Consider the following 282,926-nt stretch of genomic DNA (forward strand, 5'->3'; position numbering starts at 1 on the left):
CAACATAGGAGTACCTCAGTACATAAGGCAAATACTAACAGCCATAAAAGGGGAAATCGACAGTAACATATTCATAGTAGGGGACTTTAACACCCCACTGTCACCAATGGACAGATCATCCAAAATGAAAATAAATAAAGAAACACAAGCTTTAAAAGATACATTAAACAAGATGGACTTAATTGATATTTATAGGACATTCCATCCAAAAACAACAGAATACACATTTTTCTCAAGTGCTCATGGAACATTCTCCAGGATAGATCATATCTTGGGTCACAAGTCAAGCCTTGGTAAATTTAAGAAAATTGAAATCATATCAAGTATCTTTTCCGACAACAAGTCTATGAGACTAGATATCAATTACAGAAAAGATCTGTAAAAAATACAATCACATGGAGGCTAAACAATACACTACTTAATAACGAAGTAATCACTGAAGAATTCAAAGAGGAAATCAAAAAATACCTGGAAACAAATGACAATGGAGACATGACGACCCAAAATCTATGGGATGCAGCAAAAGCAGTTCTAAGAGGGAAGTTTACAGCAATACAATCCTACCTTAAGAGACAGGAAACATCTCGAATAAACAACCTAACCTTGCATCTAAAGCAATTAGAGAAAGAAGAACAAAAATCCCCAAAGTTAGCAGAAGGAAAGAAATCATAAAAATCAGATCAGAAATAAATGAAAAAGAAATGAAGGAAACGATAGCAAAGATCAATAAAACTAAAAGCTGGTTCTTTGAGAAGATAAACAAAATTGATAAACCATTAGCCAGACTCGTTAGGAATAAAAGGGAGAAGATTCAAATCAATAGAATTAGAAATGAAAAAGGAGAAGTAACAACTGACACTGCAGAAGGATCATGAGAGATTACTACAAGCAACTCTATGCCAATAAAATGGACAACCTGGAAGAAATGGACAAATTCTTAGAAATGCACAACCTGCCAAGACTGAATCAGGAGGAAATAGAAAATATGAACAGACCAATCACAAGCACTGAAATTGAAACTGTGATTAAAAATCTTCCAACACTCAAAAGCCCAGGACCAGATGGCTTCACAGGCGAATTCTATCAAACATTTAGGGAAGAGCTAATGCCTACCCTTCTCAAACTATTCCAAAATATAGGAGAGGGAGGAACACTCCCAAACTCATTCTACGAGGCCACCATCACCTTGATACCAAAACCAGACAAGGATGTCACAAAGAAAGAAAACTACAGGCCAATATCACTGATGAACATAGATGCAAAATTCCTCAACAAAATACCAGCAAACATTATCCAACAGCACATTAAAAGGATCATACACCATGACGAAGTGGGGTTTATTCCAGGAATGCAAGGATTCTTCAATATACGCAAAACAATCAAAGTGATAAACCATATTAACAAATTGAAGGAGAAAAACCATATGATCATCTCAATAGATGCAGAGAAAGCTTTCGACAAAATTTAACACCCATTTATGATCAAAACCCTGCAGAAAGTAGGCATTGAGGGAACTTTCCTCAACAAAATAAAGGCCATATATGACAAACCCACAGCCAACATCATCCTCAATGGTGAAAAACTGAAAGCATTTCCACTAAGATCAGGAACAAGACAAGGTTACCCACTCTCACCACTCTTATTCAACATAGTTTTGGAAGTTTTAGCCACAGCAATCAGAGAAGAAAAGGAAATAAAATGAATCCAAATCGGAAAAGAAGAAGTAAAGCTGTCACTGTTTGCAGATGACATGTTACTATGCATAGAGAATCCTAAAGATGCTACCAGAAAATTACTAGAGCTCATCAATGAATTTGGTAAAGTAGCAGGATACAAAATTAATGCACAGAAATCTCTGGCATTCCTATACACTAATGATGAAAAATCTGAAAGTGAAATCAAGAAAACACTCCCATTTACCATTGCAACAAAAAGAATAAAATATCTAGGAATAAACCTACCTAAGGAGAAAAAAGACCTGTATGCAGAAAATTATAAGACACTGATGAAAGAAATTAAAGATGATACAAATAGATGGAGAGATATACCATGTTCCTGGATTGGAAGAATCAACATTGTGAAAATGACTCTACTACCCAAAGCAATCTACAGATTCAATGCAATCCCTATCAAACTACCACTGGCATTTTTCACAGAACTAGAATAAAAAATTTCACAATTTGTATGGAAACACAAAAGACCCCAAATAGCCAAAGCAATCTTGAGAACGAAAAATGGAGCTGGAGGAATCAGGCTCCCTGACTTCAGACTATACTACAAAGCTACAGTAATCGAGACAGTATGGAACTGGCACAAAAACAGAAAGATAGATCAATGGAACAGGATAGAAAGCCCAGAGATAAACCCACGCACATATGGTCACCTTATCTTTGATAAAGGAGGCAGGAATGTACAGTGGAGAAAGGATAGCCTCTTCAATAAGTGGTGCTGGGAAAACAGGACAGGTACATGTAAAAGTATGAGATTAGATTACTCCCTAGCACCATACACAAAAATAAGCTCAAAATGAATTAAAGACCTAAATGTAAGGCCAGAAACTATCAAACCCTTAGAGGAAAACATAGGCAGAACACTCTATGACATAAATCACAGCAAGATCCTTTCTGACCCACCTCCCAGAGAGATGGAAATAAAAACAAAAATAAACAAATGGGACCTAATGAAACTTCAAAGCTTTTGCACAGCAAAGGAGACCATAAACAAGGCCAAAAGACAACCCTCAGAATGGGAGAAAATATTTGCAATGAAGCAACTGACAAAGGATTAATCTCCAAAATTTATAAGCAGCTCATGCAGCTCAATAACAAAAAAACAAACAACCCAATCCAAAAATGGGCAGAAGACCTAAATAGACATTTCTCCAAAGAAGATATACAGACTGCCAACAAACACATGAAAAAATGCTCAACTTCATTAATCATTAGAGAAATGCAAATCAAAACTACAATGAGATATCACCTCACACCAGTCAGAATGGCCATCATCAAAAAATCTAGAAACAATAAATGCTGGAGAGGGTGTGGAGAAAAGGGAATCCTCTTGCACCTTTGGTGGGAATGTAAATTGAGACAATCACTGTGGAGAACAGTATGGAGGTTCCTTAAAAAACTACAAATAGAACTACCATATGACCCAGCAATCCCACTACTGGGCATATACCCTGAGAAAATCATAATTCAAAAAGAGTCATGTACCAAAACGTTCATTGCAGCTCTATTTGCAATAGCCTGGAAATGGAAACAGCCTAAGTGTCCATCAACAGATGAATGGATAAAGAAGATGTGGCACATATATACAATGGAATATTACTCAGCCATAAAAAGAAACGAAATTGAGCTGTTTGCAACGAGGTGGATAGACCTAGAGTCTGTCATACAGAGTGAAGTAAGTCAGAAAGAGAAAGACAAATACTGTCTGCTAATACATATATATGGAATTTAAGAAAAGAAAATGTCATGAAGAACCTAGGGGTAAGACAGGAATAAAGACACAGACCTACTAGAGAATGGACTTGAGGATATGGAGAGGGGGAAGGGTAAGCTGTGACAAAGTGAGAGAGAGGCATGGACATATATACACTACCAAACGTAAGGTGGATAGCTAGTGGGAAGCAGCTGCATAGCACAGGGAGATCAGCTCGGTGCTTTGTGACCGCCTGGAGGGGTGGGATAGGGAGGGTGGGAGGGAGGGAGATGCAAGAGGGAAGAGATATGGGAACATATGTATATGTATAACTGATTCACTTTGTTATAAAGCAGAAACTAACACACCATTGTAAAGCAATTATACTCCAATAAAGATGTTAAAAAAAAAAAACTCTCTGAATCCGGTCTCACTACCACTTTTTTTGCTTTATGTACGTATGAATTGCAGACAGGTAAATATGAAACAATTCTTACCCCACAGACCACACAAAAAGAGGTCATGGGCCAGATTTGACCCATGGACCATAAATTGTTGACCCGTTACTTAAAAGTAGAAAAAGAAAGAAAACCAGGGAGCAAATTTTCCATAGCAACGATTAAGTTGCGTGTGCTGATACACAAGTACTAGTTTTGCATCGTCGTCCAAAGAGAAAGGAAAGAATAACAGTTGTGATTTGCAGTTTATCTGAGAAGAAATGGTTGATAGGAACGTCATGTTCTGAGGCCAACTGTGAAGGTCAGAGGTTGCAGAAGGAAAACAAGACAAGGTAGATAAATAGGGTAATGATTGTCAGGACTTTTTAGGTTTGATTGTCAGGACTTTTTAATACCTCTATCACAACTAGGCTCATTTCTCTTTTTAGCTTGACTGAAGAATGGCTACCATCAGGGTAACTATCACAGGAAAGTCACCACTGAAAATGATTTGGTTTAAAATTCTTTCTCCTTCTCTGACATGACAATACATCAGAAAGTATTGTTATGAATTGAGTCTTTCAGTATGAAAATGTGCATATCTCTGAAGAACATGCTATTATTGCTCTTTTTATTTTTCTTTTGGTTTTAGGCAATGTATTGGCTTCCTGATACGATAATATCAGTCTCCTGATATTAGTCTCCTCCTCTCTTCCCCTTCCCCCATCAACACGTGCACATCCTCCATCCTCATGTCCTCTTGCTCAACATGTTACATAAATGCTTCTAAAATTATGAATCTATATGCTATTTATGAATAAGACATGTGGCAAACTGTAACATGTTGTCTTTTTTTTTATTTTCTGAAACCCACCTGCTTTTTCCTGGAGGTAATTATTATCTTCCTTCCACCCCTTAGTTTCTGTGTTCTTATCTATAATTCAACTTCCCAATTATTTCCTAAGGCCATCTCTTTCTTGTAACAAGTTGCCAAATGAATCCCAGAATGGCCAACATACATCGACACTAATTCTTTGTAACCAGTTCTCCTTGGGCTGCTGGCTCCCACATCTCATAGTTTAAGTTTCTGTTACATCAGCACCCACTTTCTCTGAGTGTGAGAAAGCAACACTAGTTGCTACAATAGAAAAAACCCCAATCTCAATGGTTCAACGTAATATTTTTTCTCACTCATGTCACAGTCCAGGGCAGATCAGGTGGCTCTCCATCTCATAGAAAGCCATCTGGAACTCAAGGCCTCAAAGTGACCATGGAAAGGAAGGAGACCAGAAGATCATTCTGGATATTTTTATATCCAGACCTGATAGAGGAGTTACATCACTTCTTCCCACATTCCGTTGTTCAGGATTCGTTCACATGGCTTCAATATAACTGCAAGGGATCCTGGGATATGTGGTCTTCCTGTGTGCTGGGAAGAAGAAATGGTCTGGGGAATACAGAGCACTGACTGACACACCATGTCTTCTGATTACTTGGTACTTTTTTTTTTTTTTAAATGGAGCACATCCTCCAGTAACTTCCTGAGAAGCATTACAGAGAGGTAAAATTTTGGGCACTTCCCATGTCTGAAAATTTCTTTATTCTAGCCACACGTGCATTAATACCATGTTTGGGTATAAAATTCTTGATTGGAAATTTTGGTTTCCTCCAGAATTTTGTAGCCATTGCTCTAGTATCTTCCAGCTTCCTATGTTTGTGTGTCTTTGAGAATCTGATGTCACTGAATCCCTCCTCTTCATTGACAGAAAACAAATGACACTATAACTGGACTATTTAAGGCATGGTTATGTTTGTGTGCTTTCTGCCAAAAGAGTGGTTAATTGTACTGACCGGTTGTTTCAGAATTGTGTAAGCCAGTCTCAAAAGTACATAACCAAAAGAGCTGAAACTCTGCCTCTGCACAGACTTCTTATGATTCCTGGTGGTAAGGACCATCGGATAGAAAAATTTCTGAGCTCTCAAAAATTACTGATCACAAAATATTTCCATCTGGACATGTCCCTTATGTATCACTACTCTGATGGAAGCGACATTGAGGCATACTGTATACTTCAACCATGGGTCAGTGAGGGCAGAGAAGAAGCCATCACTGTGAGAATGGGAGGAACTGGTTTCATCAAGAGGCCCCTAACAAGAGAAGAGAAGCCACAGCCAGCAGCCAAGACACAACCCCTAGAGGGACATGATGAATCCAGCAGATTTCAACCAGCATTAAATACTGAAAGCTGTCAGACATGTTGGGAAGAAGTTCCCAGAGAGCATGACAATTGAAATTCAGAAAGCCAGCAGAGCAGTGAATCTAGGTAGTCTATTGTTTGAAGTAGACTACTCCAGTGAGCATTTGAGGGTAAACCAATCAGGGTCTATCCTTCTGGAAGAGTAAAAATATCTAATAAATTTGTCATCTGGCCAAGCAACTATGGGGTCGGGGCAAGATTCTGACCCCAGCAAGGAGCTCATCTTGAATCCAGGTCGACGTCAGTCTTCAATGACCTTTGCCCTGGTTTCTTGGCCATTTGAGAATCTCTGTTCAAAAGACCACATCAAAGCCATGCGTTTTGACTTCCCCCTCATTGTCAGTTGCTTAAAACAAAAATAACAGTCCAGACTCCCTGCCTTTAAAAGTAAAGGAGGAACTGCCCTGGTGGTGCAGTGGTTAAGAATCCGCCTGCTGATGCACGGGACACGGGCTCGAGCCCTGGTCCAGAAAGATCCCACATGCCGCGGAGCAACTAAGACCCTGTGCCACAACTGCTTAGCCTGCGCTCTAGGGCCCGCGTGCCGCAACTACTGAGCTCGCGTGCCTAGAGCTCGTGCTCCACAACAAGAGAAGCCACCGCAGTGAGAAGTGCACGCACCACAATGAAGAATAGCCCCACTATTCCTTCTCTACCGCAACTAGAGAAAGCCTGCGCGCAGCAGCGAAGACCCATCCCAGCCATAAATAAATAAATAAATAAAATTGTTATTAAAAAAAGTAAAGGAGATTTATTAATTTGGGACAAACGGGAGACAATTGCTATAGAAATTTTTGGTAACAACTGAAGTCAAAACTAGGTATAAGCTGGCCAACCTAGCCTCTTAGAACCGTGTCTGAGTTGTCTCCAGGATGAGAGAAAAGCAGAACTGAATCCTCAGTAAGAAATTCAAGCTACAAAAAATAAAAAGATTTTACAATTTTTATCCTATAGTTCCTACAAAACCAGGGACTTCCATCCAAGACACCCACTGAGCCTCATCCACTGTCTTTACTGGGTACACATTGCTGTGGTTCCTCCAACTGCTAACTTTTTCTACTCTTGGGAGCCTGGAGCACGTCTCCCATGCTTTTCTCATACCATCAGGAAAAAAGTTCAATTCAGTCTAAAAGCAATTTAAAATATTGTGTTCGTAATGAGAAATCTGTCTAGCTCCAGAGAAAAAAAATAAAACGAACGAAAGCCAGATTTTAGTGGTTGAGCTTGAAATTAAGGAAAAGACCTTAGGAACTAGAATTTGGGTGTTAGGACCTGTCTTCTCCCAAAACAAAAGGCAACATGAACATAGCTTCCAGAAAGGCTCTAATACCCTCTGTGTAACAGCTCCCTCTGGCTTTAAAAATTGCTTAACAGTATATTTGACTTTGAGCCTCAGGTTTTGTTGGAAGTCCATGGCAGCGTTGGAAAGAGAACCCAGCATCCCTCACTTCTGAAACTGTACTCATCTGTTTCTCCTGCCTCTGCCTCTGCCTCTGCAAAGAGGAAGTATGACTCAGACAATGCTTTGGCATCAACGGAAGAAAGGACTATAGAAGAACAGCTCCAATCAGTCCTTGAGGACCTTAGGAATGCCTTACTATTCTTCGGAAAGTATCCTCTTGAGCCTTTAACATGGTGCTGCCAGCACACAGCAAAGAAAATGGTCTTCAGGTTGAGATATGGTCAAGGAGAGCAATATATGGAAAAGAAAGCGACCCAGCCAGGACCATTAGCATAAATGATTATTAATCTGCCATTCACAAAGGAAGCTTCCGTATTGTTGAGCCTTCCGTATTTCTTGTTTGTGTGTGCTTAATTGTGAGGCTCCTAAAGTGAGCTCTGAGAAGAAAGAAAATGCCCTTGGAGAAGGTGAGACAACACCTTGCCTGCTTTTGATTCTTAGTATGAATATAGATAATAAAAGAGAGTTTCTGGATTCTTCTTGGGGGTTTTCAGTGGAAGGTGTCAGAAAAGTTCCCAAAGGCATCACTGGCATTTGGCTGTCCACAGGAGCTCAATTTGATCCTTTTGACCCTTCAAAGTGAGTCCTTCCTATGGAGAAAACAGCTTCGGCAAACATTGGACTTTTCATCCTAATTGGGGCAGGGGGAAGCCATGTGAGTCCACGGAGAAGGGCTGAAAACTACCTTGGAAAAAATCCAGGCAGAGCCCAAAGAGTCTTCTCCTGGCTCTAGAGAGGATAGGATGGTCTGGGGTGGGTCTTCCCTGTTACACTCTTGCCTTGGAAAGCACTGTGCTCTGTTCCTCTTGGGCGAAATCTTGCCAGCCCTTAAATACCCAGAGTGGAGATATACATTTTGTGCCTGAAACTACCACTATCTTGGTAGGTGTATGAAATAAAGCCAGTGTAGCTAACAGCAAGCTAATGTAGCAAGCTGCATTAGTACACCTGGAATGCAGATTATTTATCAGGTTTATATAGGGTTTAACTGGGTATGATATAAGTGGGAGATTCTTTTTTCTCCCGCCAATGCCTGGGTCAGATTCCATCACTTTCAAGTCAATTTCAGCTGTTAAAAAACAGCCTCATATTCAGGAATTCAAAGATCCAGTCCAGAATCAAAAGTTTCTGAATCAAAACTGTAAACTTGTGTTCAATTAAAGCTTCTTTCTCCACCCAGCTCAGGCTCGATCTCACGTTCTGGGAGTGAGCATCTTTGCAGGGGTCGTTGGCCTTCTCTCTCAGCAATACCTCCTACCCCAGCTCAATCTACCCAGTGTCTGCTGTTTGGTTCTCCAGGTACCAAAGGGATAAGAAGGAAGAGATCAAAGGAATTTTTACTTAATTGGTGCTGTTTCAGTGCCTGATGTGCCTCTGTCATATAAGTACTGGCTTTATTTTGTGGGCAGCAGTTAAGGGTGTGTTGAAGACCATTTAGGGCTCCTCCTTGTGGCAAGCAATTCTTCCCCTGGCTGAGCCTCTATGACCCCAGCTCCATCAGTTCCTGCCCTGGCAGCGTATCTCTGGGGTCTGCTTACTCGAGAAAACAGGCTTCTTAGACAGGATCTTTTCAAGACAACTTGTGCCCAGATCTGTTTACGTATCTGCCTGATGCCTTGGGGATACATTCTTGCCCCTCAAAGCAGTGAAGTGCAGCTTGCTTAGCCACTGAACTTGCTCCTGTGAGCTGCCCCAGCCAACCTCCCACCTTTAGACTTCTCCAGGGGACACCTGTCAATCTTTCGAGAGAACTCTGTGCTCAAACAGGCAAGCTAATGAGTTTCTGAACCCCAACTGGTATTCAGCCAGGGAATGTGACATGGTCACCCCTTCTAACAGAAAACACCAAAGTCTGAGAAGTTCTGGTGATTTTGTTAGGTCTTCTTCATTTGGCTAATAAATGAGAGCAAAAAGTAGCAACACCCTCTCCTCTCCTCTTTTCCTTTCCCTGAGGAGAAGACCCATAGCTGGCTTTACTCCTCCAAATACCCTTCAAAATAATTCACCAAATAAATGGCAATCCTCCAATAAGATGGACCTGGTTGTTGGGTGCAGGTGTTCAAAGAACAACTCTGGTTCCTCTTTGGTAAATTCTGAATGAATGTGGAGCTATTTATTTATTTAGCCCATTGCCCTCAACGTTAAGGCTTTAGCTGAGACTCCAGTGCAGAGAGAAAAGTCTCTTTTCATAGGCCATTTCATGGATTCTGCCTCTTTGTGAATGAGGTCTACCTCTACCAGGATAAAAAAAAAATCACAAGATGAGGTGACACAGTGAGGTGTCCACTTCAAACAGTCATCTCCCCATCTCTACTGGGCTTCTCTTTGGCTATGCCAAGGAGTCCTCAGCACTGACCCTCCACTCAAAGTCACAGGTCTAGCCCCAATACTATGAACTTTGATCCCTGTTCAGGAGGTTAGTTATCCTTCTCCGAAAGGCACACTAACCAATTTTCAAGGGGGCTTCGGACACCTGGGTGTGTCTTCAGCCTTTACTTCCATAAGGCACTGAAGCATCGTATTGTGAAACCTGGCTACTTACACGTGAAAAATTGAAATCATTTAACCAGCAGCATATGTTGGCTCACTGAACACAAAGTGTTTCTTCTAACCCCAAAGGACATCATCAGAAGTAGTCAACCTAAGTCACACCCAAGGATAAGTGATAATGTGGAACTTTATGACTAGTATCCACTTTCAGTTGCCCCTTTTTTGATTTATTGAGAGGAAAACGTTCATCTTATCGAGGCTCAGTTTATGCCTGGCTCATCTACCACTTGTGTTACTATGACATCGCAGAATAAAATCTAACTTAATATCCCTCCCCAAAAGACAAGTAGACAGTTAATTTTGCTCAGGGAAAAAGCGATATAGTACATCCTAAAGTCAAATGCAAATTGTTTCCAGAACTTCTGTTAACATTAAACTGCCTGCAAGTAACATAGTGAACTGAAAGGAAAAACCAAAGCGTGCACAGGTTTGAATCTTTTTACACATCAAAGCTGTGGAAAGTTAGAGTGACAGGGATATACCATGACCACAGTATAAGGCAGGTTCCGCCTTTCCTCCTTCAGAGTTCCCAGCACTGAGAAAACAAGTGCACGAATGAATTGCCAACTGGGGTCCACTCTGAACACTCAGAAGAGTAATGGGGGCCATGAAAGGATGTGCTGAGCAGGAGGGAAGGGGCTGGGCCTCAGCCAGGGCACACCCCTAGGACATGTTCCATCCAATCTGGGCCAGCTCCCCAGTATTGGTGCTAGAAAGGAGGGGGGGAGAGCAGCTGAGAGGGCTGGGCACTCAGGCTATGTCTGCCCTCACCCAGTGCCTCAGGGGCAGCCAGCTTCACCGGCCATCAGACTAGGGACAAATAGAGGCAAGCCATTCACAGGCCAGTTCTGTCCCTCGTGCTCTCTCGGGTACCCTCCTGGCCTCACCTCTCTTTCCAGCCCACTCCTGTTCCCTGGGTTTCACAGGTAAATGTTGTCTTCCACCCTTGGACTTTTTAAGAAAGGCTTTGAAAGGCTCAGATTTACCGATGCCTGCTTTGGGTGGTCCAGTCAATTCCCCCCTCACCATCCTATCCTCCCCCCAGTGACTGCTGTCACAACTAGGACTATTCCCATCTGAGAGTGTCACCTCTGACCCATTCACATCCTTTAAACTGTGATTCCCTTCCCAGCTCCATTCTAAGCTAGGTGGACCTGATGTTCAAAATATTTAACAACCGGTATATGGTACAGGCACCAACAAATCAGAGCGGATTCCGACAGTAAACAATCAGCACAGAAGGGCTGGTAGGCACCTCCTGAATAAGGATCCCAAAGTGAGGATGAAGAAACTTAGGCCTGTGTTTAAGGCCCATGGCTTTTCTTCCATTGTTAGCCTTTGTGTTCTTCAAGAACCTCAAGACTGTCTACAATTAGAGCTAGCTTGACTGATTGCATCATTCACAGAGGGGAAAGCCTGGCTATGAGGGAACAAAAGGTGTCATGCCTATACTGGGAGGTTTTTTGGAGGGCTTGGGGGGTCGTTGAGGTTTTTACTTAGGTAATATCCCCCTATAAATAAACATCTCACATGGAAATTTCAACAAGTGTATTTTTCTGAAATAACTTCCCTTCCAAAGGACAAGCACTTTCCCTGTTGTCATCAAACACTGAACTACAAGGAAATTCCCAGGAAACCCGTCACTCTGAAGTAGGGCTTCTTCTACCTTCAGGGGACAGGAAGAAATAAAACTAGCTCTCACAAACTCTCCTCCGTTACTGCCCCAACGAGATTGCGCCAGCTGTCTTTTTCCTCTCCAAATAAAGTAGACTGATTGGCATCTGAGGGAGAAACACATCACATAAAGATGCGCAAATGTACATTCTATTTTAGTAGGCAAAGTAAGAATTCATGATTAAGACACCAGCCATTTCCTGGAAATAAAAGCGCACCCAGAGGCGTTTGGGAGCCTAAAGTATCATGAACACCAGCTAGCAATTCATTGCCAGGGAACGCTCTTCTTCTACTCAGTCTCTACAGTGTCTCTGTTACTGGCTAAATATACCCCAAATATAATTTAAATATAGATGTGCTATCTATTTCTCACATTCCCTGGGGCTGCCAGTGAAAGACAAGGATCATCCCAACAGCCTTTGGCATCACAAGGTATTCACTGAGGAGAAGCCCCGGCTATATTAGCTCATCAGCATCCCACAGCTGCTGAACTCGTCTGGATTTACCATAGTTAAAAATCACTAATTTCTCCTCCCTCCAAAAAAAAAAAAATTCATGAATTTCTTGAATTATTTTTTACCATTGAATTGGTATAGCAAAATGCATTTAAATCAGGACATTGAAATTAGTTGCAAAACTGCAGTTAGAAACCTCTGTTTTGGACTGAAATATATATGTATATGTATATATATATATATATATATATATATTTATATTTAGTCAAAGTAGTCAAATAACCCAAAATGCCAATGACTGCCAAAGGAGAGAAATTTGTTACTAGGGCTATATATCAGAGACTGAGGGCCTTTCTCATTTAATTTAGCATTTTGTGGACTTCTCTGGGGTATAAGAAGAGGAAAGCTGTTGCATCAAAGAATAAGTGAATGAACAATCACATGACAAGAGTATTGGGCACAGTTTCAAATTTTTTTAGAAAACACCTAAGTACATAAGCTGAGGTTAGCAGGGAAATGGCCACTCAGGGCAATAAACAAGAAATAAGCCAACTGCCGCTGGAGTCTCAGAATATGAAGAGAAATGCCAATTCATACTAGTTTTCTTTGACCCAATAATGGGCCAAATTTTATGCAGATTTCAAGAACCTGATACAGCTCTTAACTAGCTGTCTGTGCTTCTACACATAGGAAACATATCCACGGTTTTGTGAGAAAATGCTCTGGCCCTAAGTTTTAAATCTCACCCAAAAGGCAGTTACTGCTCTTAAAGCTTTCTGTTACTCCTAAGTTAGTCATGTAGGCCAGGTACACAGGACTGTGCTCTGAACATTCACATGTTCCTCTGGCAGAGATTTAACTTTGGCTTTGAAATATGCCATTGATGAAGCTATAACCAAGAGCACAATTTGGATCAGAGACAGATTTGACCAAGCTGGGGTCCAGGACCAAGTGCCTGTAGGGGCAGGAATATACAGGTGGATCAAAGAGCAGTCAGGATCAAAAACTAGGATTCAAAGGCTTGGTCCTCTTAAGTCAAGACTCCAGATGAGGTCCCAGGCCAGATTGCAAGATGCACAAGGTACAGGTAGAAATGTATTCCCTGAATGGGGTGGGCTGGAGGGAATCAAGATAGAGGGGCAGAGAGTTGTGGATCCAAAGACAGCCTATTAGCTTCCATAACCTCCTAGGAGGTTGAAATTAGCATAAATACCCTTGCTAGGAGGCGTCCTGCACAGAGGCGTGCAATGAGGGTCAGGGACATCCTGGTGTCAGAAGGACCGAGGGTTTGCCACTGGTCCAAGTTTGATTGGCCAACCCCTGACAAGTCAACTCTGTCATCTATCTCCACAACAGTAAGCATCCATTTGCATGTGACAGTTTTCATGCAACCCAGCTCTCAGCCAGGAAGCCGCCCAGCTCTGCAGAGCATTAGTGTACCGAATCTCTCAGCGCATCCACATCGCTACCCCCAGCTCTCCATTTCCCCGCCACAGCCAGGCCTATCCAAGGCTGGCACCTCACCCCAGTCTAGACTCAAACCAATCCAGGCACAAGGAAGGAAATGGTGGAGTCGCTTCAGTTCTCCCCACCACCCCCCGGCCCTTCCCTTCCTACCCCACTGCCCATCTGGCAGGGCTCAGCTTTAGGTCTCCTGCCTATAGACTGAGAGGGGAGTGGTGCCCACCCATGAGGGCTGGGTAGCTAGGTTACAGCTCTGTGCCTGGACCCTTCCTGGCTCTCATTCTGACCTCTGAGCCCTAGGACTGATGCCCGAGCTTGCATACATCCCTGAGAGCAGTTCACTATCTCCATTCTGGTCGTAGGGCAATCAGGGCTCCTGCATCCTGGTGTTCCCAAACCCAGATAATCTCCATGTGCCCAAGGTCAGAGGACTGGGTTTCTGCCTTGTACCCCGTGTTCCAAGTCCTGTTCTTGATTCTCCAACGTGGTGCTCGAGGTCTGCTGTTCTGATTTTCCAATTCCCCAACAGATTAAAGCCCCAGCCCTATTCACAACCAAGTCAGGACTCTCTACCCAGCCCTATTCACAACCAAGTCAGGACTCTCTACCCAGCCTCCACTCCATTCTCCAGCCCTCCTTGGGCAGGATCCAGATCTAGAGCAGAAACCCCCTTCTTTGGATGCCTTTCCTGACTCCCCCCAGCAAGGTGAAGGGCCTGAACCTTAGGTTTCAGAGCGCCCCTGTAGCTTATCTCTAGCATAGTGCTTTTGCATTCCGTTGTAATTCAACTTGACTGCCTTGTCTGGTAGCTGTAACCTTGAAGGCAGAGATGAAGTTTTGACCATTTCTATATAACCTTAGGGCAAATACGGTGCCTAGCACAGAGAAAAAACAAACTACATGCCGACTGGAAGAATTTTGGATGGATGAATGAGAAAATGAGCTTTCTTATCAGTAATAGCCAGCCCACCTGGACTTCTCTGCATCCCCCGCATTTTCATGACCTGGTCCAGCTTCGTGATGAGAGCTCGCTGGACCTGCCAGAAAGCTGAGCAGCTCTGCCCACCTAGCTGAACCTCAACGGTGGGGATCTGTTGCTGGGCTCAGTGGCCCAGAGTCTACCCCAACCTATGGTGATGTCGGTAGTAGGGTGTCTAGAGCCACCCAGCCCTCCTGACCACTCCTTACTTTGACCAGATCTCACAGAAAGCCAGCTGTCTGGCCACACTAAAATTCTGTTCTGCAACTCACCACGCTTTTAAGTGATGGTTTAAACTGTTACCATTTTTACAATGGCATTGACACCTGTCTCCTTTAATATTCCAACAACAACTGACTCGTTTCAGAGACCACAAAGTTCACAGCCTATGGAAGAAGAGAGGAAGAGCAAGGAGAGGCATTTTATAATTTATCCAAATAACAGGTGCCAAAACCTTTCAAAATTCACTGAACATCAACACATAGAGAACCTGCATTTAACCATGACAGTGGGCAGGCTTTGGAGTCTCGTGTGTAGTTTACCCCAGCACCTCATGAGTGTAAACAGATAAATAATCAGGGGACTTAGCTCAGGAGAGCCCATTCCATTGGGGGGAGATTTGGAAGGGCACCAGGACCAGGGTTTGGAACACACACATACACACCATTCTGGGCTTTTCAGAACAGTCCTGATTTCAAATATTCAGTCCAGTTGAACAAACAATATTTCAACACTTCCTCATCCAAACTGCATGTCCTGGATACTAAGTGTGTAGCCCTTTCACTAGATAGATCAGAAAGGAGCTTCTCAAGCTTTTCTGAGACTCCTCAGAGCATCTGTAGACAACACCCACACTCTGGCAGGAGTGGGGAGGGTATGAAAGCAGAAGATTCTAGAAAGCACCCACACCTGCAGAAGGCAGGCAGAGGGTTATATCATGGGACAAGTCTTATCCAATGAGGCAGGAAACTGGGGGAGACTCTGGGTGTTGAAAACCTGTAGTCATGGACAACTCCTATGGGGCTTGGGGCTGCCTTCTAGAGGCACTAAGAGCCTCGTTTTGATCAGTTGGGATCAAGTCATTGCAAGTGTGACATACTAGACTCTCCAATAGAATGTATCCACAGAGTTTCCGAACTGGGTCCCCCGGGCACCCCAGGAGTCTAAGAGCACTTTAGAAGGGTGAGACTCCCTTGGCTCTTCCTTTATGGAGTGCTTATCAAAGTCCTTGATCTTGGCATTAACTGTGTTATCACAGTCCATCTTTCTTAGTTATGAATTTGATACTTTTATCATCTGAGTGCAACCCTTTATTTTTGGAGGTGCTCCAGTCAGCTTTGCCATCTTCCTTAATTTGTGCAGCTGCTCGGGGGTAAGTAAGAGGTGATCCACCTTCTGTCCATTTTGTCAGGGGCTCACCCTGCTGGTAAGTTTGCACCTAGAAATTCTCCAATCTGCATTCACCACACAGCTTGCACATCTCCAACCCTAACATCCAATAGGTATCAGTTTCTGAGTAGCTATTAAAGGCATCTATCCATCACTATCCATGCATTGTCTTCCAGCTACAGCACAGTGGACAGATGGACATATTCTGGGGAAAAAATAGAATCTTGCTACGTGTCCTACAGACAAAAAATGCAGTCTTCCCATGAATGGGAAGATCACACAGCTCACTGCATTCCTCCACCCAGAACATCTCTTTTGACGTAAGCTCAGTCACATCCCAATAATCCCATCTTCACTTTGGCGCCTGGCCAATACCTTACAGGATTCCTATACACCCTCTGGTGTGCAAAAAGGAAAATAGACAAAGGCAGTGGCTTTCAAATCAGGATCTGGAGGGCTGTCGTCAAGGGATCCATAAACACACTGAAATGGTGTGTAATGTTTTTCTTTTTTCCTTCTGCAAATATGACTTTCATCAACTCTCACAGGAATCCATGACCCAAGTGATGTTAAACTCCATTGCTGTAAGGTATATTCCAGTCAAGTAGGAGTCACCCTCTGGTTCAAAATGGAAAATATGCCATTTTCCTGTGCCAAGACTGGAAAACCACCGGCAAGAGCCTTTTGAGATAACCAAAGCCATAATCCCATAGCCTTCCAGTTCTGTCAACCTCTTTCCCCAGGCATGTACCCCATCTCTCCCTGGATACGGCCATGCCTGACTCACCTAGTCCCCATTCACTGCCCACAGGTTGTGGTGACCCAGCTTGAGGTCCCAGAGTTCATCACTGGGGAAGCATCTGTCTTCATGGACATCATGGCCAACTTTGGAACCTACTTCCACCAGGAAGAGCACAGATCAGAAGAGAAGTTTCTGGGTGTCTTCCTTCCCCGTCTCCAGCACACCTTTCCATCAGGGGATCCAGGAACTGTCTGTCATGATCTACCAGTAGAAGGGCAGCCAAAGGTTTCATATGGGGGTTCTGCCTTGTCCCTGAACATTTAAATGCAACTAAGCACACATACGCATCCCTCTGTAGACTCTGTAGAGTCAAGTAGAAGGTCATTTCAAGCCAGAGTACCCCACTAGTGGTTCTCCCAGGACGTTTCTCCTGCTTCGTCCTGTCAGGAACTACCCAACTACATATTTCCCACTGCTTCCTGTGGCTCCTGATTTCAGCAGGGACCCAGTTCAATCACCTTCTTTGGCTCAACAACTTATTCGGTTCTTGCCTTACATGTTGCGTCCGTTCTGGCCCTTGCTGAGAAAGAATATGCTAGCCCTTTGGCCATACGGAGCTTCCCCTTTACAGTCCGGCTACGCTCCCTCACTTCCCACTTTTCACCTCCTCAGATCTGCCTATGAAGGTTCCTGGAAGAGTTCTCATATTTATTAGTTTTTCAGATGTTTGTAGGAAAGAAGGGCATTTCAACCATGGCTCCAGGCAGTAAATGTGCCCACATTTTGTTATTTGAAATTTCTAAAAGCAAAGAAACTGAGTACTGTGTTGAAGCATTATTTTTTCCTCTTCCCTGATAGAAGGTGGAGCCCTGGCCCTCAGGGGCAGATGTTCAGATGCTTCCTTGCCATCTCGAGTGAAGCCATAATGAGAGAAGGCCTTCCTCCTCCTTGCATTCTCCAGACTGCCCAGCCGGCCGGACCTCATCCGAAAAGTTACTTCTTTCCCAGATGGCCTTGGTGGCTCAGGATGGCTGGAAGGATGCTTACTGTGAGATCTTTTCTGGCCCTGCAGCTTTACCCCATGGGACTTCTGGAGAACAAGGAGGATGCTGCAGCCCCCGGGGCACTGTCCCTGGTCCTGAACTGCATATTCCCTGGAGGCACCTCACAGTCTTCCTTTCCTTCTTGGGAACCATTCAAAACCAGACCCATCTGGATGTGAGTTCCCCGCTAAACTAGAGAATATTGTTGGCATTTGGACAGAAAAGTGATCTTTTTGGCTGGGTGCCCTTTGGCCCTCTGTTGTAGGGTCCACACCCCATGGAGTGATGAGTTTGGGCCCCAGTTGCCCCGTTTCCCCAGGGAGGCAGATATCTGAGAAGAGGAGGGCAGCATGGTCTCGGGAGGTTCCTTCCAGCACCTCGAGCTCTGCTTCTCTCTGGACAGCACCCTGCCACTTTCCTCCCCGCTCCCCTTCAGTCAAAATCCAAGGGCAGCGACAGATAAGTTTGGGAAGGAAAAGGGAGATATGCTGGGTAACGAGGGGAGAGAATAGGAACATACACATCCTGACTCTTTACTCCACCGCAGTAAACACTGGCACACTGGGGGTTTATAGAAGGAAGGTGGCAAAGATCTATGTAAATAGAGCCTGCAGAGCTGATTATGTCTTGGCCTGTAGACCATGAGGCTGACATTGCTCACCTTTCACTCAGCAGCAGAGTCGTACACAATCCCCTCTGTCGTTCTGTCAGGAAGGCAGAAAGGGAGCGAGGGGCAAGCATCTAGAATCCCAGGACATGAGGCTGGGATCTGGCTGTGCGAATCCGAGTCACTGAACCTCAGCGGCTCAGTTTCAACTTGTGCAAAATGAGGACAGCCACAACCCCAGCAGCCTCTGGACCTTTCACAGCCCCAGTGGGCACCCAAGTGTGTTGAAGCATGAATCCTGAAAACTTCATCTGAATCCCAAATTAGACACTTGAACCAATGCCTTAGTGTTCCAGCATTTTATGGGTGGGAAATCTGGGGCACCAAAAAACCAAGAGCCCTCTCAAAGATGACAGAGCCCTTCTTCACCCAGAGACCATTAGAAATCCCAGCAGCCTTTTGCCAGTCCCTGATATGCGATGATTTCCTTTACTCTTTCTAAACCTGAATATCTGTGTTTGTCCCCGTAAAAATCAGCAAACAACTACTAAACTCCTCCTGAGTAAGAACGTTGTGGGACAGTGTGTGCGGTGTGAATGAAATAGGGGTTCTGATAGGAATTGGAGGTTTTGAAAGGGTCCGAGAAGAATAAAGAGGCGGTATGCTGATACCCTTAAAACAAACAGTCTAATCTGTGAGGAGTCAGCAACTCAATTCGTGCATTTGTTTCTCAGGAAAGGAAAATGTATAGAGTTCAATGAACTGATATTAAACAAATAGCGTGCGTGATATTTGCTGAAAGAGTGGAGGGAAATCTCTAACTTAGCCCTAGATTTTATTTTTTTATCCATTTGTACTGCAGATGGAATTGGGTCAACCAAAATTCTGTCCCCTCTCAGAGGCTCTGTTAATTACGCATCATGAAAGGACAATCATGGCCACTCTTGATTTGGGCCCTTCCTGGTCATTTCCAGCAGTGGTTATCATTGGCTCTACGAACTGGACATCTTAGTAAACTGAACTCTGTTTGGGTGGCGGGTTAAGCAGCCTGTTCTCCCAGGGAGGGTGGACAGGAGTGGAGAACCTGGCTTTGAGTCATGAATAGTGAAAAAAACAAGGCTATTCCAGAGGGAGGCCAGCCAGAGATACAGAGGCGGACAAGGCCACAAAGAAGCAAAGCAAATCCAAAACTCAGAAGCAGCCCCTCATTCTTTCCTTTATTCTCTTAAGAGGAGATTGTCACTGAGGCCCTGTCCGCACAGGGCACACACTCTATGTGAGAAGACATTTGGGCCCCAAATGACGCCGTACAACGAGTGACAGAGGAAGCAGAGAGGCAGCAGGGTCAGGGTTGTGCAGGCCAAGAACGAGGGGAGCCTCCTGTAAACAGAGTAGTAATTATGAAGGGGAGGCCGCTGTGTTTCCAAGTCCCTTTTCCTATTTGTCAAGGACTTGCCCAAGGTCATGTTGGACTGAAGTCCTGAATCACCACTTCCACAAAGTTACCCAAGTTTTCCCTGCAATAAGTAGCACACCACCACCAAGTCACTTGGCTCTCCCAGGACACAGGTAGGAAGCAAATCCAGTAGAAAACCCAACATAAGCAACTCACAGGCTCCTCCCTTATTGGCAGAGCTGGGAGCAGACTGCGCTCACTCCTCCAGCCCCCATGTCCTTTGAGTCTGTCACAACCACTCTCAACATTGGAGGAAGGAAAAGATTTCTATTTAAAACAATCAGGGGTTGCAACTCCTGCCTTCTAAGGAAGTGGCATGATCCACCTCCTCGTAGATAGTTTTTCTGTTGAGCTGTCAGGTTGATGGGCCTCTTGGGATATGAGGAGTGAGGCCACTGAGCTAGTCTACATGTGCAGAGTAAGCCAAGGAGAGCTAAATCGCTTTGCTTAATAAAGCAACCAGAGCTATGGAGCCAACTGCAGACGCCACCAGGGAGGGGGCTGGGATCTGGGGAGAAAAGGGGCCTGCGGAAAAGCCCCCAAAGCCTGGGATACCTAGTGAATTTTGTTTCCTATTCTAGGCAGTGCTAAAATCTCTTCCACTAACCTCAAACCTTCGGATGTACAAAGAGAAGTAGCTATATTTCATTCATCCTATATTTCATTCATCCATTCATTTTTGCCCTACAAGGGCAAAAGAAAAGTTATAAGAGGCCAGGCAGAGTGAAAGAGGGAATTCAGTAGGATCAGGAAAATGGAGACAGGAAAGAACCAAAGAAATCCAAGGCTCATGGAAAATCCTTGGATGTATTTGGGAGAACACTAGATCTCTCAGAGTCTCTCAGGACTCCACCCTGGCAATTTGGTTACTAAAGGAGAGAGCCCTATTCTGGGGAGACAGGAAGACAGGGGGCCCGCATTGCAGACGGAGGGGAGTTGACTCATAGCTTTCTCGCTGCCCGTCTTACCCCAGATCTTCTCAGCCATCCTCCTGTGCCCTCGTCGGCCTCACTGGAGTCAGTTACCCTCAAGCTCCGTCAGAAGCCTGCTCTATTTATTCCATTTTTCTAACTCAGGTGGTCTCTCTCACCATCACTAGCACTTGCCCTTGTATCTTATTTTGTCCAGACATTCTTACTTCTATGGAGCACCCACATCAAGATTCTGTGCTTGACTCTCGGGTTCATGTGGGGAATATTCCCTCTTCTTCCCTTCCTTCCCTCGTTCCACTCTCCTAATAACTCATCAGAACCAGAGCAGAGAAACAGCCCCCCCTCCTCATGCCCTTCTACAGCTGTCCTGTTCAATGCGATTCAGTTATAAAGACTTTCATCGTCACGGACATCTTATCTTCCCCCAGATTTATCAAGTGGTGAAAACACAGAAGATCAGTCACAAAATGTCTAATGCTGACTTTCTTTTAGAGTTTGTGAGGGGGCGTTCCCAAAACAGTCATCCATCTCTGTCATTCTAAAGCTCTGTCCCCTGAATATTGGACAGTCGGGCTGCCAATGGCTGCAGACTGGCGGATGTCAAGAGTCACCAATTCAAGGCAACTTTTATTACTTTGTAGCGGCAAGTATATACTACTTTTATTTCCAAAGTCTTGTTACATATTTTTTTACCAGCCTACCACAGCTATGTCCGGAATTAGTTCCCTAAGGCTGTCATTTCTAAATATTCTGATCCATCTAGGCAGGACAGACCCCACAGGAGTAGGGCAGAAAACATGACAACAAATGTCAGGAAAAACTGGAAAGCCCCATAAATCTCTACCGAAAATCTGGTTCTGCAAAATGCCCTTTCGTTTCCCTCAGCCCCACAACCTGGCATGCTATTTTTACCTCCTAGTCAGGACACAGAAGCCACATAAGAGTGTGCAAAACTACCCCTCCTTTCTGGTTCCAGCTAGACTGGGACTCTGCCACTCAGTAGCCGTGTTTACCTCAGGCAAGTCCGTCTATTATCTCAGAGGGTCAGTTTCTGCATCTGTAAAATGGAAATAGTTATTCTACCTGGCAAAGTTCTTAGAAGAATTACATTATATCATGTATGTCAAGTACCGAGCTAAGTGTCAAGCAAAGAGTGGATCCTTAGTGAAGGTGACTGTCCTTCCCTCCACCTCCCTCCCTCTTCTCAGCTGTCCAGGCTGCACCCACCCCTTTCTCCTTTGACATAAGGATCATTTCCTAATCTGGAGGAGACAGTGGTTGGGAATCAGCTTTGCCTTCTTCTCTTCCATCTCCAAAATGTCATATTCAACTCCGTCCATGGATATGAAGGTAAGGAGATGTCCTTAAACCTTCAAATGCCTGACAGTGGACAAATGAGCTTATCTTCAAATAAGACAGAAGCTTATCTTCTACTAGCCACACTTTCTGGAGTGCCTGGGTTTCCAGTGAGCTTCTAATGTCATCAGGGCTCCTGTGCTTCAAGCCACCATGATGCTTTGTCCATGTCAGCTGAGCTGGATCGTTACCTCCTCCTGGAAGGAGACCAGGTTAACCAAAACAAGTCCTTTCTTTAATTCTTTGACAGCATACCTTCAGGTTGGCAGAGTACAACAAGTCTAGACCTCTGTGAAGCCCTTGAGAAGTCATTAAGATTGGGAGAGTGAAGTTGTTCATGGAATCAAACAATCACATAATGAGGAATCCTGGACTAGGTTTTTCTTAGGCAAACATGTCACAAGTTAACATCAACCCAGCTGAAAGGAAATGCTCCATGCAGGGAACTTATATGGGTCAATTCGAAAAGTGTTTATTGAGCACCTCTTTTTCCTGGATCCTGGTGAGGAGAGGAGGGACATAAACATGAATCAAACAAGATCCCTATCCTCATGGAGTTCCTAGGCTCTTCGGGGAAACAAACACATAAGCAAATAATGATAGCAACAGAACTGAATATATCAAGTAGCAGAAAACAAAGTTCAGAAAGGTTTCCCAGAAGAAGAAACGTCCACCCATAAAAAAGGAAAGGAGTTTTCTAGTGGACAGAAACTTGGGCAGGTCATTTTAGGCAAAAGGAAAGCAAGTGCAAGTTCCCAGCAGGTGAAAGAGCAGGACCCATTTGAAAAATGGAAGGACACTGGTGGAGCTGAAGCCTGGGAGCTTCAAGAGAAGCAGCAGGAGCACAGGGGTCTGGGGCCACTGGGCAGGACCAGAGACTTGCTCCCGTAAGTGGCTGGAAACCGAAAACGAAAGAAGGGGTTAGCACCACTGCTTACCGCTTTAGCAGCAGTGTGAGAAGGGAGCTGAGGGACAACTGAGTACCACTGTCCCATCTGTAAGGTTCACACTTCAGAAAAGGAAAGCTGGTGAACAAATAAATGCCCAGAGATTCTCTGCTCTGTGACACGGATACTGTGATCTTCAGAAAGCACGGGTGGGGGCGGGGGAGGGGTCTATTTTGGTGACCATTCTTAACCTGGAAGACTTGCTAGAGAGGATGGGAGGGTGGGTGTATGATATACCCTCCGTCTAAAGCTTTGACTGGAGAGTGTTCCAAATAACGTGGTGAAACTAACATCTGAATAATTCAGGTGATGCCCGTACTGTCAAGGTAACATGTTACCCATCTACCTGTACTTCGGTTCAGTATGAGTCCAAAGAAATCCACTGAGAAGACTCTTGACTCAGCGTGTGCAGGCAGTGGGCAGAGAGGCCTGACCTGGCCTCTGGCGTGTGTGACCCCAAGGAGTCACTGAACATAGCTAAGATCAGGAAAGTGGACCAGAGAAATAGGAAGCTCTCTTTTATTTCCAAAGTCTATTATCTATCTGCATTTGTGTGGGGAAAAGTGGAGCTAGAGAGTGATTACAAATTCACAGAAATAGTTCTTATTGGAAAGTGCTTTCTGCTAAGAAATGGCATTGCCGGGGGATGCTAGAAAGAGAGAGAAATCCAAGTCTTCTGCTGGAGGGGCAGGCTGCCTGGGGGGCCTGGGTATAGGAGGTAGGAAGCACCCCAAATGCAGATGTCAATCTCTTTGCCCCCCCCCCCGAGTTCACTTAAAAGTGGAATATTGATGCAGACAAGAGGCGGAGGATGTGAGGTTGTTAACACCTGGAAGACAGGAAAGAATTTCCCTCTCCCTAAACCAAAAGGGTCCCTGGGTTTCTAGGATGGGCCTCTGGTTTCTCTCTTCCTCTACTATCTATAGTGAATTTTCTGTCCTCTCACCATTAATTCCTCCCCACCCCCTTTTCAGAATTAAGGAGGCCCTAGCAATCCATCCACATTTGACTCATCCATCCATCTTGTCAGGGCTATTCCCCCACCCCACTACAGCCAGCACTACCCCAAGACTCAGCTCAGCAAGGTTGCCAAGGGGGCTTGGCCCTATGTTCCTGCTGCTATAATGGAGCCTTTGCTGGCAAGGGTCTCCCACTGAGTTTCTCCTATGCCCACCTTCCCCAAAGAAGGCAGAAACTCCTTATGGAAATGTGTGATCTTATGTAATTTTGTGTCTGGCAGGACTTATAGGTATATCTATACCACTGGCAGTGTACTGGAAACAGAGACCCTCATATCCTATTGTTCTAGATGCTTCAGTCCATGGCATTGGGCAGCTTCTATGCACAAGGACTTAGCCCCAGGTGCTATCAGGGACAACAGGAAATAAACATCAGGGCCCTCTTTATTAGGGTCTCACAGTTTAGCTCTACAGATGTTCCCCAGGTTATGAGATACTCATGGGCAAATTTCCCCTTACACAAATGGTTCCTAAAGGCACTGGCTACCATCTAAGAGATGGTAAAATTATGCCTTTCTCAAGTAGACACAAAGTAGTCTTGAGCACAGATGCAAACCAAGGAGCTAGCGGAAGGAGGGAGGCGTGGGAAAGGGGGGACTTTTGCTTTCAGCCCCATATTTCTGAATCGTCTGGACTCTTCCTTCATCAGCTCACATTACGTCTAGCTTTGGCAAATAATTCACTTTCTGTCAACCTAACATGCATCCTGTTATTGCATCATCATTGTTATTGGAGATTATAGTTCAGGGGAAGGTAAAAGTCATTTTGAGGACATAGCAAAGAAAACACAGAGATCCTAATTCATTCTGTGGCTAGTCATGGCTGATTCAAAAGGTTGAAAACCTATTCCCATCTTGATGACGTCAAAGTGATTTGTGGGACATTAGGGTGGCTTCTATGAAATGAAGGCAAAAGAAATATATCTTCTTTGTCAACTTATGGGAAACCTGACTTGTACATGGAAAAGGGTTATTGCTTTAAGCAGGGATGTGTCCGTACACACTGGCATATAACCAAGTATGTGCACATAAACACATAATCAGGTGACTAAAGTATATGAGAAATCCCAACTGAGAGACGCCCATCTGTGTCAGAAAGCGCCAGGAGCTAGGAAGTCTGGCGGACTGCAAGGCCGAATGGAGGAACTGAGTAAGAGTGGGTGGGATTTACAAGGGAAGGAAAAAACCAGGAGGCTGCTGTCGGAGGAGGAAGCCTGCTAAGCATTTCTGCAGAGCCAGAGGAGCTAGTCTCTGGATGTGAATGGACCCATTTGCATGCAAGATTAATGTAGGCAAGCACCATGAAATACGCACCATGGAATAAAAGTAGACAGGTTAGGGTGGGGACACGACGTGCAGGGCCAAGGACTTTGAAGTTTCTCCAATGAGAAGCTAGCAGTCACTCATCGGGGGCAGATTCATGAGAGCAACTGTGTTCCTGGAAGGTTCTCTGCCATATCCTAACATTCATACAGTCCCAAACTTTCAGCATCACCTGTAGACCCTTTTCCAAACTGAATGCAGAGGGAGGGAGACACAAGAGGGAAGAGATATGGGGTTATATATATATGTATAGCTGATTCATTTTGCTTTAAAGCAGAAACACTCCATTGTAAAGCAATTATTATATATATAATATATACGTTATTATACTCCAGTAAAGATGTTAAAAACCCAAACAAACAAAGTGAGTGCAGACAACAAGAGAGGGCTGCTCATTTTTACAAACTGAGAGAAGGAAGAACTCATTTTTTCTCCTTGGCTAGGTTCTCTCGCTACTCCATAGTAACTTACATATTTAGGCTTTGTGTATATGCATTCATCAGGTACTTCTAGGGGCAGATGGAGAGCCGGGGGTTGAGACATCTCAGAATCTTGTAACAAGAAAACATCCGGAGCCTCAAATCATTTTCAAAACTGAGAGACTGAGTCAAGTGTGTGCAGTCATAACAAGACACAAAAACAAGAAACCAAATTGCCGTTCAGTCATATAATTTCCCACTGGAAATGGAATTTATTTAGTGAACTTCAATGCTCCTGGAACTAAGGGGTTTTTTTGTTCTTGTTCCCTATTTCATTAGACCCATAACTCTAGTTATGCCTATTTCTTAGAGGAGCTTAACTACATAGGGTGCAGCCATTAAAAAATCATATAGAATAGAGTATTAATGTGAGAAAATGTAATGCATTGCTAAATGTAAAAGGACAGTGTGATAACACTTTTGTAAAAGCAATATAAATATTGTATGCATTTATATATATTTATATATAAATCTAAGAGGGAGAAAAACTAAACCAAAATATTAAGTTATGTTTCCATGGAGGTGACTTGCAGATGATTTTTATTGCTTTTCTTCCCTCTGGTATCACTCAAGTTTTATATTTCACATGTATTTTTAAACTAGGAAGGAACTGTGTTATTTTTTTTAATTACATAGGAATTTGGGATGAGATGAGACCCAAGGATTATAGTTTTGATTAGAGGAGACTCCTGAGTCCTTTGCCTTTCTCTTTCTAAGCAATTTGACGACAGGAAGGGTCAAAAGAAGTCTGCGGTTGATTTAAATCTGTTACCATTCCTCCACTACTTGCCAATGTAGGCATTTTTTAGGGTGTCTCTCTGAGAGAGAAAGAATCCAGGCATTTTCACAAGTGATTAAACTCATCTGGCTAGAGTGGGAGGGGGAATGACAGATACCCATGTAAAAAGACAAATGATAAATACTTCAAAGCATTTAATCCAGAGTTTTTGTGTGTCCACACAGGCCCCCAAACACTTAGTCTCCTACAAGGACCATCTGAGTTTATGGCTGCCAACGTGATGCACATTTCATCTAGATGACGAATCACCTGTTTCCTCACCTTCCAAATCATGAACAGTTGCACTTAATGCATCTCACCACACTGTTCTGCAATGCAGAAGAGAACGGCTTCTTCGTGAAAGGCAGCTCTATTTCCATGCTAGACATCACTTACGCAAGCACTCAACAGGAGACCACAGACAATGTCCTGCCTGCAGCCCAAATGCCACAAAACACACTAATATTATTTCTCTTAAGGGTTTCCTTACACTATTGTCCAAAACGAATCTGCTACTATGTAACAGGATTTATCAAAACAGGTTTCTGCTTCTTCCTTACTACTCATCCTGAAAACCTATTGGTAATTACCATCGCTGGGCTTCATTTTGCCTCTTAAGTCTTAGAACGGAAACTAGAGCTATCATACGTGTTCTCTATCTACAGTGTGGTTTTGTTTTCTTGGAATGCAGTGCCGTCTAAGCTCACAAGAGATTGGCAGCAGCATGACAGACTGGGAGGCCAAACAGAGGGGACAAATTTCCATAATGGCAAGTACGTTCAATATCCCAGACTCCTAATGGTCTCCATTTCTCTCCCTCTCTGAATTAAAAAAACGAAAACAAAAGCAAAAACCAAGCAGCCTCTGAGATAGCCTAACCCTCAATCAGATAAGGTAAAGGTTAAAACAGTATTTGAGCCAATTGGCTTCTCTCTTTTTTTTTTTTGCCTTGCACGGGCCTCTCACTGTTGGGGCCTCTCCCGTTGCGGAGCACAGGCTTCGGACGCGCAGGCCCAGAGGCCATGGCTCACGGGCCCAGCTGCTCTGCGGCATGTGGGATCTTCCCGGACCAGGGTACGAACCCGTGTCCTCTGCATCGGCAGGCGGACTCTCAACCACTGCGCCACCAAAGAAGCCCCAACTGGCTTCTCTTAATATGCCATCTCAACCAGTGCTTTTCAAACTTTAATGTGTGTATGAAATCACCTGGAGATCTTGGTAAAATGCAGATCCTTAGGTCTGGGTTGGGGCCTAGGATCTGGGATTTCTAACAAGCTCTCAGATGATGCTCATGATATGACTAGTCCACAATCCATACTTTGGGCAGCAAGGACCTTGACCTTTCCAACCTTGGCACTTCTGGATCCCTTTGGTTGAGATAACTCATTAAAATCAACTTTGCGTGACAGTGACCCAATATAATCAAAATTTAATCTGGAGTAAAGGGCTCACCCCTGACCAGGGAATATTATGAAGGAAGTCTAGTATCTTTGTGCCCTGAACATTTGGCAAAATGCGGGAGGAAAAGGGAGGATGGCGTGAGAGAGACAGGAAGTGACATAGAGTGGAGGACATATCCATGGTGCCTCCAGAAGCTAAAAGGGTTTTAAAAAGTGGCACAGTACATTCTTTATCAGACCAAAAAAAAAAAGGCACCAAACCAACTCCAGAAACAGAAACAGAACCAGAACATATCTGGTTCTGCTGATTTTCTTAACTATTTCCTCTTGGAATCCAAAATGGAAGGATTTTCAGGAAGAGAAGAAAAGGGGATCACATTGCCTATGCCTCTGTCGGTGACTTATGCCTGCTGAAGGCATTAGGAAACCAATAATGAGGCTCTTTCTGCATTCAACACTAGAAATGCAACTGGACAACCAAATGAACTACAGGGCAGATTAACTGAATCGGTTATGGTAATGAGACTCCTTCATTCCTAATTTCCAATATTTTGTGACTTATGGGATGTACATGGATTAAGTATGCCTGGGAAGGATACATTTACTTCCTTCCTAGTGAAGCATTTGCACCTGATTTTTCTCTGAGTCTATCAAAGTTGCCCATTCTGCAGTGATTTCCATTTACATAAAATGGATAAGAGTGTACAGGTGTGCTCAGATACCCCCCCATACCATAGTGCATCAAAGGTAGAAGGGATTGTATACCCTGACTCTCAGATTCACAGACATTTCTGAGGCCCACAATGACTTGTCCAAGTCCAACTTCCAGTTGAAGGAATATTCTACCAGATCAGGAAAGGGGAGTCATTTATGAAAGAATCACAGAAGCCCCATACAGTCTGGATGTATGGATCCCACATGGCCCAAATTCAGAGCTCATAATTCCTTTGCATTTCCAACTCACAAGCTCTATGAAAAGAGCAAAAGGCCAAAGAGGGAAATTTTCACAAAAATATATACTGCCCCTCCTGTGACTGCTTATAGAAAATAGTAGATTCCTGAAAGAGGTGCAGAAACAGAATCCAGCTCTGAGTCACAGTCCTGGGGACCAGTTGGGAGACCAAAGCCAGGACCGAACAACAGGTCCCCATGGCAGGTAAGGGGTGGACCCCTGGCCCCTGCGTGAAAGACTGCGCTTCCACTTGAAGGAAATTATTTTCCTTGTCCCAGATTACCATCACCAAAAACAAAAACTTGGACTTGACAAGCTGGGCAAGAAGCTAAGATTTAAGGTAGAGGGGTGTATTGTCAGATATGTAAGGTCTATAACTGCCTGTAATTGTCAGGGTGACCTTTTTAAAAAGCTACTCAATGTCATAAAAGGAAGAGAAGAAAGACAAAGGGGCTCATACTCAGAATCCCTAAACGCTAGGGAAAGAAAAAGTGGTTGAGATACCCTTACCTCCACCATCAAAAGGTTTCTTGGGGAAGTGGCCTGATATCAGCTCTTCAGCCTCATTGATCCTGTGCTCCCCTCCTTCCCCCCCAGCCAATCCCCCCTTCATGGCTTCTCTTCCTGTTCTGGGAGAACTCACAGTGAGACTCATAGTGAATCCTTTCCCGACCCCTTCGGACATCCTCAATGTCCTAGCCCCTTCTCTTCCAGCCCCATCTGCCCTATTGCCAGCCTTGGATCGGTCCAAACATTCTCCCCCGACTGTGCTTCTACCTCTGTGCTGCTGAGCACTGCTTGACAAAGTCACTTCACAGGGTCTGCAGCCACTCCTGGGATCTCAGTGTCTCATAACAACCCTCTCCCATATCCCACCACAGCTATTCCAAAGCTTCACCACTCTTAGCAAGTCCCCATTGCATCCCCAACTTACTGCCCTCAGCAGATCCGCTTGCCTCCTACTTCCCGGAGGAAAATAAACCCTCAAAAGAGTCAGGCAAGCTCCTTTCTGCCTATGAATGTATCCAAATCTGCATCCATCCCTCCTCACTCCATCGCCTTCAGAGAACATTATCTATTCTTATGTCCAAGGCAGTTCCACCACCAATGCCCTGCATGCATCCCCTCTCTCCCCTCTTCCTGGCCCAAGGCCCTCCCTGGTGCTTCCCCAATCCCCCTTGTATTCTCAACCTCTGTCATCAGGTTCCTTATGTACAGCTTTAAAGGTGCCCCGGTGCATGCCATACTTGTGGAAGAAGCAAAGGTCTCCACTGATCTTTCCTCTTCTCTTGCAACTGTTCTATCTTCCTTGTCAAGCTCGTCAAATAAATCTGCTATGCTGGCCCCCTTCACTACCTCCTTTAGCTCACTGCAACTGCGCTTCCCACCGCTGCACCATTGAAAATGTTCTGGCAAAACTTGCAGGCACCTCCTAAATAACAAAACGAGGCTCGGTGGACTCCTTACAGACCTTATCGTATGTGAACGCCCTACTACACCTTTCTCCCTTGCCCCGCCCTAGCCCAGGCTCTGGCTCCCTGGGATCCTCCTTTTCTGTTTCTCTCCCCCCACTCCTGCTTTACTAACTTCTGTTGGTTTCGCTTCTACCTTTGGCATGTGCCATCATTCTAGGCTTTTCCCTCCACATGCTTAGTAGAGGGCTCTTCCCCACTCTCATGGCCTTGTCTCCTGGATGGACGAGTGGACCCAGAATAAACAAGTCCTTTTCTAACCATCTCCTGGTCTGAGTTTTCTAAAGAACCCACAGGTACCTCATTTCCTGACTGATTCTTCCTTTCCCACAATTTCCAAGTACAAAGAGAGACCCACTAAATCCGGGTGCCTTCATAGAGGAAAGGGTCTCACAAAGCGAGAAAGGTTAGAGATGCAAGAGAGAGGAGGAAGGTCTCCACAAAATCAGGAAAGAAGGGGATTATTGAGGGCACAAGTAGAGGGCTTAGCTTTGGAAATAACAGTTGTTCCTCTGAGGAAGAGAACTTAGTATTTATTGAGTGCCAACCATAGATGCCAGCAAGGACTAAGCATTTGGCTCCGTTTCCTACTCATAATAACCTTATGAGATAGGGAATATCATTCGTGTTTTATAGAAGAGGAAATACATGCCAAACGAGGTTTATTAATTTGCCCAAGGTCACAGAGCTAGTTAAGTGCCAAAGTTAAGACTCAAACTGAAACCAGGTCTCTGTAAAGTCATTGTTCCTAAGGCATGAGAGAGATAAAACAAGGATCTGGTAGAGAAAGAAACATGAGAAGTCTGACAACCTTCTGAATATGAATAGAAATAGAAAGAAAAAAAGGATGTCACAAAATTGAATAAACTCAAAAGCCTGGGAGAATACTTCCCTATGTCTTCCCATTGCCCAACCTCCTTTTCTCCAAAAAGTCCAATAGTCATCAAGCTCAATAGTATTTCCCTTCCAACTGATGTTTTTTTTAAATGTGTTAAATCTCATTTGTGGTCTTTTCTTCTTATATTGAATTTTGAGTGGAAAAGAGAGGGAACAGAGATGCTTTGTGGCTTCATCTGCTGACTTTTTTAAAAAATTTATTATTATTATTTTAACATCTTTATTGGAGTATAATTGCTTTACAATGGTGTGTTAGTTTCTGCTTTATAACAAAGTGAATCAGTTATACATATACATATGTCCCCATATCCCCTCCCTCTTGCATCTCCCTCCCTACCACCCTCCCTATACCACCCCTCTAGGTGGTCACAAAGCACCAAGGTGATCTCCCTGTGCTATGCGGCTGCTTCCCACTAGCTATCTATTTTACGTTTGGTAGTGTATATATGTCCATGCCACTCTCTCACTTTGTCCCAGCTTACCCTTCCCTCTCCCTGTATCCTCAAGTCCATTCTTTAGTAGGTCTGCATCTTTATTCCCGTCTTGCCCCTAGGTTCTTCTGACCATTTCTTTTTTCATTTTTTTAAAGATTCCATATATATGTGTTAGCATACGGTATTTGTTTTCCTCTTTCTGACTTACTTCACTCTGTATGACAGACTCTAGGTCCATGCACCTCACTACAAATAACTCAGTTTTGTTTCTTTTTATGGCTGAGTGATATTCCATTGTATATATGTGTCACATCTGCCTTATCCATTCATCTGTCGATGGACACTTAGGTTGCTTCCATGTCCTGGCTATTGTGAATAGTGCCGCAGTGAACATTGTGGTACGTGACTCTTTTTGAATTATGGTTTTCTCAGGGTATATGCCCAGTAGTGGGATTGCTGGGTCACATGGTAGTTCTATGTTTAGCTTTTTAAAGAACCTCCATACTGTTCTCCATAGTGGCTGTATCAATTTACATTCCCACCAACAGTGCAAGAGGGTTCCCTTTTCTCCACACCCTCTCCAGCATTTATTGTGTGTCGATTTTGTGATGATGGCCGTTCTGACCGGGGTGAGGTGACACCTCATTGTAGTTTTGATTTGCATTTCTCTAATGATTAGTGACGTGAGTAACCTTTCAGGTGTCTGTTGACAATCTGTATATGTTCTTTGGAGAAATGTCTATTTAGGTCCTCTGCCCATTTCTGGATTGGGCTGTTTGCTTTTTTTTTATATTGAGCTGTGTGAGTTTATCTGCTGACTTTTGCCTTTCCTCCTCCATCACCTACGGGGATGAAGAAATTTTGTACACTCCAATTTGCTTTAGGTCTTGGCACCCTGGGCATTCAACATTCACAATAGATAACTCCCGGGAGCCCAAATATATTTTCCTGAGGCTTAATCTTTGTCACAGCCTTTCACCCTCATCACTGACTTTTTTAAAATAGAAAATTTTAACCATTTGTATAATTTGATTGGGCTCTTGTGGGAGGGTGGAAGGGGAAGATGGAGTAAGAAATCTGCATTATTTCCTTGGCTTTTTCTCTAAACTTACTACGATTTCCTATCAGCCAAGAGAGTGATCCCTCCCTCTTTTGCTTAGCTTTGGAAATATCGTGAAGATCAGCAAGAACTACGTTGGATGGTTGGTGGGTGTATGTGATGTGCATGTGAGCACATTTATGTATTGAGGGTGGGCTGAGGGCATTGCCTCTGAGGTCATGACTATTGAAAACCACTTCTCTTGCAAGGTTACCTACCCACCACCCCCGGGGAGTTAAAAACCAAGAAGTCAGGCACTCTCTCTAAAGATTAGAGTGAGAAAGGGAAAATGATCTTGACCAATGGTATCAAAATCCCAACATTAGTCCAACTATTTGAGTTTGACTTCTAAATTTAGCTTCAGTTAGGTGTTCGATAAACACCTTTGCAGTGCAAGAGTCATCCAAAAATTATTTAACGAAAGGACACTATGTTGATGTCCAAATGTTTTTCTGTTTGTCTAATGAATGCATCCAATTAGACTCAAAACTTTGGTGATATACAGTGCAAGAACAATGGTCCTTGTACCCCTCCAGGCTTTGTTCAGCCACAAGTTGCCTAGAAAAATCCATCCACATTTGTGCCAACTCCTCAGAGGAGCTTTCCCCTTGAGCTTGTATTAGAGAGAAGTCTACCTGTTCTCGTGGAAAATTTTTGGCCGCAAGTCATCATGAAAATCATACTGAAGAATGGACCAAACCCCATAAAAACCACATGTAGAAGGAGAAAAAATGATGAGAGTTGAATAAATTGGATCTTAACCCTGAGATTCAAGGTGTTGTCAGACACACACAGAGAGAAGACTGTGCTGTGTCTCTGAAGGGCTGCAAGTGTGGAGAGGAGCAGACCACAGGGCAGTTTAACTGAACGGAACCTTGGCGAAGGCCAGATGCCACAGCAACCCTCCAGTATTGGGGGGGAGGGCCTTTGGTGGGATGGGGGTTGGGGGAGGTGGGAGGAGCTTCAGACTTTGACTGCTCTCATATTCCAAGTGAACATGTGACTCTTCTTCCATAGTCACTATTCATTTTCTTGTTCCTCTCCCACTTGATTATAAGCCACTTAACTTATCTCAGAGCCCCAGCCCAAGCCTGGCACATAGTAGGAAGCCAATGAATATGGAAGAATGGAAGGAAGGGAGGAAGGGGGGAGGAAGGAGAGAAGGCAAGACAACTGGAAAGCCTACCTACAGACACAAGTGAGACAAGAACTTAAAATAAGACCAGTCTCAGGTAGACAGCTGAAAGACCCAGACAATCCTCTGGAATTTCTGAAAACTTCAGCAGGCTCAGCTCAATGGAGAAGAGGTCCAAATTTTCTCTAGTGGCCAAGACAAGAAAGCCTGAGGATGGGGACAGAGACAGTGTCCCCTATTCTTTGTTCCCCTGAGGGCCAGGGCCAGAAGTGACCACAGAGCCTGGCAAACAGGCAGACAGGTGTTCCTAAAAACCATGTTGAATGATCGTGAAGCTCAGTTCTAAAGCCCTTTCCGGCTCTGACATTGTGGGACTCTGCCTTTCAGGATCTCTTATTTCAGGCAAATCCCTCTGACACACCTGGCAAAACAGAGAAGGGTGAAACTGCATTTTGAAGGATAGAAAGAGGTAGAAGCAAAAGCTTGACCTTGGGAAGTCATCTCCCTGTTCCAGCCTGGGGGACTCCCTGGATTGCTGACCAAACTAATGTTTTCTCCAAGAAAGACCATTCTGCCCATTGATGGCAGCAGATACTGTGCTGGGAGAAGAGCCACAGTCCAGAAACCGTGGTCCTGATGACCCATTTGATTGATGGGTGCACTGCAGAACTCCGTTCCACATTTTCCCCACACTGGAGCCCTCCATATCCTAAGAGGAGAGGTAGCTCCTGACTTCAGGCAAATTCCCACTCTTCATTCCATTCCCTTCTGTTCTTACTAATGAAGGAGCTTAGCCTGGTTGGCCTTTCCTAAGGATGAATGATTTAGGGAAACTGCTCTGCGCCTTAACACACAGGCCACGGTGGGAAGAATTACTAATGTGAGTTTTGGCCTGCACTTATGAATGGCAGTCAATCCGTATAGAAGGAAAGAAGGAAGGAGGGGTTGGAGAGAGAGAGCAAGGGAGAAAGGAGGGAGGAAAGATGGGAAGAATGAAGGGAGGGAGGGAGGGAGGGAGGAAGGAAGGAAGGAGGGAAGGAAGGAAGGGCAAAATACAGATACAGATGAAACAAACACTGAAATTTAGAGCAGCCCCCGTCTCAAGTCCAGAGCTAAAAAACCGAGAACTTTTCGTTGAATTCATTTCTGAGAATGAAGACACTGCATCAAATTTCTCAATAACTAGTTTCAGGTCTCAGTGCTGTCATTTTCTAGCTGGGTGAAGAAGTCCCTTTAACCAGATTGTCTGATGTGTGAACTCTTGCTTTTCCTAACCTCAAAGGACCGGAAGTCCTTTATAAATCCTCAGTACCGTTCGCTCATGTGGTTCTGGGTTTGTGTTCCTAGACGTTTTAACTGGACCGTTTTCTTAGGCTGGGCTCTTCCTCACAAACCTTCAATGCTCCCCCCACACCCCCATTTGGTCCTTCCATTCTAACAGCACTCATCCATCCTTGAACCCGCCCTGACCTGCCCATTTCTGTGCTTTTGCTCATGGCTCTGCTCTGCCTGGAACACTCACCTACCCCCACCCCCAGGCCAACCACCACTCACTCAGGCCTCTTCCTGGAACCTGCCACGACCCCGCTGCCAGGTGTCAGGTGGGACCCCTTCTTCTGGGAGTGACTCTTTCACCGCAGTGGCCACATTCTGTGACATTTATCGGCTTTGTGGGTTTCACCCGCACTAGACAGTGAGGTCCTTTGGGCAGAAACACCATCTCACTTCTATCACTGGATCTCTGCCTTAGAGCCCCAGGCCCAGCACACAGTAGGCATTTGATCAACGTTTGTTGGGTGAAGGGATGAATGAATGAACGATCGTCTTCTCCCTGCGCTTGAAACCCAGATGTCCTCGAGAAGGCCGAAAAGTAAGTTTGAAACCAGTCTATTTGTCACTCCCTCCCTCCGTCTTCTCAGTAGGTGCACATTTTGTGCCTTTTTCTCCTCGTACCCTCTCTCATTTCTTCCTTATTCCCCTTTGTCACTTTAATGGCATGCCAGCTCCCAGATGCCAAGCAGTTTACAAGGCTGGAAGTCTGGCAGTAGTGACACAAGCAGAAAGCATCAATTCCCAGCGATGGCCTGGGTCAGCTGGGGGCATCAGGAGACAGAGACCTTCCTGAAATCTATTCCTAGGGACTCAAAGCGTGTGCTGGAAGACAGTGTTTTCTCTTTTGAGTGAACCAAGGAAAGCCTTGGCATGTTAAGTATGGGCGCCACATCAGGAATGCTGTATTCCAGTCTGGACCCCTCCCCACTCATGCTGGAAGTGGGCAAATAGCCGCTGGGGGGGGGGGGTCCTCTGTCAGGATTACTACAGAGGGGACACGGGCTCTGCGGGACAGTTGGAATACGTGAACTCAACATTCCCTGTATTGGCAGGTGTCAATATCTGAGGGCAGTTTGGGGAGACTACAGTGCGTTTTTGACTGGGGCTGTGATTCCGACCTACTGTCCCATCCCCCTTCCCCTTCCTACTCCAGGAGGGAGACTGCAGGGTGGGGAGGGGAGGGCTCCTTGGCCTGACCCCATCGGAGGGAAGGCGGGGTCTTCTCCTCCCCTGGGTTCTTTCAAGGTCCAGCCTATGAAAAGGAAAGTGAATATTAGGGTTACAGAGAAAGGCAGTTACCAAAATGCCACAGTAACTGCTCCCTGCTTACTCGGGACAGTGCCGGCAGCAGCAGGCTCGATGGCGACAACAGCGACGCTTTCGGCGCCTTTGGCACAAGTGCCCCGGGGCCTTCACGTGATGTACGAGCTTAAGTGTCAGCCCCAGGACCTTCTGCCGTCTTCCACAGCTTACCTGCCAGTTTGAATATTGGCACAAGCCCAGATCCCTAGGCCAAAGAGGAAAAGGATGAGTACTGCGTGAGAGAGTCACTCTCAGGGACTCTGGGGATGATTTAAGAGACACTTGAGGGGCTGGAGCCCCACAGGGCAGCTGTGGGGGAAGGAGGGGGCCCGAGGAATGCTGCTGTGTGGCTGTTCCTGCTAGTCTAGCCCCCAGCGAAATGGGTGGTTTCCCAGAGTTTGGTTGCATTTGGAACCACTGGACTGAGATGACTCCTGGGGGCAAGTTTGGGAGTAAAGAGAAGTGATGACTCCGACTCCAGACCCAGGAAGGCACCCTGGATGGTGGCGTGGAGCAGAAGCCTGCCTGGGGGACCGGGAGAGTGGAGGGGAACCTGCTGCCTGACAGCAGTGAAGGGAGGGAGGACGACCACGGGGGCAAGAGAAGGCAAAACCTCCTTTTCTTGTAACTATCCAGTGACCGGCAGGGAAGCTTTTGCTGGCCCACGTGGGCCCAGAATACGGCACTCCTGAGTACTCTGCCAGGCCTGGGGGGTCCCAGGGGGTGGGAGGCAGGCTGTGTGCAAGCTGGGGCAATGGGATGCAACGCCGCTGCGTGTTACAGCCCTGCCTAAACAGGGCACGGGCCCTGCTGGAGCCGCATCCCACATGGCGCCCATTTCTGCACTAGCGCCACCACCCACCCTCCCAGACTAACCCCGCTCACGGGACGGACCTTTTCATAAAAAACAACACAAAACTGGAACCGTCCGCAGAGTGGAGACTGAACTCCAAAGCACGCAAACACGATGAACACCCCCAGCTACCTAACCTTCCCCACACCAGCTTTCCTGGCCTCCGAAGGCCAAAGGGAAGAGGGCTTTTCCACTGTGAAATGACCTCTAAATGCCAGGAGGTATTTTTGAATAGGATCATCTAGGACTTGAAATCCGAATCCAGAGGAAACGGAGGAAGTGGATAGATAGATACAACGGTATCGACCACAGCCAAACCCTCCCGAACTGCAAGAGGAACTTCTTGCTGAAGCTAGCCAGCCGGCTGGAGACTAATCACACAGCGCCAGCAGAACACCCAAGGGAGGAGAACCAGGCAGGAGGGGGCGGGGGAGGGGCAGCTGCTCACTTGCATTTTCTCTCTCTAGAGCCAATCGTCCAGGATGGGAGGGTAGCTGTGGCCTTTGGGTGATGTCCCAAATGTCCCTGTGATGATTTACCCACCAGATGGAACTGCGCTCAGCGGCTTCTGAAAGGATGGAACAAGAGACGGAGACAGAAAAAGAGGAAGGTGAAGACACTACCTGGTGTCTTCCATTCTGTACTTGTACCTCTGCTGGATGGCCTAACACGTTTTCTGACAAGTAGGGAATTTTCTGACTTTCCCTGGTGGTGTCACAGCCAGCCCCCCACCTGAGTTCTCACTCTTCTCCCTCCCCAGAGATGGAGGGGGCCGGAAGGGGCGGGGAGGGCACTTTCGTGTATCACTCTTGGAGCCTTACTAATTCAGTGCTTTAGCTGAAACACAGGGAAATGGTGGGGGCGGGGTCTGAGGAGGAGGTCTCAGCAGCAGATGGCGCCCCTGTGATTTGCTGCTCATCTTCCAGACCAGGGGGAGGACCGGTCCCCTAACTCCCAGGGTTTGGTAGCGTCACCTTAGGAAACTCATCCAAGTGACCATGGGAAGAGATGAGGTGCCCTGGCCCATCCGGTGCCTTTGATGACAAAGAGGTAGCATCTCCCGGGGGCGGTTGCCTCTACTAGGCTGTGGCTTTCAAGTTTGGATTAGAAGCTTCCCTGCAGGGAGGAGCCCAGGAGAAAGTGGGACCTGGAGCTACGCACATCTTGACTTTACATCCCCGGCCTGTCACCCACCAGTGTGGCTGTGACATTGGGCAAGTCCCCCCGCTGCGGCAAACAGGAGCTACGTTTCTGTTATTATAGACAAGGGAGACTGTCAAGCTTGAACTTCTCGAAGGGTCTGACAAGCCAGCAACTATTGAAAGGCTCTTCAGTTTCTCTTAGAGCTAAAACATAAAGAAAAAGGAAAAGAGAAGTTGAAAAGGGGAAACACACTCCAGAAGAAAAAGACTCGCCAAGACCCAAACACTGGGTCGGATATTTTTTCCACGGAATCAGTTCTATTCTGGATACAGTAGCCCTGGGGTATTCTAACCCAGAAAATTCTAATATCTTGATTTTTTTTTTCTTTTAATCTTTTGTAAGAGGCCACCTCGTGCTTTGTTTTAATCGCCTTTGGGACATCTTCTGGGTCTCTTGTCCGAAAAGGCCCGGAAGCCTGGGCTTAAAGACACAGAAATGGGGGCGATCCCCACGGCCATGAGCACAGAAAACTGCTTTCATTTAATGAGGACTTACATTGTACACTTCCCTGCTCCGTCTGTCTGCGAGTTCTCTACACTAAACCAGCCCACAGGGAGATAAAAGGGCACGAGACCTGCTTAGTAAAGTCCCCTGATGCTTCCATACGTGTGTTTACATATACTGTAGCCATCAACAAAATCATTTGCCTCCCTTCAACAGATGGAGTTGTTTGTATAAAGGCACAAACCCGGACACACTGCTTGGGCTTGGTGTACAAGTCAGTGCCGAAAGACCCCTGAGGACTCATGCTGTCCTGAGATGCAACCAAGCACTCTCGGTGTCTGGCCTCCAATCTCCAAAGATCCCCTGGTCGCAGTCAAGTGCGCTTGGCACGTGTTTTCAGACACGGGTGTATGAGTTGTTCTGTCTTGAGCACATGGTTGAGGGCCCTCGGAGCAGCCAGTCCCATAAAATCTCTTCCCCTGTCCTGGAGCACAGCACAGGGGCAGGTGCGGAAATCCTGGGAGAAAACCATCTCCCAGGGCCCAGCCCTCCGCCCACCCCATCTGAAAGGGCCCTCCCTCGTCCCTTCAGTTTGCTACCCTTTGGGTCCTTTTTATGGCCTCGGGCCACCTCTTCTTCCTCTAGACCTTTTCTGAGATCATTTTTCCAAAACGTCTCACCGGCTCAGTGTCTGGCCCCCCTCCAGCCTGAGGCTACCTTCAGATCCTCGAACTGCCTCTGTACCTCGGACAGGGTGGGGAACCCCTCTCCCCCAGGAAGGTTGGTTCTCACCCCTCACCCTGTACCTAGACACCCTGGAATGTCTCCCTTTGTCCCACCCCGTGCAGAACCCACACCCCCGCTGGGAAGCAGAGCTCTGGTCCCACAGCCCAGGTACACTTTGCAAGCACCCCCCTCCAGGTCTTGCCACTCTCCTTTTTCCTTTTTTCACTCTTCTCTCCCCAGGCCGCAGGAGTGTTTTTTCCAGAATGAAAAAAATTATTTTGTCTCTTTGCTTCTGGGACACATTTTTGCCTGGGTCTCCATACCTTTCCCTCTTTACCAGTTTTCATTATTCTGTTAGTTATCCCCTAAGGATTCAGACTTGTGAGAAAATAGAAAAGGCAGAGAAATGCTAGGCTCTTTCTGCTTTCCATCCAGTCACATCCTTCTCTTGCCTGAATTGGGGCAGGAGGTGCAGGGGGTGGCGTATGCAGAGGGCAGACCGAAGAAAGGAAAGAGGAAAATTTAAGGAGAGAGAAAAATGTTTATACGCCAGAATAATCATCCAGCCTCATTCATAACCTGCAATCAACTTTGGGGGATAAAGTTCTTCCCTCTAGGAGCTCCTTAAGGCCTGGGAAGGAGAGGGGGAGAGGGGAGGGGGAGGTGGCGAAGGTCCCACTCCTCCCCTCGACACACACACATGCCTATTTTCTGGAATAAGTCCTCCCTCAAGTTAGCTGGAAATTGGTCCTGGGTCCCAGATCCCACCGTGCTGAGCTGGTAAAGAGAGACAGCCCAGGGGCGGGTATAGAATATGCTGGGTGGATGGGTAGAATACGTGCACCTGAGTATGTCTGGAGTTCAGTTCTGTGACCTGGTTTGGCCATAGGGTTGTCTGGATCCCTCTCTCCCCACAGGGGACCCCCATTTCGGTCCCCGTCGCCCCTCCTTTTTCCCTGAGGGGGGAGACAAACTCTGCTCAGCACCACCCTCCTAGCCACCAAGGCCGGAAGGGGACAGAAAACAGGAGCTCAGCTGAGGGTGTTCTTTGCCTCTAGTTACAGGAAACAGCCTTCCCCATCCTATTCTCAAAAAAGGGATTATCCAGTCTGAGGCACTGCCCAGATACAAAGTGTTTCTAGCATCGGAATCTTCCACAACTCTTCCGTTCCTGCCTTAGAAACGAGATGATACAGGTTCAAAACAAGAAGATTCATTTAGGACAGGAAAAAATGTTTAGGTGTGCAAGAAATAGTGAAGCCCTTTATTTTCTGTAAATCGTTATCATTTCAATTTCAAGATCCATCCTACCAGGCATATAGGAAATTTCTACTTGGGTTGATGGTTTGGGCTGGGATCCTGGGACCCTGCACCTGCCCAGAGCGCCCCCGGCCCTTCCCGCAGTGCTGCCCCCCGGGTCTCCTCTGCTGAAGCCCATCGTGCCATGTCCCATGCCCTCTGTGTGGGACCCCAGACTTCTCTCTGCTCTGTCCCCATCGTAAGGAAATGTCTTCCGACGTGGGGAAGCCTCTTTCCCAGCCCTGCGTTCCCAGTCACTGTGCTTCCTGTTAAATGAAATCCTGCTCTGTGCCCGGCTTTTGAAACAAAGAAGCAAGGAATCCTGTTGCCATTGTATTCCTCCCTTGAGGAAATGAAGCCAGAACCTGGGAGCTGCTTGATGTGAGACAAGAGGGAGGGAGAGGAGAGAGAGAAGCTGCTATACTGTGTCTTCCTCAGTCACACTTGCTTTCAGAAGGAGTTACAATTCCCGTTGCGATCAGTGAAGGGTAGAGCTTATCTTCTGTTCATCTTTTAAGTTTGGTTTAGAGTTTGTGATTTATTTCAGAAAATGTCTTACAGCCAAGTAATCCCAAGTGAAGATTCATTTGTGATATCCTCAGGACAAATGGATCAATCTCAAATATTATTATGCAGAATTCTGATTGGGAGTCATTCACATTCCCCTGTTCCCTAACCAGTCCTACTATGTATGCCTTCTTTAAGATGCCACCTCTTACAGGAAGCCTGCTTTGATTGTCACGGTGCATACCAATGCTCACGCTCTCTGAATTCCTAGCACTCTTGTGATAATTTCTTGTATTTTTGAACAGAATCACATACAGTCCTATTACGGTTCTTCCTCCAACCAGATTGCAGGATTTTACCGCTCCAGTGCACATTGCACAGCACTACCTAACTACAACATGAGATCCTTGAGGGCAGGGATCAAGGCTTTGCCATGCCCTGTCACTCTCCCAGGCCCTCACACAGAGTGGGGCTCCATAAGTATTTGTTAAATGAATGGATGAATGGATGGATGGACTGGATGGATTGGATGGATGAATGGATGGCTTGTACAGTCTTAACCAATTACCATCACCATTAGCTATTTCTTCTTTTTTTTTCCCCTCTCAGCAATAATTCAGTGGAGAAATTGTTTCAAATTCACATTCACTCATGGAAAGAAAGGAATGTCCCGTTACATTTCTTCTTTCTATGGAGTCAGACACCTACAGAATGTTGTTTAAGGCACAGATTACTGTTCTACATAAAAAGTTGAAACTTAGAACCATAGATGATGCCAGCATTATGTGTATTTCTATTTCATACATTTGCAGCTTATGCCGTTGATTCCAGAATGTTGGAGTTCTCCAAGGTTCTTCATTTCAAAACAAATTTCTGTCTTACTGAGGCCTTGCACTTGTTCTTTGCCTCAGGTGTCTGTAAATGATTCAATTTTGGGTCATTCATATAGGCAGTCTGTAGATAACAGATACTGGAAAACATTTTAAAGTTATCATATTCCAAGTGAGGAAAAAAAAATCTGTATTTATCCTGAATGATTCCAAGTGATGAATCCTTAAATGACGTTTAAAATTCATTTACTAAACGTTAACTCTTTCAAATGGGTTATGCAAGACATTTCAAAAAATTTTTTTTTAGTTTTAGATTCTTGTAATGTATTTTTAAATGTATTTCCTAGAACAAGTCATACATACAGGCAATACATAAAGGCAAATGGGTGCTGGCTTGTGTGCCATCTCAAATTCACACAGCCGTGTATGCACTGCCATTTTAAGACTGAATAGTTTTGTGTTCAGGGTGTGTGCGCACCACTCGTATTCCTGAGGTTGATGTAAATTCATAGAAGTGACGAGGTAATAGTGCCATTGGGGGTCAGTATTCTGTCTCTAGATGTCTTCCCAGATACTTTCCATTTACCTGGACCACTACCCTCTGACCTGGGCTCCCCTCACACACTGCATCCTCCCAACCTCCCCTCCAGCTCACCCCAGATTTGGGCTCCGCTCCTCTGCTCCTATCCTGCTCAGAGGCCCTTACGCAACACCATGGTTTTGGATTTGCTGTTTATCCAACAAATATCTTTTGATCTCCTACCGCGTTCCTGGCACTGGGACGGGCCCGTGAAAACAAAGAGGGAGAGAGGTCTCCCTCTAGGAGCCCTCGGTGTGGGGAAGATAGACAATGACACAAATGGGGTGACGGTTGATACCAGGGGATCACTGGAAGGCCATGTAGTCCAGTCCTGGAGGCGCAAGGAGTTTTCCAGAAAACTGATCCCCACAGCACAGTGGCCAAGAAATAGAGCAACCATGAGACCTCTCTGGGATTCTCAGGGCTAACTGCAGAGGAATTTGAGGGGCTGGAGCCCCACCAGGCAGCAGGGCAGGGCCAGAGGAATACCGTTTTATGGCTATTGCTATGATCCATTCCTATGAGGCCAAGCAGGAAGCCCTTTCCAATAAAAATATCATATCTAGGTACTTTGGGGTTCTCTAAGAAATGCAAGTCCATTTACTATCATTTTGGAAAATTCTTAATCTTCAGCAAAGGTATCTAGTTATCCTGCCCCTGTTCTCAGAGTGACTAATGCTACTCAATTCTAAATGCTGTACCCTCATGAGACAGTGTGGGTGAATGATGCCTTAGTATTATTCTGAAAATAGTTCTGGCCTCACAGATACCATGAGAGAATCTCAGGGATGTAAGAAGGTCACTGGACAATACTTTGAGAACTGCTAACCTTGAGTAAGGTCTTAAAATGGATTCTGAGAATGCACGTGGATTAACAGGGAAGGTATTCTACAACTGATGAAAATACCTGCCTTGGGCATAGGTGTAGGGAGTGGTGGCACATTTGTCATATATTTGACATCCCCACAAAACATAATTTCATATTTCCTAAGGTATAGACATTCAAACTGTATCTCTAGTAATAAGATTGGTTTTTAAATAAATATTCCATCATCTGTACATCTATATGAGAGCTATCCATCAAAGCAGTCACCTTTAGAGTCTAGTTATTTTAATATCACTGTGATTAAAATTTTGGAGTTCTTTGTAGACTCCAAATACAAATCAAATTCATTACTTTGTAGGCAAACTTGATTTGTTGTTGTTGTTGTTGTTGTTGTTTGTTTTGTTTTGGGGTTTTTTTTTGCGGTACGCGGGCCTCTCACTGTCATGGCCTCTCCCGTTGCGGAGCACAGGCTCCGGACGCGCAGGCTCAGCGGCCATGGCTCACAGGCCCAGCCGCTCCGCGGCACGCGGTATCCTCCCAGACCGGGGCACGAACCCGTGTCCCCTGCATCGGCAGGCGGACTCTCAACCACTGCGCCACCAGGGGAGCCCGGCAAACTTGATTTTGACGAAGATGATACTCAAGAATTGGATAAATCACTTATTCCACCAGTCTTGGCTCCCAATGATTTCCAATTCACGAAAAAATTAAATCTGCCTTGAAGGATGCAAATGCGCTATCATGAAGGGTACTAAAATTATTCCACCAATAATTCGAGTGTCTATATCGTATCAGGTAGTGCTCAGTGCTGGGAATGAAAATGAGAGGCTGAGTTCCTGTCCTGAGGAGCTTATCATCTGCACCAGACAGACAAGGAAACCAGCTGTTAAATCCAGTATAGCAGATGCTCGAGTTGAGGGGAGCCCACTGTGTTGAAGGCAGCTAACTCACTCTGAGGGGAAGGGGACGAGTGAGGGAAGATTCCCCACAGGTACCGCTTCAGCTCAGTACTGAAAGACTTGAAGAAGTCAGGTGGTGGTGGGACGGGGAAGGTGGCACATAAATGAGGAGGACTTCCAAAAGGGACAGCATGTGCGAAGACCTGGCAACAGAAGAAGAAAGCACGGACCGTTGGGGAGCCTGCAAGTAATCCAAAATTGTGGTGGCAGAGACTGGTGTGCAAAGAGGCAGAAATACGCACAGGGCCTGGGATAGACCAGAGCTTTGGGGTTTTATCCTGAGGGCCAAGGAGAGCCACAGACCAATTTGTATTTTGGAAAGATCATTTTGAATTCCTACTACGCACCATGCACCAGGCCCCAGGCCCATGAAAATGAAGCCCATGAAAACAATAAAAATGTGAAACAGATCCGTCCCCGCCCACCCACGACCAGTTGTCGCACTGGGTTAGCCTGGGTGCAGTTCTTGGCTTTGGCTACTGTGGCAGCCACTTGGCCTTGCTTAGTCCTGCAGCTGGGAACTCACCTTTGACCTCGTGGCACGCCTCTCTCACAAACAGGATGAGAGACATTGCAGACAAGTCAGAAAGAGCCACATCACCTTTACTGGAAAAGTGCTCAAAGCATATGTCCCTCACAGCTGCGTGATCTGGTGAAAGAAACTCAGGTTTGGAGCTGACTCATTTGGGTTCGAAGTGTCTTATTCTCTCTGAGCCTCAAAGTCTGCATCTACAAAATGAAGAAACCCAACTTGTTTCGTTTGGAAGACCCAATGGCATGTTTGTAAACTGCCTAGCAGAGTACCTGGTAGGTAATAGGTGCTCAGAAATGGTGGGCATTTTATCTCTACCCATCATGAGAAGCCCATGCTTGGTGGACACATAGCAAGGGCAAAATCAGATACAGCTTGAAGTGCTGGCACCCAAGGAGTTGTCCATTTTATACTGGCAGACTTGTCACAATGTCCAAATTCAGTGTTTCACCTAGAAAATGTGACATGCTGTCCGACCCCCAGCAATATGCAATCAGGACCAGATAAAAAGAGGGAGGTGAAAGTAAATGCACAGTAACCATACTGGGTTAAGATTCCTCTTCTTGGGTTGCTGTGGGCTCCCCTGCCCGCAAGACAGCGAGTTTCCATCAGCTCTGCACCGATGAATGCCAGCCAGGCATGCCCCAGACGACCTGCGGTCCTGAGTATAGCTCCCAACCCAGCCACTCTGAACCACGTTTGGCCCACAAAAGAAAGGAAAACAGGAGAGACATCGGATTGGATCTTCCAGAAGGTCTTTGTTGCAGTTTTCTCCATCAATGAAAAAAAAATTACATCATCAAATAAAGACAATAGCAGCACAGCTTACTGAAATGTTACAAGCAAAGTTGCTTTTGTACTTTTCCTAAGAACATTACGAAATTCCCTCCTCCCCCCACCCTGCATTATTTTCTGTAAAATGCCTTTTTTTTTTTTTTTTTAAAGCACCATGAAATCCTACAGAGAGAAAATTAGGTAAAACACCTCCACACGTGGGTTCATCGTTGTCACGGGGTCCCCTGCCTATGACTCTGGGATGGGTAAGAGACCAGAGGCTGGCATGTGGGTGTGTTTGCATATCGCTTCTACGCACCCCTGCACGTTCTCACCTCAAGCCCTGATGGCAGAGTGGAGGCTTCCCGGTTGTCCTGGACAGCGCGAGACCGCTGTAGAGATGGAGTGGGAATGCTGTCAAGGAGTTATTTGGTTTTTTCGTAATGCACAGGGAACTATTTGAGATTTTTCACTTAAGAACTGAGAACAGAAAGATTCCAGATCTCTTAGGCACCTGTGAAAACGATCACGTTCGGTAAAATCAGAGACACCTCTTATCTCTCCTCATTGCCACTGCACCGATGTCACATGACTTGAGGACCGCCCTGGGAGGACTGAGGTTTCCATGGCCTGTGGGTGGGGTGGTGAAGTAAGTACAAAGCAGCTGGTTCCTCATGCAAGGACAGAGGCTGGGACTTTATTTACAGCCCTGGAATCAGCATGCTATCCCAGTGTTTCCATACGCAGAATTCACAGCACCCACAAAGCCAAATTAAAGTCACCTGTGTTTCACAGAGTTGCCATCTGTATCTTCCAAGGCCATTACTAGCTCTTATACTCTACCACCAAGAGTTCCCTCTGCTCACGCGGCCACTGTCTGCACACAGTTGCATCATAACTGTGAGAAAGTATATCACCCTCCCCCCTTAAGACATCAGCGGGATGCAGGAAGCAGAGACATGAAATGCAGTACTGGCTTTTCTTATCTTTTTTTTTTTTAGAGAGCCTCTGCATGTTCGTTTGTTTTCCTATGCCTTTCCTATGGTTCAGAAACCACAGTACACATTGGAATGGTCGACATTCTTACCCAATACAGTGAGTGAAAATCTGCCCTACCCAAATTCTGGTCATATTCTCACTAACCCCCAAACTAAGCATACAAATATATGAGCAGCATCGACAATCGCCTCAGCCAAGAAGCATCATCTCAGAGGGAGGCAAGGGTGGTTTGCTAACATCTAGTACAACTAGGACTTTCAACATGGAACAGTCCTCACAGAACGCAAAGCAGCAATTTCCTTGTGTGTGTGTGTGTGTGTGTGTGTGTGTGTGTGTGTGTGTAGGCGTCTGAGTAAGAAATGTCTGTCTATAGTATATGAATTCATAAAGTAATCAAAGGTAAACTTTACTACAATTGACTGCAAATAAAAACAGCTTAAAATTCTTCAGTCTTAACACCATGCAAAAAATGCCCACATGGCATGAGTCCCCTAGGTGACAGTGTGCTTAGGTGACAGAGTGAGTCTACACAGGGCACGGACCTAATGTGGATACCAGGCTCCCAAATACATCTGGTCTCCATCAATCACCAAGAAAACAAATCCCAGAGGGCAAGAGACTAAGCTCTCATCTTCGCCTAAAATGAGTGGGGCCCGTTAGTCAGTGTTTACAAACCCAGGTAGTAATGTTCTTAATAAATGTAATTAACTCATGGACCAGGGAGTGTTTGGTCAGAGAACTGCAGAACTAAAAGGGACCTTAACGCTTAGCTGTGTTCCACTCCCTTGATGTGCTGACGAGGTAACAGAGATATAGGCAAGGGGCCTGAGGGGCCCAAGATCACAGTCTGGGACTGGGGAGCACAGACAAACAGTCCCAGTCACCTTAGCTGTAGGTCGGGGACACCCGTACCTACACACACGTAAGGCCCTTCCCCAAAAGTGATAAAGTCCTAGAGTCACTATTGGATTAGGACTGAGTGTTGAGCTGAAGTCTCTCCAAATTGTCCCTTGGTTCTCACCACATCCATGTGGAGGAGAAATTCAATACCCAATTACCAGGAGAAACAACGGACACTGCGCACTGAAGTTACTGCCCCTGTTCTCTATCCACGTGCAAAATCAAAACGTCTTCTCCAGGTTGACGGTGGGGTGGGGAATGCAGGTTGGAAGGACGGGGCTGTGCCGACGCGTATGTAGAATTTGTAGCAGCTTTGCCTTATCCACGCAAATTCTACGTGTTACTTGGTCCTATCTTAAAAAGGTAACTGTCAAGCAACTCCAAAACAACTGGCCTCCCCCCAAATCTTAGCTTGTACACATGAAGTGAAGTCTCAGATTCTCCTCTGGAGAGTACGTTATAGCTTGTCAAACACTGTCCACAGAGCTAATGGGTCAATCTCCACAAAGGGTGGGCTCTTCTTCGACTTTATTCAGCAGGGCCTCGGCCCCATCTGTACTTGCGGAACTCCCAGGCAAGGGCTATTTTCGATCCCTCCATATTACTGTGATCTGACTCATCTGGGCGAGCATTCACACACACCAACGCCTGTTCTGTTTGGTGAAGTGTGCCGCTTAGAGCCTTGAATTGTTTTGTTCCAGCTGTAGGCCGAGTTCCTGCAGGATAAGCAAGTAAAGTGCAAAAGCGTGCTTTCAAAGGGCATTTTTAACAATACAGAAAGGATGCCACCTAGAGCATTCCCAAAGCTAAAAGCAAAATAATGTCCAATCAGCGTCTGCAAGGGCAACTCGTTAGGCCATGTTTACACAAAGACCTCATACCGTCTTGGCAGTAAAGATCTTCTCCCCACCTCTGTATGCTGTGTCCTTGAAACTAGAAAGACACACATTCACACACACACACACACACACACAAACACACTCACACTCACAAGGGTGCATGACACAGACGCTGTAGCAAAGTCAAAAGCAGACTTTGGTCAGATAGACTTTGAATACCAGCTCCACCACCTTCTTGCTGTGTGATCTTAAGTAAGTTACTCACTTAGCTTCCCTGAGCCTCTGTGTCTTCAACTGTGTAATGGGTTTCCAAACACTTCCCGGAGAGTATTGCTGGGAGGTTTCAGTGAGCCCACGCCCATAAAGTACCTCATCTAGAGCCTGGCCCACGGAAGCCACTGGATACAAGACAGGGAAGCCGCTTGGCCAGATCTGCCTATAGAGTCTAGAATTTTAACCCACTATTATAAAGAAGGTACCAAGTAACAGAGGGTGGAAACCCAAATGAATGAGATCCTTGGACAGTTTAATCAGGAAGCTTTTAACTTGACAGAATAAGAAAAGCCCCAGTTATCTACCAATTTCTTAAAACACATTTTATGTCAGGCTGGAATGATTCCCATAAGAACCAACACCCACACCCGCATATACATTGTTTTCCAAGTGTCTATTTATTACTATGTGGACACAGGATGTCACCAATGAGCCACAGCCCCGTGGAGGCATTAACCGAAACCGACCTCGGACAGGAGGGGTCTCATCAAACTTGATTCTTAGTTGGCTCCTTTCCAAAAGCAATGCCAAAACTTTAAGTAGAGCCTAAAATTGGGGGGTGGGGGGCGGGGGCCAGAGGGCTACATGTGCTCTAGACATGGGAGAGCTGTGTATTTGGGGGAAATGGGCAGGAAGAGGTCTGCCATGGTTCCAGTAGTCAAGGATGTGGTGGGTATAATTTTCCCTGAAAGCCCAGAAAGCATTAGATGGTTTCTGGAAGTCTCTGCTAGTCCTGTGATCTTGTGATAAATCTCTCTGTATTAGTTATGTGACATCTGCAAACAGTGGCACCGAGCCTGGGAGGTCCATAACCAGCAACTTCCCAGTGTTGCCAGGTCCAAATGCTTAAGTGTGTGGCACAAATAACTAAGTTTGAACCCGCGTAACGGCCAGCCAACTCTGAAAAAGGCTGAGGCGCACACAGGATGGTTGGCCTAGTACGTGTTTTTCCCTTTCTGATAAAAATTCACTTAGAATCTTCCTCTCCAAACCTATGACTAGCCACTCCCCTCTTTCCTTCACTGGATGTTCTAACCTCATGGAACAATCATAATTATCACCACTTGCTGGTTACTCTTTGCCTAGAAACAATCAATCCCAGTGGTGCTCCAATTTTAGTGACTAGCAGGTGTGAGGAGAGAAAGGAGCAAAGGAAAATAAGTGATGCTTTCGGAATAAAGGAACACCCACACAGGAAAGTGAAATCTTTCAAATACTTCTTTTAAGTATTATTTTTTCAAAATGGCAATAATGGCACTTAAGCTGCAAGCAATGAAAACAATTCAATCTCCTTGTACAAGGGTTGGTTGAGGGATTAATTTTCCTTTTGTTTGCAGATAGCAAGATTGGGCCTCGGGTCACTATGTCTACCCTAAGACACCCAAAGGGACAAGAAGCCCTGAGATGGAATGATGCCATGGTCCTCCTTGGTGTGTCTCAGACATGCAGGATGTCTATAAAAATTTAGGATCAGCTAGACAGAACAGCAAGCCACCGGCATCGTGCAAGGCAATAGTTTTGGTATTTTTCCCCCTCTTATCAAAACAAATTGTAACAGAAGCTCCACTGGAAAAGTGAACATGAACATTTCAAAAGCCAGTTTATTTTCACCGTTGCACCCACTGAGGAAAATGCATGATTTTTGCCTGTAACCATGCAGCGGCTGAGGCTGAGTTTTCACCAACGCTTGCAAGTTCTTTGGGACTACCTGCCCCTGTGAGAAAGACAAAATTCAGTGGGCTTCTGCCATTGGTTAAGGTAATATCCACAGTGTGATATGTTTGTGATTTTTTTTTCTTTTGTAATGAGGAAAGCAATTGCACCTTTTAATATGTGCGCTCTGATCTGCTTCCAACAAATTCCAGGTGCTCTCGGGTCCCAAGGACATTCATTTGGAGCTTAGAAAGGCTAGGTATGCACTGAACCGTTTGTATCAAAACTGGAGCTCAGAGCAACATTCTAAAATGTCCACTCTAACCCAAGTTACAAGTACCACTTCACACCCCAATCCAGTCCCCTTCTGTGTGCGCACATATCGCTAACGGTAGGTTCAGGAAATGACTCCATTTAAAAGACACACCTGTTCCTTTCAGACGGCTGGTCTAAGGAATAGCTGCCCTTTTCTACCCGCCAGCGCGGGGTGGCGCTTCACTGGGGCACAGCATCGCCTGGACGTGCCCTTGACCTCTGCGGCCGTGACCTCCTATGCCTGCGAAGGCTCCCTGGGTGTCCTGCGGTCGAGATGGAAAGTGAAGTCCTTGTTCTTTGATTCCTTTGGGCAGAGCAAGCTTTCTCAGTCGTTTATGGCACAGTGAAATATATTCTTCGATGCTATGTAATTTCGGACTAACGAGAAGTCTTGTTTAAGGCACGTGTCTCAGGGTGAATTAAAAAACAAACAAACAAACAAAACCCACAACGCTGGGTCAAGTCCAATGTCCTTACCGTTTAGTTTCTGCCTTCAAGTAACGCGTTGTTCTCGCGCTCCTGGTCTTTGGTGTCCGTGGGGGCCACGCCATTCTCCATCTCGGCCTGCGGCTGGATGCAGTCAGTCAACACGGCCGTGCTCGAGTGGTCCGGGTTACACACCTTTTCTGCCTCCTCCTCTCTCTTCTCCTCATCCAGGGAGTAATTCCGGAAGGTCCTGTAGATCTTCTGAACATCCTCGGGTAAGGTCTTTCTGATGTCCTTGTTCTTCCTCTTGGTGAGCCTGGAGGCGGACCCGAACTTGTTGATTATGTTGTCCTCAGAGGCTCCCTGCCCGTGTTTGTTGAGCTGCTCGGACCCCTGCAGGCGCAGGTTGTTGGGCCGGTTGTTGATGCTGTCCTGGGACGAGGCCTTGAAGCGGCCCGCGTCCAGGGCGGCGAAGACGGAGCGCTTCTCCGGGGAGAGCATGTCGAGCGAGTGTGCCCTCTGGTCCAGGCCCAGGCGCCGGCGCTCCATGCTGCGGAGGGTGGCCGCCCGCTGCAGCTTGTCGTGGATCTCCACGCTCAGCCGCCGCCGCGTCTCCCGGAACTCCGCCGTCACGTTGGCCTTCCACTCGGCCGCGTGCGCCTTGATTTCACCCACCTGGCGGAGAGACGGGAAAACAGCCACGCGCTGAGGCATCCTCCTCCGCCTCGGCGTTCAGACCCAGGCGCGCAGCCCTCGGGTGTCCCCGCGGGAAGGAGGCCGCGGCGGGCCCCCCCCCACCCCGCATCGCCCAGCGGGAGGGCCGGGATGCTACCTCTGCCCTCGCCCTTCCTGCCGCCTAGACACCCACCTCTGAATGGCTCGGGTCTAACGTGGCTCGGGAAGGCACACCTGCTGGGGAACCCGATGGAAGCTTGAGATCTGGAGACCGTGACTGAAGGAGGAGAGGCGTTTGGCATTCTGGGGCAGAGATCAATGTTTGGAGTCGGACAGGCCCGAGTTCCCGTTGTTTCCGCCCCCTTTTTAATCGTCTGGCCTCGTTCCTCCAGCATAACTCCGGGGCGGTCGTGCCTAGCTCACGGGGTTTTTCCTGTTACGTGAGGCAGGCATGCATCTAGCACGTTCAGCAGACACAAAGCAGGTGTTCAGCAGGTCCTTTGCCCTTCCCTGTCCCTCCAAGATCCATCTCTATCTGGGAAAGGTGACCCACCTGTCCCAGTTAGCCTGGGAATGTCGCGCTTTTAAAAGGGAAAGTCCTCAGTCCTGGGCACGCTGGTCAAGGTGATCACCCTATATCTGGGCCGTGCTATGGCCTTGTGCTGACCCTGGTTTAAGAAGACCCTCCAGGGCACATGGTAACCAAACTTCCAGGGTCAAGGTGCAGGAAGGGGGCGTGTTCTGCCAAAGCCCACAGAACACACTTCCTTACAGTGAAGTTTTGCATGAGGATCAATCCCAAATCTCTGGGCTCCTTTTCAGCAGGGCTATTAGTTAAAGTCTCATGCTTTCCTGTACAGATGAGTAACTTGGACTTTTGGATTGAGGAACGTCAGTATTTATGTTGTGGCTTTCTCTTTCGTTATAGCTGATTTTCAGCAGGCCAGTTAGCTATCTGGGGAATCGGACCGGAGAGTGCATTGACATGGCTTATGCAAGCCAGGAAAATTAAAGCATTGCCCCCAGGAGTGATCTGGGAGACGTCTCCATTCAACAACGCTCTCCTGGGGCCTTCCACATCAAATGACCACATTCTGGGAAGGGAACAGTCACCCTTAAAGAGGCTGCCCCTCTTTGTGTTTCTTTGGGTTTTATCTCCTTTCCTTTCTTTAGCACATTCCTTCTCTATACTTTGCCCTCCCTCTCTTATTTCTTTTCCTCTCTTTCCAGATGAACTACGTGGACATTTTTTAAAAAAAAACAAAATCTACCTTTCCTCCTTATGCCTTCCTTTTCTTGCCTCTGTGTAGGTTTCCATGCACATTTATTTGAGGAAGGAAAGACTGTGTGCCCCTGGCTACAGAGATATACTTGTTTCTACAGATCTGATAACCAAGAGGGGGCATAAGTGAAAGGGACCCCTTGAGTTCACTTCCCCACGGCCAGCCACAGTTCAGTAACTTCAGTCTCATATGGAATTGAGAAAAATTCACATATTTGCTGATTGGGGACAACTGCACACCTCCCTCAAATGTAATCTACCTCTGCTATGTTTGTTTGTTTTTCTTTTCATTTCTTTTTTTAAAAATAAGTTGTTGTTTACTAGTCTTTCCAGGAGCTGTGGGCTGGTGGGTCATCAGATTTTCGCACCTGCCAAAAAAGGATCCAGAAATAACTGCTATTCCATTTAGCCTGGCGTTTAAAACAATTCAAGGATTCAAAACGAGGAAGCCTAGAAGCCCTCCATTTAGTAGGACACAGTCTAGCCCACAGAATAGAGATAGGTAATTCTTAACATGAGCCTATCTGATCTCAGGAACATTCATAGAATCTGGAAAGGGGTCCTACCTCTTCTTTTGTCTTTTTGGACAGAACCCGTAGCCAATCTCCGATCATACTGAGGACAGCTGCAAAGTAGGCAAGGCCAACAAGGATCCAAAACCACACTAGGGGCTTATACCACTCCCGGTAATGGATGCCAGCATTTCCCCCTGAAAACAACCAAATGTTACTTTAACCAGGATCTAGTATATAGTCTTCGCAGAGCAAACATATCCCAGTCTGTGTAGCAGAAATGTCGTCCATCACCATCTAACAGCTACTAGGCTTGCTGTAATACACAATGTGACATCGGTGGGATGGCAAGGAAAAGACGTGTCTCTTCCCTAAAGTAGCCTGACCTGCGGCTTAACTTCCTCTGAATCTTGACCACTAACCATAATACCCATAACAAAAAATATTCAGCGGCCAACTTGATCCACCTAGTCTAAACCTGAGCTTGACGATGAGTCACTTGAATTAGAGGACAACAGAGCGGGCCCGGTTGTCAAGTTTTTCTTAAATTGCCTTAAATTTAATAAAAATAAAATATCATTAAATAATCCCAAATGGTTGGGAACTCTTGGAGCCACGTCCTTCTTAAGCACACATGCATGAACCAAGAGATGAGTAGATGTATGGAAGTAATATTAGACTGAACGGTATTCCTGAGACTCGGACCCAAGCAATAGTGCTAACCAAGGGATGGTGTTCACGTAATGCTAATCCGTAGGGTCAGTTAGACTGAGCAATTAGAATCACCGTGCTAGAACGAAAAGGGACCTTCAAGGCCAGCTAGTTCAATCCCTTTACAAATAGGGATTACAGTAAAAATCCATCAGACCAAATTGACTAGTTGCCTGACTGCATTGACTGCTGTCCCATTGAAAGGAGCAGTCATTATTCCAAGTAATTAGCCTATTTATTCTAGGCCTCCTACAGGCACTGCCTAAGGTAGCCATGCAAAAGAGATTCCAAGCCCAGCAACCTCTCCTAAAGAAGTAAGGAAGCTCCATGAAATAACTAACAGCCTTGCTCTCACTCCGTGAGATGTCGTTGCCCACTGAAGCAGGCAGGTGGCCATTTCTAAGACAACCAACTTGAACCATGGATTGGTAATTATGGTACCACATGGTGAGTGATCACTGGACTTTCCCACTGGGGCATGTTTGTAACCTCATCTAGCATCCTTGAATCCATACTGAGCTCTTATGGTATCAAGAATACCTCCCAAAGGCAGCTGGGCAGGCACTGTGGCTTGTGGCTCTTTTCGGGGTGACCAAACCCACTTTGCAACGCCGCCCGCGAGGTTTCCATAGCTACAGCCACTTCTTAAAATTAGAATTCCAAATTTTGCTAAAGGGCTCTGTGGTTAAACCCCCCTCGGTTTGGTGTAGCTGCCTTGTTTTGCCCTTTCAGGCAACTCTCCCCACTCAGCTTTCTCTAGGATACAGTTGGAGTTTCTGCAACATTAAGTGGGTTTCGAGGTTCATTTCATCTCTGCGCTAGGCTAGAGAACTCTGCAGCTTTCTCCTTGGAGCTATCTAAAAATAAATATTTACCTTCACAAGTCACCATCACCCAAAAAAGACTGTCACTAGGGTGCGCTAGCGAACAAGGCTGCCTGTTCCTTTATCAGCTGCTAGCCTGGAATGCAGAACTCAGTATGTGCTCCCAGTCAGGGTCCAAAATGCTTGTACTGTTGTTAGACTGTCCTAAAGTGAGTCAGCTACAAAATAAACCAGCACTTGATCCTGCATGGTGACTGATGTTCTGACCGGTATTTCTGAATTGATGCCCTGTCAAATCACAGCAACCATCAACTCTTGTTAATGTATCTTTTAAAATGACGGGCATCCTTCCCTTTTGCTCTTAAAAGTATTGCCAAAAGGCTGTGACATACTTCCAGTGTTCTAAGGCATGCATTCTTCAGATTGGTCTATGTTAGCCCTGGAAACTGCAGTTTAGAAGGGCCTGGTCCAATTGCAGTCAGCACCGTGAATTATAGAAGACCCAAGTCTGCGGAGACTTCAGGACAAAGGAAATATGGCTCTGTAATCTGCGGTGAGTAAGGGAGTTAAAACAGTGCTATACAGGGGACCCTGCTCAATATTCTGTAATAACCTAAGTGGGAAAAGAATTTGAAAAAGAATAGATACATGTATACGTATAACTGAATCACTTTGCTGTACACCTGAAACTAACACAACATTGTTAATCAACTCTGCTCCAATATAAAATAAAAAGTAAAAGAAAAAAAAAAGAAAGGTACTCTGTGGGACACATATTTACATGTACAACCACCATTATCAAAAACCCATGGGGAAAACGTATCCATTTTCTCTCACTCAGTTACAACAAAAACAGACTTTAAAACATTCTAACAATTCTATGTGTTTTTCTGTAGATTTGCCCATTTGCTCCATTAAAGTCTTCCATTGTTAAAGATCACTAAAAAAAAAAACAAAAAAAAAAAACAGTGCTAGTGGCAGTCACAACCTTACCAGGTAAGTAAACATCAGCTCAAGTGCTGGTGTGTGCTACTGTAGTCACAGCCCATGGTGGCTCATAAGGATAAATAATAAATGTAAATCACAAGTAATTTTTTAAATCTCATACTCCCAAGGCTGTGCTATTTGTGCCCCAGATTAACAGGTTGACAGATGGAACTGCGCGCTTGGTTAGAAAGCAGGGTTTACCATAAGTGCCCTCCAGAAGATGGTCCTCCAGACAGGCCAGTGTTAGCACAGGGGGCTCTGCAGCACAACAGAGTGCAAATGATGCTGGTGAAGGGCTTCCCTGGTGGCGCAGTGCTTGGGAGTCCGCCTGCCGATGCAGGGGACGCGGGTTCGTGCCCCGGTCCGGGAGGATCCCACATGTCGCGGAGCGGCTGGGCCCGTGAGCCATGGCCGCCGAGCCTGCGCATCCGGAGCCTGTGCTCCGCAACGGGAGAGGCCACAACAGTGAGAGGCCCGCGTACCGCAAAAAAAAAAAAAAAGATGCTGGTGAAATAGCTCTAAGCTGCAGCTGCCGTTACATGTGTTCACCTGGGACTGGAACCTCAGCTGAGTTTTCCCACAGTGCAGCTATGGGTGATGCTAAGGAATTAACCAGACAGCTGTTCCTCTTACTTTCCTCATTTCTCTGTGTGGTGTCTTTCCAGAGCTTCAGGCCTCTCATCAAATGGCATCAAGTGACCTCTTGCCCGAGCTGAGGATCTGCACAATGGTTGAGCACTGTGCAGAAGGAAAGATTGGTGGGGTCCCAGGCCTCGGGCTCTTTGTAAACAATTTTTAATCCCTTTGACTTTGCAGTTCTTAGTCCTTAGCCAATAAAAAGGGAGAAAAAACTAAAACTGCTATTTCTACAAAGTGGACTGCAGTCTTCCTCTTCCCAGTTGGAATAGCTACAAAATCACTCCAGAATTAACCTGGAGACACCCATGCACCTGCTGACCAGCCTTCACAGCCTCTCCAGAATTTTCTGTTTTCCCGATTCCGGGAGAGGAGATTCCTGTCCTCTATAAATGTATAACTTATGATAGAGTTGCTTGGTCAGAGTGTTCACTTCTTGAAGTAGAAAATGACCGACTCTCTGACCACCTAGAACTATTCCATTAGGAAAGAGAAGGATGGCCTCCTTCTATTCCTGCCTTCCTACCACGCTCGGAAAGCGGTCCACGTAAGATGTCAGATCTCATCTCAATTTTCAAGCTCCCAGTCCCTAGATGCATTTGATGGTGGTTTTCTTTTGCTTCCTTAAGCACAGTTCATAGGCATTTATTTTTACAATGAAGGCTATTTCTCCTATATACATTCATGCAGAAGCCATTATAATATTATATTCCCTCGGGGCAGTTTTCAGCTCCTGGTAGGTCACCGGAGTCTTAAGTCTTGCATCCGGACATGCCCAGGACAACTTCTGCAGGGACAGCGGCTCTCACCTCAGCATCAAACAGCTTAATCTGCAGATCACTGCAGACTATACTCTACGCTAATTTCTCCAGAGTTTCATATTTGCCACTTGCTAATATAGCCTTTATCAATTGATTCAAGCAGCCTTAATACAATTCAGAAGTCCAAAATCCAATGAGAAATTCATTTCATTCATAATTCATATGGTGATAAGGACACTCTGCAACCTGGGGAGGGAGAGGCTGGCTTCCTTTCAAGGCAGCAGCCCGCTGCTGTTTACATCGCATAGGACCACGGGCTTGAAACAAGCCTGTGCACATCAGCAGTGATGCTGAGCCTTTTGCATTTTCTTCTCCCACATCTTTTCTCATGGTTTGGAAAAGCACTGCCGGCAGAATATTTTCCCCACCAGGGCCCTGGTAACTGGGATGCCCAGGGTGCTTACCTGCCACAAAATCACCAAAGCCAACCGTGGTGAGAGTGACCACCACAAAGTAAATGGACTCCAGGGCCGTCCACCCCTCAATGTATTTGAAAATGACAGCGGGGATTGTCACAAACACAACACAGCCGGCCAAGATGAACAGGATGGTCGAGATGACCCGGATCTTGGTCTGACTCACTTGCTTTTTCTAAAGAACAGCAAAAGAGAAAGGAGAGGCAAGTCAGCTCCATCACCCTGGATTCGGAAGACAGAGGTAGAGAAAAAAACATCAGTGGCTTTGAACCTCTCTTTGGTCATGGGCAGCTTTGTGAGAATATGATGAAAGCTGTGGACCCTCTCCTAGAGAAATGCACATTCAGAAGTTTTCAGGGGGTCTAGGGGTCCTTGGGCAAGAAATCCCACTTAGCTTGGGGTTTAGCCAAAGAATCATGCCCATGGAGTCCAGAGATAGACAGGAGGCACACTGGTGTTCCACTGAATGGCACTCAAGACAACACTGGCATGGCAACTAAACTAAATAATTTACAGACTGTCATCAGGGGACCCTAGCACCATTACTCAACCAGAGTGCCTGGACCTTTGTACATTGCTTAGATTGAGTTTCTGCAAAAGTACACATTTACGTCATGGAAATCCTCACCATGTGATCTATTTTCTAGTTATTGCCTTCCGGTAACTTAGCAGAGAACCTCCAGAGTACAGAGAGAACTTTGCATTCATACACCTCATTTTACAGATGCAAAAAGAAGCCAACAAGGGTAAGGAACTTGCATAAAATGTTGCTAATTAGGGGCAGAGCCAAGATGCGAATTCTGGCATGATCTCAGTCCGGTGCGCAGCGATGGAAACCGACTTTCAAGTTACTCAAGGATTCACCAGTTCAAAGTTGCCAGAGTGCTCCTCCAAGGACAGAAACCAGACTAACCTCCGTGAAGAATAGGCCTTCCTGTTTCCCCTCTCGGAAGGAAGACTGAGAATAAAAACTTGTCACTGGGGCTTCCCTGGTGGCGCAGTGGTTGAGAGTCCGCCTGCCGATGCAGGGGACACGGGTTCGTGCCCCGGTCTGGGAGGATCCCACATGCCGCGGAGCGGCTGGGCCCGTGAGCCATGGCCGCTGAGCCTGCGCGTCCGGAGCCTGTCCTCCGCAACGGGAGAGGCCACAACAGTGAGAGGCCCGCGTAACGCAAAAAAAAAAAAAAAAAAAAAAAAAAAACTTGTCACTGAGGGCTTCCCTGGTGGCGCAGTGGTTGAGAGTCCGCCTGCCGATGCAGGGGACACGGGTTCATGCCCCGTTCCGGGAAGATCCCACATGCCGCGGAGTGGCTGGGCCCGTGAGCCATGGCCACTGAGCCTGTGCGTCTGGAGCCTGGGCTCCGCAACGGGAGAGGCCACGACAGTGAGAGGCCCGCGTACCGCAAAAAAAAAAAAAAAAAAAAAAAAAAAAAAAAACTTGTCACTGAGCGACCTTGTCAGTGTCCAGGAATTCCTAAACTTTCATCACAGCAGGGTCACGTCAGCCAGGTTTCCCAGGACAGAAATGGTCAAGAGAGATTCTTCTACGATCAACCACTCAGCTTGACCAGGAAACGCTAGCCAAGGCAATGACTAGGTCTCCAAGATAGGAAGGTTGATGATGATTCTGTTTCCCTTCCTCTCATTCGCCTCTTCCTCCTTGACTTACGGAGACAAACATCAGTACCACCTCTTCCCTGGAAAACGCCAAGGGACAAAAGAGCTGGAAAAGGAGTGGAGAGGCTGCTCTTCTCTGTAATCATGCCTCAAAACTATCTGTCCCACCTGCCTGGGGTCCTGAGTCCCAGGTATGTTCAATACGGCAGAATGGAATGGGCAGGTAAATGATAGGAAGAGTGGAGAATATTTATTTGCACAAATCTCAATCAGCATTATTTACACTCCAGTTCCTGGATCAGTATATTCCCCTAAATATTCGTAGGAAAAGCTAAAGACATACAATCCTTTATAAAAAGGAGTCAAGTTCTCTAACTCCTAAAAGAGTACTCAGTATATAAAGTGGGAACAGGAAAAAATAAATTGATCCAAGCTTTTATATAGTTCCCTCCCCATCTCCTCAGAAAAGCCATCAGAAAAAAAAAAGATAATTTATTGATATTTTTGAAACTGCATATGAAAATACCATTTTTCCACAAATGAAAGTACTGTGACAAGATAAATTACCTGAGAACCACAAGGAATGTTTTACCCATTTCATGAATTTCCAAATAGGATATTATAGAACTTTGAGGGGGCAGTTAAGGCCCCTCTGAGAATCCAGAAAATTAGTTATTATTAGCCTAGTTTTGTTTGTAAACATGTACAAAACTCCAAAGCCCAAAAGGAGATTTTTACCACAGATCATTCAGCTAACCTAATTGCCGGCAATGGGAACATCATTTTCCCCCTCGGTAAATCGTCTCCTCAAATGCATAATGAAATTCAAGTGAATTAAATGTTTGTGAGACACTAGTTAAGTCAGAAATTAGGATGTGAATGCAACTGCAATCCAAATGAGGTTGAGATTGGCAAAAGAGAGCAGCACGTACGGAGGAAGCTGGAGACATTCCCAGGCTCCAGGAGGTGAGCAGAAGGGAAGATGGCACCGGACAGCATTTGTCTTGTAGAGGAGAGGAAGGTGTGTAACAAAGGCTAGATGGTGGAGTCTTAATTGCATTATCTGTTGGAGAGTTTACCTGCAACGTAAACATTTCACCACTGCTCACTGCCCAAGCCAACCAACATGTCCCTGGGCTGCTTCCTCCAGACATCCTAGGGTGATGCTCAGAGAATCCTTGGAGAACTTAGTCATCGGAGTATTTTAGGGACTTACGAAATCAAGTGTCTTGCATGCACGTGTGTGTGTAGGTGTATGAAATTGCGTATACCCATACTTCACTATATAAGGAAGAGATACGGGTGTAAGATTTTGGCAATATCTGTTATTCTGAATACTCATGTTTTTGCTGCCCTCTAGACAAGTTAAAAAAAAGAACAGTTGCCTTAATTGAACATTTTAAACTGTAGCTTTCAAGCTGGAACCACAAACACGTCATCCAGTGATCTCTGGGCTTCTTATCCTCATTAGCTCTGCACCCATTCACTACTACGGTAAAATGGTGTTTAAGAACTTGGCGTCTAGGGGCAGCCTGCTTGAGACACATCCCATCCCCACTGCTAAATGACTGAGTGACCTTGGGCAAGTTTCTCCATTTTTCTGGCATCAGTTTCTTCCTCTAAAAATGGAGGTAAGAAAATCCACCTCATAGGATTGTCTGGAACATTAAATGAGTGTGTAAAAGCTCAGCACAGCGCCTGCTAAATGCTTGGTGATTGTCAGCAATCATTTTTGATGTAAAAGTTCAAGGCTTTCCTTAAATGTGGACATTCCCAGATTTAATGTTGCCCTTTGCTGTTGAGGAAATGTTCCCTCACATCTGGCTTAAGATAATCTTTGTTTAACTTCAGGTGGTCACTGCTGGTTTTCCCTTCCTGGATACATTATCTCCTATAATTACCTCCTTTTCAATAAGAAAAAAGTCCTCATTCTCCCTTGGTTCTTTTGTGCTGACTCTGGACTGAGCTCTCAGACAGTCTCAGCTCACAATCTTGGAAGCTTTTTTATTTGCCTTTTAATTAATTTCCCCCAAGATTTTCATCATCCTTCTGAAACTGACAAGGATTGCTGTTAATGGTTGCCGGTGTCAGGAACCAGCTGCAGAGGGTCCCTGAAAGGCACAGCCTTTGGGCTCCTTGAACTGCCCCCCTAACTCCCCCACCACTTAGGGAGTCAAGCTGTGTTTCCCTGGTGGGGTTGCTAGGCAAAATCCCATTGCTTATTTACCAGTAGGCAGAGCAGCTAGCAAAAAGCTTTGTGAGAGCCCAGATCTCACTGAGCTAATGTGTTTTTAGGCTAACAAAATTGTTATCTGGGAAGAGATGGTTTGATACAATATTTGGGCAGAAGTGATAGAATAGTTGTATATATCTGTCCAAATCTTGTTTTCACACTTTTTGGATTAGAATAGATGATGTGGGTTTTCCTTCTCCTTATGCAGATGGTATCATGCAATACTATTTCCCACGTCCGACTGGCACTAACTGTAGGAATTTTTGAGGAACTCAAACCACACCTCCTGTACAGTTCTTTTAGTTGTCAAAATTATTTAGTTGTCAAAATTTCCAAAGAGCAAAATACATTTCATAAATAGGAGGCAGGGGAGCCGGCTCTAAGAGCTCTCCTTTGAGAGAGGATGCATGTGCTGACAATTCGGGTAGTGTTTACTTGTTTCAGACCTCAGAGGGCTAAGCCACACATCCAATTCTCATCAAGGATAGTGGTCTTCCCCTGTTTGTTTACTTCCACAATCTTATTTTAGAGAACAAGTATATTTCTATTCATTTGTGGGCTATTTCTTTTTTGATTTTTTACCCCTCTCTAATATCTATTCTTCTTTTCACTTTTATGAGATTTCTTAGAATTCTGAGGTTAGCAATCCAGATTGTTGTGTATGGCTGAGAAACTTTTTATTTGCTGTGATTTTTAGCCAGGACATTGGGGATTTTATTCAATAATAAAGACACCGTCATAAAAACCCTAGGACAGGAGCTAGGCATGCAGAGCTCTAGTTTATGGTTCAGTTTTGTTTTGTTGAAATGCAAACACATCACCATGGTAATACAATTGAACTGAGAATGATTTCTCAAAATGGAAAGATAATAGGAGCTGCCTCACAAAAGAGTTGACTTTATTTTCTGATACTATTATGTTTTTCACAAAGATTTCTTTTTTAAAAGTCCAATTCTAACGAGTGGTTTCAACATCACAACGAATAGCCATGTAGTACCAGCAATTCTATGAACTGTGAGGAGAGCCGTTAAACACCATTTGCCTATAATCTCCACGGCAGAGAAACTATAAACACACATTAGTAAGAATCGTGCAGTAAAATCTCCGTGGGGCCTACTGAAAATGTCCCACTCAAAAGCAGGATAGTATCTATACCAAAAAAAAAAAAGATACAAATTACACGAAAGGTTAGTATCTATACAAAAAAAAAAAAAAAAAAGAAAGAAAAATTATATCTAACATCTGACTCTGAGCCACGTTTCAGCATCCAACAGATTTTTGGCGAGTTCAGTGCTTTGCTGGCATGGCCATGCAAAGTTTCTGAAAAAGCCTTTGGTGTATACAATTAAGTTGTTTTTATCACTGATATGCCAACATAGGTGCATCTGGGATGAAGAAAAATTAAAATCCAGAAATAATCATAATTCTCAGCTGTTCCACTCCGGGAACAGTTTAATTAAAATCTTTGAAAGTTTTCTGTTCAAAAATTCTGTGGCTTTTAACATTTGAAGATAATTCTCTATTGGAACACAAGATTTTTTTGCACTTAAAATTCAACCAGGTAATTCATTCAGCACATAATTATTAAGAACCTTTTACATGTCAGGGGTTGTTCTAGTTGCAAGGGACACAGGAGTTAAAAAGAGAGAGAGAAAGTTCCTTCCTCATGCACACAAAGTCTAGTTGGCTGGGGCGGGGTGGGAACATCTGAGTCTTTGGCCAAAAAACAGTCTTTGTGGCGCTGTCCATGGTGCCCAGCCCTGGTCTAACCATTGAAGGCAGTTATTACCTAATGACATCCCAGTGATCAAAAATATCACCTGGTAGAGAAGAAAGGAATATTCTTGTAGCTATTGTAAGTGGAATACAAAAGTGTGCCACCTGTAACAGAAGATGTTTGGATCTTTGTTAGCTAAGCACTCAGAAACTATGTCCCAGAAATCAGAACAACACATAAGTGATCACACCAATGGAGGAAACACCCAGCTGTAACCATGACTGAGGAATGATCCTTCTCTTTAATTGAGGTATGAAAGGCAGGCCCGTGGTAAGGAGAGGAGGCTGGGGACACCTCCTGATGAGCCACATCAACAGAATAACTCCTGGCAATCCTGACAGATGCCACACCCAGCTGCTCACCTATCCAAATTCTAAATGTATTTTACCCAGATTTCAGCAGCAACATGAACAATGTTCCCACCGAAAAATGCCCTCTCCACCACCATACACACAAGCATATAATGATAATACTACAGTAACTAGGCTACAGACAGCTGAAAGGTAGACTCACTCTTCTCCCTCCCTTTGCTAACGAGGGTTCAAGGTCATAGTTCATTGGCCAAACAGTCCACAGTAGTCAAGACACAAGAGCCCCCGAATAGAAAAAGTGTTCCTTCCCATCCCTGCTGCTTTTTCCCTTGTTCATGGGGCTCCACACGCTGTAACACACAGGCCTCTCTCCAGCCTCTGACTCTGATGCAAGAACTGTGAACTCAGCCTCTTCCTCTCTTCTTCCTTTTGGGAACAAGCTGCCCTCAAGAAGTACCCCCGAATGTGAATTGGTTCAGCCACTGTGGAGAACAGTATGGAGGTTCCTTAAAAAACTACAAATAGAATTACCATATGACCCAGCAATCCCACTACTTGGAATATACCCTGAGAAAACCAAAATTCAAAGAGAGTCATGTACCAAAATGTTCATTGCAGCTCTATTTACAACAGCCAGGACATGGAAACAACCTAAGCGCCCATCATCGGATGAATGGATAAAGAAGATGTGGCACATATACACAATGGAATATTACTCAGCCTTAAAAAGAAATGAAATTGAGCTATTTGTAATGAGATGGATAGACCTAGAATCTGTCATACAGAGTGAAGTAAGTCAGAAAGAAAAAGACAAATACCGTATGCTAACACATATATATGGAATTTAAGGGAAAAAAATGTCATGAAGAACCTAGGGGTAAGATAGGAATAAAGACGCAGACCTACTGGAGAACGGACTTAAGGATATGGGGAGGGGGAAGGGTGAGTTTTGACAGGGCGAGAGAGAGTCATGGACATATACACACTAACAAACGTAGTAAGGTAGATAGCTGGGGGGAAGCAGCCGCAAGGCACAGGGATATTAGCTCGGTGCTTTGTGACAGCCTGGAAGGGTGGGATGGGGAGAGTGGGAGGGAGGGAGACGCAAGAGTGAAGACATATGGGAACATATGTATATGTATAGCTGATTCACTTTGTTGTAAAGCAGAAACTAACACACCATTGTAAAGCAATTATACCCCAATAAAGATGTTTAAAAAAAAAAAAAAAAAAGAAGTACCCCCTTGTGATCTCCTGTCTAATTCTCAGGTTGTACTAGGAAACCCGTTTTTCCACAAATATAAGCCAAATTCTCCAGTGTTGAGGGGACATAGTAACATTAGGTTGGGATCTGTCATCTCCTTTGTCTTATTTCTCAATTGGTACATACCTTGGGTGGGAAAGAGGGGATGCTGTTTATTTGGTTCTTTCAAAGACCCCAATCATCTCAACTCTGTTACCATGTTTGTTTTAAAAATTTTGGCGATAGCTCAGTAATTACTCCACTATGAAGGGGGGAAGGAAGTCAGACCACATACTGTGGTGTAAGTTCTTTTCAAAGGCAGGTAAATTCTCTTCTTTAGATTGTGGCCCCTCACCAGGAAGGAACACATATAACAAAAGGGGCAAAGAAAGAGTGAGATTACAGTGGGCCTCCTGATAAGAAGATAAGGAATTGGGAAAGACAAGTCCTGGCTGAGCTGTCTAGGAGAGACAAGAACCTTGCCCAGGGTCTGGCGGCGGGGGGCTTTGGTGGGGGCGGAGTTGGGGAGCAATGATCATAATGCATCCGCCTAACACACGAGGTAAGTAAAATGCTCACTTGCCCCACTGTGGCTTAACAAGGAGCTCTTCACTCTTTCTCGTCCTTCCTGGCATCTCTTAGCCATGTCACTGTTGACTGGAACCAGCATCTAAGAGCACCCGGGAAGTATGGGAGAGAAGAAAGCCTTCAAATGCCCTCACCTTGGGTATGAGTAGCCCAGAGAGAAGGCATCTGTGAGCTTCTGGTGGGCTTCCTGGAATGACTGTCTACATGTCCAAGAATCAAGATAAGTGACAAACAAGCATGTATTTTCTGTGGTCTTATTTATCTTTCCTGTTGGAAGATTTGAAGAAAGCCCCCAAGATCAGCCAGATTTAGGTCAGCAGCTAAAAAAGCACCTGGATATTATTGAGTCAATCTCTGTAAAAATTCCTGAGTTTTATTGGGGAAGTGGAGAGCAAACCCTTTCCCAATGGTTACACCCTTTCTTTCCTTCTTTCTTTCTTTTTAGACAGATATTTTTAATGAAAGCCCATAGGGATGCTCATCCACATAAAACTATAAAGAATAATGAAATAAGCATTAAGAACTCATATAGGGAAAAGATGTGTGAACTACAAGAGAAAAAAAGGCAATGAGAAGCAAGAAAAATTAAGAAAGCCTTTGAGGGGCTTCCCTGGTGGCGCAGTGGTTAAGACTCCACCTGCCAATGCAGGGGACACGGGTTCAAGCCCTGGTCCGGGAAGATCCCACATGCCGCGGAGCAACTAAGCCCATGCACCATAACTACTGAGCCTGTGCTCTAGAGCCCGCATGCCAAAACTACTGAAGCCCGCGCGCCTAGAGCCTGTGCTCCACAACAAGAGAAGCCACTGCAATGAGATGCCCGCGCACCACTACAAAGAGTAGCCCCCCCCACACCCGATCACCGCAACTAGGGAAAGCCCGCGCACCGCAATGAAGACCCAACACAGCCAAAAATAAATAAATTTATTTAAAAAAAACTTTTTTGGAGGTATTAGAAGGCTTTCAGCTGGGCTTGCACCTCTCTGTTTGAGAAACAAAGAAAACAGAAGAGAAAGAGATATGCTTGAACTTTTGAGTTAGACTGGAAACAGAGAAGTTTAAATAAGAATGGAACACAGCTTCACAGAAAGTCACCCATGGTAGTAAAGGGGGTTACTGCAAATGATTCAAGGCAAGAGACTGGTGCTGGAGAGAAACAACCCTGCAAGGAGGCCAAGGAGGTGAAGGAACTCAGACTTAATGTACTTTTCTGGTTGGTTCCTGCTCCTGGCAGAATTTTCATTGATAGCCTCATGGCAGAGTCGTCCAAAGTGGGTATCTCAACATCCTGATAGACTTGTCCTCTTTGTATCTTACTCAAGTTTTATACAAATCCCTCAAGGACATTCCAAGTTCCAAGTGTGTATGCATTGTGAGCAAATAAATCCATAATTCATCTATGTTTATTCATCTATCATCCTTCCACGATTATTAAAGAGAAGCATTGTTCTTTAATTTGATTAGAATGGATTTCATTAGAATGTGGATTTGATTAGACATGACCAGACAGAAGCCTATTGGTATTACTAAATGAACACACACAATAAATGTCCCAGTTGTTAGTTAATTGGCATATTTTTTTTCCTTTTAAGAGAATTAAGTTATATACAAACCCTTTAATGGAGCTTAATGTAATGACTAAAGTATACCTTCATCTTTCATGAAATGACTGGGCTGTTTAGCTATGCAAATGATAGCAGGCGTGGACATCACATGCCCTATAAGATAAAATAGTAAACAGTGGTCCACTCTTAGGTAGGAGTTGAGTCTCTGCAGGTAATAATTTCTTTAGAAAAGTATTCTCTTTAAACTAGAAGTATTCTCATCTAGTTTTAGATGACTTCAATCCTGCAAAGTGTTTAGCAGAGATGCATGCTTTATTTGAACAGTTCTCCACAGAAGACCAAAAGCGGAGACCCCAAAGACAATTTTGTAAAAAGACATCCAGGCTTCCTGAGGTTCTCCTCATGTTGAAAAAAGACTAGAAAATGGACTTGCACCCACCCTGGTAACACACAGCCTGCAGTGTGCTGTTCACGACCTGTTGAAGGCCAACTAACCACCCTATTATCATGTTGTGATAGAATTAGATCACAGGTCATGACCGCTTTAGAGGACACCAGTCATTCCTTTTTGTCCACCCATCATCTGAACCCCCTTCTTTTGTTTGGTGAAAGACAGAGACCTCCTCCCAGCACAGAAGCTGAAGAATGCCAGCTACTCACTTTCCCAGCCTCCCTACTACAAGGACACAAGCACGCAACCCAGGCTCCCCCCAACCAGAGAGACGTAAGTCAGACTTTGAACAAGGCACTACTGGGCAGATGTGGCAGAGTGGATCATGAAGTGTTCGTCTGAAGGTTTTCTGTGTTTTCCTCTCTCTCTTTTCTCTCTCTGGCATCCCAAAGGCCATTCCTAAATGAGGGGTGATGATTCTCAGAGGCGTCTTACAGAACCACTTCTTCATCTCCCAGAGACTAGATAAGACTTGGCTAGGAATGGAGACAGAGAGGGGGCAGAATGGCCACTCAGCCTGGAAAGGGAGGAGGGAGGAAGGGACTGAGTCTTCCTAGGGTCTTCCAAGCACAACCCCCAGTGCGCAGGACCAGAGGCAGAGAGGAAGGGATTCGTTGTAGAGCTCTCTCCTAGGGTGGGTGCCCCCAGCTTCACCACCTGTGCACAGCCCACCTCTCGTGAGTCCTGGATCCTCCTAAGTCTCTTCAACAAAGACTGAGGGACTTGGACACTAAGTGGGGTAGAGATGCGGAGGGGAGAAACTTGCCCCTGATCAAGGTGGAATTGAGTAGGACCAGACGGGGGCTTCCAAGGTGCTGGGGGGGGGAGTGGGAGGGGGCAGGCAGCAGTGAGCACACCAGTGGGGTTGCAGAAAGAAGCATGGACCATGCGGACTCCGTTCCGGGACTGGTAGCCCCAATGGTGGTCAGTAGCAGCATCCAGGGCCCAGAATCAGTGGGGTCAGCAGGGCTGGCTGCTGTCTGTGCCAGGCAGACATAGCAGTGACTTCTTTCAGGTCTAGCTCTATGGGTCGTTGTTCTTGGCTGGGTACCTTCCAAGTATAGGTCTCCAGCCACCTCAGGGATGTGATAGTTATACAACAGCATTTAAATTTTTTTTCTTTTTTGCTTAACTTAGCCATAGTTGGTTTCTCTTGATTCAGCTAAACTGCCACTCCTGGAGGTGAGGGTAGAACTGGCTTCAGCCACTTGGAGGTGGGTCAGGGACATAGCCCCACAGAGTCCCCTGCCACCGCCAGACATCTGGACTCCAAGATAACCAGATGTGATTTAACTGCTTTGGGTAATATCTCTCTGACATCCCTAAATCTTCAGAAAAGTCTTCTTAAAAATTGCAGCTAGTTTCGGCTGTGGTATAGAAGAGGCTATATCCATTCCTGGGATGAAGGGTTATAGGGAGAGTGGTGCCAGCCTCCTTCCAGGCCAGCAGGGCAGGAGCAAGTATCAACCAAGGCAGAGGGGTCTGCCATCTGCAGGAGGGGGCCAGGAGCATTGCCAAGACGGGTCCGTGGTTAGAGGCAAGATTGGTAATCTGGAGGAGTTGATGGGGGAGGACACAGGCTGTGGTCAGGACAGATGTGGGCACACATGAGTGATACCCCCCGCAAGTACTAGAAGAAAAGACAGCTGGGAGGGGCCTGCTGGAGTGCCAGTGGAGTAAGGCATTAAGGCTACATATAGATACAAGAGAAAAGACTCAGAAGTACAATTATCAGCGTCTTAACGGTGGATCTCTTTGGGCAACGGATTTTCATGTGATTTTTTTTCTCCTTTGTACCCTTCTGTGTTTCCAAAGTCTCTACAACGACCATCTAGTCCTTTTGTAACCTTTACAGTGAAAGAAAAGGAGGAGAGGTAGAGAGAACGAGAGGAGGAGAAAAGGGAAAGACAGAAAGTGTCGACTGTGCTCACCAATACTGCAGTATTTCCCCAGAGAAATAACACGAAGTCCTGGAAAACTGTGCAGTTTGTCTTTCTTTCTTTTGGGAAGGGGCTGACAACCATGCCTTTGAGGGAAAACTAGAGAGAGAAGGAAAAGTAGCTACTCCCTGTGGTAAAGTAAGAGAGATGGGCCTTGTCTGAGGCTTCAGAATCCCAGGGACGGTTGCCAGAGGTGACAGTGGAAGCTGTGAGGACGTGGCCTTGTTCCAATTCAGTAATTGCATCCTGCCTGCTGCCCACGCCACCTCCCCTCCCTCCAGAATGCGGCAACCCCCTTCCTGAGCAAAGCTGTGGAGGAGTCCCACTGTTAGCAAGCATGTGCCATCCCATCTCATCTATAACTCCAGTTATTTTTGCAGCTTACTCTCTAAAGGGACTGGATCCTTTACTGGTGCCCAAACACTGCACCAATCCATGCTTCTCTGTCTTTTTCAAGGTGGTTCCATCTGCTAGGATGTTCTTCCCATTTTTACGCTTGGAAAACTCCTGTTCATTCCTCAAAACACAATTCCGACATTACCTCCTGCAGGAAGCCTCTGCCTTGTCAGTTACCGTGTCCTCTTCCCTGCCGTCTTTATTCCTTGCAATTCACCCCGAACTGCCGTCTTCCTGCATGTGTGTCTCCCTACCTTTGCATCCCAGGTGCCCTGCACCGTGTGTTTTTCTACACTTGCTCCCTCTTTCTTGGCACCTGGGGAAAATATGAGAGCAACTGTTTAAAGTAAACTGTTCTATGAAGGAACTAAAACTATTCATCCAGCAAGAGATAAAGTGTCAGGAGTTCCTAATGTAAGTTGCTCATAAGAGTATATATGATAGGCACAGGCAATGGACATACACAGGCATGCACACAGGATGTTTCTGTTGAATTGAATTGAATATTGACAGCACAGGAACTGCCTCAAGGCGAGAGTCTTGACATTTGAACATGGCCATTTACACAGAGAATAGAAATTATACAGGTATAGTCCTGAAAGTTACACAGGAGCTTCCTGGAAGTTTTTTTTATAACCCCGTTTGGTTTATAACACCTGAGGAGGTGACTGGTAAATCTGTGACGGTGTTTGTGCTCTCCTGGCACACAGTAGGTGAGGACAAGAATGTTTAGACATCCTATAATACAAGAGTTAGTGTCACAAAGCAGAGGATTAGCCCAAATTTACTGTGAGTTTTGAACAACCCACTGAGACAAATTTATGTGTATGTATAATTACCTGAGCTGAGAATGTGACTCCCTTTTAGGTACACACACACACACACACACACACACACACACACACACACAATTTTTTGCACAGTTTCAATATAGGCTGAATTTTATAAGACTGTGACTCCAACATAAATTGCAAGAAGGCTGAATTTTGACGAGTTGGAACCTTGCCAAGAGCTGTTCTCCATCTTGGAAACCCCCATCACTGGCAGGAAAGTCCCTTGTGGCAGCTTAGTCATTGACACAACACACCTGGACCAGCCTCTGCATCCTACATGTAGATGCGAGGGTCTCACTACTTCAGTACTTCTCCTGGGGATTCATGACCAAGCACCTATTACAAAAACATGATTATTTTATTATAAGTTACCTTCCTTTTATTCCTCCTTCATCTTGTAGCTAGAAAATGGTGTGTAGGTAAGTTGTACTACGTATGAAATTCGTTTCCATGTAGTAAAGGGGCAGTAATAGTCGCTCTAAAAGGGGCTGTTGGGTATTACAGGGATGAGAACCACTGAGAAAGTTAACAGTACATTGTATCTGAGGTTGATTTGAGAAGTCTGTAAGATCACACTTACAGGTGTCTCTCGATGAGATAAAAGTCCATGTGCAAAAAGCATTATCAGGGGACAGCTCCCCTACTGGACTGCCCTTTCATCAAAATAATTGCATCTCAAAGGTTAAAGCCATTTGGTTTTTTTTCCATTGACGTTTATTTGCATGAGATACTACTTTTGATTTCAAGGGCATTTTCTATATCAAAATGTATGATTGTAGTCATGCTCACTCACTCCTTCCCCGGGTGTGGGTGCTGGGCCCTGTGCTGGAAACTGTGCTGAACGGGCAGACAAACCTGTCCTCATAGGGCTGATGGGGGTGACAAGAATCAAACATGAAACTCAGATTCAAGGAGATGAACATTACCTAGGCATGTGAGGTGCTATGGGAGTGCAAGGTGCTGACCTTATTTAGGACTCAGAAAACCCTCCCTGAAGAGCTGACGCTTATGCTGAGAGCAAGAGGAAGATGGGACAGTGTTTGAAGCACCATAAATATCACATGCAAAAATCTGGAGATGAAAGAGGGTGGCACTTCGGTGCAAACACACAGACCCTTGGAATTTCCCCTGTGAAAGCAGAGACTTCTCCCCAAACACGATCATCAAGGATCTTACTCTAAGAAAGAATGTTAACTGTGAAAAGCTTTAAAATATTTTTTTAATAATTTTGTTGAAGCATAGTTGACCTACAACACATATCAGTTTCAGGTGCACAGCATAGAGATCCGATATTTCTATATGTTACGAAATGATCACCACAGTAAGTCTAGTTACCACCTGTCACCGTACAAAGTTATTCCAATATTATTGACTCTGTTCCCCATGCCGTACACTTCATCTCCATGACTCATTTATTTTGTAACCAAAATTTTGTACCTCTGAATCTCCCACACCTATTTCACTCATTTTTTAAAAATTCGACCAATATGAATTTTTCACAAAGTCTGGTTGGTGAATTCATTTTGTTGTTGTTGTTGTAGTTTCCCTAATAATGGGAGAGAATCTGAACTCAAGACATTTCTAAAAATATTATTAAAAGTAAAGGCATGTGATCATTTTTTTAAAAAACTAGAAAAGAGACAGAAAGCAACATGCCCATTTTTCAGGCAGGAAGGAGTCTCATCCACCCTCCAACTACCCCAGTAGAGGCTCCCGAAAGCAGATGTCACATGTTTATCCGGCCATCTGGGCAGGTCTTCTTCCCCCTCTTCCCTGGAGAAAAGGTTGACAAGCCTCCAAAGGGGAGGTAGAAGAGAAAGACACCTACCAGAAATACAGAATCAAAGGGCTAAGGACAACTGAGACTTTTTTCAAGAGCAGCAGAGACAAGCAAACGGCGACGTCAGGAAAAGGATGAAAGCCAAAAAGAAAGTGGTAATAACACTGCCAGAGCACCATATGGTTCTTAGATGGTACGCATTTCATTTGAAATGTTGATATTTGCTTTCTTGTTAGTTTTGGTGCCAACTCTGTTACTGTCCTTGATAAAATTCATTTTGAAAAAAATCACACGGAAGCTTCTGTGTCCTATCCTCAAAATCATACATAAATTCCTTTGCTTTTTTTTTTTTTTAACTGCATGCTCTAGAACCCTGTTTCTAAGTGTTCAAACTAAAGTGCAAAGCATTGATCAGATCAGAAGGGAATGTCCTGGTGACTGATGCGAGATGCCCATCACATTCATTTGTGCCTATTCAGCAGTGAGACGGAAGCTGGGGGAGAGGGGGAGTGTGGATGGGGAGACAGCCAAATATTAATAATAATAATCTGACATGAGCCCTTCAACCATTCCCCAGGCTCAGGGAGAAATATTGTTGATGTTTTCTACAGTAAAATTCATTTCTGCCAAGGAATGGAAAAAAACTAACCCAAGGGACATTGTTCAGTCTAAGTGGAGCCATGGTGGCAAGAACGCAGTATCTAAACACCAGCATGGCAAAACCCGTCTTCCAGGTGGGGGGCTCCCTCGTTGATATTTCAGGAGCCATTTATCTTTGGGGAAGAAAGCCTTGGAAGTCTTTGATGCTTTATGAAAAATATGCACAGGTCTGTGTGTTTAAGACCTAGCAAGAGCACATGCAAGCTGAGAGGCAAGCAGCATGTAGCGAAAGTAAATTCTTTTTCGTTCTTCGATTTTCCTTTCACCAGCATCTACCTATGTGGTGGAATATCACGGACATGTCTGCATAAGCAGTTGCAGTCAGTGAAATGCAGTCAAGGATGAAATGCACAACCTCCCCGCTTGCTCAGATGGAACAGCAGAGCTTCTGCATTCTTCCTTTGCTGAATCATGGTCAGTGCATCTTTTCCTCCCAAGGCAATGACTGACGATTGGAGCTCTAGCCCAGGCCCACGCCCTCCTGCCCATTGGATTCCCTCTGTCTGTTACTGCCCTTTTGCCTCCATTTCTCCAGCCCCACCCACCTCCACATCCATTCCAGCAAGGGTAGTACTGAAACCTGCATCAGTAAGCATCTCTTCTTCAGTCGGGTTTGTTGGAGGGGGATGCATAGCCTACACTCCCCGGGTGTGTGAAAAGGAATCTGGTTCATTTCTCTTTCCTCTCCAACAAATTCATCATCAATACTTATTTACTGAATGCCTCTACAGCACTTAGCACTGAGCAGGTACCAGAGGGGTACAGAAAAAGAAAGGCAGAGTATCCCTTAGCTTCAGAGCCCTTATGTGTTACTTAAAGAGAACAATCCATTAGCTACACAAAACAGGTCCATCATTGAAAAAGCGTGTGACAGTCAAATACACAAGCTAGAATTCACAAGGCCCTCCCCTGGGCTCCCTAAGCTAACAATGTGCTTATCATAACAATGAATAACATTTATTGAGTGCTAACTGGATGCCAGGCATTGCTCTCATGCATCAACTAAGTGCCCAAAGAGGTAGCTACTATTTTTATCCCCATTTTTCTAGTAAGGAAACTGAGGCACAGCCCGGGGTCACGTGGCTGGTGATCAGGGCTTACGCACCGAGGCCATGTGACTTCTGAGGCCGCCTGCCCCAGCCCTGGTCTCACTATGGACACTGGTCTTCATACATGTCTGTTTTCTCCTTGAAAGAAGGGACTGTCTTTGTTTATGGCCACGCCCCCACCCTGTTGAGAACACAAAAGGCGTTATTTGATAACTACTCATGAAGTCAACCTGGGGAGAGGTATAAAGGAGCAACCCGAATGGGGAGCTGGGGAGTGAATCATTATGAGGTGAAGAAAGGATTTCAGAGCAGCAGCAAGGCCAGGTGGAAACCAGGCATCAACGGCATGTGAGGCCCAGGTTGGCCTGGTGGTGAGCCACCCTCCCTCCTAGCAGCACTGGTGCATGGCCAGAGCTAAGGAAGCAGAGTAGGAATAAGCACAGGGACAGAGCTGGAGGTGAGAGCGGAGGAGGGGAGAGGGCTTAAGAGGGAGGCAGGGCCCAAAGCACAGCCTCTCTACTTTGCCCCCCATGGAACAGAATGACAGCCTTGGAGCAGCCCAGATTTCAGAGGACAATCAGGTAGCAGGTTACCAAATGTTGTCTTTGTGGCCTATAAAAGTTGAAGAAAAAAAAGAAAAGAAAAGAACAAGTGCCGGTGAAGATGTGGAGAAATTGGAACCCTTGGGCATTGCTGGTGGGAATGTAAAATAGTGCAGTTTCTCAAAAAATAAAACACAGAATTCCCATATGATCCAGCAATCCCATTTCTGGGTATATACCCAAAGGAATTAATGCAGGGACTTGAACAGATACTTGTACTTCCACGTTCATGCAGCATTATGCACAATTGCCAAAAGGTGAAGCAACCCAAGTGTCCATCGAGAGACAGAGGAATAGATAAACAAAATGTGGTCTATATATATACGGTGGAACACATCAGCCTTGAAAAGGAAGGAGACGCTGACACACGCCACAACATGCATGAATCCTTAAAGCCATTACGTTAAGTGAAAGAGACCACTCAGGAAAGAAGTACTGCATGAGTCCATTTATATGAGCATATTGAGCAGCCGAATTCATAGGGACAGAAAGTAGGATAGAGGTTGCCATGGGCTGGGAGGTTGGAGGGAATGAGGGGTTACTGTTTAATGGGCAGAGGGCTTCGGTTCGGGGAGGTGAAAAAGGTCTGGAGGTGGATGGTGGTGATGGCGGTACAGCAGCGTGAACGTGCTTAATGCCACTGAGCTGCGCGCTTAAACATGGTTAACGTGGTAAATGTTATGTTGTGTGTATCAAACCACAATAGAACAAAATAGACCTAAAGAAAAAGCTGAAGCAGGCTCTAAAGTATCCAGCAAATTCCAGGGGACACCTTAAATGAAGAGACCCTCACTGAAACAGTGAGTATGGCCAGGACCAAAATGTTCATTCCCTGGAAACAGGGCTGATTTGAAAAGCCAGGGTTGCTCTGTACTTTTGTACTCAACTTTTCTGAGTATGGGAATCCCTTTTGAACGTTAGAAAAAATCCTCAATCCCCACACAATAATAGGACGTTTGGTACCCATTGATTGTGCAAACCCATAAAGAAAAAATAAGCTACTATGAATCCAGGAATCATATTATTAAATGAACTTAAGTGAATTATTGATGACTACCCCTCTACATACATTTGGGAAAAGGTAGTAAGTATATAAAGGAGACGTTATTTATTCTATCTACCAGTAATGCTTGATGCACAAAATGATGCTCTAATCCTTTAAAATCGCAGCTCAGGTCCCTGGGGACCCACCACCCACAGGGTGAGAACCACAGCTCTATCCTAACAAGAGACTGAAACTCAGCAGTGAACTTCCAAGATACAGTGCAAAACCATTAAGTCAAAAATGCTATGAGGCACTAATGCAGCTCTCCTCAAAAAATAAAAAACAAAGCATTTTCGCTCCCAAAATACAAAGTGTAATTCCTCTAACAGGAATGCACATTTCCTAGGCTCGATCAGTTTGGGCAGCCCTTCCTTACTCAAAGCCATCGGTCTGCAGTGTGACCATACCATGCCTACCATGCTGTCACCCCCAAGGGAGCGGCCTCTTTGGGGTGAGAGTTCAGAACACCAGCACACCTCTCAGTAATGATGTATTCTAAACACTTCCCCTTTCCTGAAACAAAAAGTTCTAAAGCAACTTGGAATTTATCAATGACCACTGACATACCAGTCATACACCACATACCCTGCTCCAGGATGGGCAGACTCAACGGTTCAACAATGGCATCTCTCAATTTTTAGGAACCTAATTTGTCGGAAGATACACTAGAGTGTTTTTTACTCGCTCGGCTCACAGAAGTAGCAGGAGGCTAAGTGTAAAAGAAAAAAAGTTTTTTTAATATTGATAAATGTAATATAAAAAAGGTAGAGAGTTCTGTAAAAGGGTAAAGGATTATTATTCTACTGGATGAGTGTCCTCCAAAGGACCCAAACTATCCTGTAAAAACTGGTGATGAAAGGTGAACATGGGAAATCATCCACCTATTAAGCTGGTTTTATGATACTAATAAAAATGTGAGTACTAATAAAATCCTTGGATTAAATTCATAACTCAGAAGTACCTGGAAGTTTTAGAAACAGCTTACCATACATACTAAGGCGTCACTGGACTTTCAGTAGTTCCAAAAGGCAAAGATATAAAATGTTTTCATCAAAAAATCCCCTGGGATTCTAGGAAGTGACCAATTCTTCCATGGGCAAGACCTGGCAGGTAAGGAATACCCATATAAACGTTCCAGAGACCTTCCTCGTTTGGACGGTAGTTTAGGAAGAGCTTCTTCCACCACTTTTCCTGAGGTTAGGACTGAGTGAAATCCCCAGTGGGAATTAAAATCTTGATGTTGATGCACTCAAACTCCAGGTTCTCAAAACTGTTGAGGCAATCTGATGAATGCAGAAAAAGAAGAATGCTTTTGGAAGACAAGACCAGCCGCCTCGGCTCACCAAGAAGCTTGGCTTAGAGCTGTGTGTTCCTCTTACTGTCAACACCGAGTGGGCTGTACACAGTGGAGAAATGAACAGAAGAGTGGAGAACACAGTCTTCCTGGCAACCCGCCTCGCAGAGGTGGGCCCAAACCAGTCAGCCATCGAGACAGTACAAGCCCACTTTCACATTATAAGCCCACCCTCACGTTAATCACACAGCAGACACGAGCAAGCGGGCATTTATTGAAGTCCTAGGTTAATCTCCAGGAGAAGAGAACACCAAGAAAAGATGTTTGCCAATGAGGAGCCTGATGAAGGAGCTACAGCAGGTGCAGAGAGAAGAATCCGAGGCAATGGTCCAATTCAAAGTATCCATAGATGAGATAAAGCTGGAAAACTAAAACGCTTCGAGAGCAGATAAAGACAGGGCCAATATTAGCTTTTTTCTCAACTGGCCATCTTTGTCTGTCCGCAGGTCTTACTAAACCTTTCATGAAAGACTCTACTGAACCATCAGATGCTATCCCTACCTTACAAGAGAAAGAAGGAAGGAAGGAGAGTGGAAAAACTAAGTCTGTGCGTGCACATTGGGATGGGCAATCTCGTTTGGAATCTCTGCTGTCACTTATGGGCTGGGTGACCTTGGATATTTCACAGAACCAGTCCAAGCTTTCCAATCTCATAAAACTAAGAAGGCAAGAATGGTCCTTAGAGAGGGTTATCGTACAGCTCACTCTAGGGAAGGCCCACAACCCAGTGTCTGGCATATAGTAAATCCTCAAACAGATGAGCAACTTATCTCCAGACTTCCATACTGAGTCCCAGAATACTCAGTCTGCCTCAACCAAATCCCACTAGACAAATCCAAGTCTCCCTACAAAGATCCCTATATACAGAAGTTTATAAGTGAATGCCATCCTAAAGTAACAATCAGATTCCCAGAAGTTACCCGTGATCAAAGTTGGCCAGAAAGAAAAAAAAAGAGTCTCTGTTCAAGCTACCTTAAAACTATTTAAATACTATCCAGGCAGTATTTTTTTGTTTTTTTGTTTTTGTTTTTGCAATACGCGGTCTTCTCACTGCTGTGGCCTCTCCCGTTGCGGAGCACAGGCTCCGGACGCGCAGGCTCAGCGGCCACGGCTCACGGGCCCAGCCGCTCCACGGCACGTGGGATCTTCCCGGACTGGGGCACGAACCCGTGTCCCCTGCATCGGCAGGCGGACTCTCAACAACTGCGCCACCAGGGAAGCCCCAGGCAGTATTTTAAGTAGTTATATTTTAGGCAGATTTGATAGCCTTGCTGTTTATAGGAAAAGTGAAGATGCATTTTAAAGGCCATTAAAACCTCCCATGGTGGACTTCCCTGGTGGCACAGTGGTTAAGAATCTGCCTGCCAATGCAGGGGACACGGGTTCAAGCCCTGGTCCGGGAAGATCTCACATGCCGCGGAGCAGCTAAGCCTGTGCGCCACAACTACTGAGCCATGCTCCAGAGCCCACGAGCCACAACTACTGAAACCCGCGCACCACAACTACTGGAGCCCGCACGCCTACAGCCCGTGCTCTGCAACAAGAGAAGCCACCGCATTGAGAAGCCCAGGCACCATGACAAAGAGTAGCCCCCGCTCACTGCCAACTAGAGAAAGCCCGCAAGCAGCAACGAAGACCCAAGGCAGCCAAAAATAAATAAATAAAATAAATTTATAAAAAAACAAACAAACAAAAACCTCCCATGGTGATCCCAGATGGCAACAGGAAACACGAAAGGGACACTGGCCAGTTATCAAAGATACACAAGAACGAGGAAGAATCATATATTAGATTAGTCCCCAGTGGGCCAGCTAGAGAGTGCTGAGATGGTATGCCTGCTGAAGAGTAGCAGAACCAACTATCTTTGTGTATATCATCAGAATCAAGTCCCCAGGCATGTTCCCTTATTGGTGAGAAATGATCTTATTCTTATACTTATGGAGTATAAAATTTCTAAAGCCCTCTTCAAGGACCCATCTGTGAGAAGAGAATTCCAAGTGGGAATGGCACTGGCACTGAAGAACTGGACAGGACCATGGATGGAGACCCCAGACCTTGTGTGGAAGATTCAGCCAGGGGACCAGGGCCCGCCCCTTGGGACCTGTTGGGTAATTGATCCCTTAAATCCCAGCAGAGTCATGGTTCTTACCTGGATGATTTTGCCCTCAAGGGGATATTTAGTCATGCCTGGAGATGTTTTTGGCTGATATACCAGAAGCACTGATGACACTGGCATCTAGTGAATAGAGGCCAGGGAAGCTGCTAAACTTCCTACAATGCACAGGACAGGTCCCATGACAATTATCCAGCCCAAAATGTCCATAGAGCTAAGGCTGAGCAAGCCTGCATCAGAGGAAGGGAGAAATGAAGGACCATCATGGACAAACTGTGTCACGGCTGTGATTAAGAGATGCTGTGTAGTCTGTTTTGTGGATGTCACTTATATAGTTTGTCCCAAGTGCACATCTGGGACAATATTATTATTATTATTTTTTTTTTTTGCAGTACGCGGGCCTCTCACTGTTGTGGCCTCTCCCGTTGCGGAGCACAGGCTCCGGACGCGCAGGCTCAGCGGCCATGGCTCACGGGCCCAGCCGCTCCGCGGCATGTGGGATCTTCCCGGACCGGGGCACGAACCCGTGTCCCCTGCATCGGCAGGCGGACTCTCAACCACTGCGCCACCAGGGAAGCCCCTGGGACAATATTCTTAAATTAATTCAGCTATTCTGAACCTGGTTGAGAAAGTTTTAAAAATATTTACCTTCTGTGCATTTAAAAACAACTACCTCGCACCCCCTTCTAGCCCCTTAGGGGAAGTAAGAAAGCAGTTGTTCACATTAAAAACCAGGGTCTTCTCTCTGATCAAAATAGACTCAAAATATTCATGTAACATTAGTCCCACTGGGTTATTTCTCAGGCATGTTTAACATGGTATGCACTAGTGGGGGCATGTCATAGAGGCAGAAAGACACACGTACACACACATAAACACATGCAGACCCTTGGGCGCTCTCAGCCCACCATCTGGCCCTCCCAGGCCCCCCGGTATTTAGGCAAGATGTTGGTGTGCATAACTAGTACCCCAACGAACTTTTCCACTAATACTAGGAATTGGAAATTGTAGTTGAATCCACAGAACCGAGAATAATACCCAGTTTCCAAAACAAGGGCTTTTATCGTCTTGACATAATAATTTTGTTATCCCCATTGAGGACTAGTTCAAAGACACGCTGTGAGAAACAAGTCTCCTGTCAAGGGTGTTCTTCAAAATCTTTCTTTGACTCAGGCCAGGCACATGGCAGAGGACTCCAGGAGCCCTAGGCTTTCTCCACCAGCTCCTTCCTGCAATCCAAAGTGATCAATTAGCCCACTAATGGAACATCATTACCAGACTGAGATTGTCATCACCCCGTTGTAAGTATTTGGTGGGTTCTAAAGTCCCCAGGTTATCACAGCACCGATAAGCCTACGGTAACATGTTATTATTTGTCAGCTACACCCAGGCTCCTTTCGTTCCAAAGGCAAATACACATTTCTGCTGTATCCTTGGGAGGGAAGCCAAAGAAGAAAAAAAGTGTCCCTTGGTTTTAGAGATAATATCAGAAAGCCTGCTGATCAGCCAGATAAAAAAAGGCAGCTACTTCCTACCAGAGGCCAAAGTCCAGCTCAGAGCAAGAAAATGGGATCCAGTCCAAAATCTGACCAGGTTTCCTACAGTATCCTATCAAGTGACAGTCGGCCCAGCCCAGCAAAAGAGCCAGCCCACAGCAGGGGAAGAAGAGACTGCCCTCTTCCAAAATCTGCTTTGCGGGCTTCCCTGGTGGCGCAGTGGTTAAGAATCCACCTGCCAACGCAGGGATATGGGTTCAAGCCCTGGTCCGGGAAGATCCCACATGCCGTGGAGCAACTAAGCGTGTGCGTCCCAACTACAGAGCCTGCATTCTAGAGCCTGCGAGCCACAACTACTGAACCCGTGTTTCACAACTACTGAAGCCCGTGTGCCTAGAGCCCATGCTCTGCAACAAGAGAAGCCACTGCAGTGAGAAGCCTGCGCACCACAACGAAGAGTAGCCCCCGCTTGCCGCAGCTAGAGAAAGCCCGCGCATAGCAACAAGGGCCCAACAGAGCCAAAAATAAATAAATAAAATAAATTAATTTTTTTAAAAAATCTGCTTTGGAACCCAAGTAATCCCTGCTCAATCCCAAGTAATTATCCTTCCTTGCTAACTGCCCAGATTTCCTGCTGGAAACCTAGGAAGAATTATTTTTACTTTATGTTATATAAATAATTATAAATTATCCCAAGTCCAGGCTCACTCACTCAACTCACTGTGTGGTTTTAGGCAAGTCACAACAGGCTCCATTTCTGTTGGATGCTATATGAGTTTCACTAGAGATGTGTTCCCCGAAGAGTGATCCATGGGCCACCTGTATCTAAATTCTAGGGATGCTTGTCACCCTAGAGCGGAGCCAACAGGTAGTCCCAGGGAATCTGCACATGACATTACTAGTACTCACCTATTTTCCCATCCCCGCCCCCCTTCCTGGAAATCAAACAATGCATTCCAGGCCCTCTTTGCAGTTGGATAGAGCAGTGTGACTTGTTCAGGCCAGTGGGTTGTGACTGGAGGCCAAAGCTCTGAAGAGCCATGCCATGCCTGACTCTCTTCCCCTAAAAAACCCTAAAGTCTGGAGAATTGCCCAGGCAGCAGCAGACCTGGGGGAGGGGGGTGAATAAGCTGGTGGTTTGTTAGGTATCGTATAAGTTAGCCTCTCGTCAGTCAAGGATCCCAAAGGCCACCGAATTTATCGATACGTAAGGGGGAGACAAGGCGGCATCGCTGTGAGTGGTCCGTGTGGCTAGCAGTTGACTGACACCTGTGGCAGATGCTGTCATTTGCTTACCCCAACTTCTCCTCTGCTCCCAGAATTCTAACTTTGTTCATCACAGCGGGAGATGAAAAATGACTCCTCTGTGCCTTGGGGTTCTGAAACTTTAGCAGGCATCAGAATCACCTGGAAAGCTTGGCAGACACAGATTGCTGGGCCCCAACTTCTCTAAGAATTTCCATGTCTAACAAGTTCCCAGAGGATGCTACTACTGTTGCTGGTCCAGGGACCACACGCTGAGAACCAATGGTCTAAGTCAATCCACCCCATTCTCCTTTGTCAGTGACTCACCTTCCTAAGCTCCCTTGCAGGTAGGAATGGTCATGCGACCCACTTCCGGCCAATGAGACAGAAGAGGAAGTCTGCAGGGAAAATTTGGGGCAAGACTTTTCTCCCATAAAAGGAGCCCTTTTTGTCTTACCTTAAATGTGGTTGAGTAATCAGAGAAAGTCAAATACTATATGATATCACTTATATGTGGAATCTAAAAACTATAACAAACTAGTGAATAAAACAAAAAAGAAGCAGACTCACAGATATAGAGAACAAATTAGTGGTTACCAGTGGGAAGAGGGAGGGGGGAGGGGTGGGGGATTAAGAGGTACAAACTATCATGTATAAAATGTATAAGCTACAAGGATACAATTGTACAATACAGGGAATATAGCCAATATTTTATTTTAACTATAAATGGAGTATAACCTTTAAAAGTTGTGGATCACTGTGTTGTACACTATATTGTAACCTACAGTATTGTATATCAACTATACCTCAATACAAATAAATCATTCTTTTAAATGTGGTTGAGTGAAAACATGCTCTTTGGTCCTGAGGCAGCCATCTTGCAAACAAGGTGGTCACAAGCCTGAGGACGCAAAGCTAACGTGCCAAGAACAGCAGAGCAGAAAGAGAACAAACCTGGGTGTACGCGTGTGATGTTGTGATTGAGAACAAGAAATATGTATTTGGTCTTGGTCTTCTTTCCTGGCACAAGGCTCCTAAAACCCTTGGAATTTCCTGTGATGAGAGCCATAAAGGTTCTTTTGTTATGTTAATGAGGTAGCTTTGGGATCACCTAAAGATGGGGGTTGGTTACCAGGGAAACCAACGAGGAATAGAGGGCTGGAACTTTCAGTCCCACCCCACCCCACCTCCAACCCCCAATTTCCCAGGAGAGGAGAGGGGCTGGAAGTTGACTTGATCACCAATGGCCAACGATTGAATCAATCACGCCTATGTGATGAAACCTCCATAAAAACTCAAAAAGGAGGAGATTCAGAGAGCTTCCCGGTTGGTGAACCATGACACTCCACGTGTCACCATGCCAGGCCCCAAATGCCCTGGGGACAGAAGCTCCATGGTTTTTGGACCTCTCCCTGTGTATCTCTTCATCTCACTTTTGATTCATATCTTTAAATATCCTTTGTGATAAACCAGTAATCTAGTGAATAAGCTGGTTTCCTGAGTTCTGTAAACCACGCTAACAAATTAATTGAACCCAAGGAAGGAAGATGCTGTGGGAACCACTGATTTTTAGCCATTCATCAGAAGCATGGGTAACAAGCTGAACTTGCAATTGGCACCTAAAGTGGAGCACAGGCTTGTAGGACTGAGCCCTTAACCTGTGGGATCTGATGCTAATTCCAGACAGATAGTGTCAGAATTGAGTTGAACTGTAGGACACCCAGCTGGTGCCAGAGAATTACTTGGTGGTGTGCGGAAAAATCCACACATTGGAATCGGCACCAGAATCCTTAACTTGTCACTGGGAAACTGATGCACCAAACCTGAAACAATCTTCCTTTAGCCTTCTTGCTATGCGAGATAAGTCAGTGTCACATTCTTCATCCACTGTCAATCGACGTTGGGGGCAATGTTCATTTTCATGTTCCACGTAGAAGGACTCCAGCTAGAGTAACACTCCATATCTCTACCCCCGCCCCGCTGCTCAGCCAGACAGTGGCTCATCCAGTGGACTCGGCAGAAGGGACTGAGCTCCCTCGGCTCGGCCTCTTTCATCTCCTGTTTGAAACCATCTGTTACAGAGAGCTGCACTGTTTTGTTCTCTATGATGTAGTAAGGTCAGTGGAGCAGACCCTGCCCTCACTGAGGAGGCCTGTGCTACCAACGACCAAGATGGAGTGGGAGGCAGATTTTCTAAAATGACCAGAGAAGATGCCCCACCCTAATCCCCAGAACCTGTGAGATGATGAGCGATTACTCCCGTGACTCTGTTATGCTACAGGGCACAGTTCACGTAAAGATAGGGAGATTGTCCACGTGGGTCTGATCTAATCACACGAGCCCTTAAAACATAGTGCTTTCTCCAGCTGACGGGAGAGCGCAGACGGGAAGTCATAGAGATAGAAGAAGGGTTCCATGCCGGTTTTGAAGATGGAGGCCAAGGAATGCAGGCAACCTCAAAGGTAAGAATGGCCCCCACCTGACACCCAGCAAGGAAACAGGACTCTCAGTCCTACAACCACAGGGAACTATTCTTTGCCAAGACCTGAATGAGTGTGGAAGCAGATTCTTCCCCAGATCCAGAGCCCAGCCAAGCCTGCCCAGACGTCTCACCTACACAACTATGACATAATAAACGAGTGTTGCTTTAAGCATCTACATTTGTACTAATTTGTTACACAGAAATAGAAAACATACTGCAGGGAAATTCTTCTAATTCAGGGTGAAAATGGTTAGTAAGTCCTTTTGGCATCAAAGCTAAAGCTACATTCTCTGATGAGCTTATCAGCAATAAAGCTGACCTTTTAATCTCCATCTGACTCCTGTGTCTATTTCTCAATTAGTTCTGGACTCCAGAGGGGAAAAAAGAGTTTTCATTTATTCACCCCATAAAAACCCCAACAGTCGGGTATTCAGGAATGCTTTTGGCATTTCTATATAATACAATAAGTCTCCACATGAGGCTTTAAAATGAGGCTCAGACCTGGAATGGTATAGAAGAAACCAAATCATATCACCTCAGAATATAGGCACCTAGATTTTATATTCTATCTTTACTCCACTAAAAATCTTCTCCTTCCTAGAGCTGAGAGAAAACACACCCGATGAATGGAAAGGCTTAATCAGTGAGCAGGTAAATAAATAAATAAACCTTCCTCGTGGGAACTAAAACTTCACAACCCCAAGCTTTATTGGTTTGTACAATTTTCAGTTCTCAAATAATCACCTAAGGGTAACGGGCCTTTTAGATGTAGTTTAAATGAAAAGCAAAAAGCTTTGAGATTTTCCACCAAAACTGCATGCAGCAAGCAAACTGCTGCAGAATCTGTTGTTTGTAGTTTCCGGAAGTGCACCCATGTTCCTCCTGGAACTCAGACACCCTTCCACAGCCCCCTCCAAAAGTTGTGCAAACGCATACATCGTGTGCGGCCAACTCGGTAATATACTGCCGCTCCTTCCTAAAAGACTCCCAGTCTTTGATGGCACTGCAAGGACCTGAGTGGGCCACCAGCATAAAAATGAAACATGAGGGGCTTCCCTGGTGGTCCAGTGGTAAAGAATCCGCCTTGCAATTCAGGGGACACCCGTTCGATCCCTGGTCGGGGAACTAGGATCCCACATGCCACGGGGCAACTAAGCCCATGCGCCACAACTAGAGAGCCCTCGTGCCGCAAACTACAGAGCGCACGTGCTCTTGGAACCCACAGCACAACTAGAGAGAAGCCCGCACGCCACAAGGAAGAGCCCACACACTGCAACAGAAGATCCCACGTCCCTCAACGAAGATCCCACGTGCCTCAACTAAGACCTGACGCAGCCAAAAATAAATTAAATAAATAAATAATAAATCTTAAAAAAAAAAAAATGAAACGAGATTTTGAAGGCTCTGTCCCAGAGTCCTGTGAATGATCCATTTGAGAGGCATCTTTAAGGGGAAGAACAGTTCTCTGTACTTGCAGTCCAAAATTCATATGGGAACTAAGTCCCCAGTTTCGGTAGCAGATGTCATTAAATGATTGCAACCTCTTCTCTCATTTAGAATACAGTAACCAAATTTTATTTTTGCTAAAGGGGGATTTCAAAAGCCTGTAGTCCGATCCTTTCTTTCTACAAATAAACTCAGATCTAGAGAAGCTATATAAAAATAGAAATTCCAGATCAGTCATTTCTCCATTTGACTCCTGTTCTTCTGAGTGTTTAATCCGCCAGATTCATTTTTCTCTGAATCAGAAGCCAAGAGGCCACAGCTAAAAGGGTACCTCTGAGAAGTTCAAAACTGCTCTTGGAGACAAGGTTGCCACATCTGGTTTAGGGAGATGAGCATCTGAGAAGCACAGAAGCTGAGCACTGATGGTTTCCATGGTGACCACAGGGCCCAGGTGTATGTTCTAATGAGGCCAGCCAGCATTTTGGGGCAAAGACTGTAGAACATTCCAGGAAAACCCCCATGTCACCGAGCGACTCATGAAATTTGAATGGGTGGCTAGCCTGCCAACAAGTGCTTCTTTCAGGAGACAAACACACAGCAGCACTGAACTCTGTGTCTGGCCCTGTACCAAGCTCTTTTCCATACATTATTTCATTTAATCATCACCCAGACCTTAAATTCAAATTCCATCCCATTTTGCTGATGAGTAAACTGAGGCAGCTCACCCAAGATCACTGAGCTTACAGAAGGTGGCTCTAAGCCAGCTCTAGTGCCTTATTCCTCCACTCAACTCTACCAGAATTTCTGAAACTGAGAGCTCTCGAGGGAAGAGCTACCTTGCATTCTTCTAAAGAGAAGTTTATGTCATGATTTCTTGTCTCAGAGGGGAAAACAAGCGCAGCCTTAGAACTTACCACTGATCTATCTTTGCCCATCATTGCCAGATTCTGAAAAAGATCTCAAATTATTATTTTCAAATATGAAGTCATCATAAGAAATAATTCCCTGAAGAAGGTTCGAAAGACTTGAGAATTACGTCAAAACTGAGAAAGAGAGCAGAAATGACCTAACACCTAAGTAAAACTAATGTTCTGTTAAACTATGTGAACAGGTGTGAGCTAAAGGGCTTTGGAAACCCCAGTCCAATCACCTCTATTCCACATGCCTGTCACTGATGCCAGGAATGCCATCTGTAGAAAATAAATTCCTTGAGTTGAGATTTTTGTCCCTTGTTTAAAGGTGAGTATTCTCAAGAGGAAAAACCTAATTAAGGCAATAGCAATCATCAACACCTTAGTATGAATTAGTATGTTAGTGTACTACTGCTGATGGAGCGCTCAGCAGTGGGAGGAGGGGGTGGGGCCATGAAGAGACAGATACATAGCACAAAGCAATGTCTAGGAAATGCAGGCTTCTGGAAGAGGTCTTAGAAGCCAGGATCAGCCTGAAGATGCTGTGCCTGGAAATAAAGTGAAGGAGCTCCAATAACAAAATGGATGGATTTATAATTCTCTACTTTATTGCCAACACACTAAGGAACCCATCTTCCACCTTTCATAAGAAATTGCGTATGCCTCACCTCTTCAGAAAATCTGTATTGGCAAATCTATACTTAACCCTCTTGTGTTGTGATTCCAGGAAGACCAACAAGAGACAAGAGTTTAGGCACAGTACCTGTGACTACCATGGGCCAAAAATAAAAAGATGACCATAACATTGAACTATTCCATTAAAAGTGATAATGAAACAAGAACACCCTGGTAATTCCTTCTGGATCCTGTCAGGCTAAAGCCAACTGGATCACAGAGGTTAGGGTTTAAATAGATGGCAGTACTCACTCGAAAGACCTTCTCCACTCTTGCAATGCTCTTCCCAAAAATGGTTCCAAGTTGGTCTCCAATTCCAGCCAATAAGAAACCAAAAAGTGGAATTCCAAAGATGGCATATAAAATGCAAAAGATTTTGCCTCCTTCAGTGCTTGGAGCAATATTCCCATACCCTGGTGAGAAATATTAAAAAGAGAGAGGGAGAATGGTGAGGCGCCAGAGAAATTACAGCACTGAATGAAAGAATCCGGACTTCTTAAAGGGTTTCTCCATTCCCCCCCACCCCTCCACTTCATGCGTTTTAGGAGCAGAACTTCATTTCCAAGGCCCTATAAAATTCAGAACATCGTTCCATTGCTTCTCTTCCTTCTCTCCCTGTAAATACTTTCAAAAGGATCCAGGTTTCCAGGATCTTATTGTGTTTCATTAGATGACATTTTAGGAAATCTATGATCACCCAGAATTGCATTTCTGACGGGAAATGGTACAACCCATTTCAGAAACATCAAATATCTAGGATGTGTCTGGTTTAGGGATGCTGAACACCTGAGAAGGGTTCAGCATTGCCTTTCTTAGATTTAAAAACAGCTTCTCCCTTACAGCCTCATCCCAAGGCCACATCCCCTCCACCTGACAGACTGTGGTTGTCTCCAGCATTTGCCTTCTTAGGGTGATGGGTGCTCCACATTAAGGAGGATGTGTGGTCTAGTACAAATTCAGAAAGGACCCATGGATCGTACAGCCCTACCCTGGGAAAACAGTAAAGAGTGGAGAAGGGAAGACTTTGTGCTCTTACACTGACAGTGATGGTTAGCTCTGCCCGGATCTCTTTTTCTCTTTCCTGGGAACTCCGTATCAACTGAGCCCTGCCTCTCCTCCCACCGACTTCCTTTTTTTTTTTTTTTTTAACAACTTTATTGGAGTATAATTGCTTTACAATGGTGTGTTAGTTTCTGCTTTATAACAAAGTGAATCAGTTATACATATACATATATCCACATATCTCCTCCCTCTTGCGTCTCCCTCCCTCCCACCCTCCCTATCCCACCCTTCTAGGCGGTCACAAACCACCGAGCTGATCTCCCTGTGCTATGCGGCTGCTTCCCACTAGCTATCTATTTTACGTTTGGTACTGTATATATGTCCATGCCACTCTCTCACTTTGTCCCAGCTTACCCTTCCCCCTCCTTATATCCTCAAGTCCATTCTCTAGTAGGTCTGCGTCTTTACTCCCGTCTTGCCCCTAGGTTCTTCATGACCATTTTTTTTTTTTTTAGATTCCATATATGTGCGTTAGCATATGGTATTTGTTTTTCTCTTTCGGACTTACTTCACTCTGTATGACAGACTCTAGGTCCATCAACCTCACTACAAATAACTCAATTTCATTTCTTTTTATGGCTGAGTAATATTCCATTGTATATATGTGCCACACCTTCTTTATCCATTCATCTGTCTATGGACACTTAGGTCGCTTCCATGTCCTGGCTATTGTAAATAGAGCTGCAATGAACATTGTGGTACATGACTCTTTTTGAATTATGGTTCTCTCAGGGTATATGCCCAGGAGTGGGATTGCTGGGTCGTATGGTAGTTCCATTTTTAGTTTTTTAAGGAACCTCCATACTGTTCTCCATAGTGGCTGTATCAATTTACATTCCCACCAACAGTGCAAGAGGGTTCCCTTTTCTCCACACCCTCTCCAGCATTTATTGTTTGTAGATTTTTTGATGATGGCCATCCTGACCAGTGTGAGATGATATCCCACCCACTTCTTGCACCAAGGATTATCAGGTGCTAAATAAATGTTTGTTGGTGGAATGGATGTTTAAATACAAAAGAATCCTTTTATAGCCAGGTCTATTCATATGTTATGTCAAATAGTGCTTTGAAAACACCAACACCTGCATTCTCAAGAGTTCTGCAATTACGTAAGTAACTCACGTCTAGTGAGTATTCGGCTTACTCTGTATGACGGGACTGAAGAAAGTGGTGCTGGAAGAAAAAGGCTTATAGCATTAGCACAAATTATACAGAGATGAGACTCTAAATTACTTGTTACTCACTTTCATGCCAATGAATCCTGCAACATTCTGCTAACTAATGTCTAGATAGTCACCTAACTATTCTCCCATATAGGGCAACTCCTGTGGAGCCTATTTCTAAATCCATGCAAGAAGTGAGTTATTGGGCTCATGGCTTACTGGCATTTGGGGGATGCAACAGAGTAAAGATAATGTTTATGGCTGGTCCATCATTCATCCTTTTCTAGGCCTGGAGAACTCACTGTTGCTTTCTGCCTTTAGGTGATGAGTCACCTGGTTATTTTCCCTTTCAATTTTCCAGTCACAATCATTCAAACCTCTTATCACAAATCATCTAAATTATAGCTTCTATTTCTTAAATGACTGTTCAGGCAAGCCTTCCTAATCTTGCATTTCTTTTACTCACCAAGATTTTTGATTTAATTGTGCAAAAAAAAACACACAAAAAAACCAAAGGCTCTCAGAACTTTTCCCAGGTGTTTTCAGGAACTTGGACAAAATCATTTTGTAAGCATTTCCCTCTAGAATAATCCAATTTACATTAAGATAGCCCTATTAAAAAAGGAATAAATGTGCCTATACAGCTCCACTTTATGCAGAGTTATGGTGACTCTTGGAAATATTCTGGTAATTTGTGGAAACATTTATCACTCTTGCTTGCCTGTTTCATAATTGCCTGATTACTGTCAAGGAATATAGGTTTTCCTTTAGTCTGAATATCTCAGAAAGAAGTACATTGCAGACACAGGCAGACAAACTGAGGCTCTGCACCTGCTTAATAGGCCTCTTATTAGCCCTAACGGGCTGCACCCCTTCCTCCAGCTTTTAGAGAGGATCTGTCCCACCACTTGGGTAAGGACTGTGCTCAGGGGACATTCCAGTGTCATCTTAGGAGCATGAGAGAAAAGTGGGAAGATGGGGCTCAAATTTGATACCACCTCCTTCTACCTGGTTGGCCTTAAGCTCGCTTCACCTCCCCCATCCTAGTATTAGAGGGGTTCAAGGACAATGTGGGGAAAATCAGTGAACTGTAAAGTGCTATACCAATGCAAAGTGTTAGTAGTAGTATTACAATCAGCTCCTTATTTGTTCAGTGTTTCGCAGACTAGACACTAAAATAAAATTAGAGCAAAGTTCTTGGGCACTAGTGAAGTAATATCCAAATTGTAACAGGGAAGAGCCAATCTGACTACATGTTGGATCTGTTTCTTTTACTTTAACCTTTGCTTCCTGTTGCTTTTGTTCACTAAAAGGATAGTGTCTGTACACAATGGCCTGCCTCAGGGAACCCTGCCCCTCTGCCTGAATGTTAAACCCTTTGTTCAGGGAAACATCCAGACCCTGTCCACCTGTGGATGGCTGCCAGAAAGAAGAAATTAAAACATCCCCACCCTGAGGCTGGCCATTTCAGGGAACATTTGCAAGTCTTATAGCCTTTTTACTTTACTTCCTCATCCCCTCCCCCTCTCTGTTCTATAAAAGAAACTGGCATCCAAACCCCGAAAAGATGGTTTATCGGAGACACTAGTCTGCCACCTTCTCGGTCTGCCTTTCTGAACAAAGTCAAAGTCGTCATTCCTTGCCTCAACACCTCACCTCTGATTTATTGGCCTGTCCTGTGGCAAGCAGAGGGAGCTTGGACTTGGTAACAAAATCAGTCTTTAAGTATATTTCAGGCCATCACCTCACATCGGACATAAAATAATTGCTGTTCTTGAGTAATGCTGTATTGTGTGTGTGTGTGTGTGTGAGTGTGTGTGTGTGTATCTGTGTCCCCTGCCTCTGATGAACTCTATGGAAAGATGGTTCTCCAGGTTGACCGTCAACCCTGTTACTCTGAGAAATTTCCAGAAGCTACATTTTAGAGCTTTGCTCTAAACAGGAGGCAACAAGAGGGCCACATTCCTGGATTTTTGCCTCTATTTGTACTGGGCCTGCTAGACTTCCCTGCCCATCCTTCCAGAAGGCTTGATAGAACTTTGAAGTAAGGTATAACAGTGGCTCTAGAACTCGAGACTGCGGGGATTCCTGTTCTGATTCTTCCACTTACTAACTCTCAGATCTTGGGCAATTTACCTTTCTGCCTCGCTTTCCGTGACTGAATGATGGAGCTATTAATAGCACCTACCTTATAGCTTAAAGAGTTACATGTGAAGCCTGAGTAACCTGTGGAGATTAAATACATGTGAAGCGTGATGCAAAGAATAAGCCCTCAGTAAGGATCCACAATTATCATCCTGACCCAGGTTTTCTGTGGGAAGGAATCGTTTCTAAGCTATGTGTCTCCAGGAAAACTAAGCCCCAGGAGAAAACAGGGTTGGTTCCTCTTTTCCCTCCGGAAACTCCACTGTTCTCCTATAGCACCAGGACAAAGGACAAAATGCCCGTGCCCCAGGCTGGGCTGACTCAATGGCTTGGGTGGGCCCACAGCTGGATTTGGGGTGTGGGTATCGATGGGGCAGCAAAGGCTGGGAAGTGAGAGGCAGATGGTCAGGAAGAACTAGCCCAGGACATTAGAACTGGATTTCATAAAGCAGAAGAAGTTCCAGGAGCTCCTCCACCAACTGGCTTCTGGTGACTTTTGGCAGGAGATGACCAGCCCAGAGAGAACATTCTGTTGTGAACGAGAAGGACCAAGGTAGTGCTTAGCTCCGGTCACCCCTAGCTAGAAAACAGCCCAAGCCCTTTCCAAAGACAAAGCTGGTGTTTCAAGAGGACTCAGGCCTGAGTGGTGCACATGAAACTCTTCCATTTGCTGTTTACATGCCGAAGTCAAATCTTGGGCAAACCATGTGCTATCCAGCTCTGGTATTTGGTTTAGAGTACATGTTCTCAAAGCCTACTGCCTGTGCATTTATGGGCGTGTGGCCTGTGCAGTCACACGGAGCCCCACACTCAGAAGGGCCCCATGCTTGGTTTAATGCTCTGCCCTTGCCGTTTTGTCCTTCTTAATCTTTTTCTTTTAGCAAAAGACTGAATTTTCATTTTGCACTGGGCCTTGTGCCTTATGTAGCTGGTCCTGGTGAATAAAGCTAGGCTCCATGGCTTACCGACCTTGAGATACTGAACAAGCTACTTGACATCCCTGGGTCTCAGTCTTCTCATTAGTAAAATAAGGCAAATAAGAGTACCTACCTCATGCAGTTAACGTGAAACTAAGTGAGATAACGTATGTGGAGCACAGTTCCTGGCACCTAGTAAGCACCCAGTAAGTATTAGCCGCAGTGACAGCTATTCCCAAAGCCATGGGCTAAACGTCCAGCCCAAGTGCTAGTCAAGTAGAAATAGCTGCCTCGGTACCTTGGCCAGTACAGCTCTTAACTGAGGCCACAGGCAAGGAACACAGTTACTGACTGCCATCTGGGACCTGAGGAGGGGCTCTCTAGGATCTGGGTAGAGCCAAGTGACTTAATCCAAAAATGCCTCAAATGGAGAATTCCCTGGCAGTCCAGCAGTTAAGACTCTGCACTTCCACTGCACGGGGCATGGGTTCCATCCCTGATCGGGGAATAAGTCTGATCACATGCCACGCAGTGCGGCCAAGACAAAAAAAAAAATGCCTCCAAGATGAAATCTAATTGCATTCCATAGCTGTTGGTGAGAACTCAATCATTTTCTGCCCTTCCACAAGTGATGGTTTGTGGGAAAGAATCTGCACACAGGAGTATCATTCCTCCAGCTTAGAAAAACTAGTTGCTGGAGACCCACCAGCAGAGTCAACGATTGAGGCAGGTGGGACTTTCTCACATCAGAATTAGTTACTGAGAAAGGGAACAGGGTGCACAGTGACCTCAACAAAGACAGCAGTCTAGTCTTCTGGCATGGCTCCTGGTTTGGAGAAGAGCCTGAGTGTTCTCCCTTTTGCCATACACTTGGAGATCTTCCTGTATAGCTGAGCACAAGAAAACCTTATTTAAAAAAAAAAAGAAGCTTTGATATTTTCATATAAAAGGGACCTCTGATACTGAGTAATATCACTGCTTTTCAGGAAAAGACCTAAGACCTCTCTAACACATTCTAAATAATGAGCACATTTTTCTGTGTCTGAACAGTACATAGTACATAGTACTCAAGAGAGTCTTTCTGGAGAGCAATTTGGCAAGGCTTTAAAAGGTCCAGGCCCTTTGACACAGCAAGCCCTGGGGGATCTTTCCAAGGAAACAGCCAGAGATGAAGATCACCATTCATGAAGAAAGATTTTCATCGTGATGTTACACTATCACATAAGTAAAAACTGCTTACGACTCCAACAACATGTGATGACAGCATTGATAGTAGAGCCAATGGAACCCATCAAAGCTTATGTTTCTCAAAGAACCTTAGTAATATGGGAAAATGTTTACCGAATTATGTCACACATTATGTGAAACCAAGCAAGCATGCTAATGTATGCATATTTCACGAATAATGAAAACGCTCCTCAGCTCCAGCTGCTCTACTGCCTGTGTCCTAAATGATGGAAAATTTCTCAGCAAGAAACAGAAGAATTAGCAGGCTCTTAGTTTTCTTATCAGCCTTGCTACCACTTGTGATGAATGAATTTTCCACTAAATAACTGGGGAAAAAACCTTATTTCCTCACTGCATTATTCTTACTAACATTGTACTTATGTTTTCTTTAGAATTCTCTAATGGTATGACTCTCTAAAGACCCTCCGCCCTGGAGTCAAAACTTAGCCAGCTAAATGATGTTCAACTCACAACACATTATTTTTCCATTAAGACAAAGTGAGAGAGAAAACAGCATTTTCTCCATTGAATAGTAAAGGACCCAATCTGTAACACTAACACTGAGCCATGATACTGAAGTGGACTTGTGGTTTGGGCTGGGTTTTATTTTTGTTTGTTTTTGATTTACGCTTGTTTTGTAGTAGTTTCCTGTTCAGCCTCCACCTTCTTTCGTATTTTGGGAAAGGTCTCTGTCCTTTGCCCAGATATGACACAGCGTCCTGCCTCTCACTATAGAGGCAACAGCATCCCAGGTTGCCAGGACACCAGCATATGAACTTAGGGACTTACCCAATAGGAAGCTCTAGGACTTTAAATCAAGAGCAAGTAGCCCAAAGAAGGTGGGAGATGGCAGCTGCAGTGGCCAGCAGGGTCAGGCACTGGCTATGAGGTCAGAGGATACTTACTCGCCCTCTGTGATCTCTGAGCCATAAGTGCGCATTGGTTAGAATTTTTCAGTCTTAGGCGAGATAAAACCCAGTGCACACTCGCTTAAGAAAGAAGAGAAATGGACAGACCCCAGTAAATAGCAGGATATTTAACATTTATTTCTTAATTCTTCGTGGGTAGCTTCATTCCAGGCTCGAAGGCTGCCAGCTGCACCCTGCTTATCGCTCCTCTTTTGTTAACCCGCTTCTTTACTGTTAGCTGAATTCTAGGCAGAAAAACCCTCAAGGGACAAAAATGAATGGTAGGGCCCCAGGCTTATCCTTTTCCCAATTTACATCCAGTAAGAAAGAGAAGTCACTTCCTCCAAAGCTCAAGCAAAAGCCCAGGAATTGACTTGCTTATTGGCCTAATCCAGATCTCATGTCTGTCTCTGAACTCAGGGCTGTGGCCACGCACATGCAAGGCACTGGATTTCTTATTTTTATGGTTCTAATCTAATTTTAATTCACATTTTTTAATTTAAGTATAGTTGATTTACAATGTTGTGCTAATTTCTGCTATACAGCAAAGTGATTCAGTTATATATATATATATAAATATATATATACACACACATTCTTTTTGTTATATTCTTTTCCATTATTGTTTATCATAGGATATTGAATACAGTTCCCTATGCTATACAGAAGGACCTTGTTGCTTATCCATTCTATATGTAATAGCTTGTATCTACTAACCCCAAATATCCAGTCCATCCCTGCCCCACCCCCTTCCCCCTTGGCAACCACAAGTCTGTTCTCTATGTCTGTGAGTCTGTTTCTGTTTTGTAGAAAGGTTCATATGTGTCATGTATTAGATTCCACATGTAAGTGACATCATATGGCATTTGTCCTTCTCTTTCAGACTTACTTCACTTAGTATGACAATCTCTAGATCCATCCACGTTGCTGCATTATTTCATACTTTTTTATTACTGAGTTGTATTCTGTTGTATATACGTACCACGTCTTCCTCATCCATTCATCTGGCAATGGACAGTTAGGTTGCTTCCATGTCTTGGTTATTGTAAACAAAAGGCACTGGATTTCTGAGTCTAGACAAGATGATTCTTCCCCTGTGGCCTGGGGGCCAAGTGTGGGGAAGGGGACCATTAGGGAAATGGTTATCAGGACAAGAGTGAGTAAGTGAATGGGTGCCAAGCAGCAGAAACTGAGTCATTTGCACAAACTCAAAAGATTCCAGTGTAAGCACATTAAAAGGGGCAGAAGATGTTACACGTCAAATGTTCCTCTTTAGGCGGTTGGAACCACCATTCCTCAGTTACATAATGTCATGTGGGTCAATGAACACAGCTGTTCAATAAACCAAGCCCTTGGGATCTTAGTGAGTTAACACAATAAATGGGTGCACATCCCAATGTAGCTATAGTGTTTTTCAGTGCATCATATAGGCCACTGATTTAGCCATTTTATAAAAATAAGAATATTAGAATTTTCTTTTTTGTTTAATATACACTAAGGTCTCATGTGTCCAATACTGGGCACTGGAGGTGCACTTTCCAAAATGTACTTCTTGAAGTGGCCTAGACTTTCTCAATTTCAATGATTTTACTATAAATCCCCCTGAAACACATGACACATTTCCCCATCTTAATAACCAGACCACTGAACACAATCTAACCTGACACTGGTCTTCTCTGATCTACTACAGTGATGCCCTCAGGGGATGTTGAGGTGTATAGCACTGTTTGCCATTACACCAAATGGTGCCATATCATCCTGCCCCCTTTGTTGGATGCTGTGGGATTGAGGACGAATATGACCTAATCTGGTCTGGAGTGTCTGAAAGGTTTCTAGGCCCTAGACTCACTAGCGTAACACACACCTCTACTACTTGTAATAGTTGATCTTAATGTGTTTGCAGATTTGCAAGCGTGAACCTAGTACATCACATGATTAAGAGGCTTTCTAAAAAGGAATGACAATTCTCTCTGACTCTAGTTTTCTTAATGCACATAACTTTCTTGATTGCACCAATGTAAAAATAACACAGGCCCTAAAGAGGAGGTCTACAACCATAAACAAAATCCTGTGCCTCTAAACAACGCTTAGCTTCTGAAACTTGTGCCAATGGGAAGTCAATCGTCAAAGATGCATCCCCCCAAAAAGGCATACTCTCCAACACCAAAAAGTAAGGGAGAGGGAAAAACCTCCCAGAAGGCAAAGCTGGGCCTCAGAGAGCTATGAGATTTGAGAGATTTGAGCTATGAGAGAGATTTCCTCCCAAAGAGTATAAACAAATGTTAATGAAGGAATCCTCCCACTTCGAGGGTAGAAGAGCATCCCACTGTGTGTCCAACATTGCTATGAACCGGTGACTGTTGTGTGTCTCCCATTCTTCTGAATGAGAGTTTTTATTGTAGTGTGACTTCACTACTTCACTAGTAAATGAGGGCAGATAACTCTCAAACTCTTTTTCAGCAGAGCTGGGAGAGGGATGCAATCTACAGATTCCACAATATACGTAAGGATTACCAAAAGAAGATGAGATTGCAAAGAAGCAACATGGGAAAATAATACAGAGAAGAAGTACAAATCTCAGAAAGTCCCTGCAAAAATCCAGTTATGAAAGTGAGTGTCTCACCTTGAACTTCAAAAGAGATATCCCTATATGTACCAAGTATGGAATGTAGGGTGAAGAGGGAGAGCAGCAGAAGCCCCCCTAAACTTGATCTGATCCAGGAAAACAGAAGAGGCAGAGCTATACAGAGAATAACACAGATGGGTCATATTTGCAGGAAGCACTCTGTCTCTTTGACAACAGGAAAGAGGAGAGTCTTGGCATGTGCTACCAGAAAGGTTACCTGCTTCTTCCTGCTCTGCTCTCCCCAGCCCATGGAAATGTTCAGCAGAGAGCTGGTCCAGGAATATCCAGTTCATTTGGCATCAAGTATGTGAAAAAGACACTGGCCCAGGGACTTCCCTGGTGGCGCAGTGGTTAAGAATCTGCCTGTCAATGCAGGGGACATGGGTTTGAGCTCTGGTCCGGGAAGATCCCACATGCCACGGAGCAACTAAGCCTGTGCGCCACAACTACTGAGCCTGTGCTCTAGAGCCCACGAACCACAACTATTGAGCCTGCACGCCACAACTACTGAAGCCTGTGCACCTACAGCCTGTGCTCTGCAACAAGAGAAGCCACCGCAATGAGAAGCCCATGCACTGCAACAAAGAGCAGCCCCTGTTCGCCATAACTAGAGAAAGATCACACACAGCAACGAAGACCCAACGCAGCCAAAAAAATAATAAAAAATTAAAAAGAAAGAAACTGGCCCAGCATAAATATAAAGCTTCCGTTTTTTAAAAATGTGAAAGAGCAGCAAAACTTACCAGTGAATGTGAGACACTCAGCAGAAAAATGTTGCCCCAACCAGATGAAAAGTGTAAACAACTATGAAGTAATCACCTCTAAGAATCATCACAGAGAAACCACAAAGGTGCAAGAAATCAGGGAGGAAATGGTGAGATAACAAGTGCAGATGAAATGTGAGCCGAGCTAATAGAATGCAGGGAAAAAGTAGGAAAAAAAAAAGTCCCCTAATGATCATAAAAATGAAAACAAAATTGGAAGGAGCACATGGCAGAGTAGGCACTGTGAAAAAATAACAAAAAAAAGAAGATAATACTAACAAGTTGAAAACCAAATTTTAAAGATAAAAAGGAGTAGAGGGAAAACACTAGACATAGAAGACAAGCAAAGAAGTGATGATAGATGTATAACTGGAATCCCCAAAGAACAGAACCAAAATCATACAGCAGAGAAAATGTTTAAAAATAGCAATCAAGAAAACTTTCCTGAAATAAAAGGGACAAAACCTGGTAGCGTTATCAGATGAAAGATAAAGAAATAATCTTTTGAGTAGCTGAGCAGAAAGAGCAAGTCACTTATAAAAGGGAAAAATCGTCTGGCATCAGGTTTCTCCACAGCAACATAAGCATTGGGAGAAAGTGGAGATCCAACAAGATCCTTAAAAAAGAACATGTGAGTCAAGGGTTTCATTTCCAGCCAAACTGCCCTTCAAGTATAAGACCATTTTGAACAACACAAGAACCCAGGGAATATTGCTCCCTGGAGCCATTCTGAAGGCAACTACCTGAAGAAGAGTTTCAGCCAAGCAAGTGATGGTGACAAAAACTATAGCAAAACCATGATGAAAACCAGGGCTAAAGATGAACACCGACAATACTTAACTGTAGAACTATGACTGAAATAAACGGGAGTGCCCAGGTAGCAGAACAGAATAGCAGAATGTGAAATATACACCCTGATGTTACAGAATGATACAATAAGTAATAATTGATAGTGGAAGAAGAAAAGAAGTTGAGATGCTGAGTAAGTTCCCTGACTGCATTATATATAATAATTGAGAGCCAAGAGTTATTAAAGTGGGCAAATCTTCTAATAGAAGCCTAAGCATATTTAATAATGTAAAAGTAAACATTAAAAGGATGGTGTCAACTAAAATTGTGTGGTGGAGAAAGAGAAGAGATGTCATCACCCATAATAAGGAACTAACAGATACTACTTAAAGAATAGAACACTAAGGTTTTTATATGCAATTATAATTATAAAGCTAACCCCTATGACAAATCGTTTAATCCCTATGGCAAAAATACAAAACTCCTCAAGTATAAGAAAAAAGACACAAAAATTGACAAAAGACAAAAATTGGTGCAGGAAGGAAGTAATCATAGCTCGCCTTATGACCAGTTGGAAGAGGAGCATTTACCTAGCAAAATAATGCAACTATTCACATTCACTTTTGATCTAATTAAACTATACTGGGAAGGAAAGAGGACGGGAAGAGAGCCCTTCTACAGTGGGGTGGGGAGGAAGAAGAGAACTGATTCCTCATCTTCCACAATGGGAAGTCAAGAAATCACCTCTAAAATAAAATTCGGGAAGTGTAATACCAATGTGACATTTAAAGACATGGAGATGAATATCAAAATAATCATGCAAAAGAAATGAAAGAGGTTGCCCCAGGGGAGGTGAAAAAGGAGGAGAGGGGCAGAGACTGCTGTTTTACATAACAAACTTTGTGGAACACAGTTTGGCTGTTTAATGTATAACTTCAATAAAAAGTACACTTTTTAAAAAAGAATTTGAGCTCAACTGAGCAATCAGAGTTCAACTGATGGTTCAGAGGTTCATTTTTTACCCTAACCTTTCCACGAGGTCCTTTCAAACGAAAGTTTCCCTAGTCTTTCATTTTGAAAAATGAAATTCTTCATTCTGCTCTGCCTTTTATTGAAAGTCACCACACAAGTACTGCCTTAATCTGACAGTGTTTCCTCAGCCTCCTTTGAACCTCCGGCTGCCATGTATTCTATGAGGACAAAATGTTGATTTTAGTGCCATTACTCAGGAGGGCCTGCAGAGGAAAAGATACTTGCAAATACATTGATACCTATGGTGGTGATGACAGTTCCAGCAAAGAAAAAGGCACTTCCGAGGTCCCAGTGACTGCTGTTGTTAGAAGAGTTTCCTATGGGGCTTACTCCTGCGTTGTCAGCGTCGAGCGCATGCTGCAAGGAAAGTGAGAAAGCATGAGGTTCAGTGAAAAAGCTTACCAAGGGGCTTCCCTTGTGGCGCAGTGGTTAAGGATCGTCTGCCAATAAATCCAGGAATATCTCACGTGCCGCGGAGCAACTAAGCCCATGCACCACAACTACTGAGCCCGCGTGCTGCAACTACTGAAGCCCACGTGCCTAGAGCCCATGCTCCGCAACAAGAGGAGCCACCGCAATGAGAAGCCCACACACCGCAACGCAGAGTAGCCCCCGCTCACCACAACTAGAGAAAGCCCGCGTGCAGCAAAAGACCCAAGGCAGCCAAAAAGAATAAACAAATAAAATAAATACGTTTTTAAAAAAAGATTGCTTTAAAAAATAATAAGAAATGAGTGAACAAACTAAAGTAATAAATGTAGGCACATGATCTTCCCAAAGGTGTGAGAAGAAAGCAATTTAAAATAAGTTTATAAAAAAAAAAAAAAAGCTTACTAAGATTTCCTTGCTCCAGAACCTGCAATGATCTATAAAGAACTGGTTATGTGGATGAGGGTACCGTCATACAATGAAATACTATTGTTACAGAGAAAAGCACAGGCCCAAATGGCACCACTTGTGCTAAAGTCCATGGTATCAAACCTGCACTTGATACCTGACTTTATTGCAGTTACGACCTTCCCCAGAAATGTAATCTTTTTTTACTATTTATTCTTTTCTTTTAGTGAAGTATAGTTGATTTACAATATTGTGTCAATTTCAGGTATACAGCAAAGTGATTTAGTTATTGTTTTTCAGATTATATTCCATTATAGGTTATAACAAGATACTGAATATAGTTCCCTGTGCTGAATCCTTGTGCTTCTCTATTTTATGTATAGTAGTTTGTATCTGTTAATCCCATACTCCTAATTTGTACCTCCCTCCCTCTCTCTCCCCTTTGGTAACCGTAAGTTTGTGTTCTGTGTCTGTGAGTCTATTTCTGTCTTGTATATAGACTCATTCGTACTATCTTTAGATTCCACATATAAATGATATCATGTAGTATTTGTCTTTCTCTGTCTGAGTTACCTCGCTAAATATAATATTTTCTAGGTCTATCCAGAAATGTAATCTTAATCAACCAGTCTGGAATTGTCTGGTCAGCACCAATGAGGCAGCCTGTCTCATGGACCTGCTCCGTCCCCCAGAGGAAAAGAGGTAATGTGCATGCTAAAACCCCTGCTATTCTTTCCCCCCTCTCCCCCCAAAGAAGATGTCCTGACCTAAAAAATAATCCTTTCTTTTCTTTTGATAATAGCTCCTTTGCCCCACTCTCTTCCTATAAAAACCTTCCATTTTGTACAACCCCTGGGAGGACCCCTCTAGCTGCTAGACGGGATGGTGCCTGATTCATAAATCATTGAATAAAGCCCATTAGATCTTCAAATCTACTCGGTTGAATTTTGGTTTTTGTTTTAATTTTTTTGGCCTCGCCGTGTGGCATGCAGGATCTTAGTTCCCTGACCAGGGATGGAACCCATGCCCCCTGCAGTGGAAACGCCAAGTCTTAACCACTGGATCACCAGGGAAGTCCCTGAATTTTGTTTTTTAACACTATACATCCACTTGTTAAAATTAGAAAATTAGTTTTAAATTGGGGGGAAAAATCCATATATAGTATGTTGCCATTTATGTAAAATTTGCAGACATAGGATTTACCCAGTCCTGGCAGAAGTTATGCAAAACGCATACATCTTGTTGTGCATATACATAGAAAGATGTCTAAAAGGACTGGCACCCAAAGTGGTCACTCCCGGGAGGCAGGGTTTCAGTTCCTTTTCACTCTCTTTTTTTTCTGTTTTGTTGGAATGTTTTACACTGAGCTTGTTTCAGGAGTTAAGAGCTTGGGCTCCTGGGTCAGACTGTCATGGTTCTGCTCGTTAATCACCTCAGACACTTGGGCAAGTTATTATTATTTTTTTTAATGTATCTTTTTTTTTTACATCTTTATTGGAGTATAATTGCTTTACAATGGTGTGTTAGTTTCTGCTTTATAACAAAGTGAATCAGTTATACATATACATATGTTCCTATATCTCTTCCCTCCTGCGTCTCCCTCCCTCCCACCCTCCCTATCCCACCCCTCTAGGTGGTCACTAAGCACCGGGCTGATCTCCCTGTGCTATGCAGCTGCTTCCCACTAGCTATCTATTTTATGTTTGGTAGTGTATATATGGACTTCAGGATATGAGGAGGGGGAAGGGTAAACTGTGACAAAGCGAGAGAGTGGGCAAGTTATTTTAACCTCTCTAAGCCCAAATTTCCTCATTTGCAAACTGGGGATAACAATGCCTTCCCCCACAGAGTCGTTGTGAGGATGAAATGAGATGATTCATGTAATACACTGAGCCCAATGCCCAGCACTGTGTCAGGGTTTCAAAAATAGTTGACAATTTTGTGACTGTCATTTCACTGTCCCCCAACACACACACACACACACACACACACACACACACACACACACACACACACACACACGGCTCCTTTTAAAAATAAATAACAATGACTCCTCACTGGCTACCGGATTTGGAATTCCATACACCTTAAAATTCCCAGTGACTTGGCCACATTGATGCTCCAACCTCATCTCACACTGTACTATAAAAGCCTCCAGCCCTGGGCAGGAAACTCTATGAGACATCCCCTCATACTTCTGGAACTTTGCTTTGCCCTCCCACAAAAGTACCCACCCTTCAGGGTCTAATCTGGGCCCCATTTCTTCCAGGAGGTTCAGTTTGTACCTTGTAGCCTCCACAAAATGCCTCCGTCCCAGGACTTACGCTTCTGCACCCATACATTTAACGGGCTTTTGATCACACACTCCCTTGCTGGAAATCCTTCCCTACTCTCAGCATGCACAGAATAAGGTGGAAAATTCCTCAGCAGCCCTTCCTGAGCTCACCCTGCCAAACTCCTTCAGGCCAGGGGAGAGGGGAGCAAGAGATTTCAATCAGGTGAGCTGTGGTGAGGAAGGTAGGGGCTTCAGACGGAGGTGACAGAAATATGAGCTACTTCTAGAGTCTCCATTCCCTGGACAAAACTGTAATAACCCCATGTGAATATTGCCAGACACAATTAAATATTGCAATGGGATTATATTCATCCTAAATAATGCCCATAAAGCTCTGTTGAAACAAGCAGACAGGGGCTTCCCTGGTGGCGCAGTGATTGAGGGTCCGCCTGCCGCTGCAGGGGACACGGGTTCATGCCCCAGTCCTGAAGGATCCCACATGCCGCGGAGCGGCTAGGCCCGTGAGCCATGGCCGCTAAGCCTGCGCGTCTGGAGCCTGTGCTCCGCAATGGGAGAGGCCACAACAGTGAAAGGCCCACGTACCGCAAAAACAACAACAACAAAAAAAAAAACAACAAGCAGACAGTGGTTGCCATAAATTAGATTACAAATGAAAAAGTCAATCATTGTTAGTAACATTTTGCCTTCATTGATCTGAGATATTTCAAACTCTTTAGACCAGGTATCAACCCTTTTCCAGAAAAGGTCGGACAGTAATTGTGGGCCACATATGGTTTCTGTTGCAAACCCCCTAGACAACTTACTGGACAAAAGAAAAAAATCTCTTTTGTTTAAGTCTTTATTTTTTCCTGCCTCTAAGAACATGAAATATTATACTGGCCACTGTTTTTAACATAAACGCTGGCACCCCAGAATTTCAAATCCAGCTGCATGGGATGTGTCTTTGCCTGTGGTTTAAATCGGCCTAATCTACAAGGATCGCTTATTCATCGGGGGCTATGCAATTCTCTGCTTTAGAGAAAATACAGATGCCAAGTCCTTTCTGCTGGTAAAATACCCATTGTCACTATACTTTGAGCGCCTTCAGACCAAGCCACAGGCCTTAACTAGTGTTTATAGCCTCATAGTCTATTCAGCTCTGATGGGACCACCTGGAAATAATACCTCAGGGACAGCTTCAGGCCCCAGTCGCTTAGGTAGCCACAGATCACACCATCAATACCTAATATTTACAACTTCTATGAAGCTGCAAAAAGAGTTTGGGTTCAATCAGGTCTCACTGCGCAGAGAATTACACATAAATACCCTACGCAGACCAAGTGCTGCGTATAAACACACAGATCTGCAGCAAAGACGGGCAGGGATAATTATGTGCTTCATCAAAAAATCCAAAGTAAGATTCCTTTTCAAGTCTCTTTTCTTTGAATTATGCAATTTATAAATACTTAATGTTTACATATGTAACCCTGAAGGAAAGTGTCTATCGGCTGAAAGGAAAGGAAATTAATATTTGTTGAGTGTCTACGTTGAGGCAGGTGTTTTAGGGGTGTTCTTCCATTTTATCCCTTCCACAACTTGTGTGTTATTCAATTTTCTCCTTTCTACAACTTGCAAGAACTTTACGAAATATTATCGCTCTTTCGAGATAAGGAAACAGGCTCAGGAAAGTTAAGGAACTTGCCCAAGGTCACACAGCCAGGAAGTGGAGAAGCCAGAATTCAAGTCTTGACTGGCCCAAAGCCACGGTTTTGCCCTTTCCTCTGCATATGGTACCCAGAACACACTCATCCTCCCCCACCCTGTGCTCACCTCCAGACAGAGATGAGGGAGAAGTCTTGTCATTGTCCAAGAATTTAGACAGAAGGGACCTCACAAGCGATCATTTCTAACTAGACTACTTCCCTGAACATGTTCATGGGGGCACCAAACTTTATTTGGCTGCTGGAGCTGGTGAGAGCTTAATGGCTCAGCATTAAATTTTAAATTAAAAATAAATAAATAAAAATGGAGAAAGGTTGATTTTATAGCCTGAAAGGGAGGGAACAGAGAAAAGAGAAAGAAAGCCCCGAAAAAGGAAGAGAGGAAAGCAAAAGAGACAAGGTGTCAGCTGAGCTCAGTTAGCAATGCCCAAGACTTCTGAAAAGCAGGTCCATCTAGTACCCAGTTTTAACTTGCTTCATATGTGTGGTATAAATTCCTCTCTCGCTCCCCCAAATCTTCAGTAAAGTGGGCTATACAAGCAAATGCCTTGGGGAAGTGGTTTTAAATATAAGGATTGTTACGGGCACTGTGGGCCAGAATGTGATTTAAAACCAGAAGTAAGAAGGAGAAAAATAAGGTCTCTCACAAGTCACCAACCTCTTGGTAAGATTTTAGAGGATCCCCAACCCCAGGAATGAGGTTTGATTCTATCTAGATCATATACATCAGAAAGACTCCAGCAAACAAGCAGAATTAAAATGAATTAACAAACTCAGGTTACATACCTACAGGGGAAACCCAGTATAAATGGACTGTTATCACTTGAACCAACAGCATCATTTTTAACTCAATAGTTCTGATTGAATTCATACTTCTAACATTATTAATTTTCTAAAGTATTTTCTAATAATCTTAACTGTTTGAACTCAAGTAAAGCCTTTTAAAATTAAATGCATTTGTTTTTTTTGTTTTTCTTTTTTAAATGCATTTGTTTTTAAGTTTGTTTGTTTTTCTTTCTCTCCTTTCAGGCTGCAAAAGTGAAGATAAGCCAGCCCATTAGAAGTGTCCAAACACGTAGATAATGAAATGACGAAACTGAGCCATGTACAGTCTGGCTTAAAGGGTCAGTTACAGGGTAGAGGTTCAACGAACATCAGCATCATTTTAAGCCACAATCTCAGACTTAATGAGCATCACGTGTTCAGTTACAAGATCAACCACTACCAAGTTCAGAGAGGTCTTCTGAGGATCAAAAAGAAAAAAATTAAACTACATGTGATGTGAGAGTTTCAAGCTTCAGGAAAAACATACTATAGATAAGAGGGTCCCATTTGAAAATTTAATTCCACACCTTTTTGAATTTCCTTTTTAGCCTGTCAGTTAGAACTTCCAGTTGCTACCCAGTAAACGATTCATAAATGAATGTTTCAATCAATAAGAAATGAGTGGGGCTTCCCTGGTGGTGCAGTGGTTAAGAATCCACCTGCCAATGCAGGGGACATGGGTTCGAGCCCTGGTCCGGAAAGATCCCACATGCCACGGAGCAACTAAGCCCATGAGCCACAACTACTGAGCCTGCGCTCTAGAGCCCGTGAGCCACAACTACTGAGCCTGAGTTCTGCAACTTCTGAAGCCCGTGCACCTAGAGCCCATGCTCCGCAACAAGCGAAGCCACCGCAGGGAGAAGCCCGCACACCGCAACAAAGAGTAGCCCCCGCTCACTGCAGCTAGAGAAAAGCCCACACGCAGCAATGAAGACCCAACACAGCCAAAATAAATAAATAAATACATTAAAAAAAAAAGATTGCTTAAAAAAAAAATAAGAAATGAGTGAACAAACGAAAGTAATAAATGTAGGCACATGGTCTTCCCAGAGGTGTGAGAGGAAAGCAATTTATTTCTTTGTAATACAGACAAACATAAGAAAGTAGTCCAACACAAAGAAATATAACGATTGTCCTATTTTTTAAAAAATAAAGAAGGAGGAGGAAGAGTTGGTGACAGTGGTAAGGTCTAAAAGAATCTGTTTCTAACTTACTTACAAAACAGAAACAGAATCACAGATCTCGAAATCAAACTTATGGTTACCAAAGGGGAAACGTAGGGGAAAGAGATAAATGAGGAGATGGGGATTAACATATACACACTGCTATATATAAAATATAAAATAGAAAACTAACAAGGACCTACTGTATAGCACAGAGAACTATATTTGACATTCTGTAATAACCGATATGGGAAAAGAATCTGAAAAAAATGGATATATGTATATATATGTATACATATATGATTCACTTCGCTGTACCCCTGAAACTAACATAACATTGTAAATCAACTATACTCCAATAAAAATAAATTTAAACATCTGTTTCTTACAGAGAGTAGAATGGAGATTGCCAGGGGCTAGAGGGTGGGGAGGGCAGATATTGGTCAAAGGGTACAAACTTCCAGTTATAAGATGAATACGTTCTGGGGATCTAACATATAGCATGGTGATTTCAGTTACTAATACTGTATCATATACCTGAAGTTACTGAGAGAATAAATCTTAGATGTTCTCACCACAGAAAAAGAAATGGTAATTATACGACATGATGGAGATGTTAGCTAATGCTATGCTGGTCATCATTTTGTAATAAATAAGTATATCAAATCAATACGTTGTACACCTTAAACTTTCCCAATGTTATATGTCAATGATATCTCAATAAAACTGGAAAATAAATAAATAAAAGAATCTCTTTTCTTCCTGCTTCCTCTATCCTCCTTCCTTCCCTGCATTAGGACCACCAGAAGGGTTCAACAGGGAAACTGCAGCCTCTCCCAAAATGAGAAGGGGATAGAGAGCCCTCGGAGATCCCCCCACCGAATTCCCCTGGTGCCGTCATCCCACGCGGCAATGCTGGGTCGCATAAATCACTGTTCCGGGCAACACAAGACACCATCATGAGTGTTAGCGCTACTCTGGGATGAATGACGGCCCACAGGGGACCACTAACTGTCTGTGGCTTTTCTCCTATGATCTGTGTACTTGGTGAGACAATCTGTTTCTCTGTTTCCTCATAGGGCACCAAAAAGGAAGACAAACAAAGGTGGAGAGGTGGTCACTCAGCTTGTCTGAGACTGAAGAATGCAGCCAATTGGCACCATATACATGGACGCTAATAACCATGGCGATGGTTTGATTTACTGTCCAAACCAGGACACTTGCAGAGGGAAAAGGGCCTTGTTCACGATTATGCTTGAACTGCAGGACAGGCATAAGACAGGACGTATGATCCTTTTGCTAACAGCTCACACTACGGGAACAAAGGGAAATGACCTCATCTGAGGGCACAAAGGTGGCTCTAGGTCTACAACGTTCTTAAATCTCGAGAGGGCACAGTCAGCAAAAGGATTTATAAAGGAGATATTTAGCCAGGGGTCGAGGCAAGAGGAGGGGGTCGTGGTGGAAAGTGGCTTCATAAATGCACTCAAAGCGGGCATACTTTCAGCCATTAATGGACAGAAGGAAAGCCACAACCGCTAGGAGACAGAGAAGGGCAACTGGCAGACCACATTCATTACAACTCACAAATGCCCCTAATGACTCAAAACCCTGACAACAGGGTAGCAGCATCCTTCCACCGCCTCACACATTTGTTGCGGAAGGGCCTCAGGTGAGAAGTGGAAGTATGATATTAATTTGTTCACCGCAGTGGCTTTTTATTTCTCCTGCTTCAGAAGCATTTCACATATAAATATTTCACAGCAGCAGAAGTGACCATGCTGGGGCTGGGGGCAGGGGGCGGGGCTCCTTCACGTCCAAGTGCAAAGCCACATCATATACATACTTCAGACAACAGTGGGAGGGCATCAGAGAGGAAACCTGGAGCCACCCCCAGCAAGGCACTTCTTGATTCCAAGAAGTCTTCACTTCAGTACAGAAAGAGAGAGAGTATAAGCACCTCATACTTTCCTCTTGCAACAGAGAAAGTTCATGGATAAAGTGCAGATGTCTAGCCTGTGCAAGGTGCTCAGCTTCTCTGAACCTCAGTTTTCTCATCTATAAAGTGAGGTACCCTTCCTTGCAGGGTTGCTGTCAGATTTTTTTTTAATGTATACATGACTTCAGGCAGCATGCCTTGTCATTTCACATGTGATGACGTTAAAAATAACAGGAATCCTGAGTACTTACCAGTGCATAGATTAACTCAGTTAACCCTCGTGGTGACCTGTGAGACGGGCATCCCCATGGGACACATGAGACAGATTAGTGCTTACCTTGCCACATCTAGTGCCCGGCAAAGCTAGCAAGTGGATACTCTTTGCATTGTTAACAGGAAGATCATCGTCCTAAATGCTAGAAAGGCAGCTTCTCTCTGTGTTCTTCTTTCTCCCCATCTCAGACCCTCTTAGCCCAGCTCCTTGACTCTGGAGAGCAGCCTGGCTCCCCGCTAGGCTGGGACACCCCTAGTGTCTATAAGAGGTCAAGGGAGAGGGGGGTTGATGGGCACAGGTCCTCACCTCCCACCCAGGCAGATGGCCAGTGTGGCAGTCAGGCCTGTGCTGGCCCGAGCGGACCGGCCAGTCTAACAGACTCACTACCACAGAGTCTCCCACAAATAAACGCTCACAAAATCCAGGCCAGGCCATAAAAGCGCAAAGAGAGAGGCACCTTCAGTGCCATGGGGGATATGGTGATGGTTTATTTTCCTGCTGCCCTAAGTATCTAATTGTGTGCAAACATTAGCCTTTCCTCTGTCCCGGGGATTCAGGCAGCAGGCTTTCATCGGTGCTTTACGACCTGGTTATAAACGTAAAGTGAAGGTCACCTGCAGATTGGACAGCGTGAGTGGAGAATTTGTTTGAAGAATAAGATAGAGAAACCCAAGATGAGCTAGATGGCACATCCAGAGCCTATGGTCTGAGGAAGCTAGCTTTCCTTGCTACCACTAGTTAATTCTTTGGGGAGAAAATGTTCTAAAACTCAGTTCCTTAGCACCTGGGTATACACTAATGACTAATGTAGCCAAACATTGTCATATGGGACCAAGCCATATCGGCAGGAGACCTTCTACCTTCCAAACTGTGCCTTACAATGTAGAATTCGTTTTTTCTGTCTCTTTGACTACATGGAAGGATGAAATAAGAGACATTTTAACGCATCAAGTCCACTAAGCAAGCAGAGATATATGTACGTGCTCTGATAAAATCAATAAACTTTCAGACTAACTAACTGTCGTCCTTTCATCTCAGGTTGGACTCAGCCTCTACAGGTTGAAAATCAAATCTGCCAAGTGATGATGAAAAATCACCTTGGTCCTGAGGAGAATGCTTGATGTATGCACTGCTCTCTCTGCACTTGAGATTATTCCTATCAAAGATGAGTTTACCCAATTTCTGGGGAAAAAAATTTATTTTTACTGGGCTACAAAAGCAGCTCCAGGAATTCTGATTCACTGCCGTGTGAGCTAAACCCAAGATGACTATTCCTTCCATCGTCACTGCATTGGAGAGAGCTTGAAATTCAACAGGTGATGCTTCTGCTATCTTGTTTTCATTGTAGCTTTTCACTCGGACTCTTTCTTACTTTTGAGTGCTGGATATTAATCCCAAATTAATATTTCATTTCCTGTGCCCCTTAGAAAATGTATCAGCACCTTCTACCAGCACCTCAGCTCTCTCTCCAGTTGGCAAACCTTTTTTCTAACGCTCATCTGTTATGTCACTTTCTTCCACCTGAAAAAGGACAATATAGGGAAATAGGAATTTGTACGTCTGATCCTCATTTTTCAAAGAACAAAAGGTTAAACCCTCCCTTCCTCAGTAAGGCTAACCCTCATCCACAAGCTTTCCGTCTCTTCTGCCCATTTCTACCAAGAATGAAGGGAAAATATATGTTCTCAATAGATACGGATAAGCGACTCTCAACTGCAGACCTGAATGATACATCGTGTACTGTGGTTTTAAATAGAATCTGTTGGCCCAGTTCAACACCTTATGTGAAGATGCAAAGCCATGTCCCTCCAGAGCACAACCAACAGATAATTATTATTCTCTGTAGTCTTCTCACAGGAGAATGAAGGTCCTTCTGGGGGTCCCACAGTTTGAGTCAGAGACTCCTGCTCCGTGAATAAGGGCCTGAGTGTTTCCTTGTCTTCTGGCACCAGTCGCACTGGACTTTAAGTACCCAAGCCACGTCGGTCTCCCCCAGCAGGAGTAGAGCATCTTGGTGAAAAAGCATGGGTTCTGGAGCCAGGCTGCCTGTGCCCAGATCCCAGTTCTACCTGTCACCTAAGCTTATCTAACTTCTGTTCCCCAGCTGCTTACCCTTACCTCGAAGGATCATTGTAAAGACTAAATAACAATAAACATGAAGCATTTAGAGCAGTGCCTAGCCACAGTAAATACCGTGTAAGTGAGCTAGTGAGACAATGGATTCTGGAGGACAGGAAGTAGACATCTTGCATCATTTTTTATTTTATTTTTCTAATCATCAGTCTAACACAGCACCTGCTTCATGACAGGCATTCAGCAAATATTAGTTATTAAAATGAATACAACTGATTATGAGTAATGAAAATAATTGTACGAGCCGCACACCACCAAAACCTTATTAAATGAACGAGTCACAGATATAGAAAACAAACGTATGGTTACCAAGGGGGAAAAAGTGGGGGAAGGGATAAATTGGGAGATTGGGATTGACATATACACACTACTATATATAAAATAAGTAACTAATAAGGACCTACTGTACAGCACAGGGAACTCTACTCAATACTCTGTAATGGGCTGTCTGGGAAAAGAATCTAAAAAAGAGTGGCTATATGTACATGTAACAACTGATTCGCTTTGCTGTACACCTGAAACTAACACAACATTGTGAGTCAACTCTACTCCAATAAAAATTTTAAAAACAAAAAAATAAATCTTGTTAAATGAGATTTTTGCTTCACCTTCAATGAGGAGCAAACACATGCACATTTGTAGATAAATGCGGACACCGACACCGTGGCATTCATTTCCGGATTTTGTTTTATTTTTATGAGAGTTTTTTAAGAACACTGACTTCTCATTTGCAGATTCATTTTTCTAGTGTCATGCCAATTGCCATTAGCTCTTTAATTTCTGGCTTAAAAGCTTTAGATCTTCTTCCCTAAACAGTGATGGACTCAACAACCCCAGGGATAAAAGCAATAGTAATGATGAAGTGTAAGCCTGTAGAGACAGGCCAGGGGCTGCAAGCCCGATCTTGCACACATTGAACAATCTTCTTCATGACCACTTCGCTGAAGAAAGGGCAGTGCCTCTGTTTCAGGGCAACAGCCAGGGGAGTTGCTTCAACTTGCCCGAGCTGCATCTGTGGGCACAAAGATGCCGATCTTGCGCTCACCAGAGGTCACCTGCTGCCTCGGCCGCGGTCCAAACTTCCTGCACAAAAGGCTGCTTGGAGGTAGGGAGGGTTCAGGGCAGGGAAGGAGAAGGCTCATCTGGCTTTGCACGCACTCACAGCAAGGATTTCCACTGGCTGCTGAACGGATGTCTCAGGCGCCATCCTTTCCTTAAAATCATTACGTTCCTAAATATGTAAAACTTTGGGGCTATGGACACCAAGGGAATCGCTCATGCATAAAGAACACAGAAGAAGTACTCTTGACAACCAGACCGAGAGGAAAGGTCTTCTAGAGCACAGAAACAAAATCACTTTCTGCTTTGCTTCTGTGAAGGTTCTAAATGAAAGGGGAGTTCCCTGGCGGTCCAGTGTTTACGACTCGGTGCTTTCACTGCCGTGGCCCAGGCAGCGGTCAGGGAACTAAAATCCTGCAAGCCTCAGGCACAGCCAAAATAAAATAAAATAAATAAACGAAGGGCTCTTGGTCTCCAAAACAGATATACAAGCACCATTCATTCATTTCTCAAACTGTAAGCAACTTCTACGGGCCAGCCACTGTGCCAGGCATCAGGGATATAAGGATAAAAGACACAGACTCAACCTCAAAAAGCTCACCATCCTGGGAAAGAGACAGGTGAGAAAATGATGACTAGCTAATAGAGTCTAATGAGCGTAGAGGCAAATGTGAGTGTTTGATGCTACCAGGAGGGCCCACGAAGGCTTCTTCCAGGCCTTGAGTTTTGGCACCTCTGAGGATAAATCAGTTCAGAAATCCAGAGCATAACACTTAGCAAAGTGCCATAGTTGGCACTCCATGAATGTTTAGCTGATGAATGGATGAACGTATGACTAAAACCCAGCTCATAACTACCACTGCTATACTCTGGGTTTCTATGAGGGACCAAAATGGCAATGGACTGACTGATTGGATCACGTCACCCTGCTGCTTGAAACAGCCAGAGCTTCCCAGAGTTCTTAGGATAAAATCCAGCATCAGGCCCTGCAGGGTGTTGCCCCTGCCTGTCTCCAACCTAAATGCCTACCAATCTCCCCTTGTTAATGGACCTCCAGCCACCTACACTCCCCTTCTCTCAAGTTCCCAGACATCCCGGCTTCCTTCCACCCACAGGGGCCTGACAGCGCCCTCCGCCCAGAACCCCTGTCCTACTAATCAGGTCTGTTCACGTGCCTCACAGCTCTAGTTCCCCCATCCCTTTGCAGCATTCATCTGGTTTTATTTACACTTATTTCTGTGATTACATGCATAAGGTTTGCCTCTCCCACTACCAATCAGCAGGGTGACTATATAATTTATCTTTCAAACCACGTTTGAGAGGAAAAGGGCCACTGTTCACAAATATTTCAGATCCACAAAAGCTGGGATGTTTGCCCATCCTAGCTATAACGCTCCAAGAGGTCGGGGACCATGTCTGCCTTTTATTCACCATCATGGCCCCAGTACTTAGCGTTGAGTAAATCAATAAATTTGTCAAATTAATAAACGAATGAGGGAGTGAGTAAGCAGGTGAGTGAGTGAGTGATTTGGGGTTTGGCAGAAGAGAATGGTAAATGTCACAGCCTTGGGAAATGTTCATGGGTTATGCAAATTAACCAACATCTCTTGCTTTTGGGGAGAAAGCTGGACAGCTCAAGATCTCTGGCCTTCCCTTTATCTGCAGAATAGCAGCTTCGGTCACCATGACAACATCAAAGGTCCATGCCCAGGACCACAGCATTGTACCCAGTCCTCTCCTGCAGCCGCCCATATCTCAAATTAACTCCTCCGCCAGCAGTGAAGTGAGTCACTATACCAGAGGCCCACAGTTCAGCACCTGGCCCTGGCACGGATGCTCTCCATATGCTGGGAGTTAAAAATCCAGGGGAGAAGGAGAACGGGAATCTGTGTCAGAAAGCAAGCACTGACTCTCAGGAAGGAACTTTCCCATCCTATGGTTTAAGTGGATTTTCCCTTAGGAGGAATTTGTCCTGATACAATTACACACTCTTCAGCCCCATTGTGTCGAGCCAGGGATACAGCCTGATGAAGAGACCATGGGCTCTGGAGTTGGAAAATCCAGATTCCAGGCCCACTTTTGCCACTAGCTAGTTGCGAGGACTTAACCAGGACACCTAGCCTTGGTAAACGGGGACAGTAACAGTGGCTACCACTTGGAATAATGGGGAGTGAAAATGAGGTTCAGGAACACATGTAAACTGCCTGGCCCCAAGCCTGCACACAGTCAGGACTTAATCAGTGGTGTCAAACAGTATCCATCAAATACATCTTGAGCCCCAGTACTGAGCAAAGGATCCAAGACTCTAACCATTTATTAGCAAAGGATAAAAATCCCCAAGCGATCATGCAGTGAAAATCAGTGGCAAAGATCCTACCCATCAACATAAAAAGTCACAGCCTGACAAATGACCACTACAGACCCTCATCCACGCAGGCTGAAGCATTCTTCCCTCCCCTGTCAGTCAGTGAAGCCTCAGGATTTTGTCCCTTGACGGTTACAGAGGTTGAATGTTTTATTGCTTTCTCCAAGATGAGTCATGTGGGAAGTTTCTAAAACAACTGCACTGGGGGCAGGGAAGGAAGCAATTGTGGCCTGTGAGAGCATGGAGGGTAAAGGAGTTCTTGGGATGGAGTGACTGCCTAATTGAGTTGATGGAAACTGCGACTTCATAAACCTATTCAGGGGCTTCCTCGGTGGCGCAGTGGTTGAGAGTTCACCTGCCGATGCAGGGGACACGGGTTCGTGCCCCGGTCCGGGAGGATCCCACATGCCGTGGAGCGGCTGGGTCCGTGAGCCATGGCCACTGAGCCTGCGCGTCCGGAGCCTGTGCTCCGCAACGGGAGAGGCCACGACAGTGAGAGGCCCGTATACCGCAAAAAATAAAACAAACAAAAAAAAACAAAACAAAAAACCTATTCAATGTATTGGTTTGGCCAAAAAAGTTTGTTGGGATTTTTCCATAAGATGTTTGGAGACGAAAGCTGGACAGGGGGAAATAGTGTTTCCTAAATGCCAACTCTATGGCAGACACTGCTGAGCACTTGACGTGGGTTAACTCACTCCCTCCTCCCATTATTCCGAATGAAGAGGGACTGCACCATCCCCATCATAGGAAAAGCAGCCTTAGGTTTAATAGTGCTAAAGACCAAGTCTATCTGACTCCAATGTCCATGCTCTTTCCCCTCCTTGACACTCCCTTCTTTGAAAACACAACAGTCCATAGTTAGAGTGCTATGGTACCGTGTCAGCCCACATTTCCCTAAAAATTTCTCTTTCTCCCTCCAATCTTTTCCTTGGGGTAAAACCTTGAAGAAAAGGCTCAGACGTAGTGTAGGGGGTACTGACCGTTGACACAAGTGAGCAGTCTAGCACAGTGCTTAGACGTATAGGCTCTGGAGTCTGGCATCCCAAGGCTCAAATCCCAGTTTAACCACCTATCAGCTGTGTGGCCTTGGGCAAATTACTTAATTTGTTAGAATTTATTTGTTCATAAAAAGAAATTGAATGATGACAATAGCTCCTACCTGTAGGTTTGTTGCAGGGGTTAGATGAATTAAAGGATTGAAGCACTTAGAACATGCCTAGAGGAACGTAAACAACCAATAAGTGGTAGCCATTTTTTATTATTACAACAGCTCTGCAGGAAATTTCCCTGTTACTGTCATCTGCAGACTCTCTCACAGAGTCTCAAGGGTAAGATTCCAGAGATGAATGGGTCTTCTGTGTCCTCTGTGGACTGAACTGCTGAAGCCCAGTTCAGGTTAATCAGCCTGCCCCAGGGTACCACACTAGAAGATGGACGTGCCTCACTGAGGGATAAATAGCAAACAGGCCCGGAGGATGCAGGCCCTTTCACTCAGTCACACTCTGGAGTCACTGGTCATCCCATTGTCTGGGTGACCCACTCCTTGGGGCTGCCTGAGCCTTCTGGGTCCCTGAGGTTCTCCAATATGTGTTTCAAACCACACAGAGGAACAGTCAGGGTGAACAGAGATCATGGAGCCAGCCCCGGTGTCTACGTAATAGATCTGAGGCCAAGTGTCCCCATCAAAGCTGGGATGATTATCTAGGTGGCAGGGTAAGCCCTCTAAATGACACAGAAAACTGCTAGGTTACTTCCCTGGGCTCAAGCCACAACAACACAGCAAATGGTGTTAGCAGCCCAACTCAGCACTCAGGGGAGTCATTTCTGCGAAGGGGACTTTACACTTTAACAGTCAAAGCAAATCAAATTTAGGATTTGAAGCCCCAAAGTGCATTTCAGGAGTTTTCTTCTCTTTTCCCTTAGCAGAACCCCAGGATGCGCATAATTTAGAGGCTTTCTACTCCCCACAGCATATCCTGCTGAAATAACAACGGAAGTCATGCTGGGGCCCTTAATGAGACAGGGCCAGAGCTCCGTGACCCCAGCTAGGTAGGGTCTATGAGCCCCGTGCCAGCCTGAAGAAGCTACAGAAGACAGACATTTGCCCTTCTTCTTCCCAATAAAGAGTTCTCGGGGTCTATGTCTCTCAGGGAGGATTTGAGGCAGGAGATAGATGGGCCCCAGGCTGAGCAGCTGGAGTTTGTCCCCTGTGGACAGATACTCCAAGATAAAGATAATATTTATCAGGAGAACAATAGGAGAGGCTGAGCCCTGCCCAGAAAAAAGATAGAGACCACGTATTTCTCATTGTCGAGGTCGAGGAGACCTTCCCTACTGCACATGCGCAGAAAGGCTCCTTGGAGGTCAAAACGGGAGTGATGTCAACCTACCCATAGGCCTCTTCGCTAGAATCCATCTTGGCTAAGAGATGCATGCACACACTTGGGAGGACCCTGAGATATACCAAATACGGACTCAGAACCAGGCAAAGCAAGATGACTGGCCAAAGGAAACCTGGAAGAAATGCCCCATATAGGTGATTCAAACTACCATGAGGGCACGACTCTCTCTGAGTCCGCCCATGTGTCTATCCACACGTACTCTTTTTCCTCCTAATAAACACTTTACTTGTTTCACTAAAAAAAAAAATAATAATAATTTAGGGGTTCTCTATATTTCTTTTTCCTGCCTTCCCTAACAAATAAATAGTAGCGATCACAATAGCTCAAAGTAGCTGAGCTTTTTTGTTTAATCTTCAGACCTCCCTAACGAGTGGACACTATTATCATAATCGTCATTTTACAGAAGGGAAGCTGAGGCCTGGGGTGACTCCCTTTCTCACCCAGGTCACACAGCCCACGGGCAGAAAAAAGATTTAACACAAGAAGATTAACTCCAGAGTGTGGGTGCCACTCGCCGGGCTCCCCCGACCCACATGGCCTCTGCTTGAACAGGAAGGAAGGCGGAGCACAGGGCAGGCACTCCAGACATCTTTGCTGAACGGGACAGAGTCATCTTCAAGTTTGCTTTGTCAGACTCTCTTAAATGTGGCCCCTTCACTGTGTCTCAGCATGACCCACCGATGAGGTCCCAATATGCTTCCGAACTGGTCTTGCTTCTTCCAATTTCTCCTTCCTCCAACCCTACATCCTCAGCGCTCAAAGAGTTACCTTTCCAAAGAAAGTTTCCATGGTGTCACTACCTTCTTAAATCTTTCAGTGACTCCCCCACTTCCCGCAGCACAAAGCCCAAACCGCTCGGCAAGGCTCTCTGGGCACCTCAAATCCAGCCCCTGCCCCCGTCCCAAGCTCATCTCCCACCACCTGCCCACACCTCTCAGCTCAAGGCACACGGACCACCTGCACCTCCCTCAATGGGCACCACATGCCGGTGGGATACCCTTCACAGTGGGTCCTGAATGATGAACTCCTTCTGTACTGCACGTTTCTGTTCCCATGCGTGGTGTTTAAGAGAACAGGACAGTGGTCAGACTGCCCAGGAGTGAATCTGAGATCCTCCACTCACTAATCAGGTATCCTTGAGCGTGTAACTTCACCTCCTGCTGCCTCAGTTTCCTCCTCTGCGAGTGGCACAAAAGACTATCCTCATAGAATCGTTGTAGGGACTAAAGGAGACAAATGGCCACGAAATCTTCCCTGACCTCTGTTTGCCTCACTGGGGTGCCACTCCAGTGATCATCGAAAAGACAAGAGATCACAGACGCTGGGGAAAGCGTGGAGAAAAGGGAGCCCTCGCGCACTATTGATGGGGTTGGAAACTGGTGCAGGCACTACGGAAAACAGTATGACGTTTCCTCAAAAAATTAAAAGCAGAACTACCAAATGATCCAGCAATTCCACTTCTGGGAACACATCCAAAGGAAATAAAAACAGTAACTCGAAAAGGTATCTGCACCCCCATGTTCATAGCAGCATTTACAGTAGACAAGACATGGAAACAACCTGAGTGGCCACAGATTAATGGATAAAGAAGTTGTGAGTTTTACATATATATGATGTAATATTACTCAGCCATTAAAAAATGAAGGAATCCTGCCATTTGCAAAAACATGGATGGACCCTGAGCATATGCTCAGTGAAATAAGTCAGATGGAGAAAGACAAATGCTGTATGATTTCACTTACATGTGAAATGTTTTTTAAAAAATTCATAGGAAAAAAGATCAGAGATGGGGGGTGGGGAAAGGCCAGTTGGAGGAAGGTGGTGGAAAGGTACAAACTTCCAATTATAAGTAAGTCCTCGGGAGGTAATGTACAACTTTATGAGTATAATTAACACTGCTGTATACTATATGTGAAAGTTGTTAAGAGAATAAATCTAAGAGTTCTCACCACAAGGAAAAACAAATTTTTCCCTTTATTGGATCTACATGAGGTGATGGATGCTAACTCAACTTTCTGCAGTAATCATTTCACAATAAATGTTCAAACCATTATGTTGTACACCTTAAATCTATACAGTGATATATGTCAATTATATCTCAATAAAACTGGGGAAAAAATAGCTCCATTCCGATGAATTCTAGTTATTGGTTTATATGCCTCTTCCTCTAGGGTTTCTCAGTCTACTGCCATGTGAAACTGGATAATTCTTTGTTATGAGTGGATATGCTGGGCATTGTTGAATGTTGAGCAGCGTCCCTGGACTCTACCCACTAGACATCTGTAGCATCTGTCACCAACTGTGACAATTGAAAATGTCTCCAGACATTGTCAGGTGCCCCCTGGAAGCAACCCCCGCTCCCCACTAAGAACCACTGCTTGAAATTCTGAGCTCCTTGAATAATACTATAAACAGCAGCGGCAATATCTACCTTTTTTTTGAGTGCGCACCACGTGCCAAGAGCAGTTCAAAGCCCTTCTCATGAATTATAGAACTTAATCCTCTCAATATCCTAAGGGTGAGGGATTTTAGGCACATTTTATTGATAATGAAATGGAATCGCAGAGAAGTTCACAACTTGCTCAAGGTGTATTTTATCTTCATCTTTTCTATCCCCAACACTTAGCATGTTACCTGATGTAACAGAAGCTCCGTAGCAACTTAAAGAATGCATAGATGAATTAATTAATGAAACGGTCTCCTCCATAGCAGCATCTGGGTCAGGGATGGTGACCCATCTGTCACATCCGGAGTCCTATGATACCTCATAAAAGTGGTTTAAGGGCTTCCCTGGTGGCGCAGTGGTTGAGAGTCCGCCTGCCGATGCAGGGGACACGGGTTCGTGCCCCGGTCTGGGAGGATCCCACATGCCGCGGAGCGGCTGGGCCCGTGAGCCATGGCCGCTGAGCCTGCGCGTCCGGAGCCTGTCCTCCGCAACGGGAGAGGCCACAACAGTGAGAGGCCCGCGTAACGCATAAAAAAAAAAAAAAAAAAGTGGTTTAAGTCTTTGGAAAATCCCTCCCCAGCTATGGCCCTTTTAAGCTATCCAGGCATTTCACAGGGGTTAATCTGTTCCAGGTATTCTGTTTTTATTATTAATAACATGAATTACACCTTCCAGATTAGCTTTATGAGGGGTTCACTCAATCCAGCCAAGAGTCCTGACACTACCAGATAAATACCATTGACCAGCCACATACAACAATAAAAATATCGGTGAGATACAATAATATTATTTTTCCATCTTAGAACACACCACACTGAAAACCCTCCCAAACACTGTGTTTCTTATGAGCACTACATACGGTGCTGCTGAGAGCTGTAGAGTGGAGAGGATGCGCCCTGGTCCAAAAGTGTGGACACTTTCATCCTATGAAGGAATCAGTGAAGGGTAAACCATAATAAAATTTTTTAACATCTTTATTGGAGTATAATTGCTTTACAATGGTGTGTTAGTTGCTGCTGTATAACAAAGTGAATCAGCTATACATATACATATATCCCCATATCCCCTCCCTCCTGCGTCTCCCTCCCACCCTCCCTATCCCACCCCTCTAGGTGGTCACAAAGCACCGAGCTGATCTCCCTGTGCTATGCGGCTGCTTCCCACTAGCTATCTATTTTACATTTGGTAGTGTGTATATGTCCATGCCACTCTCTCACTTTGTCCCAGCTTACCCTTCCCCCTCCCCGTGTCCTCAAGTCCATTCTCTACGTCTGTGTCTTTATTCCTGTCCTGCCCCTAGGTTCTTCAGAACCTTTTTTTTTTTTTAGATTCCATATATATGTGTTAGCATACGGTATTTGTTTTTCTCTTTCTGACTTACTTCACTCTGTATGACAGACTCTAGGTCCATCCACCTCACTACAAATAACTCAATTTTGTTTCTTTTTATGGCTGAGTAATATTCCATTGTATATATGTGCCACATCTTCTTTATCCATTCATCTGTCTATGGACACTTAGGTCGCTTCCATGTCCTGGCTATTGTAAATAGAGCCGCAATGAACATTGTGGTACATGACTCTTTTTGAATTATGGTTTTCTCAGGATATATGTTCAGTAGTGGGATTGCTGGGTCGTATGGTAATTCTCTTTTTAGTTTTTTAAGGAACCTCCATACCGTTCTCCATAGTGGCTGTATCAATTTACATTCCCATCAACAGTGCAAGGGGGTTCCCTTTTCTCCACACCGTCTCCAGTATTTATTGTTTGTAGATTTTTTGATGATGGCCTTTCTGACAGGTGTGAGGTGATAACTCATTGTAGTTTTGATTTGCATTTCTCTAATGATTAGTGATGTTGAGCATCCTTTCATGTGTTTGTTGGCAATCTGTATATCTTCTTTGGAGAAATGTCTATTTAGGTCTTCTGCCCATTTTTGGATTGGTTTGGGTTTTTTTTGATATTGAGCTGCATGAACGGCTTGTATATTTTGGAGATTAATCCTTTATCAGTTGCTTCATTTGCAAATATTTTCTCTCATTCTGAGGGTTGTCTTTTCACCTTATTTATAAACCATAATAATTTGATTCTTGACTGACACAGGTTCAGCATTTTTAACTGCTTAGCCTACAAAAAATTGTAAGTAAACACCAGTATAAATCCTTATATCAGAGTAGATGGAGATCTTAAAGTATCCCATGTCCAGGATTGATAGTCAATGGGTATAAAGGGAAAAAAGAGGAAATGCTTTCTGTTAAAGAGAAAAGAACTCCAATGCCTTTTGACTCTGCTAAAATTCTGGAAAGTGTTGAACATAAAGCAAATGTTTAAGAGAGAGTTAAGCTTATGCTAAAGTAAACACTACTTCAAGGGCTGTAGACTCATTGGGCGAGGCAGGGTAGAGCCAGGCAGACCTCACTTTGAATCCCAGCTCTGTCATGCTGGTGGTTGGAAAGTTACTCAACCTCTTTTAGCAACAGTTCTTTACCTGTAAAATGGGTATAATTATACCAACTTAGAAGGTTGTTGGAGAGATTAAATGAGATGATGGGTAGAAGAGGCCTAGCTCATAACGGGTGCCTACTAAAGGGTATATGTTTTAATTGTTATAAAAATGATCTCAAGGGCATGCACGCACACACACACACACCCTCATTTCACAGCGAAATCTTCGAGGTCAAAGGATGGGTCTTAACAGCAACACCAGAACTAGAATCTCTACCCTCCTCCATTCTGTCCTTCATTCTGGCCACTGAATTCTTTCATAAAGGAGAAGGCCAAAGAATGAACAATAGAGAAATATGGAATTAATAAATAAATGCATGAATAAGCTCAGATGTCTCATGGCATCACCAGTGTTATAGATTTAGCTTGATAGCTCATCCCAAAAGCATTTCTCTATTGGGTAGTAATTAGATGTAAAGCCATGCAGAGGCTACACATGGATGCAAAGATAATAAGATATGATCCCTTTCCTCAAGATCTCATTGTCTAAGGAAAGAAAATTCAGGCACAAGTCCAGTTCAATTCAGACCACCTTTTAGGTTATTACATGTATTGCAACTAAATAAAAAGGATCTCACCACATATCACCACAACATGTATAATAAGTTCCTTACTGAAAATTACTCCCGAATTATTTCCTCCATTCTCTATGCCTTTATGAGCCTTCAACCTGGCACAGATTAGTGACAGATTGGTAGCATTTTACCATGAAAGGAGAAAAAAAAAAACAGACAAGGCCATCTAAGAAAGAGTGATATGAAACACTGCCCCTTGACCTTTAGAATTGTAAGGTTTTATTTTATTTATTTATTTATTTTTTGGCACTACGCGGGCCTCTCACTCTTGTGGCCTCTTCCGTTGCGGAGCACAGGCTCAGTGGCCATGGCTCACGGGCCCAGCCGCTCCGCGGCATGTGGGATTTTCCCGGACTGGGGCACGAACCCGTGTCCCCTGCATTGGCAGGCGGACCCTCAACCACTGCGCCACCAGGGAAGCCCAGATTTTATTTTTTAATAAAAACTGTAGGATATAGGTATGAAACCATATGTATTCCAGGAAAAAAAATGTATATTTCTATTAATCTAAGAGTCAAGTCAGATTATAGAAACTAATTTAAAAGACTACAACTACTATGAAGGGGCCAGATCATAAGCAGCCTCAGAATTCCCCTACCCTATCAGTGTAGCTGGAAATAGATAAATAAATAAGCCAGCCCAGACTTGTGAATCCTACAGAACCCTAATTTGTAGTAGCCATTAGAATTTTTTTTTTAGCCATTAGAATCTAATGCTGGTGGGACTTCCCTGGTAGTGCAGTGGTTAAGAATCCGCCTGCCAATGCAGGGAACACAGGTTCAATCCCTGGTCCAGGAAGATCCCACATGCCACAGGGCAACTAAGCCCGGGTGCCACAACTACTGGAGCACACATGCCACAACTACTGAAGCCCGTGCGCCTAGAGCCCGTGCTCCGCCACGAGATAAGCCACTGCAATGAGAAGCCTGCACACCACAACAAAGAGTAGCCCCCCCTCGCTGCAACTAGAGAAAGCCCGTGCATAGCAATAGAGACCCAACGCAGCCAAAAATATAATTAATTAATTTTTAAAAGAAAAGAATTTAATGCTGGTAATCCCAGAGCCAGAAGGAATTGTGAAAGCTGTCTTTTCCATCCCTCTGTCTTCCAAACTTTAGAACCCACAGAAAGATGGGACTCTCCCTTGCCTCCATAAATATCACCGTCCCCCACCACTACTCCTCATGGCTCAGGAAGGCATGAGATTAGAGGCCGCCATCCTGCCTCACCTCCAAGGTGAAGCCCATCTGCTGGGCTCTAAACCACTTCCCTTCCCTCTTCCCAGGACTCGGTCCTCTCCACCTTTCGCTCACTTCTCAAGCCTCCTGTTTCGCTTCCTCCTGTCATGCCACCTTAGATGACTCCCTGTCTCCCACATCCCTTCCCAGCCTCACATCACCCCTGCCAAGATCGCCCCACCCCTTCCTCTGCCTTGTTTCTGTAGGCGGGGGCCCGAAGTTCTCTGCCTCCATTTTTTATGCACATTTTTTCCTTAATATCCAAGGCATGGAAGGGCTTTAGTACAGTGCCTGACACACAGTAAGTGTTCAAAAATAGCAACCTTGATTATCCCTGTTACTGTTATCCTTATTATTTCATCCTCACAAATCCACCAAAGCCTCTTTCAAGTCACTAACACCCTATCCATCCCACAGCTGGTGCCCTTTTCTCTGCTCCATTCTCATCCACCTTCGACAGGTTCATACATCCCTGCTCCTTTAAAATTCTCTCTTTCTTTGGTTTCTGGGCCACCCTCTTACCCCAGCATCTCACACAGATTTAAAAGTTAATCAGCATATATAAGTGGCCTTGAACCTGAAAATCCAAAGCCCTTTGCCGGCTGCTGCCTCTGGCCACCACATGCAAAAAAGCAGGTGATACAAAACACAGCCTGCTCCTACGTTGTACATGTGACCCCTCTTCCCCCACATTGTCACGGGTCTCCACTCAAGTGTCACCTCCCAGAGAGGACCTCCCTGACCATCAGTAGCATCTCAACCAACAGCAAAGCTCAGTGAGCCAGAAAGACAAAACCAATGTCACACTCTCCCCCCGACCCAAGGTGATTCTACTGTTGACTCACTCCTTGCTCACCTGAATCAATGTCTCCAGCTCCTGTGGGCTCACACAGACATGATCCCGCAGGAATTCTGCCTTCTCCATGGCAATAGTGTTCTTTTGGCTGCTCTCAAAGGGCTGTTCCAATGCCCGGAAGACGAGACCGCCCGTGACGAGGTAGACCACCACGACCACGAAGATGGCAACCACTGTTTTACACTTCATGACGGTCTGCAGGGCCCCCTGGGAGGCACCTTCCATTCTGGCTACCACCGTGGCTCGGGAGGAGATGGAGAGGCGTGGGGCCGCGTAATGCCCGTTAGTGGTGCCCTTGGGCTGGCACACCGGGGGCGCTGCTGCAGGAACGGCCACTGAGAAACGGGGTGGGTGAGAGGGGAAAAGAGAATTTGTTTATAAACACAAAGCCCAAAACTTGTCGGAAACAAAGCACAGATGTCTTTCTCAAGCCAGCTTTCAAATGTGAGGATTAAAAATTGGTTCACCAAGCCTGCAGTGAGGGAATTCAATCAGTTGCTAGGTGTCTGTTGAATTCTAAAACAGTGAGCACCAGGTGTTCTAGTTTTCACACAAAAAAATAATATTAATTGAGTCTGAAATGTTTATATTTCTCTACAAGGGTCCAAATTTGAAAGCCATGTCTCTGTTATTTCTCATTCATTTTCTCCCTTAGTTTCCTTGTTAAGTGATGTGTAAGACACACAACAAACCATGATATTTTAAAAAGAGACATATTATGCAATTTGGAGAAGAAAAGGTAGGAGAAGGATACCCAGCAGAATTGTCCAAGTGCTGAGGGCTAGGTAATACCAAGAGTATAGAAGAGATGAGCATCTATCAAGTTTAAAAGTTCTTTTATCCAGGTCTATGGTCACAAAACAAAAGAAGGGTGAGTTTGCTATAATGAAGAGTCAAAAACCAAACACAGTGACACTCAGATCAAGATAGACAGGCAGGAGGACATGGAATTCACCTCCCCCCACGAACACATCAAAAATACATCTACAGGTTGAGACCTGTGTCCTTGGGAGGGGACTCAGAGGAGAAGGGAGATTTCATGGGTGGAGACACTCCCTGGGACGTGAGTGGTTCAAGCCACATATTGGGTGCCCCAACCCTGGGGTCCTACAAAAAGAAGACGACCCCCCGGAGGGCTGGTGGGACTAACAGGAAGGTTGTGAGAAGCCTGGACTCTACTCAGAAGGGGCGTGCTTGTGCTGGCTTGCTCCTGAAGCAGGGGCGAGAGGGCAAATTGAAATCAAGCAGGTGGCTGGCTGGTTTCCCATGACTTCCCCAGTGTATACACCAGCCTGATCCAAGTGAACATTCCAGCCTTGCTTGCCTCCCATCACAGCTCCACACTGGAATAAGCTGCCATGACCAAGGAGAGACCTTAGTCGTGAGACACTGAGGTAGCTCAAACTTGAAGCAACATCTGAGAAGGGCAGAGGCAGCTGTTGCTTCACTTATACAAGTGGCACATCAGAGGCAGTCCAGATCTCTGATGGTGGCTGGACCGCCACGGACTGTACCCCAGCCCTCACTGAGTGCCTGTGCTAGCTCCTCTTGCTCCAGTACTGTTCTACTCTGGAGTGAGGGTGCCAGTGCTGGGAGGGGGAGAGCACATACCTGAAGGGAACTGAGCCGGTCTGGAAGCCCAACTCTCACGGCTTCTGCTCTAGCAACTTGGAATCTGACCCTGCTCCCCCACTGGGTGATGATGGACACTTAGCACAGAAGCTTCAGCTCACATCTGCTCCAGCCCTAGTCTCTCCATCTCCATCCCCACCTCCTACCAAGATAATAGCTGTCAGCACAACCTGAGGAAAGATGTGGCTTGTGTTCACATCAAATCCAGCTCTCCCACCAAAGCCACTGGCAGACTCAGACTGTAAAGGAATGCTCCAACATAAGGAGCAATGGGTAACTTTTACCTAATTTCATAGAGACAGAGAAAGATAAGGAAAATGGGAAGACAGAGGAATTTTCTCAATTAAAAGAGCAAGAGAAACCCCCTGAAAAAATAATTAATGAAATCAAAATAAACAAGTTACCAAATGAAGAATTCAAAGCATTAGTAATAAGAATACTAACTGAATTAGGTAAAAGAATAGATGAGAATTTTAACAAGGAACTAAAAAATGTAAAATAAAGAACCAGTCAGAACCAAAGAATACAATAACTGAAATGAAAAACACACTAGAAGGAATTAACAGCAGATGAGGTGACACAGAAGAACATAGAAGGGATCTGGAAGATAGAATAACAGAAATCACCCAATCAGAACAGCAAAAAGAAAAATAAATTTCAAAATTAGAACAGTTTAAGAGATCTCTAGGATAACATCAAGTGTACCAACATTCACATCATAGGGGGCCCAGAAGGAGAGAGAAGGGGGTTGAAGATATATTTTATGAAATTATGACTGAAATCTTCCCAAATCTGAAGAAGGAAACAGATATCCAACTCCAGGAAGAACAGAGAGTCTCAAACAAGATGAACCCAAACAGACCCACACCAAAAGGTAGAGAGAATTCTAAAGGCAGCAAGAGAAAAACAAAGAGTCATATACAAGGTATCCCTCAGAAGGCTATCAGCTGATTTTTCTGCAGAAACTTTGCAAAAGCCAGAAGGGGTATCATGATATATTTAAAGTGCTGAAATGGAAAAACCTGCAACCTAGAACACTCTATCCAGCAAGATTATCAATTAGAATTGAAGGAGAGATAAAGAACTTCCCAGATAAGCAAAAACTAAAAGAGTTCCTCAATACTAAGCCAGCCCTAAAAGAAATGTTAAAGGGTCTTCTCTAAGTGGAAAAGAAAAGGCTACAAGAAGAAGTATCAATAGGAAAGGAAAAATCCCACTAGTAAAGGAAAATATACAGGAAAGGTTGAGGATAAACTGCTTAAATAAGCTAGTACAAAGATTAAAAGACAAAAAAATTGTAAAATCAAGTATAACTACAATAATCAGTAAAGGGATGAAGATGAAAAATATTACATCAAAAATAAAATATATGGGAGAAATAAAAAATGTAGATCTTTTAGATTGTGTTTGAACTTGAAGAACTACCTGTTTAAAACAAATAGATGGGCTTCCCTGGTGGCGCAGTGGTTGAGAGCCCGCCTGCCGATGCAGGGGACACGGGTTCGTGCCCCGGTCCAGGAAGATCCCACATGCAGCGGAGCGGCTGGGCCTGTGAGCCATGGCCGCTGAGCCTGCGTGTCTGGAGCCTGTGCTCCGCAACGGGAGAGGCCACAACAGTGAGAGACCCGCATACCACAAAAAAACAAACAAACAAACAAAAACAAATAGATACAGGTCAACACATATGAACCCCATGGTAACCACAAGTCAAAACCTACAACAGATACACAAAAACAAGAGAGAAAGGAACAAGCATACCACTAAAGAAAATCATCAAATAAGTGAAGGAACTAGAAGAAGAAGAAAAGAACAAGGAAGAACTATAAATACAACCAGAAAACAAATAACAAAATGACAGTAAGTACACACCTATCAATAATTACTTTAAATGTCAATGGACTAACTGTTCCAATCAAGACATAGGGTGGCTGATTGGATAAGAAAACAAGACTTACCTATATGCTGCTTACAAAGAGACTCACTTCAGAACTAAATACACACACAGACTGAAAGTGAGGGCATGGAAAAAGATATTTCACGCTAATGGCAACGACAAGAAAGCAGAGGTAGCAATACTCACATCAGACAAAATAGACTTTAAAAGTCTGTAACAAAAGACAGAGAAGGGCATTATATATTGATAAAGGGATCAATACAAGAAGAGGATATTACATTCATTAACATATATGCACCCAATACAAGAGTACCTAAATATATAAAGCAAATATTAACAGACATAAAGAGAGAAATTGACAACAATACAATAACATAGGGGACTTTAACACCTCACTTACATCTATATACAGATCATCTAGATAGGAAATCAACAAGGCAACAGTGGTCTTAAATGACACAATACCAGTTGGGCTTAATAGATATATATATATACAGGACATTCCATCCAAAACCAGCAGAATACACATTCTTTTAAAGTGCACACAGAATGTTCTCCAGGATAGGTCACATGCCAGGCCACAAAACAAGTCTCAACAAATTTAAGAGGATAGAAATTATATGAAGCATTTTTTCCAACCACAGAAGTATGAAACTAGAAATCAGCTACAGAAAGAAAAATGGGGAAAGCACAAATCCACAGAGACTAAACAACATGCTACTAAAAAACTAATGAGTCAACAAAGAAATCAAAAAGGAAATCAGAAAAAAACCCTGAACAAATGAAAATGAAAACACAACTTTCCAAAATCTGTGGTATGCAGCAAAAGCAGTTCTAAGAGGGAAGTTTATAGCAATACAGGCCTCAAGAAACAAGAAAAATCTCAAATAAACAACCTAACCTTCCATCTAAAGAAATTAGAGGGCTTCCCTGGTGGCGCAGTGGTTGAGAGTCCGCCTGCCAATGCAGGGGACACGGGTTTGTGCCCCGGTCCGGGAAGATCCCACATGCTGCAGAGTGGCTGGGCCCGTGGGCCATGGCCGCTGAGCCTGCGTGTCCAGAGCCTGTGCTCCGCAACGGGAGAGGCCACAGCAGTGAGAGGCCCATGTACCGCAAAAAAAAAAAAAAAAAAAGAAATCAGAAAAAGCAGAACAAACAAAGCCCAAAGTCAGCAGAAGGAAGAAAATAATAAAGATCAGAGAGGAAATAAATAAAATAGATACCAAAAAGTAATAGAAAAATCAATGAAACCAAGAGTTGGTTTTTTGAAAAAGTAAACAAAATTGATAAACCTTTAGCTAGGCTCATTAAGAAGAAAAGAGAGAAGACCCAAATAAACAAAGTAAGAAATGAAAGAGGAGAAATAACAACTGATACCACAGCGATACAATAAATCATAAAAGAATACTATAAACAGTCATATGCCAACAAATTGGACAACCTAGAGGAAATGGACACATTTCTAGAAATGTACAGCCTGCCAAGACTGAGTCAGGAAAAAAAGACAACGTGAACAGATGTAAGATTGAAATTGCAATAAAAAAAAATCTCTCAGCAAACCAAAGTCCAGGATGGGATGGCTTCACAGAGGAGTTCTACCGAACATATAAATAAGAGCTAACACCTTTCCTTCTCAAAATATTCCCCTCTAAAATTGTAGAGGATGGAACACTCCCAAATTCATTTTATGAGATCACCATTACCCTGATACCAGATAAAGATACAAAAAAAAAGAAGATTACAGGCCAATATCTCTGATGAATATAGACACAAAAATCCTCAACAAAATATTAGCAAATCAAATCCAACAATATATAAAAAGGATCATACACCATGATCAAGTTGGTTTTATTCCAGGGTCACAGGATGATTCAACATTTGAAAATCAATCAATGTGATACACCACATTAACAAAAGGAAAGATAAAAATCACATGATAATCTCAATAGAAGCAGAAAAAGCATTTGACAAAATTCAACATCCATTCATGATAAAAACTCTTATTAAAGTGTGTAGAGAGGGAACATATCTCAACATAATAAAGGCCATTTATGACAAACTCACAACCAACATAATACTCAACAGTGAAAAGCTGAAAGCTTTCCCACTAAATTCAGGAAGAAGACAAAGATGCCCACTCTCTCCACTTATATTTAACATAGTATTGGAAGTCCTAGTCACAGAATTCAGACAAGAAAAAGAAACAAAATGTATTCAGATTGGAAGGGAAGAGGTAAAACTATCACTATTTGCAGATGACATGATACTCTATATAGAGGAACCTAAAGTCTCCACACAAAAACTATTAAAACTGATAAATGAATTCAGCAAGGTTGCAAGATACAAGATTAATAAACAGAAATATGTTGTGTTTCTATACACTAATAATGAAATATCAGAAAGAGAAAGGTTTTTTTAAATCCCATTTAAAAATCACATAAAAATACCTAAGAATAAACTTAACCGAGGAGGTGAAAGACCTATACTATGAAAACTATAAAATGCTGATGAAGGAAATTGAAGATGATTCAAAAAAATGGAAAGATATCCCATGCTCTTGGATTGGAAGAATTAATATTGTTAAAATGTCCATACTACCCAAAGCAATCTACAGATTTAATGCAATCCCTATCAAAATACCAGGGACATTTTTCACAGAACTAGAATAATCCTAAATTTTATATGGAACCACAAAAGACCCCAAATTGCCAAAGCAATCTTGAAAAAAAATAACAAAGCTAGCAGTACCATGCTCCCTGTCTTTAGACTATACTACAAAGCTACAATAATCAAAACAGCATGGTACTGGCACAAAAACAGACACATGGATCATTGGAACAGAATAGAGAGCCCAGAAGTAAACCCATACACTTATGGTCAATTAATCTATGACAAGGGAGGCAAGAATATACACTTGAGAAAAGACAGTCTCTTCAATAAATGGTGCTGGGAAAACTGGACATCTTCATGTAAAAGAATGAGATTAGAACATTTCCTCACACTGTATACAAAAATAAACTCAAAATGGATTAAAGACCTAAATGTAAGACCTGAAACCGTAAAACTCTTAGAAGAGAACATAGGCAGAACCTTCTTTGACTTAAACTATAGCAATATTTTTTTGGATCTGCCTCCTAAGGTAAAATAAATAAAAGCAAAAATAAACAAATGGGACCTAATTAAACATAAAAGGTTTTGCACAGCAAAGGAAACCATTGACAAAACAAAAAGACAACCTACTGAATGGGAGAAAAGATTTGCAAATGATATGATCGATAAGGGGTTAATATCCAAAATAGATAAACAGCTCACACAACTCAATATCAAAAAACCAAAAAACTCAATTAAAGATGGGCAGAAGACCTGAACAGACATTTTTCCAATGAAGATATACAGATGGCCAACAGGCACATTAAAAAATCCTCAACATCACTAATTATCAGAGAAATACACATCAAAACCACCATGAGATATCATCTCACACCTGTCAAAATGGCAAAATGTCAAAATCAACAAAAAGTCTACAAATAACAAATGTTGGCAAGGATGTGGAGAAAAGGGAACACTAATACACTGTTGGGATTGTAAATTGGTATAGCCACGATGAAAAACAGTATAGAAGTTCCTCAAAAAACCAAAAATAGAACTACCATATGATCCAGCAATTCCATTGTTGGGTATATATCTGAAGAAAATGAAAACACTATTTCAAAAAGATACATGCACCCCAATGTTCACAGCAGCATTATTTACAACAGCCAGGATATGGAAGTGTCCATCAACAGATGAATGGATAAAGAAGATGTGGTGTATACACACAATGGAATATTACTCAGCCATAAAGAAGAATGAAATTTTGCCATTTGCAACAACACAGATGGATTTGGAGGATATTTTGCTCAGTGAAATAAGTCGGACAGAGAAGGACAAATACTCTATATCACTTATATGTGGAATGTAAAAAATAAAACAAACTAGTAAATACAACAAAAGAGAAACAGACTCACAGATATAAAAAACAAACTAGTGGGCACTTCCCTGGTGGCGCGGTGGTTAGGAATCTGCTTGCCAGTGCAGTGGACACGGGTTCCAGCCTTGGTCCGGGAAGATCCCGTGTGCCACGGAGCAACTAAGCCCATGCACCACAACTATTGAGCCTGCACTCTGGAGCCCGCGAACCACAACTACCAAGCCCACGTGCTGCAACTACTGAAGCCCGTGCACCTAGAGCCCATGCTCCGCAACAAGAGATGCCACTACGATGAGCCCGCACACCGCAACGAAGAGTAGCCCCAGCTCACCACAACTAGAGAAAGCCCGCACGCAGCAACAAAGATCCAACACAACCAAAAATAAATAAATTTTAAAGAAAACAAACTAGTGGTAACCAGTGGGGCAAGGGAAGAGAGAAGGGACAAGATAGGGGTACAGGATTAGAGGCACAAACTACTATGTGTAAAATAAATAAGCTACAAGGGTATATTGTATAGCACAGGTGATATAGCTAGTATTTTATAATAACTATACATGGAGTATAACCTTTAAAAATTGCAAATCACTATGTTGTACACCTAAAACTTATACAATACTGTAAATCAACTAAACATCAAGAAAAAAATTTTCATTGGTTTAACATAATAAATAAATAAATAAGCAACAAGGATGTATTGAACAGCCCAGGGAAATACAGCCATTTTTTGTAATAACTTTAAATGTAGTATAACCTATAAAAATATTGAATCACTGTTTTACACCTGAAGCTAATATAATATTGTAAATGTACTATACTTCAATTGAAAAAAATCAATCAGTGTAAAGAAAGTTTGGGTTTCTGACAACTACTAAAGGTAAGCAAAAAGAAAGGTGGTGATAATGAGGCAAGGAATCAAAGACTGATGTTATATTCCAGTTAACTTGGTTTCCTGAAAAAAACAGAATACTAAAATAGACCCTAAATGTATTTCTCAATAGAAAATGCAATGAGTTACATGTAATCACTCCTGATCTATTAATGATAGAATTTTTCTTCTATTTTCCTCGAATAATAAGTTATTGGAAAAGAAACTTCCCCTGGTTTGAACACATCGAATTCTCAAAGGTCCCTGCTCTCTGTAAGGGCAATTTCATTACCTTGGATATAAATATGTTAATTTGGGGACTCTTCGGGAATGGCAGGAAGTTCAGCGCAGTGTCACACACAGAATGGTATCACACATTTCAGAAATCGGACTGGTGCACAACGAATGGCCATTTTCCTTCGCTTTTGTTCTCCTTTTATAATACTAATGCTTATTATGGCCTCTGTCAAGGTGCAGCTTGGCTGTTGTGTAAATAATGTATATTAGGAGGTGACAAACCTAATCATCTAAGTGAGGCAAACAGTCCCACTCAGTGAGAGTTAAACTGCTCTATCTCTGCCTTGGGGAACTCAGGGTAAATAAAAGTGTAGGAATGTCACTCGTCCTCACTCAAACACCAATGACCCTGACAACACCTGGAAGAATCTAGTGTGTAAAGTCTGCCTTTCCTCGTAGAACCTCAAAATCAGATTTTCTCTTTGGAAACCAAAGTTGAATATCAGCTTTTTGTTGTACATTATTCTATCAAATAAGTCAGTAAATGTTACATTTCCTTCTGACCTACATGAACACAGAACTCTCTGGAATCTCTGACTCAAGAATTAGAATTAGCACCCTGGGCATTATGTTCTTGCTAATATTCCCTAAAGGCATTACATTCAGGTTGCAACTTGCCCTTGTTGATACAGAGAAGTCTAGCCTTGCCCAGGTCTGCTTTCTTTCAACTTTGTCCTCATTTCCCATTCTTTCGCCCTCCTCGCTGTATCTTAATCCCTTGCGCGTCTCACCATCACCAAGGCCACCATCACATCCTGCCTGGTGTAATCCAACAGCCTCATAAGTGACCTCCTTGCTTCCACTTTCACCCACCTTCTGACCCGTAAGTCTGGGGGTTAAATACCACTTCTAGAAGCACCTCCTCCCCTTCCACCTGCTCCCTCTGTGGTCGGCAGAATAACAGCCCCCAAAGACGCCCATATCCTCATCCCTGGGACCTATGAATATGTTACCTTACATGGCAAAAGGAACTTTGCAGATCTGATTAAGTTAAGGACCTTGAGTTGGGGAGATGATCCTGGATTATCTGGGTGGACTCAGTGTCATCACAAATGCCCTTATAAAAGAAATACAGGAGGGTCAGAGAAAGAAACAGATTTAAGGACAGAAGTAGAGGTCCAAGTGATGTGGCCATAAGACAAGGAATGTAGTCAGTCCCTAGAAGCTGGAAAAGACAAGGAACAGATTCTCCCCTAGAGCCTCCAGAAGGATCCAGCCCTGCCTAGACCTTAATTTCAGCCCAGTAAGACAGATTTTTAACTTCTGACTTCCAGAATCATAAGATAATAAATTTGTGTTGTTTTAAGCCACTAAGTTTGTGGCAATTTGTTACAACAGACACAGGAAACTAATACACCGCCCCCCACTAAATGAGGTCTCCCTTGGCCCCCACTCTCTACACTATGATGTTGACAGAACCTGTTTGCTCATCATTCGACTTAGAGCTCCAGGAGAGCAGGCACCGTGTCGACCCCCCTCATCTCTTGTACCCCAGTAACCTGCCCAGTGCCTGACACATAGTGGGAAGCCAATCATTGATGGCTGATGAAAAGAACCTTCTAATGAAAAAGGAAAGGCAGGAAGAAATGTTGGCACCTCCAAACCACGCCTACAGTGGTGGATGGCGGGGTCATATGGAAAACAGCTTGACATTCCAGGAACACTGGACAGGTCCTCTAACACAGCAGTGCTCTGTTCACACCTCCACTCCTCCACGTGTGTTCCCTCTGCCAGGAGTCCCCTCCCCACCCCCCATCTGCCTGGGGAACTCCCGGCCTCCTGAGTCTCAGCTCCAAGCTGCCTCCTCTGTGAAGCCATCCTGGCCTCTCCAGGCAGACTCGATGTGACCGTCTCCCCACAAGACTATGAGCTCCTTGGAGTCAGAAGGCTTGACTTTTCATCATTGGATCTCCATTTCTTGGCACAGTGCCTGGCCAAGAGCAAATATTTGTTTTCTGTTGTTGGTAATGATGATGATGACTCCTTCGGACTATAAACAGAAGCCCCATCAGAATCACCACCACCCTCAAGAGGGTGGATTTATTTAGCACCAAATGGGGCTGTGCTGTGGTGAGGATATGGCACGGTCCCTCCCAGCTTCACGGGGTTGACAGTCTACTTAGTGAACATGCTCCACAGCATCAGGTAAAAAACATTAGGATGAAGCCCCTCTGGGTGACAAATGATGGCCGTGAGCATGGAGATCAGTTTCCTTCACTGACTTTATTTGCATCATGGATGATTCCAGGGCTTCTAGCACCCCTGAGGCTGGGCAGAATTGGGCTTGAGAAAGGTCTTTGCGGGCCAGTTCCTGGTGCCAGTTTGCTAAGAGACTGAGCCTAGGAGCAGAGTTTGAACAGAATCCACCAATCCCTGAGTTCCAAAACACCAGAAACAAAACCCAGAGAGTTCCGATCCCAAACCCACCAGTGTCTGGGTGACCTTGAAACCGCCACTTAGTTTCTGTTTCCTTATATGACAAATGTGAATAACAATGACCGCTTTTTTCTTTTTTTTTTTTTACCCCCTCATGGTTCTTGGGAAATGCAAGCCGCCCTGACTTACTGATTGAAGTATATTTGTACATATCACGAGTATTGGCAGGGACCTCAGAATGTTACAAAACGTTTTGTGCATTTGATGAAAAGTGGAGTAGGTTGCTTTAGCAAAGATGACTGCACATTTCGATGGCGAGAAAAGGATTTGGATTGTGTCTTTTCCTTAACTTGGATAAGTTTACAAAGGATGCTTTTTTTTTAAATTTTTAAACATCTTTACTGGAGAATAACTGCTTTACAACGGTGTGTTAGTTTCTGCTTTATAACAAAGTGAATCAGCTATACATATACATATATCCCCATATCTCCTCCCTCTTGCATCTCCCTCCCACCCTCCCTATCACACCCCTCTAGGTGGTCACAAAGCACTGACTGATCTCCCTGTGCTATGCGACTGCTTCCCACTGGCTATCTATTTTACATTTGGTAGTGTATATATGTCCATGCCACTCTCTCACTTCGTCCCAGCTTACCCTTCCTCCTCCCTGTGTCCTCAAGTCCATTCTCTACATCTGCGTCTTTATTCCTGTCCTATTCCTAGGTTCTTCAGAACCTCTTTTTTTTTGTAGATTCCATATATATGTGTTAGCATACAGTATTTGTTTTTCTCTTTCTGACTTACTTCACTCTGTATGACAGACTCTAGGTCCATCCACCTCACTACAAGTAACTCAATTTAGTTTCTTTTTATGGCTGAGTAATATTCCATTGTATATACGTGCCACATCTTTATCCATTCATCTGTCGATGGACACTTAAATTGCTTCAATGTCCTGGCTATTGTAAATAGAGCTGCAATGAACATTTTGGTACATGACTCTTTTTGAGTTATGGTTTTCTCAGGGTATATGCCCACTAGTGGGACTGCTGGGTCATATGGTAGTTCTATTTTTAGTTTTCTAAGGAACCTCCATACTGTCCTCCATAGTGGCTGTAGCAATTTACATTCCCACCCACAGTGCAATAGGGCTCCCTTTTCTCCACACCCTTTCCAGCATCTACTGTTTGTAGATTTTTTGATGATGGCCATTGTGACTGGTGTGAGGTGATACCTCATTGCAGTTTTGATTTGCATTTCTCTAATGATTAGTGATGTTGAGCATCCTTTCATGTGTTTGCTGGCCATCTGTATATCTTCTTTGGAGAAATGTTTATTTAGGTCTTTGGCCCATTTTTGGATTGGGTTGTTTGTTTTTTTGATATTGAGCTGCATGAGCTGCTTACAAATTTTGGAGATTAATCCTTTGTCAGTTCCTTCATTTGCAAATATTTTCTCCCATTCTGAGGGCTGCCTTTTCATCTTGTTTCTGGTTTCCTTTGCTGTGCAAAAGCTTTTAAGTTTCATTAGGTCCCATTTGTTTATTTTTGTTTTTATTTCCATTTCTCTAGGAGGTGGGTCAAAAAGGATCTTGCTGTGATTTATGTCGTAGAGTGTTCTGCCTGTGTTTTCCTCTAAGAGTTTTATAGTGTCTGGCCTTACATTTAGGTCTTTAATCCATTTTGAGTTTATTTTTGTGGGTGGTGTTAGGGAGTGTTCTAATTTCATTCTTTTACATGTGGCTCCCCAGTTTTCCCGGCACCACTTATTGAAGAGGCTGTCTTTTCTCCATTGTATATTCTTGCCTCCTTTATCAAAGATAAGGTGACCATATGTGCGTGGGTTTATCTCTGGGCTTTCCATTCTGTTCCACTGATCTATATTTCTGTTTTACAAAGGATATTTTATTTAATCTATTTCTTCTGCTCAGAAACCACAGTTGCTCTCACTCTAATACTAAGTTGCCTTGTGACCTGGGATCTGCCACTGGAGCTCTCTGTGCCTGGAGCCACCAAAGAAGCAAAATCGGCCAGATGATAGTGACAGTGGTGGTGCAGATAATAGGAGTTCCTGCCACTTATTGCACGCTCACTTTGTGCCTGTGACTCTGAAAAGCACTTGTTTACATTGTTGCATTTGGTCCTTACCATGAGGTATTACCTCCCTTGTGTGAGTCCAGGTCCTCCCAGAAGCAGATGCTAAGAGGGGATTAAATGCACAGGGCAGAAATGGAGACACAGATGTACAGAACAAATGTATGGACACCAAGGGGGGAAAGTGGCAGGGGGTGGTGGTGGTGTGATGAATTGGGAGATTGGGATTGACATGTATACACTAATATGTATAAAATGGATAACTAATAAGCTGCTGTATAAAAAAATGAAATAAAATTCAAAAATTCAAAAAACTAAAAATAAATGTGTATGGATTTTATCAAGGGAAATGCAGTCAGGTGGCGAGGACAGCCAGCAGACACACTGTGAGTCTGACTCCACTGATGGAGAACGGGAAGGAAGGGAGGGTGTGGGAGTCCTAGACCACCTGCAGCCCAAGAAGGCTCAGCACAGCCATCAAGGAGTTCTTGAGCCAGAGTCAGCCATCTGAGGAGTCCTGTGTCTCCCGGGAGAGGCCTGCTTTAGGGTCCCTGCTGCCCTCGGCCACGGGCTGGAAGCAGCCCACAGGAAATGTGACCACAGAGGATGCCAGAGCAGCAGCCGGGCTCTTGCTCAGTTATACTCCCTCCAGTTGGAGGCCTGCGTGGCGCATGCCTGCTCACAGCCGCCACACGTGCCCACTTCACAGACAAAGAAACTGAGACCCAGAGAGCTTAAAGGACTAAGCCCAGGTCAGGTGGCCAGAAGGTGGTGGAGCCAGGATTAAAACTAGAATAACCTGACCTCAAAGTCAGTTCTCTGGACCGTAGGAACAGAAAACTAGGAAAAAAAGAAACTCCAGGTGGAAAGAGCCCTTTCATCTAAAATGTGTCAATAATGGATGAGGCATATAAAGTATGCCTCACAACGCAACAGAAAAGGATTTGGCAGCAAAAGTGCTGCCAAGACTTGATGAGAAAGAAAATGTTGGAAGACAATAATTTTCATTTTACAATGTTTCTTCCCAAACAGTAACCCATTCCATTTTTTCTGTACATGTGGGTGGATATGGGGGCACATGTGGAAATCTTTTTCTTCTTGTTTGACTTTGTTCAATTTTATACTATTCAGGCTTTCCCAAGCCCCGTACACTTTACTGCATCATCCATTCATACATTCAATCAACAAACACATGAGCTCACCAGGCACCATGCTTGGCCCTGGGGATGTATATATGAATAAGACACATCCCTGCCTTCAGAGGTAGTGCGAGAGTTGACAAAGATCTGATGCAAGATCTAGTTTATCTTCACAAAGCCTTCTGCGGCGGGCCGTGGTCATTATCTATCCCCCTTGGACAGGTGAGGAACTGAGGCCAGGGGAGGTGACACTGACTAGCCTATCACACAAGCTAGTAAGCAGTGGCATCCTTGGATCCAGCTTCAGACCCCTGAACCCGAGTACCCACACTCTTCCACAGCACCTGGAACAAATGGCATTCGGGATGCTGGGTATCAAACAGGATTCGGGGTATCCTGAGAACGTGAAATGCAGCCACCTTGGAGGTACCACTGTCACATAGCGACATGACTCTGCCTGTCAACCCACGCAAAGTACAGCTGTGACTGCAACACGCTGGTGAGAGGCAGTGAACACTCGCGTCCCCTCACCAACCACCACCAACCCCCCTGGGTCTGGAATTGCTCCAGGGCCACCTGCATAGGCAGCTCAGAGCTTCCATAGAGGCTCAGGTTAAAGCTGAGCCTGGAATCCCCAAAAGTCTTCCCTGGCTGGACCAGAGGGTGGGTGTTGGGAAGAGGGAAGGAGAGACGAGGAAGAGACCATTCCAGCCCCATCATCCCGCGGTTGTCACAGCAGCTGGTTTCAGCCATGATCTGCCTCTAAGAACAGCCAAGAGAATGTGTGTGCTCCGTCTGATTCCACATACCTTGCAGCCACACTTTGTTTTTCCTGTTTCCATGTGACAGGTTCACCTTAGACATGATCAAGCTGGTCCTGGTAAGAATGCAATGACCATCACTTTACAGCCTTTATTTTAAAATCCAATTATTAGAGAAATGCAAACCAAAACTACAATGAGGTATCACCTCACACTGGTCACAATGGCCATCATCAAATAATCTACAAACAATAAATGTTGGAGAGGGTGTGGAGAAAAGGGAACCCTCTTGCACTGTGGGTGGGAATGTAAATTGGTACAGCCACTGTGGAAAAAAGTATGGAGGTTACTTAAAAAACTAAAATTAGAGTTACCATATGATCCAGCAATCCCACTCCTGGGCATATATCCAGAGGAAACCATAATTTGAAAAGATACATGCACTCCAGTGTTCACAGCAGCACTGTTTACGATAGCCAGGACATGGAAGCAACCTAAGTGTCCATCAACAGAGGAATGGATAAAGAAGATGTGGTACATATATACAATGGAATATTACTCGGCCATAAAAAAGAATGAAATAATGCCATTTGCAGCAACATGGATGGACCTAGAGATTGTCATACTGAGTGAAGTCAGACACAGGAAGACAAATATCATATGATATAGCTTATCTGTGGAATCTAAAAAAAGGGTACAGATGAACTAATCTACAAAACAGAAAGAGAGGTACAGATGTAGAAAACAAACTTACGGTTACCAGGGGGTAAAGAGGGGGGATAAATTGGGAGATTGGGATTAACATATACACACTGCTATATATAAACTAGATTACTAATAAGTTTCTACTGTATAGTACAGGGAACTCTACTCAATACTCTATAATGACCTGTATGGGGAAAGAAGCTAAAAAAGGAGTTGATATATGTATATGTATACCTGATTCCCTTTGATGTACAGCAGAAACTAACACAACATTGTAAATCAACTATACTCCAATAAAGATTTTTTTAAAAGAAAAAAAGAATGCAATGACACTCAGTCTAGACATACTAAATAACCAAGCCATGTCCCCAAAATGCCACCATAGATGAGGCTCTCCCTTTAGGTTTTATCATTGCCCTCTCCTTCTAGCCCTCCTTAAAAACTTCAGGCTTTGTTTCCAGATGGAAGAGACCAAGGTATCATGAAATATCTGGGACAGAGAGCCACGACAATGGGAAGACTGAAAGGGGAGGAAGAAGGAGGTAAGAATGTGCTGCCACCTTGACTCGGCTCTGTCCCCGCCTGCTCTCACCTGAATTGCTGGGACAGCCTCCAGACCTGCCCCTCTTAAATGCACCCTCCACATCCTCCAGGGGGCCTCTCCAAGGCGTGGAGCTGATCACACCCACCTCATCCTCAAGCTCCACTCCAGGCACCACAGAGCTTCAGAAGAACATGCAGGCTCCACGGCTTGCAGCAAGACTCCCTTCCAGGACCTCATGCCTGGCTGTCTCCCCACAAGCAACGTTTGCCCCAGGCAAGCAACACCCAGGCCCCTGCATGCCGAGCCCAGAGGAACAGGTCTTGCTTCCCAATTCCTTTCTCCTTCTCACTCTTTATCTGGCCAACTGCTCCTCATACTTCAAAACTCTCTTCATGTGTTACCACCTCCAAGAAGTCCTCCCGGACTGCCCACCCCTCCGTACAACCAGATGCCCTTCCCCTCGAGATTTGCTCTACGTCTCAATGTGGAGCTTAGCACATCGCCTACAGCTGGAAGGCTCCTAGGTACAATTTGCTCGTTCCTGAATTCACTCATCCATCCATCCACAAATCCGCCTTACGCCAGCATTTATGATATCAAGTTTGCACACGTGCCCAAAGGAAAGTCTGACTGCTGAGTTCACTGAATCTGGTGCTAGTGGTTGCTGTTTTCTCACAGACAGACATTCTGAGTCAAGGTGTCAAAATTCTCAGAAAGCAAATAGTCCAAGGAGAGCTCGTAATCCACTTCACTGTGCTCCAGACGCTCAGTTCTGAGCTTTCTTGTTCTCTTCACAAAGGGCTAGAAGGTTCTCTTTTACTCATGGGCGCAAAATATTTGGGGGGAGGGTAAAAAAAATCCGTTGAATGGAATGAATCACCCTTGGTGAATCACCTCTCTGGTAGCAAGCAGGCAGAATTTCCCTCCAGCCTGCCTTCCTGGGGTTCCTCTGACTAGGACCGAACAGCATCAGTTTGGGTTTGAGGACCCAAAGGCTGAAGCCCTGGCCCATTAGTGCACCCCCAGCCTGAGAAGAAAACGAAGGTTGCTGGATTCATTTGGGGCTTAAAGGATCACTGACTTCTTTCTTCTTTCAGGACTAGTAAGTAGATGGTTTCTCCTATCTTCCCCAACTCTCTTGCTGTATTTATAAGCCAATGGCATGGCACAAAGTCAGGGGTCTTCACCAGCAGACAGGGCCTGGAGAATGAGGCTCTTGGCATGGAGGCCTCAACTCAGGCAGTAGCACAAGGGATGGAGAGGAGGGGGTCAGAGACAAGGGGTGTTAAGGAAGTAAAATCCACGGGTCCTAGTGATTGACAGAAAGTGAGAAGTGTGCAGAGGGCAGGATCCAGGATGACACCCAAGCACCTGGTTGGAAGAGCGTGGTGTTCTCCAGGACAGAAAAGGCAGGAGGCCTGGGTTTACAGCTTCTGTGGCACATCCAGGTGGCCATATCCAGCAGACATTAGACTTAAGGGACTGGAACTCAGGGACAAAATCTAGCTGGAAGCCTAGGTTTGAGAGTGATGAGAATATAGGTGATATTGAAGCCACAGGACTGGATGAAATGGTCCAGAAGGAGATGCAGAATGAGAAGAGAGTAAAAGATGGTGCTCAAGGGAGGAACATGTAAGAGACAACAGAGAAAGAACTAGAAAGAATGAGAGAGCAAAGGGGGAGCACCAGGGTGTGGCTTCCTAGACATCAAAGGTGGTCAATCTTTTTTTTTTCCTTTTTGTTTTTAATTAATTAATTATATTTTTGGCTGTGTTGTGTCTTCGTTGCTGCATGCAGGCTTTCTCTAGTTGCAGCGAGCAGGGGTTGCTCTTCGTTGCGGTGCGTGGGCTTCTCATTGCGGTGGCTTTTCTTTGTTGCGGAGCATGGGCTCTAGGCCTGCGGGCTTCAGTAGTTGTGGCTCGCGGGCTCTAGAGCGCAGGCTCAGTAGTTGTGGCACATGGGCTTAGTTGCTCTGCAGCATGTGGAATCTTCCCAGACCAGGGCTCGAACCCTTGTCCTCTGCGTTGGCAGGTGGATTCTTAACCACTGCGCCACCACGGAAGTCCCCAAGGTGGTCAATCTTATTCCACTCCACCCCCAGCATCATTCCCAAGGCCTGGTCTGCTAGAGGTCTCAGGGTGTGTTTGATGAACTGATTACTGTCTCGTAGTATTATCCTACTGCTCATTAATGGCCTTCTCATAGACCATTTTCTCTCCCTGGCTTCCAGGAAACTCTCTTCAACAGACCTCTGTTCCAGAATTCCTGAGCATTATAGGTTACTCCTGCTAGCAGGCGAGATACCTTTATTGCTGCAGTGAAATGAACTCTCACTTACGCACACGAGCACAAAGAGCCTGGAGCCGGAGGTATTTCTTGTATGTGCTGAGCTGGTCAGAACAGCCCAGGCACTTCCCACAGGTCTGCTCATCTTTCGGGATCCAGGGCTGCCTACCTTCTGGTTCTGCCAACAGACCCCAGACTCTGCCATGTTGGCGAGATGGACTCATTTGTCGTTTTTGACTCCACGGTCAAGGCTGAAAGGTGCACAGCCACAAGGCTGAAAGGTGCACAGCCACAGCTGGGGTTCCTTTGTTCCAAAATGCTTCATGAATAATATATTTTGTCTCCTGCTCTAAGTTTTTCCTCCACAATTTAAATTAGCTAGAGCACTTTTAAAAGGAAAGGTTTTTTTCCCTTCCCTTTGGGATTAAAAATAATATAAACAGCTGCGGTTCTCCAAACACCTCCTTTACCCTGGGGCCAAGCGTTTGAAATCCTATTGTCAGGACCCATTCCTTCCAGCTAGGTTTGCCTTTCCCAAGTGTCACATCAAAAGCAGTTAGTTACCTTTCCTGCAGCTCTCTGCAGGAGACCCCTCCCAACCAGGCTGGAGCCAAGAGATCCTTCTAAAATTCCAATCTAGCTGCTTCTTAAACCCCCGCAGTTACAATGCCACAACTCTTTACATGGCCTCAGGGTCCGTGTTACTTCGCCAGCCCTACCTCACCCTCCACAGGCATTCCTCCAGCCCCTCAATAAAGTCCCTTCGGTATCAGTGGTCACAAGCACATAGATCCTGAGTAGTTATATTCATTTAACCAATTATTTTTACAGATCCACAGCAGAAAGGAAAACCAAAAAAACAGTGTTAATCCATTAGGGAGAAAGATTCTGTGACTTAAGTCCATAACCCATGCTACTGCCTAATTCTCTAACCTCAGGAAATCTGTTCATTGCATCCCACCCTACGATGGTGACAGAGGTGGGTACAGGTACCTGGATAAATTCCGTATCTATCAGAGCGTAAAATACATTGAAGTGATGAGTGTGCTAATGTTTTACAATAACGAAAAAGGAAGGGGTATTTAGAAACTTGATGTGTCATTCGTTCACTTATTCAGCCAATACATGCCAACTTTGTGCCAGGAATAGTACCAAACTTTACACTCAGAGTTCTGGCTGCCAAGCCACCATCCACCAGGAAGCTGAAAAGGATCAATTCTTTTAAGAAGTGCAAGGCCAGTGAGGCCTCCATGTAGCTTTGATCTGTCTTCTACTCTCTGCTTCCTCTGCTCTGATCCAACCTGCCCTTCCTCTCCCATTCCAAACCTTTCCAAAGATACCGCAGGACCCCCTGCTGCAGAACTGAAGACCTCCCCTACTTCCTCCGCATTCTTCCCTGACACTTGGGCTTCCCCTGAGGATACTGCCCTCTAAGGGTGGCATTCAGGTAGAGGTTGCTCAATCTCCCTCACCCACAGCATCAGGACCAGGCTGTCCCAGAAAACCAATACTCCACACTCTGTCAAAGCCCCTGTTCCTTTGAGACCCAAGCCCTCTGGCTCCTCTACTTCCTACTCTGCTTTATGGCTGTCAGTGGTAGACCTGACTTCTCCCCAACGCCTTCCACCATCCAGGTCCTGCTTTCCTCCTGAATGACTTTAATGTCCCACAGAGAACCCACCCAGTACCCGCGCCTCCCACTTCCCTGATTTCAGCACCATTACCATCTCCATTCCACTTCAACCACTGACTCAGGTCAGGTTCCCCAGAAGCAGATCCCAAGATGAAGATTGGTTTGTAAGCAAGTTATTTAAGCAGTGCTTCCAGAAGAGCCCACAAGGAAGTGAGGAAGCAGGAAAACGAAGGGCAAGAAACCAAGCAAAGGTGCAATTCCAGGTGAGGCCCCTGGTCTCTGCCTGAGCCCGTGGGGGCTCTGCAGCATAAATTACATCCCTGCATTTGTCTCACCCTAAAGCAAGGGAGCTAGGCTTTCACTCCTGTGACCTGTCACTGGCTACGGAAAAGCCCTAGGGGAGACAAACACCCTGAAACACTGCTGAAAAGAGGCACCAGTAAACCCAGGGAAGTCCTCTGAAAAAGGCCGTGGGCACGCGCTACAAGGGGAAAGGACACAGACTCTGAAGGATGGGTGCACAGGGCCAGGAAAGCGCGCCAGGAGAGCTCGTGGGGCACCAACAGCACCCACGACCACTGCCTCCTCTTGGACCACATCCTGAACCTCGTCAGCGTCGTCGCGAGAAACATCCCCACCTCAGAAGTACTCAGTTACAGAAAACTGCTGCTGACTTGCACATCCGATTCTTCCGGCTGTCTCGCTTAATTACTCCCCCATCACATCCTGCCTCTACTCTCCTGCCCCCTCTCATGCCCTCCCCACGTCCTCTTTCTTCCTACCCCACTCAGCTTAGACTCCACGTTCAACACTACACCCTTCAGCTCACAGACTCAACTCCCTTCCCTCCTGTCCTTTCCTGGAACTACCTGGAAATAGCCCCTTCTACATTATTCCTCTTCTCTGCATAGGGTCCTCATCCAGGCTGCTGAACGCTGCCAGGGAAACAGAACAGGCTCAGGGATTGCTGCCATTCTAAATCCAGAGTGTCCTTCCTCAGCGGGCCCTCAGTGCCGCGCGGCAAGCTGCCCTGCTTCCCTGCTCAGAGATGGCAGTCAGGTTACATGCCTTGAAGATATGCAAGTGTATCTCACTACAAACAAACCTAGAATTGTATACGAAAATCCCTCTGCAAGATGGATATTTACTCTCCAAAAGGATTTCTTGCAAAAAGCATTTAAAAAGCAAGTTCTGTGTGCCTCTAAAATGGGCTTTGGTTTATGCTTATCTATTTTTAAGAACTGTTTATGTAGAATGAGGTGTGCCCTCACTTTGCCCTTCTCCCAGGGTCTTTGAGATGGAGTCTCAACGCCCCAGTACATTCTGCTTTGCAAGCAGCCTCAGCCGTCTTCACTCGCCAATGTAGCTAGCTGCTCAGTGTACCCTGCTCATTCATTGTCACTAAAACTCCGACAAAAAACTTAGATGGAGAAAAAAATTGTTTTAGGTGGTTCTTCCTCCACTGTGCCTACTAAGTTGCAAAAATGAATGAGATCTGTCAAGGGGAGAAAACGGTTTCTACAAAACACGCTACAGAATGGCTCTGCATTTCAGCATCACCCACTGGATAATTTCCTCTATAGCAGCTCCTCTAATGCAGTATCAGTACTGCTGACATCAGCAACATTTCTGTGATTTACTGCAAATGCAGCTCTCAAAGGCTGGAAGTAAGCGAGGGCGAGAGGAAGAGAGAAACCTGAAAGGGAAAAGAATTAGTCCTCAAGAGGCTGGGGAGACAGCGATGCAGAAAAAGTACCAATCCAGTTCTCTGAAGAAGTGTTTTGAAATTTTCTTAATAGCTCTAACTAGTGAAGTCTTCAAGGAATCAGCAGACTTACTGAAAAATCGGGGGAGGAGATCTTTAAAAAGTAGGGAAGGGAATCTTCAATAAACCTAGCAACACCTAGGTTTGGGGCAGGGGGACCAAATGGGGTCTGATGAAGGCAAGAGCCAGTGCTGCCAGGGAAATCCTAGGGCTAAACCAGCTTCCACGGGAATTTTCCACACCAGAGAGCTGCTAAATGTAGGTTGGACCTTCCTGCTAGACCATCATCTCACTCCACCCCCAAAATATCTAGAGGGTAAATGCCTCCAGAGACCCCTTGAACCCTTCCATCTCTGAATGGTCCACAGTCCCAATCCCAATGCACAGTATACAATAAGAGCTCAATTCATGTTCACAGAATGGATATAACAGCAGTCTGTCAAAACCTTTTGTGCTCAGGCACCAGTGGGCACAGATGTTGGAGCAGAACCCTGCTGCCTAGGAGCTAACCAAGGCAAAAGGATGGATGAATGGGGGCGGGGGTGTTCTCTTCCACTCCCATGTCATTCAGAAAAGGCCCAGCACTCAAGGATCTAGAGAAGGCGTCCAAAGTCTCAGAGAGCAAGCAGATCTTTGTATGGATCACATGGTAATCTACCAAGCTGCCATGCTGGTCCATAAGCTGCTCCCCAAGAAGCAGGTCATAAAGCAAGGGTGTACAGAGTTTGCTCTGACATCCTTTTCAAGGGTTAAACCCCTCTTCCACACTACCACCTTCTTACAGACCCTCAGACCCAAATCTGTTACCCAGGCAAACTCTCCGTGTGATGAATCAGTCACAATTAAGGAGCCACTATAAAAACTATAAAAACATTTCCTTTCAAGGAACTGCCCAGTTATAAGAACCATGGGACATTACTCAAAATCCTATAGCCAAACACAAATTAGATACTGAGTACTGGCACGCCCAATAACATTAGTTTAGTACTGCATTCAGCTTGCCACGTAAAGGAATGTTTACTGTGGATGCAAGATCCTCATAAATGGCAAAGCTTGGGGAAAACCACAAGAGAAAAAAAACATTTTCATAGAGAATTAAATCTAACCTCTGGGTTCTCCAGTCTTAACCAAGGAATAGAATCTTCATAGAAAATCCTAGCTGATATTTAATTCGACATACACTTTGGGTTCAGCCTGTACTTAATTGCTTTGAAATTGCCTCTGAAGAGGTCATTTGAAATACAGTCTTGTGGTTATGTCTCCTCCACCTCCTAGAAGGAGAAAGGAAGGCATAGAAATTGGTCTGACCAATTAAAATAGTGAATGGCTCAGCCCGGCTGTCTTGGAATTTGTGGGTATTTCCAAGAGTTCCCTGCTATTTAAAGATTTTTAATGGCCCCTCACAAGCCAGATGCATTTAAGCTGCTCTAATTGCGAGGTGCCGACCTCAGCAAAGCCATATGCTCCACAGCCACAGTGCTAAAGTAGGTTATGTCATGAGGTACTTGGTTCCTCAAGCACAGCCAAGAGTGCCACAACCACTTAATTCATTGAGAACCTCCATGTGAGGCCCATTCATGACGTTCTCTAAGTAGCATCACAAGTACAGGGGTAGCTCCTTTCCATTCAAATGTCATTGTCAGCTACATTTCCCCACAGCACATAATGCAGTTTCTCTCAAACCAGCATTTGATGTGTGCCCACTAAGTGCAGTACACAACCTGCACAGCTGTGCATGGCAACCCTGCCTCTCAAGGCAGCTTCAGCTCTGTCAAGTTTGTGATCTCCCTACAATCTGGACATGAGCTAGAAATGTTCTTGTGCCTAAAATTTCACATTTCCTTTTATCACAAGTGAACGATTGCTGGATGCATCTATCAAACTCTGCAGTCTGTTAAGGAAGAGGGTGATCATCACATTTTAAGGCTATTTTTAAAATCACTTTCCATCAAGAAAACCCAATGTGAAAAAGTAAACTGAAAACAAAGATCACAGTAGGATCACTCTTTCTGGGACATATTTACATACTACATCAGTCAGGATAATCTAACAGACAGATGATCTAAATCTAACTGAACTTTTAAAAAATAGAATAAACTCTTTCTCCCTTTTCTACGACTTTTGGTTTTATGGATTAGTGCTTGCGTGGGCACTTTAAAGCAGATGATAACGCAGATTTTACCGGCAGAAGAGGTTTTAACTAGTGACTGAGCTCTTAAGCCCGGAGTTAAAGACAGTGACACCGCTTACAGACCAAATCTTTAAACTGAAAATATCCAAGAACGATGTGGAATAGATCAGAGGTGTTCAAACTTTTAGAACAAAACTCTTCCATCAAAGGGTTTTGTTCTAAAAGTTTGAATTGTGAGTGGAAATTCAATTGAATTGAATGAAATTTAAACTTTAAGTGGAAATTATAGATACAAAATTCCATTTGAAGGAAGGCGTCAGAGAAACCTAACAGACATAAGATACAGATCAAACTGAACTCTCCTTCAAGTGGAAGAGTTTTGTTCTAAAAGTTTGAATTTTGAGTGGAAATTCAGTGGAGTTGAATAAAATTCAAATTTTAGGTGGAAATTACATAGATATGGATGTAGAATTCCATTCGGAGGGAGAATTTTGTTCTAAAAATCTCAACGCCTCTGATCTGTTCCACACTGGTCTTGGATATTACATATTGTATTATATGTTACTAATACAATATATTAAATACTAGATATATTAAATTATATCACATTGTGCATAATATAATATAACATAATATAGTGTCTCAAAGAAGACCAAATAGTTGGAATTTAGGGCACGAGAGTCATACCAGCTTTACCTCCCTCTCAATCCCTGCACTGGGTCGCCAGACCTCCTTGTGACCCAGAAGATTCATGGAACACAATTGGAAACCACAAATCTGGAGGAAAGAATCTGGAGAAAGAGCACCAAAGAGAATATCCAGAACTTGGGTTCTAGTCCCAGCTTTGCACCAACCAGCCCTGCCACCTTCAGCATCTACTGTGGGAGCAGAAGACCTGGGTACAAAGGCCAGCCTGTGTCACTTAACCTCTCTACTACTCTCTCCCTTACCTATAAAAGGGGTACAGTAAAGTAACCTGCCTCATTGGATTACACTGCAAATAAATGATATCATACTCATAGGGTGCTTAGTATATCGAATGGCTGCAGTAAGTATTTAATAATTGCTGGTTATAATAGTAATTAATTAATAGATAAGGTCTACAGAATGAGAGACGTGTTCCTGAACATTGAATGTAATGCTAACTGAATATGTTTGCATTAAACTCATTTCGTGTGTCGTTTTGACTCGCTTTTTTTTTTTTTTTTTTTTTTTTGGCTGCATTGGGTCTTCGTTGCTGTGCACGGGCTTTCTCTAATTGCTGAGAACGGGGGCTACTCTTCATTGCGGTGCGTGGGCTTCTCATTGCGGTGGCTTCTCTTTGTTCGGAGCATGGGCTCTAGGCACGCGGGTTTCAGTAGCTGTGGCAGGAGGGCTTCAGTAGTTGTGGCTCACGGGCTCCAGAGCGCAGGCTCAGTAGTTGTGGCGCATGGGCTTCGTTGTTCTGCGGCATGTGAGATCTTCCTGGACCAGGGCTCGAACCCTTGTCCCCTGCGTTGGCAGGCGGATTCTTAACCACCACGCCACCAGGGAAGCCCTTGACTAGTTTTACTGTAACTATCATTAGGGATTGTCATTTCTCCCTCTCCAGAGACTACTTAATTGAAAGCCAACAGTATCCGTCTTCACCTTTTAGCTTGTTGGCTTCCTGCGGTATCTTGAGTTGCTCTCCATGGCAATTAACACAGGGCCCTGCACAAAGTCAACATTCCATCAGGGTTTCTTAAATGAGAGAGAGCTTACCAGTCCTAACAAGTCAACCTTTGAATTCCAACACAACTTAGGTCAAGAGAGGTCAAGTCCGTTAATAGATAAAGGAGACCCTGACTTCAGAGCATGTCCCAAATGTAGAAATGTATTGGATCCTTTAAGCCAATCAGCCCCTCATAACTGGCCTCCCGGTTAAGCCTCAAGGTGGACTGTAATTTTCCAGAACCAGCCACAATATCTCCCATCCCACAAACTCTTGTCACTATGTGACTTTGATATTCCTCCCTTGTGAAGGTGGAACCTATGCCCCCTTTCCTGGAATCTGAACAGGCTTGTGACTAAGGCAGAAGGGACACTATGGGACCTCCAAAGCTGTCATAAAAGATCACAGCACTTCTTCCCAGTTCTCATGGGACGCTCACTGTTGGAACCCAGCTGCCCTGCTGTGAGGAAGCCCAAACCAGGCCATGTGGAGAGACCACTTGGAGTGGTCCTGTGTAGGTGTTCCAGCCCACAGCCAAGCTAAGATCCCAGCTGAGGGGCAGTATCAACTACCAGTCACGTGAGCAAAGATGCTTCCAGTTGATTCCAGCCCCCCACCACCACCACCATTAACACCCATAGCCTTCGAGTCTCTCCAGGTGAGGCCCCAGACATCATGTAGTAGAGACAAGCCATCCCTATGAAGTCCTGCCTGATTTTCCAAACCACAGAGTCTATGAGCAAAATTAAATGTTAGTTTCATGCCAGTAAGTTGGGGTGGTTTGTTCTACAGCCATAGCAACAGAAAGTGGTTTTAATTCATATTATAGAAGAGGAATTGCATATAAAATTGAACCATGGCAAAAACCAGGAACAGAACCCAAGCATCTTACACATTGGCCAATAAACAAGTTGAAACAAGATTCTAAAATAATGCTCTTATTATATATAACACAATTTACTCTTCCATCTGTTGAACGTACCATATAAGGAGCAAACAGCAACATTCAAATCATTACCATTTATTGAGTTCTTATTATGTACCAAGGACCATTCCAGATACTTTACATGTATTAACTCATTTAAAATTACTCTATGAAGTAAGTACTAGTATTACCCCATTTTACAGATGAGCAAACAAAGCACAGAAGGACTAGTAAGAAGCAGGGCTGGGATTTGTTTTGTTTAGTTTTGTTTTGGCCACGCAGCTTGCAGGATCTTAGTTCCCCGACCAGGGATAGAACCCAGGCCTACTACAGTAAAAGCTCGCAGTCCTAACCACTGGACCGCCAGGGAATTCCCAGGGCTGGGATTTGAATCTAGCAATCTGATTCCAGAGTGGGTACCAGACTGCAGTGCACTTAGGGATGTTTCTCAAGCCTTATGCCATGAAAAATACTATATGTGAAGCAACTAGCACAGTGCTTGGTACGTAGTCAACACAATGAATACTACTTCCTTCCCCACCACTGACATAATTTAGGTGCCACATTTTCTAAAGCAAAAATGATGCTCTTCTTAAGTCAAATGGATACCTCTCACATTTTGTCTCACTCCGTGTTCATCTGACTGATGATTTCTACATCTTCATCCCCAGCCCTGACCTTTATCCAGAACTTGTGGATTGAACTGTCTATTTAATCCAGCCAACTCTTCCTTCCAAGAAGATCCTGATTTCCCCCTTCTCCCCAGCCCAACCCCACCGCCCAGTCCAAGCTGCACAACAGCACCCTAACCAGCCAGCCCCTTCCTCTGCTGACCCTGCTTCTGCCCACTCACCACGCCGCAGCCCACAGCCCAGGAGACTTCTTTCTAAGATGCAAACTCATGGTGGTGTGCTGAATTGGGCGATTGGGATTGACATGTATACGCTGATGTGTATAAAATTGACGACTAATAAGAACCTGCAGGATAAACAAACAAACAACAAAAAAAAAACTAATACGAAACTTTCTTTGGGTTATTTGTATGGAAATATGTTAATATAAATGTTTCAGACATTACATGAAATTTCTAAAAATCTTATATGTTCTGGTATAATGTTATAAGTCATAACTCTAGTTATTACTTTAAAATGTATATCTCAGAAATAACTAAATTTCCTTGTCAATTGCATGATTATGAACTTTCATCAAATCTTTAACCGTGGTCATTTTTAAGTCTTTTGTCATTTACAGACAGTTCTGGGTGTACTCTGATGCTTTTGCAAAAATGTTCCTATAAAAGGGTTTCATCTTCAAGGAATTCATGGAAAAGACTCTGACAAGTACAGGTTTCTGGTAACTGACTATACTGCTGAACTGAATGAATAAGCATTTTCAGAACTCTAATGGAAAACTGATGAACTCATAAAAGTGCTAACAAAAGGTCAAGATAAAAAAAAATTAATTACATGGGACTGAGTGAACTGATGAGGACGATTGTAATTTTTGTGACTTTCTGTTTGAATTTAAAAAAAAAATCCCACAAGGACTCAGAGGTAAAAAATATACAAATCAATTTTCACTGCAAAGTAAAGGAGCTGTTACCATGGAGGATTCCTTTTGTTTTTTTGTTTGTTTCTTTGTTTTGTTTTTTGCATTACGCGGGCCTCTCACTGTTGTGGCCTTTCCCGTTGCAGAGCACAGGCTCCGGACGCGCAGGCTCAGCGGCCATGGCTCACGGGTCCAGCCGCTCCGCAGCATGTGGGATCTTCCCGGACCGGGCACGAACCCATGTCCCCTGCATAGGCAGGAGGATTCTCAACCACTGCGCCACCAGGGAAGCCCCTATTTCTCTCTTGTAAAAATAAAATACAGTGTTCGTGTGTGAAAAAAAAAAAAAAAACAAGCAACACTGTAGAAAAGCACTTGGTATGTTTGGTCTTCACTAGGAAGAAAAATGATGAGGGAGGAGTTGAGAAAACTAGAACATTGATGAAAAATCTGTGAAAATGTGAATTATTATATATATTTTTAATGTTGGCAGCTAATTCTGTATTTTGTAAAACAGTGTACAGGCCAAACAATACATCCATGGGCAGCTGGCCTGTGCATCTACATATTTATTGATATTACTGAATGTGTTTTAAAAAGTACATATTTCTAAAATAAATAAATAAAAATGCAAATTCAACCCCAACACTCCCTTCCTTAGAACCCTCCTGAGGATTCCTGTTACCCTTCAACGAGCATCCACCTCCCTCCCTGCCTCTCTCTCTAACCTCACCTTTTTCCTCAACACCCTCCAGCCTCACTCATCCTCCAGTTTTTTCCAAGTTAGCTCCCACCTCTGGGATTTCCCCGTTGCTGAGCCCTCTGGATGGTACATGCTTGCCCCGATCCTTGCAGGGCAGCTCCTTCTCAACGCTCCGGCCCTGCTCAATGCTACCACCCCAATGCAGAAAGGCTACTCTCCACCCTCAGGGCCACTCACTCTCTAGCCAACTGCCTGACCTTATTTTCTTCACAGGTGAAATTGTATTCTGTACTTATTTGCTTGGTTATCGTGTATCTCCCCCACTGAAGTATAAACTCCCCATCTAGGGTATTAGATCTGATCTGTTTTGTTCATCATTGCATCCCAGCACCTAGATTAGTGCCTGCTACATCACAGATGTTCAATAAATGTCTGTTGGATAGAATGAATGAATCCCTTTACTGGACTATAAATCCTTGGTAGTCAGGGAATAATAATTATTCATCCTTGTATCCCAAATTTTGAACCCAATGTCTTTCCCACAGTAAGTAGTGAAAGAAAGAAAGAGAGAAGGGGATAGGGAGGAAGAGTAAGTGAGAGAGAGTAGAAGAGAGGGAGGGAGGGAAGGAGGAAAGACAGCCACGATATGCCACTGAATTTTCCTGATCTGTGATTTTATACATGTAAAGCCTTACAAATATCCAAAATTTAAGTCCCACACAGTATGCATTTAATCAGTCATCATTACTGAAAAAATAATTACTCAAAATGGAGACAGTCTTAAAAAGTCAGAATGCATGGACGCCCTAACTCTATCTGCCATAACTTGTTAATACATTTATTGGAGTATAATTGCTTTACAATATTGTGTTAGCTTCTGTTGTACAACGAAGTGAATCAGCTATAAGCATACGTGTATCCCCATATCCCCTCCCTCTTGAGCCTCCCTCCCATCCTCCCTATCCCACCCTTCCAGGTCGTCACAAGCATTGAGCTGATCTCCCTGTGCTATGAAGCAGCTTCCCACTAGCCATCCGCTTTACATTTGGTAGTGTATATATGTCAATCCTACTCTCTCACTTCGTCCCAGCTTCCCCTTCCCCACCGTGTCCTCAAGTCCGCTCTCTACGTCCACGTTGTTATTCCTGCCCTGCACTAGGTTCATCAGTACGTTTTTCTAGATTCCATATGTGTGCGTTATCATATGGTATTTGTTTTTCTCTTTCTGAATTACTTCGCTCTGTATGACAGACTCTAGGTCCATCCACCTCATTACAAATAACTCAATTTCATTCTTTTTTTATGGCTAATACTCCATTGTATATATGTTCCACATCTTCTTTATCCATTTGTCTGTTGATGGACATTTAGGTTGCTTCCAGGTCTTGGCTATTGTAAATAGTGTTGCAGTGAACATTGTGGTACATGTCTCTTTTTGAATTATGGTTTTCTCAGGGTATATGCCCAGTAGTGGGACTACTGGGTCATATGGTAGTTCTCCTTTTAGTTTTTTAAGGAACCTCCATACTGTTCTCCACAGTGGCTCTATCAATTTACATTCCCACCAACAGTGCAAAGGGGTTCCCTTTTCTCCACAGCCTCTCCAGCATTTATTGTTTCTAGATTTTTTGATGATGGCCATTCTGACTGGTGTGAGGTGATACCTCATTGTGGTTTTGATTTGCATTTCTCTAATGATTAGTCATGTTGGGCATCCTTTCATGTGTTTGTTGGCAGTCTGTATGTCTTCTTTGGAGAAATGTCTTTTTAGGTCTTCTGCCCATTTTTGGATTGGGTTGTTTGATTTTTTTTGATACTGAGCTGCATGAGCTGCTTGTATATTTTGGAAATTAATCCTTTGTCAGTTGCTTCATTTGCAAATATTTTCTCCCATTCTGAGGGTTGTCTTTTCATCTTGTTAATGGTTTCCTTTGCTGTGCAAAAGCTTTGAAGTTTCATTAGGTCCCATTTGTTTATTTTTTAATTTTATGTCCATTACTCTAGGAGATGGGTCAAAAAAGATTTTGCTGTGATGTATCTCAAAGAGTGTTCTGCCTATGTTTTCCTCTAAGAGTTTTATAGTGTCTGGCCTTACATTTAGGTCTTTAATCCATCTTGAGTTTATTTTTGTGTGTGGTCTTAGGGAGTGTTCTAATTATATTCTTTTACATGTAGCTGTCCAGTTTTCCCAGCACCACTTATTGAAGAGGCTGTCTTCTCTCCATTGTATATTCTTGCCTCCTTTGTCAAAGATAAGGTGACCATAGGTGCGTGGGTTTATCTCTGGGCATTCTATACTGTTCCACTGATCTATATTTCTGTTTTTGTGCCAGTACCATACTGACTTGATTACTGTAGCTTTGTAGTATAGTCTGATTTCAGGGAGCCTGATTCCTCCAGCTCCGTTTTTCTTTCTCAAGATTACTTTGGCTATTCAGGATCTTCTGTGTTTCCATATAAACTGTGAAATTTTTTGTTCTAGTTCTGTGAAAAATTATCTGCCATTATTTAACAAGCTTTTTTTTTTTTTCTATTAGCCAATCTGTGAACATGTCTAAAATGATGTTATGTCTCCTAAGTTCAAGGGTGCAGTCCAACAGGTGGAGAAAGAGTTGTCCTGGGAGGAAAACAAGATGGGTAAAACTCCACACCCCACACCACACAGCCTGCCCACCAGCAGGAAAAAATCCAGGGACCTGCACAAGTGGTGGCACCACAGCTCAGAGTGGGGGGCAGGGGGAGAGCACTTTCTTGTTTCATGTCATCATCCCAGCACAGACTCTGGGTAGACCCTGATAACCTCCTTCCTCTCCTTGTCTGAACAGTGTCTAACCTGTTCCGGAGGAGCTCACGCTGGTCAACTCAGCAGTTGGTTTGGGCATTATAACCCCACTCAATCTGGAAGGCAAAGAGGGTAGGTATCCCATGGCTACAGATCAGCCAGGTATCAACAAAACATTTTGCTTTCTCATCATCCCTCTCCTTGCCACCTGACTCTGGATGAGCCAGAGCAGCAAAGCAGGCGGGGAAGGAGTTTGGACAAGGAAAAAAAGAAAGCAAACAAGGCCATTCTTGTCCACTGCTGGTTTGTGTTATCTCAGGCAGGCCTGACCTGCAGGAAAAGGAGAGCTTTGAATTGATGGAGAGACTGATGTTTGAGTTTATATTAAACTGGACTTTTGAAGGCCTGAAAATAATTTACTGTGTTTTATTTTATTTTGCTTTACTTATTTTAAGTGCCTGGAAAAGCTGTGGGATATTTCTGAGATATCATCCAGGGTTGGCTTAACAGAACAGAGTGAAGGTAGCAGTTGAAGATGAATAAAGGCATTTTCTCTTTGTACTCCCGACAAGTCCAACCCATTTCATAAACTGATTACACAGCTTTAAAAAAAATTAAAAGTGCTGTAGCCACCCCCTTCGTTTTACAGATTCATATGTCCATTAATTTATATTTCCAGCCCTATCCTCTAAATTCCAGTCTCTTATCTCCAACTGTCTAGTTAAAATTTCCACTCAGATATCTGACAGGCTTTTCAAATCCCACAGAGTCAAAATAACACAGTTGATTAAAATTAATAATAACAAAATCAAACAAAAACCCTCAAGTCTTCCTATCTCAAAAAATGGTACCACTGTTCTCCCAAGCCGCTCTGTCCACAAACCTGGGAGTCACGTTTAATTCGTTTTCTTACAACCCTCGACACAGCTTCCATCAGCAAATCTTGTGCATTCCATCTCCAGAATATAAATCAAACCTGTCCACCTTTCTCCATGTCAACTGCCACTCTCTTTATTCAATCCACCATGATTCCTTGCCTGGACTTCAATAACCTCCCCACCAGTATCCCAGCTTTCATTCTCATCTGCCCTCTCTCCTCACCTCATCCCTTCTCTCAGCATCCATTAGCAGCCATGTAGTAGCAAAATCACCCTGATTTTTTTTTTTTTTTTTTTTTTTTTTTGGCCACACAGAGCATTTTGCGCGATCTTAGTTCCCCAACGAGGGATCAAAACCGGGCCCTTGGCAGTGAAAGCACAGAGTCCTAACTGCTGGACCACCAAGCAATTCCCCACCCTGATATTTTTTAAGGCAACCACTCCAACCCAACTCTCAGTCCTTGTGCTGGGCTTTTCTGGGCTCCACTCCGAGCCTCTAGGCCTGAAGCACATGACCCAGGCCAAGCCAATCAGCACATATGATCCCCGCCCTCTCCACCACTGGCGAAAAGATGAGTCTCTGACCCTACACAGGCCAGTCAGGACCAAGAAAATTCAGATGCAAGCTTTTCATTTGAGCCTTAGAGAATTTAGCTTTCTTTTTCTTGAAGGATATGAATCTGGAAGGATGAAGCCCAGGAGCCAGTGGCAACCATCTTAGAACCACCAGGAAGGAACCTGCCCAAGAACACAGCAATGCAAAAAAGACAAAACAAGAAATGAAGAAATACTCAGTGCTGGATGCATTTAGTCCTGAGCCCTAGATTGAACTCTACCTGGACTGTTCAGTTATGAGACTCAATAATCCCCTTTTGAGCTGGATCCCATTGGGGCCAGGTTCTCTGTCATCTGCAATAGAAATTATCCTAACAGATACATCGGCTTATCCAGCAGCTGTGTTTATGCCCATGAAGCTCAGGTCTCAGTCAATCTTGACATCTAAATGGCCTCATACCCACTACATGGGCAAATCCCACAAGAGGTTCTGATTGGTCCCCAGAGCACAAATTCCAGCATCACCATTGCCAGGTTAGCATCAAATCCTGACCTGAAAAAGTACTGGGCTTTTTTTTCTCCACCTAAACTTAATAAGCAACTTAAAGAATACTGTCCCAACTTTCCCCTCTTCGTGTATTAATAATGTTGCTCTCTACCCTTAGAGAACATTTAAATACAGTCACCTATGACCCTGTAGAGGTTATAAATTTCTCACTATGCATTCATTAATATTCTCATTCAGAATACTCTAAATCTTTTCAACGTATTTTTATGTGTGTTTCCTCATTGTTCTGTTCTTATATTGGAAAGTCTAAAAGACAGGGAACAAGCCTCTTTGTGGGACACCTCGCACAAGGCAAGGAGTAGTTATGTACAATGAGATATCATCTCACACCAGTCAGAATGGCCATCATCAAAAAATCTAGAAACAATAAATGCTGGAGAGGGTGTGGAGAAAAGGGGACACTCTTGCACTGCTGGTGGGAATGTGAATTGGTTCAGCCACTGTGGAGAACAGTATGGAGGTTCCTTAAAAAACTACAAATAGAATTACCATATGACCCAGCAATCCCACTACTTGGCATATACCCTGAGAAAACCAAAATTCAAAAAGAGTCATGTACCAAAATGTTCATTGCAGCTCTATTTACAATAGCCAGGACATGGAAACAACCTAAGCGCCCATCATCGGATGAATGGATAAAGAAGATGTGGCACATATACACAATGGAATATTACTCAGCCTTAAAAAGAAATGAAATTGAGCTATTTGTAATGAGATGGATAGACCTAGAGTCTGTCATACAGAGTGAAGTAAGTCAGAAAGAAAAAGACAAATACCGTATGCTAACACATATATATGGAATTTAAGGGAAAAAAATGTCATGAAGAACCTAGGGGTAAGATAGGAATAAAGACGCAGACCTACTGGAGAACGGACTTGAGGGTATGGGGAGGGGGAGGGGTGAGTTTTGACAGGGCGAGAGAGAGTCATGGACATATACACACTAACAAACGTAGTAAGGTAGATAGCTGGGGGGAAGCAGCCGCAAGGCACAGGGATATTAGCTCGGTGCTTTGTGACAGCCTGGAAGGGTGGGATGGGGAGAGTGGGAGGGAGGGAGACGCAAGAGGGAAGACATATGGGAACATATGTATATGTATAGCTGATTCACTTTGTTATAAAGCAGAAACTAACACACCATTGTAAAGCAATTATACCCCAATAAAGATGTTTAAAAAAAAAAAAAAAAAAAAAAGGAGTAGTTATGTACTTAAATGTTTATGATGACAAAGACAGTGGTGACAAGAGTGAAATCGTTTGTGTTGCATGCAACATTAGAAAGACAGCTGCTCTGACCATTCAGTGGAGCTATTTCCTCTATATTAATAAACAGCTACTTTATTCTGTCACACCTATGAAAATAAATTAGAAATACACTTAGGTGAACAACTTCAAATTCTTCCTAGTTCCCAGATTTGAACAGCTACCCTTGGCGTTTGGAAGACTGGACTCTTTCTGATCATATGTAAAATTCTTTTGGCTATTCAATAGCTCTCAGCAAAATAACAGTGATTTTAAATAATGAACGAAAACATTTAAAATTTCCACGAGATCTACATGGAATCAAAATCTAAAAGGAATCCAATGATGGCAGAATATCTCCACAAATACTAGAAACATAATTAAAATTATTAATCAGCCCTCAGCTATGGACTGTAAGCTCATCCCTACAGCAAACTTCTCTTGGGATCATGGGCTTTATTAAAATACCCATCACAGAGTTCTGGAACCTTAGCTACAATAGCACTTTTGCTCTCTGGAGGTTTGATTAAAGTAACAAAATTCTCAAACCTCAGCACTTAACTCATCAAGCTACCAGGTACTTCCCTGGACCTGCGGGGCATCTGTCCCCTCCCAATCTGGGCCAGTCCATGCACCTGGGCTACAGCACACAGGGAAGTTACTCAAGACATCACTAGAATTCTGCTCAGTGGCCCTAATTTTGGATTTTGATGCTACTATATGTCATTGTCCGTGCACTGCTCTGACCCTGGTTGGCTTCTGGGACTTCTCTTGACTGGACATAAATTCACTTCATGTTCTGAGACTTTGGATGCCGTGCAGCATGTTGAAGTGGAGTAGACTTTAATGCTCCAGCACCTTTGTTCACCGTAGCCAAGGTATGGAAACAGCTTAAGTGTCCATCAATGGATTAATGGATAAAGAAAATGTGATATACAGATATACCACTTAGCCTTTAAAAAGAAGGATAGCCTGCCATTTGCAACAAGATGTATGAACATAGAAGACATTATGCTAAATGAAATAAGCCAGACATAGAAAGGTACTGCATGGTATCACTTATAGATGAAATAAAATTTTTTAAAAATAAAACTCAGAGCAGAGAAGAATGGTGGTTGCCAGGGGGTGGGGGAAATACTGAGAGGCTATCAAAAGGGTACAAGCATACAAGATAAATAAGGTTTGATTTAATGTATAGCATGGTGACTATATTTGAGGATATTTTATTGTATAATTGAAATTTGCTAAGAAAGTAGTACTTAAGTGTTCCCACACAAAAAAAGGTAAATATGTGAGAGGATGGATGTCTTAATTAACTCAATAGTGGGAATCCTTCCACAATATATACATATAACAAATAATCACATTGTACACTTTAAATATATTATGATTTGATTTGTCAACTATATCTCAGTAAAACCGAAAAAACAGCGTATTTTAAATGGGCAATAATAAGGCATTTGATAAATGGAGTGTTTCAATAAATGTTGCTGCTGTCCTTGTAACTTCCTTGTTCACTTAACCCTCATCAGGTACACACACCGACCCTAGCCTCTCTGGGTGCCAGTTCCCACCTCCCACGCTACAGCCTTAAGTGCCATTTCTCATTCCTCCTGCTCTGTCTGTCTGGCAGAGTCATGCTGCACTGGATTTATGTAGCAGACCAGAAAAGGGGAGAAGATGCAGAGACGCGAGGCATTGGAGAATTTCTCTCCATCCTGCTGTTACTGCCTCTGCAGCTTGAACCCCTGGCTCTCCACAAACCTTCTGACTCTACTCTCTTAGATGTGGACATCTGGGCATCTGAGATCTAGCATCCCTGAACCAACTTCAATGCCTAAAACTAGAGGCTTAACATTAGTACGGAACTCCAAATGGCCCCATAATAGTGGTCAAAGCATGGTATCAGTAATAGTATTGTGTAAATATCTCCTATCAAATCTAATACACCATCAATTACAAATGCATCATTATTTTATGTACCTCTAAAAACTTAACATCGTCAATAAAGGATTACATACCTTTGGTAGTAAGACACATTCTGATTTCAGACATATAATGAAAATAATGCATCCTGGGATTAATGTTGTACAACAGAGCACTTCTCTTGGAGAAATGTTAAAAAGTACAAAACATGGTTCTTGTCCATATTTTTAAGAGTTCTGCACAGAGCCTGGCAGACAGTAAATATATGTTTGTTGAATGAATAAACATATGCATGAATGAATGCATTTCCTAACAGCCACATTATAATAAATGAATGCATTTCCTAATAGCTGTATTATAATGAGGTTCCATCATTTAAAAAGAAAATTTGATGGAAATTCATGCTAAAAATTAAATACATCATTTCAGCAAACCTTCCACTTAAATTCATTGGAAAAATAAACAAGCTTCAGTCTAAACAGTTTGTTGCCTCTTCAGGGAAATGGAGACCTAGATACAGTAATAGATTCTAAAAGTTTAGTGTCTGGCTAATAGCTAATTTGAAGGTAGACACTATTTTTAAGTATGCAGTATCTGGGACCATAAAACATAAGGCCTATTCAGAAACATCTGGCACCATCCTCAGGGCACACTTTGGGTTCCTATTAGCCAGGAGATAGCATTGGCATCTTTGATAACTGGGAATACAGATCCACTTAACAGTGACTTTTCCTTTCCTTTGTATGGCTAAATTGGCTATAGAGTCCCTGGAGCTCGACCAATCCCTGCGCCGTGGTGGGATGAGGGCAAGTGAGTAAGGTTCCCTATGGAGTTCCCATTAGAATGATTCAGCCTTCACTGCCTGTCCAGAGCAGCCCGCAAGAGTCACTACGCCCTATTCATTACAATTAAAATTGGTGCGTTTTATTCTGGGTACTACAGAGATAGATAGGCATTACACGAAAGAGATAAAAGGACAGGAAATAAAGAGGCAAAGACTAAATGAAAATAGATGGATTTTGGAGATTCATAAATTTAAAAGGTTCTCTGGGAAATTTTCCAGTGACAGTTGCCACCAGCATCAGTGAGTCACTCTTCTCTTGCTCTGCATCAGAATGTCAAATTCCAAACCGTGTTCTCGTTAAGCCTTCATCTGCCATTTGCTTAACCGTATTCATATTAGACTCCTCTTCGTGTAGAGGCAGAATTGCATCCACAGCCACTGGACATCAGATCCTTTTCAGGTGGAAAACAGGAAGTTGGAAGAGAAGAGTCCTGTCACCTAAGTTTCCCCAAATATAGACACATTGCAGGGGAAAATGACTACTATACGGATAAAAACAAGCCACTCAAATGACCTATCACAGAATATGATCCGCCAGTTCCCCAGGATATGCTACCCACATAAAGGCCAAGAGCAATAATGTCCTTTTCCAGGGCTTCCCTGGTGGCGCAGTGGTTGAGAGTCTGCCTGCCGATGCAGGGGATGCTGGTTCGTGCCCCGGTCCAGGAAGATCCCACATGCCGCGGAGCGGCTGGGCCCGTGAGCCATGGCCGCTGAGCCTGCGCGTCCGGAGCCTGTGCTCCGCAACGGGAGAGGCCACAGCGGTGAGAGACCCGCCTACCGCAAAAAATAAAAAATAAATAATAATAATGTCCTTTTCCAGTGTTGACCTAAATGCTTCTAGAATCCAGTTACACAGCTATTTCTCCTGTGTATACTTAAAGACAAAATAAAAGGAATTAACAGAGCCTGGACTGCTTCTGTCTTTTCACAGCAAAGTATTTCCTGTAGGACACATCCTCCCCCTCCTCCACACGTACTAGAATTGCAACCATTGTCTTCTTTCCCCATACATTTCTCTGATGACTAGTGATGTTGAGCATCTTTTCCTATACCTGTTGGTCTTTTGTATGTTTTCTCTGTAGAAATGTTTATTCAAGTCCTTTGCCCATGGGCAGCCTGTGTTGGAAGGAAGAGAGGTCATCTTACCTGTCACCAGGGAAGCAGAGACCAGGTGGGCCACAGAGTACCTTTTTGTAGTCTAGTCCTCAGTTTGTTTGTTTGTTTTTTTTTTCTTTTTGCGGTACGCGGGCCCCTCACTGTTGTGGCCTCTCCCGTTGCGGAGCACAGGCTCCGGACACGCAGGCTCAGCGGCCATGGCTCACGGGCCCAGCCGCTCTGCGGCATGTGGGACCTTCCCGGACCGGGGCACGAACCCGCGTCCGCTGCATCGGCAGGTGGACTCGCAACCACTGCGCCACCAGGGAAGCCCGTCCTCTCAGTTTTGTATTTAGTAAATGTTACTCTCATCATCTGAAAATTAAAAAAATATATATCTCATACCTAGTGGATGAACTGCTCTCCTTGTAATTTAAGAGAAATGATGGACTCCACTACGCCAATGGCCAGTTGATCCCCAGACCTCTGGACTGACCCTCTATTTAGACCTTTCTTCTTCACTTCCCCGTTGGTCCCTCTACCCCAGACCTCTGCCATGATGACCATTCAGGACCTCATCGTTTCTCACCCAGATTACTGCAGTTTCTTCCTAGTAGTCTCCAGCTTGCTGTTATTCCACCCTCCGATTGAGATCCATTTAGATTTTTCATAAGGTGCAACTTAGCACACGTCATAGCCTTCAATGGCTCCTGACCACCTACAGAAATACATCCATGCTCGGCCCAGCATCTAAGGGGCCCACAAGACCCCAGCCTGCTTCTCCACCTTCATCTCCCCAAGTTCCCACAAAACAACTGGAGACTTGCCCTTCTCCCAAACAAATGCCTCCGTTTTCCTCTTTGGTGCCTTGTTGATGCCTTTCCTTCTGCGAGAACCCCTCCATCACTGCCTTCTACATCATCTCATCCTTTAAAGCATGGATACCCAACCCCCGGGCCACGGACCGGTACCTGTCTGTGGCCTGTTAGGAACGGGGCCGCACAGCAGGAGGTGAGCTTCGGGCAAGTGAGGGAAGCTTCATCTGTATTTACAGCCACTCCCCACTGCTCGCATTACCACCTGAGCTCCGCCTCCTGTCAGCATTATGGTGGGTTGTATAATTATTTCATTATGTATTACAATGTAATAATAATAGAAATAAAATGCACAATAAATGCAATGCGCTTGAATCATCCCAAAACCATCCCCCCACCCCAGTGGAAAAACTGTCTTCCACGAAACTGGTCCCTGGTGCCAAAAAGGTTGGGGACCGCTGCTTTAAAGTCCATCTGAAATGGCACATCTTCTAGAAAGTCTTTCCTAGTCCCCAGAGCTGGCTCTGAACCCTTCCTCTCGTAAGCCCTGAGCATACACTCAGTGCATCTCTCTTATGGTCCTTAGCCCACTCTGCCTCCCACTTCATCCTTTGGTTGCTGGTTTATCCCTCCCTAAAACACTGTACTCTCCTTCATAGTCGCAAAAGCATCAGGAAGTGTCTGGAAAATACTTGCTGGAGTGAAATGGATTTGAGGAGTGCTCAACCAGTCTAGTTCCATAGTGTTGCCCGGTTGACAGAGTTGATATCAGATGGCATAATTAAAAGCTGCTCCACATGGCTGGGATTGGGTTCATCAAGCCTACATCTCACCTTCTTATTGGTATGCCATTCGCTCCCTGCTTCCCTCCAAATCCATTAAGAGCAAAGACTGTATGTAATTCGTATTTTCATCTCCCTCAGCCAGTAGTTTGTACAAGGTAAGTATTTAATAAATGTAAGCTAAACTCCATTTATTCAATTCCATCATGTCACAGTAGAGAGCTGTAATGCCCTGAGTGTTCCCAAAAGCGCAGCACATGAACCGTTGGTGGTAAACAAGATGACTTCAAGTGACATACAGAAGAAAACTTTATAATGGCCATGGGTTTACTGTAGTGTGCACTAGGAAAACTATAACTAGTACAGAATACTATGATTTTAAAGGTACTATTGCTTGGGGTAGGGCTAAACTTATTTAGTTTTTAAATGAGGGTCTCAAAGAAAAATATTAACTAAACAGTGGTAGATATTACTGCTTAAGGCAAAGCTGAATTTATTTAAACTTTTAAAAGTGAAATCTACTTACAGAAAAATATTAAGTAAATAGTGGTACAGATGATATTTAAATATGGCAGAAAAATTAAAAATCAGAAGTGGCACAGGAAAGACTGAAATTAAGAAATCTTGCCCCCTAACTAGTATTTCCAGTTTGAATCTTGTTTGCTCCCAAATGTCCCACACCCGCTGCGAGATTAATCCCTTACAAATATTCCTTCATGTCACATCAGGTCTCAGGAACCCCAAGTAGCTCCCCACGACGAGCCACATCCCACCTCCTCTACTGACAGCTCTCATTTCTCTAATCCTTTCTTCCAAACCCACCTCTGATCCCTCTGCAGGGAGATTCCGCCCATTCTGCCCCTTGGGCAAATCTTGCACTTGGGCAAATCTTGCAAATGTACACCATCTTGCCTGTGCTTAGAACGTTCTCCCCCACCTTTCTTCTCTACCAGTCCACGTGCATCCCTTCCTCCTGTGTAATGGAAGTTCAGAACCATCTGCTTCTTCCATCTCTTATTCCAATCCATCTTGTACCTCACATTCTTCATCCATTAGAGTAAGGTTTTCACTTGTGACTTTGCATTCATCCACAAGTATGTTTCATCACCCTGATCAGACTGTGAACTCAGCCAGGGCCAAGACTATGTCCTTAATGTTGTGTGAAGTCTCGGTCAACCTACAAGAGTGCTGAACAAACCACAGGCACTAAGTGTATGTCTTGTAATAAACCAAAAGCCGACACATCCAGAAAACATATAGCACTGACTGCTCTACTAGCTTGTCAGACATGAACTTAGTGTAGAATGTGCTCAGCGTCTACAATTGGGATTCTTACTGCACTCATCCCAAAGACCGAGTTTTAACAATTCCCTGCACAATGAACCTGGGTGTAACGTTAGAATGCATCCTTGGGGTATTTCAGTAAGGAAATCAGGATTTCCCAGGTTGTGCAGTGGTTAAGAATCCGCCTGCCAATGCAGGGGACACCGGTTCGAGCCCTGGTCCAGGAAGATCCCACATGCCATGGAGCAACTAAGCCCGTGCACCACAACTACTGAGCCTGCACTCTAGAGCCACAACTACTGAAGCCCATGCGCCTAGAGCCCGCACGCCGCAACAAAGAGAAGCCACCGCAATGAGAAGCCCACACGTGCGAGGAAGGGTAGCTCCCGCTCACCGCAACTAGAAAAAGCCTGCATGCAGCAATGAAGACCCAACACAGCCAAAAATAAATAAATATAAATAAATATAAATAAGTGCTAAAAAAAAATAAGGAAATCACTCTGTGGGGAAAAGTGAACTTTTGTACATTGTTAGTGGGAATGTAAATTGATGCAGGCACCATGGAAAACAGTATGGAGGTTTCTCAAAAGACTAAAAATAGAACTACCACATGACCCAGCAATTCCACTCCTGGTTATATATCCAAAAAAAACCCCAAAAAACATTCATTCTAAAAGATACATGCACCCCAATGTTCATATCAGCATTATTTACAACCGCCAAATATGGAAGCAACCAAAGTGTCCATCAACACTTTGAATGAATAAAGAAGCTGTGGTATATACATACAATGGAATAATAGCTGTAAAAAAGAATGAAATTTTGACATTTGCAACAAAATGGATGGACTTGGAAGGTATTATGCTAAGTGAAATGTCAGAGAGAGAAAGACAAATACTGTATGATATCACTTATATGTGGAATCTAAAATACAGCAAACTAGTGAATATAACAAAAAAGAAGCAGACTCACAGATATAGACAACAAACCAGTGGTTACCAGTGGGAAGAGGGAGGGGGAGGGGCAAGATAGGGGTAGGGGATTAAGAGGTACAAGCTATTATGTATAAAATAAGCTACAAGGATATATTGTACAACCCAGGGAATATAGCCAATATTTTATAACTATAAATGGAGTATAACCTTTAAAAATTGTGAATCACTATATTGTACACCTGTGACATATATAACATTGTACATCAACTATACTTCAATTAAAAAAAAATAAGGAAATCACTCAATCTGGGTTCATCCCTAACATTTTTTCAAAACTTTATTATCCCTTCAAAAGAATTTTATGGAGTCCAAAATTCAGAAGGTTTTTGGTCCAAAAATTAATTTCATTTATAATGTTTTTTAAATAAATAAGTAATCATCTATCCTGTACTATACTTTTCTTTCTCAATCTGTTAAGGGGTATTTCAGTATTTCAATCGCCATCTGAGGAAATATAGTCCAGTGGTTACGGACTCTGGTTTCACTCAGACCTAGGTTAGACTCTCATCTTCACCATTTGGAACTCCAAGACCTCGGGAAAATTCATTCACTAACATAGCAAATATTAATTGAAAGCTACCATGTGCCAGGCACTGTGCCTGACCTCCATAAGCCTTGATGTTCTCCTCTGTAAAATGGGAATGATGACATTCCCTGAAATAGAGACATTGTCAGGATTAAATAAGATAACGTATGCAAAATGCCCAGCACTCTGCCAGGTTCATAGTAACAATAAACGGTAGCTGTTACTCTCATTATCATCATCATTAACATTATCTTCAGTCTTTGTAGAGCATTTAACACTGCTCATTATGTTTCCCTTCTTAAAACTCTCTCCTGTCTTCATGGAGATACCATTTCAGTCATCTTAGTTTATTAATTTTTTAGTCTTTACTTATTAAATTAATAAATAGAAAGAAAAACATTTAGTGAGTGATAGGCATACGGCAGAGAATTATAACAGTGTGCTGTGACAGAGAAGGAGCTGCACAAGTGACTGTTTAGAAAAGCATCTCTGAGGAGGTGGCATTTGGGCTGAGATTTCGGAAGTGAAGAGGAGCCCATCACATGAAGATCCAGTGGAAGAGAACTCCAGGAGGGTCCTACAAAAGCCCTCGGATAAGGAGGCGCACGGTGTATTCAAGGAATGGAAATAAGTCTAAAGAGGGCTAGGCTGTAGCTGAGGTTTGGAGAGGAAGTAAGCAACAATCATTACACGGGGTTTTGCAGGCCAGCATCAGAAGCTCATAATTAACGTGGAAAGAGACACTATTCAAGAATTTTAAGCTCTGGGTATGATAGGATCTGATTTACATTTTTAAGGATCATTTTGGCTGCTCTGTGGCGAATGGAGTATAGCGAACAGGAGTAGAAGTAGGGAAGCCAATAAGAAGACTATCGTCAGCCATCCAGCTGAGGATGCTAGAACTAGAGAGGTGAGAGCTAGACAGAAACAAACAGATTCTGGATATATTGTAGAGGTCACAGTTGACATGACTTGCTGATAAATGGGGTGTGAAATGCCAGAGGGCAGGAAAGAAAGGACTCACTCATCATGCCTAGATTTTTGTTCCAGCAACTGTATAGACGGTGGTGCCATTTATTGGGATGAGGACATATCACAGAGGCACAGGTTTGGGATAGGAAGTCCACAGTCCTGTTTCAGTCTTTGAAGACATGTGAATGGAAACACCAAGGATGCAGGTGGCTGTGCAAATCTGGAGAGGCACACTTGGGAGGCATTAAGGACTGCTGACATCACCTGGGGAGAACCAGACAGAGACGAGAAGGCCCTCAAGTACAAGTGCCTGAGCATTCAGTCATTGAGAGGGAGAGTACTGGAGAAGGGGACAACAGGAAGCTGAGGAGTGGCCACAAGGGTAAAAGTAAACTCAGAGGAGACAATGTCCCAAAGCAAGTGACAGAAGTAAAATGCTTCCAGAAGGAGGGAGTGGTCGATTGTCAAAATGGCCTTGAGGTGTCAAGGAAGATGTGGCAGGTGCTACATGTGCTTTCACATGAGCCCCTCCTCCTTCCTCACTAACAGACCCAATTTTACTTAAATGTTGGTTAAATGGCAACACATTCAAAAAAGGTGGGCCCCAGTCACAGACTCAGGGGATAAATCTTAACTAGTCCAAGCCAATAATGATGATACCATTCCCCTTTGACAGTGATTGGTTTAGGGGTTGATGTAAGGAGAAGTAGGCTGTGGAGTTCCTAGGAGGAGAAATCCTCCATGATCAAAAGAGAAATGTAAGGAAAAAGACCACTCCACTTCCCATGCTGTGTTTAGACAACATAATGCCTGCTGGAGCATCCGCAGCCCTCTTACCACCATTAGGGAGCTTTTGCCCAGTGATAAAGGGAGGCAGGGCAAGAAGCTGGACAAGGCTGCGTTCTTAGTAGCATTACAGAGCAGCTGAGCCAGCCTGGGGGCCCCCTTGTTCAGTGAGATGATAACTCTCTTAACAGTAAATGTCCATATTGTTTGAGCCTCTTTAAATGGGACATTCTGCCACGTTCAGCTGAAAGTATCCTCACTGACACTTCAGATAAAAGAACAGAACGAGGATGCAGCAGCCACTGGTGACCTCGGTAAGAGCAGCCCCCGTGAAGTGGTGATGGATAGAAAGAAGAGAGGGTGGAGACCGTGACTCCAGACAACTCTTTCCAGCAATTTTGCTGTGAAGTGTGAACAGGAATTAGGTGGCGGCTGGAGGGGATGGGGGCGGTCAAGGGGATGGGGGGAGATACTGAAGCACGTGTACATGTGAGTGGGGATGTTTCAGTGGAGAGGGAGAGAGGGCGGCTCAGGGCAGAGAGGAGAAGAAAGAGAGCGTAGGTGGGGGCCCCCGGCACAAGTGGAGAGGCTGGCCTTGGACAGCAGACACACTGCATCCATAGAGGGATAAAGGTAAGGTGGCAGGTACAGATGCAGGGAGTCTGGCCGACTTGGGGGGCGTGGGGGAAATGATGTTTTCTGACCAGTTGCTCCCTTTTTTTTCAGTGACGTAGGAAATGCTCAAAATGCGAAATGTGTCTTCAGACCTATCTAAGACTCTCCCGCTACTGTGAAGTCCATCCTGACTTGTACTCTCAAATCCACCCCCACTTCACACTCCCATGAAACTGTTTGCCTCTCTTCTGGAGTATGTGCCCTGTCTTGTGCCGTAGTTTTAATCCCCTGTGCCAGCAGGACGGGGACTCCTGGAGGGCGGGGAGCATCTCCTAACACCTCAGAATCTATCACAGAGTCTGGCACACATGTGTAATAAATATACTGAATTGAAGTAGAGCCTTAAGGCACTGGGATGAAAAAGAAAGTTGACAGATTCCACATATGCAAATTCTCCTACTTGCTAAAATTTATTTATAACCCCCAAATCAATACTCATGGCACTTTCACAGTCATTCGTGGACAGGTGCAGAGCAGCAAAAAAACTGAGTCTTGCAACACACACGTTCCCAACTGAGGTCAAATAAGGAAATGCTCTGCCTTCTTTGTGTCAGTTCTCATACTGTAAGCAAGTGTCCTTTCTGTGGTCTATTTAGTGCCATGCTTTTCACATTTTTGTGCTTTCTGTTGGTCATTTCACTGCTTAAGATTGCACTCAAGCATAGTGCTAAGTGCTGTCTCATGTTCCTAAGTGCAAGGCTAGGATTGCCCTTACGGAGAAAACATGTGTGCTAGGTAAGCTTCCATCAGGCATGAGTAACAGTGCCATTGGCCGAGAGTTCAATGTTAATGAGTCAACGATACATGTTAAGTAAGGTATCTTTAAACAGAAACACACATGAACAAGGTTATGTATAGATCAGTTGATGGAAATGTGGTGACCAGAGGCTTGCAGGAACCTAACTCTAGATTTCCCCTAGAAGCAATGGTCCAGTGTTCACTAATTCAGTACTCGCGGAGACTTTATGGAAGGTAACTACAGCAAACAACAAGAATCAACTGTATTTCATTTTGCCATCTCCTGAGAAATGGAATTACGGAAACGAAATGGTTTGATGAGGCTGAGATGAGACTCATCAAGTCTTAGCTCTCTTTTCATGCTTTTTGGATTACTCACCAGCACCAGGATTTGTGTTAAAGAGAAAGCTGCTGATTAGCTATAGATAATATCCCTCGAGAGCCATTAGCCTGCCTGAGAAGCATTTTGGGGCCCTTACCCTATTCTCTCACTCAAAGCCAGCTGGCTGGGGAATGAGGTAGAGAAGCAAGGGAAGGGTAAAACATTACCATATGCCTTAATTTGGGTTCCCCCAGAAGCTGATCCTGAGATAAAGGACTGGAGCACAGTAGTTGTTTGGGAGGTGAAGAAAGCACCAATAGGGAAATGGAAAAGAGAGACACGGGTCAGAAGGCCGCCAAGAAAGCCAATAGAAAGTGCAGCATCAAGCTAGCTGTCACTATGGAAGAATGGAATTTTTCCCACTGCAGAACATATTCCTGATTCATCGTACCCAGGCCTGAGGGAACAGGGTATTTATACCATCTCCCATCAGTCATCGGTTGAGGGATGCTCTTGGGGTGTTCTAATTCCCCTGCACTTTCTGCCTTCCATGGGACCAGCAAAGTAGGCTCAGTTAAGGAGAAAGGCCCAAAACGCAAGAACTGGCCATCAAAGTTAGCCAGTTTGCACTGAAGGGGTAAGGATGGGCACTGGCGCGTCTGCCACATCACACAAGGCTCAACGTCTCACGTGAACTGAGACCAGGTGTGGGGCCACTTCCACAAGAAATCTACCAAACAAGCGCATAACCAAGTCCTGGGGTCTTAATGTACTTTCAGCAACTTGCTAATTCAAAGATCAAGTGCCACTAGTTTTAAGTCAACATAAGGTTTCATGGTGTTTCTAAAGGAACCTAGAGGTAATACGTAAGGTTACATTCCTTCTTCTTTGGTAGAAGCAAGATGGGAAACTCACTTGCATTTTTAATGATCAAATGGAGCCTTTTTCCCTAGAATAGGATATGAGAGAACAGTAAGACAGAAGCAGTTTTGGAAAAACATGGGAATCTAGTACTTCATAGGACGTGCTGTCTCGTCATCATAGGCTACGTAGGTCCCCATGGAACATACGACAAAGACACATATCCCTGCCCAAGAGCCAGCTGGTAGTAGGCCTTTTCCTTCCACAAACACCTATGCCCACCGCCCCGATGCTGCCACAGCAGCTGAGAAATGTATACTCCATCTCACATGTCTCAGGAAAAGTCCTGGGGCCGGGAGAGGAGGGCCATCATACACTTTGTAGTGTTTAATTACAATCTGCTGTTAAAGACAAGGCAAGAAAGATGGCATTTCCTCCATTACAGCAGGTGACTGGATCGCTGGGCTCTGAATCCAGAAAATATATCTGTCCCTTCATTTTCATGTCTATAACTTTTCCAGTTCACGTCATTACCCTTGAAAAATGGACAAAAGAACTAGACTGGCCAACACAAGTCCTGGAAGTCACCCTGTGGGTATCCAGCCACGAAACCATATCCTCCTCCGTCAATCAGGTGGATGGAGAATATCAGAGTCCTGGGAGGAGGGACTCCCACAACCACAGCAATGAGGAGGGGCCAGGCCTGGGGCATCCACACTCTTCTCCCTGGACATGGTGCACAGCGTGATGCAGAGGCCCAATCAGAGGCCAGAAAGTTAATGACAAGAGAATGGCCTTGGATCCAACACAGACCTGGGTGCAAACCCCAGCTCAAGCGCTTTCAACTTGGGTGGCCATTAGCAACTTTGGTTTCTTCATCTTCAAAATGGACCTAATACTACATGTCTCAGATGACTGACATTCATTCAAAAATAGATATGGATGTTACGACATGAAGGAAAAAAATGACACTAAGTGAAAGAAGGCAGTCACAAAAAGCCACATGTTATACAATTCCATTCATATGAAATGTCCAGGACAGACATGTACGTGGAGACAGAGAGGAGATTAGCGGTTGCCTGGGACTGGGAGAGAATGAGGGAAATTAGGGGTTGACAGCTAATGGGGATGAGGTTTCTTTTTGGAGTGATTTAGAAAATCTTCTAACATCATACAGTGGTAATAGTTGCACAGCTCCATGAATAGAGTAAAAACCACTGAATTGTACATTTTAGATGGGTAATTTTTAAGGTATGCAAATTATATCTTAATAAAGCTGTTTAAAAAAAAAAAACAGATCTGGAGCCCTCACTCTGTGCTGGTTCTTTGGAAGACCTGAGCATCTAGGTCATGTGGCTGAACATTAGGATTTTGACTAGACGAACAAGCAAAGTGACTCAGGTTGCTGTGAAGAATGTTATGTCTCGTGTGTTACGCCCTGAGCACTGAGCCTGATGCAGACCCTCAGTAAATGGGTGCTACCAGTCACATCATCACCATCATTTGTTAGGTGCCTCCTTGTGCCTGGCACTATGCTCTGTCCTTTGTGCCCATTGTCTCATTTAAGTTTCACAACATTGAAGGGATGGGTGCTGTGATCACTTCTGGTTCTACGGTGGAAAAACAGGCAGAGAGAGGTAAGACCGGCAGCGTGGGAGTGCCGGAGCTGGGGGTCAGATCTGAGCTCTTGCACACTTTCTCATCACACACCCCTCCCCTCCAGCAGCACGTAGCCATCACTACCATCACCAGGCATCACAGGCAGGGCTCTCTCCATCACTAGAATTGGTTTAAAATAGAGCAGAAACCCCTGTTAGCTGCCAGCAGGATGGCTCCTACAGGTCTCTCCCAGCCACTCGGCTGAGAATCCTGGCAGTGGTGGTGCCACTTCACCCCAACCCTGCCTGAAACTCCACGTAAGGCTCCCACAGCCCGCTGGATTTATAGTGGACACCCCAGGCAGTCCAACCAGATGCTGTCTCCTTAAGGCCTCGTGACCCAGGCTGGCATCCTTGACTCTGTTGGCCTCAGTCTGCCCCAGCATCCCAGATGCAGCAAAGAGACTTCCAGACTCATAACAAACCAACTGGAGCCCCAATTTCCCCCTATTCAGAAGACGTGTAAATTTAGATACTTTGGAAATCACGTGTAGCAAAAAGTTCCCATCTGCCAGACAGAGTGAGAGTATTTAAGTACCGAACATCTCAGCCTCTTGCAATTCCTCTGAGATTAATTTACATGTCATCATCATGAGGGAGACTCAACCTCCCATCCCAGTGGTAGACACACAAGCCACAGAGTCCTAATTAACAAAGGTTCTTAATAAAATTTCAATATAAACTAGGCCTTCTTTGAAATCACTGCATTTTCTAACAGAATGTTGCTGCCTTCTGCAAGATCAACACTCATTCTCTACAAAATTAACAAACTAGACATTTTTTCAAAGAGCAATGGAACATCAGAATGGCCTCGTTTTCATCCTTATTATAAATTTTTTTAAGCCCCTTTATTTGTCAAATGTGTGCCTAAGAGAGATTTCTGAAATGAGCAGGAAATCGATCTGAGTGTCTGTAAGAAAGGCTGAGAGCGCTGGCCAGGTGGTAAGTTTCAGGAGGGCAGGGACTCTGTGTTGTTCATCTCTTACCTCCAGGCCTGGAATAGTGGTGGGCACAAGGAAGGCACTCGGTAAATATTCACCGAATAAATGAATGAACAGCTTCTCCAAGAGGCTGAATATACACCCATGTCCATACTTGTCACAGACTTATGGAAGATTTAGTTTGGAATCTCAGAACCAATATGTTCCAGGATCAGTAGAGCCATAGATCTTCATCAATTCTTCTTTCCAAAGGGAGAAGAGAGACAAAGGCCCCTCCCCTGTTGGTGTTACTGCGAGAGGCAGTATTGCTCATGGAGGTTAGATAAGGATGCAAACACGTGCTTTGTTGCCTCTTCGCTGTCTGGGCAAGTCACTTGACTTCTCTAGACTTCAGCATTTTCCTTTGAGAAGCCGCAGAGAGTTTCAATGTCTCAAAAGCCCTTCCCGATTTCTGAAGTGAGTTTAATGTGAACTGGGCTTTTACACAGTCACGGTTGGCCTTCAGTGACTTCCCCTCTCGTCACCGCACATTCTGTCCCCTGCTTGGACCTGCGGCACCTCCATCCCACCTGCCCCCATCACACAACTCTATCCATGTCCAGTCTGCTCCCTACACGACTCCTCCCAAAGTCTGTGTTCAACGCTCCTGACTTTTCCCTTCCCCACTTTACGCCAACCCATCAATACGTTTTGTTCTGTGTTCCATTCCCTCTCAGCTCACGTCTCTCATAGAAACTTGATTAACTTGGCTGTACCAGTGGGTAATTGAGAGTCTGTAAATTATCTGGAGAAGATATATTTGCATTTTAAAAAGATGTGTTCTGGGGAGTCTGAGGGTAGATGGTTACATGTACATGTATGGCTGAGTCACTTTGCTGTGCACCTGAAAATATCACGATGTTGTTAATCGATTATACTCCCACATAAAACAAAAAGTTAAAAAAAAAAAGATGTGTTCTGGAGATGATGTTTTAATCCATACTGACTTGCACCTGTCTCAGTGGCTAGACTGTAACTTTCCTGGGTATAAAGCCTCAGATCTTTTTCATCTTTCTGTGTCTAGCCCCATTTCTGCTGTCACTGACTCACAAAATGTTTAGGGAATAACCCCAAGGATGAATGAAAGGTTGCCGATGAACAAAGTAACTGACAGGTTTTAGGCAATCCGATGGTCACGGGAAGGAGTGCTGTGGGTCAGCTTGTAGACAGGGACTTAGAAGGCTCCTCTAATCCCACCCCCTGTGCCGCTGGCTCCACTTGTCTTTAGAACTGAGTCTGAATACGAAGATTATTGCCTAATAAGCAGGTATTCATGCTCCTATAGAAGCTGTGTTCTCACCCTGCCAGAGAAAGGGACCAGCACTTCATAGCTTCTCATTAATTCAGGCTTCGGGGAAGCCTTCAGAGCTGAGGCCACAAGGACTTGACAGGCAGGGGGTCCCATTATAGTCAAAGGAGAAATACCCCAACGCCACAATGCCTCCTGACACTCCAGGAACAAAGTGACAGTGGGTATGGAGGAGATGCTGGCAATTTTAATTAGGTCCATTATGCTAAACTGATAGCTGAATGCTTCCGAAAGGTGTTTGAAGTACAAAATATTGAATGCGCCATAGTTTTTGGTTTACTGATTCACTGACTCCAAATATAGGAATTATCACAGAATCAAAGGCTATGTAACAAAGCCAAGGAAAAGATTATATTAATTAACAGAGATTGAAAATGTGGAAGCCATTGCTTTAAGATACACCTCCCCGGGCTTCCCTGGTGGTGCAGGGGTTGAGAGTCCGCCTGCCGATGCAGGGGACACGGGTTCGTGCCCCGGTCCGGGAAGATCCCACATGCCGCGGAGCGGCTGGGCCCGTGAGCCATGGCCGCTGGGCCTGCGTGTCCGGAGCCTGTGCTCCGCAACGGCAGAGGCCACAACAGTGAGAGGCCCGCGTACCGCAAAAAAAAAAAAAAAAAAAGATACACCTCCCCATGCAAAAATAAAAGAAAAAGATACACTTCCCATTTGCAACCAGAAGTTTAGAATTGGTTGTCATAAGCCAAACAGGCCAAGGAAAGCTTCTTTTCCTCCCCAAATGTTTCTCAAAAATTCCTATGATTCCTACAAGACAAGGAATCCCCCAGGTGAGTCCCACATCCAGCACCATGCCTGGCACATAGTAAGTATGCTCCATAAACATTTGCTGAATCAATCATTCGATTACAATTTATAATCATTTATAAGTGGTTTAAATAATCTTTAAAAGTACAAATCTGGGGCTTCCCTGGTGGCGCAGTGGTTGAGAGTCCGCCTGCCGATGCAGGGGACGCGGGTTCGTGCCCCGGTCCGGGAAGATCCCACATGCCTCGGAGTGGCTGGGCCCGTGAGCCATGGCCGCTGAGCCTGCGCGTCCGGAGCCTGTGCTCCACAACGGGAGAGGCCACAACAGTGAGAGGCCCGCGTACCGCAAAAAAAAAAACAAATCTGATTGTGTCATCCCTACTACTTTAAACTATTCAGTACCTTCCCATTATTCTCAGAAAAAAAAAAATTAAAAAGCTCCTTCATATGACCTACTATCCCCTGCATAATCTGGCAGCCACCCACCTCCCCATCCTCATGCCACCAGGACACACTTCACACTCTAACCAGGACCACAATCCAGGTTTTCTGGCCAGAGACCACTGGTCTATTTACTGTGCCTCACTGGCTTTCTCTGTTCTTTTATAACATATCCCCCAAGATCTAAGATCTAAACCATGCAGTAAGTGCAGGAGTGTTATTCAAAACAATGTGTCATGAGCCACCATCATTATGCATGACCACAATTAAATCTAGAGTACGTTCACTACATAACTATGCCTAATTTTTCATAGTAAAAATGGAAACGCTGAGGAAATGATGTGCCTGTGGCTTAGTCTGGGTCACAGTGAATCAGCTGTAGGTCCAGGAACTGAAAATGGGGGCTCAGGAAATGAAGAATCAGTCAGAAGTTAAAACCACCAGTGTAGAATCACCCTGAACATCAGTCACTGTTCAGGGGTGAGGGTGAGGGTAGTTCCTGGATGAAGGAATAGAGGGGAAAGCAAGGGAACCAGAAGGTGGATACAATGGCATATCTGCATCCTGAGAATTTTTTCAGCCCGTGGTTGCTATGGTTACAGACGCCATGAGAGTTGGCTCCGGAATGTGACAGGGCTCTCAGGCAGCCCCATTCAACCCACCCTCACCCTGTCCTAGGGCCTCTCTTTGCCATTCTGTGGGAGAAGTAACATATTCAACAAAGCCCATGGTGGCACTCAAAAGACACTGTGTTCACTCTCCTCCACCCAGGACACAGAAGCTTCAGAACTTTCCTTAGACTATAAAGTCGCCTCCGGAATAATCCAGGTGTGCAATGTTTGGCAACGTGGGAACCTCAAAGACATCAAATGCATTCGGCTTCCTGGAAATCATTTTCTCTTCAAGAATGTGCAGAAAAAGCAACAAGGTGGTTAAAAAAAAAAAAAAAAAAAGTATGTTTACTCCAAATATAACAGAGAGTGGCTTCTCCCCACGTGCTGGGCCCATCACCCCAGGCACACCACCCCTGCCGTCTTGGCTACGTTCTGGTTTCACAGTGAAAAGAAACTGGGTATATCATGTGGCCATTTTTTGGTGAATATTTTATTGTGCTCCCTCACACATACAGACATAAGGTCTGCTACAGAAACACACCAGACGCCCATTCCCTGACATTTCTACTGCCCGGCCTGAGGGATGTCCTGTTCTTCTGGCTTTATCCAAGGAGGTTGGGTTTTCAGTCCCTGAACGTGTAAAGGAAGAGGGCTGTCAAAGAAGAGCAATCTGCAAACGAGGTGGGTCCCTGAGTTGTCTCACTCAACCTCTGGTATCACAGTGAAAAGAAATTGGGTATATCATGCAGTCATTTTTTGGTGAATATTTTACAGATCCACATGTAGAATGGTGCCCACCCAAAAGAGGCTGAATAGATGCTTTTTGTATTTGAAAAATCTGCTTGGACTGGTTGGTATGTTGTGATCGACTATAAGACCATATATTCATATTTTATATAAATCAACATCATACTCTCTGTCTTTCTAAATACCGTTCGGAGCAATGCATGATAAGAGCAGTAAATGGAATTCAGTAACTTATGGCTCTGTGGGTAAGTGGGAAATGCAGGGTTAAACAAAATCAGCCTGGTTTCTGCACTGCAGGATTCTCAGGGGAGGTGTAGAAGGTACAGGTGAGAGCTCCAGCGTTAACACACCTCTGGCATCAAGTCATAGAGCTACAAGGTAACTTTGGGCAAGTTGCTTAAGCTCTGCAGGCCTCAGCCTCATCATTCAGAAAGCAGGGATAATCATTCCACCTGTTTCTTCGGACTATAAAGAGGACTACATGAGATTATGACTCTAAAGTACTTTGTACAGTGCCTGGCGCTTAGTACGTATTCAATAAGAAATAAGGGGAAATGCTTATGGTGATTTTTAAATATTTCCTCAAATTCTTTGACACTCCCTCCTTCCAAAGTGAGCTTAATCACCCCTCCTCCCCAAATGCGGACTAAATTTAGTGACTCACATCTAATGAAAAGAATGAGATAGCAAATCCATTTGTGACAACACAGATGGACCTTGAGGACATTATGCTAAGAGAAATAAGTCAAACAGAGAAAGACAAATACGGGGTGATCTCACTTATATATGGAAACTAAAAAAACTCAACTCATAAAAAAAGAGAAGAGACTGGTGATTACCAAAGGCAAGGCGTGGGGCGTGGGCAAAATGAGTGAAGGGGATCAAAAGGTACAAACTTCCAGCTATAAGATAAATAAGTCCCAGGGATGTCATGTACAGCATGGTGACTATAGTTAACAATCCTCTATTATATATTTGAAAGTTGCTAAAAGAGTAGATCTTAAAGGTTCTCATCATAAAAGAATTGTAACTATGTGAAGTGATGGATGTTGACTAAACTTACCGTGGTAATCATTTCATAATGGATAAAGATATCAAATCATTATGTTGTACACTGAAAACTAATACCATGTTTTATGTCAATTATACCTCAGTAAACCTGGATGAAAATACAAAGCATGTGGTGGTAGTAACAATGTATGATTTCTGAGGTTAGGTTATAAAAGGTGTTCAATTCCACCTCGTTCTCTCTTGAAGCGCTTACTCTGGAGGAAGCCAGCCATGTTGTGAGGACACTCAAGCAGCCCGTGGAGAGATTCACATTGGCAGGAAATGAGGTCTCTCCCCAACAACCAGCTGCAATTTGCAAGTCACATGAGGAAGCCATCTCAGGAGCAGATCCCGCAGCCCCAGTTAAGCTCTCAGATGACAGCAGCCCCAGCCAACATCTGACCATAACCACTAGGTGACTCCCAGACAGATGACACAGCTAAGCCATTCCTGATTTCCTGATCCACAGAAGCTGTGAGATAATCAACACTGATCATTGGTTTAAGCCACTAAATGTTGGGGTCATTTGTTACACAGCAATATCAACTCTCCAGGATGGAATGAACATGCATCATTCTGCAATCTGACATGGCCATGAAAACATTTTCTTTCACACAGCATCTGGTAAGGCTAGTTTGCATCTCATGGAACACACCTTGGGAAATGCTGGTCGATAACAGTTTATAAAGCTTGTTCACATTTATTCTCATTTGATCATCTTAGCAAATGTGAAGCAGGTGTTACTGTGCTCTTTATTTTACCCAGGAGAAAACTAAGGCTCCAAAAGCCTAAGTGACTTGCCCGGGTTCACACAGCTAATAGAATTGGTAGAAGAGTAACTCAGGTTGAGTATCATGATTCTAAACCATGTTTTTTTCTCTGTTTTTTTCCTCTGATTTGATTAAAACACTCTAGGTTTCTTAAACCTGGAATAAGAATATGGGGAGTCTAAAAGAGTGCCAGGAAGGGGGGTGCTCTGTGGAATAGGCCACCTCCCAAATGATCTGGAGAGTGAACCAGATGCTTCTGAAGCATCTGGGAGCCAGAGCCTTCCCTGACTTCTACAGAACAGGGGCCCCTTCAACCGTGATAATAACATAATGCAGGTACCACTCAGGGGGCTCTTATGGCAATCTAGCACTCTTCTGAGAGCTTTGTATATATCACTTCATTTAATCTACATAACAAATCAAGGAAGTACAGGCTGTCATCATCTCCACCTTACAGAGAAGGGGGCCAAGTCACAGAGAAATGAAGCAACTTGCCCAAATCAGCCACTAATCAGTGATGGAGCTCAAACTGGGACGCAGGCGATCTAAGACTATCAGGGCATGAAGGAGCCTTATCAAGCAATGTCCCAACTCTCTCCTTTTCCATAAGAATGGAAGAGCTGGAACTAGCACCTAGATCCTCCCACCCTAAGCTCCTGTAATGTACAGAGGTTGGCATCTAGCCCAGAGGCTAGGTTCAATGAATATAACATGCATTTATGCCTGTCAAGTTCTTTTAAGGAGGTATACGCTGAACCCACTCTACTAAACTGCTTCCCATATAGCCTCAAATTCCACCATGAGAAATGAATGCCTTTGGCCTGAAGCGATATTCTCAACTGGTGGACCGAATGTTCAATTGCCCAGTATCACATGATACTGAGCATCTCTAGTTAACCTGTCAGGCTCATATCACATTAAATTTGGTAAGTTACACTATTTATCTTTATCCTAAAATATTTAATGTGTTATTTGGGGGACCCACAGGGCTGTTTACACATTAGAAACTCATTTCTTGGTAGTAAAATTGTTGCTAGTTTGTATGTCAGAATTACAAATATCAGCATTTTAGCCCATTCTGCAAAGGTCACCATGACTTTCAGGCTCTCTATCTCTTGAGCAAACCTGCAGTGACTCTTCAAGCATCTCTTTTTAAACTGTAAACACTACCTTTGCCCCTACATTGGGTAGTTGAATTTAAAAAATCAGAATCCTTTGCATAAGAGACAGCATTTGAAATCAGAACTCTGTAGAAATCATCGGGGGCAGAGGGAGGGTGGAAGGGGGAGAATAAAGGAAGGAAGGAAAAACAGAAGGGAGGGAGGAATAAGGGAGTTCCCTGTGATCACATGATTTATGTATGGCAGTGGTTGACTCTACAAATCCTATACTTTGCCACCGTTCCGCTTTGTTTCAAAGTTCCCTCTAGGGAAAAAGAAAGTGAAGTAATTGGTAGTACAGAAACTGGAATCCCCTGAAATCCTGCTACCTAACCCTCCACACAACCTGTTCTGCCCACCCCTATCTGCCTCCCTGGCTCTGGGAATAGAGGAAAAAGAGAGCACAGCTCCCCTGTGACCACCCCCTCCCATGCCAATGGTTCTGGCCCTCAACCCCCTACAAGGAAGATAAGAACGTCAGCTTTCATTTTCAATTCATAGTACTCAGTCCCAGACACTTACAAGGGAGAAAAAAAATCTCACACTGTGTCTGCAAACCACAAATCAATGTTCTAGGAAGTCAATGTGAGGTTTTTGTTTCTCCATTTTCTCTCATTACCCGGGATAACAGTAATTAATGAGCCCTGATACAGTAAAGTCTCTGCTGAGAGGACCACTAACACCAGAGCCCACAAGTGGTCAAAAGTCCTTTGACTCCTGTGAGAAACCTGCCAGGTGGGTGTAACCAACATGGTGCTGGTGCCACGTTGAGGTAGATTACACAACCAAGTCATGCAGAGCTGAGCCCCTAACCACCTCTAACCCTTGCTGGCTCGTCCAGTAAGTGCCTTTCATAACAGAACCTGAGTACAGCAAAAGATGGTCACTTTTATTCACTTTGCTGCTTCAGCCAAGGGAGCTGTCCAAACTGAAACTTCCTAATTGGCTTTCAGTAAAATGGCTTCCTTCTATTTCTTCACTGAACTCTCTAATCCCCCACGGACTAAAAGTAAAATGAATCCACTACCTCAAAAAAGGTACATTTTACTTTTTCTTACCAACAGTGGGCCCCTAGCACTGTGCCTACATTAAACACCGTATTTCAGTTGTGGTGAAATGTCCCAATTTGGGGCAAGATGTGGATTGTGTTTTTGTTTTTTTGTTTGTTTGTTTTTCTTTGCAGTACGCGGGCCTCTCACCGTTGTGGCCTCTCCCGTTGCGGAGCACAGGCTCCGGGCGCGCAGGCTCAGCGGCCATGGCTCACGGGACAGGCCACTCCGCAGCATGTGGGATCCTCCCGGACCGGGGCATGAACCCATGTCCCCTGCATCGGCAGGTGGACTCTCAACCACTGCGCCACCAGGGAAGCCCTGGATTGTGTTTTTTTAATGCCTCTGATTTAAGATGATGCTCATACAGAGCCTGCTATGGACGAATTGTGTCCCACAACCCACCCCAAAAAATTCATATATTGAAACCTAAACCCCAAACATAAGTGAAGTAGAGATAGGGCCTTTAGGAGGTAATTAACATTAAGTGAGGTCATAATGGTGGGGTTCCTATTCAATACGGCTGGTGCCCTTTAAGAAGAGGAAGAAACATCAGAGTACACTCTCTCCATCACGTGAGGCAAGAAGGTGGCCATTTGCAACCCAAGAAGAGCGCTCTCACCAGACACCAACCTTGCTAATACCATGGCCTTGGACTTCTTCAAAACTGTGCAAAAATAAATTTCCGTTGTTTCAGCCACTCTGTCTGTGATACTTTGTTATGACAGCCTGGGCAGACTCACAGAGAGCCAAAGTACAGATGTTTCAGAAATGGGTTGGAATAGTAAAGTCGACCTACCCAGTTTCAATTCCACCCAGTGATCGCTGGGATTGGCAAAAGGGTGATGAAACTCCCTTGGACACTGAAAAAGAACTGGAGCCAAATCTTGGCCCAGACAGTCTTTGGAACATCTTTCCTCTTTACTTTCTCGGATAATTGTGGTGATTTTGGCACATTATTAATCCCATTTGGAAAGCTGATCTCCTGAAAGTTGGATATTAAATCAAAAGATTATTTTCTTTCCAGAAAATCTAAGCTATACAAATGTGTGTTTGGAAACACATTAATAAAGATAGCACTCAACTGAGCTTACAGGTTGAGCATGAGTCATATATACAAGAGAGCAAAATCTCTTTTTAACCAAGAGAGCAGAAGCGGGATCCAAGGGTCTTCAATGAACTCATGGGATAAAGCGCCGGCCAGTGCAAGTACAACCTGAAGAAAACCACATCAGCTAAGGGCTCACTGATCAACCGAAAGCCTTCTTCCTCTAAATCTCTCAGAGAGATCTCTGAAATACATTTTTGGATAGGAAAGAATGGGAGAGTGTGGAATGGACAAAAATCCTGGGAGGGAGGAAAGCTTGAGGAAAATTTCCTGGACGTGAGCATCAGAAGGCCTGGGTTGGCCCCAGCACTGCCTGTTGGCAGCCTTGGGCCCTCATATAAATCATTTACTTGTTCTATTCCCATCAGTAAATCTAAGAGTTCAATACTGACAAAAATAGGGTTATTTAAAAAACAAATGAGGGATTCCCTGGTGGCGCAGTGGTTGAGAGTCCACCTGCCGATGCAGGGGACGCGGGGTTTGTGTCCCGGTCCGGGAAGATCCCACATGCCGCGGAGCGGCTGGGCCCGTGAGCCATGGCCGCTGAGCCTGCGCGTCCGGAGCCTGTGCTCCGCAACGGGAGAGGCCACAACGGTGAGAGGTCCACGTACCGCAAAAAAAAAAAAAAAAAAAAAAGAACAAATGAGATAATTTGTAAAAAGCGTTCTATAAACTGAAAGGTGATACACACATAAGATATAGGCCTATCTGGAACTTTGCACTCAACTATGCACTAAAAATGCAGCTTTAAAAAAAAATCCAGCTCCAGCTCTAAGGCTTTGCTTCTTTCTTAAGTGGATTTAACTACCTAAAATGAGCTGCACACCAGTGACCAACATGCACCAAATTATTAATTGGACACCAACCGTATCTTTGTCAGGCTACATCTGCCCACCCACCTGCCCCCACCTCACCTCCACTCCTGGTGAGAAGGCAAACAGAAGGAAAACAGTCTGCTGGAAGCTCTGGAAGGAAGTGGGAATATCAGTGTCCTGTCCCACACCCCATTAATTAGGGATATATTATCCTATTCTTATTTGTCCTTTGCCATTTGTAGCTTAAAAGAGTGCTGGAATTTCCATCATGCTCGAAGCCTTAGAGATCCTCTCTGATCCATCCTACATACATTCAGCAAAAGGTTATTGAGCATCCACTACGTGCCAGGCACTTGCCAGGGCCTGGGATTAAGATAGTGAACGGGACAGGGAACATTCTTGCTTGTTGGACTCATGCGCTAGCAAGTGAGGCTGGCATCAAAGGTGACACATGAGCAACTAAGATGGTTTCAGATCATGACAAGTACCAGGAAGACAACTGAACAGGAGACGTAAGAGAAAGCGATAGGGCTGGGGAACGAGAGGCGAGGCCTTCAGATGGGACAGGGAAGCCCTTGCTAACAAGGTGATATTTGAACTGAGATTTAAAGGATGGAAAAGAGCCAGCCACGCTAACATACATTTATAAGCAATGGAAAGTGCAAGTGCAAAGGCCCTGAGACAGGAACACGTCTGATCCATCTGAGGAACCAAAGGAAGCCAAATGGTCCAGAGGTCAGCTCAAGGGGGATGTTGAAGAGATAGGATCAAAGAGGCCATGTCAATGGCCTCCTTGCACATGGGAGGAAGGTTAAGCCCAGAGAGGCTAAGTGAGCAGCCCAAAGTCACACAGCTAATTATTGCTATAGCTTGTTTTAGTCACTAATTCTTTTGCCCCCAAATTGAGTTTTTCACACTATAATGATCTGCTTGCCTCAAGCTGTAGGGATATTGTTTGCTGATCTTACTGGTTTTTAAAAGCTTTTAACATACATCAAAGCAGATAGCCAATCCCAATTTTCAGCAGAAGATCATCAACAAGTGATCCCAGTGATTTAAAACCCATATAAATTCTGCTATGAAAGCCAATACTTAGTGCCAACCTACTTTTGTGTAGGTCCTCCACAAACAGTCACTGTGTGTTAAAGGCTTAGCTTTACAAATATGGAGGAAGGCCATAGCTCACCAGAGAATAATCATTTAACACTTAGGTCTTATTTTTGCACCTAAACCTCTTAACAGTGCTTTGCTTAATTCACCCAAGTGCAATCAAAACCACTCTGTTCTCAAATCACCTTCAATTTGTGCTATTAAATTGTCGGGTAATAGGGCTATAAGCAAAACATCATAATTACAACTTCCTTCCAAAATCGGTGAGCACAGCCACCTGAAGGTGCAAGTCTGTCTGTTCATTCCAGAATTCTAAGGAACTGTCCCTCCTCTTTTCTATTGTAATGCTAGGGTCTCCTTCATCTTTCCCTTGCTAAACACATTTGGTCTATGTAAACCCAAACTTCCAAAGAACAGACCCAATGTCTGTCCAGTAGCCAGTGACTACCCGCCCCCCAGAGGTAGATGCAGAGATAATATTTGGTTAGACAGGTTAATGCAGAAAGGAATGAGTGAGAAAGACTGATTCACTGCCTCACCCTTATCTTCCTCTTCCCCCACCTCCTCCTCCTACTCTCTCTTATGCTCTTCCTCCTTGAAAGAAGCTTCTCCAGTCCCTGAGCTCTGGGAACCTCACCAGGCAGGAGCCAGAGGTGCAATAACATAAGGAACAGACGGGAAGAGTGTTTAAGGGCCCATATTTTAGTCTGACCCCACCACCCACTAGCTGTGTGGCCTCGGATAAGTTACTCAACCTCTCTGTTCCTCGATTCCCTCACCTCTAAAATTAGGATCATCTCTTCTGTCTATGATTAAATAAAGAACATTAAATTAATCTTCTGGTTAAAGAATAATTAATAATACATAAGTTAATAAATAATTTAATTAATTCATTAATATATGTGCACCTAGTTCTATGCTGGTGTGAGATATGGTACCCTCACTCCCCACTCTCTTCCTGCCTCCACCCCCTGGCTAGGAAAGACTACTGTCACCCACACCTCCAGGAACAACTGGGCCTCAAGTCAGGGCACACTAGTAAAAGGCAGCTCAGTGGTGTCCTGATGGCAATCAAGGGTCAAACGGGGACAATAACACTGTGCCATCAGATAAGTATTGTGACAATAACTGTATGAAATCACGTACATCAAACACCTGGCATGCAATGATTGCTCACTGAATGCTGTGACTCTTATCGGGGTCTTTCCATTCTTAGCATCATCGGTTGTGACTATAGACACTACTTGCATGCTTCTTCACTGTTTTAGGCTGTAAAATGTGGGATTCGTCTGTGTTTGTCACTGTGACATAAATAGATAGAATGATGATTATATAGAAATGTATTTTAAAAGCCAAGGCAAGCTTCACAAAATCGGCCCCACAGCCCTCCCTATCAGAGCTCCTTGAAAATAACCGATCTAATATTTTAGACAACAGCCCACTTGACCCATCTCTTGGATGACTCAGAGACGTCTCCCACTCAGCAAGTCCTGGGCTGAACTCCTGAGTTTTCCCTCAAGACTAGTCCTGCCGTGGCTGCCTTCCCAATCATTCCAACTACTCCACATCCACACTTGATTCACACAAAGCCTGTAGATTTTTGTACCCTCCCTCGCTCCCTACTCCATCCATTTTTCCATCTCCACAGCCACCACCATGGTCCACACTACTATTGTATCTGGTCCCTCACATCCACAAGAGCCACATGGCACTTGTTTTGAAACTCAGTTGAGATCATGTCGCTCCTCAGCTTGAAACACTCCAACCTCCCAATCCACAATCCCCCCGGCTACCTGCAACAACACGAGGCTTTGGGATCAGACCCTATGGATTCACCAGCCACACCTCAAAACACATGCTCTCTTGCTCTCTGCTCCAGCCATGGAAGCTTCCTTTCAGGTCCTCAAATATACATGCTCCCTCTGCCTCAGGGCCTTTGCACTTGCTGTTCCTTCTTCTGCAAGTTCCCATCTTCATTAGCCAATTAATCCCTACATACCCTCCAGGTCTCAGTACAAATATCTGACTATCTTCCCTGACTATCCGCCTCCCCTGGTTCTTGTCAGTCTCTTCCATCAGACACTTTCTTAAAGCCTTGATGCTCTTCTTCATGGAACATGTATAAACTTGTAATTATGCACTTCTGTGCAATGATTGATTTAGGTCTGTATCCCTCACTATAAACTCCAAGAAGGCAGAGCTTTTGTCTGTAGTATTCTGACTATATTTCCTGTGCCTGGGACAGCATTTGGTTTGTAGTAGATACTCAATAAATATGTTTTGCAAGGATTCCTCCCCCCCCCCAAAAAAAGAAAACAAACAGACAAAAAACAGGCACACTTCCTTATTTCCAGAGATCTAGAGACAAAATAGAAGGTCTGGGTTGCACTTAACAGCCCTGGTTGTATTAGCAGCACTGGTGTTAGAATAGGAAATGTCTCTTCACTCTGTCTTCAGCACCCAGTCAATTCCTAAGACATTTATTCAACAATGACTGAGTTTCCTCTTTTCCAGTCTGGAGAAAAGAAGAAATGCACTCATAAAAAAAACACTAAACACACACACACACACACACATACACATCAAAACAAATTTCAACCCCAATTCACACAGAGGCGTTGCCTCGCCCAACTCAGCCTTCAGATGAGCTAAGAGAAATGCTTGTCAAAGCACGACAAAAGCAAGAGCATTCTTGTCAAAACTGGACACGAGGTTTCAACTTGTTCTGTTCCCATAGTGATCACTCACAAGAAGCCTTAACATGTATATGCTAATTACAGACACCCTGGACAACCCTAGGCACACACAAATCTGTCTAAATCACTCCCTTTTGTGCCCAAGGACCACTGTGCAACATTCGTAAAAGCTTGTAAATGACACTACTACTCGGGCGCGCTCCCCTCCCGGAGCCTTACCTGCCCCACCCTTTTTGAAAACCACTCCCTCCTCCCCCTTCTACTCCCATCTGAGCCAACCTAGCTGCGTGGTTTGGTAATAAGATTGAGCGAAGATTTGGAAGGCCCCGTGGGCTTCATTATTCTGCATGCCCTAGAGAAGGGCCACCTCCAGGGGCTGTTGCTGTGGCTCCAAGCCCCACTTGCTGCCAGGAAACCTTTCCCACTGAGGACACCCTGCCAGGCGGTGCAGCTCCAGGTCCAGGGGGAGGCACCCCACCCATCTGCCAGAGACAAAGATCACCAGAAACAAAGGACACACACACACACACAAAGTCAGAAGGAAATATCGACACTTGGTGCGATTTCAAGCCAAACACCCAGCTTGGTGTATCTTTAAACAGATTTTAAAACAATCCAGGAGGGACACTGATTATGTGATAATGACAGGCGCTATCTGGGCTTGGCACCCACGCTGCCTCCGCCCTCCTCCCACCCGCGCTGCAGTTCCCAGGCGAATTTTCCAGCCTCAGGACACAGGCCGCCAGGAGCAAGTGTGCTTCCAGTCAAGGAAGCGCGCACACGCTGGAGACAGAGGCAGGGCCCGGGCGGTCAAAAGTAAGAAATACCAACCTTTAGGATCCCAGTTCACCTGTTTTCTTGGAGTCTCGATTGGAAATTTCATTGCTCCGTTGCCCAGAAGGGGAGGAAATGAAAAGGATCGAAATAATAATAAAGTCCTCAAGCTTTATACGCCTCGGTACAGCAGTCCAACAAAACAATTTCCAAGGATGGGGGAGCCTTGGACTGGGTCGTGGAGGAACCCCAGAGAAAGACAAGTGGAAAAGATTTGGCTTAGGAGAGAACTGGAGACTGCTTGGGTGTTTGCACCGGTTGAGGGGTGGCCGGCAGCAGCCCCTCGGGTAAAAGGAAAAGTAAGACCAGCGAGGGGTGGATGGAGAGGGAGGCTCGGGAAGATGAAAGAGCCAAGCTGCTTCCCAAACGCGGCGCCGATAGGTTGGGGGCCGAGCAGCCGGAGGGCCGGCGCGAGGGAGAAGCCCACCGCAGTGTCACTCCAGCCCCTGAAGGCGTGTGCTCACACACTCCCGCACACACACACACACACACACACACACACACACTCTCACACACTCGGCAGGGCGCGCGCTCGGGCGGGCACGTCAGCCTCGCTCGGCCGCGCAGAGCGCACAAGCCCCTCCCCGGCCGCGGCTCCTCGCCCCCGAGCGACGCCCCCAACTCCCCACCCAGCGAAAGCCATTGGACGTAGGGGTGGCGCGGCACCCGGGGAGCTCGCGGCGAAGACTACCCTCCCCGCGGCGAGCCTCAAAAGCCGCGCCACGCGGGAGGGCGCGGAGCGGGTAGAGGGGCCACGCCAAGGAGGCCACCAGCGCCCGGCTGTGGACTTGCCGGCGCGTCTGCTGGAAGTGGCGGGAGGCGGCGGGCGCGGCGGCCCGGAAGCCGCGGTGGGGCGGGGAGCCGGCAGCAAGCGCGCCGCTACTTACTGGCTAGAACAGCCGGCGGGCGGGCGGGCTTGGAGACGGCCGCTGCGCGCTCCGCGGAGTTGCAGCCGGAGACACGCTTGGCTGCTTAGAAGGCGCTGCAGGAGGCGGAGGAAGGGCCGCGGCGGCCCCTCCGCATACCCCTGCCTCGAGGGAGACCTCCTGTCACCGCTTCCACCCTGGGCGCACCCCCACCTGCTTTTCTCACCTCATGTTTACACTCCAGTCCCCTCCCGCGCCTGGTCCTCCCGCCAGCACCCGAACCCACGTCCCCAGCGCGCTCCGAGGAGGCCGGTGCCAGCCATGAGCCTTTTGTTCTGGGACCGCTCCACGTCGGCCGCGCTCTCCCCGCCCTGGGAAGCTCGCTCCCCAGGCGCAGCCCGGTCCCTTCCCCAACCACCTGCCGACCGGCCGGGGCCTCTGCTCGGAGGCCGGGGTGGAGGTTGGAGAGAGGCGCCGCCACCCCTGAGGACAGCGGAGTTGCCAAGACTTGGCGGCCCCGGGAGCCCGAAGGCCCGGCAGGGGCAGGTGCAAAGGAACCCCAGACATGTTCCCGGAAAGAAGCTAAACCTGGCGCATTTCCCCTTCCCCCACTCACACTGCCCGCTCCTGAAGCCGCACAGGGGCTTGCGGTGGGACCTCAGTGTCCAGAAGAACCTGGTTGTGGTGAGATGCCCTTGAATGGGCTACTCGAAGTACCAATAAAAATAATGTTTACAAATTACTTCGGATACCTAACGACAGAGACCTGCACAGAGTAGATGCTCAAGAAATGCTTGCTAAATGAACGCATGAACTGCATGAAGCAGTGCTGGACAGGAAGTAGTTTAAGTTACTGTCCAGTCACTGTCCATTTTACATATATCTTGAACCCCTTCTATGTGCCATCACTGTGCTAGGTGCTGGCGATATGGCAAAGAGCCAGACTGACATGGACCTTGCCTCCATAGGGCTTACTGTCTAGTGCCATGAAGTCGGGTTAGATCATCGTTGCCTTTACTTAAGAAAGGGAAAGTGACTGTTCAGCCTATTCCCAAGCCTGCCTTCTATGGCCCTAACTGCCTACACGAGCGTTTGCTCTCAGAATGCATGCCACTCTATGGCACCTTGAGGCTTCGGGGGAGCCCTGTGTCAGCAGCATCTTTCTCATCATCCATCTCCCACTGTCACATCCAGGCTTCAGAGTTACACGGCAAGATCCACTGAGGTCCACTGTCATCTGTGAGAAGGGTTGGTAAGTGCTTTGTAACTGACCCTACAGGCTGCTGGGGAGTTCTCTGCAAATCCCGTCAGGCAAAACTGGTACTAATCTGATGGCACTATTCTGACTCAGACCTTTAGGCAGGTGTGGGTTTCCTAGGTGCTTCAAAGCTACCTTCTCTGGAACTCTGTTTCCACACTTTGCTTCCCTCTACTAGAAGGCTGAGAGTATGGATGAGACCTGGAAATAAAACAAAGAATGACCGCTTCTCCAGCCATGCCCCCAGAGACACCAGTATATATGTAAATTCTGCTCCAAAACCCAAAGGCAGCTGCTTCCAAGCTCCTACGAAAGCCTTCGGAGCCTCACTCCTCCTCCACTGCTCACAGGCAGAAAGGTGCCAGCCCAGTCACTGCAACGCAACGTTATTACCTGCATCAGAGTCAGAGAGAGGTCTCCACAGAGAAAGGTATCCTCTCTCCTGAATCCTCTGAGGATGCGGAGGCAAGACTGACATCTATCAACTAACTGCCCTTTCACCTTCTCATACTTCTCTCCATTCATCTTCCCTATATGACATAGAGGAAGCTCCAACTGGCCTCATCTTGCAGATGAGAAGAGCGGGGCTCAGAGAGGTAAAGGAACACGCCCAGGGTCACAACACAGAGATTCAAACCCAAGTGAGCTTATCTGGTCCCTGGACCCATGAATCTGACCTTGAAGCAGTCACAGGGGTACTTTTGGGTAATGAAGATCTGAGTACAATATTTTCTAATACTTCAGATCCTCCTCCTTTGCAAAATGAATTGGACTAACTTAGTGCCCTGGGGTCTACATCGGGGAATTAGTTCACTGTCCAAGGCAAATTCCCATGGCATGAAATGCAGCTCAGGGTACATCATTCAGCCAATCAAGAAACATTTATTGAGCATCCCTTGTGTGCAAGACAGTTTGCAGGTTTTTGTCAGAAGTTATTTGGCCCCTGGAGAACCTTGCCCAGAAATGCATCAGCAGGATGATTACTGGGGGACCAGGCGATTTGGAGCAGAATCAGGGGTCTGGAGTTCCTGATGACTTGCACTAGTCATCAGCTCTTAGGATCATCTCTCTGCTAAATCACTCCCCCCTTTCCCATCCCCAACCTCTGGGGCTTCCCTCACCTCCACTTTTTCTCCCTTCTCAGAATGTGGACAAAAACGAGTTTGTGGGGGGAAAAAATCTACCAAAATTAATTAATTACTTAATCCCAGCACCCCCTCCCCTAACGTGCCTGAAATCAAGCCCAACTCCTAAATTACGTATTTGGAATGGACTTCGGGCCGGAGGATGGGTGAAAGGGAGGGTGGCTCAGGGGAGGATGTGCGGAAAGGGAGGGGGCAGGGAGGGGAGCCCCCTCCCAAGACAACATCTTAGCACATTAACCCTTTGTGCTCCGCAATTCCCTTCCATCGCCTTCAGTTCTACCTCTTGGTTCTTACAGACTTGATTACACTTACCCCAAGAAGGAGGAAAGAAGTGGTCTGTGTAGAGAAAAAACATCCAAAACAGATGCCGCGCGGAGCGGTTCCCTCTCCTTCTGTGCCTCCGCAACTTTCATGGCTGTTGCTGCGGGAGGGTTAAGTCTGGTGGAAAGAGACCGCCTCGGGCTCCTGCGGCAGGAAAACAAAGCATCCTGGCGCTAAGTCTCCCTGCACCCGCCGAGCCCCGCCAGTGGCCCCGGGCTGTCGGCCACCGCGTCCTGGGCGCATTCGGTGGTAAAGGGCGCCGCGTTCCTTGCCGGGGATGCGTTTCTGCGGGCCGCCCGGGTCTCTGAAGCTCAGAACCTGCAATAGTTGTGGCACCACTTTATTGAGTGCCGTCGAGCCCGGCGTGGAAGGGCTGAGGAAACCGGAAACTCCCAGTCATTTCCCGCGAGAGAAAGTTTCCCGCGAGTTGGTGGCTCCTTTACCCCCTCCCCACGCCGCAGCCCGGGATGGGTGTGAGGGCGGACGGATGCTGCCTGGCACGTGGGGAGTCAGCATCTCCGAATGACTGGCAAAGAACAGCTCTGCCAGAGGAGAGGTGAACACGGGATCGGGGTGAGGCAGGAGAAAGTCCGGGACAGCGAATCGCAGGGAGCGATGGAGCAGCTTGGGAAATCCTGCTTAGTGTTGGTTCGGCAAACAGAAGCGGGAGGAGGACAGATCTGATTAGAATCTACTTCGAATTCGTTAATCTGCCTTGGATTGTTTCCCTTTGGTTTCACCATTCCGCCTTGAGGTCCGGAAGAAAACCCAATCTTGTATGGTCTTTCTCATTCCCAAGACACCTGCGAGTCCTCTTCTCAAAAGAACTGCAGAGAAATGTCCAGGTCATTTTTGTGAAGATATCCCCGCACACACACACGCACCCTGTGTAGACGCACTCAGTGGTAAAACTGATAGGATTATGCATTAAAGTTAAACTTCTCCTACCAGAAATGTTGTCTTTCCTCAGCGAAGTTTCCACTTTGTTCTCAGCATTTAATCATTCCTACATTTGTCTTCACGTCCCAACCAACATCTGCAAAAACACACCCTTAAGTATATGTTGCTCTAATCTTAGGCTCTGCTTTTGCCTTGGAAAAGCTGGGGACACATCAGCGACTAAAGGGCAAGGAATGGGGTGTCATGTATCATATCGCTCAATAATAAACTCTGTATGGGTAAACCCTGCGGATTTGTTTGACTCAAACCTCTGATTGCGGATTAATGAAGACAACATAGTATGAACTCCAGAGAAGTTGTAATTAAAGCACCAGGCTGATGAACACATTTCATAACCAGGAACTACCTCTGCTTCCCTTGTAAGTTTCTCTACTTGGAAATCTTTTTTATTGAGATATAATTGATACATAACATTATATTAGGTGCACAACATAATGATTCTATATTGATTGGTATGCATTGTGAAAAGACTAGCACAAGAAGTCTAGTTAACACCCACCACCACACATAGTTACAATTTTTTTTTCTTGTGTTGAGAATTTTTAAGATCATCTCTCTTAGCAACTTTTAAATATACAATACAGTATTGTCAACTATAGTCACCATGATGTATATTACATACCCAGGACTATTTTAAATTTTAAGAAAATATTATTTAAGCTCCTATAAGGCATTGTGCCAAACATTTTACCAAAAATGTGCAGAGCTAGAATCCTGCTTATTATAAAACAAGTTTTAAGGTGATTCCCTCTCTCTGAATTAACACCAAAGCATAATCCCAGGTAATTTCTTTAAAGAGATGGAGCTGGACTTTTTTTTGGTTTTCCCCTCAAATTTTTATTTTGAAAATGTTCAAACGCACTTAAAAGTTATAGTTGTCTGATAAAAACCATAGTCTCGGTGTCCAGTGGGAATCCAATCAAAGATTTCATTTGGATGTTATTTCTACTTAGTGCATTTTATTCTAGAAAAGTCCGTTCATCTTTTTTTTTTTTTTTAATGACATTGATTTTTTTTTTTAAGAGTCCAAATTCATTTGCTTTCTGGTAATGTTTAATGTCATGATGTAGTTAAAGATAAGTTGAGTCAAAGGGAAAAGAAAACAATTTCCTGACCACAGCAGGTCGTTAAAATAACTCAACAACTTCTAGTTGAACTCAGTGTCTCTGCCAATATCCATGGAATAGAAGGCATCTATATCCCCGCTCACTCAAGTTTCTCCCCTAGACTCAGCCCTAGCCTTAGTCAAAGAAATTATATTTGTTTCTCCTCCCCAGTAGGCCATGTTTCAGGGATGAATGAGTGTTTTCACACATCCACACAAAGTTGACAGGCACATATGGTGTTTTACTGAATTCAAAAACAAGAACACAGCAAGGTTACACACCATAGTGAATAATTTTCATGTCATTCTAGGAAGGTTTTAATGTGAATCAAAATTCAAGGCATGTGGAAGGCATGCATACTTTCAAATAACCTGTTTATTTATGGGCAAGTCTTATTCCCAGAATCTTTAAGCTTGGCAAAGCATTGAAAATCCTTTAGAAGGACCTACTGTCTCCAAATATTGACAGACGCTTCTCCCAAGAAGCCAATGAAAGGCCTGGGATAGTCTGACTGATGGAAAAAGTTTTGCTCAGTAGGGAATGGGACATAGTCTCAGGGTCCAGTGGGAATGTTTGAAATATATTAATTTCATTTTTGCTGCTTTTTTTTTTTTTTGCAGTACGCGGGCCTCTCACTGTTGCGGCCTCTCCCGTTGCAGAGCACAGGCTCCGGACGCGCAGGCCCAGCAGCCATGGCTCACGGGCCCAGCCGCTCCGCGGCATGTGGGATCTTCCCGGACCGGGGCACGAACCCGTGTCCCCTGCATCGGCAGGCAGACTCTCAACCACTGCGCCACCAGGGAAGCCTTTTTGCTGCTTTTAAAACAAGTATTTGTTTGGTTGAAAATGATTGGAACAAATGTAATGTTAGAACTTTCCTCTCCTACCACTATGTCATCTAAATGTTTGCTGAATCACAGAATCAGATTTGGAAGAGGTCATTTCAAGATACTTCCTAGTTCGCCTTTACACCTCAGAATAGGATTCCAATTTATATGACCATCCAAGATTTCTACATACAGCTAGTGAAAGCGATTCCAAATTCTGTATTGATAGGCTTCCCCCAAATTTAAGAAACTTTGGTGAGGTCCAATCTTTTCTTACTTTCAATCGAAATCTCTCCCTTCCTTAAGTTTTTCAATACGTGAGGATGAAGAGCAGAAAGACCCTTGCAATAACTTTTATCTATTAGAGATTAAATTGTGCGACAGCCTCTTCTTCATGTCAAGTAAGTTTTTTCACCCCTTTACCAAGACATGCAAGCCTTTGGCCAACTCATACTTTTCTTAAAAGCATCTTTTTCACTACAAGTGTCAGAAAAGAAAATCAAAATCTCTCTAAGCCTTCCTGAGTTTCTCCAGCTATAAAATAGGCATAAGTAATGAGTACAAAGTATTTGGCCAACTGATGCCAATCCTTTTCAGTAGGAAGTACAGCTAAGCAAGTGAATTGTGCCAAGTTTCATTCAGTTTCTTCATCTATAAAATGGGACACTAAGTATCTAGCTAGTTCCACCTACGAGGTCACTTAAGGGGATAATAAATGTGAAAGTGCTTTGTAAAATGTGCAGGGATTCACAGATATAAGGGGTCATTGTTATGATTACTGGTTCCATAAGGTTTTTCTTACTCTATGCCAGGCCCATAGCAAGCACTTTTTAAGATCACCCCGTTTATTTCTCATAACAATCTTAGAAGATGGGTACTCTTATCATCATGATTTCATTTAAAACAATGCCTGACATGTATTAGGTACTTAAATATTTGTTGAGGAGGAAATTGGAACGTGGAGGGGCTAGTGGCTTATCCAAGTAACGTGGCTAGTTGAAGATGGAAGTAGAAATCAAAGCAGGCCCCCACCCATCTCTAAGTCAAAGTACCATTCCTTATGCAGAGCTAGTTACATAAAGTTATTTTGATCTCTGGAGTAGAGTCAGTTCCACTTGAAATTGCAGCTGAAACTGTCTCTACCTTCCCACCCCCACCCCCACTCCTTAGCATCTCCCCACCTTCTTGGTCCCTTACATTCTTCACCCTATCAAAGTGTGCTCTCTTTGCTCTCTGAAAGAGCTAATGAATTTTCTTCCCATCCCAGAACTATTTGCATTTTAACAGCAGGTGAACCTTTAAGCCAAAGTAGTGAATATGAATCTTAGATCATTAGCATCATCAAACAAAGAAATGAAGTGTTGGAGCAGAGGTGAGCAGGGAGGGAGGTGGGAAAGCCTTTGTTATGTCCCTGAAGTTACACCAAATGCATGGCCACCTTAAAGTTTTTGGTCGGATAAGCAGTCTTGTTGGTATTACTTGGACTTTGCTAGGTCTTACCCAGTTCTCCACAACCACACGATGTTGGCTGGGCTGCCCTACTCTTTCAGTGGTCGATTAATAATGCTGATTATAGAAAAGAGGATCTCTGTCCAGTTTATGCAGTACTACTATATTTAGACTCTGATAATATGTCATTTAAAATAGCTCTCTAATGTTACTGACACACACTGGAATATTGACCCACTTGGACCTGCGGAATAATTAATGATATGCACCACTCTTTTCGTCAGGAATCAAAGTTAAGCTGACAACTAATTTCTAGGAGTCTTATTGTATCTCTTATGGAAGATCATTCTGTCTCATTTATTTGCAAAAATGGGGCATTATTTTTCAAGAAGAGGTTCCAAAGAGCTGTATCATCAGGTTACAAAAAGTTGTAAGTGGCCATAACATTTAGTTGGAAAGAACGGAACATTTTTAGAAAACCACCATCAATTATTACCCCACTATCCATCACACCATTGTAAAATCTCGGCTCGTCTGAACTTACTAAGTTAAATCTACCCCCAGCAGCATCCTGGAAGAGTCAAATATTACATTTGCTGGTATATAAACAAGGTCACTTCAAGTCTAGATGGACACCGCTATCCTACCTGGTAATTAGCCTATATAAACAAGGTCCCTACTAGCTTATATGGCAGCTAGAGAAAGGTACTCCCTCCAATGGAAAAAGCACCATGGCATTGGCTTGATTTTCAGACAGTACCTTTGTTCAAGCCAGAAGACACTCCTTGGGAGTACAGGATGAGGGTTGGGGAAGACATACTGATACCAGGAAGCCCGGTAGTGTACCCAGAACTTGGAATGGATTTCAGCCCCCACTCACCCATCAGCCTCGTGCCCATATGCAGTGCACAAACCACACAACTGTATGCTCTTGCCCTCTATGTAAGATACATAGACGGATGCAGTGAGCAGGGTTCCCATTACTCAAGATCAATTTTTGGGAAAAACAATTTAAGTACTTTGTCACACATGAATTAAAATTAATTTTAGATTAGTTTGGTAGGAGAAAATGTATTATTATGTTTACCATTAGACATTTTCAGCTTCTCTTGTTTGCCTTATTTGTCTCAGTTTGTAGAAGACCAAAATATCATAGCTCTGCAACATCGTAACCATGTTCTTTCTCGAAATACATAAAATTAAGTTTGAACTTAATATTGGAGTGATGCCTCCGTTGCTTTTGAGCCATGAATGATGGAAATAATAAATTTAATTCTAAAATATCAGGGAGGAGGATCCACACTCTACCTCTGACCAGCTGGGTAACTTGTTATCTTATTGGGACAGGTACTGAGATGACGTGAAGTTCTTACAGTGATGTTTTGCTTTCCTCTACTCTCTCCCTAGAAGATAGCATCATCTCTTACTTTCTTCTTTGGTGCCAAGACTTTTATTTGTAATACAGACACATTGGTTATAGAGATTTTTTCTGGCAAATAGGATTTTAGAAGCTGACATCAGAGAGCTCATCTATTATTATTTTTTTTTTTTTGGCTGTGTTCGGTCTTTGTTGCTGCGCAGGCTTTCTCTAGTTGTGGCGAGCGGGGGCTACTCTTCCTTCTCACTGCGGTGGATTCTCTTGTTGTGGAGCTCGGACTCTAGGCGCGCAGGCTTCAGCAGTTGTAGCACGCAGGCCCAGTAGTGTTTTTGCTCACGGGCTCTAGAGCACAGGCTCAGTAGTTGTGTTGCATGGGCTTAGTCGCTCCACGGCATGTGGGATCTTCCTGGACGAGGGCTTGAACCCGTGTCCCCTGCATTGGCAGGCAGATTCTTAATCACTGCGCCACCAGGGAAGTCCCTCATCTATTGAATTTTATATTCAAAAGAGGGTAACCTGGAGTTAGTGCATTTATCCATTCTTCTGCTCTTTCCCCATGGAAAGCTACAGATCCTTATAATGGATCTGATATTCTCAGTGATTCCAGTCCATCAAACAGAGATGCAGTTGCTTCAGAAATTTGGAGCTTATTCTAGTGAGAAAGCTGAATCACAGAATGTAATCAATACTCCAAAGAAGATATACAGATTGCCAACAAACACATGAAAGGATGCTCAACATCACTAATCATTAGAGAAATGCAAATCAAAACTACAATGAGGTATCATCTCACACCGGTCACAATGGCCATCATCAAAAAATCTACAAACAATAAATGCTGGAGAGGGTGTGGAGAAAAGGGAACACTCTTGCACTGTGGGTGGGAATGTAAATTGATATAACCACTATGGAGAACAGTATGGAGGTTCCCTAAAAAACTAAAAATAGAACTACCGTACGACCCAGCAATCCCACTACTGGGCATATACCCTGAGAAAACCATAATTCAAAAAGAGTCACGTACCACAATGTTCATTGTGGCTCTATTTACAATAACCAGGAGATGGAAGTGACCAAAGTGTCCATCGACAGATGAATGGATAAAGAAGATGTGGCACAGATATACAATGGAATATTACTCAGCCATAAAAAGAAATGAAATTGAGTTATTTGTAGTGAGGTGGATGGACCTAGAGACTGTCATACAGAGTGAAGTAAGTCAGAAAGAGAAAACAAATACTGTATGCTAACACATATATATGGAATCTACAAAAAAAAAAAAAGTTCTGAAGAACCTAGGGGCAGGACAGGAATAAAGACACAGACGTAGAGAATGGACTTGAGGACACGGGGAGGGGGAAGGGTAAGCTGGGATGAAGTGAGAGAGTGGCATGGACATATATACACTACCAAACGTAAAGTAGATAGCCAGTGGGAAGCAGTCGCATAGCACAGGGAGATCAGTCAGTGCTTTGTGACCACCTAGAGGGGTGTGATAGGGAGGGTGGGAGGGAGATGCAAGAGGGAGGAGATATAGGGATATATGTATATGTATAGCTGATTCACTTCATTATAAAACAGAAACTAACACACCATTGTAAAACAATTATACTCCAATAAGATGTTAAAAAATAATAATAATAGAAGGGATTTTAGAGATCATGTGATGAGAACTTTCCAACTCACCAGGTGACATGAAGCAGATTCCATGGTCCCACTGCTGCTTCTTGAGATCCTGTTTCAGTGGGTCTAAGGCCTGGGGATTTATCTCTTTAATAAGAGCCCCTGGTGACTCTTTCATGCAAAATCTGGGAATCTTTGACATCCTGGAACGCTTTGTTTTACAGATATGGTGATGAGGTCCTGAGAGGTAAGGTGAATTTCCGAGGCCAAACAGCTAGTCCATGATAGCGTCAAGACAGGAACAGAAATCTCCTGAGTGGCCTCAAGTGGCCTCATAAAATGGCCTAATGTATTTGACTTAACACTTCAACCATGGAGGGGGTTGGGGATTGTGAAAAAAAGTTTCATATCTGAAATTTCAGTTATCCAAAACTCCTCATTTCAGAAGCATTCTGGTTAATCAAGCACGTATGACACCATTTCTCCAAACTTTTCTTTGACTGGTCCCATATGCTTGCATATGGTTTACGGGCCTCCCTTCATATAGGTAACCTTGGACCTATCAACACCTCTGTCTTCTTCTTGCCTCTTGGTCAGTAGTCTTCTTCTCCTTAAAACTTTTATCAAACCAGACATGTGTTCCTTGACTCACAGCTCCTCCCCATACCATTCACTTTATCATCCTTTCATTTTTACTGCCCAATTTCTCTAGTTTTCTGTGTCTAACTCTAGTGCATGCTTGTTTATATAAGTACTAAGTTTCATATATGAGACAACTGTCATAGAGTGGAAAGTCCACCGTGATGGAGAGCAGAGCCACTCATTTCTAGTCCCCTCTGTCACTAGTAAGCTGTATGACCTTGAGCAATTCACTTAGCCTTTCTGAGCCTCTGTTGGTTCAATGAAAGGTTAAACTCTGAGCGTCTGAGTCTTTTCTTTCTACGTCTGCTCCATCTCTTTTAAGAAAGGAAGGAACCATCTTTTGTCAATTTATTTTTCTCTCCCCACTGAGCCTATTTCATAAGACTACCTAACGTGCTCAGTCACTCAATAAATACTGACACTTCCTCCCTTGGTCCAGTTTGACTTTTCTTCTCCTGTCACAGAGTGGTGCATGAGCCACATATCTGACCACAGCTGACCTTTGTTTTTGTCAAAGACTAGATTTTTTTTTGTAAATAGTACAAACTGTGTGTCTTTCCATTGTCACCCTTCCTTCCCGTGAAATGGCACATCCCGTTCCTTGGCCCTCCATGTTTGCCGTGAAAACAAAACGTTATTTCCACATGTCCCTTGTATCTTACAGGTTTTTTAGATGTTATGTTTAGCACTTCTGATTCTTTAAATATATTTTGCCATACTATTTATTCATATTCCTGGTGGTCTGATCTGATCACCTCTTTCTTTAGAATTTCCATTTGCAGTTAAGTCTCAACTCTACCTGTGGGTTGGGTCATATTGGTTTACGTTTTTGGCTTTGTTTAGAAGTTACTTGGTCTCACAATCACAACCATAAGCACATTTGTTTGATTTGATGATTTATTTATTTATTTTTAGAAGAGTAGCTCTTAAAACATATGGCACTCTATCACATACAAAATTGCTCTATTCAGTCTATTGAAGTAGTAACTTTAAACATACATGAAAGAGGACATAAGTATGGAATGATGGACAGTCACTTGGAGTTCAAAATAATACACAGGATTGTAGGATAAAAATATGTGAGATTTCAGGACCTTGGACAGTTAAAAGTACTCTTGCTGTAATGCTTGATATCACCACATGAGCAAGCTTGTGGTACATTTGAAAATTTACAAGGTCATATCAGACATGGTACCGTGAAATTTTTGCTCGTATTTTTTTCAGAGATGCAACATAAAAGAGCCTGTCCAAAAGAAATGTAGAGAATGGGTGCCAATGTCAGGTACTGTTTCCCTATGCTTTCCTCTGACCTTCTCTTTAAAATTAATGTAACAGGGGGACTTCCCTGGTGGCACAGTGGATAAGACTCCGAGCTCCCAATGCAGGGAGCCTGGGTTCAGTCCCTGGTCGGGGAACTAGATCCCACATGCATGCCACAGCTAAGGAGCCCACCTGCCACAACTAAGACCTGGCATGACCAAATAAATAAATAAATATTAAAATTAAATTAAATTAATATAACAGGAAAAATGATTACTGAATATTCTGATGCATAAAGTTATTTGAACTCCAAGCTGAAACCTAAAGATGATCAAAACCTAGACAGTGACAAGTCCCAATTGTTGGGCCACATTCTGAAACTTAGATACTAAATCTATAATTTCCTCTTTATTTCCCCATATGTATTTTGAGAAAATACAAGGAACAGGCTTTTAAAACTGAGCATGGGTGATTTTCTATGTCTCACGTCTTACAAGAAGAAAACAAAGATTTCCCTGATGAAAGCTATAAAGCCCAGGCTCTATCCTCTGGTCCTTGAGAGTGAACAGCTTCAAGGCACTGATAGAACTGTACACCAGGGCATGTTTGGTAGAGTCACTGCAATGCAATGCTGAGTGGCTTACACAACTCCTCCTTAGATAATTTGCCATTTCTTTTCAAAATGTAAGCAAACACTTTCAATTACACAATTATGAAGAACTACAGGTAAGCAGTATCAGAAGCAAAAACGTTCAACTTCACTACCATCCAAGAAATGCAAATTGAAACAACAATGGGATGCTGGCTTTCATCCCTCAGGTTGGCAGAGATTAAAAAGATTTCCAGGGATGTGGGGAAAATGAGCACATTCATGCACTGCTGGTGGGAATGCAAATTGGTACAAGTCTTGGTAGGGTGATTTGAAAATACAGATGAAAAGCCTAAAAAATAATGATGAAGCTATATAGTTAATAACATGAAAACAGATTCTCAATTCATTGTTAATTAGGAAAAGCAGGTTACCAAGGTATATAAGCATGTATTTATATTATTTAAACACGCATTCTAAAAGGACGCAAACCAACATGTCATTATCCTATAGGATAGGATACCTGGGAAGGTAGGGAGAGAGTATTTACATTTTGTTTCCATGTTTTCCAATGTATCTGTATTCAAAGTAAATTACTGAATCTGTTTTTAAAATAACAATGTATTCAATTTTCCATAGAATTCTAGTGGTAAAGACTGCCTACTTTCTCCTTCTTAGGGATCTACATTTGGTGTAATTGGCTGTGGCATGTTTAAGATACTAAAGGTAGGCCAGTGGGGCTGGACAGTTGTGGTCAAGAAAGTGAATGGCCCCAGAGAAGTGTAGACAAAGAGCTAGGGTCTGAATTACTCCCAGCTTTGAAGCCTTGGTAAAGACTTTGGATTTTACTCTGGAAGCAATGGACCACCATTTCAGAGACATAGCAAAGAAGAGGCAATGATTAGATTTGTGAAGTTTTTGTTTTCTTTTGCTTTTAGTTACTCTGGCTTCTCTGTAGAGAACGAAATGAAGTGAGGCAAGATTAGAAGCCAGGAAGATCAGAAAGGAGACCGTTGTAGAATATGATAGATGAGATTAAGGCATTAAGAGTGTAGGATGGAAAGAAATAGAAAGATTTGATTTAAATTTTGGAAGTAGAAATGACAAGACTTACCTATGTGGTAAGGTAGAAAGGAAGAAGTCAATTAGGGAAGGATATTAGGGATGACTCTGACAGTGATTCCTTAATATCAAATTTAGAAAGACTAAATCTCTCTTCTTGGTTATTAGTTTTCAAGTCTTTTTTATTGAAGTATGTCATTATAGTGGGTTGAATGGTGACTCCTAAAAGGATAAGATATATACACATCCCAATCCTAGGAATTTGTGAATGTTACCTTATTTGGAAAAAGTGTGTTTGCTGGTGTAATTAAATTAAGGATCTTGAGATGTGATCTTCCAAGGTTATCTGAGTGGGCCCTAAATCCAATGACAAATGTCCTTATAAGGATGAAGCAGAGGGAGATTACAGACAGAAGAGATGACAGTATGACCATGGAGGCAGAGACCAGAGTGATGCAGCTATAAGTTAAGCAATGCTAGCAGCCACCGAAAGCTGGACGAGGTAAAGGATGGATTCTTCACTAGAGGCCCTGGAGGGAGCACAGCGCTGCTGGATTTCAGACTTCTAGACTCCAGAACTGTGAGCGAATACATTTCTGTTGCTGCAACCCAGTTTGTGGTAATTTGTTAGGACAACAACAACAAACTAATAAAAACACAGATATAAACCATAAGCATACAGTTTAATGAATTAACACAAAGTGTTCATTACTCTTTCCCACTTAGAAAAATGTGTAATTATGGAAACTTTCAAACATACCCAAAAACAGAGTGAGTAATAAAATGCACCTTCATGTTTCCCAAACCCAGTTTCAATAATCATCAACACACAGCCAATCCAGTTTCATCTGCACTTCCACACACCAGTCTGTGTCTGGATTGTTTTGTAGTACATATGGTTTTTTTTTTGTCGTTGTTGTTGTTTTGCGGTACGCGGGCCTCTCACTGTTGTGGCCTTTCCCGTTGCGGAGCACAGGCTCTGGACGCGCAGGCTCAGCAGCCATGGCTCACGGGCCCAGCCGCTCCGCGACATGTGAGATCTTCCCGGACCGGGGCACGAACCCGTGTCCCCTGCATTGGCAGGCAGACTCTCAACCACTGCGCCACCAGGCAGACTCTCAACCACTGCGCCACCAGGGGAGCCCCAGATGGATGGTTTTGCATCAAATCCTAGTCATCGTATTATTCCATCTAAAAATACTTCCTAATATATCTCTAAAAGATAATAACGCCTTTTCATCATAAGCAAAATGCCATATATCACCTAAAAATTAACAAAATATTCCTAATAATATCAGATATCTAGTCAGTATTTAAATTTGCCCCAACTGTCTCATATATGGTTTCTTTTTTCAGTTGGCTTGTTTGAAATAGGATCCAAGCAAGATCTGCATTCTGTATGTGGTTCATATATCTCTTGTCTCTTAATCTATGAGTTCTCTTTCCCCCTTTTCTTTTTCTTTCTAATTTATTTGTTGAAGAAACCAGGTCAGGTTATTTGTACAGTAGAATTCCTTGGATTTTAATCCATTCCTGAGTGTCTTCAATAGTTGCCTATCTCCCATGCTTCCTATAAACTAGAAATTAGATCTTGAGCAGAGTCAGCTTCAATAATTTTGGCAAGAATACTTCATAAGTGAGGTTTTGGATTTGCATTGCATCACATTAATGCCCCCGTGTCTTTTTGTGTGACACTGAAATTGATCCATGGTTTCAGGTGTCGTCAACCTGATCTAACCATTATGAAGTTTCCCAATAGTTTTTCCCCTAATTGTTTTACAGTCATTCGTGATCATTGCCTAGAATCATCATTTGGGGTTGCAAAATTATGATATTCTAATTCTATTGCTCTTTTTGCATATATTAGCTGGAACTACTGTATAAAGAAGAACTTTTCCTCATAAACTATTTGATTACCTTGAGGTATAGTCCATACAAGACCCAAAAGATGCTCAATTCTTTATGTACCAGTTTTCAGAATAAGGAATTGGCTCCTGAGCATCCATCCTCCTAAGGATGGGGGACCCAATGGGCTTTGTTCATTTTGTTTTGTCTTGTGTCGTTAAAAGTCATGAATTTTGTTTTAGTTATTAGCTTATTTCTTTGGGGGGATGGGGTTCTAGCCAGAAGACATAAGTGTACTATTTTCTGTGTCTCCTGGGAGCCAGTGTCTATAAGTGAATCCTAGACCCATTCACTCTTATATCTACAGATGCATCACTGGTTTCAGCCCCCTTTATAATAGAGGAGGAAACAGAGGGCCAGAGTGGCCTGGCATTTGCCAAAGTAGTTCACTTGGTTAGTAGCAGGGTCCAGGTGAGATTCCAAGTTCATGCTGTTTTCTGCTGTAACTTAACTAAGAGGGTTAAGCTGTTGAGATTGCTAAATATTGTGCTACCAGATGTAGAGTAACCACAATAGTAAATACATTCATCTGGCAGATGAGGAAGTAAAATTTATATATCTTGTGGTTACATGTAAGACTTCTTATTGTGGTTTGGTCAAGAAAGTCAGTAAAGGCCAACTTGTGTACCAAAAAAGAGATTCGAGGCAATTGCTAAATTAAAGGACTTGAGTTTGGTTGGGAGAAAAATACTTTTCTATTTGGACACTGGCAATAATCTGTTTTGCTTACATCTTAAAGCAGAACACAAAGTAGCATAACTAGAAACACAGCTCCCACAGTTTGTTCAATCCAGCTTTATTTTAATTTTATCTTAATTTTTTAAAATAATTCTGTAATTATTCTGTAATTTAATATAATATGCAAATCTGAAGTCCCAAATTCACAGCTCATTATTACATGGATTCAGATAGAATGTAGTTCAAATTATGTTTCCTTCATTAAAGTATAACTAAAATATAAATATAACTGATGACAGTCAAGTGTAATGTAATACTCCTGGGGTTGTACGAGATGGGTCAGCTCTTCTTCCTAGTGCCAGACCTATAAACTAAGTGATTTCAGTAATCATTAATTGGGCATTTGTTCTATCATATAAGAATTGAGCCTGGAGTCTTTTCACATACAAACCTGTATTTGAAATCAACATGTGTCCTTGAATTAACCCTTTATATTTTAGTATATATGGTAAATATGATAATAGAGTTGAAGAATTTAGAAAATTTTAACCTGGAGAAGACTAACAATTGCTGTTTTTTATCTATTGTATCAACTTCAAAATAGAAAATGGAGTTGATGCCTTCTTTGTGACTCCATACAAAGACCAATGTATGTGAAACACATTGACATATTTTGACTCAACAATGTCACAGGAAAGAGAGCTGGAACCACCTTCTCTTCATTCTCTCCCTCGTAATTGAAGCATCCAGGGAGGGAAAAGAAATATACATGCACCTTCACATTCTCAAATCAATTTATTTTTATTTCTAGAAAACTCTGATTCTTTAAAAATAATACTAATATAAAGTTTCTCTTCTCTCCCATGACTCTGCCCCAGAAATCTTCAATCTTTTAGCAATTATATTTCTCTAACAGCTGGTCTGCATCTCTCTGTCCTTTCTCTAAGTTTTCTCTTCCGCCTTGTTTCTTCCCTTGCTGCTTCAGAATTCCTGGAAGAATATACAGAGGAGGCATCAGTGCCCCAGGATTTGCAGGGAAGTACTGTAACAAAGCAATGGTTCCCCAGTCTTGGAGTTTGTTTAAAAATACAGATTCTAGACACCATCCCATATCTAGGATCCGGATCTCCAGGGGTGGAGTCCCAAAATGTGTGTTTGTAACAAACTCCCCAAGGAATTCTGATAGTACAGGTCTAAGGACAGTTGTCTGGGAAGCACTCTCCGGAAGCACAGTGATTCTTCATGACCATGGACAGGGGCACACATTTCTCTTTTCCCATCTCCCCCCACCAAATAAACCCTAACCAAATATTATCACTATAATCAACTTTTAACTCCATGCACAAGCCCTATAAGCAATTTTAAACCCTGGTACCTAAATTTTAAAATGATTATTTAAAACAGTACTTGTGGAGAGAAGGCTTTGCTTAAAACCATATTATTACCTTACTTTTTATATCACAGGTAATGTTGAAAACCCCAACAGGGCCACATATTCACATTAGCTAGGGCTCTTTAGGTCTCAAGTGTCAGAAAAACAATCCAACCCACCTTAAGCAGACAGGGAATTTACTGGCTCACACTACTGAAAAGTCCAGATGTTATTGGCTTGATATAATGGGCTCCCATGTCATTCCAATTCCATTTCTCTATATCTCTCAGCTTCACTTTTTCTGGGCTGGCTCTGTTTTCAACAGGATCTCCTTTCAAGGTTGCAAGGTGGTCATGGAGGTTCTACTTCACATCCTCGTAAAGTCACTTCCAGCGTGGAAGAGGATTCCCTTCCCTCTGCAGTCCCAGCACCAGTCTCGTTACATGTCATTGGTTCTGATGGGTCACATGGTTGTCCTTGAATCAATGACTGCCCTGAGAAATGTGGTGCTTATTTGGCCAAGTCTGAGTCAGTGGCATCTGCTCTCTGCTGGAGCTGATGGTAAAGTCAACACATATGGACCTACTGTGACCAGAGTGGCTCTGAAAAAATACTGGGTGCTGTTACCAAAAGGAGGGTACTGGATGGCCAAAACTGGCAAATGTCCTCCCCAATATTTAATGATCTCAAGGCTATTTTGACTAATGAAAGAAACACTAGTAAGTTGCAAGACTGAAACCCAAACCAGGATTTTTTAATCTTTTTATGAACTTCACCATAGATGTTTCCCAAAATGAGACCTCATGGTCTATTTTAACAAGTTCAAAGCAAGATTATTATTGCCTCATGTTTTGGGTGTTTTTTGGTCCTTCTTATCTTCATATTCAATTTTAAGCAATGATTCAAACAATATGAAAAACTAAACATAATATAGATTGTAAATGTAAAATGTCATTAAATAATGATGATGCATTTTTGGGTAGCTGATTGCATATAGAACTTTCAGTTCTGGAATAAGGTTACTTTTTCTACCCAAATGTCATTAGAAACTTTCTAGACCTGAATATGCACTGATCTAAGATTCACAGTAAACAGAATACCTGAAAACATTTTTTTAAATCCTAGCATAAATATGAACACTAAAAATCACATTGTACCTAAGAAAATCAAGAAATTATCCAGTACCCATAAATAACTCCTACAAATCAACAAGAACAAGATAGACAACCAACTGAAAATTGGGCAAAAACCCTGAACAGACATTTCACAAAAGAAGCTATCCAAATGACCAATACATGTGTGAAAGGGTGCTCAACTTTTTAGTTATCAAGAAAATGCAAGTTAAAAGCATAATGTGATACCACTACCCACCTGCCAGAAAATAACAAATGTTGGCAAGTATATACAGGATTCTCATCCACTGCTGTTGAGAGTGTAAATTGGTACAACCATTTGGAAAGCCAGTTAGCAGTACCTATTATGTGCTTGTCCTATGACATAGCAATTTCACTCCTAAACATGTACTCAAAAGACATCATCAAGAATGTTCATTAGGGCTTCCCTGGTGGCGTAGTGGTTGAGGGGCCGCCTGCCGATGCAGGGGACACGGGTTCGTGCCCCTGTCCGGGAAGATCCCACATGCCGCGGAGCGGCTGGGCCCGTGAGCCGTGGCCGCTGAGCCTGCGCGCCCGGAGACTGTGCTCCGCAACGGGAGAGGCCACAACAGTGAGAGGCCTGCGTACCGCAAAAAAAAAAAAAAAAAAAAGAATGTTCATTAGAAGCACAATTTGTACTAGTCAAAACCGAAAAACTACCAAAATGCCCGCCACCACCAACAGTGGAATGGATCAGTAGATTGTATAGCCGCGCAATTTAATACTCTGCGGCATAACGAATAACTAACGTGGATGAGTCCCACACACATAAAGTTAAACGAAAGAAACCAGCCGCAAAAGAGTACATATTGTATCATTTCATCTATAGACGAGTTAAGACCACACTCAACTAACCTATGCCATTAGAAGACAAGATACCAGTGACTGGAGGGAGGACAGTGCCTGGAAGACTTGGGGGTTTTCGGTAATACTCCGTTTCTTTATGAGTACTGGTTACACAAGTGTGTTACATTTGTGAGAATTCAGACAGCTGACATTTATGTGCATTTCTCTGAATACATATTATACTTCAAAGGTTAAAATAAAAAAGGGAAAAGTCAATTGTCTCCAGCCTGTCATTTCCAGCCTATCATTTCCTTCCATTACCGATCCCCTTCACGTTTTATAAGTTGACTTGCAGTCAACTTGAAAATACTTGCTCTGTTTTAACAAGTGGTGGGTGGTTGATGTGCTTTCTCTATAAATAGTTGGTAGAGTGGTTTTGGAAGTACAGTATAAATGTTAGCTTTAAGTATTTGGGGGTGTGCACGATACTTTTTCCTCATAGAGATGACATTATTAAGTCACTTTTACTCGGCTTTATTTTATCTGTGTAGCACAGCACCTGCAAACACCCATGATTGCCAGCTGCAGGTCATACCACAATTGATTCCTATGCAGATCTCAGCTACTAGAGACATTAAGGCAAGAATCAGATAAAGTCTTCATTGCTGATCCTGAAATCTTGTTTGAAATAATGAAGAAATTCTGAGAAGATGTGCTGTCTTTTTTCATACTATTACTATTTCCCAGTAGTGGTTTATATCTAGTAGATAAAGAATAACCAATGGTCAGGTTTTTATAAAAATCATTTTGGGGCCCAAACTCCAGCTTCCTCCACAGGAACCCACAAGTCTTTGATCCAACCAGAGCTCTTCTCAGTGTTGCTACTTCCTCTGTAAGTAAAAGCAAGAGTTTTGCATAAATACAGAGAGAGGCTGGATTAACATTGAGAATAAAAAAGTTATCCCTATAAGCAGCATTCTATTGTTCAGAATAATGGAGTTCGTGGGCTATGCGAAGCCATAAAAAATCCAAAAGAATGTAAAAACTTTTAAATTATGAAATGATGAGTTAATGGGTAGATATTTACCCAGCAAAATAAACAGACAAAGCAGCAAAGGGAATGCGTCAAGCAGTTAATCGTTTTATTGTAAGTTATAACCAAATCAACACTGGGGAGAGGACTCACATCAGTGTCCCTGAAGGTCAGATATCAGGAGAATCAAGACAACAGTGCTCTAACCCATAATGTTAAAAATAATAATTCCTATCTTTTGGAAGTTGCTATGCTTTGTTTTTATTGGTGAAATATGGAGAGTCCAAACTTCTAAAAATGTTATGACATTATTTTTTGAGATTTCTCAGAACTCTAGACTTTTAAAATTGAATAAGATATTAAAATGTATCTTTTATATATCTTTGATATGACCAGTTGTCCTCAAATGGTGCTCTAAGGAGCCCTAGGGGCTCCTACTTAATATGTCAAGGGTGGCCAGGGATTAGTTGGAGAAGAACCAAAAGAAAAACACTCAGGACACTCCCAACCTTGGGCCAACATTAACAAGTGGAACTCCACTTTTCTGGGTTTCACAATGGGCTTCCACCTGGGTTTTATTTAAAGAAAGCATTTAACGATTTTAAAATAAGAAATAATAAAAAAATTTTCAGTAGACAACTCATCTGGTCCAAGTATTCTCAAAGTAGATGAGTTTACAGTTAAGGAAACTGGGGCTCAAGCAGATTAAGTGATTTGTCCCAAATCTCAGAGCCAACCAGGGGCAGGACTGTAGCTGGAACTTTTGCTTTCTGATTCTGATTTGGATGGACTTTCCAAACTACCAGGGCCCATAAAGAGCCTCTGCAGTTTCCAAAAAGAGGGGTTGGAAATCTTGAGTTGAAATTAGTTCATGCTTATTTTTCCAGCCTTTATGGATTCCTTTAATGTCAGTGTTAAATCCCTTGGTACAGAGACCATCTGCATTTTTTAAAATTATGTGTAGCATGCTACGTGAAATAATATGGATAACAGAACCGGGGTAAACTATTAAAAGTCCATTGCCTGCTTGCTCCAAAGTGCTATTTGCAAATAGAAAAAGAAATCAGCTGCTAAAAATGTTTAATTGGTTACAATCTAGAATCCTTCCAGAGTAAAACTGCCATGGGAACTGACTAGCTGATTTTTAAGCTTAAAACAGACTTTTAAAGTATATATATATATATATATATATATATATATATATATATATATATATTTCAGCGTTTTTTAATATCAGGGTTTTTGTTCAAAAATGCTACATAATGGGCTTCCCTGGTGGCGCAGTGGTTGAGAGTCCGCCTGCCGATGCAGGGGACACGGGTTCATGCCCCAGTCCGGGAGGATCCCACATGCCGCAGAGCGGCTGGGCCCGTGAGCCATGGTCGCTGAGCCTGCGCGGGAACCTGTGCTCTGCAACGGGAGACACCACAACAGCAAGAGGCCCTCGTACTGCAAAACAAACAAACAAAAAAATGCTACATAATTAGACACCAGCTTTCTCTCTGTAATGCGAGCTTTATTTTCTAAAGAGAATCTACTCAATTCACTTCTTTTTTCCAGTTTGTAGCCAAAGGGTTAATTAAAAATAGGAACCTCTTTTTTAGCTGTTACTATAGTCAGCTCCCATTCAATCTAAATATACCCATACCCTTGCACCATTTTTAACCCTACAAAGCTGAGATTCATGTCTATCCAAATTAAGGGTAAACTTAAATAGCCTGCCCTCAGTTGAAACTATGGCGACCAATACACAGTACACATCCTGCATCTTGCCCAGTAGTCCTTAAAATTCTTTTATCACAAGACAGGAAATCTGTTTTGTTTGGGTGTCATTTAAGAACAGATTTACACTACAGGATAGTCAACCATCCGCTCTTATTTAGGAAAAAAGGGATTTATGATAGGATAAGCTTTAAAATTACGGAGAGACAGAGTCATTTTTATTTATTTATTTATTTATTCACTGCCTTATTTCAAAAAAAGATCTATGGTAAGTCCCAGAACTTCCAAAATGGGAGATGAAGAAAATGAGAAGAATGATTGGAGTGTGGGCTTTCTACAGTTATGACCATGTAAACAACTGGTTTGTCAGTCAGCTAAATAATAAAATTGGATTCTGCAGTGACACTGCCAAGTAGCAAAATTAAATTGTGAAATATGAACGAATATTTACTATTCTGACTTTTGTTTCAAATTGAAAATAACTTTATGATTTTTTTCTGATTGTAAAGTCAATGCATGCTTAAGTAGACAATCCATTCATTTTAGAAAGGTATAAGGAAGAAAGTAAAAATCAGCCCAAATCATCTGGAGGTAACTGTTTAAAATTGTGGTGACCCTCCTCCAACATCCCTCTGTGCATAGACACATGCATGCCTTAATAAATCTATATAAATAAAGTGGTATTCTGCATGATGTTTTGTGACCTGCTTTCCCACTCAATTCATTGCAAAGATCTTTCCATAACAGTTAATATAGATTTGTTATATATTCTACCACATAGATACACCAACATTAATTTAAATAATATCCTTGTTAGGAATATTAAGAGTGTGTCCAGCATTTTTGTATTATGAACAACATTACAATGAAGATTTTTTACATACATCTTTGTGCAATTGATCAATTATCTCCATAGGATAAATTTCTAGATGTGAGATTGCTAAGTCAAAGGGTATATATATATTTAAATGTTTGGTCCATATCATCAGGACTGCACCCTGGAAAAGTTGAGCCATTGTATACATAAACAAGGCATGAGTGTAAAGTTTCTCTACACCCACACCAATATTGGATATCTCATTCTTTATCTTTTCCTATCTAATAGGCAAGAGATCATTATATTTTGATGGTAGCAGCTCTTCTCCCATCAATTCATAAATCTAAGAAAAGGAGAAATATAATTCAATTCAATGAGATAATTTAACTATAATAGATGATTTTGAAAGGGTCTTCCAAATTTAACACTGTATAATTCTACAAAATGTCCTCAGTTCATTCCTCTATCAAGCATCTACTATAAGCAAGATCCCAGGGGAAGAGAAGCTAACCTGGAGCATCTAATGTGTATGAAAACAACCCTTTGAGATCATTGTTTTAATGCTCATTTTATAGAGCAAAAATATGTGAGTTCAGAATGGGTTAAATAAAAGTAGAATCAGATCAAGTTATCTGACAAGAAAGCTGAGGGTGTTTTCCCATATCATGCTGTATCTCACTGGGGTTCCTGTCCTTCAGGAATATACAGTCTACTCTGAGGCAGGGGTGGGAATTGTAGGACAGACCAGACTCACATAAAAATAATTTTAAGTCACATCTTGTGACAACTAAGGTCAAGCCCTTGTCTTCCTCCACCCACCCCTATCACCAGGTTGTGTCATTCCCTTAGCATTCAAAGTGGTGTCTTATGTATCATAGATGCTCAATAAATATTGTCCATGCTCCTCCCACTCTGTCTGACTAGTCCAAGAGGGTTAAAATTTTCTCATTGTGGATAGGGTGGTCCTATCATATGATAGTTGACCGACAGCTAGCAAGCTCTTAGTCTCGGATTGGTTGTAACACCTAACTGGTAGCCCCCTTCCCCTACCCAGCCTGACCAGGCTTGGAGCCATGAGCCCATAGAAACAGAGTGAGATCCAGCAATAGAACACTCAACTCCAGGGCACAAGGGAGGCACATTGTACTCAAAGTTCTGCCTTTACTTTCTATACAATCTGATTAAAATATTATTTTGCCTTATACTTTTGACATTTTCTCCCTGGCCCTTTGACATTTTTAGAGTGTCTTTAGACTTTATCAAGATTATTATCATTATTGCTATCAATCACTAGCCATGGGTAACTCACATTTTCTATGGTTCGGTGTTGGTTTAAAAAGGAACATCTCAATTACCACAATTCTAACTTAGTTACTAGTTCTGAGAGCTAACATACAGTATGAAAGACAGGTCAGAACCAAAATCTTACTGAATTCTTATTGGTTATATTCACTTGGGGTCAACAGGTCCAAAAGTCAGTGGCTGATGTGCATTCACAATGGTCTAGGATCTAGACTCTTCATAACCATTCTTGCAAAGAGATCATATAATGCATGTTTCATATTTCACATAGTGCAAAATAGCTTTTTAATATGCTTTGTGTAAATATATGACAAGCTGCAGTTCAATGGTTTCTGCAGATTAAATATCCACAAAAAACAGCTGGAAAGACATACACATTTCCATTGTAAAGATCACATAAACCTCACTTAGTGTGTAAAGCTGGGCCATATTTCCAAACAATGACTAAGTGTTCCATGTGCCTTGGTTAAGCTGAGGAAATGTTGATTTTGATAAATGCCTATGGTTTTTGCAGGCTCTTCAATATGACAAGCCTTCGATGGTGGTCTACCTCACTGTAAGATTAACCTCTGTATAAGAGAGCACCATGGGTAAGGACATGGGCTGCAATGACAGCCCATTCCCAGGGATAAAAGTGGGCCTATTATATCTGCTACAATAGACTCATGCTCTCCTTTCCAATTTGCCATCTTTTTACCCCAGACAAATGTGTTATTATTCAACAACAAAGGGTCTGACAAAATGCCGCAGAGCTCATACTACAGAGCTACATAAAAGCAGGAGATGATAAATGTTAAGTACATTCTGGCTTGATTTGTTTTAAAGAGATCACTTCTAAGAAACTCTTGGGATCAGTACTTGCAGTATTAAAGATGTGTCCCGACAGCTGGAGTTTGTCGGAACATGGGTGGCTTTGTTCTCTTTTATGTGTGTTTATGCCCATGCATTTGTTGTCAGTCACTGCTCATGGAGAGGGCAAAACAGAAGATGACACAACAGAGCAACAGCTAAGAGGTGAGAGATTTTCTCTGACTAATGCTGAGGAGGAGGGTTGGCTGCCACTAGTTCTATTTTTAGTAGTTGCTGCTGTGATAACTTCTGGAATTCCAACCTGTCCCTACAAATGACTTCCTGTTTGGGCATCAATATACAAGTATACAAGCAAACCCATAACCTCTTCTTCCTGTGCACATAGCTAGACTCTGCTTCCCAGCCTCCCTTGAGAACAGAGCTAATGGAATGTGAACAGAAGTAATGAGGGCCACTTCCGGGCAGGGCCCATAAAAATTTCCATGGGTAATCCTCCTCTGTCTTCTCTCATCTGCCAGCTGGAAATCCATGCCCAAGTAACCATGAAGTCATCTTGGAAGAATGGTGAAGCCTCCGGAAGCCAGATCCTTGAATGATTGTTTGAAGGTCAGCTGGCTAACATCAATACCCATGTCAACTGGAATTTACAAAAAGAAAATATAAATGTCTATAATATCAGGCCCCTGAAATGTGGGTGGGAAGGTGAGGGAGGTTTTTTACAGTAGTTATCTTACTCTGACTAATGCAGCATGCAAGAGCCTAGGGAAAGTAAATGATGCTCAGTCTGAATGTGCCTGTTCTGACCTCCTTTCTGGTCACCTTTTCTTTGACCTCCCCTTCTGCTTGCTCTCTAATAACTGACCCTGAGCTAGGGAATGATGGGGAGAAACATGTTAGGTTGTCCCATACTAGCATGTTAATCTGACTTTGGAAAAGACACTATGAAGATAAGAGAAGAACACGTATTCTTGAGGAGAGAAACGCTATCCTAACCAACAAATGTGTGTTGGACACATTCTCTAAAGGATTCATTCTGCTAGGTACTAGGAATACAAAGGCATCAAACCTCATCTCCACCTTGGAATTAAAACAAAAACAAAAGATACGGTCATATCTTTCTACAAGTTTACAAATTTGGGGGGAAAACATGACTTCAAAGATAGTTGGCTAATGAAAGAAGATATGCTTTAGAGTTGAACAGAACTGACTTGACATACCAGATATGCCACTTATTTGGTTTATGGAAAATGAATCAGTCTGTGCTTCAGTATCCTCATCTTTAAACTAGGATGATACCTGATAAACATGGTTTTTATTTCAAAATAATTTTGAACTTACAGAAGTGTTGCAAAAGAGTTCCCACCTACCCTTCACCCAGCTTCCCCTAATGTCAACAATTTACATAGCTATCACATAATTATCAAAACTAGGAAATTAACATTGGTACAGTACAAATAACTAAACAACACAACTTATTGGGATTTCTCCAGTTTTTCTGGAGAAATGTTCTTTTTCTGTTCCAGTGTCCAATCCCCGGACACCACCTTCCGTCTGGTCATCATGTGCCTCAGTCTCCTTTACTCTATGACAGTTTTTTGTTTTCCTTGTATCTTGTGACCTCACCACTTTCAAAGAGTACCAGTCATGTATTTTGTAAATGTCTCTCAATTTTAGTGTTTTCTCCTGATTAGATTAAGTTTATAGATTTGGGGAAAGAATACCATAGGGGTAAACTGTCTTTCACATCACATCGTGTGAGGAGGTACATAACGTCAACAAGACTTGTTACTGGTGATGTTAACCTTGATCATCTGGTTAAGGTGGTGTCAGCAATGATTCCCCACAGCAAAGTTACTGTTGTTCCCATTCAATAGAAGTGAGTCATCCTTATATATTCTTTGGTAAGGTGTATATTCAGATCTTTTGCCCATTTTTAATTACTACTTAGTTTTAAGAGTTTTTTATATATTCTATATTATAAGACCTGCATCATACATGTGATCTGAAATACGTTTCCAAGTCTGTGGCTTATCTTTTCATTCCCTTAAGAATGTCTTTTGCAGACCAAATGTTTTTAATTTTGATAAATTCCAATTTATCAATTATTTTTTCTTTCATTGGCTATAGTTTGGTGTCATGCTCTGTCAAACCCAAAAATGAGGCAAATTTTCTCCTATGTTTTCTTCTAGAAGTTTTATAATTTCAGGTTTTACATTTAGGTGCATAATTCATTTTTGAATTAATTTTTGTATAAGATATGAGATATGTGTCTAGGTTAATATTTTGAATATGGACACACAGTTATTTCAGCACCATTTGCTGAAAAGACAATCCATTCTACATTGAATTGCCTTTGCAATTTTATCAAAAATGCATTGACTGTATTTGTGTGAGTCTATTTCTAGACTCTATTCTGTTGCATTGATCTGTGTTCTATCCTTTCACCAATACAATCCTATCTTGATTACTGTAGCTTTATAGTAAGTGGTCAAATTAGGTAGTATGTGTCTTCCAACCTTGCTTTTATGTGACAGAATTATTTTGGCTATTTCAACTCCTTTACTTTTCCATATAAGTTTCAGAATCAGCTTCTTGAGAGCAGCAAAGAAGAATAAGCTGGGTCTTATTTTTTATCTAATCTGACAATCTCTGTCCTTTAATTAATGTTTAGACCATTCACATGAAAAATACATTAAAATTCACCTTCTTACTAGCTGTTTTCTATTTGTCCATGATTTCTTAGGTTTTTTTCCCCTTTTTTTTCTGCGCACTATCAGGTTCATTGAGTATTTTTTAGGATTCCATTTGTTCACCTCTATAGACATTATTTATATCTGTTTCTTAAATGTACAAAAAAGTTCATAGAAAAAGAGATCAGATTTGTGGTTACCAGAAGCAGGGGGTCAGGTGAGAGAAAGTTGGATGAAGGTAAAAACTTCCAGTAATAAGATAAATAAGTACTAGGGATGTGACGTACAACATGATTAATATAATTAACACTGCTGTATGTTGCATATGAACGTTGTTAAACAAGTAAATTCTGAGTTCTCATCACAAGAAAAGTATTTTTTCTCTATTTCTTAAATTTTGTGTCTATATGAGATGATAGACATTCACTAACTTATTGTGATAATTATTTCATGATGTAAGTCAAATCATTATGCTGTACACAAACTTATACAGCGCTGTATGTCAATTATACCTCAATAAAACTGGCAGGGAAGAAAGCCATATGCAGCCCCCCAAAAGTGTTTAGTGGTTACCCTAGGTTTACAATATGCACCTTTAATTAATGAGAGTCTCCCTGAAAATGTATTATACCACTTTATTTGTAGTGTAAGCACTTTATAACAGTATATCCCCAGTGCTTTTCAAACCTAAGCACATGAGTATTGGCAGAGGAGATGCTGTATATATACATATATATACATATCAGTGCCCAAGCCCAACCCAAATTGAATTAAATCAGAATTGCTATGGGGGAGGCCCAGGCATCAGTATTTTTCAAAAGCTCTCCAGGAGATTGTTAATAAGCAGCCAGGTTTGGCCACCAATGCCTGAAGATCATGGGTCACCAGTTGGTGCTTATGTGTGATGTGCAGCCAGGGAGTGTGTTTGATTATGTCTGTTGTTGAAAATGCAAAGTACCCAGGCAGTGGTTACACCTGGCAGCAGTACCAGTGTCCAGGCACCTATTGTCCTCACACGTTTATGTCAACTGCCTACTCACTGCAGGCTTTTGTGATTTCTGATTTAGACTGTAACCACTAGAGGACCCTGAACTATGGTATAAGGAATATGTAAAAACATATCTAACAAAAGAGGGTAAAAGAAATCAGTTTCTTTTAGGTTTAACACAAGATGCCTCACTCCAGTCAGTCAAGAAGATACCCAGCAGAATAATTTACTTCCTCACTCTGAAACTCTTCCATTTTTATAAAATGGTAGTGTCAACCATCTGGATGTTTAAACAGATTTAAGACCATGAATAATTTTCTAAGAACAAAATATCAGTGAAATCACTAACAATAAATCTCCCATCTTCCATAAGCAGCTTGATAGCATGGGTCCTAAAATAACTCCAAAGTTTTAGAGATTTGGTCTTTGTCAGAACACTAGGAAAATGATACTCTTAAAAAATACCCTTTTTTTTCATGGAATAAGGACTGGAAGCAAAACTTATTGTATTTTAACTCTTTTATTTTAAAGGTCAGGAAACTGAGGTTCAGAGAGGTGTCTTGTTCAAATTTACACAACTAGTTAACACCATGTAACTCAAGGATTCCCATCTCATGTCTTCATTCTATAATGTTTCCATGCTATCATAAGCCAAAGCTTTAGAGATGTTAAAATAATTATTCTGGATGACACCAAGAACAGAGAATACAGTGTGGAAAAGGCAACCTTTATATAAAATTTGAATGTGGGTTTTGTTTATTTCAAGTCAGTTATCAAATTGCTCATATTAGAAATAATGAAAATACCCATATATATAACAGTAAAAATACTGTTATAATTTCGGTCTAATCCAGGTAGACATTTCGAATTGATTGACTATTCCAAGTGGTCAAAAAAGTTACTTTCTAGGAGAATCCATTTCCATAGTGTAGTTTGAAGTCTACAAAATTCTAATTATGTTTGGCTAGGATTACATATAACAGTGAGTAACAGAAAACGCCAAAGTTTAGTTTTTTCTGTTATGAAAGTCTGACTCCAGGATTGGTATGAAACATCACTGTGTCAGGGACTCATGCTCCTAGCTTGTTTCTATGCTGAGCATTGCCTTCATTCCCAGGGCCACTTCATGGTCTGAAATGGCTGCTCCAGGTCCTGCCATCACATCCACATTCCAGCCACTGGGAAGAGCAAAGGGAAAAAGAAAGGCAAATTCTCTGCTTTAAGGACACAGCCCTAGTGTTGCATGCATCTCTTCTACTTTACACACTAACCAAATTTTTGTCATCCTCCTACTTACAAAGGAGGATGAGAATTGTAGTCTAATTCCACGTGGCCCAGCTAAAACTTGGCAGTCCTATTATTATATAAGGGAAAATCGCCTATTTGGGATCAAATAGTTGTTTCTGCTAAAATTTGTGAGAGAACCTTGTTTGTCATATATAAATGGAAACCAACATTCTCAACTGCCTGGAAAAGCAAAAAAAAAAAAAAATTTAAATGACCATGCTGGGAGTTAACGGTGATGTTCCTTTTTGGAACAGGATGGTGTTAAGTGCTTAGTGGAATTTCTTTCCTGGGCTCCCTATACCCAGAACAAAAGACCCAAAATCAGAACAAAAAGTTACAGGTCCCCACATTGTTATTTCTGAGAAATGCCTTTCTTGATGACAGTAAGAGGAATCATTTCAGCAAAAAGTGTCCTATCCCACTATATTAATTTCCTAGGGCTGCTATAACAAATTTCCACAATCTGGGTAGTTTGAAACAACGAAAGTTTATTCTCTCACAGCTCTGGAGGCTAGAAGTCTGAAATCAGTATTACTGGGCCAAAAGCAGAGTCTCACTACCTCTGGAGGTTCTAGGGGAGAATCCATTCCTTGCCTCTTCTGGCCTCTGGTGGCTGCTGGCATTCCTTGGCTTATGACTGCATCCCTCCAATCTCTGCTTCTATCTTTACATCATCTTCTCTTTTACTGTCTGAGTGATCTCCCTCTGCCTTCCTCCTATAAGGATACTTGTGATTGTATTTAGGGACCACCTGGATCAGTGGTCCCCAACGTTTTTGGCACCAGAGACCGGTTTTGTGGAAGAGAATTTTTCCACGAATGGGGTTGGGGGGGGCGGGCGATGGTTTAGGTCATAATGTGAGCAATGGGGGGTGGCAGGTGAGGCTTAGCTCACTTGCCCCCTGCTCACCTCCTGCCGTGCGGTCCGTTAACATTAACTGTCCGAGGCCCAGGGGTTGGGGACCCCTGACCCAGATAATCCAAGTGAATCTCCTCATCTCGTTTCTGCAAAGACCCTTTTCCCTTATAAAATAACATTTATAGGATCCAGGGATTAGGACCTGATATCTTTGAGTGGCCATCATTCAGCATACTACATCCACCAACAAGAAAATGTGAGGCTGATTGGAGAAAAAAGAAGTCACCTTTTGGTGGAGGGCATTTCTTACAAGGAGAAGACATTCCCTGTCTCTCTTCTTTGTCGTCAGGAAAGGAAAAGCTGCTCCCACCCCACCCCACCCCCCGCTCCCACTACTGGAAACCAAGGGAGGCAGATCCCAAGAGAATCATTCATTGGTGAATTCATAAGTGCCTACAGAAAGGGTATTCTGTAAAGATGCAGGCATACAGAATGGACTTGAGGACACAGGGAGGGGGTAGGGTGAGCTGGGACGAAGTGAGAGAGTATCATTGACATATATACACTACCAAATGTAAAATAGATAGCTAGTGGGAAGCAGCCACATAGCACAGGGAGATCAGCTCCGTGTTTTGTGACCAACTAGAGGGGAGGGATAGGGAGGGTGGGAGGGAGAAGCAAGAGGGAGGAAATACAGGGATATATGTACATGTATAGCTGATTCACTTTGTTATAAAGCAGAAACTAACACACCATTGTGAAGCAATTATATTCCAATAAAGATGTTTAAAAAAAAAGAAAAGAAAGGAAAGGGGTATTCTGATTCCACTCTCTGGTTAAATGTCTGTTAGCCAGTGAATCTGCTCACCTGCCCCTGTGATCCAGGCAAAAGGGAATGAATTAAGGAGACAAAGCAGGATGGAGGGTAGTCAGACAGACAGGAGCATGCACTTCTCCCATAGTTCTACTTCCCCCCAAATACAGAAAAGGATCCCACACTCACCTGCAAGTCCATGCAACTGGAGTCTATAGTCTGGCTGGGGATTGCTACAGCAGGGGCCAAACAGGCGGGTGCACTGAGTCAGTGGGGAAGGATGCAGCCAGATGGGATTCGTTTGGAGTCAAGTATTGCAACATATTACCAGCATCTGAGGAAGTTGCTTGGGACTAAAATGCCCTCAGAAGGGCATATTGGAGGTAATTCCCTGGAGGTCCAGTGGTTAGGACGTGTGCTTTTACTACCAAGGGCCCGGGTTCAGTCCCTGGTTGGGGAACTAAAATCCCATAAGCTGCACGGTGTGGCCAAAAACATTAAAAGGCATGTTGGAGCCACTACTCCTTCACATTGAGCTCTTAGATGAAGAGCTAGAAGAACAGAGACAGCCATGCAAGAAGAGAGAAATAAAGATATTCCTTTTGCCTCTCCACCTCAGTATCAAAGGAATCAGGACAGGGAGGTAGGGAGAAGGGGTGTATAAAAGCTGATAACATTTTGAGCACAAAATGCTACAAATATGTATTAAATGCTCTGTTAGGACTCACTCATTGCAAGTGCACCTCCAGTACCAGCCCCTGGAGCCCCCAGTCTAGCCAGTTCTGAGAAAGGGGAAGAGAAGAGCCTTAGATCTGACAAAAGGTTACAATTTATTTAAAAAGCAGAACTGAGTCTTAAAAACTGAACGTGCTTTTAATTACCAAAAATGACAAAAAGCTAAAGAATCAGGCCAAAGTGTCTTTAAGAGCCTTTGTGACCCAGTGGGGAAGGAACTTCATTAGAGCACAGGTGAAAACAGTGACTGGGAAAAATAAAATTCTTCTATGTTTCTACCCCCAAATGAGTTGAAACTCCCCAATAAGCCAATTGTGTCCTTTAATCAAAATCACATCAGAGGACTTCCCTGGTGGCGCAGTGGTTAAGAATCTGCCTGCCAATGCAGGGGACACGGGTTCGAGCCCTGGTCTGGGAAGATCCCACATGCCGCGGAGCAACTAAGCTCGTGTGCCACAACTACTGAGCCTGTGCTCTAGAGCCCATGATTCACAACTACTGAATCCTGCGCGCCTAGAGTCCGTGCTCCACAGCAAGAGAAGCCACCGCAACGAGAAGCCCGCGTACCACAACGAAGAGTAGCCCCCGCTCGCCGCAACTAAGAAAGCCCGCACGCAGCAACAAAGACCCAACGCAGCCCTAAATAAATAAATTAATTAAAAAAAAAAATCACATCAGAGAATTAGCCTATGCAAATCTGAATGGATCCTTGTCTATCTAGCCTTTCTCTTTTCCCTATGGAAGCAGGGATACCTTATAATAAGCCAATGCTTCCCTCAAATTCCCAAACTTCAGTCTTTGAAATGCCACCCACGAATTTTTCCATATTGTTACACCATCATACTATTATTTACTTTATAGTTTTCCTTTGAATTTACTCACTTTTTAAGTTAAACATTTTTAAAGAAAACTAATACCTCAATTATAATTGGAAGGATGGTAGTAATTGTCATAAGCACAACAAAGGCAAAAATTGATTCCCTCAAATGCTATGGCCTGAGCTAGAGCTTCAGTACTTGTTAGAAAGAGAGATTAGCAAAGGTGAGAGGAGCTAAAACCACACTAGTCTCAAACTGAGACTTTCTTCTTGATGTGCTCAGGAGTGAAATAACTTTCTCCTGAGGCAATTCAAAGTTGGTTAATGGGGCTTCCCTGGTGGTGCAGTGGTTAAGAATCTGCCTGCCAATGCAAGGGACACAGATTCGAGCCCTGGCCCGGGGAAGATCCCACATGCCACGGAGCAATTAAGCCCCTGTGCCACTACTACTGAGCCTGTGCTCTAGAGCCCGCGAGCCACAACTACTGAACCCACGTGCTACAACTACTGAAGCCTGCACACCTAGAGCCTGTGCTCTGCAACGAGAAACCACGACAATGAGAAGCCTGCGCACTGCAACGAAGAGTAGCCCCAGCTCACTGCAACTAGAGAAAGCCCACGCACAGTAACGAAGACCCAACACAGCCAAAAATTTAAAAAATAATAATAAATAAATAAATTTTTTTTTTAAGTTAGTTAATGGTCTTCCCTGGTGGCGCAGTGGTTGAGAGTCTGCCTGCCGATGCAGGAGACACGGGTTTGTGCCCCGGTCCGGGAAGATCCCACATGCCGCGGAGCGGCTGGGCCCGTGAGCCATGGCCGCTGAGCCTGCGCGTCCGGAGCCTGTGCTCCGCAACGGGAGAGGCCGGAACAGTGAGAGGCCCGCGTACCGAAAAAAAAAAAAAAAAATTAGTTAATGATGTGACTGAGACATGAAATGCTAAAATCTCAAATGAGGGGAAGAATATTCTGGAATATAAAGATACTGTCAGTACACACCTGTCTCCAACATCTTGCTAAGCAGCTTTCACAATTACTTGGGAATTTACTCTTAATATGACGTATTAAAAGATAAGTCTTAGCATTTTAGAGCACAAAATGCTACGAATACGTATTAAATGCTCTGCTAGGACTCACTCATTGCAAGTGACAGCAAAGAATTTATTGGCTCATATAACTTGAAGACCAGTTCAAATATTCAGTACTTCAACCAGAGCTGTATTTGGGGGTTCAAATGATGTCTTCACAGTCTCTCTCTCTCTCTCTCTCCCCCCCCCCACCCCACATACCACACTTCTCTATCTCTTTATCTGTTACACATATGCTTTCCAAATGAAGCAACATAGCTCCAGAACTCTTCCCAGCTGAGCAGACCCAGCAGAAAGAATCAGTACCAACAGCTCTAGCAGCTAAATCCTAGCGAGGGCACTGATCAGATGGGATGCTGACTAGGGTTCCACACCCACCTTTGAATCAATCTCTGAAGCTAGCTGGCTGGATATATTCCAGCCAGGCCAGGGTCACATTCCCCCTTCCTGTGATAACAGAAGGGCAGGAGAAGAGAGGGGCCTGGAAAGGAGAGGGGATCAAGACAGTATTACCCAAAGGACAAGGGATGCATTTCCCATCGGAAGAAAAGGGAAAGGATGCTAGGCAGACACAAATAACAGGTGTTCATAACAAATGCATTCTTTGTGCCATGCATATTCAATTTGAAAAGAATGTAATAAGTCAATAATAACAACATTTAAAAACAAAAAGAGTAAATGTGTGTTGAATGGCTACTGTCAGTCCTCAGCTCTTGCCACTTCCTTGCACGTCAATCCTTACTTCAACAGTCAGCACCTGCACATTTTTGCCTAGAGCTTTCTCTGAATACTGAAACCTACCTTACCCGCCCATGGGGAATTAACCACCCATGGCCAGTAGCCCTTAGACAAAGACTGACAATAGGTGATAGATAAATACCCCAGCTCCCTGACCTTCAGGGAGGATAACTCTGAGGTGTTCTGTACTGTTTCACAGAGTTCCTCCATCCACTTGCTTGATAGCATCTCTTTATGGCTTCCTTCCCTTCTCGTGTCACTTATGTACCCCCCTACTGGTGTTTACTGGATGACCTCCTAAATAAACTACCCGTACTTGAATATATGCCTCAGGGTCTGCTTCTGGGGGAACCTAAATTATGGCACCCAGGCACTATGGAAGGCTATTATATTATCTTGTGTCATTCTCACAACTATCACATGAAATAGACAATATTATCGTCATTTTGCAGATGAAGACATGCAGCCCTTGGTCAAAGTTGCAGAGCCAAGAAACAGCAGACCCGGGACTCAAAAGTAAGTAGATTCCAACACACATTTAATGGCTATTCTATGTTACCTGACACTTTATAATAGCCCTGTAGATGTCCAGCTTTCAGTGATTCTGTTCAAAGCAGGTAAAACCCAGAGGATCACTGAAGGGGTTGCAAATGACCTGGAGAAGGTAAGGTTGTGTCCTGTAGGCTCTAAGAGGGGAAATGTGAGCTGAAGAGCACAGGTCTTGCACATAGTAGGTGCTCATTAATATTAGTTGAAATAATGTATGGCAGTTTTTAGTTTACAGGAAGAGTCACGAACGTTATTCTTTTCCGCCATCCTTGCAAAAGAAAAGCTACCCCTTCTGAGGGGTTAATTCTCCAATGAAAAATGATCCCAAACTCCATGTGAATGACAGATTATCTCCGGATCATGGTAAAGTAAACATCTCCAGGGTAGGAGAAAACTGGGCTCAACTGAGCTCACTTTCATTTTGGAAGACTCGTATATGCTGGTCTTTTAGAAAAATGTATGGCTTTAAAATATACCTATTTGCATTTCTCTCAGACAGCTTAAGTAGAGGTTTGCCTAAGACAAAGGACTTAAGCAAATTCTCATTTACCTTTTCCATTTATGCGTTCATGATTGCACAATAAAAGAAATTTTCCATTGTTTTAGGTAGTAGACGCATAAAAGAGCAAACATACATAATGAAACGTCACTGAGATAATTGTCTGGTTATCTGCCTGTTTCTTGATTTAGTGCAATGAGCACTAAATCTGGAGTCAGAAAGCTGAGTTGCATGGGCTAATTACATGCTCTGGGCTCTAGCAGTCTTTTCTGCAAGATGAAGCTTTTGGCTTGGTGATTACTGGCATCCTTCCAGCCCCCCCATTCTCTGACATACAAGGAAAAGTATTTGTTTACTGCCAGCCTTGTTTAGCAAGTAAATTAATAAGGCTTAGTGCATCACTTATTCTACCTTATATGTCCAGTTATCTTACGTAAGGATCCACTCTGCATGTTGTAAAAGAAATCTTTACAACAGAGGAAATCTTTCTGTGCCCAGCCCATGACCAAAGTTTCTAGACTGTGGCTTCACTGTGGGAAAGGTCTCCTGTATTCATTTCTTGACTCATAATGTTTTTCTTTAATGTAAAGTTGCCTATGGGTATAAACTTCAGTGGACACAATGTTATATAACAAGAAGCTGTTTTCATTACATATTTTCATAATGCTGGAGAATTTCTATTTTTGTTTTAAAAAACGAAACACAATGAACACTGAGCTGTTGTTTGCAGATCAGGAAATGGAAGGACTCAAAGAAGGTAAGAGAAACCTTACATTTCAGCCAAACAAGTCAGAGATTGAGCATGTCTGACGGGGTCAGTAACCCATCCCCATCTCCATTGTCTAAGCTTATTTGCTCAAAATTATAAAGAAATAATGAGTGCAATCTAAACTTAAATATTCCTGAATGTTCTTCGTTTCTGTCCTTCATTTAGTCTGGAGTAGAGATTGAATCCCTTAGGAAAACTAGGTAGGGCATTATAAAAGGACGGTTTTCATTGGTGGCTTACAAACTCCGTTTTTTTTTAACTGATTTTATGTGGCTATTTGCTATTCATAGATGCACCTATAGGAGCTTTATTGCAACTTGCCAGAAATCCACTAATCGTTAAAACTCCAAACTCTATTTTTTTAACTGAAAGAAATAATATCAGGATAAACTAACAGCTCGGTTATGTTTTTTGCTTTGCTTTCTTTTTAGCGGTGAAGCCACTTGTAAACAGAGAATGCATTAGGTGGAGATTATCAAAACTTCAGTCTGAGCCTCCACCCAGATATATTGTGGGCAACTGATTGGCAGTGGAAAAATAGATACAATGCTCTTCTTAAGCTATAGGGACAGGTTACTTAGTAACCATAGAATGTTTAAGTTCTGTTCACAGAGACTTCTCTTAATTGGACAGAAAGATTTAAGAAACACCGCTGGGGAGAAATTGGAGCTGTGGAGGCCTATTACAGTTACTAGCTGGCTTAATATCTGCAATTCTGGCAGCCTTTCCAAAGGGTCACGATATGAGTGATTCTTTTCAAGAAACAAGAAGCCAGCTAAGCTACCTCCAGAGTCATAATTTTGTGCTCTTTTAAAATATAGGAAAAATGAAAATAAAGTGTGGAATGGAGCGTAAAAGTGCAGCGAACTCTGTGGTGTTACAGCTCTGATAAATTTCTGTGGACAAGATGATATTTGTGTTCAGATATCAGAGTTCTTTTTCTTACGAGAACTCAAAATGGTCATTTGGGATCAGTTTATCCTATTATCACTCTTTTTTTGTCTATCTGTCCTTTTTTTTCTAGCTGTTAAGCACATGTTGCTTTATAGAGATTATGGTCATTACTGTTCTCTCCAGCTTTAACAATAAAATTAAGAAAACTCAAGTTATAGGTTGACAATGATGAAGATTTTTTTATTCATGAAGGGCCTTCAGATAATACAGTAATTTCTTCCTGTGCTCAAGAAAGAACTCGGTATATATGTCACTAACAATTATTGGAGAAGCTCTACCTTGAAGTCACGTTTCAAAATGCTTTTCACTCCTTACACTCCTTGAGTAAGATTTGTAAGTTAATGTTGCCTCCTATGGCTTGACTGTCTTCCTCATAGAGATGCAGCTTAAAACTTTCCTAAAGCCCCCTCTAGTGACAAACAGCAAATTAATCCATTACTTCATAACATGCTAATACTGCCAAGCTCTGAAGTTCCATTTTCTCATTTACTTATTAGATGAATGAATAGCTACAGTATTTTGATTGGAGAATGACTGAGAAATAGTCAATAGCTCAAATTTCCAAGGTTTCCACCAAAACCTAAGGGATTTTGTTTTGAGACTGGGGCCAACATATAGGGCACATTGATCATTTAATTTCATTTCTTTTCTCTGCCCTGATAGGTACACCTTAAAAAATATTCCCTAAAAAAAGTCCTTCATTTTTGTCCTTCAGGGACTTTAAAGATGAAAATATGTTCATAATTAGCCATTGAATGGGAAAAGATTATCTTGGCCTTTACCTCTTGGTGCTTTCACTGCATTTACTGGATAGTTTTCATTGATGATACTGAGCATGGCCAAGCAGACAAATATAAATTCCAGGAATCCTCTGAATTATGCAAGTAATGGTACTCTATAAAGATATAGATTAAATGTAAATGTAATAATACAATATGTCTTAAAATAATATATAATAAAATAGAATAAATGAACAATATAGTATATGTATTAGGCTATATATTATGGTATGTAATAATACATAGTTTATTTTATTTATATCCCCATTTCCAAAGGGCTTCAAACTCATCTAATTAAAAATAGGCTTGATTAGGGGCAAAGGCACCGACCGTCCCCATGGCGGCTGTGCTGGAGCCCGGGGAGCCCAGGAAGGGGAAGCCGTTTAAGCTCCTATGAATTTTAGATGTTGAAAACATTCCCTATGCACGGGATTCGATATTATACGGCTCATTAGGATCTGTTGAGGCTGGCTTTGGACATTTTTTGTTAACCAGTAGAATTAGAAGATCACGTGATGTTGGAAGTAGGAGGTTTTATCTTGGTAACTTTAGGATGCTGGTTCAATTGTAGGTATAATTATGCAAAGCTAAGAATCCAGGAAAGACTTGCCAGAGAAGGAATTAAAAACAAGATTTTATATGAAAGTATCCACCTTGATCCTGAAAGAAAACAAACCAACGGTGGCGGCAGCAGCAATTGAGCAGTCTTGAGCTTAGAAAACCTGGATACAATTCACTTCAGTGTGAACAAAGCTGAGATCAACTACAGAAAGCATTTTATGTACCATAAGAAGTCTTTCAATCAAGTAAAGAAAGTATGTGTAAGTTGCAGTCTTTTTTACACATGTATGAATATTTACAAACTTATTCTGGCCCTGTATCTACTGTCAGTATAACACACAGTGGACTCATACTTAAAATAAACCTCATGTTTAATGCTTTAAAAAATAAGTTTGATTAAACCATTAAATAAGAGTAGAAGAATAAAAGCCACCTGCCTAATAAAGGGAATTAAAGAGGTAAATAGAAAAATAGGCTATGAATAGTTATTGCAACTGAGCACAAGTCTTAGTTTTGAGCTGACAAGCTAAGACAAAAAGAAGAAACTCAATAATAAAAGTAAACATAGCAATGCATTAAGGGAGAAAATTGTTTTCCTTCTAAAATACAGATACAAGCCTCCAGATATCAATAACAAAAATGTACCATTGGAATGATTTCTTAACAATGAGAAATTCATGTTTAAATACTCAACAAAAGGTCTTCAGGAATGTCTAATCTCCAAGACTTTTGTAACTGGTGGTGATTCCCCAGTGGAAGCGTGTTCTTGGAAACTAAATCTACAATAAGCCCATAACAGCTGCATGCATCTGCCTATGATCATGGGTTATCTCCTGGGAACAGCAACCAGAAAGGATCTTCTCTCTCTTCTTTATACACAGAGTGAAAGCCAAGGACAAATTAAAATGCACTTATGATAATATGTTCTCTGCTAAAATTGGAGAGAAAAAGACCCTATTGTCCACTTCTTGAAAGAATTGGAATAAAATACTTAAAAGAAAAATAATGAAATGAGGATGGCTTCAGCTGAAGTTGGATAGCAAGCAATATAGTCTTCAGAACCCTCTCCCACTTTGCTGTCTTCGCTTAATCGTGGAGGCCCTTTCCTATCTGAAACTCAAATTTACTTTTGATACCCAAAATCTACTTTCACAAGAGAAGCTGGCATCACCTTTGTGTGAGTCAAGTCACTGTGTTGCTTCTCCCAGAGGCACTTGCCCTTTATGTTTTGGTTCTAATTCAATCTAACAAATGCTTACTGGAGGCCTATTATATGCAAGATATTTTCCAGATGCTAGTAGTGGAATAAAAGGTTTCAGGGATTTCAAGCATTAATGAGTAGGTAGGCAAGAGTGTTTTTGTTCTCTCGGTAACACCTGACTCTCTACCCCTGCACCCTTCTAAATGACTTCTGCTGTTGGGGGCCACAGAACCATCACACACACTTCCATATTTCTCAGATTTTGAATCTAATTTTCTCCTTTCCCTAGAGTCTTAGAGAATCAGGAGTTCAGACGAATTTCTGGCTTATTCCCCTTTCCTTTTCATAGTGTTCCTGACTTACTCCCTTATGCCTGAATTTCCTGATACCCAAGTTCTTCCGAGACAAAGTCTTAGAAGAGAGAAAACTTTTATTTTCTGAACATCTCATTTTGCCAGGCACTGTATGTGTTATTCCTTACAACTACAAAGTTAGTAGCATCTCTTACATCTTAGAAAAGAGGGGCTTGAGGCTTGGAGAGGTTTGGAAACGAATTCAAGAAATTTAGGAACTAACTGTGGCAAAAAACTCACAATTAAGTTCCACATATCTGACTCCAAAGCCAGTACTTTTTCCATTACAGCAGAGGTTGGGTGTGTGTGTGTGTGTGTGTGTGTGTGTGTGTGTGCGCGCGGTTTTGCCTCTCAGGGGAACTTTGGCAACAGCTGGAGACATTTTTTGTCACAACCAGGGGTGGAGTGGGTGGGTTGCTACTGGCATGCAGTGCATAGAGGCCAGGGATGCTGCTAAACATCCTACAGTGCACAGGACAGCCACCCCCCAACAAAGAATTATGAATCCAGCCCAAAATGTCAGTAGAGCTGCTGCTGAGAAGCGACACATTACTATGCTCCACACCCCATTCTGTTCTTATTTCCAAGGATTCAAAAGTAACTGCTTCAAAATTAAACAAATTGTTCAAAGTTACGGATAAATCAATGCCTTGTTCATGTTGCAACTCTCTTCCATCATAAAGGAAAACACATTGGCGCCTTAAGATAAAAAAGGCGGTGGGGGGGGGTGTTGGTGGAAGAGGATGGAGGAAGCTCAGTAAACAGAAAGGAAATGCAAACTGATTACTGGGGTTAAGAATTAAGATATAAATATGTAGATGTTTTTCATCCCCAGGATTTTCACTAATCCAAATGTTCACGTACTGCTTGGAAATTTAATTATTTGGAGCTGGTTAAATGTTACCCTGACCTCAACCAACAACTGCGTTTGACTTCCTTCCGGGACCCAAGGGACACGGATGCCGGATGAGACTACCATCTCTCCCCTCTCTTCCCGAAGGGATGAGGCCTGCCAGGTGCTGGTGGCTCGACTCCTGACTGGCGGCCGCTCTGTGGACTACTGGCAGAGATCCAGAGCAACAGACTGGCCCTTGGGGCTCTTTCCCCGCCCAGTCCGTCCACCCTAGCGTCCTCTGCGGCGGGGGGCGGGGCTGCGGGGCCGCGGGAGCGCACGTGCCTGCGCCGTGACGTCACAACCCAGGCGCCTTGGAGCCTGCACTTAGCAACCTGCTTTGCGTCAGTCTTCAGCTCCTGCCGCCGCCCGTGGCTTCTTTCTCGCCAAACGTCTGCTGCGGGGGCTGGCCCGGCCCCGGGAAGGACCAAAGGGGACCCAGCGTGTCCCCACGGCGGCTGCAAGAGGATCTAAGTATGGATGGCAGCCGGAGAGGTAAAGGGCAGCTGTCGCGGGCGACCGCCATCTCGCGTCGACCCGCTCTCCGACCCTCGGGTAACGGGCCGCGCGGGTCGAGGCCGCGCGCTGGGCGCTCCCCGACCCCTGCTTAGTCGCCGGTGTTGACCCGAGTGTTGCCCCGAGCTGCCCAGGCCTCTCGCCCGGGATGAAGCCCTGCTTGCGGGATTCACAGATCCACTTTTTGCTCAGAACTTCTTGCCCTCACTCCAGGAGGCCCTGTCCCCTGAATTCGGGGTCGGAGGCAGAGGAACCAAATGTGGTCTTTGGAGTCAGACCTCCCTGGGCCCAAAATTAAGCCCCGCTGCACTCCCGAGGGGTGAGCCTCAGTTTCCTCATCTCGAGCCATGGGTGGTGGTAAAAACACCCATGGATTTTTTTTTTTACATTAAATGGGTAAAAACACCCATTTAATCTTGAGGATTAAATGCGGATAATACATACAAAGCTCCTGGCACATTGTAAGTACTCAGTAAATACAAAATCCTTCATACTGTAACCCCGTCCCCGCCCCCCCGAAAAAAAAACACCATTGAGTAACCCAGGGCTTCTCTAACTTTAGTGCGAATAGGAATCACCTAGGAATCTTGTTAAAATGCTGGTTATGATTCAGTAAGTCTGATGCGGGGGGGGGGGGGGGGCGGCGGCTGAGATTTTACATTTCTAATAAGCTTCCAAATGATGCAGCATTGCTGGCTACAGTTTTAGGAGCAAAGGACTAATCCATGGTCACTATGTATACCTGCCCTTGACTGAATACTCTGGGTTAAAAATGTACATCACTGTGGAACAATTTGAGCCATATAACTTTAAATTTCTAGGAGTCAGCCCAGTCTAAATAATCTGCATCTTGGCACTTTCTGAGCGAGGCAGATAAGGCAGTCTTCAGACCTCTTCTCCCAATTCAGTGCTCTTATCTATTTTAAACTGTACCTTTAAACCAAGCTGCTGGATGGTTCCTTGCAACAAGTCTTGCTTTGAATACAAGTGCACCTCTATTATGTAATCATTGATCAAAATAAGTGCTGTTCTAAATGTAGGAGATAACTATTCATTGATCACCAAATGGTATACTCTGACACCTTGCCACCTAAGTTCCAGAAAAAGCAAACAAAAGTGCTGTTAATGGTTTTCAGAAGTTTTACCACATAGGCTAACATTACTCTTGCTGTGTACCAGAAACTATTGCCAAGTTAACGTTTTTCAATCCACAGAACATCTTGTACATAGGTATTCGCATTTTACAGTGAAGAAACTAAAAGATCATAAGTAACTTGCCGAGGTCACAGTTAAGTGGCACAACAGGCTTTGAATCCAGGTGTGATGAATGTGAAACCCAAGAGCCATTGTTTTACTTAACTATCCCATGGTAGAAGTGGGAGCATGGGAAAGGATATATGTAAAATTTAGAATATAATAGACTTAGTGTCAGTATTTATTAATTAAATTATTTTTAAAGTCAGGCTCATGTCAAAATGTAAAAAGGTTTCTATTTTTATAACTTACCCAATTTAATTAGCTTCATTTTTAGGACATTATATAATATATAGTATCAAACGTTTTTTATTTTGAGTTTTTAAACAAAATGTAATATCCAACAGAGATCTAGGGTAGTCAGTTCTCCTATACCATAATTATTAATAGGAAACCATAAGTAATTTTAGCCAGAGCTAAAATTCTTAATTTTAACTGAAAGTATTGCACTTTCTAAATTTCTTTGATTTCATTAAGAGGTTACCTTTGATGCTTTCAAGAGCACAAAATATTAAGACATCTAACGTTATAATTTATCTTTTGTCATTTGTTCTCTCTGACATTGTGCTTTCTAACTTCTCTAGATATACCTGCTTTTTCTTTTTCTGTGAACTGAAGGGAAACACACATACATTAGAAAGGAATTTGGAGGGAATAAACTACATACTTCTTAGCCTGTTTCACTTGATATAGTAGCTTGGAGCATGGTTTGAGCCCTAAGCAATTTATATTGATCAAGATAGTGTAATGGTTGACTCAGAAGCCAGACTGCCTAGGTTCAGACCCGAAATCTGTCACATAGTAGTTGTGTAATCTTGAGGAAATTACATGCTTACCTCTTTGTGTTTCATCTATAAAGTGGGGATAATGATAGTACCCCTCATAGGATTATTGTAAGGATTACGTGAATTTGTTTCTACAAAGTGCTTAGAACAGTGTCAGGCACAATTAGCGGTATTCAGTAAGTTAGCATTTGACTACAGGTGAAGAAGCCCAACTCAAGATGGCTTAAGCTAAAATAGGACTTTTTGAGTTGATGTACAAATAGGCTAGGGAGGGTAGAGCTTCAAACATGGTTAGATCCCGATACTCAGACGATGTTACCAGGGATCTCATTTGGTCTTGGTTACACTTCCCTCTGTGTAGGCTTCGTTCTCAGACAGGTTCCCATTGTGTTGTGCAAGATGGCCACCAGTAGTGCCACGCTTATTTATGTTCTAGGAATTTCCTAAGAGTTCCAGTAAAAATCCCATGATTGTGTCTCATTGGCTGGACTTGGGTCACAGTCATTCCTGATTCAGTCATCATTGCTGGCCAGTTTGGGGTGATATGCCCACCTCTGAGCAGTGGGCTCCACTTGAACCAGCTGGGCTAAGAGAGGGGAGGAGTGGTTCCCCAAGCAGGTTGAGGTCCTATTTCCAGATAAAGGGGCATTGGATTCTGGGCAGGCAAAAAGTCAACACTTTTTTCCCTCTGGAGAAATAAGGTTTGCTTGAGAGTTTGTTGGTTAGTTTGCTCTTTTTATGTTTAGTCTGTCTCTCCGGGCAAAAACTGTGCTAATTTCATGACTGTCTTCATTACCAGCTCAAGTGGTATCACCTTGACTTCTCTTGTCCTAAATAAGTTAATATTTTTCCTTCTGGCTCTCTGGCCTATGATGTAGAAGGAGCTTCTTGGGTATTCTGATCTCAGATTGTTTTTTGTTTTAGTCTGTTCTGGCAGGCTTTGTTCTCTGATCCTAGACTTTAGTTCTACTATCTCGATAGCTCTTTTTCTATTTTCAAACATCATATTTCTTCCAGACTTTGTGTCTTCCCCACACCGTTATAGCTTATAAAAGTCCACCTGATAGCAGACTGGCCATTTTACCCACTTAAAACATGCCTTGGGATACACTATGTTTTGCACGTTAAATTCCATTAAACTCTGTAACTCAGCCTTCCTATCTTGGAGGTTACCCCTCAAAACACAATCACTTTTTCGGGAGAGAAGTTATTTTGTGATAAAGTATATATCTAATTTTCTGACAGCTTATCTGGTCTGAAACATGAGACACTGACTTTAGGGGACATAGTGAGTTTTCCATCACTAGAGGTGCTTTTAAATATAAGATGTTTAGGGACTTCCCTGGTGGCTCAGTGGTTAAAAATCCACCTGCCATTGCAGGGGACACGGGTTCGAGCCCTGGTTGGGGAAGATCCCACATGCTGCAGAGCAGCTAACCCCGTGGGCTTCAACTACTTAGCCTGCGCTCTAGAGCCCACGAGCCACAACTGCTGAGCCCACATGCCACAACTACTGAAGCCCGGTGCCTAGAGTCCGTGCTCCGCAACAAGAGAAGCCACCGCAGTGAGAAGCCCACGCACTGCAACAAAGAGTAGCCCCCACTTGCCGCAACTAGAGAAAGCCCATGGGCAGCAATGAAGACTCAACACAGCCATGAATAAATAAATGAATGAATGAATGAATGAATGAGTAAATAAATTTATGAATATAAGATGCTTAGATAGAATCCAACCAAGAGGGTAAGTGGGTTGGACTAGATGAACCTTAAGACATCTTTAATCATTAAATTCTGATTCTGACATTTTTATATACTTATATATAATAATATTATACTGTATAATTTATAATTTACCAAATTACTTTGTGAGAGGATTACTTAAAGTTATTTTTAAGGACAGACCAGCCTATGATTAACTGAAATAGTTAATCATATGTATCAACTGAAAATCTAGTTGTGTTCTGTCTCAAAATCATTTAAAAACCAGTAGGTCAGTGATTTACTGAATAAAGTCAGTATATATCAAATAACATAATTAATGTGTTTATCATTTTATCCAGTGAAACTTAAGCCTCAAGGCACAACTGCTTTGAAAATTACTTATTTTCTTAAAAGAGAAAGCCTTTTATCTATGGCCGCCGAATTTTTGTGTGATATATCATTGCTGGTTAGTAATATGATTGAATAAAATTTTAAACAATTTTGGTAAAGATAAGTTTATTATTTTTTATGTGTTCAGTAGTGTCTTTGTGAAAGTTGTGTTTCATTTATCCTAATTCATGTTTTTTTTGTTAAAAGTGAGAGCAACCTCTGTCCTTCCCAGATATGGTCCACCCTGCCTATTTAAAGGACACTTGAGCACCAAAAGTAATGGTAAGTGAGGTACTTAAAATGGTAAAAGATTGTTAAAAGATTGACCAAGTGTGTTTCCTTTACTTGTAAATTATATAACATGATGAAAAAATACTTCATTTAATCAATATTTGAACTTCATATTATCAATTATAATTACATATTATGGGAGTTCTTGAGGTTAGAGAATTTAGGAGCCCATCATGCCCTGGATGTGGACCTTGCTACCTTGTGCTCCCTGCTGCAGCTCCAGCCCAGCTCTTCTCTGCTGGCCAGCTACCCTGGCTGAAGGCATGCCTTCCTTGTTAAAATGGTCATTAGCAGATTGTTAAAGACACAGCACTGAAAAGGAAAAGCTGTGCAGAGGAAAAGAGCCCTTGGAAAATGCATTTTGTATCAGGAGCAAACACTTATCCAACTGGGCCTCTTTATCCAATTGGACTTCTAGATCCTATGAAAGCGGAATCTGTATTCTGTAGATGTTTTCACATTTTAAACCCTTTAAAGTAAATTTTAATGTACATTTAAAGTATTTTTATAATTATAGCTTAAAATGTTTAAGCCTGGGTTTTTAGGCAAAATACTAATCGAAAGTCTTTCTTTCCTTATTTACATGAAAAATCCTTTATACTGATCTTCCAAATGTGAAAGAAGAATCATTTTCCATTACCTCATTTATTTCTTTGTAATAAAGCATATATATACACATAGAGCCAGAATCATAAACTTTGAAAATCAATTTTTAAATAAAAATTTTGAACTAGTTTTAAAAGATACATATATAGAAAAGCAGGATGAAGAACAATACGTCTTATACTAACTTTTTTTTAAAGAATATATGTGCAGAGCTGGTATAGGAATAGTGATTGTAAGTATGAGGTTGCCTTGGTTCACATCTAAACTGCATCCTTTATCAGCTGTGTGACCTTGAAGACCTTACTCACATCTCTCTGCCTCAGTTTGCACGTCTATTAAATGGTGATAATAATGACTAAATGAGTTTTTACAGGTAAAGAGCTTAGAGCAATATATGCATGCATGGTACCTATTCAATAAATGTTTTTAGTAGTAGTTGTAGTATTAGTGTCAAGATTATCATTATTGTATATACTTTTATTATGCATAGAATTTTCTTGGAAGGATACATTAAAAAAGTAGCAGAGTATACTTCTGGGAGAGGAGACTAGGGGTCAGGGCAGGAAATTCACTTATTTTTCAATGTCTCTATGCCATTTTAGCTATAATTTTTAACCACATGCATGTATTACTTCTCAAAAACTTTTTAATGTTTAAAGAAGTTATGTCTACATTTTATACATTTATACTCATATATACATGCTTAATTCTAAGATTTCTTTTAACAGTTTAGAGGAGGTCAAGAAGTTTAATGTCATCCAATATTTTTGTAATTATACTTAAGATAGTCCTAATACTTCAAAAAGAATGCAGTAAACAGATTTGTAGGTCTTGTTTTCAGATATAAAATTAGAAGTTTGCATCTCAGAATAGAATCTTTGCCTAGAGTTTGGGATTTGTTTGATTTCCCAGACTCCATGTATTCAAGTGTTAACAATGGTAACATTATTTTATCATCAGGCAAGCAGCTAAACATTTTTAGTTATGAGATTGAGAGCTGTCGATAAGAAATAGTTTTGTAAATGTAATGGTAGATTATATTTCTCAGTCTTTTCCCAAAACTCTCAGGCTTGTAAAACTTATTCCTAGAAAGGTTTGAACCCAAAGTAGTGAATAGCTCATTATCAGTGCAAGGTGACAGCTAGGACATCTTCAGCATCACAGATATAATGTCAGTATCTCCATGGTTAAACTTCAGAACATTTTATAAAAAGGAGCTTAATAATCAGTAACTTGTTTATCTCATGATGACTTTTATATTTTAAATATATAATGATTAAATATGTTTTAATTTTTAGCTTTTTGCACTGACTCCTCCTCTCTCAGACTAAGTACCCTCCAACTGGTCAAGAATCACATGGCTGTTCACTATAATAAAATCCTTTCAGCCAAAGGTAAAAATGTGCAAATGTTAACTTTCTGTACCCAATTTAAACCCTTCTCAGCTTCACTTCTAGTTAATGTAAATCTGTAGCAAAAATGAATACATTATATACCCATGGGTTTGTGTTTGGTGTAGTAAGATACCAACCACAGACTCTATATACCTAGCAAATTCAAAATGCCATTTTTATTAACTGTATTTGAATGTAATGTCTATGTTGTTTCATTTTACCTGTTATTCCTAATATATTTTTGCGATTAGATGCTGATCTTAATATAACAAAAGTTTATGATCTCTTCTGTTTTCAAATTTGAAGAAGCTACACAGAGAAGATGGTAACTACAATTTTTTTCTTTTTGTCAGCTTTTTGAGGTGTAACTTAAATATAATAAAATGAACTAATTTTAAGTGTACAGTTGAAATTTTTGAAAAATATATACATTTTTATGATTACCACTACAGTCATGCTATAAAAGAAGGATGGGCTAACTACAGCTTGCAGGCCAAGTCATCCTGCCACCTGTTTTTGTACAGCTCCTGAACTAAGAGTGCTATTTATATTTTTAAATGGTTGAAAAAAATCAGAAGAATGTGAGCGTTACATAAAATTGAAATTCTGTCGTCCATAAATAAACACAGTCACATTCATTCTTTTACACATCGTGTATGGTGGCTTTTACACTAAAAGGCAGAGTTGACTAGTTGTGACAGAGGCTATAGCACCCTGCAAAGCCTGTAGAATTAGCTCTCTGTTACTTTACAGAGAATGTTCACTGACTCCTGGTATAGAACATTTTCATCGTCCCAAAAGGTTCTCCCTGGTCCTTTGCAATCACTCTCTTCCCTCCAGTTCCTGGCAACCACTGATCTCTTTTCTCTCACTATAGTTTTGCCTCTTATAGAATTTCATATAAATGGAATTATACAATATGTATCATTTTGGGTCTGGCTTATTTCAATTAGTTAACACTTTTGAAACTAATCCATGTTCAGTATTTCTTCCTTGTTATTGCTAAGCAGTATTCCCTTTAATGAATATACCACAATTAGTTTATCACTTCATCAGTTGGTGGACATCTGGATTGTATTGACTCACTTTTGGCAATTAGGAATAAAGCTGCTGTACACATTCACATAGAATCTTTGAATGTATGTTTCCATTTCACTTGGATAAATTTATTTACTAGGAGTGGAATGGTGGCATAATATGGTAAAGTGTATGTTTAACTTTATAAGAAACTGCCAGACCATTTTCCAGAGTGACATTTTTCATTTCCATCATTTCCACATCCTCACCAACATTTCCTATTGGCAGTCCTAGTGGATATGTAATGGTATCTCATAGGGTTTTAGTTTCTATTTCCCTAATGTCTAATGATGTTGAGCAACTTTTTTTTCCCCTTTTTTAAATTGAAACATAGTTGACATACAATATTACGTTTCAGGTGTACTACATAGTGATTTGACATTTGCATACATTATGAAATGATCACCGTCTACTAACCACCTGTCCCCATAAAAAGTTAATTGCAATATTATTGACCCTATTCCTTATGCTATGTAGTACTTATCCGTGGCTTATTTATTGTATAAAGGGAGGCTTGTACCTCTTAATCCCCTTCACCTATTTTGCCCCCCGTTCCCAGCTCCCTCCTTTCTGGCAACCACTCATTTACTCTTTGTATCTCAGTCTTTTCATTTTGTTTGTTCGTTTTGTTTTTCGGATTCCACATATAAGTGAGATCATACAGTATTTGTCTTTTTTGTCTGACTTATTTCACTTCTCATAATACCCTCTAGATCCATTCATGTTATAGCAAAAGACAAGATTTCATTTTTTATGGCTGAGTAATATTCCATCATATATGTACACCACATCATCTTTATTCATTCATCTATCAATAGTCACTTAGCTTGCTCCCATATCTTGGCTATTGTGGATAATGCTGCAGTGAACATTGGAGTGCATATAGCTTTTTAATTACTGTTTTTATTTCCTTCAGGTAAATTCCCAGAAGTGGAATTACTGAATCATATAGTAGTTCTATTTTTAATTTTTTGAGGAACCTTCATACTGTTTTCCATAGTGATTGTACCAATTTACAATCCCACCAGCAGTGCACAGGGGTTCCCTTTTCATTGAGCAACTTTTCTTATGCTTATTTGCCATCTGTGTATCTTCTTTGGTGAAATATCTATTTAAATTTTTTGCCCATTTTTAAAAAATGGATTGTTAGTCTTCTTAGTATTAAGTTTTGAGAGTTCTCTTTATATGAATATGGGTCCTATGTCAGATACATATTTTGCAAATATTTTCTCCCAGTCTGTGACTTGTCTTTTCATTTTCTGAAGTTTTTATTATGAAATAACTTTAGGCTTATAGAAAAGTTGCAAAAATAGTACAGAATTTCAAAGAAACCCTTCACCCAGCTTTCCCTGATGTCAAAATCTTCCAAAGCTATAATACAATTATTAAAACCAGGAAATTAATATTGACACAATATTATTAAATACAGACCTTATTTGAATTCCACCAGTGTCTTTTAATTTTATTTTTTAATTTTATCATTAGAAGAGCTAAAGTTTTAAAATTTTGGTTCATGTTTTCTGAAGTTTATATTTTAAATGATTAAAAAATCTAAAGAAAAATATTTTGTTATATGTGAAATCAAGTCCAGCTTTTCAAATTTTTAATAGTTTATGCTTTTCATATCCTGTTTAAGAAATCTTTGCCTAATCTTAGGTCATTAAGATTTTCTTGCGTGTTTTCTTCTAGAAGTATAAGTGTTAGCTCCTACATTTAAGTTTATAATCCATTTTGGGTTAGTTTTTTTATAAGGTATGATATAAGGATCACTTTTTTGCCTATGGATATCTAAATACTGAAGTACTATCTGTTGAAGAGATTGTCCTTTCCTTATGGAACTGCCTTGTCACTTTTTAAAAGACAATTGACCATATGCAAGAGTCTGTGTCTGGACTTACTCTTCACTTCTGTTGATCTGTTTGTCTATTAGAATACCACACTGCCGTCATCACTATAGCATTACAGTAAGTCTTGAAATTAGATAATGTAGCTGCTCCAATTCTGCTCTTTTATTTTCTCAAGCTTGTTTTTAGACTCCAGTTACAAGTATGTTAAGTGAGTGGTACAGGTAGGTTAAGTCAGTGATGCTCTGCACATTTGTTTTCCAGTCTTTACTCTGTTTCATTTTGAATATTTATATTGCTGTGTTTTCAAGTTCACTAATATTTCTTTCTGCAGTATCTAATGAGCTGTTAATCCCAACCAGTATATTTTTTATCAAAGGTATTTTTCATCTCTATAAGTAGCATAAAAATCAAAACAAGGAAGTGCAAGTTCTGGAACTTTTTGTGATTTTTGCATTTGATATTTATTGTCATTTATAAAAATTAAGAATAATATTAAACAACTGATCTTTCTCTTTCAGCTGCAGTAGACTGCTCAGTTCCACTAAGCATGAGTGCCAGCATCAAATGTAAGTAATTTTTAACATATTGCCTTTTAAAAAATATTATGGTAAACTACACATAACCTAAAATTTACCATCTTAACCATTTTTTTAACTTTATTTTTTTTATAAATTTACTCATTTTTGGCTGCATTAGGTCTTTGTTGCTGTGCATGGGCTTTGTTTTTAGTTGCAGCGAGCGGGGGCTACTCTTCGTTGCGGTGCACAGGCCTCTCATTAAGGTGGCTTCTCTTGTTGTGGAGCACGGGCTCTAGGTGCGCAGGCTTCAGTAGTTGTGGCACATGGGCTCAGTAGTTGTGGCTCACAGGCTCTAGAGCGCAGGCTCAGTAGTTGTGGCGCACGGGCTTAGTAGCTCCACGGCATGTGGGATCTTGCCAGACCAGAGCTCGAACCCGTGTCCCCTGCATTGACAGGCAGATTCTCAACCACTGTGCCACCAGGGAAGAACCCATCTTAACCATTCTTAAGTCTACAATTCAGTGTCATTAAGTGCATTCATATTGTGGTACAGCTATAACCACTATCCATTTTCAGAATTCTTTTCATCTTGCAAAACTGAAACTTCACACCCATTAAAGAGTAACTCCCCATACACCCTGCAACCATCGTTCTATATTCTGTCTCAATGTATTTGACTTCCCTAGGTAACTCATTTAAGTGGAATTATCCAGTGTTTTTCTTTTTGTGATTGACTTATTTCACTTGCACGGTGTCCTTAAGGCTCATCCATGTTGTAATGTGTCAGAAATCTTGCTTTTTAAGGCTGACTAATATTCCATTGTATGTACTACCATATTTTGTTTATATGTTCATAAGTCAATGAACAGTTGGGTTGTTTCCACCTTTTGGCAATTGTGAATAATCCTTCTCTAGACATGGATGTACGAATATTTGTTTGAGACCCTGCTTTCAGTTTTTCTGTGTATATACCCAGAAATGGAATTTCTGGACCATATGGTAAATCTGCTTTTAATCTTATATTCCCAATTTCCAATTTGAGGGTTCCAATTTCTCCATGTTCTCCCCAACACTTGTTCTCTGTTTTTTTTGATAGTAACCCTCCTGATGGGTATTGACATGCTGCATTTTGAGGAAGCATTTTCTAACTTTTAAAAATCATCCATAAAAGAAGCTTGTATTGTATTTCTCACTATAAGAACTTACAGTTGAGCCCAGGCTCTGCCAGTAAATCACTGTGTAACTTTGGATAAGTTATTTAACTACTCTGGGTTTCATTTTTCCTGTATATAAAAATTTGAATAGTACTGAAAAGCTTGGCAAGGTTTAAGTTCTAGAATTCTGTGATTCTCACTGCCCTCAGCTTGTTAAGATTACTGAATTAGGGACTTACCTGGTGGCGCAGCAGTTGAGAATCCGCCTGCCAATGCAGGGGACACGGGTTCGATCCCTGGTCCGGGAGGATCCCACATGCCACCGAGCAACTAAGCCTGTGCACCACAACTACTGAGCCTGCGCTCTAGAGCCCACAGGCCACAACTGCTGAAGCCTGCGTGCCTAGATCCTGTGCTCCGCAACAAGAGAAGTCACTGCAGTGAGAAACCTGCACACCGCCATGAAGAGTAGCCCCCGCTCACCGCAACTAGAGAAAGCATACATGCAGCAACGAAGACCCAACACAGCCAAAAGTAAATAAATAAAATTCTTTTAAATTACTGAATTATTTATTAAAAATACCATAACTGGCACTTTTCTTCAAATAAATATTATCTATTTGTATCCTAATAGCTAACTGATAAACATGGTAGTTATTTGTATCTGAAAAGCTATTGACATATATTATTATAGAATCATGATATATCTCCCCTTTGTATGTACATACATATGGTATGTACATAGAAAAATATTTCTATTTTTAGAAATCTTTACTAAGGAAATAATCAGACCACAAAATTTGAAATTCCTATTTTAAAATGTTCTGAAAGATACCATTTAAGACCTTTTGAGGCCTTTGAGTCCAATCAAGAAATGCATACTTTAAAATAGCCAAAGAGCATGGATATCACAGCCTGTGCTTGTCTTATTGTAATTATATAAATATCAAATATTATAAACTTTAAGTTTAGTATTTTCTTAAGCTGCTGTTTGAACTTGTTATTTACAGTTTGAGAGAGAACTTCTGCATTAAAAAATAAATAACAGCTTCAAGTAGTGCATGCTAAGTGATAAATGAATGAGAGCATAGATAGGAGAATGCCCCTTATGCGCAATCTGGGGAAGATCACAGACAACGGGATTGGTCGTACCTATCTCTGATTGTACATTTTCGTAGTGGAACAGATAGGAACAGATGGGACTTACGCTGAGCCAGTTGCCACCAGTGAGCATAGTGTCTTTATCAGGCCCTGTGCTTGGCACTTTGTATTCTCCCTCTTCTGTGACCTTTACGTTTGCAACAAGCCTTCGTGTAGGTTCTCATATCTTTGAATGAGTCTTAGGATTCGAATAATTTTATAAGAAGGGTAAAGGCATTTTAGGCAAGAGCACAGTGTTGAGTGTATATTTTTAAAGACCAATTTCACCATAGCACACAAGCTATATGGACTAGTCATTTTATGTCTTTCCCTCCTCTTTTGTAAAATGAAAGATAGATAATCTCTAAGGATCCTTCCAGATTTTTAATTTCTATGCTGTATATTTCTTCTTCTGTATCATATTAGTAACTTTTTATAGCACAGAAAACTGGTTCAATATTTTTAGGCTTTCAAAATCTGAATCATTTGAATTAAGGTAGTTTTACCCAGTTGACATTAGATCAAATAATCCTCTTTAACTAGGCTCTAAATGGGAAAGTTTTGGTAAATTTTCATACTGAACAAGTTCCTGAACAATAGATGTATCAGATAAGATTATCTCTTTTTTATTCAGGTTGTGTAATTAACAAGCCTGAATGTATGTATTAATCCTCTTACTGAACCAAATTCACCAATTTAAAATCCAAATTCACCAATTTAAAATAATCAGGCATTTTGCATATTTTGTTTAGTATACTAGAGTTTATTCAGTGACTAGTTCAACAATTATTTATTGGACACCTACTGTTTGCTTTTATAGACCTTACATTCCAGTTGAAGGAGACAAACGATAAGCAAATGCAAAGAAATGAGTAAATATAGACTATATCAGATGGTAATAAGTGCAATGAAAAAGAATGAAGCAGGATAAGGGAGATTGGGACTTTGGAGAAGAAGGCCTCACTGATAAGGTGAGCAGAGACCTGAAAGAAATAAGGGAGAAGCAAGTGGGTAAAGGAGGGAAGAGCAATCAAGATGGAGAAAACAGCACGTACAAAAGCCTTGACATGGCATTGTGATCAGTGGATCCAGGGGAACAGCAAGAAGAGCTGTATAGCTGGTGTGAAATAAGCCAGCTAAAGAGTGACAAGCGATGAGGTCACTGAGATGGGACAAAGAGTTGCAGACTGCATAGGGCTATGACTATTTGCAAGCACTTTGGCTTTCACTCTAAATGAAATTGGAAGCCATTGGAGGGTCTTGAGTAGAGGAGAAGGAACAGGAACTTTAAAAGCATCTTTCTGGCTGGTGAGTTAAGAATAGTCTATAAGGGTCAGTGGTAGAAGCAGAATGACTAGTTAGGAGACAGTAATTCAGATGAGAAATAGTGGTGACTTGGACCAAAGTGCCTGTAAGTAGAGGGAATGTGAAATGGCTGGATTCTGGAAATACTTCAGATGTGTGTCAACAGTATTTACTGATGGACTGGATGTAGATAGAATATGAGAGAAAAAGAAGAGTGAGTCAAAGATGACTCCCAATACTTAGAGTCTGTCAACTAAAATGACAGTTACAACTTACTGAAATGAGGAATATGATAGGAAGATATTTAGGGGAGGAAGTGAATCAAGAGTTGTTAAGTCTTGGTCATTTTAAGTTCAAAATAAATACCTCTTAGAAATCCAGGTGGAGATGCTGAGGAGGCAATTGGAATACAAAGTCTGGAGTTCAGGAGAGAGTTCCAGGATGGAGATAAAAATTCAGAAATTGATGGCATATAAGTTGTATTTAAAGAATTACTCCTATTTTTTGTTTTTAGAATTTAGACTTAGCTAGTGCTTATTTATCCCATGATATTTTCTGCTTTCAGTCAGTTGAGACAGGAGTTTTTCTTTCTGGCCATGTAAATGAAGAAAATTGTGATGGCTAGAAGAATTGCAAAGATTGTAATCACCAAACCAAAGTGTAATTAATAATCATTACTTTGTGTGTTACAAAGCTGATGCTCATTATAATCAGTATGAACTAACTTAGAAACAGGCTTTATAGACATATTTTAAAAGAGAAAGAAATCTGTGGTTTTGAGTCATCTCTGTTTTTATAAGATATACTCTTCTGTCATAGCAGACAACTGACTTGATAATTTCAGTCTTTATCAAAGCTAGAATATCTCTATATACTTTGTTGAATTGTCTAAATAATGCCATATTCTAATGCATTAGAAAGATTTTTTTTTTTTTTTTTTGCGGTACGCGGGCCTCTCACTGTTGTGGCCTCTCCCGTCGCGGAGCACAGGCCCCAGACGCTCAGGCTCAGCGGCCATGGCTCACGGGCCCAGCCGCTCCGCAGCATGTGGGATCTTCCCGGACCGGGGCACGAACCTGTGTCCCCTGCATCGGCAGGCAGACTCTCAACCACTGCGCCACCAGGAAAGCCCGGCTTTATTTTTTATAGCAGTTTTATTGACAAAAATTTTCATACCATAAAATTCATGGATTTTTACTAAGCTTACAGAATTGTGCAATCATCACTACAAACCAGTTTCGGAATATTTTCCTCACCTTAAGAAGATCCCCAAAATGATAGCTTTGCAGCTGCTTCCTCATCCCACTCCTAGCCTTGGAAGCCTGCTTTCTTTCTCTATACATTTGCCTTTTCTGGACATTTTATATAAATGGAGTCATATATGTGTTTTTTTGCATTAGACTTTTACTTAGAATAATGTTTTTGAGATTAACCTATATGGTAACCTAAATCGGTACTTCGTTCCTTTTTAATTGTTAAATAGTATTCTGTTGTATGGATAATGCCACATTTTGTCTATTTATTAATTGACGCGCTGTTTCTGTTTTTTGACCATTATGAATAGTGCGCTATGAACATTCATGTACAAGTCTTTCGTGTGAATATGAATTTTCATTTCTCTTGGGCGTACACCTGAGAATGGAATTGCTAGGTCATATGGTGAATTATACTTAACTTTTTAAGAAACTGCCAAACTTTTCTGAAGTGGCCATACCATTTTATATTCTTGCCTCCAACATAATTAGGATTTCAGTTACTCCATATCCTTGCTAAAATGTTATTGACTCCTTTTTTGATTATAGCCATTCTAGTGGGTGTGAAGTGGTGTCTCATTATGATTTTAATTTGCATTTTCCTCATGATTAAGGATGTAAAGCATTTTTTCATATGCTTATTGGCCATTTGTATATCTTTAGTAAGTGTCTTTTCAAACCTTTTGCCCCTTTTTTTCCCCCTAAATCAGGGTGATTTGAAACTTGAAACTATCTTGTCCATTAAGTTGATATAGATTCCAATTAAAAAGTATATGTTAAATTTTAAATTTTACATGAAAATACAAGTCATTTTACTTATGGTTAGCCTTCTTTTTAACTCTGAAACTTGACTAGCTTTCATTTTGCCATTTTCAGTCTTTGATAATGACTCAATACTTGACTTAACGCACACTAAAATGTGAAACCCCCTTTTTCGTTTGTATTTTCAAATGACTAGCAGTTAAGAAAAATGGAAATCAGTTATCCTAATTAAAAGTAATGTTTTAAAATTTAGTGTCATTTTTTTGACTCATATAAAGCTTAAATTTTTATAGCATATGATGGTATTGACAATAATATTTCATTTGCGGGGGAGTATATGGATTAATTCAAACTCTGCATTTGGTGATTACAGTTGCAGACAACACGGTCAAGCATTTCTAACCTTTATATCTCTATATCTGCTAGGAATTGCTCCCTTGAGCCCTTAGGCTTAATCAATTTGTCATATCTTGTTTCTGCTCTTTAAATAGTCAATCCATTTGAAGATTCTATGAATTAAATATTTGTTATCTTTATACAGAAAAGTATATGGATTTATTTACATATCAGTAGTATAAACATTTTTAGCAAGAAAAAAGTGCCCTTTACTAGTCGTCTAACACCAAAAAATTAATTTTTCTATTTTATTCTGTATTTCAAAAGATTGTTTTCCCCTCAGATGCAGACCAACAACGAAGAGAGAAACTCAAAAAGGAATTAGCACTGTGTGAAAGGGAATTGAAATTAACTAAAACTGCAATGCAATCCAATTCTAAAAGTAATTCCAAGTCATTACTTAACACTCTACAAAAGGTAAGATAGTATTTTTACCTTTTAAAAGTAAATGTTTCTAAGATACTTCATTGGTGGTGGAACCTGACTTTTTGATAATGTTTACTATAGGTCAGAATTGGTACACTTTCCTGTAAATAGCCAAATAGTAAATATTTTAGGCTTTCCAGGCCACAACTGTTGTGTCTCTGTCACAACTATTGTGCCATTGGAGAGCAGCCATAGACAGTACGTAAATGAATGGACGTAGCTTTGTTCTAGTAAAACTTTATTAACATATAAGGTGGTGGGCCAGATTTGACCTTTAGGCTATAGTTTGCTGACCCCTGCTTTAGGTTTTTTGTGATACCCTTTATCATCTGATTAAGGGAATTCTTTTCGATTCCTAGTTTGCTAAGAGGATTTTTTTCCTTTCTCATGAATGTGTGTTAATTTTATCAAATTCTTTTTCTGCATTTTTTGAAATGATGGTACAATTTTTCTTTTTAATCTATTCAAATGTAGTGAATTATAATCGAGTTTCTAATGTTAAATCAACTTTGCATCCCTAGTATAAACACAGGTTTGTCATGATGTAATTCCTTTTTTTATACATTACCAGATACAGTTGCTAATATTTTGTTTAGGGTTTTAGCATCTATGTCCATTATTGATATTGACCTGTCATTTTCCCTTTTTTCTGCTATGTCAGGTTTTGCTAGCCTCATAAAATAAACTGGGTGCTATTTCCTCTTTTTCCATGCCCTAGAGTAGTTTATGTAAGTTTGAAATTATTTGTTCCTTGAATTTGATGGAACTCAGCACTAAAATTATTTGGGCCTAGAGTTTTATTTGTGAGAAGATTTTTGACTGCAATTTTTGAAATCATTATAGAACTATTTTCATAAGTTGTACATATGTAGAAAGTTGTCCATTTCATCTAAATTTTCAAATTCTTGGCATAGACTTGTTCATAATATCTCTTAAATCATTTCATAATCTCTCTTGAATATGTATTAGTTCCTCTTTTTATCCTAATGTTGTTTATTTGTGCCTTCAGTCTTTATTATTCTCACCAGAGATTTGTCAGTTTTATTAATCTTTTTAAGGGCACATCTTTTACTGCATTGATCCTCTCTGTTGTACTTTGTTTTCTAGTTGGGTAATGTTCATGCTTTATTTTCCTCTTTTGGCTTTCTTTGAGTTTATGTTACAGTACTTTCTTCTACTTTTGTTTAGTTTATTTTCAGCCTCACTTCTTTCATAGTATGAGCATTTTTAAGGCTATATATTTTCCTTCAAGTGCTGCTTTAGCTGCATTCCACAAGTTTTGATATGTGGTATTTTTATTATGGTTCAGTTCAAAGTATTTTACAGTTTCCATTATAATTTATTCTTTAACTCAAGCGTCTTTTAGAAATGTTTATTAATCTCTATTTTTTTTCCTGGTTTTCTCTTTGTTACAGATTTCTAGCCTAATTGTATTTTGATCAGGGAACATCTGTGTGATATTCATTTCTTGAAATTTGTTGAGACTTGTTTTATGGCCCAGTAGGTAGACAGTTCTTTTTTCTTTTGTTTGGACAATATTTTTTAATACACTATGTCATATGTGTTTGAAAAGAAAATATATTCTGTAGCTGTATGCAGTATTTAATATATAGTGTATGCATTAGATTAAGTTTTATCTTTTAGGTGTTCAAATCTTATTGATCTTTTTGTCTAATTAGTCTATCTTTTATTAAGAGAAATCTTTCACATGATTATATATTTAGCTATTTCTCCAAGAATTAGTACTAGCAATTTTTGTTTTAAATGTTTTGAGTCTATATTATTATATACATACAGACTTAGAGATGATATATTTTCTTGGTGAATCTAACCTGTTGTCACTGTGGTTTGAACTTCTTTGCCTTGATGCTTTTTATATTAAAGTGTTTTCTGATAGTGATATAGTTAAACCAGCTTTCATTTTCATTTCATTAGTATTCCTTTGGTATATCTTTTTCCATTTTTTTTTTTTTTTTTTTTTTTTTTAACAGTATGCAGGCTTCTCACTGTTGTGGCCTCTCCTGTTGCGGAGCACAGGCTCCAGATGCGCAGGCTCAGAGGCCATGGCTCACAGGCCCAGCCGCTCCGCGGCATGTGGGATCTTCCCGGCCCGGGACACGAACCCGTGTCCCCTGCATCAGCAGGCGGACTCTTAACCACTGCACCACCAGGGAAGCCCCCACTTTTTCCATTTTTTAATCCTAATATTTTAGATAGGTTTTAGGTGGGTCAGATTATTCACTCTGATAATCTTTGCCTTTTAAAGTGGAGCATTTAGTATGTTTTCATTTCTTCTTTCTTCTTGTGTACTTTTTATTTGACCCACAGTAGTAGGCAGGATTCTAAGCCCCACAGTGATCCCCACCCTTAAATAATCCCCTCGTCTTGAGTGTAGGCAGTACCTGTAACTTGCTTCTAACCTATGAGATGTAGCAAAGGTGATGGAATATCACTTCTGTAATTGTTATGTGGCAAAGTGAAGGGAATTTCCCCCTGTAGATTGAGAGAAAGGAAAAATTGGTCTGAGAGTAATTTCTGCAGTGGGTGCTGTTCCCCTCCCCTAGCCATGCCAAAGAAACAAGGGAAGGGGGAAATTTTCTCAGGATTCTTCCTGCTCTTCCCTGAGAGCTTTTGGTGGAAAAGCTCTTTCCTAGAGGAAAAGCCTGCAAGAGGGTACAAACTCCCCAAGTCTCAGAGGCTTCATACTCTTACAATAGTCCACACTCAGTCCTTAGCAATTAGCTAAAAACTTCTAGCATAATCTTCTTACCAGTTTATATGTCATTCAGCAGCATCTGTCCCAAATAAGCGAATGCTTAGGTTCTGTTTCTCCCTGCAGGTACTTATATCACTGTGGACTTTAGGTTAGTTGTGACCTTAGTTCTCTCAGCAGTTCAAGAAAAATCATTAATTTGCAGTTTGTCCAGCTTTTTTTCTTATTATAATGGTGAGAGCTATGCTCTTTCCATTTCTCTCCATCTGTCAGCTGAAACTGGAAGTCTTTTTGTGTGTGTGATGGTCTCTTTTTAAACTTTTTAATTTTGAAAATTTTAGCATCTCTAAAAATAGAGTGGTATAATGAACCCACGTGTTCTTGTCCCCTAAGTGCAACGATGATCAGTTCAGGGCCAGGCTTATTTCATGTATATCCTCACTCACTACCCCATCCCAGATTATTTTGGTGCAAATACCAGATATATAATTTTATCTATAAATATTTCTGTATATATCTAAATATCTAAAAGATAGACCACCATACCATTATTATGCCTTAAAAATTAATAATTCCTTAATATCATCAAATATCCACTGTTCACATTTCCCCATTATCTCTCTCTTTTTTTTTTTAAGTTTGTTGGAATTGGACTCTAAATAATTTCAACTAATTGATACATTTCTTTTAATCAATAATTTCTCTTTCCCCCACCTTTTTATCCCCCTACAATTTGTGTGTTGGAAAAAACTTGAGTCATTTGTCTTGGCTTAAGGTTTTTGTGGACCATCTGGGTAATGCAAATTTAGGCCGCAAGCTTGTGTGGAAGCAGCATATGATTTCGCATTCTCAAAGGCCACTGTTCTCTCAGTGCCAGTGTTCAAGATGGGCAAGTTTCTTTGTAAGTCATCTAATTGGAGGGTCGCCATTGAGAGGATCCCAGATTCATGAGCATGGTCTCCTAGACTGTCTAGATTAGGCCCTGAGCTTTGTTTTCTGTCCCTTAGCAACTGTGATATGGAAAAACTATTGCCTGTTGGTAAAAGCCGTTTCATTTTTGACTCCAGCTCTTTCCATTGTACATGAAGATGTGACATATCAGTAGGCAGGGGTAAAGACTAAGGGCATTTGTGAATTAAGAGTGAACCTGGGTCCTTTTTCTCTGAGAAGTGTGGCAGAGCCATAGACCAGTTTTTAGTTGGGAAGTTGTGTCATCATATTGACACTTTACAAAGACTACACTGGCAGCAGGGAAGGACAGACTAATTGTGTGACAGTTGCAGTGTAGGGAAGAAATGATTAAGATATGATCTATAAGACAGCAGAAGGAGCATAAGGAATATATATTTAGGAGACATTTAGAAAGTAGAATCCCCAGGACTTGGTGACTGATCAGATGATATGAAGAGCAAGAGGCAGGAATTAAAGAGGTTTCCAGGTTTCTGCCTTGGGCAACTGGGAGATTTCCAGGTTTCTGGCTTGCCCGAGTTTACTTGTTCGGACCTGCTTAATTTGAGATGCCTTTGGAACATCTAATATATTCAGTAGAGAGCTGGATATAAGTATCTGTGTCAGGAGAGAGGTCTGGGCTGAAAATAGATTTGGGAGTCATCAGGAAAGCTGTAAATATGTTTAAGAGTCCCCAAGGCTGTTTTGTAGATAAAAGGACTAGGAATAGAGCTGCTTCCTTTAGAATAAACCTGCTATACACTGTACCATCTGGGAATCTGTTCATCAGTATTTGACTCATGTATGTATTTTCATTTTCAGTGATGGTACTTTTTAAACATATTTTTAAAAATATGTTTCTATTATCTAGCATTTTGAATATAAATTAATAATTCTATTTTGAGGTAAGGCTGGGATTTGTTGAAAATAAAATATATAATTAAGTCTGTAAATGGGCGATGTTTTCCATTCATTTTTCCTTCAGTCACTGTAACCCTGTAACTTTTTGCTTCTAAAAATATAGTTCATTTATTCTTTTATATAAGTATATTTTTTACTCCATTTAGACTTAATAGTAATTTGCAATTTGCTTACTTTTTTTATAATACTTGATGATAAATATTTAGATACATTTAAATTAAAATTATTATTTGGGGCATAATATTTTGATAATTGGGTGGGTTTATGATTAACAGATACCTGTAGTTATAATCTGCATTTACTGAAAAGTTTGCTACAATTCAAAAGAAAATGGTAACTTTGGCCTCTGGACATATTAGCTGTTTATATACGTGAGACCATGTAATCAAAAACTTTTTCTTTAATTGCCCACACTGTAATATGGGCTACTTATTTTCTCTTACATTTTGACTTACATGCTATCACCTGAGACACTTAAGTCTGCACCTTGTACCTCACACACAGTTATTCACCACTCACTCACATCACTGGTGCAGCACATACCATGTGATATTAAGATTAATTGAATATATGAATGTGACTCATGTTCTTAAATAAATCTGTTTTAAAAGCACTATAAAACAGTGAAAATCAGAAGCTATCAGTTTCTTTTGTAAAATACAATTTGAAGCTTTTTGCAAAACAAGTGTTAATCAAATTTTAAAATAAATTGTATCTATCCTGTTCTGCACTTGAATTGATTCCTCAACTGTTTTAAAACCTGACAATTGGAAAATCTTTGTATACCATTTCTTCTGACATTATCCCTGAAAAAGATTGATTTAATACTCAGTTATTCTGTGATTGTAAAATTGGATAGGTATTTTTGACATTTTTAAAACATGTATGTGTTAACTGTCAATGATTATCACTTTACATAAATTCTTAAATCACAGAAACAGTTTACAACAAATTGCATTAAAGTGAAAGTGGTCAGATTACCACCAGAATTTTTGTTCCATTGACAATAATTGATGAACACTTTTCTGATTTTAGAACTTTACAGTGATCTGCTATTTTAATTTTGGTGAATTTACCAGTGTGTTACACATTTTCTATGAAAATCATATCCAAGCTTTCTGATATTCATAGTTAAAGATTATATAATCTAGGGCTTCCCTGGTGGCGCAGTGGTTGAGAGTCCGCCTGCCGATGCGGGGGACACGGGTTCGTGCCCCGGTCTGGGAGGGTCCCGCATGCCGCGGAGCGGCTGGGCCCGTGAGCCATGGCCGCTGAGCCTGCGCGTCCGGAGCCTGTCCTCCGCAACGGGAGAGGCCACAACAGTGAGAGGCCCGCGTAACGCATAAAAAAAAAAAAAAAAAAAAAAAAAAAAAAAAAAAAAAAAAAAGATTATATAATCTCAAAAAAGCAGATAGGTACAGTTGGTTTTGCACTGTGTTCTACTGGTTTCCAAGGAAAGAAGAAGTAGAATACAGGGTAGGAATTATAAGATATAAAGATACAGAAAAGTTTCATGCCTTCAATTGATTCAAGAGCAATTTTCCCAGCCCATTTCAGACAGATGAGAGTATATTCCTGCCTTTAAAGACTTTCTTTCGTATTTCGTTTTGTTTATTAAATAACCATTACTGGTAAGAATTTTCTCACAGGCAATCTAATGCCTTATGCATTTCTGCCTGCTATGATCCCAATTTGTTCTGTTCCCCAAGTGTAAATAATTCCTGTGATTATTATTTAATAGCCCTAAAAGATTTTTCAGATCATACTTAGAAATTGCTTTCTGGAGAGCCAGACTCCTCTGGTACATAAGCTGCAGTGTGAACCTAGTTTGGGAACACTTTTTACAACTAACGTGTTAAAGTCATTAACTAAACACTACCCTAGTGACTCACAGTTTAATGCCAAAATACTTAGTTGCTTTGAGTAATTCTGCTTTATATTTGGGATAAAGTTGGAAAGCACTTGGAAAGGAAATAGGTGACTTGACCTGTTTTAGGCTGTAGTCACAATATCTAGTTATCTGCAGTTTCCTTGCTGAGGTAAATCAATATGTAAGTTAGCTGACTTGTTCATTACCATGAAAGGAGTTAAAATCAGCTTAAGATTCCTGGTGGTGTAAAAAAAATCTAAAAATGTATAAATTTCAAATGAGTCTGTAAAATAGATAGTATGATATAATGGGAAGAGCATAGGTTCACCTGGGTTCAAATCTATGAGACCCTGCCCCTCAGGTTCTTCATCTGCATAGTAGAGGTACTAATTGTACCACCACCCAGAAGTTGATGTGATGATTAAATGAGTCGTACGTGTAAATTAATTAGAACAGTACCTTGCACATAGTATGCACTCCATATGTAATAGTAGCAGTGGTAATAGTAACAGTTCTTACTATTCCTCTTTTATTTCTACTCAAAGGCAATAACAGTACCTTGTGCACAGAAAGCACTCAGCTCCTTTCTTATTCAGCTTGCTTATCTTCCTCTTGTTTTCCTCCCCATGAGCTTGTAGGACAGATATAACTGGCTAAATCCCAGCCTTTTTCACTCCAGATTAACTTCCATGTAACTTCTTCTCTACCATTTAATAAAGTGCCTCAAAGTTCTGTAAAGGATACACAGGTGTCCCTAAAGTCTGGAATCATGGACAAGGCATCTAGTCTATGGGCACCTAGTCTGTAAAAGAATAAAATATTACCTATACTGTTAAACCTTATGAATACCCTGTAGAAATAGTTCTTCCAAAGTTAAACCAAACATATATACAATGGAATACCACTCAGCCATAAAAAAGAATGAAATAAAGCCATTTGCAGCAACAGGGATGCATCAAGAGATTATCATACTAAGTGAAGTAAGTCAGAAAGAGAAAGGCAGATACCATATGATATCACTTATGTGTGGAATCTAAAATATGGCACAAATGAACCTATCTATGAAACAGACTCACAGACATAGAGAACAGACTTGTGGTTGCCAAGGGGGAGGGCAGGTGGGGGAGGGATGGATTGGGAGTTTGGGGTTAGTAGGTGCAAACTATTACGTATAGAATGGATAAACAAAAAGGTCCTACTGTATAGCACAGGGAACTATATTCAATATCCTGGGATAAACCATAATGGAAAAGAATATTAAAAAGAATGTATATGTGTGTATAACTGACTCACTTTGCTGTACAACAGAAATTAACACAACATTGTAAATCAACTACAATTTAAAAAAAAATTTATTTTTAATGGTTAAACCAAAAAGAAATAGAGCAGGCCAAAATGCCTTGCTTTCAAAGCTTTCCCCACTCATGAGAGGTTGAGAAAGAAACATATGAACTTCCCTATGGCATCACCCTTTCTTAATTATGTTTAAAATATCAATTACTTAAATCAGGGCTCCATACATCTATACATTGTGAGAAGTTCCTTTTCATTCCTTCAAAGCCTTTAAGTCACAGAGGAACTGCTGGCACTGAAGGTGGTCATGACAAGGCAGGAATGGGTGGATGCTGCCACCAGCAGTGGTTGAGAAGGGGATTAGTACTCACGATTGGTTTGGAAACTCAAATAAAACTGGGATCTACCTCAGTACACAGGTTCAAGACCACAAATATGGTTATATGTTATTAATCATTTTTTTAGTTTCAGAAAGAAAAATGATTGCTATTGCTTATATTTAGAATTATATTTTTATATATTAATAATTCAAAAACTTGAATATAACTTCATATACAAATTTTCAGGAACATACACACTATATTTGTAGAGCCCTGAGGCTCTACATTTTTTAATGTGTAATCTGGAGATCCCCAATTATCTGAATTTGTAAATGTAACTGATCACTGTTAAACCAAATGTTCTTAGCCTCCAGGAGAACCACAAGATGAAGATGCTATGTTAATCGAAGAAGTGAACGGATTTCCATCCTTTAAAAGGTCACCAGTAACTTCTTCAGAGCGACTACACTTAAATCCACCTAAATCCGATAAAGTCCTCACAAATGGTACTGAGAAGAACTCCAGTTCCTTCCTGTCCAGCATGGATCACGCTGCCTCTGGGCCCAGGAAATCATCCTCTGGAACCTCCTACGGCAGAAGGCCCCGGGGCACATCCCTAAATTCCCAGCGGTTTCCGTTAGTAATTTCAAAAGCACCCAGTGGGGACCTTTTGGATAAACATTCTGAACTCTTTTCTAACAGACATTTGCCATTCACCCCACGCACTTTAAAAACAGAAGCAAAATCTTTCCTGTCACAGTATCGATATTATACACCTGCCAAAAGAAAAAAGGATTTTACAGATCAGCAGATAGAAGCTGAAACTCAGACTCAATTAAGCAGGTATGGCACAACAGCCAATAGTAGATCCTTCAAGATGTGGTAGAAATTAAATAATATTCCTTACTTTATATCATGTACCCTGTGTGCCACACTTAAGGTCTGGTAGTGCCCTTTTGATTAGAATGAGGTTAATGTGGCTTTTCCTTCTGCCTGAATCACTAGAACTATCAGAGTAATTGTTGAAAAAATAAATAGCTATTAAACTTGTCAAGCTCCTTATAAACATGAATGTTACATATTTTAATTTATTGTTTCAAACATGGTACTAGAACTTTTGTATGTTTTTAAATATACTTTCAGAGAATCCGTAAAATATGTCATCAGACAGCATTTGTGTAAATATGTTTATTGATTTATGTTAGAAATGGCAAAACAATGGGCTGTATTGGGGGAGAAAAAGCAACTGTTTGTCTAACTACTCCTATGCTTCCCTCCCTGCAAATACTCAGAAACAGCTCCTCAGGTATAATGTAGACAATTGGGATAATTTCTGGAAATTAAGTATAATTTGCCTCAATAATATTTTCATATACAGTAGTGCCTGGCACATAATGAATATTCATTAAAGGTTGCCAGATGATTGAAGAAAGAAACAAATCTTGTAAAAGATTGAGTGGTAGCGGATTTGTGATTGTTTTTCCTAGTGTTATATAAATGAGTACTTATCTGGTGCTAGGTTTTAATTATTTTTAAAAGTAAACAATTTATGACTAGTATTCTTTTGTCTGGGTAAAGATAAGAGGTATAGTAAGATCAGTCTGTATACATTTAAAGAATTAAGGAATTAAATCTAATGATAGAATTTTTAAGTGAAGAAGAAATGAGGGAAGCAAATACGACGAATACTTTTCTGATTATATTTTTGACAAATTTTGAAGATAATGCTTTCCATTTCCCTAGTCCCATTCTGTCCAACTGAAATCTAGCTGCTATTCAAAAAAAGGAAAAAGAGGCATATGTAATCCAAACCATATCTATTTCCCAATTATATAATTAGAAATTACACATTCTACAAGAATAGATGCATTTTATCTCTCATGTTTGAAGTTTATTTTTTTCTAGCCAGTAAAGCTTATTATCACAGTGTTTATATTTTGAAGATTTAACAATAATTTCTTTTAAAATATTACAGCTTTCAATCTGGTTTTGAGACAGTTGAGATTAAGAACTTCACAGATTCAGAAATGAACATAAAGCAGGTAATAAAAATGAGATTTCTTTGTGTCCCACATTAGAATTATAGCTGCTTTAACAGAACATGTGTAGCTATTTGGACTATGAAGAATAATCTCTTGATGACACTTCTTGCATGTGATACAACCAGTATACAGAAGTATTGCTTGTTTACAGATGGTTGTAGGTCTCTGTGAGTGGCCAGGTGGATCCTACCCAATCCGGGAAGTCATTTTTTGTTGGCAACGTTTCTAGGTGGTTGGTTGGCTGGCTGGATAGACCGGTGGATGAGTAAAATACCTTATGTTCTTTTCAAAGTTGCAGACTTGGATCACTAAAGGAGCCAGAAAAGTTGTGCAGAAGTTATTTTAGTTTCTATGCCTGTATTTTTTTTAAAGAATTGCCACTGATTATATTATTGGAAGTAATACATTTTATAAAAACAGATGGATATCATTCTCCTGTGCTTGCTTTTACTTTTTTCTAGACTGTAAAGATCTTTTTTAGTGTTCGTATTTTGAATGTTTAGCAATCATTTATTTTAAAATATTACAGCTTTAAGTCTGACTTTGAGATATAAACTGATTATTTTTATTTTAGGGGTATTAATCATACACTAATTTAAATTTATTGTTTGTGAAAAAGGTTTGTCTATTAAAATGTCAAGCAGATTCAGGGATAATATAAGCATACTCAGCTTCCCTCTTCCCTTCTGAAAATGGGTAGAGGGTCGTAGTTTTCCGTCCCAGCCATTAATGGCTGTTTGACATAGGGTTCTGCCATTTAAGGCCCAAGGACAAATCTGTTCCTCTGAGAGCTGAGTTTCCACCTCTAGAAAAACTGTACTTAATGTGCAGGATCATTGGAAGGATTAAATGTTGTAGGTAAAGTACCTAGTCTGACCCGGGCTCAGTAAATGATGGCTATGACTAGCTTGAGATTTAGGAAGAGGGTTTTTAGCTCCATAGATAACTAAATAAACTAAAGCAGAAGTCCATTTTTATGACATTGTGCTCCGAATGTTTATCTAATAACCCTGTAAGAAAACGGCATGTCCCCTTACTCCATAATCAACTTGAGGAAGCTAGTAAGAGTATTAGCTACAGTAGATAGACCATCCTAACAGCACTTTTAAAATGGTAAAGCACTACACATAAATTAGCATTCTAGAGATTAACTCGGATAATGCAAGGAAATGCTTGACACAGTATCGGGCCCCTCGTAAGCGTTCTATAAAAGTAGGCTGCCATTATTTTTGTTTTTTTCTTTATATTGTTGTTCATACTGCCGGAGCTACCACTGCTTCTATAATACATATTTGATAGGTTGGCATCTGAAACAGATGGGCTATTTGAGTTTCTGAATAATTGGCTATTTTCTCTCAAGTTTACTTATTTGCTTGGTTTCTCTTTATATGTTTATTTGTGGTATTCTTTAATGTCATTTAAAATATTCGTCATTAAAATATAAGAAATTGTTTTACCTTTAAATAAATTTAAGAAAAAAGTCTTGATTGTATGAAAAGTGAATTCTGAAACATCCTTTGTCCTGATATATCAGTCACATTTATCTACTGGGTATCTCTGTGCTCTTTCAACTATTTTTGGAAATTTCCTGTTTTGCTTTAGTTCTGCTTTCATAATGTATTTTTGAAGCAAAATAAAGATTTATTCTTCTCATTGCGTCCCCAGGCATCTAGCTGTATGTCGTATGGTACCAAAGGAAAAATAACCCCTTTACCTTTACAAGGACATGAATTACCATGGGATGAGGTTAAAGACAGTGCTCTTCAGTGTTCCTCATCAAGGTATTTCACCTGATTATATCTAACTGCTTTCCTGTGTAACAGACATACAGACTTTGCAACATGAGGGGACTTCCCTGGCGGTCCAGTGGTTAAGACTTCGTGCTTCCACTCCAGGGGGTGAAGGTTTGACCCTGGTCAGGGGAACTAAGATCCCACGTGCCGCGTGCTGTAGGGGGGCGGTGGCAGGGGACAGACACTTCAGACTTGGAAACATGAGTACTGTTTTAACTGAATGCTCTCCCATCTGTTTTGGTATTACACAATTCAGTGGCCCTGTTAGTTTTACTAAGGAAGTATTACGAAGTAGGTAGTCACTAAAAGTGTAAATGAATTCATTTTGCTAATTCATTAATAAAGGGAAAAGGGACACAGGCTTGTATTATTTACTATCCCTCTTCATTATGAGAAAGGATTTTCCGCAAGACAGATCCTCCAGCGGTGATGCTAACCAGTTTACGTGGCACAGATAGTACTGAAGAACCCTACCATTTGAGGATTCAGCATTTGCGCTTTTGAATATTCCTCATGTGCTAGTGCTTTATCTGTCCGTGCTTTGTAGAGGAGGCACTATTTTTTAAAACGACTCCTCATGTTTTGGAATTACAGAACACTGCGCCTAAATAAAAATGATAGCTTAGCAGGTAGTACAGAACCTAAAAAATGCCTTTGATAGCTTCAGCTGTCGAGTGCATTTCCAGTGTCAGAGTTTGGATATGAGATGAAGGAGGTGGAAGGAAAAAAAGACTAAAGAGCAAGAATGAGACATCCTGTAGCAGACTGGAAGCAAGCACACGCAGCCCTTCAGGGCCCAGGTCTTCCCTCAGGCCTTTCCTAAGGGAGATCTCACCTGGAAAGGCTTTGTGGGGGGAGGGAGTGGCAAGGAGGTTTATTGCTGACTTCTCTGTCTGGAAATTCATGATGCTTTAGTACTCATAACTTAAGATACTCTCTTGAGCCAGTTGAGCCAGTCTTCAGTGAATATAAAGAATAACCTAAAGAAAGGGATAGTTATCTTTCCCAGTAGCTTCTATCTAAAAGAAGTAAAGTAAAATATTATAACTGAATATACCTGAATAGGAAGCTTGGAATTAACTAATGATGACATAACTGAATAATGACAAAATTTATCATAGTTAACAGCTTAAAACTTTTTTCTATAGGGAGATATGTTTCCAACATCATTTATGTTTTCATCTTAGTCAAACTAATTGTTTATGCAAGGTAAGTTTCATAGTACAATTTTTAAAAGGATCATGAATTTGTAATTACAAGACTAGTTTAAAAATCTGTCTTTGCTACCTACTAACACATGACCTTGGCAAGTTACTTAGCCTTTCTGCCCCAGGTGAATTGTTTAGGAAGTGGAAAAAATAACACCTACCTAATATACCTGACAGGGTTTTTCTGAAGATTAGATTAGATAATGAATGTGAAAAGTGCTTTAAAATTCTGAAACATATTATTACTAACATATTACTATATGCCAAATCATTGTTTTGTTCAAATACTCTAATTTTCTCTTTCCAGGGCAGTATGTCAATGTTCCCTGCAGCTTCCTTCAGGGAGAAAAATCTATTCTGAGTAAGATATTTTTGACTTCTTCATTTTGCTTAGTGGAAATGAAGAATTAAGACTCACACAAATTATTATTAAATTAGTCAGGATTGAATACTAATCTTTCTTTACAACCAGCTTTGGGGTTCAGCCGTATAATGCACACCAAATCTGAGAAAATGACCAGAATTTTCTGAAATAATTATTAATCACTTCACCTTTATGTCCAGTAGAAGTTTGTCCCTAAGTTAATAATACTTGCTATTTTTTATAATTAGTACCCATAATTTTTATTTTTATAAATAAAAATAATAAAGAATAATAAAGATGAGTTTTAGAGAAATGTATGCTTGGTAGCTCAGGATACCATTCTTGGAGGTTTCTAACTTCACCAGTTTTTTGCAGATAAAAAACCCACTTCTGGGTTTGAATGTAGTTTTAGTTAAGCTGCATTTTTTCAGGGAAAACAATCTACTTTTATAGACTTTCATTTATTCTCAAACTTGCTGCCTGTGAATTGGTTTGAAAGCGTATTTTTTATGCACTATTTTAATCTATTTGATTTGCTAATTAACTCTTGCCCTTGTATTTACTTTTTCAGTAATTGAGTAGTTACTTGCTATTTACATTTTCTATCATCACTGATTTTTAGCTAATTAAAATCAAACCTATAATAGTACCCTAATTTTCTTGTAATAACTTGTAAAATATAGTTAACTCAGAAGATAATATAACAGAGAAATGTGTCCAAGTAATTAAAAATTATTACTGTATATACACAGATTTTTCTTTTAGAATATTTTTCCTCATCTCCAAACCTTTTGAGGAAAAAAAATAATTTTTTCTGCTCAGTAAATTTCTCAACCTTAAAACAGTATGCTCTCCTAGGAGCAGGAGAGGATTTCATCGTTGAAGTTCCTGTTTCTCTGGATGACTTTCTTCCTTCCCTTCTGCCATGCAGAGGGACTCACACCTCTGCTGCTGGACCTGGTCAGGAGCCAGAGGAAATTTAAAATGCTTGTCAAGAACACGGGCCCCCGGTGGGTCACACCTAGTTGCCCTCTTGGCACTGCCCCTGGTTGCTTTCTGTTCTGTTTTGTTTTGTTTAATCCTTGCTTATTTTTTACTTCCTGATGAATGTTTCAGACATCTATGAAGTTTCACTCTATTAGGGAATATTGTCTCATCTTTAATACCAATAAATATCCTTGCATAATTTGAGAAGGTAGATGTAATATTTGTTTTATAATATTCCTCATAATAATGTGAGATGGAAGTACATTTGTAATAGTACAGATATTTCTAATTAGGTACTCATGTTTCCTATCATTTTCAGAGTAAATAAGCAGTGATTTTTTATGCTGTATATCACTTTGCCTTCACAGTGAAGAAGAACTGTTGTATCTGAGTTTCATTGAAGATGTAACAGATGAAATTTTGAAACTTGGTTTATTTTCAAACAGGTTAGATTTTTTAAAATGTATTATAGTGGTTGAATGATTATTAAATACTCTTCATTTGGTGTTAATTTTTTAAAGTTATTTCCACATATTAGGAAATGAAAATGATATTGCTTTCTTAGGGGATCATGTTCTTATAATTGATGTAATTGTTCTTATAATTGATAGTAAATTATAAAGGATGTTTAATTCATACTCTATGGCGAGTTCACAGTTTGGGGAGGTAGAGAAAAGAATAGAGAGTTTGTTCATTAAATACTGTCATATCTCTTAAATACAGAGAACAAATTGCCAGAGGTGGGGCAGGAGGGGCAGAATGGTTGAAGGGGGTCCAAAGGTACAGACTTCCATTTATAAAATAAACAAGTCATGGGGATATAATGTACAACATCATGACTGTAGTTAATAATATCATATTGTATATTTGAAAGTTACCAGGAGAATAGATCTTAAAAGTTCTCATTACAAGAAAAAAATTTTCTGTAACTACATATGTTAACAGATGTTAACTAGATTTATTGTGGTGATTATTTTACGATATATACAAATATCAAATCATTACGTTGTACACCTTAATATAATATATGGCAATTATACCTCAATTTCAAAAAAAATTATCACAAAGAAAAAGAAATGGTATCCATAATTTTTGTTATAAATTTATTTATTTTTGGTTGCATTGGGTCTTCATTGCTGCACGTGGGCTTTCTCTAGTTGCGGCGAGTGGGAGCTACTCTTCATTTCAGTGCACAGGCTTCTCATTGTCATGACTTCTCTTATTGTGGAGCACGGACTCTAGGTGTGCGGGCTTCAGTAGTTGCAGCACACGGGCTCAGTGGTTGTGGCTCTCGGGCTTCAATAGTTGCGGTATATGGGGTCAGTAGTTGTGGCTCACGGGCTCTAGAGTGCAGGCTCAGTAGTTGTGGCGTACAGGCTTAGTTGCTCCATGGCATGTGGGATCCTCCAGACTGGGGCTCGAACCCATGTCCCCTGCATTGGCAGGCAGATTCTTTTTTTTTAATAATTTATTTATTTTTTTTTTTGGCTGTGTTGGGTCTTCGTTTCGTGCAGGCGTTCTTTAGTTGCATCAAGTGGGGGCTACTCTTTGTTGCAGTGTGCAGGCTTCTCATTGCGGTGGCTTCTCTTATTGCAGAGCACGGGCTCTAGGCATACGGGCTTCAGTAGTTGTGGCACGTGGGCTCAGTAGTTGTGGTTTGTGGACTCTAGAGCACAGCTCAGTAGTTGTGGCATGCAGGTTCAGTAGTTGTGGCTCACAGGCTCTAGAGCACAGCCTCAGTAGTTGTGGCGCATAGGCTTAGTTGCTCTGCAGCATGTGGGATCTTCTTGGACACGGGTTCGAGCCTCCTGCATTGGCAGGAGGATTCTTAACCACTGTGCCACCAGGGAAGCCCCTGGTATCCATATTTTAAAGAAAACCATAAAACTGTCTTTATTCACAGATGACATTATCACGCATGTAAAAATCCCATACAGTCTACAAAGAAACAAGCCAAAAAAATACTGTTATATCCGTTAGTTTATAATAGACTAGTAAACTAAATTTTGCTGTTTCTTTGCAAAAATCCATCATCTCTTTTTACTATTTGAAACTGTCATGAGAATCAAAAGCAAGCTTTTTTTTTGTTACAACTGTTACTAGTAACGTGAGGACAAATTAAAGGCTACATTTGCACACTGTGAGTGAAAGGGGAAGTTTGCAAAACCAGATTAGTATTGTATATCTTAAGGAAACTGTGTGGTCCTGAGCCAGCTTATACATTTATTTAGCTGAAATTCATTTAGATAAAACTTTATGATATGTATCATAGGACCCCATTATGTATATGCTACATGCTTTCCATCATAATAATATGTGAAGTGCAGACATTTTTAATGAGTTATTTCTATTTCTATATGAAGTTTCTTACAGTGAACATTTTCATTATTAGTATAAAAAGCTACACCAAAAAGACCTGAATTTTTTTACAGTAATTCTGTTTACCTCTTTATGTTAAAAAGGAATGTTTGCATAATGGGTGTAGAGTTTTAGATTTGCAGGATGAAAAAGTTCTATTGATCGGTTTCACAAGTGTGAATATACGTAATGCCACTGAACCGTAGATTTAAAATTGGTTAAGATGGGGCTTCCCTGGTGGCGCAGTGGTTGAGAGTCCGCCTGCCAATGCAGGGGACATGGGTTCGTGCCCTGGTCCGGGAAGATCCCACATGCCGTGGAGCGGCTGGGCCCGTGAGCCATGGCCGCTGAGCCTGCGCGTCTGGGGCCTGTGCTCCGCAACGGGAGAGGCCACAACAGTGGTAGGCCCGTGTACCGCAAAAAAAAAAAAAAAAAAAAAAATTGGTTAAGATGGTAAATTTTGTGTGTTCTTTTTACCACTACCACAGCAAAAACATTGATACCAACTGTAAATAAAAACAATAAAGCAAAGGTTAGAAGCCAAAACAAAAATGGTTGGCATGAAAAATGTGTATTTATGCTTAAAAAACTCACATTTTTCTTTTAGATTATAAGGCTGTTTATTATGGCAATTTTTATAGTAGCACCAAAAAATCGAATCAACCTACATGTTGAATAGTAAAGGTTCAGCTGAATAAATTGTAGAATATAATGGTAAGTTCTGTTCAGATTTTAAATGATGTTGTAGAAGTGAATTTATTGATGCATAAAGATGTTCAAAATATATAGTTGATTAGAAAAAACAATATAGATATCAAAACAGTATGTATTGTGTAATCCCAATTTTAGTAAAGAAATATATATGCATAGAACAGTGCCCAGAAGTGAATGGTCCAAACATTATTGATAGTTTTAAAATACAGAATACAGATTTCTTGGACTTTTTAAACATTTCAAATAATTCAGAAAAACTAAATCTAAGATTGGCTTATAACTTCACTGAGAGTAACAAATGGTAAAATGAAACCGGTTGATATACTCCTGTGATAGCTAGACAAGCATGGTGTAGTTGAAAGAATGTGTCTGGAGCCAGACATATCTGGGTTTCATTCTCTTAATTGCTTGTGACCTTAGGGAGAGTAAGCCATCATCTTAGACTATGTCGTTTTCTCATCTTTTAAAATGGGTTTTATAATACCTTTGTCTCCCAGTATTGGTCATGATTAGAGAGGTATAATGATTATTATTTGTCCAGCACAAATGTCTAACACTTAGTGGTGCTTAATAAGTGATAACTTTAGGTTTTTATGTGAATTTACTATGAGTGGAATTTTTTTCAAGTACAATTTGGAAGCATTGTAAGGTAACTCTTTACAAAATTCTTTGTAAAGAATTTTCTTTAGGCGTTTGCTTTTGGGGGGTTGTATATGTGAAAGAGAAAGAGGGGGGAAGGCTTTTGATGTTTGTGTATGTGTGTGAGAGAAAAAAGATAAAGAGCTTTTAGTGTGTGTGTGGGGTGGAACCTAACTGAAGTTATTTTATTAACAGAAATGTAAGTAGCATGCAGTCTTTTTAGAAGAAACATTGGCATCTGTTACATAACTAAAACATAGTGGAAGCCATACTAGCTTCCAAATTGGAGAACTTGACAGGACAGGGAAGGATTAGTGTTTATCTCTGGAAGGAAAAAGGGTAATCTAAAGCATATTTTCCAACCTTTAGTAGTTTATTTATTGTATGGCTATTTTATATTTAGTTGATTTTCTGATTTTGAGACATTAACATTTTTATTTATCATTTGTAGGTTTCTAGAACGACTGTTTGAGAGACATATAAAACAAAATAAACATCATTTGGAGGAGGTTTGTTGTCTTTAGAACTTCATTAGAAAATTTCTAATATAGAAAGAATTTTAAAGTTTTACCATACTCTCAATCAATGCATTAAAAGCAAGCACTTTTTTTGCCTTGTGCTTTTTTGTGTACTCTGGGGGTGAGGGGTGCGGGCAGAATGTGGAAGAAGAAGTTTGAATCCTGCTGAGGTTAGCAGCACTGCAGACAAAAGTAATTCAATTTGACTAGCTTAATTAATATTATTATTCTTGTATTTTTTTTAACTCCAGGAAAAAATGCGCCACCTGCTACATATCCTAAAGGTGGACTTAGGCTGCATGTCCAAGGAAAACTCAGTAATGCTAGATGATGTTGGTATGTTGCATTTACTTGATTTTGAAAAGGCTGAGAATTCAGAACAAAATGAATATAAAAATGAACAAGATTTAGCCATTCAACAGGAACGTCAAGAATACCAAAAAGCTTTGACTATGTTATTGTCTGTTCCAAAGGATGAGAACAAGATAGTCTCTTCACCAAATGAATTTTTCCTGCCTGTCTATAAATCACAGGATTCAGAAGGGGTTATAATTCAACAGGTAAATGATGAAACGAATCTTGGAACTTCAGTTTGGGATGAAAAAAATGTAAGTATGTCAGACAGTTTACTAGACCAAGAAACTTCTGTGAATGTCATTGAAGGAGACAGTGACAATGAAAAAGTCGAGACTTCAAATGAATTGTGTTGTTTTAGCACAGCACTCTCCCCGTCTGTTCAGTTATGCAGTGTCAAAGATGGTAATCAGGACATGGAAGGACCAACTCTCAAAATCATGGAAATGAGCATTGAGGACTGATCTTTGGATGCTTGATCTTCATTAATAAGTATCCCAAATGGCCAATAATTCAATATTCCTTTCACTTTTTTTTTTACTTTATATTAAGATTTGTTTGTTTTCTATGTTGTATAATAAATTACTGTAAATTTAGCAGCTTGAAACAGCACACATGTATTATTTATCCCACAGTTTCTGTGGACCAAGAGTCTGAGCACAGCATAGATGGGTCCTGTGCCCTTGGTCTCACAAATCTATAATCCAGGTGTTGGCTTGGGCTGTGGTCTCATCTGGAGGCTGGACTGAGGGTAGATTCTGCTTCCAAACTCTTTTCAGGTTGTTGGCATAATTTCTTTCCTTGTAACTTTAGGTTTGAGGGCTTTAGGTTCTTGCCGGCTGCGGCCATTGGCCACCCTTAGCGATTAGAGGCTGCCCGCCATTCCCTGTTACTTGGCCCTCTCCATAGACAGCTCACAGCCTGGCTGCTTGCTTCTCTAAGGCTAGCAGGAGAAAGAGAGAGACTGCTAGCAAGATGGAGTCTCATAAAACGTAATCATAACATGATCACAGGAATGATTTCTATCACCTTTGCCATATTCTTTTGGTTAAAAGCAAGTCACAGGTCCTACCCCCACTTAAGAGGTAGGATACAAGGGTGTGAATGCCAGAAAGTGAGAATCACTGGGGTCTCCTTAGGATCTGTTGGCCACAATTTCTAAAGTTCCTTTATAGGGGAACATATTTTGCACAGACATAAGTGGTTTTGTAGGCAGTGGGAAAGGGCCTGTGATCTGGAGTGGCTATTGAAACATTAAGCCTTGTCTACAGTATCTGTAATTTTCTTTCTTCTCACTCTCCTGCATTATCTAAAGTGTCAAGGCCTTTCTGGTTATCGGTGAGCTAGGATGGCCTGTCAGCTATCTGAAAAATCATCCCTTCTTGTGACGGAAAACATTCTACCAGAACTAGTCTGATACCCTCCCCTTGCCCTTGTAGTTCATGAATGGGCTCCTTACTATTCCAGTGTGCCTCAGAGGACTCATCTTTACTTATGTCTTTTCAACCACTCACAATATTGTAACTAAATATTTGAGTGCCTGTTATATACGAAGTTTCATGCCTAGGCACCATGGGGGGTAAAAAGATGAAACAGAATAATGATGATAACCCAAGTGTTCTTCTAGAAACTTGGCAATTTCCTCCAAGTATCGCGTTCCTCAGGCTTTTATCATGCTTTGCCCACACAAGTGTTTCCCAGAAGGTGGTGCCTACCACTGGAGATTTAGAGCTGATTTCTGGTGGTAGATGGGTGACAGGTTCGTCTCATGTGTGGGAAGGATCCAGGCTTAGGGACTACCTGCAAAATACGTACCTGTCAAGTACTGCCAACTTTTTCCATCGATTTCCTCTCAAACACTGAAAGTCATGATGCTCTGTTCTGTGAACAGCCGAAGCTAATACAACATGGCGGGGCTGGGTGCCCAAGCCAATTCTGCCCCGATATCTTGTGACCCGAGTCACACTGCTGCAGTCCTTCCTCGGCTCCACCTACCCTCTGCTCTCACCTCTGGAATTCTTACCTTACCCCCTAAACAACCCCTCCTTTCCCCACCCTGCAGTCCTCTTTCACCGGCTAAAATATCCCAGCACTATTCTTGGCTCCCAGCCTGGGTCTCCCCCATCAGTCATACTTTACCCCTCTGCTTGCTTCTTGGACTCCTCCTTTCAGGCCCCAGGGCTACTTTCTTTAGTCTCAGCCTCACTCTGCCACAAACCCCTCACGCCGCTATCCATGTAAGTACCTCAGACTCACTGCCCTGGTTCAGATTTTCCTCCCTGTGCTGAAGCTGCCATCCTGTTCAAGGCCTTCTCAGTAACTACCTTCTTGCTGCTCGTCCACCCTTTGGGCCCTGCTTCAGTCTACTGTTGCCTGCCCTGCTTTGACATGTCCCGTCTTCTCTAGCATCCAACTCTGGGTACTTTTGTTTCTGGGGCCATGAGCCATCCTAACTTTTATACCTGTTAGGGTATCCTGTTGTTATCCTCAGGTTTCCCTGTAAAATTTAAGTTTAAAGAGATGAGTTGGTTTAAAAACACATTAAAAGTGGTTCTCAGATGGCAAAAGTTGTGTAAAGGTAGGAAGTGAATGGTAAGTTTGGGAAACACTGGCTTAGACCCGAAGCAGCACATCAATTTATATCTTTCCCTCTACTTCTCCCACAGCCCATTCTCCGCTCTGACTAGTAGCGTCATGATGAGTGAGCCTCTTGAGCCAGACTGCTCAGGTTTGATCCTTATGAGCTGCGACTTTCAGCTGGTTACTGAGCTTCCTTCTGCTTTTCATTTGTTGGATGGGGGTACGTAGTTATAGAGCCTTCATCGCAGGGCTGTAAGGAGTTAAATAGGTTGTATAAGAATTAAAGACTCACAGGCTGTTATTATTTTAAAACAGACCATGTCACTCCCTTCTTTAAAAAACAAAACAAATCTTTGAGAGTTTCCTCTTGCTAACAAGAAGAGGTACAGGCCCCTTTGAATTTTTCATAAAGTCATGTTTTCCTCCCAATTCATCTCTTGCCATGTTCTCCCAAGCATCCTAAGTGTCTGTCACATCTAATTATTTGTTCCCTAAACATACAGAGGTTTGTCCTCTCTCTCTATGCCTTTGCACTTGCTATCTGCTCCAAATATCATCTCCCCTCTACTGCCCTTGGGAGCCTTTGACAGCCCAGATTGAATGTAACACTGAAACCTTGAGTGATAGTTGCAACAAATGTCCCCCCTGCTCTGGGTGAGATCTTTCGTACCTACCATACGAATTATAATATTGTTTACGAACGCACCTGGTCTCCTGTCTAGACTATGGGCTTCTCAAAAGAAAGGACCTGTTTCTCTTTGGATCCCCAAAGCATGAATGCATTTGTTCATGGAGGGAGATAGTTTGACCTTGAGGGGATGTTTAGCTCCAGACAAGGTTATAGGGAAAACAGGACAGATATTTTCTCCTCTTTATACTCAGAGTGCCAATTTCCCATAAAGAAGGGGCAATGTAGCAAATTGCTAAATTACATGAAAATTTCCTCATTTTCTCACTTTTAAAATGGTTTAAAATATAAATTAGCCTCTTCCTGAGAAGCCTTAAAAAGTTACATTTTTCCCCATGAAGCCAGTTAGAAAAGATCAGAATAGATTTTATGGGGCAAGATGACAATTTGCCAAGTGGATTAATTAGCTGTGTGGTTGCCAGTGAATTACTTTATCCTGGGCCTTTGTTTAAAAAAGTTTGGATTAGATGATCCAAAGATTTCTCTTGGTTTTAATATGCCAAAGTTAGTCTTAGCTTAATTCTTAGGGTCTTTAGAAATTATAAGTGAAATAAATTACACCTAGAAGTGGAAATTCCTCTTCCCCCTTCATGTGCTAGTATAGTTCTGGAAAGCAGTCTGCTAAATTGATTCACATTTTGGTGATAGAATATGCCACCTAGCATGATACTTTTCCCGGAACTTTTAAAAGCAGCAGATACAGCCAGTAATGGCATAGCCCCAAAAAACAAATCTGTATGTTGAATTCCAAGGCCAGGAAGAAGATGCTTTTGAATTGAGATAAGAAAAGTTTTGCTCCGAAGCCAACCTTGTTGCCTTGAGAAGTGTCTTGTACCAACGTTCAGGTTTTGAGGCAAAAATGCCTAGCAGTGTTGGATGTGAGTGTTCTATACCTTCCAAGATTTCAAAACCGGTGGGGTTGAGATGGGCCAAGATGGCAGAGTAGAAAGACCCTGAGCTCACCTTCTCTCATGGGCACACCAAAATTACAGCTATTTACAGAACAACCATGAAAAATACCAGAACCTACAAGAAAAGATCTACTACAACTAAAGAATAGAAAGAATCACGAGATGGGTAGGAGGGGTTGAGTCAAGTCCCATATCCCCAGGTGCGCAACCCACAAATGGGAGAATAATTGTAACTGCAGAGGTTCTCCCCAAGGAGCAAGGGGTCTGGACCCCACATCGGGCACTGCAGCCCAGAGTCCTGCACCAGGAAGATGAACCCCCAGAACGTTTGGCTTTGAAGGCCAGCAGGGCTTACTTGCAGGAGTCCTAAAGTCTCTAATTTAGTCCTAGAGTCCTAAATAGAGACACACACAAAATCTCACATGCTCCAGGACCCAGGGAAGAAGCAGTCATTTGAACGGACCCTGGGTCAGACACACCTGCTGCTCAGGAGAGTCTCCTGGAGAGGCAGGAGGCAACTGCAGCTCACCCTGGGGACACAGACACTGAAAGCAGCCATTGTGGGGAGCTTTTTCTACCACCTGGACACTGGTGCCAGCCAGCACCGTTTTGTCATCCTCCCTCTAGCTTATTAGCCTCAGGACCCAAACCTGCCCCTGCCCGCCAGCCTGTAGGCACTTCAGGCCAAACAACTAGCTGGGCAGGGACACAGCCCCACCTACCAGCAGATAGGCTGCCTTAAGATCCCCTGAGCCCACAGCTGCCCCTGGACCCAGTCCTGCCCACCGGTGGGCCCAGGACCTGGCCACACACACCAGTGTAAAGGCAGTAGACCTGGAACCCCCAGGGACCCACAGCTAGAGACCACAGAACCAAGCTCCATCCACCAGTGGGCAGGAAACAGCACCAGAATCCCTGACCCCACCCACCACTGATCCTGCTCTAGCCTCAGGACCAGCCTCACTGACCAAAGGGCAACAACCAGTCACGGGACAGTTATAGCCCCACAGCCTCTGGACCCAGCCCACCTACCAGGAGGCCAGCACCTGCCCTGGGACCAGCTGAGACCTGGCCCTGCCCACTAGTAGCCCAAAACAAGCTTTGGGACACTCGAGACACCGTAGCCAGCTGTGTCAAGAAACGGCCCCACCCACCAGTGGTCAGCCACCAGCCCTGGGACCCCTGGGCCTGCAGCCAAACCTCAGAACATGACCCTGCTTGCCAGTAGACTGGTACTAGCCCCAGGACCAGGCTTCACCTACCAGTGGGTGGGCAACTGCCCTGGAGTTTCCTGGACCCGTCTTCTGCCCACCAGTGAGCCAACACTAGCCCTGGGGTCCCCTGACGTTCTGCAGCCAGCTACCTCGTGACTCAGCCTGCCAACCAGTAGCTGGAAGCCTCTACTCAAAGCAGGGCCTGGCAACCAACCAGACAAGGGTCCAACAAAGCCTATCAGAATGCCCACAGTAGTCAGTCTGCCACAACAGAGTGACCCTCATGGGGGCACCTGTAGAGTATATAGATCTGGTGATGAGAGGGGCGTGCACTACTAGGAGGCATAGGACATCTACAACAAAAGGCCACCTGTCCGAAGTCGGGAAACATAACCAACCTACCAGATACACAAATATAAAAAGAGCAAGGTAGGCAAAATGACGCAACAGAGGAACACGTAACAAATGAAGGAAAAGATAAAACCCCAGAAGAATTAAGTGAAGTAGAGATAGGCAATCTACCTGAGAAAGCACTCGGGGTAATGATCATAAAGATGATCAAAGAACTTGGAAGAAGAATGGATGCACAGAGAAGTGAGAAGTGTTTTAAAAAGAATTAGAAAATATAAAGAGCAACCAAACAAATGAAAAATACAGTAACTGAAATGAAAAAATACACTTGAAGGAATCAACAGTAGACCAAATATGGTATGGAGGACCGGATCAGTGAATTGGAACACAGAATAGTGGAAATAACTGATGCTGACAGAAGAAAGAATGAAATGAGAACAGTTTAATAAGAGACCTCTGGGACAACATCACATGCACTAAAATTCTCATTATAGGGGTCCCAGAAGGAGAAGAGAGAGAGAGAGGGGCATAGAACACATCTGAAGACATAATAGCTGAAAACTTCCCTAACCTGGGAAAGGAAACATACATTCAACTCCAGGAACCACAGAGTCCCAAACAGTATTAACCAAAAAGGAACACACCAAGGCAAATTGTAATTACAGCAGCAAAAATTAAAGGTGAAGAGAGAATATTAAAAGCATCAGGGGAAAAGCAGCAAGTTATTCAGTACACACAAGGGAACTCCCATAAGGCTATCAGTTGACTTTTCAGAAGAAACTATGCAGGCCAGAAGGGAGTGGCAGTGTATATTTAAAGTGATGAAAGGGAAAAACTTAAAACCAAGAATATTCTACCTGGCAAGGCTCTTGTTCAGATTTGATGGAGAGATCAAAAGTTTTACAGACAAGCAAAAGCTAAATGAAATCAGCATGATCAAACCAGCTTTACAAGAAATATTAAAGGGATTTCTCTAAGCAAAAATGAAAAGGCCACAACGAGAAACATGAAAATTATGGAAGCAAAAAACTCATTGGTAAAGGCAAACATACAGTAAAGGTAGTAAATCATCTACACACAAAGCTAGTAGGAAGGTTAAACAACAAAAGTAGTAAAATCATCTATAGTCACAAGCCACTGGGGATACACAAAACAATTAAATGTAAAGTATTATATCAAAAACGGTAATCATGTGGGAAGGAGCATACAAATGCAGTGTTGTTAAAAGGCACTTGAAATTGAGCACGGGGAGGGGGAAGGGTAAGCTGGGACAAAGTGAGAGACTGGCATGGACATATATACACTACCAAATGTAAAACCAATAGCTAGTGGGAAGCAGCCACATAGCACAGGGAGATCAGCTCGGTGCTTTGTGACCACCTAGAAGGGTGGGATAGGGAGGGTGGCAAGGAGGGAGACGCAAGAGGGAAGAGATATGGGGATATATGTATATGTATAGCTGATTCACTTTGTTATAAAGCAGAAACTAACACACCATTGTAAAGCAATTATACTCCAATAAAGATGTTAAAAAAAAAGAAATTGGGATCAGCAACTTAAAACAATCATATGTATACACAGATTGATACATATAAACCTCATGGTAACCACAAACCAAAAATTTATAATAGATATACACCCAAAAAAGAGAAAATAATCCAAACACAACACTAGAAATATTCAAATCACAAGAGAACAAAAGAAGAAATGAACAAAAAAGAAACACAAAAACAACCCCAAAACAATTAACAACATGGCAATAAAAACATATGTATCGATAATTCCTTTAACTGTCAACGGACTAAATGCTCCAATCAAAAGACATAGAGTGCCTGGATGGATACAAAAACAAGACCATACATATGCTTCCTGCAGAGACTTACTTCAAATCTAAAGACACACACAGACTGAAAGTAAGGGGGTGTAAAAAGGTATTCCATGCAAATGGAAATCAAAATAAAACCAGGGTAGCAACACTTATATCAGACAAAATAGACTTTAAAACAAAGACTGTTAGAAGAGACAAAGACATTACATAACAATCAAAGGATCAATACACGAAGAAAATGTAACAATTGTAAATATATATGCACCCAACATAGGAGCACCTACATACATAAAGCAAGTATTAACAAACATAAAGGAAGAAATGGACAGTAACACAATACTAGTAGGGAACTTAAACAATCCACTTACATCAATTTTCACTTACATTGAAAATCAATAGGAAAACACTGGCCTTAACACATTAAACCAGACGGACATAATATATATAGAACATCCCATCCAAAAGCAGCAGAATACAGGGGACTTCCCTGGTGGTCCAGTGGTTAAGAATCCACCTTCCAATGCAAGGGACATGAGTTCGATCCCTGGTTGAGGAACTAAGATCCCACATGCCGCAGGACAACTAAGCCCACACGCTGCAGCTACTGAGCCTACGCACTCTACAGCCCGTGCACCAAAACTAGAGAGAAGCCCGCGCACTGCAATGAAGAGACCATGCGCCACAATGAAAGGTCCCATGTGCCACAACTAAGACCCAATACAGCCTAAATAAATAAATATATTTTTTAAAAGCAGAATACACATTCTTTTCAAATGCACATGAGACATTCTCCAGGCTAGATCATATGCTAGGCCACAAAGCAAGCCTCAGTAAATTTAAGAAAATAGAAATCATATCAAGCATCTTTTCCAACCATGATGAGACAGGAAATCAACTGCAAAAAAAAATTGCAAAAATACAAACACATGGTGGCTAAACAATACGCTACTAAACAACCAATAGATCACTGAGGAAATCAAAAAATACCTGAAGACAAATGAAAACACAATGATCCAAAATCTATGTGACACAGCAAAAGCAGTTCAAAGAGGAAAGTTTAGAGCAATACAAACTTACTTCAGGAAACAAAAATATCAAATAAACAACCTAACCTTACACTGAAGGAGTAAGTCCTTCAGTGTAAAAGAAAAAGAAAAGCAAACAAACTCCAAAGTTAGTAGAAGGAAAGAAATCATAAAGATCAGAGCAGAAATAAATGAAAGAGAAACTAAAAAAACAATAGAGAACATCAATGAAATGAAGAGCTGGTTCTTTCTTTGAAAAGAAAAACAAAATCAATAAACCTTTAACAAAGCTCAAGGGAAAAAAAAGGAGAGCCCAATCAATAAAATTAGAAATGAAAAAGAAGTTACAACTGACACCAGAGAATTACAAAGACCATAAGAGGTTACTACAAACAACTATATGCCAATAAAATGGATAACCTAGAAGAAATGAACAAATTCCTAGAAATATACAATCTCCCAAGGCTGAACCAGGAACAAATAGAAAATTTGAACAGACCAATTACCAGTAATGAAATTGAATCAGTAATGAAAGTAACTCTCAACAAACAAAAGTCCAGGACCAGATGGCTTCACAAGTGAATTCTACCAAACACTTAAAGAAAAGCTAACACCTATCTTTCTCAAACTGTTCCCAAAAAACTGCAGAAGGAATGCTTCTGAATTCATTCTATGAGGCCAGCATTACCCTGATACCAAAAAGGACAAAGATATCAGACACACACAAAAAAATTACAGGCCAATATCACTGATGAACATAGATGCAAAAATCCTCAACAAAATACTGGCAGACCGAACCCAGCATCATGTTAAAATGATAATACACCATGATCAAGTGGGATTTATCTCATGGATGTATGCTGGTTCAATATCCACAAATCTATCAATGTGATACACCACATTAACATACTGAAGAATAAAAATCATATGATCATCGGGCTTCCCTGGTGACATAGTAGTTAAGAATCCGCCTGCCAATGCAGGAGACATGGGTTCAAGCCCTGGTCCGGGAAGATCCCAAATACCACAGAGCAACTAAGCCTGGGCGCCACAACTACTGAACCTGCACTCTAGAGCCTGCGAGCCCCAAATATGGGGCCTGTGTGCCACAACTACTGAAGGCTGTGCGCCTAGAGCCCATGCTCTGCAACAAGCACCGCAATGAGAAGCCCACGCACCACAGCGAAGAGTAGCCCCCGCTCACCACAACTAGAGAAAACCCGCACGCAGCAACGAAGACCCAACACAGCCAAAAATAAATAAATTAATTAATTTTTAAAAAATCATATGATCATCTTGATAGATGCAGAAAAAGTTTTTGTCAAATTCAACATCTATTTATGATTTAAAAAAAAAACAGAGTATAAAGGGAACAACATACCTCAACCTAATAAAGACCATATATGACAAGGCCACAGCTAACATCATATCCAATGGGTATAGTAGGAACATACTGCAACATAATAAAGGCCATATATGATAAGCACACACCTAGCATCATGCTGAATGGTGAAAAGCTGAAAGCATTTCCTCTAAGACCAGGAACAAGCCACTTTTATTCAACATAGTATTGGAAGTTCTAGCTACAGGAATCAGATGAAAAAAAAAAAAGAAAGAAAAGAATCCAAATTGGAAAGGAAGAAGTAAAATTGTTACTGTTTGCAAAGGACATGATACTACGCATAGAAAACCCTAAAGACACCACCAAAAACCTACTAGAGCTCATCAATGAACTCATTAAAGTGGTAGGATACAAAACTAATATACAGAAATCTGCTGCATTTCTATACACTAACAATGAACTATGAGATATAGAAATTATGGAAACAATCACAATTGCAACCACATCAAAAAGAATAAAATGCCTAGCTAGGAATAAACCTACGTAAAGAAGCAAAAGACCCATACTCCAAAAGCTATAAGACACTGATGAAAGAAATTGAAGACAACACAAACAGATGGAAAGATATACTGTGTTCATGGATTGGAAGAATTAATATTGTTAAAACGACCATGCTACCCAAGGCAATCTACAGGTTCAATGCAATCCCTATCAAAATACCAATGGTATTTTCCACAGAACTAGAACAAATAATTTTAAAATTTGTATGGAAACACAAAAGACCATAAACAGCCCAAAAATATCCTTAGAAAGAAGAACAGAGCTGGAGGAATCATGCTCCCTGACTTCAGACTACATTACAAAGCTACAGTAATCAAAACAGTATGGTACTTAGGTATAAAATAAGCTACAAGGATATATTGTACAACACAGGAAATACAGCCAATATGTTATAATAACTATAAACAGAGCATAACCTTTAAAAATTGTTAATCACTATATAGTACAACTGTAACTCATGTAATATTGTAGAGCAACTATACTTCAAAAAAAATATTTTTAACATAAACTGTATGGTACTGGCACAAAACAGATACATAGATCAATGGAACAGAATGGAGTGACCAGAAATAAACCCACACACTTATAGTCAATTAATCTAAGACAAAGATGGCAACAATATATATTGGAAAAAAGACAGTCTCTTCAATAAATGGTGCTGGAAAAACTGGACAGCTACATGTGAAAGAATGAAATTAGAACATTTTCTAATACTATATACAAAAATAAACTCAAAATGGATTCAAGACATAAATTTAAGACCCTGAACGATAAAACCCCTGGAAGAGAACATAGGCACAATATTCTTTGGCATAAATCGTAGCAATATTTTTTTGGATCTAACTCCTAAGGCAAAGGAAAAAAGAGCAAAAATAAAAAAATAGCACCTAATTAAACTTAAAAGCTTTTGCACAGCAAGGGAAACCACCAAGAAAACAGAAAGTCAACCTACTGAATAGGAGAAAATATTTGCCAAAGACATGACTGATAAGGGGTTAATATCCAAAATATATAAATAGCTCATATAACTCAACATCAAAAAAACAAACAACCTGACTAAAAAATGGGCAGAAGACCTGAATAGACATTTCTCCAAAGAAGACATTCAGATGGCCAACAGGCACATGAAAAGATGCTCAACATCGTTTATCATCTGAGAAATGGAAATCAAAACCACAGTGAGATACCACCTCACATCTGTCAGAATGGCTATCATCAAAAAGACCACAAAAAAGAAATACTGGTGAGAATGTGGAGAAAAGGGAACCCTCCTACACTGTTGGTGGGAATGTAAATTGGTGCAGCCACTGTGGAAAACAGTATGGAGGGTCCTCAAAAATTTAAAACAGAACTACCATACGACCCAGCAATTCCAATGCTGGCTATATGCTGGAAGAAAATGAAACACTAATTTGCAAAAATACAGGCACTCCAATGTTCGTAGCAGCATTACTTACAATAGCCAAGTTATGGAAGAAACCTAAGTGTCCATCGACAGATGAATGGATAAAGAAGATGTGGTATATATACACAATGGAATACTACTCAGCCATAAAAAGAATGAAATTTTCCCATCTGCAACAACATGGATGGACTTGGAGGGTTTTGTGCTTAGTGAAACAAATCAGAGAAAGACCAATACTGTATGATATCACTTATATGTGGAATCAAAAAATACAACTAGTGAATATAATAAAAAAGAAACAGAAACATAGAGAACAAACTGGTGGTTACCAGTGGGGAGAGGGAAAGGGGAGGGGCAAAAGAGGTACAGGGGATTAAGAGGTACAAACTACTAGGTATAAAATAGATAAGCGGGGACTTCCCTGGTGGTGCAGTGGTTAAGAATCTGCCTGCCAATGCAGGGGACACAGGTTCGAGCCCTGGTTTGGGAAGATCTCACATGTCGTGGAGCAACTAAGCTTCTGTGCCACAACTACTGAGCCTGTGCTCTAGAGCCCACGAGCCACAACTACTGAAGCCTGCGCACCTAGAGCCCACGCTCCACAACAGGAGAAGCCACCACAGTGAGAAGCCCGTGCACCACAATGAAGAATAGCTCCTGCTCACCACAACTAGAGAAAGCCCACATGCAGCAATGAAGACCCAACGCAGCCAAATAAATAAATAAATAATTTTAAAAATAAGTAAAAGGGGCTTCTCTGGTGGCGCAGTGGTTGGGAGTCCGCCTGCCGATGCAAGGGACACGGGTTCGTGCCCCGGTCCAGGAGGATCCCACATGCCACGGAGCGGCTGGTTCCATGGGCCATGGCCGCTAAGCCTGCGCGTCCAGAGCCTGTGCTCCGCAGTGGGAGGGGCCACAACAGTGAGAGGCCCACGTACTGCAAAAAAATAAATAAATAAAGATAAAAATAAGTTAAAAAATTAAATAGATAAGCAATAAGGATATATTGTACAGCACAGAGAATATAGCCAGTATTTTCTAATAACTACAAATGCATAACCTTTAAGAATTGTGAATCACTGTGTTGTACACCTGAAACATACAATATTGTAAGTAAAGTATACCTCAATTTAAAAAATTAAAATTAAAAATATATTTTAAAAAGGTGAGTTGACCTTCATTTTACCTGCAAGGAAGTTTAAACTCTTTTATTAGTTTTCTATTGCTGCTCTAACAAGTTTCACAAACGTAGTGGCTTGAAATAAAACCCCCATATTTACCAACTTACAGTTCTGGAAGCCAGAAGTCACGAAATCAAGATGTTGCCAGGGCTGCATTCTTCTTGGAGGCTCTAGGGGAGCATGTTCCTTTTCCAGTTTTTAGAGGCTGCCTGCATTTCTTCACTTGTGGCCCCTTCCTCCATCATCAAGCCCAGCCGTTTAGCATCCTTAAATCTCTCTCACCTCTGCTTCCGTCATCACATCTCTGCTCAATGTGACCCTCCTGCCTCCTTTGTAGAAAGACCCTGTGGTTACTTTGGGCCCACATGGATAATCCAGGACAATCTCCTCATCTCAAGAACCCTGATTTAATCACATCTGCAGAGTCCCTTTTGCCATGTAAGATAACATTCACAACTTCAGGGGAATAGAACATGGACACCTTTGGGGGCCCATCAGTCTACCACAATTGTAAATATCATTAACCTAACAAAACTTGCCTAAGTAAACCTTAGTGCCTATTAATTGTAGCCTGGCTATGTAATGAATCCCAAGTTGTGGTCTATATTGAACATCTACGGCTTTTTAATAACTAAAGCAGTTCTCCCACTTTAATATATATCAGAATCATCTGGAGACCTTGTTAAGGCAGATTTCTGGGTCCCATGCCCATAGCTTCTGATTCAGAATTTTCAGACCTGGGATGTACTTCAAGAATCTGCATTCTAACAAGTTTCCAATGTTGCTGGTCCAGAAACAACCCCACTAATAAATGAAGTGGACATTCAACCAATAACAGTAAGTTCCACTACAGGGATGATAGTGTGAGGAGCTCTGCCAACCTGCTGGGAAGTACATAAATATTTTTTCTTCAAATATATTAATTGTTCCACAAATGTCCTGATTAATGAAGTTGGCTGTTTTGATAAGATGCA

The 282,926-nt window shown here is 42.6% G+C and overlaps 2 protein-coding genes and 1 pseudogene across 11 annotated transcripts; 2 read left to right on the plus strand and 1 right to left on the minus strand.

Moving 5' to 3' along the window:
* Nucleotides 1-51,787: 51,787 nt before the first annotated feature.
* KCNK10 (potassium two pore domain channel subfamily K member 10) lies at nucleotides 51,788-190,422 on the minus strand. Its single transcript, XM_032623569.1, has 7 exons — nucleotides 190,371-190,422; nucleotides 125,659-125,993; nucleotides 101,282-101,399; nucleotides 88,662-88,822; nucleotides 58,586-58,772; nucleotides 54,257-54,399; nucleotides 51,788-52,408 (listed from the first exon to the last, which is right to left on the minus strand). The coding sequence occupies exons 1-7, from the start codon at nucleotides 190,420-190,422 to the stop codon at nucleotides 51,788-51,790; spliced, it is 1,617 nt and encodes a 538-aa protein (XP_032479460.1).
* A 39,918-nt stretch (nucleotides 190,423-230,340) lies between these two features.
* On the plus strand, nucleotides 230,341-230,704 carry LOC116750006 (annotated as a pseudogene).
* A 2,633-nt stretch (nucleotides 230,705-233,337) lies between these two features.
* Nucleotides 233,338-269,462, plus strand: SPATA7 (spermatogenesis associated 7). Of its 10 annotated transcripts, none has more exons than XM_032623901.1 (12): nucleotides 233,338-233,505; nucleotides 237,863-237,937; nucleotides 239,851-239,946; nucleotides 243,389-243,436; nucleotides 249,682-249,815; nucleotides 258,257-258,732; nucleotides 259,865-259,931; nucleotides 261,597-261,712; nucleotides 263,240-263,293; nucleotides 264,652-264,729; nucleotides 268,446-268,503; nucleotides 268,764-269,462. In XM_032623901.1, the coding sequence occupies exons 1-12, from the start codon at nucleotides 233,487-233,489 to the stop codon at nucleotides 269,328-269,330; spliced, it is 1,788 nt and encodes a 595-aa protein (XP_032479792.1). In that variant the 5' UTR covers nucleotides 233,338-233,486; the 3' UTR covers nucleotides 269,331-269,462. The 10 variants fall into 10 exon arrangements, with proteins under 10 accessions (XP_032479792.1, XP_032479793.1, XP_032479794.1 ...); XM_032623904.1 differs by lacking the exon at nucleotides 233,338-233,505 and adding an exon at nucleotides 240,198-240,271 and having other exon boundaries at nucleotides 237,906-237,937; XM_032623907.1 differs by lacking the exon at nucleotides 233,338-233,505 and adding an exon at nucleotides 240,198-240,271 and having other exon boundaries at nucleotides 237,907-237,937; nucleotides 249,666-249,815.
* The last annotated feature ends 13,464 nt before the right edge of the window (nucleotides 269,463-282,926 follow it).

Source organism: Phocoena sinus, chromosome 2 (genome assembly GCF_008692025.1).
Source record: "Phocoena sinus isolate mPhoSin1 chromosome 2, mPhoSin1.pri, whole genome shotgun sequence".
In the NCBI taxonomy this organism is placed as follows: Eukaryota; Metazoa; Chordata; class Mammalia; order Artiodactyla; family Phocoenidae; genus Phocoena; species Phocoena sinus.

Coding starts and splice junctions, on each gene's coding strand:
- SPATA7 (XM_032623901.1), top strand. Junction 243,437..249,681: donor CATGAGTGCCAGCATCAAAT/GTAAGTAATTTT, acceptor TTTTCCCCTCAG/ATGCAGACCAACAACGAAGA. Junction 263,294..264,651: donor GGGAGAAAAATCTATTCTGA/GTAAGATATTTT, acceptor TTGCCTTCACAG/TGAAGAAGAACTGTTGTATC.
- KCNK10 (XM_032623569.1), bottom strand. CDS start 190,422: ATGAAATTTCCAATCGAGACTCCAAGAAAACAGGTGAACTGGGATCCT. Junction 101,400..125,658: donor AGCTGGAGACATTGATTCAG/GTGAGCAAGGAG, acceptor CTTTCCTTGCAG/CATGCGCTCGACGCTGACAA. Junction 88,823..101,281: donor AACTGTCATCACCACCATAG/GTATCAATGTAT, acceptor ATTTCTCACCAG/GGTATGGGAATATTGCTCCA.